The 280,827-nt window shown below is 35.1% G+C and overlaps 11 protein-coding genes across 17 annotated transcripts in view; 5 read left to right on the top strand and 6 right to left on the bottom strand.

Moving 5' to 3' along the window:
• Window positions 1-8,773: 8,773 nt before the first annotated feature.
• LOC128982927 (E3 ubiquitin-protein ligase LRSAM1-like) lies at window positions 8,774-30,944 on the bottom strand. Its single transcript, XM_054402000.1, has 14 exons — window positions 30,656-30,944; window positions 28,245-28,358; window positions 25,935-26,063; window positions 25,367-25,601; window positions 23,236-23,315; window positions 21,174-21,275; window positions 17,835-17,943; window positions 17,267-17,422; window positions 15,252-15,351; window positions 14,593-14,836; window positions 13,153-13,272; window positions 11,485-11,673; window positions 10,563-10,715; window positions 8,774-9,065 (listed from the first exon to the last, which is right to left on the bottom strand). Exons 1-14 carry the CDS (start codon window positions 30,734-30,736, stop codon window positions 8,946-8,948), a joined length of 1,932 nt encoding a protein of 643 aa, XP_054257975.1. The 5' UTR covers window positions 30,737-30,944; the 3' UTR covers window positions 8,774-8,945.
• Window positions 30,945-53,490: 22,546 nt separating this feature from the next.
• Window positions 53,491-71,698, bottom strand: LOC129001079 (keratin-associated protein 5-2-like). Its single transcript, XM_054428251.1, has 6 exons — window positions 71,627-71,698; window positions 55,719-55,783; window positions 55,505-55,607; window positions 54,682-54,771; window positions 54,213-54,291; window positions 53,491-53,951 (listed from the first exon to the last, which is right to left on the bottom strand). The coding sequence occupies exons 1-6, from the start codon at window positions 71,696-71,698 to the stop codon at window positions 53,791-53,793; spliced, it is 570 nt and encodes a 189-aa protein (XP_054284226.1). The 3' UTR covers window positions 53,491-53,790.
• Window positions 63,473-75,552, top strand: LOC128985890 (uncharacterized). Its single transcript, XM_054405865.1, has 5 exons — window positions 63,473-63,559; window positions 69,919-70,016; window positions 70,759-70,929; window positions 72,574-72,692; window positions 73,617-75,552. The coding sequence occupies exons 2-5, from the start codon at window positions 69,920-69,922 to the stop codon at window positions 74,403-74,405; spliced, it is 1,176 nt and encodes a 391-aa protein (XP_054261840.1). The 5' UTR covers window positions 63,473-63,559; window position 69,919; the 3' UTR covers window positions 74,406-75,552.
• Window positions 75,553-76,182: 630 nt separating this feature from the next.
• LOC128985899 (39S ribosomal protein L40, mitochondrial) lies at window positions 76,183-91,774 on the bottom strand. Its single transcript, XM_054405876.1, has 5 exons — window positions 91,520-91,774; window positions 89,758-89,847; window positions 79,884-80,060; window positions 77,632-77,830; window positions 76,183-76,376 (listed from the first exon to the last, which is right to left on the bottom strand). Exons 1-5 carry the CDS (start codon window positions 91,537-91,539, stop codon window positions 76,266-76,268), a joined length of 597 nt encoding a protein of 198 aa, XP_054261851.1. The 5' UTR covers window positions 91,540-91,774; the 3' UTR covers window positions 76,183-76,265.
• Window positions 91,775-103,490: 11,716 nt separating this feature from the next.
• On the top strand, window positions 103,491-110,310 carry LOC128985866 (glutamic acid-rich protein-like). Its single transcript, XM_054405821.1, has 3 exons — window positions 103,491-106,875; window positions 109,541-109,770; window positions 110,099-110,310. Exons 1-3 carry the CDS (start codon window positions 103,662-103,664, stop codon window positions 110,177-110,179), a joined length of 3,525 nt encoding a protein of 1,174 aa, XP_054261796.1. The 5' UTR covers window positions 103,491-103,661; the 3' UTR covers window positions 110,180-110,310.
• Window positions 110,311-110,367: 57 nt separating this feature from the next.
• Window positions 110,368-131,932, bottom strand: LOC128985875 (probable tubulin polyglutamylase ttll-15). 3 transcript variants are annotated; one of them, XM_054405833.1, is made up of 10 exons: window positions 131,665-131,932; window positions 127,875-128,093; window positions 125,360-125,521; window positions 124,689-124,808; window positions 120,512-120,741; window positions 119,161-119,324; window positions 118,207-118,382; window positions 116,401-116,510; window positions 113,023-113,224; window positions 110,368-110,940 (listed from the first exon to the last, which is right to left on the bottom strand). In XM_054405833.1, exons 2-10 carry the CDS (start codon window positions 128,079-128,081, stop codon window positions 110,836-110,838), a joined length of 1,476 nt encoding a protein of 491 aa, XP_054261808.1. In that variant the 5' UTR covers window positions 128,082-128,093; window positions 131,665-131,932; the 3' UTR covers window positions 110,368-110,835. The 3 variants fall into 3 exon arrangements, with proteins under 3 accessions (XP_054261808.1, XP_054261818.1, XP_054261827.1); XM_054405843.1 differs by lacking the exon at window positions 127,875-128,093; XM_054405852.1 differs by lacking the exons at window positions 110,368-110,940; window positions 113,023-113,224 and adding an exon at window positions 114,515-114,925.
• Window positions 131,933-132,247: 315 nt separating this feature from the next.
• LOC128985859 (tubulin epsilon and delta complex protein 1-like) lies at window positions 132,248-162,283 on the top strand. The gene is made up of 6 exons (XM_054405808.1): window positions 132,248-132,560; window positions 136,190-136,259; window positions 137,572-137,777; window positions 140,703-140,849; window positions 144,733-144,909; window positions 161,852-162,283. Exons 1-6 carry the CDS (start codon window positions 132,438-132,440, stop codon window positions 162,191-162,193), a joined length of 1,065 nt encoding a protein of 354 aa, XP_054261783.1. The 5' UTR covers window positions 132,248-132,437; the 3' UTR covers window positions 162,194-162,283.
• A 3,667-nt stretch (window positions 162,284-165,950) lies between these two features.
• On the top strand, window positions 165,951-167,027 carry LOC129001072 (uncharacterized protein K02A2.6-like). Its single transcript, XM_054428239.1, has one exon. The coding sequence runs from the start codon at window positions 165,951-165,953 to the stop codon at window positions 167,025-167,027; it is 1,077 nt and encodes a 358-aa protein (XP_054284214.1).
• Window positions 167,028-170,607: 3,580 nt separating this feature from the next.
• On the bottom strand, window positions 170,608-175,303 carry LOC129001066 (IQ domain-containing protein N). The gene is made up of 3 exons (XM_054428225.1): window positions 175,282-175,303; window positions 174,446-174,498; window positions 170,608-174,317 (listed from the first exon to the last, which is right to left on the bottom strand). Exons 1-3 carry the CDS (start codon window positions 175,301-175,303, stop codon window positions 173,949-173,951), a joined length of 444 nt encoding a protein of 147 aa, XP_054284200.1. The 3' UTR covers window positions 170,608-173,948.
• Window positions 174,366-219,068, bottom strand: LOC128985834 (uncharacterized). Of its 5 annotated transcripts, none has more exons than XM_054405787.1 (7): window positions 218,999-219,068; window positions 216,847-216,949; window positions 195,613-198,155; window positions 195,132-195,458; window positions 193,770-194,033; window positions 192,057-192,847; window positions 174,366-174,498 (listed from the first exon to the last, which is right to left on the bottom strand). In XM_054405787.1, exons 2-6 carry the CDS (start codon window positions 216,875-216,877, stop codon window positions 192,062-192,064), a joined length of 3,951 nt encoding a protein of 1,316 aa, XP_054261762.1. In that variant the 5' UTR covers window positions 216,878-216,949; window positions 218,999-219,068; the 3' UTR covers window positions 174,366-174,498; window positions 192,057-192,061. The 5 variants fall into 5 exon arrangements, with proteins under 5 accessions (XP_054261762.1, XP_054261771.1, XP_054261737.1 ...); XM_054405796.1 differs by having other exon boundaries at window positions 216,847-216,985; window positions 218,963-219,062; XM_054405762.1 differs by having other exon boundaries at window positions 218,963-219,062.
• A 53,472-nt stretch (window positions 219,069-272,540) lies between these two features.
• LOC128982925 (uncharacterized) overlaps window positions 272,541-280,827 on the top strand; it is a 25,930-nt gene continuing 17,643 nt past the window's right edge. Inside the window, exon 1 of the mRNA XM_054401998.1 lies at window positions 272,541-272,649. Coding sequence (XP_054257973.1) covers window positions 272,571-272,649 — 79 coding nt within the window. The 5' untranslated portion in view covers window positions 272,541-272,570. The remainder of the gene's footprint in view (window positions 272,650-280,827) is intronic.

The following is a 280,827-nucleotide window of genomic DNA, read 5'->3' as shown; positions in this document are numbered from 1 at the left end:
AAAATGTCTCCTTAACAATATCACATTTATTCCCTATTTAAAAAGAATTAGTTTAACGAGTAGGTTTGCTGAAACAAGGAAGGGTAAAAAATTGTGTTTTTTATGTAAAATGTTAAAAGGTACTGTAGTTTAGTAAGAAAGTAATGTTTTTTTTCCAAATTTGATCAAAATTAGTTCATAAACAAGTAAACTACAACAGTTGACTTATTCTCAATAAGAATAACATGTGAATTTTAAAATTACAACTTTTTTAAATTTTTCTCGTAACCATTAGGTGCATAATAACGCTTCAATATACTAAATTATTTGGTTTTTAAGCTCTACAGAATGGTTTAGAAAGAAATTGTGAAATTTTGCGTTTTTAGGGTCAAAAATGGGAAAACCCCATTTTTACCCCATAAAACAGCCCATAAACGGACAATCATCACGAATCTCGCCGCGATTAAGATATAGCCGCAATCACAAAGAGTCATGGAAACTGAGATAATCGCAGGAGATTATCGCGGATGTTGCCACGATTGTGTAAGACGCAATTAACGCGACTGCAATTAGCCTATAATGGTGTTGCCACCATCGCAAGTAACGATCACACATCTTAGTGACGGCCTTTTAGTGAATTTCCTATATAGGGTATAAGCTATCACCGTAGTACTCATGGTAATACCTCTGGACCCGGGATGGCAAGGCGTATAAAAGAAGGTGTGTGCACGCACATCCCCCACTCCTCCTATCAGCCAATCAAGTATTTACTGCTTTACTGTTTTTCGGTTAAATAGTAATGTTATATTGTATAACACTACTACAGTATATTCATTCAGTGTTGAATACAACGCTATTTTGGATATATAAAACTAAATAATAGTGTTATATATTCAATGCTGATTCCTAATGATTGTCATTCAAAAGTCTTTGGAAAATTATAAGAAAACATATGATTTGGTAAAATAAAATGTAAAATAAAATAAAGGGTGGTGGTGGGGTGGCAGTGGAGTGGGGGAAGAGCCATATTCTGTCTCACTCCCACAGCTCGGTATCTCTCTCTCGCACCAATGCTACGAGGAGGACGCTTTCTAAGCGGCTGACCTATAGCTTGATCTCTCTGCTTAAAGGAATAGTCCTTATGATTCAAGTATTTCAATTTTTAGCCAATATGTATAACATATTTATGTCAGTAATACAATTACAATACATAAATGTAGAGTAGACATGGCATTTATAAAGTGTTCAAGCCAAACCCCATCTCATTATTGGACAGGAGGTTTTCCCAAACGGATTATTGTCCCAATATTAATAAGTTCAATCAGTTTCATTCTCAGTAAATATACAAGTAGCAGTATAACATCAATAACGGAATTTTAACAAGTGTTGATGGTTTTTTGTTCATCAAAATTATAATTTAATCAAAAGTGTAATCTCTGTTTTGGGCCCCTCACTTTTTCTATGTTTCTGATTAGAAGAATTAACTTATTCCTAAGGTCACACTCACTCTGATTTTTCTATGATACCGTAAGATGATGTAAACTGTTGTCTGAGTGGGTTGACGTTTATGTCTAGTCTGAATTGCATATTACTGTTGGTAACCAAGTTAGGTAATTAATATCTTACATGGTATTAACATGCTGATTTAATTGATGTATTTTAAATAGTTGAACTGACTGTATTGTTATTTAATGGTAAATGTTACAGGTTTTATTCAGTGTTGGTTGTTAAATTTTTTTACTCAGATTATGCTGCTTTAACAGGCTTTCAATACAATTTCAGAGCTTGTATGTCAATAGGAGTTAAATTCAAGTGGAGGTTTTTATGTGTGTACACAATTTTTTATCACTTTTGAGGCATGTTTTTTTCCTAAAATAACATCAATTACTTTTGCTCTGGCTTTCAAATTTATTTGTGGTTTTTGAAACTTATATGAACTAACTCATGTCTACTTATTCAAGAGTAATTTTGTAAAGAGCAATTTGGGAAAAAAACATTAAAAATACATTGTCTTGTTGCTAACTACTGTCTAATGTCTAAATTTTGTTAGAAGGCATAAATTCTTACCAGCTAAATAAAATATGGATACAGCTGGCAATGTTTGCATTCAAAGGTAAAGTCTGCCCCATTCTAATTAAAAAGGCTGAAGCTCAATGTCTCCAAAAGATAAATGTTTTAATAAGTTCAATCCAAGGAATTTTTGGAGTGGATCTGAAACCCTAAAAATGGGGTTTTTTAACATGAAACGTTAATGAAATGGTATTTACCACTACCTACCAGTGAAATGCAAACTTTTGACTTGTAATATATTCGTTGTGTTGTATCATAGTTATGAGCGAGTTATACCCACTGTTGTTGTTGTATTTAACTAACTGTACACTCAAGGACAGGACATCTTTCATACTTGACAACTAACTTGATAACAATGAAAGTGTCCCTGGTCTGTGTCCTCAATGATATGTGAAATTAGTTTACAATAATGTTAACCCTCCGAGTGTCACGCGTCATAAAAATTACGCACAACACACTTTGTGTAGGGTCATGCGTCACTTTTATGACGCACAAACATCGTTTACGGCGAAGGCTCTATGACTGACTGAATCGGATTGAACTGGATCGAGTTAGGTATCGTTCTTTCCGTAATATTCTAAGCTTTCTCCAGAGGTCTGTCTCTAAGCGCTATTCATTTTAGTTCCGAAAATATTGTAGCAGACAGCTGACGTGCGTGTATTTGTAAACAGCTAGGTTCCCCCGGACCGATGACTGATGTGTTTTATTACGTTTATCATTGTTTTAGTGTTAAAAATCAAAAGTAGTGATATACGTGGTGCATTATAAGAAGATTTAAGTGGTTTTGAAGTGCTGGTTGATGATCCTGAAGAAGTAGGTAGTGATATTGATGTAAATTATCAGCCAGATTCCTAGCTATGGTTAGGCTATGCATTCTTAGCTAAACGCTATGTACTGAAATCCGTTTTTCGCTCATAACTTATTTATTTGATAACTTACCTCGCTATATGATTATATATTTGTAATCCTCATTAAATTTAGAACTAAGTGGCTATTTTCAAATATTTATAGGCCTATAATTTATACAATTTCATTGAGCGCGAACTTATTTTTTTTTAAAAAATTTTCGAAATTATATTTTTTTTTTACCTAAAAATTTTTTTTTTGAAAAAATGTTCCTTATGTTTTATATATAATATTGAAGCCCATGATTTTCCAAACAAAATGGTATATAGAACATTAGAATTGACATTGTTTTAAGCTTCTCAGATCCGTTTTAATAAAACCTTGCAAAGGGGCCAAAAATAGGTGGACATTAAGGCCTAAACTATGGACACTCGGAGGGATATATTTATATACTCAGTTTTCAAAATTCACTATTATAAATGGCATATAATAATAATACAATAGTATAGTTTTGCAATAAAATAGTAGTATTAACTACACTACAGAGAAAGTTATGTATGAAATCTCTAACCTATCATAATTATTTTACTTCTAAGTTGGATTTAGGTTTGATTGATTTGTATGATTGTGTACGGTTTGAAATAATTACATGTTCTCTTGATGTGGTTCTGAACATTCCTTGTTTGATCAAGTGTCAGTAAATAGTTGATTGTAATTTTAATAAATTAATTAATCAAAACATTGAGATATTTTTTTTAATAACCTGAATCAAATAAACTTTGAGAAAGTATAGTAGGCCTAAAGCCTGGTTTACACGGGACGAGTTCGGCGGGCGAGTCAGTGTGCGAGTTGTCACTCGCTCTCTAACTCGCATGGTGTAGACATGCAGGCGAGTTGATAAAAAGAGGTCAGTTGAGAGCGAGTCGAGTGATTTAGTTGAAAACCGAGTTGCTCGGCCCAGTAACTTCCCCCAGCACCACGATTTGCCCAGGAAACACCAGTTTACTGCTATCAAGTGAGTCCAGCGACCACAGAATATTTTTTTTTTTTATTTTGTGGTCGCTGAGTGAGTCGATCACACACAACGATCAGTATTGAGGTTAGCTCAGTGAGTAGTGTAGGCCTACTCACCCTCAACGGTCAATGGTTTATTTGAACAGTTGGCCCTGTGTTGCATTGTCTCGTAAATCTACTCTTATAAAATTCAGTTTTAAAATTGTTGTACAACTTAAGATCTACAGTTCTAATGGACCGATTTTATTTATCAATGGGTCGTTAGAAAGCTCACTCCCTAAAAATGTGTTCTATCAGTAATACATTGAAAACGGTGTTTTCAATTTTTTTATTTGAAGGCAACTTTTGGCTGCCTTTATATATTATTTTAAAGAAATGCAGTATAGTAATTGGTACCGTAACAAATTTTATTCTTTTTCAGAATATCACCTTTCACTTTGGCCTATTTCCTCACCGTTTAAAAGTTATTTGCAAAACAGCTTTTAAGCAACCTCTGAATTTAAGTGGTGATTCAGTTTTATATATAATAATCTAATTCAGTGCTTTAATTAAGTTACGGTATACGGAATACCCTACACCTACACCATAGAGAAATAAAAAAATTACTTCTCTGTGCCTACACTATCCCTGTTTGAAATAGGGATGCTTGTAGACAGTCTAGTCAAGTACCTGGCGAGTTGAACAAATCAAGAACTGGGCCGAATAACTCGTCTGACATACTCAACCCATGTAAACCAGGCTTAACAGATACCTTAGCAGATAGATTTTTTCTCTCTGGGCAAGTTGCATGTAAAAAGGGTTGTGGTACCATATATGTTTAAGACTTCTGATGAATTCCCAAGGGGGGTGCACTTGCACCCCCTGGCTAAAAGAAATAAGAAATAAATTTAATACCCAAAATGTTCTGTAATCTCTTTTTTTTAATCAAGTGGGTCTTAAGAAATTTATTAAAGTACATTTCATAATGGTTATTTCAAAAATGTTTTAAATAGATGTTTAAATCAAATTAGTAGTTGACTCACAGATGTACCATCCTTACTTTAACAACATTATTCAGAAAACAAAACATCAACTTTCTTGGTTGTTATCTAGGCTTTATTCAACTGTAAATTTAATTATCTTTTTAATTGTTTGGCTTGTGTATTTAGGACGCTACTAGCCGAACTAAAACATATGGGTACCGGTTATGGGCAGCGTTGGGGGTAGGGGTGAGTGAGTAGCAAGACAAAATGTTTTCACAAAAGTACCCCTGCCAACCCCCTCGCCTATACTCAATAGGTCGCTTGCACAGAAACTTTGGCCGAACTGTACCGTAAAAATACATTTTAAAACACTATATTTTCAGAAAATTTTCCCGAACCCCCCAGATGTTTCATATATATTGCACCCCTCCTGTTCCAAATCCTGTGGGCCCCCATGGATGTATTATACTGGGTGTCCCAGAAAGGAATGCACTTTTACAACAAAGAAAACATAAAAATGGCTTTATTTTAGCAAGAATACCTGTTTGTATACTTCAGGGAAATTACTTGTGAAAGATTACATCATCAAGATGTAGACCCCTCCGTCCGGCGCTGGCACTCTGCCAAACGAAACCTTACATCTGCGAAGACTCAAAGGCAGAATTCTGGTGAATGACTTTAATTTCCTCACGAATATTTTGCTTCAGATGATTGAGGGTAGCAGAAGTGTTGTTGTACACCCAACGTTATAGATACCCCCACAACAAATTTATGTCACCAAATCTGGAAATGACTTTCCCACGAAACAGCTGCCTTATCGCAGTCATGGAGTCTCCTGCTGTATGACACGTAGCTCTGTCCTAAACCACAATCTTTGCCTGTTAGCTGAAGGTATCATCTGCAAGATATTGATGGGAACAACTGATTGAAAACCCGGATATGATTGAAACTAGTCACTTCATACTCCCAGTCCCACGGCGATTGGAACCAGTCAACCAATCGTTGGAATAACTGGAAACAGTCAAACGTCGGTGATTGAAAGTAGTCGTAAGAACCACTGGGCACTGACTATTGTTGAGACTGAGTGGTGAATGAAAACGGTTGTAGATAAACTCGTACTGTACACGAGTTGTGAACAGTGTTTAGGTGTAATCATAGATAAAACATACTCCCTTAGTAGATTTCTCATCCTAATGGAACAGCTGAAGACAATTTTATTGTTAGTTCTGTACGGTTTATGTTAGAGGTCGTGTTTTGTTTACAATTTGTTTCCCGTTAATACAGTCATTTAAAACCTCGTTTAACCAAATAATACGATCTAATCATAAACAATCAATTGTCCCCTAGTTATTTAACCAAACAGTAAAGCACAAATCAAGAAATTGACCCTAAAATAATAGAAACAAAATTTCGTCGACACTAGCGCCCAGTGTGGCATACATGAACTAGACATGAAAAACGAGCTTCAAAATTTACAATGGGATGAGAAGTCTACTTGTGTTGGTTAGTCTATGGTATAATTCTGAGGTATAATTAATATAATGTAATTATGTGTATTTTTTATGTCTTTAAAAATGTTTAATTTCCAAGTCACTGACCAAGTACCAAGTACTGATTTTTAAGTACTCATGATTTAGATGTAAATGACTAATACAGTAAAATCTGCTTCAAAAGCCATAACCATTTAATAAACAAATAGGAATATTGGTTTACTGAGTTTAGTTTGAGATAGTAGGACTACTTAATAATTTATAACTTGTCCTGTATAAACTATTAATGTTATTAAGTAATAATACATATAACATTTCAACACAAAAGACAACAAACAATCAATCAACAACAAAGACTCAAACGTTTCCAGTAATAATGTGATCGATTATTTTCCTTGCAATGACTGAATCCATTGCGCTCATTGAACACCACCAGTTGTAGTGGAATTCACTTGGTTTTTCATTCAACTGAAAAAACCGACTGGTTTTAAAAACAACCGATTGACTAATCGATTGTTTTTTCCAATCGGTTGTCCCATCACTACAGCAAGAATGGCTGTAAATGATCATTAATCATTTTTATGTATTGCTGGGAATTTACTGTCACAGTGTTCCCTTGGTTATCCTTAAAGAAATACAGCCCAATGATGCCTGTTTGAGTCATCCCCACCCAGACAGTAACCTTCGGGGAATGTAAACTGCGTCTGTGTTTCTCCCTTGGATTTTCTGCTGACCAATAACGGCAGTTTTTCTTATTCACATATCCCGAAATCTGTTTTGAGCGCAGAAATGTTGTTGAATTGTCACACAAGAAAGCATTTGGTAGTAGTCGCGTACACAAAAAGCACGCTGCTCACTAGTAAAGCAATGGTAATCTCCATGGTAAATAATTTTCCACGGGCATGGCTACAAAGCCCTGATAAACTACTTATCTCATCTTTCTTGGACATTCGGATTTTCCTCAAATAAAAGTGGATTCCTTTCTGGGACACCTAGTATTTACTTACTATTCACTTATATGCTGTTGCTTAAAACTTTGTTATCAAGCAATATTTACAGGAGCTATATCTCCAGTCATAAATCAATACAAGGATAGATTTACGCTAACAAATAAAACATTTGGTACCAAATAAACGGTATCAGCACTCCAATTAGCTTGTCTACAACCTCGGAGTAACTATAATTTTTTAGGGAAAGAATCACAAAAGTTGAAATCGGGTAACCTAATTTAAACCGTGAATTTTACTGCAAAAAGGGTTTTAAAATACTGTCTAAAGTTTAAAGGGGTATAACATACTAAATTTTAATCACAACCGATCAAGCCGTACAGTATTTTTAAAATCCGATTTTCTGTTTTTTATGTATTTATATAGAAGAAAACAAATGTTGCAATAGCTTTTAAACGGTAATGTTTACAATGGGGGTTACACTATTTAATTTACAGCTAAAAGGACTACGACTTACTACATTTTTATTAAAATTGTTTGGACCGTTTTTTTAAATCTGACACATCCACACACACATGCAGAAATCACTTTGAAAATGCCTATTTGGATTCAGGGGGACCCAAAATAGATATATCCATTCAAAACTCTAAACTTGAAAATGTTTACAAAAACAGTAATTTATCCATATCCTATGTATATGAGGGGAGAAAGTAAAAACACCGCACTGCTCTAACTGCTGTTAGTAACTCAAATTTAAGAGAAAGAGAGGTGCGTCCCCAATGAGACTAAGGTGTAAGAGGTATGCAAATTTTAGGAGTTGACAAACTGTGTGGTATACTGCAGCATTCTAAAACAGTGAAAAAGTACAGTAGAGAGCTGGTACTTGAAGCCAGACACATATCTTCTGGTTCAGATTCTGAGTAAACACAGAGATGGCAAAGAGGATTGTCTCGAAGTACCTATTACGGTGTACAGTTATACCAAATTGATATTACACACAATTTCACACCCCACACACAATCATCTGCAGAGTTTCTTAACAGACCGATTGTCTTTCTAAGATAAAGCAAATTGGTACAATTACGTCACCAACACAATCACATTCATTGTTACTTGATTACAGTGTATTCTATAAGAAAACATTGATTTCTTGAGCACTAATGTATGCAGCAGAGCTTTATATCAGATGATAATACATTTATTTCTTAGGTGTTATGTTTGTATAGTTACCCTTTCAGGATATTATGCTCGGTTCGGTGAGTGTCGCATAAAGTTTACTGTAAGTAAACAAACTGCTCTCCTGAATTAAGGTTTTAACTAACTACACGATCCCCATACGTAGAACAGCTAAGCCAGTTATGCCAGTTCAAACATAATTTGCTGGTATCGATACAAATTATAATATGACAAACAAACTAGGGTTGGGGGGGGGGGGGGGGGGGTAATAAATGTTGTGTTAGGTTAACATTTTTATTTAATTAATAACATAATTTTAACTTAACTCACAATAGTGTCTTTCAATATCAATCTTATAAATGGTACGTATCAAATATTGTGCTTTATAGGCTTATGTGAATATATTTACAATCTAATTCAATAGCGAGTATACTTAAATAGTTTGGCGTGAAATAAAATAGTTAAATATAAACTTGGATTTTGCGCTGTAGACTAGATCGGCAGAGGGGACACAGCAGCAGATTGGAGGCACAAGAGGCGCAGGTGCATAGATGTCCACAAGGCACAAACACAATATTACACTGCAACAGAGAAAAAAACAAATTGCTTTTCTTCAGAATAAAATTTTATACCGCTTAGCAAATACAGTATAACCCATGCTTGAATTGTTTTTTATTTAAGACTTTTATTGGGCACTTTTAATTATTAGCATGAGCATTTAGGTGAGATGAGTATATTATACATTAGGCAATGTTGTGCGAGTAGGCACGAAGTGGAAGTGTTGTCATTTGTCAAATATGAACTTCCCTACAGAAGGCAGGGTGTTTGATCTTGCATGTGGTAGTGTAAGGAGTTTGGGAGAAAGGGTGCAGTTGGGGGAGCTATAGCCTGAGGCATTTAACCTTGAGTCCATGTATGATATACTACCTTAACTAAGTCCAGGTATGATATAGTACCTTAACTACGTGGCCACTCAAACCCCAAAAAAAGGTTTTTGGCCTCGCCAACAGCCGCTCGCCATCCATCTCGGCCATTGTATGATATATAGTAAGTACGGTAAAGTTTTATTTGGGGGGGGGGGTTTATTCAAGCAATTATATGGCACTAGCTGTACCCGCGGGCTTTGCCCCGTTTAACTTCTTAATTTTCAAGATGATCTCGTTCGCATGGCTCAATCACGTCCTGGTTGAAGTTCGTTCGCTACGCTCACTTACCTTTAGGTTGGAGCTCGTTCGCTGCGCTCACTTGCCTTCAGATTAGCTCGTTCGCTACGCTAACTTGCCTCCAGGTTGAAGTTTGTTCGCTACGCTCACTCACCTTTTAGTTGCAAATTAGCTCTTGTCATAAATAAAAAAATAATAATAGTGCCACACCCTGTTGGTAATCCTTGTAACTTTAATGCTATTGAACATCATAGAACAGAACCAACTTGTTTAATTGAAACAGCTGTTAAGATTCATTAATTGTTTTTAAATATGAAAAATCATAAGGCTAACATGGGAAACTTCAGAGCCACTGGGGCGGAGCCCGAGAGTCCGATCAGAATAAAAACAACTTAGTTTTCCTATTTAATGCCTAAAGAATCAATGTGCCAAATTTCAGCCTCCTAGGTAAATGGGAAGTGGGAGAATTAGTGATGAGTGAGTGAGTGAGTGAGTGAGTGAGTGAGTGTGTCAGTGAGGGCTTTGCCTTTTATAAGTATAGATTACCAAACTTATCCACCTTTGATTTTCATTAATCCTTACTTGAGAATGAAGTTTTGTTATACATTTAATTCCTGAGCTATGTATATTTAATGTCATTGTGGGTAATCTTCTTGGGTAGCCATTCTCATGTTACAGAGAACAATTTAATTATACCAAAAGCTTTTTCAATATGTTTAGTGAATTAACAAAATGCCTCTTATTATGGTCTTGAAAGTATAGTTTCCTTAATACATGTCTAATTTAATTTGATCAGACCATGTGATCATTCAAATTTTTTCTAGGTGTTTATCTAATTCATTACTATTATTCTGTTGAACTAATAACCACAAATCTTTAACTTGTATCTAGTCTAGATTTCTGACAGTCCCGTACCTTAGCCTCCATGCACACAACACACTCCACGGGTGGTGCGGATGGCTTGTAAGGGTCGGTCATGGCAGGAGGGGCAGAGGGAGACACCTGCTGTAGGTACGAGCTCACTGCGCTTAACACAGCTGTTTGGTCCTCCACACTCGTCACACCAACCTATCATGCGGCACAGTTAAAGTATTAATAGTGATGCACACTTAATCACTGAATTATGTAATGAGGCTGTAGTGCTTAAACAAAGCTGTCGTTGGTTTCTGCTTGGTATCCTTTCAGGAAAATATGAATAAGGATGTAACAAAAAAAAAAAAAAAAAAAAAACATGAAGATCGTAAATGAAAGTAGTTTTCTTAGAGTTATTTCAATTAAGCTTTTATAGCAAGTACCCAGTTTTACTCAATTTTAGCCTAGAGGTATATTTTTTGTACCTAATCGGACAACTAAACAGAAACAACTCTTCTAAAGAGCAAAATTCTGTTTTATTGTCAAAATAAATTTTAAGTAAGCTTGGACCCAGGATAAACATAACTATTATTAGTACTTACCACATTGCTTGGATGAATATAAAGAGAATACCAAAAATCATTCAAATGTAAAAGGTAAAATAATTTTTTATTGTTTAATTGTCAGCTCCGAATTAAAATTATTGTGCAATGACACCATCCCTTAGCTCCTCACTCTCCTAACCTGCTTCTTGATGTCAGTAGCTTAATTTTAAGCCACGTTTACACGAGGCCCGTAGAGCAGGCAGGTTACTTGCCTCTAATGTATTTCAAGTTACCTGAGGCAAGTAACCTGCCTGCCAACTGGGCTTGTGTAAATGCGGCTTTAATGTTACAATTTGTTGTCTGTATGCCTACTGTGCGAGAACTATTAGTTCTTGTAAATGACAATTACATGTTTCACATTCAACTAATATTATAAATACCTGAGAGAGCTGTGTAGCAGATAGTGTGTGAATGTTGCAACAGGCAAGGAATGGTAGACAGTGAGCAGCTCCTGCTCTCACCACCTCGTAAACAAGATTGGGGTCAAGAGAACCTCGTAACTGTGGTGGCCTAACGTCCAGCAGCCTCTGGTACTGACGCAGCCAATAGTCTGTGCTTCTACCGCTCAACTGTTAAGTAATCATGACAAGGTCAAGAGATTGTAACTGAAACACCCAACTTCCTCCTCCACCTTCTATTGCAGGCCATTGCTGTCTACAGGTAGAGTTCATGGTGGATTATATTGTAACAAAAAGGGACCATTTTTTTTAGTTCACATGTATTTTGGTATTAGTTGTAACCACGAATACTTGAACAGAACCGGTATCTATCATAAACATAAACAAATGATGTAACTGGCCCAAAAATAGTTTAACATTGCTTAAATGGAATTGTCAAAATCATTTATGATAATGCTATTAGTAAAGGATTCGGGCCAACAACTTAATTTGTTTTATGTTTATGATTCATACCGGTTTTGTAAAAGTATTCCATGTTGTATATATTTCGTGTTTAGAATGTCAGAGCATGGTACTTTGGAACAGGTGTTTGAGAACGGTTTTTGTAGCTGTATCTTAACCAATGGTTGGTTTTTATATTACATCACAATACAGACTGTAAATTGATTTTTCCTACAGTCACCAGACAAAGTGGGCTTCCTTGCACAGATTATAGTACGGAAAGCCTTACTTCACGCACAGTTTTTACTTTGGTGCACACCAGTATTCCAACAAAACGACACAAAACGGCGTGCTTTTATTATGCACGTAATCCGTGTACGCTTGAAAATAAGTTGGCAACACTTAAAGATATTACAACAACGATCAGCTAGTGCAGCGTTTCCCATTTCGTTTAAAGTTTGGATTCAACTTAACCTAAAAACGTGTTATACAGTGTCTGAAAGGATAATTATGTACATGAAAGGCTAATGGAAAGAAGTGGCTAAGACCATTTTTTTTATTTTTATTTTATTTACTTTTATGTTGGTAATCCTGTAGGAGAATGTGTAGCATGTGTTAGTTTGGGAAAGAACAAGCTCAGCTTAGACCTTAAAAACGCTCTACTGTAAAATTTTCAAAAATGGACTTAGCCACTTCTTTCCGTTAGCCCTTCATATGCTTTATAGTAACTGTAGGAAAAATATAATGTGTAACACGAGTGGAAACTGCCTTTGCTGCACTTGAGAAACTTTCCACACTCGCCTACGGCTCGTGCGTAAACATTTCTCTTGTGTGCAGCAAAGTGCCACTTCGCCCACTAGTTACACAAATAATTGTAGGTTATTGTTGGTGTGTGGCTTAATGAGAAAAAAATATTCCCATGGATATGTACTATGGAGTCCTGCCATAGATTCAGTGAGCACACCATACTAATGTAAGCTACCAGTGAAGTTTTAGGAAAGCCAGTGCATTCCTTAGCCAGTGCATCTTAGCCTATGCAATTTCATAATATATTTTTAAAGTTACAAACATAAAAGGATGTATTAACAATAATTGATATCTGGTTTGACCTACTTTTCTGGGTCTCTACTGTGACTACTTAGGTGCTATAATCTGCCATTGAAAGAACATAGTAGAATGCACGCTGTTAAAGTCAGTTGCTATACAGACCTCTCTGTCAGTTTCCAGCTCCTGAAGCTGATTGGTCAGTTGTTTGCGCCTCTCTTGCTGCTCCCTTAGAATTTCCACCAAAAGTTCGGACAGTGCCTTTCTTTTCTCAGCTAAATCATTCTAGAAAAGACAATGTTTATTGAACATAAGGAACAAATATAAAAGAAACACATTGAATATTTGATACCAAGACTCACAGCTCTATGTTACATGGTGCGGCGCCGGCAAAACCTAGTTGACAACGACATACTCAAGAAAGTATATTTTGTTTGTTTCTATAGCATCATCAAATATGGAATAGTCTTCTGGGACAACTTGTTCAACACATTATACTACTACAAAAACTCACCATTAGAATAATCTGCAATGAAAATTATTCAGCCCACTGTCAAGAACACCCATATAGGAGTTTTTTGAGTAAGGAGTTTTGTGGAATCAAAAATTTATTCCACAAATGTATTGCGTTATTTAATAGCAAGTATACGTAGTCCAGAGGCTATCAGAATAAATACTATGAATCAAAAATCCTATCTTTACCTACTTTTTTAATCCTGGAGTCAACACTGATGATCAAAAGGAATAAGAAGTATTAAATATGGAAAAGCCTTGAAAACAAAATGAAAATACTTCCTTCTCAAGAGGCTAAGGCCTTGATTTTTGATTATTTGATTACCGTATATATTTATTTCAGAGTAGTAAGCTACTCTGTGGAAGAACTTTTCAATGACTAGGCCAACAACAATTTCTGGCCACGGCACGTCGGTGCTTCCAGTGGGACACTTTCAAGTACGTTTCGAGAGCGGCTACCATTGTTCTCGTAATTTATACAAAACACACAAGATTTTTTGTACCACAATAATTACCTTATCATAAAACATAGATTAACTGTTTAGTGTTTGGTTGTATATAAAATGCAATTTAGGTTATTTTTGCTTTGTTATTTGCTGGCCGGGTACAGTAGAACCTCTTTAATCCGAACTTATTGGGACCGGGGGTGTTTCGGACTATTGAATAGTTCGGATCACAGAACATATTGTTGTTTTTACATAACAATAGCTAGGGAAAAGTGAAAAATGCTCTATAAAGTAAAATGCAGTGTTTATTTAAAACAGTATTAAACATAAGGAATAAACAGTACTGTACATTACAATAGAAAAATATACGGTGCGTATATCAATAAATACAGTATACAACAAAGAACTACTGTACTGTGTATAGAGCAATGAGGTGTTCGGATTAGTGGACATTCGGATTACGGGAGTTCGGATTAAAGAGGTTCTACTGTATTAGTGTTTTGGAAACGCCAACTGTGAAATCAGCTGATTTAGCAAGTGGGAATGATTAAAACGGAATGATTACTTTGCACACTGTTTACAGGTGATCATTTCTATACAATGGTACACCCGTGTATTTATATTTCTATAAATATATGATACTTACTACATGATGTACAGAGTCCACCTTCCTGCGCTGCAGCTCTACATCAGTCAGCACTGCTAACTGCTGCTGTATCAGTGCCACCTGCATGACCAGACTACTGGAGCGCAGATCTGAGCGCTCTAGTAGTGTTGCCACTAGTGCCTTCTGTATCTCAGTATCTGTCTCCACGGCCGCCACTACTGCACTCTGTTGAGCATCTCTCACACCCAGCATCCAACCAACCTGCTCTCTCCACTCTTCCTCTCTACAATTAAACTCTTCATCATTTGTTTTAATTAGCAATATCTCAGCAAAGTGAAATTATTGTTAAATTTGTTTTTGGATGAAATACCATAGGTATGATTAAACCTTGCATCTTGTTGGCGAGGCCAAAATAAACCTTCTTAGGTTTGAGTGGCCGAGGAGGTAAGATTACAAGTTTAACACGATTTATCCAGTAAAGGCAATAATTTTAAGGTTTGTTAAAGATGATATTTTTTTACTTTTTGAAACCGATAATCTTGAATTTGAAACTGCTAAAAATTCACTATATTTTAAAAACTTGTCTGCAAAATAATGACTAAATGAAATAGCATAAATTAAATTTTTAGGACCCTTTAGTAATAAAAACAATGATTTCTGGACCATATTGCAGTTGTAGGCCTATAAAATTCATTTACCTCAACAGTGAGTTCTGAATTATTTCCACTTTATTTTTTTCATACTCCAGCAGCTTATTCCGTTGTGCACATTCTTCAGCTAACAAAAACTCCATTGCATCTAAAATTTAAAAAAATTATTTATGTGTATATTGCAGTAATAACCAAAATCAATCATTACAAATGATATTTACAAATCATAAACGGTTAATGTTAATTTAATCATAATTAATTTAATCAATAGTTAATTTTATCATAAATGGTAGACGTTGTTTCTTACAATATAGTATGTATGTATGATCATGTTGTTCATATAGTATGTAGTTTTGGAGTTATGGGTTTTTTTAAGTGGCCTAGATAAATAATTAATAAAGAATTTACAAAAATTTCACATAGCCAATTTAAGTTTTAAACCCTCCTAACCACATTAAATAAATACCACGTTAAAGTAAATGAGGATATTACAAAAGATATAAAAATTATTCTTTCTAAAAGTGTGCCATTTTGAAATTTTCGGTCAAGCCCCAAACTCAAGGTTATATCGTGATCATCTACCACTGTCATAGATCGAATCAAATCAAAATATCCTTTGGTACTTTCCTGTTAAAGGGAACATTCATTGTTATCGATGATTTTTTCTCGATATATCGATATTTTTATTTTCCGATCCATTGCAAATTGACAACAACTAACTGATCTTGTTTAGGCTAAAATATTCTAAGCTAACCTAACATAACCAACCAAACTTGCTGGACCAATTAAAAATTCCGTTTGGGTTTGATAATAGATAAGGCAAGTTAAACACGGAATTTTTAAGTCTTATAGCAAGTTTGGTTAGTTATGTTAGGTTATTTTTTTTTAGAACAGTTTCATTTCATTATTGTTTGTTGATACTGAACAATATTTATCGCGTAGTTGTCAGCTGATATGTTTCAATTTGTTAATATCGATATATCGAGAAAAAATCATCGATAATAATGAATGTTCACTTTAACAAGAAAGTACCAATCCTTTATTCAAACAGTACATTTGTATACATAGAGACACCATCATCGTTTTCTGCGATACATGCAAAATCCAGAATATCAGTAATGGAAACATCACCACTGTCTTCCGTGGTCCTGACAAAATCCTGATATCGTTCAGCGGTAATGGAAACATTATAATTACCTCCCACGACCACAGAAAAGTTATCATCATCATCCTCGATCGTAGCTTAAGTCTAATAATTTCCTGTGGTCATCATCAATATCAAACAATAATTTTTGGACATCATCATCGTTTCCGCGGTCACTGAAACCTCATCGTCCGCACGCGCGATTCCGGCAAAATCACTAACATATCCCGTGGCCGTTTGGACATCATCATCGTCTCCCGCGGGCATGGAAACGTCATCGTCGTCTCGTGTGGTCACAGAAACATCATAGTCAGTATATTATCATATATAATCATCTCCCGTGATCACAGAAACGTCATCGTCATCTCCCACGGTCACGGAAACGTCATAGTCCTGTCCCGCGATCACAGAATCGTCATCGTAGTCTCCCGCGGTCACAAAAACGTCATCATCATCTCCCACGGTCACGGAAACGTCATCGTTGTCACCCGCGGTCACGGAAACGTCATCGTCGTCTTCCACGGCCACGGAAACATCATCGTCATCTCCCACGGTCACAGAAACGTCATCGTCCACATGCGCGATCGTGGAAAAATCACTAGCATATCCCATGGCCGTTTGGACATCATCATCGTCTCCCGCGGTCACAAACACGTCATCGTTGTCTCCCGCGGTCACAAAAACGTCATCATCATCTCCCACGGTCACGGAAACGTCATCGTCATCTCCCACGGTCACGGAAACGGCATCGTCATCTCCTATGGTCACGGAAACGTCATTGTCGTCTTCGTGCGCGATCGCGGCAAATTGAAAATTCCCGGTTCAAACAAATTAACCATAATTCCCGGTTTTCCCGGACGGTGGACAACCCGGAGCACAGTGGACGTTGGAGAAAATGTGTTGTGATATTGCTAATTACCAATGACCTCCTGATGGCGAAGCTGATGGTTACGTCTCTTGTACTCTTCTAGCAGTTCTCTCTCTCTCATGTCCTGCTCCTGCCACTGACTTGACCTCCGCAGCACTTGACTCATCGATATCAGGTCCTGAACCCTTTCATCTGTCTGTCTCTCCACTGTTGGTTAGAGAAAGTCAACTAATTTAAGTAAGATATGTTTTGTTTTAACACTTTTTTAGATTTTTTTACATGACTGCATCCATGTTTTAAAACAAACTACAGTAGGCAGAAAAATGTGCATTTAAAAAACATTTAAAAATTATTTTTAATGTTCAAGAGGGTGTTTTAATAGTCAAGTACAGTGGTGTCAGCATAGTTGCTGACAAAGATATACCAGATTAAACAAAACTTCCAACCCATAATGGTTGGGGAAGTCATACGTACATGGTTTGAACTACCGTTAAAGTAAACTGAGTTTAAGTTAAACTAGGTTTGAGTTAGCTGCACAACGACAGTTTCTCAAATAGGAAATCAGCCCCATAAATTATTATAAGTTAATTTTACTTTTCATAGGACCAAATAAACTCACCTTGAAGAAGGTAGTTCAATAGCTTTGACCTTTCTTCTTCTTTTTGAGACTGAAAACGACTGACATCTTGTCCAAGTTTCTTTTGTTGCTGTTTAAGGTCTAATATCAGCTGTAACAAACAAGTTTCTGCAAATATCGAATCTAAATAATAAATCCCATTCATCAAGTCTCAAATCTTGAGTGCAAGTTCAAATTTTAAGTGAACCATAAAATATGACATACAGTAAAAAATTGGGTTTTACTGTTTTTACTTAAAATTGACTTTCAAAACTGTTAATGCCTGTATAGCTGCATTATTGTGAGCATCCCACACGATTGCAGCAACATCCGTGATGGGTTTCTGCGATCTCAGACTCATACGAGATAATATCCCGTCATCGCAGCAATATTTGTAACTGCCTTTAGCGGTCATGTGTCATGACACATCTGTTGTTAATTTTAAGTGAATGCTGCAATATTATATTACAATTCTTGAGTATGGCTTCTGTGAGTATGGCAACACGTAATCAGCTTCAATAGTTTTTTTTTTACTTGATACGATTGTGTAAAGAAAAAATTGTGATTATTCAACATGTAACATTTTCTGGTCATCAAAATTCATGTACATTTGCCGGTTTTCCCAGTTTCTAGGTCAGCTGGATACCCTGCCTGAATAGCTAGGAGCTATAAAATTAATATCAAACTCAAAGTAATAAACGCACATATGAACTCTTGTATTATGTTTTATTTTTATGTTCATTAGATTTGTAAAAGCATTCAGTAAAATTACAATCTGCTTCTTATTGAGTGAAATGTATGTCTAAATTCAATGATAGCTCAACTACCTAACACTTTGAGTAAATAACATTTAAATATGTATGAAATTAAATTAAACTAGCTGTTGGCCCGTCCTATGTACGGGAATCAAGTAGTCTATTAAAACTTAATATAATTCAGAACAGATAGTTTATTCGCATAAAGAACAATTCTGGCAGTTTTAATTGGGAAACAATGTGATATTGTAGACAAATATCACATGACCACCTATTTCTTTCTTCCAATTATAGGACTACTAGTGTACCTGTTGCTCGAATTCGAGCAATTGCGAAGCATTACATGCGACTCAAAGATTATGGAAATACTCATGATCTACACAATAGTTAGATATAATCCAAATCTTTTGTAAATATCTTATCTTTTTTCAAAGAGCTGATCTTGTGTTTTTAGTGTAAAAAAAAAAAACATTAGCCTATTTCTATTTGTTGTGTTCTATGACTTTTTCTATGTTTCCATTGTTTGCAAATCTGTTATTTCAATGATCGCCAAAGAAATGTAGCACAGTGTTAATTCAGTTTTATTTTTAGCCTATATCAAATTGTCCAGGATTTCTCGCTCTTTTCCATTGTAATAATTACACCAACCCAAGTTTTGTCTACAGATGCAATATGCCAAAGAATATCACCTACGTACAATCTCCAAGAAGTGGTAAAAAGGCAGAAACCAACCCATACAATAGATTAGAGTTAACTCCATAAGAAATAATTTTAAAAGTTACTGTGATATTAGGATTTTCCACTGATTTGGTAATAGAACATTATATTGCAAAACATGACACGATGCAGAAGAAAATCAATTTTAAAACCAGAAAAATCCATTGCAAATACTGTACTTCATTTTGATAAATTCAATAAATCACAATTTAAATATTAACACTGTTGCATTAAAAAGTAGTGTAGAATTTTGCATATGGTCGTAATGTAAACAAATCTGAAGAGGCAACTTTAAAGGCTTCTGGGGCAGAGCCCCAAGGGAATTTACCTCTTTCCTCTTTTGATGGCTCATCTACAGACCAAGACCTTTCTTTAGAGACCCCTACCAAGTTTCTACGCCCAGCCGTTCTCTCAAATTAGCTGTGACAAAAACCCTGTTTTTCTCCATAAAATAACATGGGATGGGAATTTAAAGGCCACGGGGGCAGAGCCCCAAGGGAATTCACCATGTTTCTCTTTTGATGGCTCATCTACAGACCAAGACCTTTCTTTAGACACCTCTACCGAGTTTCTACGCCCAGCCGTTCTCTCAAAATAGCTGTGACAAAGAAAAACAGTTTCAAATTAATATATAGATACGATATATTTCAAATCCGATAATTTTACAATAAAACATCAATTGTGTTGATTTGAAAAGCCTTGAAGTGGGATTGGTGGTCCATTCACACACACCGGTTCAAAGTACAGTAGGGTGCTACATTATCAACTTCCATTGCATACTTTTACCTCAGTGGCCACTGAAACCTTAAGAGAATTTTGGCCTTCCATTCTACCTTTTATACCTTGTGTTTTCTAATGTTGATCCCAGTCTGGAGAAGTCTTTTATTGCTTGGTCCTAGTGGTCGTCTTGCTGATGGATCTTCCCTCCTCCATCTATGTTATTTGTTCCAAAAGCTTAAAACTATTGATTCAAAATATACTAGAGGACTTAAAGGTATTTTTAAAACTTATAAACATACCTATCCTATTGATCTACTGATAAAATATAAAAAGAGACGTGGTCTTCCAAAAACTTAAGAAAGAATACAATCTATTTTTTTTAGTCGAGTAGTACAGTATACAAATGAATGATGATGCTTGATGGCAAATCTGTGCGTGCGTACATTTAATTTAAGGCAAAAATTATGAGAATCGGTTGAGAAGAAAAGCCAAATGAACTCAGAAGAGAAAAAGTAAATTTAACTCCCATAAGAAATGTACAGGGAGGAAGTTGCTTTTGTGCATAGCTCAAAATGAAGAATTGAACGTATCAATGATTATAGCTTTACACATAGTATAAATAAGTCAACCCTACGTATGTCTTTTCATTTTCATCCAAATGCTGAATTTGTGTCATAAACGCTGAATGTTTACAGCTGTTATGTTAAGCAAATAATATTAATTATGTAGCAAATAATATTTTGGACACCAACTTGTGAATTGCACTTGGACAGTATTTTAACTGCAATTTTGAAAGACATAAGGTCAAGGTGTATTGTTTTAAAAAAGAATTACAACATTATAGTTGGGGAACAATTCATAGGGTACAAAATAGTGAAATATTACTGTTTTTATTTTTTGTTAATTAACAGATTTCTTAAGCATCTATAAATTTAATTGAAGAATTTAAACGTATGTGTTGCTAGCCTAGTGGTTATCATCTCAGACTTCAATGTGAGAGGGATAGGTTCTATTCCCGGCACACCGAAAAATCATCCGGTTTTGGTCTGCTTGCACAAAGAGCGTTTATGGGCCTCCTTTATACCTCCTTAAAAAATGCCACAGGCGTAGACAACAAACATATATATGCTGAAAACCTCTAACTGTTTACCTTGTCCTTGTTCTGTTTTATGCTTTCATGTCTTTTAAACTCTTCATCTTTTTGCGCCATTAAACTCCTCTCTATGTCCAAGAGATCTTTCTGTCTTTCTTCCTGTAAATATTATTTATCATTTATGTTTGTTTTGAACCGCCATTACTGGGTTGCTTACAATACAGTATAAGAGTAAGTCCATTGTCTGACAGCTTAAGCCGGGTTTTCCTAGGCGCGGAAGTGGAGAGCGGAGAGCGGTTATAAGCGGTGTCTTAGGTAATTTAATGTTACTGTTTTCCTAGAAGTGGAGCAGAACACCATGTTAATCTCTTTTTCGCTCTCCGCGTTCGCGTCTAACAAAACCCAGCTTTAGGGAAAGAAATCAGTTCAAAGGCTTGGACAAGTGGGTGAAAAGACATAAGCTGATCTTCTGGTTTAAGTAGTTTGTAAAATGAATGGTTAACAAAAAAAGTTTTCAGATCATTGTGAGGACGATTTTTCTGGGTAGTTACAATAATTTCCAAAGATATTAACTAATTTTTTAAGAATATATTTTATTTTTAAAAGAATAATTTTCTAACGAGTATTCTACAACTGTATTAGTAACCCCGATTCTACTTTCAATATTGGCTGTTATAGTGTAGTGGATCACCAATATTTGTTCACACTCTTTCTCATCAATCTTAAAATATGATTGTTACTTTCAATTTTGAGACCCGATTCACCATACAGTAAATTTTGCATAGGGTAGTAATATAATTTAAGCTTTGCCACTTAGTGTCACACAAGGTTGTTTAGGAGTAGATCAGAGCAAATATTCAGGATGTTTAAATACTCAGGGGAAATCCACAATTGAGGCGTCAAGAGGCCAAGGGAGATATGTGACTTTTTAAAAAATGTTGTCATGGTAACGGGTTTTGTTATAAAAGGGTGGAATTTCAACAAATAATTCACTTATATCCCTTGGCCTCCAAACTAAACACCTAAGAGTTGGAAGCCAAGGGGTATAAGTGAATTTATTTTTATTTTTATTTTTTTGTTATGACCACGAAAAAAATACAATGACATTTTTTAAAAAGTCACATATCTCCCTTGGTCTCTCGACGCCTCAATTAGAGCACAAAAGCTGGTCAATTGTATGAATTGTTTGAATTTGCAGTACTCTTTGATTATTAATACCTAAATGGAACTGTTGTATAGTTAACAATATGTAAAATGTTTTTATTTCATGTGACCTTAAAAAAAAAAATATTTGTGGTTGTTTGAAAAAATTGTTACTTCAAATTAATTTGAAACTAACTTAATTCTGTAATTATCAGACTAAGTTTCAGTTTAGATACAAGTAGCATGATGAACATCATTGATACTTGATACAAGGAGAATTGATACAGTAGCAAGCTTTATTTTATAATCAGCTTTAAAGCCCTGTGTAGATAGAAAAAATAAATCATAAAAATAACAAACCAAAACGTGCCTTTTTCTTTTCCAACATTGTGCAAGAATCCTAAAACAAAAGAAAAACTTAAGGTTAAAAAGGAAAATCATATTTTAATCTCGTTTAAATCTGTTGCCTTATGTGAATGGTAAATCAAAGTTGAGGAATGAATTATAACTCTTGACCTATCATAAAATAATCAAGATGCTGCCAAGCAATTAACTATTGTAAAATGTTAAAAATCCCTTAAAACAATTGTTTTGGAGTCAGAACTTGTTTCCGCCCCAGTTTTATACGAATTAGTTGTTTAGGGGTATCTTCTAACCGTCACTTTATTGTTACTTTGTCATAAGATCCTTCATATAGCTGAAATGTTCACTAAATCCTTAAAAAATAATGACTTCTTCTCAAGTAAATCATGATGCACTTTAGTGGCCAATTAAAGTTTGTAGGCAGGTACATCAGCGACTTGTGCGTATTATTGAATGTATCCTCTGTATCTTACTTCTCTGGGATTTAGTGAATTTCTACCAATAGCACAACAGTCTACACAGAGACAAAGGCTTTGCTGTTAGTGATTTTTTTTATATTCACTTTGGGAATTTTTTTTATTTAGGCTACTTATTTTTTTACAACAGAAATTACCTGAAACCGTTTTCCTTCCTCCTCAGTTTTTGATAACTCAGCGTCATACCCCTCTATATTGCTTGATCCCTCTGTGTCACCTTCAGCAAATATGATAATTAGATCAAATTATAAAATTAACAATGGTGAATAACTAATAACTATACTAGGGGCCAGGAAAGTATGCAGTTTGCGGCAGCCAATACCAAGACTGGACTGGCACGACATTGCATTATCACCGGTTCACTACTTTTCGACACTAATTAAAATATTTTCAAATCGGCTTGTATTATAAGATTTGGCAACACCGCACTGTCCTCATTGGCTCCTTCGAAGTCACGTGGTAAATAGGCTCCTCCCTCAACTGCAGACTCAACTACTGCAAGGCAGTACGTGGACCGTACTGTAAAGATGTTGATAAATATACGACTCTATAATAATACTATGGCCATGTTATATATAGATTTTTAGGTTGAATAGTTTGAGATCAGCGTAAGTAGTGAGTGAAAATTTAAAAACGTACGTTTTCAGGAAAAGCACTTTGCAAATTTTTTCCCCTTTTTTCAAAACTTTTATTATTTTTTTTATTTCATTAACATTTTAAGTTTCATAAAATGTCCATGGTAACGCAATATCTTTGGTAGTTTATTTTTTAAAAAGAGCATCTTTAGTGGAAAAACACAAAATCCTGTCACGACCATAACAGACGTTTAAATGAATATTAAAAATAGTTAATATTATTTTTATAACTATGTTTTGCTAAAAACTAATTTACTTTTATGGCCATTATACAATAAAAAGGTCACTGAGCTTTTGGTATATTTGGTCTTTCTAGAAAAAAATAAAAAACTCAAAAAATTGAAAAAAAGCCATTAAAATCTTTTTAAGTTTGTATAACTCCGAAAAAACTTACCTGAGACCCGAAATATCGTTATGTTTGTATAGAGGTGTGCTTCTTTTGTGTATAAAACATTAAAATATGAAGATATTTTAATTTTTGAAATTTTTATGATAGAAATCATAAACGTGGTGGTCAGGGACAAGCGGTACGGTCGTGAATTTTCTGAAATAATCTAATTCTTTCTAAACAATCCTTCAATTATACTGTTAGTTATAATAAAAATATGTGTTTCAATTGAAGTAAACTGTTCAATTTACAATTATATTAAAGTTATTGTCACGACCAAACACACTATAATCCATAAGGCTGGATTGGTCGTGAAAAAACCCGCGATGGTCGAGAAACTTTGGTCGTGAAATTCCATGTTATTTGGCTCTGTTCTGGCGGTAGCCCTGCACCTCATGTTCGAGGATACAAAGTGGACTTTGAAATATCTTATAAACAAAAATTAAAACCATGTCTATTTCATCGAATGACTACGTACGGTCATGGACACACCAAAATTACAAAAAACACAATCTTTCCTTTATTAATCTTGTAATTCCTCCTTTCAACTCAAAACGACCGGCACTACAATCCTGACGTACACCCCGAACTAGTCTCTAAAACCAACTGACTCCATCGACGCCAGGCTTGCCACTGTCGTGCTTCAAAGTAGAAAATTTTTCCCAAATGGTCGTGACGCCAAATCGAGGGACAGACTTATTTTGTCATGGTAGTCAGTTTGCAATGACAATAAAATTATAATGTGCTCCTTTTTTGTAAGTTTAATAACCATTGATGACATAAAAATATGGCTTTATATATTTCGGCATGAATAATTAGTCTAAAAACAGCGTGAAAGTTGGAAAATGTACCCTAGGGACACGTCATGGTCGTGAATTTCAAGACTTTAAAAATACGAAAAAAATATCTAGAACCTATTTAAAACCAAATAAATGTGTGTAACATATTGCCCCCGTCCCAAAAAATATTAAAACACATAATAATAAACTACAAATCCAGTATCTACGAAGTAAAAGGCCAGGGACATGAAAACGTACGTTTTTAAATTTTCACTCTAGTATTGTGGTGGAAACAAATAGGATTTGTTCCCAATCTTCTTTTTCCAATAAAAATCACATGACATAACATTTATTGATAGTAAAACCTTAATCAATTCAGTTTCAAATCAAGAATAATATTATATTCTGGAATTTAAATAGCTTGCTCTGTTTGAAAAGATATATATTTTTTATTGTATTAACTTACAATGTTGTGTTGAGACACTGGGGTCCACTAGCAGATGAGGTGGATGTAGGGTCGGAGGAAGGGATGTCAGATGAGGGTTGTCTCGTAAGTCTAAAGTCGTCAGGTTACGAAGCTCTACCAAGCTGGATGGCACCGACTCCAATTTATTATGTGAGCAATCCAGTAACTGCAGGTTTTGCAAGCACCCGATAGCTTTCGGTAGCTTTTTCAGATCATTGTATGACACATTCAACACCTATGGATATGTTTGAGGAAAAGTTAAAATACAAATCTTACTTTTTCAAAACTACACATTTAACAATTTATGTGCGGTGTAATTAGATATAAATTGAGGGTTTATATACCAAAGAGGGTTTATTTGTATACAAATTTGTATTTTACAATCTATGGGGAAAAGATATTTCTGCACCTACAGTTACGCTAAACCACTGTTCATTTCTATTAAACACCCACCTTATTAGTGTAATTATTCGCTTGAGTGCTAATGCATCAAATTTTCAGGAATAATTTCAAACAAGTGTAGCCTATCTAAAAAAGTTTGTTTGTAAAAGCTGAAGATTTATATTACCTGCAAATTAGTAAGGTGGATTATATCTTGAGGGAGAGATGTGAGTCGATTCTTATGCAGGTCCAGATGATTCAGCAGGTGAAGATCAGACAGAAGGCCTCCTCCAAGCAACGAAGACAGCTGATTCACCTTTAATCAAGATGAGAGGTATGGTATGAGCTATACCAAACTCTATAGGTATTAAAAAAATATGTGCGTTTTTATGGAATTTGAACTACAGTTAATGTTACATTTTCATTCCCTTTTTGGAGTAAAATACTTTTAAACTTAGTCTTAAAAAAAAAGTTTTAACCAGCCATAATCTAATATAATAAACACCCATAAAGATAATAATTTAAAAACAAATAGAGTGAGAGCACCAGTGAGTGACCGTTTAAGGTTGAGTTTCCACTTGTACATCCGACATGGGAAAATAGGCTATTCTACAGTGTAGGAAATACCCCCGCCGCAGCAAACCTGCAGTCTAATCGAATTTCCATTTGACTGATTGGATTTACACTGAAATGTCTACTTAAAAATATAACATTTATTCCCGATTTAAATAGAATTAGTTTAACAAGTACTTAGGTTTGCTGCATCAGGGAGGGTAAAACTGTTTTTTTTTGTAAAATGTTAATAGTTAGTTAGAAATAAAAACATTTTCCAAATTTGATCAAAATATGTTCATAAACAAGCAAACTACAACAGTTTACTCATTCTCCATAAGAATAACATGGGAATTTTAAATTTACAATTTTTTGGAATTTTCTCCGTAACCATTAGGCGCATAAGAACGCTTCAATATACTAAATTATTTGTTTTTTGAAGCTCTACAAAATGGTTTGGAAATAAATTGCTAAATTTTATGTTTTTTGGGTCAAAAATGGGAAAAACCTATTTTTACCCCATAAAACCCCCCGTAAACACCCGTTTCCATGGTCCGATCATGCTGGATTGCGAACTCGTTCGAATAAACGTAGGTTTACACGTTTGTACCAAATTTCAACAAAATCGGATCATTTTTGCTCGAGTTATCTTGCTGACGGACACACATATATACAGGGTGGCGCAGATGGATCGGGTGGTTTTAAAATACTTGTCAAACTGTCAATTTTAAAGGTATTGGATTGAAATAAAGTGCAAAACGTGTAGTTGCAGTGGAAGTTTATTGACAAAAAAATAGTTAAGTTAGTTTTTAAAAATTACATCCATCAAATGCCTTCCTTCTCGAGCGACGCATTCTTGGAGTCGGTCCTTGAGGTTCCGCATTGCTCGCTCAAGCACATCACCAGGAATTGATGTGATTTCGTTGTGAATTGCAGCCTTAAACTCCTGAATGGTCCGGGGTTTGTATATGTAGACCCTTGCTTCAGGAGTTGAAGGCTGCAATTCACAACGAAATCACATCAATTCCTGGTGATATGCTTGAGCGAGCAATGCGGAACCTCAAGGACCGACTCCAAGAATGCGTCGCTCGAGAAGGAAGGCATTTGATGGATGTAATTTTTAAAAACTAACTTAACTATTTTTTTGTCAATAAACTTCCATTGTAACTACACGTTTTGCACTTTATTTCAATCCAATACCTTTAAAATTGACAGTTTGACAAGTATTTTAAAACCACCCGATCCATCTGCGCCACCCTGTATATATGAATTTGAACGGATGGTGTTTTTGGCCTCTAGGGACCTCAAAACGAAAAAAAAAATCGGTCCCGCGTCCAGGTCTTACCATGAGTACTACGGTAATAGCTTATTCCCTATATGGGAAATTCGCTAAAAGTATTGACCGTACTCTCCTGTACTTCATAATAATACAACTTAATGTATTATGTTCAAACAGAATTAGAAAAATACAAGTTTTTGCACATAAATCATTGCACCAGTGAATGAACGCATATTATACCACAGTGGAGTGTGGCTAATTTAAACTTCTATAATTTGAACATTTATCCTAGACCTAAGAATTTCATAAACAATCAATGCCAAAAATTTTGGTTATTTCAAATTCTATTTTAGATAGTTTGAAGTTTCTACGCAAAAAAAAACAACAATCGAAAGTCAAACTGTGGAACAAGGAATTCCCAAAAATCTACTTTGTATCATTGTCATGCAGTCAAATTCCTCGTTACCCCTTTAGCGCTGGCTGTATATATTAGCAACCACCCCACTGGACGACCACTAGTAAATTATTACTATACAGAACCTTTTTATTCATTTGTCATAGGTATATCAGAGAATGATGTGATGCTTTAACTTAAACAAAACCATGGAGTGAAAAAACTGTTTAATTAGGCCTACTTATTTAGAAAATATGGTATCGTCTACTTACCTGTAATAAAAGAACCTCTTTCCTGAAAACCTTGCAAAGGGAATAAACTCCAGGAGGAACAGTTTTTAAATTACATTCTGACAAGTCAAATACTGGTTCTGGGTTCTCTCTTGCCTGAAACATTTTAACAGATGTAATAACGCCCAGGCAGCTGTTACTTCGTCAATATCCTTCATAGTAGCCTTGCCTCCTAGCTTACAACAAATATTGGCAAGTCTTTGATAGGCCTAGTTACCTAACTTCATTCGGGTTACAGTTACTACTGGGCTATGCTAATATCAATTGAAACTGTCGATTCGATTAGTAAACCTTCATGCAATTTTTTCATTAAGTTATCAGCAAGTTTGGTTAGTTAGGTTAGGTAATGACAGTTTAATTTTATAATAGATATATTTAAATATATATAGGCTATATTATTAAACAATATTTTCAATTTGATAGTTTCAATCAATATTAGCATAGCCCAGTTAAAAAACTGTACCCCTTATTTGACTATGTGGTAATTTTGGTTAAGTTATGTTTGAATATTGATCCAATTGATATTAATTTCATGTTGAATAATACGATGGAGTCGGAAATCACAGCTTTGCCTAAATAATAGTTTTACCTAATTTAAAGTTAAATTAAACTTTTATCCATCTTTATAGCTAAATGTAGTCTACAATGAATACTGGAGATAAGCTATTTGCAAAACATAGCAAAATATATGTGGTAGGCTTAAGGTACTACAAGAAAGGGAACCCTGCACTGATGGAAAATTTTCGCCGCATTTCTATGTCCTCCCTATCTTTTCCAAGGTGATGGAGACTGTGATGAAGAGGCAACTCCTCTCATACTTTGAAAATAATGGCCTACTGGTGGACTCACAGCATGGCTTTCGTAGTGGTCGATCTACCACCTCCGCACTCCTGAGCCTGGTCAACACCATATCCCAGACCTTTGAGGAAAATGCATCGGTCCACCTCAGCCTTTGTGACCTCAGCAAGGCTTTCGATGTTGTGTCACATGACATCCTTCTGGCCAAGCTGAGAAAATATGGTATCGGTGGCACAGTTTTCAGCTCTCTTGCGGACTACCTTGGCAACCGCAAACAAATAGTAACAGTTATGGGTGCTTCTTCTACTACAGGCTCTCATCCCCATGGAGTTCCGCAGGGATCGGTCCTGGGCCCTCTTCTTTTCACAATAATGATCAATGACCTTGCTACAACCAGCCATGCCCTCCTTTTTGCAGATGACACCACCTTGGTCACAAAGGGGAAGAACATCGACCCGCTGCTGGAGGAGGCAAAGAACACCCTGAGGCTGGCCAAGGACTGGTTTATAGCCAACAAACTTAAGATCAACGAGGAGAAGACTCAGACCCTTTTATGTTCCTTGAAGATCGGCCTTGAGGAAAACAGCTTGAAGCTGCTTGGGTTCTGGATGGATTCAAAGCTAAGTTGGCACCTCCATATTGAAAAGGTATGTGTAAAGCTGACAGGAGTTCTCTACCTTTTAAGGAAGCTTAGGACCACCATTACCAGACCGTATTTGCCAGCTGTGTATCACGCGCTGTTTCACAGTCACCTCACGTATGGCCTGGTTCTGTGGGGCCATTCTCCATTGACACAGGAATTACTTCTACTACAGAAGAAGGCGTTGAGGATATTAACATCTTCTGGCTACAAAGCACACTGTCGTCCCATCTTTCTGGAGCTGGGTGTGTTGACTGTTTATAGCCAGCATGATTACTAGAAAAATACCCGGTATGGATCATAAACATAAACAAAATGACGTTGTTGGCCCGAATCCTATACTAATAGCATTGAACATATGTTTTAGCAGTTCCATTTAACCAATGTTAAATAATGTTTATTTTCGGGCCAAAAACATCATTTGTTGAAGTTTTTGATCCATACCGGTATTTTTCTAGTAATCGTGATAGCCAGTATGTCCTAAACATCTTGATCCTGCTGAAGGTTAATATGCACCATTTTGTTGTCAGAGAAAATATACATAGTCACCATACCCGCCAAGCTTGTGACATTGATTTGCGGAGATGCCGCCTAGCCCGCTCACTGAAGAGCTATCCTCGGTCTGCGATAAGGTTTTTTAATTCCTTGCCGGTGCATGTACCCGACCTGGACCTAGATGATTTTAAGACGGCCCTACGTGACAGGCTGGTTAATAGGCCTCTTTACAGCCTTGAAGAACTAAGCAACGAGCCACTTTTTAGCCATTGCCACAGTGTAAATATTAGTGTGTAAATAGTTTTCTTAGTATTAAGTAAATATGACGCAGTCATAACGATATCATCGGTCAACGACATAGACTTCAAGTATTCAAGTAAGTAAGTACTAACTAAATTAACTTAGAAGGCTAATAAAGCTCTAGACCTACACCTTAATACAAAGATAAAACAGTTTTTACCAGATATAATTTACGTTCAAGCCTAGATTTGTAGTTTGTTTCACTTTGAGAAGATTTCTTCCCAAATAAATTCATCGTCATAAGGCGTTGTTGTGATTATGAATGTGTTTTGTAACCATTTTAGTTCATGTATCCTCCCTATATTCCACTGATCTACTTTAAATAAACATCAATGTAAACCAGATCAGATTGGACAAGGCAATAACAACGGTTTAATTAAAAGTTAAAACTAACACCTCACAACACAACACTGAACTGCATTCTGAAATTGAAACTTGAAGAAACTGAAAACTGAAATTATTTGTAGGTTATGTTGTGACTTGTGTTTGTTATTAGTCAACCAACAAGCAGAAGCAGGAGTCAAAATGTCAGATGGTCTGTTTTTTTGTGGTTTATAGTAGGCTTTATTAAATGCATGTAGCTTTCTAAACTCATATATTTACATACATATCAGTTTTCTCTAATTATAGTTGGTAAAATTAAAGGTTTGCTATTTACGCATGAAATACGTTCACCACGTTCATATTTTGGTCATCGGAACTTACACCCCCTGGAATTTTACCCCCTGTGCATAGCTGACGTCACTGTGACGTGGTAATCTGGGTGCTCTCAAGTTTGTTCGCGGGCGGAATTTTACCCGCGTTGATTTGGGAATCCAATGGAAATAGCGTGTAGATAGAGCGTGATGAATTAGATTAACAGTAAAAGCTTGAATTCTACCCCCTGTTCTCATTCTTTATTTGAATAACTAACACTTTCAAACTGATGAGCGATTTCCGTTATCGCTTGTTGACCTTGTTGTCAAGCTTTCTTGATGAAGTATTACAATTATTTTATTTAAAATGTCGATATTTCAAAAACAAAATATGAAAAAGAAAAATGGATTGCACCATTGAGTTTTGCATAAAAATTAACTCAAAATGATGGGTCACAACACCACCTTCATATTTAAAATAATTTATATATTTCAAAATGGAGGATCCAAGATGGCGGCCGAAAAAATACACCCCTCTTAACCAAGTGAAAATAGGTTGACAATGTCTGGTGGTGTATACTTATCTTTATCTAGCACTATTTTGTGATTATGGTCTTAGTTTGTAAATGCACAATGTTAAAACGAGCTAAAATTAAAGTTATAAAAAGTTCTCATAACTTTAGAATGGATCAAGATTTCTAAAAACGGATTGCAGCATCGTATTCATCGTAAACATCTATTTTGAACAAATGGCTCACAACCCTACCTTCACATTAAAAAAAAACTTTGTATCCAATATAGCGGATCCAAGATGGCGGCAAAGAAAATAAACCCATTCAAAATGAAGTACATACTACTCTACAATGATTGGGGAGCGAGCTGGCGTAGTGGCTAGAGCGCGGGACTTCGGTCCGTGAGGTCCCGGGTTCGATCCCCGCCAAGTCACCAATGGATTTTATCCAAGTGATAATGCCGCAACCCCTAGGTCTAGCCTGAAGTAATGTGAAAAACAATCCCAGGCTCGTGCCTAGCGTCCTAGGACAAAAAAAAAAAAAAAAACTCTACAATGATTTGACGGGACTCATTTAAAACTAACCCTGTATACACAATACATTGCGTATATTTATCTGTTGACGAACGATTATTTGACCTTTTCAACTAGTTTGTCGTCGTGCTTGTACTTGTTTCGAATAATACCTTTAAAATATTTGGTCACGTGTCACTGTTTTACAGAAAATAACGATACATGTTTGATTGATTTAGTTCTCATACATTTATTAAACTGATCATTATAATTTAATTATTTTAAATCCCACGGTATTACAGTGTTTTTACAAATAATATTATTTTTAAATTAGGGATCATTGTTCTAATTTAACATATATATCATATATAACATATATAACATATATATCACACGACTGATATATTCTTATGGCGCATCGCTAATTCTCAAGGGGAAAATACATTATACTAAATCGTGGCAAAATCTTTAAATACCCCGGGATAATGATGATGTCATGATCATCTTCCGCGACCACCGAAGAATTATTAAATATCCTCCGCGATCACGGAGACATCATCATCTCCCGCGATAGCGGCAGAATCCTCTCGTCAAGAGGAAAGGGATTGTAACCCCTATCCGTTTACCTTGGATAGGCTGATTGGCTATGCCACTTATGCTAACTGATTATAAAAATAGGTAACATAATACTTATTTGAATTTTCATTTATTCAAACTTAATTGGTTCCGTAAATCCGTAATGGATTTCCGTTTTCAGGAAATGTCCGGGTTTTAACTGCAGTACAATTAATTAGTTATATACCATTAATTACTAAGCGTGTATTTAAGTTTTTTCGTAACATCTACACAAAGCAGGAAAGCACACATGTAATATTTACATTGTTTTTTCTGTCTGCTTTCAGAAATAATTGAGCACATTTTAGTAATGTAAACATTAAATACAAATCTGTCAAACCATCAATGAATTGTTTACGCTAAAATGTTGTTTACATGTTAATAGATTGTATTGTAGTATTAAAGCCATGTATCGTACACTACATTAACTTGTTCTAAATTATCTTGAGGACTTCATCATTTTCATATACTACCATACATTATTTTTATCACCATTTCGAATTACCTTTATTTGTGACTGAACAATATCTATATATAAATAGGCAAGCCAGTTTCTTAAAAACCCTTTTTTCAAAATCTACGCATACTGTTGGAAAGATAATTTCCTGTAGATGTGCAGAATCCCTTCATAAATTAAAATAGACAAAAATAGGCTCAAAAATGAATTTAAAAAAATTTCCATGAACCAAAAAATAAGCACAAAAATTGATTTACAATGTTTAAAAATAACATGGGCCTTATGAGTTGCCATTCTGGTGACAAATAACAGCGAAATATAAACCGAAAATCAAAACAAACGGAAGAAATTCCAATCACATGTTTTATTTACAGTGTGGGGTGAAAATAGAACAGTATGTACATTACATAATCTTGGTCGAGTCTTCGACCACTGGACGACATCTAGTACTTGTTATTTCTAAAACAAGTACTCTTATTTCTGTCAGCGTCTCACGGGAAATAAACGAGCTCTGTAATAAAAATACAACAGCATAAAATACAACTGTCAAGCTATATCGTATGCATTAGTGGTGTGATATTTTGATACTTGGAAACTGTAGCTGCTTCCATTTTGCTCAGATTTTAATTAAGATTTCATTACCGGTACTCAAAAATAATAAACTCCAATTTTGTTACGAGTTTTACAAACTTAAGCTTAGCCTTTGCCTTTACGTTGCTTTTACGAACTCAAAAGACTCGTCCCTACAATGAATAGTGTTAGTCGATTCCGTTGCAAATTTCAAAAATATAATCACTTCTTTAGACAAACGTACGGGGGTGAAATACTGTAACTCAGCACATGTTTTACGCTGTGACGACTAATGAAGCTGGGGTACTGTATTAAGTCGTTGGTTCGTTATATTTTTTCTAATTTATAAGACAGGACAGAACACGTCTACAAGGAACTCACGGATGTTTAGTTATGGCAGCAATTTAAAACAACACACAATTTCTTAAAACTGTACTCCCTTATTTTTGGCTAACTTAATTATATTACGGCTAAGGGGGGGGCGAGCTGGTCCAGTGGTTAGAGCGCGGGACTTCGATCCCTGAGGTGGGGTTCAATCCCACCAAATCTCCAATGGATTTTATCTACTCGATAGAGCCACAACCCCTAGGTCTAGCCTTAAGTAATGTGCAAAACAATCCCGGTCTCGTGCAATCGATCGTTGGAACAATATAAATATATATTACTGTTGGGGGGAAAACAGAAATTACCGTACAAAAATCTAGATATTTAACGTACAACTTTTTTAAATATTTATTTTATTATAATATTTCATAATAATTTCAGACATATCAATGGGAAATTTTTCCCCATCTAGAAAAATGGAAGCATAAGCCTAGCTTTGAGCGGCTTTATATTAAAATATAATGGATTTCATGGACGGTGTTAAAAGTACAGTACGAGTACACTGTAGGCCTACACTTGTTTCTAAACAAACTTGTTATAACTGCTATAACAATTGTACGACTTTTCACAATGTAAAACCTGTGGAATTACTGGCGTTGAATTTGAATCAATTAATAAGTAAGGCTTATCTTGAAAGTCTCATTGGTGACGAGATCTGTATCTGGATTGAGGGCCTCCCTCCAAGAGTAGTTATAAGATTCTGTAGTTTTAATTTGAACAGTTTAGCTTGGGAAAATTATAAAGACATAGAGATTTGCAAGTTTGTGTAGTTTAATATTTTAAAATTCCAATCTTCTTACACTCGCCAATGGTTTGTTGTAGAGTATAAGCCACTTTACAGACAGAGGTTGATACTCAAAAGAGGAACAGCCACGCAGGCAAGTGAAGGACAACAGGGGGTTCCTCCACCACCCGTACCGCACTGAAACATGTTAGACATGGGTTACTCAATGAACGAACATCCACGCAAGCAAGTATAGGCCATCAGAAAGTTTCTCTGTTACCAGTGCCACAATTTTATTCTAATATAAATCAGTGTATGGTGAATATTTAAGGAAGAGCTTTCGAGCAAATTTAAAACAACGGGGGCTCCTTCTTTAGGGCTCGTCCTTATCCTTGCTGACCCGCCAAAGCCACGCTAAATTAAATACACAATAAAACATAAGTGATTGTTCAATATACAAACAGCCTCTAACCTATACAGAAAGTAAGGTCAATGGGGAGTTCCTAAATTTTTAAAGGAGTCGGTGATGTCATTCGTAAGTAGGTGCTCACTTTAGGCCTACTGTACGCAGGCGAGTGTCAAACATCAAGGTGACCTAAGTTCACCAGTTCCGCACACACATAGATATCCTACACTAGTATAAATAATAATGCAAACATGTTTGCTTTCGGGCCTGTGACGGATTTATATGTTTATGATACATAGCTGCTTATGTTATAATATCAGTGGTGTGTCAGGATCATATGTATCTAATAAGATAAATTGGAATTGTATGCGTCTAATATAATCAAAAATAATCAAAATCAAACTAATGTATACTTACAGACTTCCCTGACGCAGAGCAGTCACCCCCGCCTCCAAGTCTTGTGTCAACACCCATCAGTTCAGGTGGCTCGGAATCTACGGTACTAGTGAGCACTGTCGATATCATTGCTACTAATATCACAGCTACGGGCCACCCCATGCTAACGGTCACCAGGTGTAACGACTGGCCAAAGGGAGTGAGCGTGAGCAAAGTGTGCCTGGTCAGATATATGTTGAATGGTAACCAGCCTTATCTTCTTATCTATTGCCTTTACCTTCAGGTAAACTGAAACTAAAACTTCCGCTTTAGATCTAATTAATTCTACGAGGATTGTTTTATCTCCCCGTGATTTAGGTGGACATGAGAAGGCTAAATACACAATGAGGATAACACTGATGTCACAATGTCCCCACAAAAGTGTAGGCCCTACTGTAGTATATTTTCATTTAAGGTTATGCAGTTGTTTGCGATTATGAATTATAAATGTCGCGACAATTTTACACTATATATTCTCGGTCCTCATAAATATTTTTTGAGGATTTTGTAGTGTGTCACCGTCCCTTAATTAAGTCTAATCTTAAGTTGTTTTTGCCTTTTGAATTTTAATTATGTTCTAACAGTTGTCTTAGTTCTTTTTCAGCCTTTTAGACTTATCTAATGGTGAATCGCGTGATTTCAATGGAAGTGTTAAGAACAAAGAGACGCGTTGAAGTTACTTGATCCCGTATTGGAATAGGGAGGAGGCACGCGGACATTGTCTTCTAGCATTGACTATTTTGGATTCTAGGTATTATTCGCGCTTCGCTCATCGTACTGTCTACATCATTGCTCAAAATCATAATAGACAAACACACATTTGTATCTGATAGTCAAATAAACCCCAAACTCAAGCTTTTTAGCATCGAAATTATTATTTTATTTTAATCTTCCAATTCTCATTAGGGCATACTCTCACTTTTTAGAGTAGTGATAGCAGCGATACCTCTGTGGCCCCTTGGACTTTGCTCGCGACCGGTACATTATGTTTTTTATGATTCAGCCAGAGCCCTCATAGAATTATGTATACAACGAAGAGACACTAATAAAATGGTGTAAATTATTGTCGGCTTATAAAAGCCTCTAGAAATCAAAGAGTTGCCGGTTCGGCCCTGAGAAAAGTTACAAACATTGTAATGGTTCTAAACTGGACCCAGCTTTCCTTGATAATTAAATAGACGAGAGGTCGTCCAGTGGTCGAAACTCGACCAAAAATATGTAATGTACTCACTTATCTATTTTCACCCCACACTGTAAATAAAACATGTGATTGGAGTTTCCTCCATTTGTTTTGATTTTCTGTTTATATTTCGTTGTTATTTCGTAACCAGCATAGCAACGCATAAGATCCATGTTAATTTTTTCAAATTTTTAAACTCATTTTTTGTGCTTATCTTTGAGCCTATTTAAATTTATAAAGGGATTCTGCACACCTACAGGAAAATAGCTTTCCAACGGTATGCGTAGATTTTCCCTACGATGCACACGAGCTGAGAAAAAAGGTTTTAAAGAAACATGCTTGCCTATTAATATATAGATAGATAGATGCTGGAGCTTTTAATAAATGGTCCTGATTGACAAATAAATAGCTGTTCTAAGTCAGTGAAATATTTACACAACGCATCTTCCTTCATTCAACACTCATCCTTCACTCACTTTTTAAGTTTAAATACGCCGAGTTTTGTCCCGATTTGTAATAGGCCTACATTGCGGTGTACATTTGTAATGCATACGGTATAAGGTAACAAAAAACAGGGTTAGAAGAGAGTTAAGAACTAAATAAATATTTCATAGCTGTCATAGCTGGTTAAATAAGCTTAAATAAGCACGTAATTCATTAAAAGACCCACCCCTTTGGCAATGAAGCAATTACCCTTTTGATGAATGTTTCATTTCATATAACTTTATTCATTTAACTACAATACACAAATACACGTGTAAGAGCAATCTAATAAAACTAACTTAACTAAAATACTCATCATTCATGCATGACGTAAGTAGAGGGATTTAGCGGCTCCGGCGGCAGTGAGCGGCTTGAGCGGCAGTGAGCGGCTGACGTCACACGACGCCACCCCCGCCCCCGACGCCCCCGCCCCCGACACCCTCGCCCCCGACGCCACCCCCACCCCCAGCGCCACCCCCACCCCCGTCGCTAACCCCTACCACCATCGGGCAGGTTCAAGGTCATCCTTTGTTGTCTGGAACCACCCTACGCATTGTGGGAGGTCTCCAAGCCAACCCTCCCTACACCATCACTCACTGTCAGCCGCAGCTGCTCCCCAACACCTGCTCTCCAAGCGGCCCCCACTCATCCCTTGTATTCTTTGTTCTCCCCATAGCGCACACTTATTTACCACCAATAGGATGTTAGCTTATTTTGACCAATCAGAGAGCAGTATTTCACATATTTCAAATATTTTAACCGTTTTACCTACCAGACTGTTTGAACGACCAACCCAACTGAAAAAGTGGTAGGAATAGTGATGTAATAGACTAACTATGAAAACTATGAAACTATGAAAATAGCATACATATGACACAAAATTGTAAGAAAAGTGTATGTTTTTCAAGTCCAATAGTTTAGTTTATTTTACTTTGCGGACTATGAAGAGAGAAGATGCTACTCACATTTAGATAGTTTCGTTTTAAACTAAGAATAGAACAGACTGAAACATTATTACGTTAACATATTCTGCTAAGGTTACAACATATAATAGAGTGTTAAATGTAAACCACGAGTTATGTGGGAGGTCTCCAAGCCAACCCTTGCTCCTCCCGCTCACTCACGATCCTCCCGCTTACTCACGCTACCCCCACCCGCCCCAACACCAACCCCCCCACACTCACACCTCGACACCCCCACCGCCCAACGCCTCACCACTATGCCCCCACCCCATTCTTCCGCCTTCGCGAAGGTTCAGGGTCATCCTTTGTTGTCTGGAACCTGCCTATGCATCGAGGGAGGTCTCCAAGCCAACCCTCACTACACACCATCACTCACTGCCTTAGCTCACTGTCAGCTACAGCCGCTCCCCAACAACAGTGCTCCAAGCGAAAGTGTTTCGCTAATTAAATGCTGTTTAATATTCAAACCATGACACGTAAAATTAATTTTTAGCTTAATTTAAATAAAAAGTATTAAACAAATTATTCTATAGTTTTTTTTTTCAATCCATGCAACTAATGAGAAAGCAATAACAGGATTAATCATTACGATTTGGCAGGTCACCAAGAATCGATTTTACTGCCCAACAAATTTACTAATTCCACGATTAAATTGTAGATTCCTTGGGAGAGTAATTAAGGTGTGAAATACAAACATTATCGTTATTATATCACTTTTTCTTCAAAAAAATAATTATCATTTAATGCCTACATGACCCGTAATGAGTATAAATTTATCCATTTTCCACTAATTAAACTGTCACTCTTGTTCAAGAAATTTAAGAATTTGGATTTGTGCCTATACATAAAGTTAGTAAATAAGATAAATTACATTAAAAACTTCAAGTTTTTATGGTTTAATTTAAATTGTTGTCGTACTTAAGTTTTTTTTTTTTAAAGATAACTAGGTTTGATAATACACATCTATTTTGTATAGGTATGAGTACAAAAATATATTGATTCTAGTTTTGGCTTAGACTGTACTCAAAAATTTCACTAAAATTAAAAGTCGTATAATTTAGCTGATAACGTTACATAATACTATAAAACTAATATTTTTACAGAACTATTATCTGACATTTTCTCACTTGAGGAACATCAATTGTCTAGGCAACGCACATTCAGAATAATATACGGGCTTTGTTGGTTGATAGTTAATCAGTTAAAAAGTAGGTTACGTAACTGAATAATTTCACCACGGAGATAATATTTGATAAAACGAAACTATTGTCCCTGTTGAGTTTTGCTTGTCTTCAAAAAGGTGTTATTGAATGATTATTTTTTGTTAGATTTCTTGAAAAAATAGTTAGCTGTTTTGACAAAACATTTAATTGAATTAATTTCAGACAAAGATATCACCAATATTTTAGTTATGTTTTATTATACGTCATAACGAAAACGTTACAAAATTAAATCTCACTTATGGACAATGTAATATAAAATATAATTTTGTTTGGTTATTTTAGGTAACATTATAAAATTATCTCTAGTTATAATACATGGATTTATTAATGTCATACCTATAGTTTTATCAACGTAGAAACAATAGAAAATTCTAAAAAACAAATAATATAATTTTGTTTGGTTATTTTAGGTAACATTATAAAATTATCTCTAGTTATAATACATGGATTTATTAATGTCATACCTATAGTTTTATCAACGTAGAAACAATAGAAAATTCTAAAAAACAAATAAATACGGGTAAATTGTTTGGGAGTGCAATTTTAACGTTTGTTAATCAAACCAGTATTGCAAAGTTGGTCACACATGTGTTATTTATTTTTCTCCTAAACTTAGTTGAAAAAAAAACAATAAACAAATGTAAATGTATACCAACTCCTTTGCACTATAGTCGAAGCATTTGTATGTAATTTTGTTAACTCCTTTTTACAATTTTCGTCTTTTACAGAAAATAGTATTCATTTATATTTAATGGGTTTTACGGTTTGTCTTAGGAAAACAAAGATCAATATAACTTAAATATGAAAAGCTAGATCTCCACTCTTTTCTTCGTGTTTAATTAGCTTGTTTGGGCGTATATTGGATTATACTTTTACCAACTCATATTGCAATAGTAAAGTGATTAGGCATAGCTATCACATTAGTTTTAAATATTATGCCATGTTTATGTAAATACAACCATGATGGTAGGCTAATGTTGCTTAAAGGGTTATTACAGACACTTTTCATCACACATGTAAAACACTCTACCCAACGTTTCAGCATCTAAAAACTCATCTCGTACACAAATGAGAAAAAACTTAACACATTGTAACATTGTAACTTAACATATTGTACAACTAACAATACACAAACTCCAACCTAAGTTGGAATACACTTCAGAGAACATTCAAGTATAGGCTATCCACTGTATAGCAGTCAAGTCATGATCCTAAATGCAAAATACAACAAATCAAAACACAACAAAATCTAAAATGTAATAAAAGAAAAAAATAAGATATGTGGTTTCAGCTGTTAGCCTATGATAAATACATAATACAATAAAGTTAAAATAAAGTTATATAATAACTAAAAAGTGAGAAATAGTGACAAGTTCTCACACAATATCTTTCGTCAAAGTTTGGCAATTTTTGGTGCAGGTTTTGCCTTTTTTGAGCTGTCATTGGTTGGAGGAATAAAAATAACTTTAGATGAACGGGATTTTATTTCTTCCACGGTCAACGTTCAATTAAATATGCATTCTCATATACAGTCAATTTAAATATAATTTCAAAATATAATTGCTTTATTTTTCTTGAAAAACAATCTTTCTTTTATTTTCATTATAATTTTTCTATATTTTAAGAAATATATGGGGTTTTGTAGAACTATTTAGTTTTAATTATTGAAAAGTCAAGTAACATTACTGTGCGCAAAACCTATACAAACAATTGATTGCAAAGAAGATGCTTTGTTCTCAACCACAGTTTATTTATCTTTCATATTGTCCCACTTAGGTTCGTATTTTAACTAACTATGAATGTAGAATGAAGTATTCACCTTTCCAAGTCGATGTCAGTACTGATCACGATACCGTTACAATCGACACGTAACTAGTCTAAACCTTGTTAATAATTTTAAAATAAACTAACTACAATTCCTTCTATAAAAAAAAAATAATAATTAACAATTTATTTAAAAAAACTTGTATTCGGTTTAAAAAATATTCTTTCCAAGCTAGAGATGTCTGATATGTCTAAAATAGGTCAAATTGTTATGAAGTTTATGTGCAGTTTTATTTTATTGAATGCTACAGAGAGTAAAATGATGATTTAGTTCAGAACGCGTTTTATACTCAGATTTATAAGTTCCGCTCGAGCTTTAATAGTTTATGAAGCAATATAGCATTTAATAAGTTTATACCATAGCATACCGTGAATTTAAAGAACCAAATTCTATCAAACTGTGTCCACTCCCATTGAAAACACAAAGCTTGAGTATAACTGCAATACGCATTTTACACCTATATGCCAACCGCGTACAAAGGACGGATACTCTGCTATTAAATAAATAAATAAAGCAAATAACTCAAAACAACATTCGATAACTTCCATTCACATAATAGTGCAGCTTGATTATCAGCATACTTGTAATTCCTTAGCATCCAGAACCTAGAAATTTTCAAATATATTTCCATCCCTGTTTTATTTATCAGTTAACTAAACCTGTAAAAACATGAAGAAATAAGGGTTCACTAACTTAATCCGTTACCAAAGACACCACTGTCGAGTATAATTATTTATCTCATACGGCAACACCCAGTCGTAAATATCCATTACTTTCAAAAGATATAAGAAATCATCGCGGCCAATTGTATCATTGTTTGAAAGATTGGTATATCAACCGCATACTCCTCAGTGTTGTTTGCATACACATTCCTTTCACAGGGTAGGTAGACAATAAGAAGCGATTGTTGTATAATAAATTTATTCCTGAAAGACGAATATATACAAATAAGAATCCTTGTCCCTGGATCAAGTGTGTTAGGTAAAATATTTGATAAACTTGTGTTTCAGCAAATCTCTAGTTATATTTGTGATATTAATAAGTTGTATAAATACCGATCAGGCTATAGTTTTAACTATAGCACCCAGACTGCATTGGTGTCAATAACTGATGATGTAAGAAGAGCAATGGACAGTCGTGAAGTTACTATTATGGTTTTGTTAGATTTTTCTCGTGCTTTTGATAGTGTCCATCATAAAATGTTACTGGCATTTATGAGATCTTTTTCTTTTAGTGATAGCGTTGTTAGTTGGTTCGAATCATATTTATCAGATAGACAACAAAGAGTTAGAACTAGTAAAGGTTCATTGTCAGAATGGAAGTGCAATCCCATTGGCTCTACCTTGTCTGCAATGTTATTTTCTCTATACATCATTAAAATTTGCGATTCATTGGTTTTTACTAAATCTATTCTCTGCGCAGATGATTTTCAATTGTATTTACATGCTCCTGTTAAAAATATTAATAATGCTATTGATATGTTAAACACTGATTTGGACACTTAATTAGAGTGTTGCAATGGTCATGACCTAAAACTAAATATAAATAAATAAATATAATTTTAGGTACTAGCAGACTATTGAACACAATAGATTTGGAAGTGGTCCCTAAAGTAATGATAAATAACAATGCTTTAGAGTATCAAACTACTTTTAAAAACTTAGGTTTAAGAATGATGAACAGCTTATCATGGTCCGAACAAGCTAGTTACATACACAGAAAGGTATATCAGTGTTTATACCAGTTAAAGCGCATGTGCTTCAATCCCTCTGAAAAGTGAAGAAAAACTTTAATTTTAACATTGGTTTTTTCCCATTTTTGATTATGATAGTGTAGCTTTTTGTGATATCAGTAATGCTCTGTTAACTAAACTTTAGAGAGCACAAAACGCTTGTATTAGATTTTTTTAGATTACAATTACATGAACACGTGACAGAATATTGTAAAAGATTAAATGTCCCGAAGGTTAAAGAGCGATTAGAATATAATACTCTCGTCTTAGCTCATAAAACAATTAAAAGACACGAACCAATGTATTTATTTGAGAATTATAGATTTATGAGGAATGTTCATCTTAGACAGACACGTTTTGGTGATAATATTTTACATTTTACTAGACACAAGACAGTCATATATACTAATTCTTTCCATGTTCAATCAATACGTTTGTTAAATTCCCTCAATGACGAAGTTAAAAAGTAGTATTAGTGACAAGATTTTCGCAAAAAGACTCAAAGCTAAACTCTTAGAAAAATATAGTTTGTAAGATGTTCAATATAAACATGTTTATAATAAGAATCCTGACAATTTGTTTTCTTTTTTTTTGTATCTATATATAGTGTACTAAACATAGTTGGGTTTCTTTTTCTTTTACAGTCCAATTGTATAAAATAGTGTGTTTGTATTATAGCTACAACATTTCATTAAACAACTTGTGAATAAAAAAAATCGGCATTGTAATAAATATTTTATTGAGTGTAACCACAACAATGTATTGTAATGTGTTTTTTGTGCCTGTTGTGATGGAAGATTGGACCATCGAGGTCTAAATCAAAGCAGGTGAAATAAAGAAATGTCAATTGTCAAAATGTCTCTCTCTCTCTCTCTCTCTCCCCCTCCCATTCTCTCTCTCTAATAGTAATATATGAAGAGTGAATTTTGATATTCACTCTTTTCATTTCTTATCGTCATACTTTCATTACAACATTTTAGCCAAGAATTAAATAGTATCCTGTTTTATTATAATTAATTTTAATCACAACGTAAAAAATATTTAATATTTTGAAATTTTTTATGCGGCTGCCGGTGGTGGCATTGCGCGATAAGACAACGCGTTACGCGTAAGGGTAACGCGTTACTCTTTCGCGTTATTCTTTCGCGTTATTCTTTCGCGTTACTCTCTCGCGTAATGCGCTTCGCGGAAGTTATACATTAAAATGTGCTGGCTCGATTTTTGGAAGTATTTTCCGTAACGCGTTACTCTTACGCATTTCGCGTTCCTCTTACGCGCGGATGCGTTTCGCGGAAGTCTTGAGCGTTTCAAGATTTTGTAGTAAAATAAATGGTAAAAAAAAAAAAATTTAATCCGCAATCCACAGTGATGTGGAACTCACAGGGAGATAAGGGGTGTCTACATCGCCCCTTCCCTCGCTACCCTTGCCACCTGTGTCAAGAGATTAACGTTGTATAGACTAGGTGATTGATGCGTGGGACAGCAAAATAGAGGGCTTGTGAAATGCATTTCGCGGAAGTCTTACATACACATTTGCGTTACTCCTACGCGCGGGCGCGTTTCGCGGAAGTCTTAAGCGTTAAGCATTTCGCGTTACTCTTTCGCGTTACTTTTTCGCGTTACTCTTACGCGTTACTCTTTCGCGTAATGCATTACCCTTACGCGTAACGCGTTGTCTTATCGCGCAATGCCACCACCGGCAGCCACATAAAAAATTTCAAAAAATTAAATATTTTTTACGTTGTGATTAAAATTAATTATAATAAAACAGGATACTATTTAATTCTTGGCTAAAATGTTGTAATGAAAGTATGACGATAAGAAATGAAAAGAGTGAATATCAAAATTCACTCTTCATATATTACTATTAGAGAGAGAGAATGGGAGGGGGAGAGAGAGAGAGAGAGAGAGAGAGAGAGAGAGACATTTTGACAATTGACATTTCTTTATTTCACCTGCTTTGATTTAGACCTCGATGGTCCAATCTTCCATCACAACAGGCACAAAAAACACATTACAATACATTGTTGTGGTTACACTCAATAAAATATTTATTACAATGCCGATTTTTTTTATTCACAAGTTGTTTAATGAAATGTTGTAGCTATAATACAAACACACTATTTTATACAATTGGACTGTAAAAGAAAAAGAAACCCAACTATGTTTAGTATACTATATATAGATACAAAAAAAAAGAAAACAAATTGTCAGGATTCTTATTATAAACATGTTTATATTGAACATCTTACAAACTATATTTTTCTAAGAGTTTAGCTTTGAGTCTTTTTGCGAAAATCTTGTCACTAATACTACTTTTTAACTTCATCATTGAGGGAATTTAACAAACGTATTGATTGAACATGGAAAGAATTAGTATATATGACTGTCTTGTGTCTAGTAAAATGTAAAATATTATCACCAAAACGTGTCTGTCTAAGATGAACATTCCTCATAAATCTATAATTCTCAAATAAATACATTGGTTCGTGTCTTTTAATTGTTTTATGAGCTAAGACGAGAGTATTATATTCTAATCGCTCTTTAACCTTCGGGACATTTAATCTTTTACAATATTCTGTCACGTGTTCATGTAATTGTAATCTAAAAAAATCTAATACAAGCGTTTTGTGCTCTCTAAAGTTTAGTTAACAGAGCATTACTGATATCACAAAAAGCTACACTATCATAATCAAAAATGGGAAAAAACCAATGTTAAAATTAAAGTTTTTCTTCACTTTTCAGAGGGATTGAAGCACATGCGCTTTAACTGGTATAAACACTGATATACCTTTCTGTGTATGTAACTAGCTTGTTCGGACCATGATAAGCTGTTCATCATTCTTAAACCTAAGTTTTTAAAAGTAGTTTGATACTCTAAAGCATTGTTATTTATCATTACTTTAGGGACCACTTCCAAATCTATTGTGTTCAATAGTCTGCTAGTACCTAAAATTATATTTATTTATTTATATTTAGTTTTAGGTCATGACCATTGCAACACTCTAATTAAGTGTCCAAATCAGTGTTTAACATATCAATAGCATTATTAATATTTTTAACAGGAGCATGTAAATACAATTGAAAATCATCTGCGCAGAGAATAGATTTAGTAAAAACCAATGAATCGCAAATTTTAATGATGTATAGAGAAAATAACATTGCAGACAAGGTAGAGCCAATGGGATTGCACTTCCATTCTGACAATGAACCTTTACTAGTTCTAACTCTTTGTTGTCTATCTGATAAATATGATTCGAACCAACTAACAACGCTATCACTAAAAGAAAAAGATCTCATAAATGCCAGTAACATTTTATGATGGACACTATCAAAAGCACGAGAAAAATCTAACAAAACCATAATAGTAACTTCACGACTGTCCATTGCTCTTCTTACATCATCAGTTATTGACACCAATGCAGTCTGGGTGCTATAGTTAAAACTATAGCCTGATCGGTATTTATACAACTTATTAATATCACAAATATAACTAGAGATTTGCTGAAACACAAGTTTATCAAATATTTTACCTAACACACTTGATCCAGGGACAAGGATTCTTATTTGTATATATTCGTCTTTCAGGAATAAATTTATTATACAACAATCGCTTCTTATTGTCTACCTACCCTGTGAAAGGAATGTGTATGCAAACAACACTGAGGAGTATGCGGTTGATATACCAATCTTTCAAACAATGATACAATTGGCCGCGATGATTTCTTATATCTTTTGAAAGTAATGGATATTTACGACTGGGTGTTGCCGTATGAGATAAATAATTATACTCGACAGTGGTGTCTTTGGTAACGGATTAAGTTAGTGAACCCTTATTTCTTCATGTTTTTACAGGTTTAGTTAACTGATAAATAAAACAGGGATGGAAATATATTTGAAAATTTCTAGGTTCTGGATGCTAAGGAATTACAAGTATGCTGATAATCAAGCTGCACTATTATGTGAATGGAAGTTATCGAATGTTGTTTTGAGTTATTTGCTTTATTTATTTATTTAATAGCAGAGTATCCGTCCTTTGTACGCGGTTGGCATATAGGTGTAAAATGCGTATTGCAGTTATACTCAAGCTTTGTGTTTTCAATGGGAGTGGACACAGTTTGATAGAATTTGGTTCTTTAAATTCACGGTATGCTATGGTATAAACTTATTAAATGCTATATTGCTTCATAAACTATTAAAGCTCGAGCGGAACTTATAAATCTGAGTATAAAACGCGTTCTGAACTAAATCATCATTTTACTCTCTGTAGCATTCAATAAAATAAAACTGCACATAAACTTCATAACAATTTGACCTATTTTAGACATATCAGACATCTCTAGCTTGGAAAGAATATTTTTTAAACCGAATACAAGTTTTTTTAAATAAATTTTTAATTATTATTTTTTTTTATAGAAGGAATTGTAGTTAGTTTATTTTAAAATTATTAACAAGGTTTAGACTAGTTACGTGTCGATTGTAACGGTATCGTGATCAGTACTGACATCGACTTGGAAAGGTGAATACTTCATTCTACATTCATAGTTAGTTAAAATACGAACCTAAGTGGGACAATATGAAAGATAAATAAACTGTGGTTGAGAACAAAGCATCTTCTTTGCAATCAATTGTTTGTATAGGTTTTGCGCACAGTAATGTTACTTGACTTTTCAATAATTAAAACTAAATAGTTCTACAAAACCCCATATATTTCTTAAAATATAGAAAAATTATAATGAAAATAAAAGAAAGATTGTTTTTCAAGAAAAATAAAGCAATTATATTTTGAAATTATATTTAAATTGACTGTATATGAGAATGCATATTTAATTGAACGTTGACCGTGGAAGAAATAAAATCCCGTTCATCTAAAGTTATTTTTATTCCTCCAACCAATGACAGCTCAAAAAAGGCAAAACCTGCACCAAAAATTGCCAAACTTTGACGAAAGATATTGTGTGAGAACTTGTCACTATTTCTCACTTTTTAGTTATTATATAACTTTATTTTAACTTTATTGTATTATGTATTTATCATAGGCTAACAGCTGAAACCACATATCTTATTTTTTTCTTTTATTACATTTTAGATTTTGTTGTGTTTTGATTTGTTGTATTTTGCATTTAGGATCATGACTTGACTGCTATACAGTGGATAGCCTATACTTGAATGTTCTCTGAAGTGTATTCCAACTTAGGTTGGAGTTTGTGTATTGTTAGTTGTACAATATGTTAAGTTACAATGTTACAATGTGTTAAGTTTTTTCTCATTTGTGTACGAGATGAGTTTTTAGATGCTGAAACGTTGGGTAGAGTGTTTTACATGTGTGATGAAAAGTGTCTGTAATAACCCTTTAAGCAACATTAGCCTACCATCATGGTTGTATTTACATAAACATGGCATAATATTTAAAACTAATGTGATAGCTATGCCTAATCACTTTACTATTGCAATATGAGTTGGTAAAAGTATAATCCAATATACGCCCAAACAAGCTAATTAAACACGAAGAAAAGAGTGGAGATCTAGCTTTTCATATTTAAGTTATATTGATCTTTGTTTTCCTAAGACAAACCGTAAAACCCATTAAATATAAATGAATACTATTTTCTGTAAAAGACGAAAATTGTAAAAAGGAGTTAACAAAATTACATACAAATGCTTCGACTATAGTGCAAAGGAGTTGGTATACATTTACATTTGTTTATTGTTTTTTTTTTCAACTAAGTTTAGGAGAAAAATAAATAACACATGTGTGACCAACTTTGCAATACTGGTTTGATTAACAAACGTTAAAATTGCACTCCCAAACAATTTACCCGTATTTATTTGTTTTTTAGAATTTTCTATTGTTTCTACGTTGATAAAACTATAGGTATGACATTAATAAATCCATGTATTATAACTAGAGATAATTTTATAATGTTACCTAAAATAACCAAACAAAATTATATTATTTGTTTTTTAGAATTTTCTATTGTTTCTACGTTGATAAAACTATAGGTATGACATTAATAAATCCATGTATTATAACTAGAGATAATTTTATAATGTTACCTAAAATAACCAAACAAAATTATATTTTATATTACATTGTCCATAAGTGAGATTTAATTTTGTAACGTTTTCGTTATGACGTATAATAAAACATAACTAAAATATTGGTGATATCTTTGTCTGAAATTAATTCAATTAAATGTTTTGTCAAAACAGCTAACTATTTTTTCAAGAAATCTAACAAAAAATAATCATTCAATAACACCTTTTTGAAGACAAGCAAAACTCAACAGGGACAATAGTTTCGTTTTATCAAATATTATCTCCGTGGTGAAATTATTCAGTTACGTAACCTACTTTTTAACTGATTAACTATCAACCAACAAAGCCCGTATATTATTCTGAATGTGCGTTGCCTAGACAATTGATGTTCCTCAAGTGAGAAAATGTCAGATAATAGTTCTGTAAAAATATTAGTTTTATAGTATTATGTAACGTTATCAGCTAAATTATACGACTTTTAATTTTAGTGAAATTTTTGAGTACAGTCTAAGCCAAAACTAGAATCAATATATTTTTGTACTCATACCTATACAAAATAGATGTGTATTATCAAACCTAGTTATCTTTAAAAAAAAAAAAACTTAAGTACGACAACAATTTAAATTAAACCATAAAAACTTGAAGTTTTTAACGTAATTTATCTTATTTACTAACTTTATGTATAGGCACAAATCCAAATTCTTAAATTTCTTGAACAAGAGTGACAGTTTAATTAGTGGAAAATGGATAAATTTATACTCATTACGGGTCATGTAGGCATTAAATGATAATTATTTTTTTGAAGAAAAAGTGATATAATAACGATAATGTTTGTATTTCACACCTTAATTACTCTCCCAAGGAATCTACAATTTAATCGTGGAATTAGTAAATTTGTTGGGCAGTAAAATCGATTCTTGGTGACCTGCCAAATCGTAATGATTAATCCTGTTATTGCTTTCTCATTAGTTGCATGGATTGAAAAAAAAAACTATAGAATAATTTGTTTAATACTTTTTATTTAAATTAAGCTAAAAATTAATTTTACGTGTCATGGTTTGAATATTAAACAGCATTTAATTAGCGAAACACTTTCGCTTGGAGCACTGTTGTTGGGGAGCGGCTGTAGCTGACAGTGAGCTAAGGCAGTGAGTGATGGTGTGTAGTGAGGGTTGGCTTGGAGACCTCCCTCGATGCATAGGCAGGTTCCAGACAACAAAGGATGACCCTGAACCTTCGCGAAGGCGGAAGAATGGGGTGGGGGCATAGTGGTGAGGCGTTGGGCGGTGGGGGTGTCGAGGTGTGAGTGTGGGGGGGTTGGTGTTGGGGCGGGTGGGGGTAGCGTGAGTAAGCGGGAGGATCGTGAGTGAGCGGGAGGAGCAAGGGTTGGCTTGGAGACCTCCCACATAACTCGTGGTTTACATTTAACACTCTATTATATGTTGTAACCTTAGCAGAATATGTTAACGTAATAATGTTTCAGTCTGTTCTATTCTTAGTTTAAAACGAAACTATCTAAATGTGAGTAGCATCTTCTCTCTTCATAGTCCGCAAAGTAAAATAAACTAAACTATTGGACTTGAAAAACATACACTTTTCTTACAATTTTGTGTCATATGTATGCTATTTTCATAGTTTCATAGTTTTCATAGTTAGTCTATTACATCACTATTCCTACCACTTTTTCAGTTGGGTTGGTCGTTCAAACAGTCTGGTAGGTAAAACGGTTAAAATATTTGAAATATGTGAAATACTGCTCTCTGATTGGTCAAAATAAGCTAACATCCTATTGGTGGTAAATAAGTGTGCGCTATGGGGAGAACAAAGAATACAAGGGATGAGTGGGGGCCGCTTGGAGAGCAGGTGTTGGGGAGCAGCTGCGGCTGACAGTGAGTGATGGTGTAGGGAGGGTTGGCTTGGAGACCTCCCACAATGCGTAGGGTGGTTCCAGACAACAAAGGATGACCTTGAACCTGCCCGATGGTGGTAGGGGTTAGCGACGGGGGTGGGGGTGGCGCTGGGGGTGGGGGTGGCGTCGGGGGCGAGGGTGTCGGGGGCGGGGGCGTCGGGGGCGGGGGTGGCGTCGTGTGACGTCAGCCGCTCACTGCCGCTCAAGCCGCTCACTGCCGCCGGAGCCGCTAAATCCCTCTACTGACGTAACAGGACTTTCATGGGCAAAAGGTCAGTTTCATCAGTTCTGGAACTAAAGTATCACATATCCTCTGTCCCAAACACATTATTCGGACTTAAATGAATCAAGGTAAATTCAGTATTGAAATAAATGTCAAATGTGCTCAAAAACTGGAAACTTGTAAAATGATTTAATTTATACACACGGATAATGTCAGGGCTAGGAAAGAACCACAACCCTTGTACTACTTTATATATATATATATATATTCTTGATATATATACTTGTACTACACTACGCTGAATATGTTTGCTGACTTGTTAGTAACGAAGGAGTAGGTGTAATCATTCTTGATTAGGTACTCGCAAACTTCGTACGTAGTTTTCTTTAAGCAATAATAAGACATTTTATTTTCCATAGTGTAGTGCACCCAGCACAACACCAACCGTCTGGTTCAGGCATTATCTTGAAAAAAAATACTGCATGTGACGGGTGGCGATAACGTCCCCTTCTTAGGATAAAAAGAGGAAAGCCGTAGGGGAGCTGCCCGGGGCCCTCATTGGTTTTTTTTATGAGAACGGTCAGCAGGACACGTTTTTGTGAGTGTTGACCCTGATCTGGTAATAGAAGGCGATTGGTCAATAAAGTATGATGGTCTCAGGTTTGAGCCAAAAAGTCTTTATTGGCCATTATGAGTGTAAACCGTTAAATGTCATCTACAGTGGAGTGGAACCTCTATAAGAAGACCATCGATAACAAAGTGGCCCTTGTAATTTTCAAATAACTAAGATTTATTACCCTTAATTCCATATAAAACTCTATACACAACCTTGGATGAGTTTTATGTGATCATTCCCACAAGAGACTTGTTAACTTTCTACTATACGTATAGCAGAGTCATAACCTCTGTTCCTTATATTGCTTACTGTTTAGCCTATCTAAATCGTGCTTTGTTACAAAAAGTAGATTTAGATGAATTTGTATATTATAAATTGTAAATGTGTTAGTGCGTTTATGAAAGGAAGTCGTACAATATCCCTCCGAAGAGGTTCATGCACTTACGTATCAAACTAAAATTGTTGTGTGACATTGTTCATTTATGATCTGTCACAAGTAATAATAACACGAATCGTGTAGGCATACAGGGTGTCCCGGAACTCTCTACCAATATTTTAGAGCATTGTTAATGGGTAAGAAACATACCTAAATATCATATTTAAATTGTCCGGAAGTCCTTAGTTACTCACACAGCCGCCATTTTGTTTTTTTCAGTTATTAATTTTTTTCTAAAGAATGGTTCAACATAAGAAATGGAAACTTTGCACGAATAATTATGACAACTAGACGAAGCTACCAAAAAATTATGACGATTTTTCAAATTCATAAAACAAAATGGCGTCCATTTAAAATTTTTATAAAATCAACGGTTTTTGAGTTATTTAAGAAACGAAATTTTAAACGGTCGCCATTTTGTTTTATGGATTTGAAAAATCTTCATAATTTTTTTGTACCTTTGTCTAGTTGTTATAAATGTTTGTGCAAAGTTTCCATTTCGTATGTTTAACCATTCTTTAGAAAAAAATTAATAACTGAAAAAAACAAAATGGCGGCTGTGTGAGTAACTAAGGACTTCCGGACAATTTAAATATGATATTTAGGTATGTTTCTTACCCATTAGCAATGCTCTAAAATATTGGTAGAGAGTTCCGGGACACCCTGTATAAATGGTAAAATATGATTTTGAAATACTTTTAGATTTAACTCTTACTGCCAAATACTCTGATCAAAAAAGTGCCTTTTACAAGCCGCCTTAGAACTATAATTTATATATTTTTCCAACCACTTATTGGAAATGTTCACATTGCAACACCTGCAAACAGTGTGAAAAAAGTTTATTTATGCTCTAGAGCGGGAATGACCATTAACATTGTAAGCAAAATAATATAACATACGTGTACTTTAAATTATAATTGTACTTTAAAAAATAAATATAGAAAATACTATACAATTTTTGTGTTACTTTTGAAACAATTGGTCCTCACCGACTAGTTTTTTTTTTTTACTTGACGAGGCTAATACAATGTAACATTATGAATAAATATATTTTTAAATTTGATCAAGTACAGGTGAGCTATTCCATGGGGGTATAGAAACGACTTCGTACAATTTATTGAAACTTTTATTGAATGCAAAGTAGAGCCTCTTAAAATTCATCTTAATTGTATACAAATAAAATAAGTAAGCTATGATATAACATCGTAACATAAAAAATAGAAAATTATTTTAAATAATTTAAAAAATCACGTAAAATAATTCACATAATTGTAACGTGTCCTGTTAGACAGATACAAGAACAGTGTTTGGAAGTATTTTTTTTTTTAACGAAATGTACTAAACTTACAATTCTTTGGTTTAACGTAATACTGTTAGTTGTTCTGTGTGAATTCTCAATTTAGAGAGGTTCACCGGACTAGTCGAGACATAGAAACTCGCTGAAATCACACTTGAGCGTGTGGAGAGAACATCCTGTACATCGCTCACACTTGCACTGCATGCCTTCCCCACACTTGCCGAGGATGTCTGAGGGCCCACCACACCTCATGCCCGGACCCTGCACACAACAAGACCAATCTTAGAGAGAACATCCTGTACATCGCTCACACTTGCACTGCATGCCTTCCCCACACTTGCCGAGGATGTCTGAGGGCCCACCACACCTCATGCCCGGACCCTGCACACAACAAGACCAATCTTAGAGAGAACATCCTGTACATCGCTCACACTTGCACTGCATGCCTTCCCCACACTTGCCGAGGATGTCTGAGGGCCCACCACACCTCATGCCCGGACCCTGTACACAACAAGAGCAATCTTAGAGAGAACATCCTGTACATCGCTCACACTTGCACTGCATGCCTTCCCCACACTTGCCGAGGATGTCTGAGGGCCCACCACACCTCATGCCCGGACCCTGCACACAACAAGACCAATCTTAGAGAGAACATCCTGTACATCGCTCACACTTGCACTGCATGCCTTCCCCACACTTGCCGAGGATGTCTGAGGGCCCACCACACCTCATGCCCGGACCCTGTACACAACAAGAGCAATCTTAGAGAGAACATCCTGTACATCGCTCACACTTGCACTGCATGCCTTCCCCACACTTGCCGAGGATGTCTGAGGGCCCACCACACCTCATGCCCGAACCCTGTACACAACAAGAGCAATCTTAGAGAGAACATCCTGTACATCGCTCACACTTGCACTGCATGCCTTCCCCACACTTGCCGAGGATGTCTGAGGGCCCACCACACCTCATGCCCGGACCCTGCACACAACAAGACCAATCTTAGAGAGAACATCCTGTACATCGCTCACACTTGCACTGCATGCCTTCCCCACACTTGCCGAGGATGTCTGAGGGCCCACCACACCTCATGCCCGGACCCTGCACACAACAAGAGCAATGAGTAAATAAAAAATACATGAACCTACCTAGAGTAGAGAGTTGTAGAGTTTGAGTAAACACTATTTTCCTTACACCCTCTCGTTTTTAGAACTAAAACAGATACGTTTTTCTTCAAGCTTTCACGATTTACAAATTTAACGCGTAATATTCCAATAGCGAGGCTTGTTTCAATTCATAGAGACTTAAATGTTCAAATGTCGGACATAATCTTTGGCTTTGTGGTATTATTATGTATGTATGCCCTTTACAATGTGAAATTTACTAACTTTAACGTAGAGGAATACTGTAGATTTATCTTACTGAGTACATGTCTTCACCACATTTTCTTCTTATTCTTTACGCGCGTTTTTTTCTTCATAGTTGGCTTTTTCCTGCGCTTAATTGACTTTCTCTCAGGAAAACATATAATTTGTGTTTTCTGCTGCTATATTGAAAATTGCGACTCGTCAATTGCAAGTTAAAAATTTTCTTCAGGATTTTATCAACAAGTTCTTTGTGTCCAATCAATCAATCCAAACAATGTTGGGCACACCGGCATTGTACACTTTGTAAAAACATAACAAATTCATTTCATTAAGTTGCGTAATTTAGATATTAGTGTAATTTACAAAAAAATTGAATGAATCACGCAAAAAAAATACAACTATTTGTTACAAATATAGGGCAAAATAAATATTATATCTGAACATACACAATTTTAGTGTAGGCCTACCTTTGCACAAACTAGCTTGCCACAGAAGTCTTTATGAGTGCCGTAGACACAGTCGTCGGGGTCCACGTCTGCTATGGCGCATTTCGCTTTGGACGCATCGCACCTGTCAACACACTCTCAATAAACATTCGGTAGTAAGTTTACATTTTGATATTTTACTTTAGCAGTCACAGAATCCTTTGCTAAACTTGTTATACGAGTATGCAAAGCCTACCTGTACGTCAGGTAGACGACGATACAAGCCAGGATGGTACACAGGGTCGGCAGGTGGGCCATGGTCTGCAACAGAAATAAATTTTAGGTTCAATCGCCGTATATCGTCGCTGGAAGAAATTTATTTTCCAATAGATGGTTTAAAATTGAAATTAAACGATAAGGGACTATTTTGTACAGGTTATTTAACCTTACTCTTTCTTATCCACATCAACTCTAGGCCTACGGGTAGGAAAGTGTTACAGCGATCGCCTTCGACTTCGATAGTTACTGTTCCGATCATAAACGAGGTCAAAATTAAGCACAAAATATCATATTTTTGTCATCAGGCTGTCAATGAGTCTTCATCACCGTCACTGCTGCTGACGTGAGTTTTATCACGTCATGATGCTATCTGACGAGAGTTTGGCGTTAAATAGTAACAAGCCCAGGGTTGGACGGTATTCTTACAAGAAAACGCAAAAATGCCAATGACGCTTAAACAAGCAACATTTTATTTTACACATCATTCATTCATCAAAGGTTCTAAAACGTTGAAAGTAATGAGTAACCCTTTACTTCCCATAGTATCCTTTTGGATACATATTATTTCTCATTTTTTTACCTCTCTGTAGATAGAGATTTGAGTCTATACCTCTATGCATTTTGTTTCTAGGCTTATTAGAAAGGGTTTTTAATTTTCCTAGTGTTGGCAAGCCTGCGAAAAGAAGAAAAATATCATTTCAAAGCAATTCAAACCAGGTTTTTGACACATCATGAAATTTAAGATTTTCAATATAAGATTTTTTATGTTTACAATTAGTTACGAAACTGGGAAAAATTATATTTCACTTCATTGCACTTTTGCTTGTTTCAGTCCGATATTAGAAATCATTAAATATAATAATGATGTGTTTTACAGATGAATGACAATGAAGAAATTGACGAGTGGCTTATGATGCCATCTATTGATATTGTAATTAAGTTTTTTACATAATATGTCTATTTAAAAGTACTCATTCTAAATTAATTTGTTTTAATTGATGAACAAGTAACTTATTTTTCAATTTGATACAACTTTTAAGAAACTTGTATCCATATGGATACTATGGGAGTGTCAAAGTAAATTTAAAATTATTAACGTATGAAAATTAGCGAACAATGGTACTTTAGGTTTCCATGGTATCCATATGGATACATATTTCTAACTTTTAATTCTATGAGGGAAATTTGAAAACAAACACATTTTTAGCCTTAAAATACAAAAAATAAAAATAAAATTCACAATAAATTTTTTTGTTATTAAATTTCATAATTCTGGGAAGTAAAGGGAGACGTAGCATGAAACTAATGGCAGGAGTGACTTAAAAACGTTTGATTACCTACCATTAATATGAATCCCAATGTAACATGTTAAATGATTGTAAGACTAAAGATTGTATTTTTGTGAATAGTAAAATACTCGCAAGTATGCAGATTGCAGGGACATATGACATGGTTGGTCAGTTACATAATGGGGTTTGTTTATATTTACTCATTTACGACGCCAGAGCTCTGGTAAATATTGTTGTTAGGCGTTGAAAGTGTCTCCTCGTGCTAAATATATCGACTTGGGCTCCCATCGGCCGATATAGATCTACAGTTCATAATGATAGACTGAACAACATGTTGGAGTTGGTGCTCAACCAAACTTCCTCATAGAAATATAAATCTAAAGCAACTCATCATAATTTAGTGTCTGATGTATGACTGAGCTGATTTACGTGAAAATGGTACAGCAATATAATGGTCATATGAACATGCCAAATAAAATAAGTTATACAGTGTTGACATGCGCGTTTGCTTAGGAGTGGTGCCTACTCCTCATGGAGATGGATATAAATAATTAATTATGTACGCCATTACTATTCACCAATCGATAAGAAATTTCATTTATTGTAAACCAAACTTTACACGTAGCACTTATAAACTATATCATATTGTAAAGTATATCGACGTCAAAGGAACAATTGGCACGCTTTTGAATAAAATTAACATTCACACTCTGAATTCAAAAACAGTATCTGATTTAAAAAGTTAAAGTAATATTTTCTTTTGTAATTTTTGTCGAAAGTCATTAACATAGGCTGTACGACAAGTGCATTGGATGATCTGTGCCAAAAAGGAGATTACTGTATTTAATTTTACATTACCTATTGTATCAAACAATGTTTACCACAACAACAATAGGTCATTTAATTGCTTGCCAGATTATTTAAATTTCGTGCCATCTACAAATTGAGGATTCCTTTTAAACTATCTATCCGAATCCGAACTTAAAAATAAACGGTATCAGCAATCTGACAAAATATACTTTCTCCCATTAGCTTGTCAACAATCTTTCTTTATCATCAGTAAGTGGTGAGACTATGATATTTTATAGGGAAAATACAATAGTTTCAATGATTTTGTTAACCGTATTTGTTACAGCAAAATTGTTGGTTGCGCTATTTTTTTTAGAATTATAAGGACCATAACACATTAATTTTAATCAAAACCGGCTTTTTTCCTAAAATCCAATTTTTTTAGCGAATTTCCCATATAGGGAATAAGCTATTATCGTAGTAATCATGGTAAGACCTGGACCCGGGACCGATTTACTTTTTCGTTTTGAGGTCCCTAGAGGCCAAAAACACCACCCGTTCAAATTCATATATATATATCTTTCTAATATATAAAATTCTCGTGTCACAGTGTTTGTCTGCAAACTCCTCCGGAACGACTTCACCGATCGTTATGAAATTTGGTGTGTAAATTCTGTAGGTATGCGAATCGGACGTAAACTATTTCCCGTTTCGAAATTCTTAAAAGGGCTCCGCCCCAGTGGCTCTGGAGTTTCCCATGTTAACCTTATGAGAAATGGAATTAATGAATCTTAACAGCTGTTTCAATTAAACAAGTTGGTTCTGTTCTATGATGTTCAATAGCATTAAAGTTACAAGGATTACCAACAGGGTGCAGCACTATTATTTCTTTTACATTTATGACAACAGCTATTTTGCAACCAAAAGGTGAGTGAGCGTAGCGAACGAACTTCAACCAGGACGTGATTGAGCGATGCGAACGAGATCATCTTGAAAATTAAACGTAACGGTACTTTCTTTCCATCGGTCTGTCTTAGGGGAAACCTATAACTTAGGCGATACGAAGTTCGCCGGGTCAGCTAGTATATATATATATGTGTGTGTCCGTTAGCGCGATAACTCGAGCAAAACTCATCCGATTTTGATGAAATTTGGTACAAACATGTAAACCTACGTTTATTCGAACGAGTTCGCGAACTAGCATGATCGGACTATGGGAACAGGTGTTTATGGGGGGTTTTATGGGGTAAAAATTGGTTTTTCCCATTTTTAACCCTAAAAACTTTCTTTCTTTCTTTCTTTCCAATAAAACATTTTCTTTCCAAACCATTTTGTAGAGCTTAAAAAAAACCAATAATTTAGTATATTGAAGCCTTATTATGCACCTAATGGTTACGGAGAAAATACAAAAAAACTGTAAATTTAAAATTCCCATGTTACTCTTATGGAGAATAAGTAAACTGTTGTAGTTTGCTTGTTTATGAACACATTTTGATCAAATTTGGAAAATGCATTCATTTCATTCCAAACTATTAACATTTAAAAAAACACACATTTTTACCCTCTCTGTTGCAGCAAACCTAAGTACTCGTTAAATTAATGTCATTTAAAAAGGAAATAAATGTGATATTTTTAAAGAGACATTTTTGTGTAAATCCAATCAAGCAAATGGAAATTCGCTTAGTCTGCAGGTTTGCTGCGGCGGGGGTATTTTTTTTTTTCATTTTATGGGCATTTATGTGAGAATAACATAAGTTCCAAAAACCTTTGAACAGAAATTTTTATGGAAATGGGATGTGTACCATTTTGTTCATATATTAAAGGATCATAACAAAATAATTGTTATCAAAAGAGTGTTATTCTAAAATCAAATGTTTCGTTATTTTATAGTTTTTAATGGGAAAAATAACCTAAGTTCTTATAACTTTTGAACCGTAATTTTTACGGGAATGGGATTTTTACCATTTTATTCAGAATATAAAAACTATAACATACTACATTTTCAACCAAATCTTTCGGATTATTTTCGAGAAAATTAGATTTTTCCGTAATTTTATGGGTCTTTATAAGAAAATAAGAAATACAAATATTTTTTATGGAAAAAAACGCCTGGAGTAACCATGGATAGTACCTACATACCGGCACCAAATTTCATCAAAATCGGACTACAGAGTGGTCTGTAGTTCTGTACACATCCACACATAGGCCTACACACAGACAGACACACACGGACAGACATCACTTCGAAACTAGCTTTTTTGGGTTCGGGGGGACCCAAATGTATATATCCACTCAATACTCAAACTCGAAATTTTTGACGAAAACAATACATTCTATACATATAGGCCTACTGTATGTATAAGTTGAGAAAGTAAAAACGAGTTCAATAACTTTATCTCGTCTTTGCAAGAACGTCCCACATTTTATCTTGTCATGCGTGAACTGATGAACCCTCAGTGATGGAATCAACATTATTTTGCTACAACTTCAGGCATATAGTATAAAGAATGAGGGAGTCGCAGTCAGTCTGAGCCACACGTTACAGACTCTAAGAATTTTCAGCGATTCAGAAATAATGTAGCTACAATTCTTGTTTAAGTCTTCAAGAAACCGATGAAAAATTTTGAGATACCATTGAAAACCTACATACTATAATGGTCAGATAAGTAGTCAATAGTAGAAACTCGATCAAGTAGAGTAGGCACAGACAGCTAGTGTAGCTAGAGAGGTTCCTTGCTGTAGACACGGCGGACAGATCAGTACGAGTGTTTTCAGAAGAAGGGGTTTCTTCAAAAAGTAAAGAAAATGACAAAATATTTATGCTTTAAAATATGACATATCGATAACATATTTTTTTATTTTGCGTTTATGGAAATAAAAATTATTTTAAACAGAGGAACATGTCATATCGATTACTTTACTATCCATAAAATGGGTGAAATCGCCGGGGACAGTGGGGTGGGATAGTTGTTGTCTGCAGCGAGCAGTGAGTGTTGGCACCTAGGAGGATTAAACATTAGTTGGCACGTACACCGTCGTCACATGATGTCGTATCGCTCGCACCAGTCATCAACCGTAGGCGTATCACGGTATAAATAACACACACTTCACAGAACTAGAGTGTTTTGAGGAAAACGAAAAGATAACCTTTTCCTTGCATACGGTTACGAACAGGTGATAAATACGGGGTGGGTTTACCTTCGAAAGATTATGGGATACGAAGTTCAAATCCATTCAAAAACAAATCAGCCACGAGATATACAGGGTGATTGAAAATTCTGGGTACGGCTTAATATTTTAAAACATAATGCAGATTGAGCTACAATACTTGGTACAAAGTTACAGGGCATAAAACTCTATTTTAACACATATTCAGTGATCCAATAACTCTTCAGGGGGACGGCCCACAAGGAGTCGGAAGAAAATCTTAAATAGAAGCATAGGTCAATATGCACATCAAATTAAAGGTATTTTTTAGTAGAATACAATGCCGCAAACCGTACTTCACAAGGTTGATCCTGCGCAAAATGGCAGATGTTCAAAGATTTCTTGAATCCGCTATTTTGAATCTTTGAACGACTGTAATTTTTTACTCAGGCATTCTTTTGAGCTTGAATTTACGGCATCGTAATCTACTAGTGAAGACCTTTAATTTGATGTGCATATCGACCTATGCTAACGTTAACAATTTTCTTCCGATTCTTAGGGCTGTGCCCCCTGAGGAGTAAGCGTATAATGGCAATGTAAATTAAATGAATCTTTGAACAACTGTCATTTTGCGCAGGATCAACCTTTTGAAGTGCGGTTTGCGGCATTGTATTCTACTAAAAAAGACCTTTAATTTTATGTGCATATTGACCTATGCTTCCTTTTAAGATTTTCTTCCGACTCCTTGTGGGCCGTCCCCCTGAAGAGTTATTGGATTACTGAATATGTGTTAAAATAGAGTTTTATGCCCTGTAACTTTGTACCAAGTATTGTAGCTCAATCTGCATTATATTTTAAAATATTAAGCCGTACCCAGACTTTTCAATCACCCTGTATTTCTTATGAGTTATCTGTATTCTTATACAGTTATGATCTACGCAACAAAAAGTGATTATACTTCTCGAGTGGAGTAGCCCTACTTTAATTTGGAAGAAACTTCTTCATTCATTAATATTAAAACGTGCGTTCATGTATGATCCAGGTTGAATTCATTTTAACAAAAACAATTCCAGCACACTAATCCCGCTAATTGCAATGAGGATTTCTTCATATGCATGGACATGTTGGACAACTGATGGAGAACATCTTTACGTTAAAATATAATAAAACCATTAAAAATGTTAACGAAATTTAACACATCTAAAATTATGTATATAAATGGTACCATTGACTATATTACTCTATAGTATTAACCACTCGAATTCGTAGACGTTTCACTCGATGCTGAACTACTTGCTTAGCTCTGACACACCCAACGCACGGAATACGGATATACAAATAATATATCGAGGACTCGGTTTCAGATCCCGTTGTGGCAAACCATCTTGCACCAGAACCTTTGTGAAATCATGTATCCTTAAACTTGCCAACTAAATATCAGTTGACAATGCCACAAATTTCTGCAAATTGGGTCGGGGTCGGGCCAGCCATCGAGTACCATATTTCATGTCCAGCTTTGCAGTGGTTGATATACCGTCCACCACATCTGAGAATAGAAAACAGGTCAGTTTAGCAAACTGCACTGCTAGTCTTTGGCATATCACTCAATAAACGCGACAAATCCCTATTGTTTCACTTTTAAACTACACGCAATGGAACGATATCTCACAGAATAATCCATTTATTTCCATGCAATACTATGGAAAAAAGTTTTACCGGTATTTATTATCTTCTTAAAGTTAAGGGTGACGTAAGTGAATTAATAAACCCAGAGTGAGTCTAAGAGTACAATGAATCATTTAATTCTTAAGACCATTTCAGTATGATGAAAGGCTATTCATACTTGCACTACAATATTGTTTCTGCCAGACAAGACTAGAGCGAGGTAGCTGATGTCACTACCGAGTCATTGTCAACAGCTTGTGAATGTGAGAGTGGTAACTCAGACGTCAGAAGTAAAGACTAATGTGTTTATGTGATGGAGCTAGTTTAAACTACTCATAAATAAGACCTTGGGAAGTCTACGAAAACTCAAATAATACGTGAGATTGAGGTTTCATCGAAATGATATGAGTATCTCGTAGCAATCCTACTCGCTTTTCCACAGCCACGACGCAAGCATCCGATCATACTGCAGCTGTAGCTGTAAAGGAACCGTAACAATACTAATTTGCCGCCTCCATCCACTACTAGCTTTATAGGTATAGAACTGGCGAATCTCAATAAAATAATACACATAAGAAGGCTACAAATTATAACACCTTTTACGGCACCAAGAGAGGGACATGCTTGAAATCAAGTCTTCGCAGACCCAGATCTCTATATATTACAAGTTGTAAGGGATCTCAGATCTACGAGAGAGCTGTTAAGCGACCGCGTGTTTTGTAAACACGGAGGCGGTGTTGCGTCGCGTCGCGTTGGCAGGATGCTACGTCACGACGCCGGATGTTGACGTGGAGGTGTTATTCTGAGCGTCGCGGCGCTCCAACATCAACCTCAGTGATTGGACGGACGTTGAGAGTGTAACACAGCATTTCGTTTAGGTTTCATACCCACAGTGTTATTGCTATTATTGTTTTTGATTTGTTTGAAGGTAAGTAAAAAGTGGTGCAAGTAACATTAAACTAATAAGTTATTTATTTTTCCCATAGTCAATTCTTCATATTTTAAATCATTTAACATTTTTATTGAAATTGACATGGACATGTGTCCGAGTAATCACAATTTATTATTTCAACACATTTTGGAATTTTAGTTGTGTGGCTTTGTTTGTGGTTGGCACTAATGGCAATGTTGTATGAATGTATAGAGTACTGCTTGGAAACATACGTAACAGATACATATGAGAATATTATAGTCACATTGTGAACGTTTATACGTACAGAACGTTCGAACTCCACACGAAACGTCGCGCGAGTGCTAAACGAACGTACACGAATAACGAATTTTATCGTTAAAACGGACTATAAAGCTATAGCTGTATTTATAAAGAGTAGGGGTATATACAACGCATAAAGATGGAGTAAAAATCCAGGGGTATCTGTTTTAATTGTTTATTATTTAGTTAATGAGATTAGTGTTTAAGAGTTTTTCATGTGGTTTCCGTGGGTAGCTTGAATAGTGCATAATCTTGAAGTTTAACCATTTTGACCACGTAACCAGATCCAGAAGACACCTATATGCCTAAAATGTTGAAAAATTGTTTATGTCAAATTTATACATCCAATAAGTCCACGACCATGGATTGTAACACATTTTTATTTGAAATATACAATTATCTAAAAACCTTATAATATTAGACAAAATACCTTATGTCTTCTTCCATAATATCAAAGCACCACTGCTACATTTTTCAATCTAACAATATCGTTACAATTGCTGAAAACACATTTCGTCATCAGAACAGACAGTTAAAGTACCTAGGCTACCTAACATTCACTGTTAGCCTATACGCAGTGTAACAAAAGAATCCAGCAGTGTGAAAAATCCCGAACGGTGATATATATTTTTTACGATTCAGGATATTATATAGTTATTTGTGTAACTAGTGGGCAAAGTGGCACTTTGCTGCACACGAGAGCAATGTTTACGCACGAGCCGCAGGCGAGTGCGGAATGATCTCGAGTGCAGCAAAGGCCTTTTGCACTCGTGTTACACATTATATTTTTCCTACAGTCACTATAAAGCATATAAATAATTAATTAGTCTTTCAAACACTATACAACACGTTTTTAGGTTCAACACAAATAGGCTGGCAATACAAATAGGTGCCCTAGAGGGCCTAGAGAAAGTAGTCACCGGTCCGTATCACTCCACTATTTTTTCCTCGGCATGCAATGTGCTCCGCGACTTGAGAAATTAGTTCCGTATGTTTTTGTAATTTGAAGTGGTTTCCGTGCCTAAAAAAACGCTTTAAAGGTATTTTATTGTTTATTAAGATCGTAGGAATGTTTTAAAAACGTTTAAAAGAAAGGTCCAGAAAGTTTAGAAATAGGTACGGTATCGAAACTATAAACACGAAATGACAGGTTAAATCGTAGTTATAATAGTCAATCAGCTGCTCATAGTATTATTATCTTTAAGTGTTGCCAACCTATTTCCAAGCGTACACGGATAACGTGCATAATAAAACCACGCTGTTTTGTGTTGTTTCGTTGGAATCCTGATGTGCACCAAAGTATAACTAGTGAGCAAAATGAGCAATTGACTCACTCGAGAGAAATACTTAGGCCTACTCACGAGCTGTAGGCGAGTGAGGAATGGTTCTCGAGTGAGGCAATTGCACTTTGCACTCGAGTTGCACATTATATTTTTCCTACAGTTACCATAAAATATAAAACATATAAATCGGTAAAGAAACGTAACATATTTTTACACAGAAGTTAACTTTCAATATGACATTTAATAATACAACAGTACAACAGCTGGCCAGCTGATTTACAGCCAGTGCTGCCAACGTATTTTGCGCGCATACGACCTTGTCTGCATGTTACGCGCTCACTATTTCGTGCCTTCACGTTGCAAATCTGGAGTGAAAAACATTGTCTCACTGATGAGCGAATTGGCCACTTTGCTTTCTTAAATCAGTGAGAGAACATGTACATTGTTAGGTAACTGTAGGAAAAAATATTTTTGGTGCAATCAGACAATTTTCTACTTTTACCTAGTCGCTTAGGTTATTTTAGAGTCTGTGTGACATTGGTAAACATTGTTTGATGCCCTAATTAGGTATATAAAGCAAGCAGTATGTAAGTTACGGACTAGGGTAATGCCCAAGTGGGACACCGAGACCGACCATCAGTGACAGTTGTAGTTGAGTTTAGCGAACGATGACAGTCTCGATCTCAGCATGCATTGTTTACACAACATGCCAGCTTGATCCAGAGCCAAATATACAGGGTGTTGAAAATGTCTGGAACCAACATTATATCTCGTGAGTGGTTAAAGAAAAACAACTGATATTTTGGGTACGGATATACTATGGTTTTACCTATCTTTTGGTGCCTTATGAAAATTTTTACCACTTATAGGGAACGTCCTGTGGAGGAAGCAGTAAAAAGTTTTAATGGAAGCCTATGGTAAATGATACATCATTTTAAAGGCCATTTTTTTCTGAGTAAGGAGCCACAAGTTTCATTTCAAAAGGACCACCCTAGCAAAAATGGCGACTGTTTGTAATTTTAAAAACCACTTATAGGGAACGGAATTTTTAAATTTCAAACAGTCGCCATTTTTGCTAGGGTGGTCCTTTTGAAATGGAACTTGTGGCTCCTTACTCAGAAAAAAATGGCCTTTAAAATGATGTATCATTTACCATAGGCTTCCATTAAAACTTTTTACTGCATCCTCCACAGAACGTTCCCTATAAGTGGTTTTTAAAATTTCAAACAGTCGCCATTTTTGCTAGGGTGGTCCTTTTGAAATGAAACTTGTGGCTCCTTACTCAGAAAAAAATGGCCTTTAAAATGATGTATCATTTACCATAGGCTTCCATTAAAACTTTTTACTGCATCCTCCACAGAACGTTCCCTATAAGTGGTTTTTAAAATTTCAAACAGTCGCCATTTTTGCTAGGGTGGTCCTTTTGAAATGAAACTTGTGGCTCCTTACTCAGAAAAAAATGGCCTTTAAAATGATGTATCATTTACCATAGGCTTCCATTAAAACTTTTTACTGCATCCTCCACAGGACGTTCCCTATAAGTGGTAAAAATTTTCATAATGCACCAAAAGATAGGTAAAACCATAGTATATCCGTACCCAAAATATCAGTTGTTTTTCTTTAACCACTCACGAGATATAATGTTGGTTCCAGACATTTTCAACACCCTGTATATTTATACTCCACACAATGAACTCTGCCTTCTAGAATTCACCTCCTTTGGGTTGCAGATGTCTATACATCGTGGACTAATATATACTGTGTCAATGAGCGCGTTCTGGGAACATGTACCGGTGCACCCCATGTTTCAAGCAATTTACACACTTTGTCCAAAAAAATGCTCCACAATGTTGATTAGTTTATAAAGTGTCAAAACAAAATTAAAACACCCTCATATCAGGTTAGTAATAGCAAATAAACGGTATCAGCAATCTGACACATACTTTCTCCCATAAGCTTGTCAACAACCTTTATCATGGGTGAGCAGTGGGAGTAACTATGACAATTTTGTAGGAAAAAATCACAAAAGTTGCAATAAATTTTGAACCGTAATTGTTATAGTAATGGGGGTTGCATTATTTTGTTTAGAATTATACGGACCATAATACAAAAATTAAATCAGATTTTTTTGTAATTTTATGAGATTCTTTATGGGAACATTATATAAGTTACAATAATTTTTTAACTATAATTTTTACGGAAATGAGATTTGTAACATTTTGTTGATTTTCCATTATTTTATGTGGTTTTTATGGGAAAATCCCCATTAAAAATAATAATAAAAATAAATTAAAAAATCCCCTGGAGATACCATGGATTAGTATATACCTACATACCAAATATCATCAAAATCTTAATACAGGTGTGGTAAAATGACTTTTAAAACCCATCTTATTTATTTTAGCTGCCATTTTGTTATTAGTTGTCCGATTTCTATTTTATTCATGTTTATTGTTTAGTTTTGTAAAGACCTGTAAAATTATACCAAACTTGACCATACTCCTATTTGACAATTTTGAGCTGACCCCCAACCCCACTCTAAGGGCAAAATTTTCAAAATTAACCATCATTTTTGTAGTCCCTCATATCTAAACAGGTTGCCGCAAACCGATTTCAAATATCTCAAATTGTTGAATAGTTAAGGGGGGGGGGGGGCAAGCTACTTTTCAGCCACCCTGTGTATATAAAACAAAGTTGTTTTAATGTTTTTTGAAATGCGCATGGAGTAGTTCAACCTACAAACTACAAGACCTTCAGGCAAAATAGGTAAATAATTATTGTAAAAGTCGTTTTAGTTACACCACTTATAACTCAAGAACGGCTGGACCGAGTTCAATGATATTTGATTCATTGGATTCGTCTTTGTCTCGATTAACATATAGGCATATTCAGTTTGAATGTTAACCTTAGTGCTAAGCCCCACTGGCCTGTAAAGTTTGTATGTTAAGCCATAGACCGTCAGCAGTGCTGCGGTTAGCATATGTTTCAGTGCTCTCCTCTAGGGGTGCATTGTTTTCTTAAATCTTAAATAAAACTTCTAAATTAAAACTGTTTCTTTGAATTAATACTATCATTGAATACTACCTACTAGTTATGCAGCATTAGTGACCAAACCGCCTGATAGAAATTCATTGTTAGTTTTATCAATGTGATGTGAAAACAGAAAACAAAATCCGAAAGTAGTTAAGTGAAACATACCAAGTCAGCTCTAATGAAATTTCTTTCCTGATATCAAAGGTGGATTTGTAACTATTTTATACAACAGATTTAAACATAAATATTTTCTCTTCGGTGTCCTCTCCGTTGCAAAGCATGGGTACAGCAGCTAGTAATTTTATATTTTCGGAAAGGATTATGGCTAGTAGCATATAGACTAAGTAACACATGGGGGAGTATGTTTTATCTATGCTAGTAGTAGATAACCATCATCCAGTTCTTTGGAGAGTTAACATGCTCATAAGCTGGAACTGAACTACAATACAATCTTTACCTGGGACTGCAATAGTGATAAATAATCTATACACATTCTAAGCTACAAACTTTCTCCTTTCTCTATTCTTTTATATAGACATTGAAGAGAGTTGGTCAATGAAGGACGAACAAACTAGTTGAGATGGCATTGCCAGCTGCTGCTGCTGCCAAAGCTGGTGTAACAGTGGCTCTTACAATGTAACACTGTTTGATAAGTTCAAACAACAAACTACTCTATATTTAAACAATGTCTAGAAAGGTTATAGATTGATTAACATTTAATCCGAAGGTACTTCAGATTTCTCCATTCACTGTCAGTTAAAATTCAGAGCAAATGCAAAATTGTCTTTTTTGTTGAGTTTAAAGTTTATAATTATATTTTTCAAATAACAGTGCCTCGAAAGCTCAAAGTATTATAAGCAGGCCGAGGATAAAAAGAGCCACAGTAGGATAAAAGGTAGTTTTTTCAATCGTAAAAAAGTGTGAATTTTTGCTATAATTGTTAGTAAGTACCACAAAACAAAGCGTATGCTACTCGTCTATTCTGTATAGGTATACAGTATGTGAAGTAGTTGAACATTTGTCTTGTGACTGTTAAATAGTAAATTCTTTCTATGATCGGTACTGGTACTATTGTACATTTTATTTTAATTATTAACGTCTTCTAAGCATTGTTTTCTGAAAGCTTAAATAAAACTTCTAAATTAAAACTGTTTCTTTGAATTAATACTATCATTGAATACTACCTAGACTAACCATCTATGATACTACCTACTACTGTAGTTATGCAGCATTAGTTACCAAACTGCCTGATAGAAACGCATTGTTAATTTTATCAATGTGCTGTGAAAACAGAAAACAAATCCGAAAGTAGTTAAGTGAAACATGCCAAGTCAGCTGAGTAAACAGACCGGTGCCAGTGTTATTTAAGTCACAAATTGCCAACTTGCATGCTTCAGTGCATGTCTTACCTGTTTATGCTCGATTAAAAATAATAAAAATATATTTACAACTAATTTTCATAAAAACTTTTAACAAAATTTCTAAAGGAAATAGTATTTTTGTTGCAAGTGGAATTCAAAATAACAAAAAAATATTTGATGTTATTTTTCTGTGGTACATTTTTATTTAGCAGCAACACACAATTAATTTTATAAGAAATTGACGTAAACAATAAAGTATAAAAAACATATGGGAGGTACCTAATGAACAGAAAAACTATTACAGTTATAGAAAAAAATTAAGTAGTCTTTATTGAATCTTTTATGAATTATAAGTGTCTTTTCAATTAAATAGTAACAATAATGGCATGTGTTCCAGGATGGGGATGATAACGAGGTTTAGAGCAAGACTTCATGGTCTGCAAGCCCTCACCAAGCTAGACCCCCAAGCTCAAGCAGAGAAGACTGCTCAGACAGGTAGGCCTATGTTGTTGGTACCGAGATCTACATTATTATATGTACGTTGTCTTTACTTTCATCATCAATTCACATTTTTTTAGAACACGTTTCCCAGTAGGCCATTGTATCGGCTTTTGTGTCTTAGGTTTACTTGCTTTCTTATGGCAAGAGGTACCTTTATAACGAGGAGCTGATGATGCACTAATGTCAAAATGTGTACTAAAAAACATTTTGATTGAAGGGTAAGTAGATAAAAATACTTGACCATTGATCAATCCGTGCTAAAAATCTTGCATTATTCAAAAATTAGTACCATAAGATGTAGTGTGTGTAGGTACTTGAGTGCAAGACATCCCTCCACAGATAGAGCATATATATTATTGCCTGGGGCTGCTGGTAAAGGCTGGACCATAGTTCTAGGCGTCTGGCTGACGCATGCGCATTAATTTGCTGTGTTAATTCCCCATCTGTCAAAACTTGGGCTAACATATGATTAAATGCAAATTCGTTATTACGCATGCGTCAGCCAGACACCTAGAACTATGATCCGGCCTTTACCAAGCCAATGCCACATATCTTGTGAGTCTTGCCTTATTATGGGAGATTTTAATACGTTTTGATGACTGAGTATCAGCTGGTATTACCATTACTCAGTAACAATGCTACACAGATCATCACACTGACAAAATTACAACCCTTGCATTTTAATTACTTTTGCTGTCTTAAGAATCGTTTGATTGATTTTGTCTGATTGTTCCAGTATGTTTACTATCGGTGGTTCTGTTACTGCCATATCTGACAGGAGGACATGCCTCCATACTAGTTGGAGGTGTTGGACTTGGATACTCCTGCCTGGTACTGCCAATGGTTATCTCAGCCAACTACAGATATCCTATCAGTCTACTCAAGGCATTCGCACTTAATGTCCAAGGTAGTTTACAAATTGATTGTTTTCATGTGTTTGTGATATTTGTCTAGGTATTTGAAAAGGCTCAACTCTACATAGACAACATCAAAAATGCCTCCACCTCCTAACATGACCAAAATAAATCATGATTGAAAGTAACAATGATTATATTATGCCATTTTATTTTAAAACAGCTACATAGTCAATAAATTTCCTACAGAGCCCAGCCCCCATTCAATATTTCTAAAACCATAAGCCATAATTTTAATTTTTCTGTATTATTTCAAATCTACAATAGCATTTAAAAACACCTACATTTTTATTTATTTTTGTGGAAACCCCATAACCTCGCATACTTTTCAGTGTTAGTTTCTCTCAAATACTATCCTCCATACATCACCGATTGTAAAAAAAATGCTTCTTCATCTATGGGCCAAAAGGATAATTTAGTAGCTTTGTGAGTTAATTAGTTAATAAGTAGTTAGTGCAATAATTTATTAATAGAAACAAATTACAATACTACTAACATTTTTTCTGAATGAGAAAGTGGTTGGGAGATAAAAAGTGTTTTCACTTTTTTGCCAGAAGAATAGAAAAAAATTATGTTGATACTAATAAAATTTACCTTTTTACTAAAAAATACTAAGAGAACTTGGGGTAATTTAATGACCATAAAATAAACTTCTTAGGATAATAAATTGATAATCAACAAATTACTTACTTGTGTGATTCGGTTGAGAGGGGTTGGGAGACTGAGGAAGGGTGTTTGAGAGGTTGAAGATTTTATACCCATTTTCAAGGCCATAATTAAATGTGTTAATTGGAATATGTAAGTTTTATGTGGGCAAATGTCAACTTGTCCCTTCACATGGGAAACCAATCAGTCGGGGAAGTCTGGTGGAAGTGAGCAGCTCTAGCATTAATACTCACTGACACAACACACAGCAGTCCATCACAATTTACTTCATGTTTAACATCATTTAGTAATTTAACCAAACCCCAAATCAAGTGTGAAAATGAAAAATTAGAATGTAGTACACACCTCATTAAGTTCCCTCATAAAGACCTTAGCACAACAAAGCATAATATAGTTTCTTTTGCTAAAATAATCATCTAGAAATGATCTTAGTTTTGATGGAACAAATTCAACAGCGACATTTCTATTGACATCCACGAGACGCTGAAGAACCGCGGAGTGGCTTAAAATAGATGGCACAGTTAATGGGCTGACCTGTGTTATTTCAGGCCTGTTTACTATACTCTCAAGGTTTGTTTTCAGCAAACGTAAAAAATTAATATGTACCAAATGACCAAAACATCACGTTAGTTCGAACTGTGCATTTTTTTAAAGTGCATTGCATCAAGCTTGAAATGTTCTGCAAATAGGGTTTTCTTTGTCTTTTAATTAGATTCCAAGGATAAATTTGAAAAAAAAGTTTATTTAATGTTATGCTACAGTACAGATTAAAAAGTAAATTTCTGACAGCATAGGCTACATTAAAATTGATTACATCAAACTTCAACCATACAAGACAAAATTTACAATATTTTGTAAATAACAATACATCAAAATAGAGCTGGAAGGGTTTATGGATTAGTAGGCCTACTTGTATTGTATTTTCACCTATGCAAAAATTTAATGACTTGGACTTGACAACTCGGTTACAGACAGATGTAAGTGTCTTGCTCAACCACTGTTGAACTTCCTAAGGCGGGTCTACGGCCCAGTGGACATTGTTGAAAGGGCTTTCATGAGAATGACCAACATCTTTACATTAGTAAACCAGGTATGGTTGTAGTTTCTTTTAGTAAAAAATACCACACTGTTAAAACGGATTGTAAATATATTTTTCACAACCAAATGAAAGGATATAGAAACGTCAAAATACACAATTGAATAGAAGAAAAAAGCATTATACATATCTGTTTTTGTGCAACTTTATATGGAATATTCAATTGGCCCAAGTTATTCAATTAGCATTGAACTTTGATTTAATTATCTATTTATATTTGATCTCCTAACTGGTATATATATTTTATAATAGATTATTATATTACTACAGTTAAGGGGGAAATGGAAATCTAGAGATTTTACTATAACTATGATTGTGGAATTTCCATGATCCTCACATATTGTTATTGGTTTTAAGTAGGTAGTCAGTATTAACTAGTAGGAAATAATGTAAAAATCCATGGCTTTTTCTATTAATTAATTTCTTTCTTCGTAATTTAAATTTCCAAAATATGCAATTAAAAATAATATTGCTTTTCTCATACAGTATAAGCAAAATTTACAAAAAAGGAAACAAAGTATACACAAATGATTGATTTATGCTTTTGGGTATTTTAATTTTTACTGTTTGGTAAAATTACACAAGAGTTTGCTTGGTTGTAAAGATGTTTTTGCCATTTCAAATTATTTCATTGTAAATCAATGTAAAATAATACAAAAACATTTTTAAAAAATACTATGTACGACAAATAAGTAAGTGTAGGCCTCATCACTGTAGTTACTTACTAAACTGGAATTATTAATTCTGGTATGCGCTCCACTCTGTAGTTAATTTGGAACAAAATTTTTAAAATGCCGACACACAATTTAATAGGTGCTCCAACATTATTCAAGGATTGTTTAAGTTTAGTCAGTAAATACAAACAATTTATTAATTTCATTCTACAGTATCGCCTCAACTAACATATATCTTTTGCAGTTAATATTCTTCGTTCTGTGTGACCGAGTGCTGGTGCCCAACCAGAGGGTGACTGCCCTGTACTCTCTCATGTTCTACAACGTGATCGCGTACTGCGTGTCGTACATCAAGGAGCTGATAGAGAAAGAGGATTGGTCGCCCTGGGTGAGGATGGCCGACCACTCTAACATCAAGCACCTCGCGATGTCTGCTACCAAGATAGTGCTGGAGTGGACCAAGGCTGTCACTTTCATCATCACTGTCGTCTTCATGCTGCTTGTCTTTGGCTTGGAGCAGGGTCTCGATAACTACAAACCCACCTTCTTCTACAACATCACCACTTGGGCGTATTACGTCGTCACAGAGAAAGTTTTTGTCGATCTGTTGCTCGTGTTTGTAACTTATCTTCAACTTCCACAACTGGAGAATTTGGAGGCTCTCTGGATTCCTGTGATTTTCAGGGTATACACCGCTATAATTTCTTTATTCTTTGCCGCCCCTTTAATATTTTACGGCCAATACCGCTCAGCATTTATTGCAATTTATGTCAACGTCTACTTGAGATGTAAAGAAATGAAACTGAACAGTCTAAATGCTTTGAACCAAGAGAGAGCTGTTCTCACCCAGTTCCGCTACGCCTCTAGTCAAGAGTTGGCGGAGTTTGACGATGTGTGTGCCGTGTGTCTGAGCCCAATGAGACTGGCCAGGATCACACCTTGTCATCACATATTCCACGGTGAGTGTCTGAGACAGTGCCTCAAATCATCTGACCAATGTCCCATCTGTAAGAGAGAACTCAAGTTTGACTAATCTCGGTATCCTCTGATGACCAAAGGACACTTCTGTGATTGCTTAACATATCAACGGATAGTTATTAGTTCTAAGTAATGTGCATTCAAATTGAAAGCTACAGCAATTTATTTAAAACAAGCAATAATGTTGATTTCAAATACTCGTTAAAAGCTTTGATGGTATTTTATTCAACTGGTATTAGTAAAAGACACATAAAACACTTCTTTGGCCTTTTAAATATAGAATCAGAATGTGAGCTGATAAATTTAACTGCATTTTTAGCAGATTTAACTGCTAAATTTTTATAAAATTAAAAAGTTAGGGTATCTACCAAGACAACTAACTCTTTGGAAAACACTAAAATTACAGTGGGTTTATTCAGTGTTTCTGTTTCTTAATTTGAACATGTTATAAAATATGATAGCAAGCAAATGAGCAATTAAAGAAAAAAGAGTTGAACAGATTTTATTTAGTTAAATTGGTGAAAGGGTATGACAAAATACTTGGGTATTAAAAACAGATTATGATTGTGTAATATTGTAGCAACATTTGTATATTTCAATGATGCATCTAAATTTTATAAGAAATAAAATGTGTACTGTGATCTTGCTGAAACATATTATGGAATATTTAACTTCTATTTTTTTACAAAGTTCATATTCAGATGTAGATCGTTCAAGTTCAACAGTTACAAATGTTATATTCTAATAAATATTTCCAATAAAACATATCAGTTTTTATTAAAACTTCAAGACAACAGTAACACAAATCTGATCACTTTATTGTTAACTTATAATATTCACAAAAAAGATGTAAAAAAAAAACTACTACTACGTTAAAGAAAGTTAAAGTCAAAGTTGTAAATTATTTAAATTTATTTCCTTCATAGGCATAATGTAATAAGATCAACTCTCATAGGCAGAAGAAATTAAACATAAACTCAACTCATCAAGAAATATAAACCATATATTAAGTTTTTATTTAATTTACAAAGAATATATTTGCATCAACCAACGCCTACTTTTTATAGAGTGTGGTTAATTGTAAGTACTGTATATAGCCTTGTATACGCTAAGAACAAATAAAGATATGTATATATTGTATTTATTTGTAATGTTTAATAATAGATTTTTACTCATTTGTAGAATAGACATTTAACTAAGTACTATGTTGTTTTATTTTTAGCCTGAAAGTGTTCCAATTTTGCCTAGTAGGGGTATTCTAGAAGAAACCCTGACAGAATTTAAATTGCTGATTCTCAATGATTTTAAATGGTTGAAATAATTGTGTTATTTTATTTTATTTGTCATGTATTTATCAAAAAATACATGTTATTGTACATACAGGTATTAAATGTAAACAGGGGATAAACCTGCAAGTAAATTTACTTTTACAGTATTTACAAAAAAATTCATATGTTATCATTAGATTCTTTTTTGTGTCATCCTCAGGCCTCAGGGTCAAATGAAATGCAATGCCAGACTTTTTGCCTTCGTAAGTTCTAATCTCTAAACGAGTCAGCACTAGTCACTGGTGTCTAGGGCAAAAATCCAACACCACACCCTCGTCCTCATGTTCTACAACGCTCACATCGGAGGAAGACCCTGTGGGATAGGAATTTCCACACAGTGTTCGCCCCATGGTTTTTTCTTGTTCGTCACAAGTATATTTCCAGAACAACATATACGGGCTGAAAGTGCACGGTATTACTATGATAGCGTGTTTCCTCTGTACCTCACTTATCTGTGCTTAATTGAACATTTGACAAAATTGATATAATGGAAAAAAGCCAATATGTTTTATTGCTACTACTTTATTTACATAAAACATTGAGATGTTGTGACAAGAATGACATTTGACAAAGAATGACAGTTTAAATCACCACTTCTTGGATACATCTACGTACTCTCCATCAGGACTATCATAGTTTTCAATTGGTGGAGTAACAACAGGGCCCTTAACCTTGAATGGCAAGAAACCAGGGTCAATCTAAAAAAAAATCATGAATTTATGTTTTTTTTTACTATTAAATTAAATAAATAAGCTAAAAGAGTACTTATGTTTATATATGATTAATAACAAGAAAAAAAAGCAAAATTAACAACATAAAAACGTACATTGTAATAGTAGTTTACGCAACGATTGCGTAGAGATAGTGTTAAAGACACAAGTAGAAAATTTAAGGTACGAGCCTTGGCGAGTGCCTTAAAAACTTCTATGAGTGTTGTTAACACTATTTACGCGAGTTGCGTACACTACTTTACCTACGACGGTGTTTTTATTACCAGTGACGTAGCCAGGGGGGGGGTCCTGGGGGTCCGGACCCCCCCCTTCTGGTCTTAAATATAATATATATTTTTTTAATTAAATGTAGAATTATATAATCTTACTGTATTGACGTTGGGGTTGATTATTTTCAATGCCAAGAGAGCTAAAAAGACCGTTTTAGGGTTTATATTTTTAAAAATTTTCCCAGACCCCCCCCCCTTTACCTGGACTCCCCGGTCGGTCGACCCCCCCTATTTTGAAATCCTGGCTACGTTACTGTTATTACTAAAAATTACTACTCATAACTTCAAGAGAGGTTATGTTTTTGTTTATAACCTCTCATTGCCACTGACAGCGATGCAACGAAACATTGTATCAAACACTAATTGCACCAATCAAATATTAAATTGGCCTGAACAGCTGATTAGTTGAATTTCGAATCATTGCAATTTTGCTTCTCCTCTCTCAATCCTTGAACCTTATTGGTCCGTTACCCGTGTTGTTATGAGTAAAACTATGCTGTTATGAAAGTAAACAATGCTGTTGTGAGATACTTTTCAATTCTAATAACTGTACTGAAATAGCTACTTTAAATAACGGCCATAGTTAAAATATATTTTAAGATGAAAAAGAGTGTGTTAAAAGATTAAAGAAGTTAGATAATTTGGCTGTTATAATCAATAGAAATCTAACTAGAAATTACAGTAAGAGGCCTGTTTGAAACATTTAAAAGATTAACAGACTTTTGACAACATTTAACAGGAAACAATGAGCAAAAACTAAAAAATCCCATCTTTGTAATACACTCCAAATTAGATAAGTTTGTCTACAACCGTTTCACTACACTTGCACCTACGTCTTAGTATTACTGAGGACTGACAAAAGTAGTATTTAACTGTCATTGAATATAAATAAACAACTCATAAAACTCAGGACATTTAACTTAAATTTAACAAAAGTTAAAAATAAATTTCACCTGAATAGCTTCCTGATAGAGTTCCTCAGATTCCTGACGCAGCTTGTCGAGTGCTCGAGCCTGGGAGTACGCGAGCCGATCAATCATCTTGAGATCCTCAAGCGCCTGTCTCTGTCGATGTCTGGCCCAGTCCTTCATTAGCCTCACACGAGAGTCCACCTCCGACTCACTCATGGGTGCCACTTGACGTGTCCGTATTCTGGCAACATATTGGGTGTTCTAAAAATATTTAGTTTATCAGGTGATAAGCTTACAAAATATAATCGGAGCTGACCCCAGACAATGGGGTTGTCTTTAAGCTCGCTGGGCCAGGGTCACTGGCTGTGTTTCTGGGCAACCATCACGGAAGCATCTTCCCACCAAATTATTTTAGTTTCAAAGTTTTTCACTTGTTATCACCACAAAAGACCAACAAGACAACAAAACTAATATTTTTGTTTGAAAAAATCATTGGTTTTTTGTTAATGCTGCATTTTTTGATGCTGAGCATTACCACTGAATGACAACAGAATCTGTAGAGACCAGTGATATGAATTGTATCCAAGCTGCTGTGTGTGACTGACTAAGACATTAATTTATAATAGTCTTCTCGATCGTAAAAGGTATGCATGTATAATATACTGGTTAGGGATAATTAGTTTATTTCCATTTTGATTTTACATACCAACTGATGTGTCTATACCAAAATTTATTGTTTCTGAATTCTTGATACAGATATAATTAATTCTAGTTTTAACAAATTTTCTTAATACTTTGGTTATAATAAACCAACCACTGTCTTTATTTCATAAAGTATTTTAGGATCATATTGAGGTGTTCTTCAAGTAAGAAAAAATTAATGCACCAATAAAAAATCGGCTAGTAAGATTTTTTATTGGTGCATTTTTTTTTATGAAAAGAAAAATCTAATCAGCCTATTTGGGTTTAAACCTTCTTATCACATTAAATAACTACCATATAAAAGGTAAATGAAGATCAAACGACAAATAGTCAATTTCATTATAGCTAGAGGTGTGCCAGCCTGATATTTTCAGTCAAGCCAAACTAGAGGTAGCCTACTCTAATAGCGTGATCATCTGCGGTTGTGGAGACATCATCGTCGATTTCTGGGATCATTGCGATCTTCCTCAGTCACGGAAACATCATCACTATCTTTCGCGGTCACGGCAAAATCCTGATAATCAACAGAATCACCATCATCGTCCCCCGCAGTCACGGAAATGTTATCAACGACTTCTGCGATCATGGCAAAATCACGAATATCTCACACAGTTATGTGGACATTATCATCGTCTCCTGTGAGGAAAAATTCTGATTATCTCCTCCGGCTGTGTAGACATCATCATCAACTACCGCGGTCACTGAAACGTCATTGTCACCTTGTGCTATTGCGGCAAATTCAACAAAAATTTTCAGCCTTAAAGACATTACCATTGTCTTCCGCGATAGTGAAAAAAATGCTAATTATCTCTCACAGCCGTGTAGACATCATCCCGCGGTCTTGAAAACGTGATCGTTGCCTTTCACGATCGGGGAAAAATCTTACCATCCCTCGCCGTCATAAAGACATTATCGTTGTCTTCCGCAATCGTGTCAAAATTATGATTATCCTCCACGGCCATCGAGACATCATAATAAACTCCCATGGTCAGAAAATTGTAATCTTTGTCTTTCACGATCACGACAACATTCTGATTATTTCCCGTTGCCATGTAGACGTCATTGAATTCCACTGTCACGGGAACGCCATCGTCGACTTGCCCGATTGCGGCAAGACGATGAGTCACTAACATTTCTCGGCCATATAGACATTATCAATGTATTCTACAACTGTGGCAAAATTCTGCAAAAGTCTTGCGCAATCACGGTAAAATCATGATCTCCCGTGGTCGTGTAGACATCATCATCTTAATTTTTTTTATAACGAAAACGTGATTGCCGTCTTGCCCGATCATGGCAAAATTATGGACATTTCCCATGGTCGTCTACTCAGAATCTAAGTCTCCTGTGGTCACTGAAACATGATCGTGGTCTGGCAAGATCGCAGCAAAATTATGAATATTTGATTAGATTTTACATAGTTCATAAAATTCCCAACTTTGACAATAAAATAAAGACTCAATCCCGACTTTTCAAGACCATTTGAAATTCAATGGTCAATGGTTTACTAATTCTCAACCTTCCTGTTTTTCCCGATAACTAAACACCCTGATTACTATAATTTGCATACCAAAATTTGGAAAGCTACTCACTTCATATCTTCAGGTTTATAGAGGGTCTCAGGGACTTCACATTCATCTAAGGGTTTGAGTTGTCTTGCATTCTTCTCTAAACGGCGGATCTGTTTCTCTAGTTTCCTTTTTTTCTTTTCTTCTCTTGCTCTCAAAATTGCAGGGTCAAGCTTTTTCTTTTTCTTCAATGGCTCAGCACTAAAAACAATTGTTTATTGTAACAGTACTAACCAATAAGTTATTTTAGCGAATTTCCCATATAGGGTATAAGCTATTACCGTAGTACTCATGGTAAGACCTGGACCCGGGACCGATTTACTTTTTTGTTTTGAGGTCCCTAGAGGCCAAAAACACCATCCGTTCAAAGTCATATATAAATATATATATATATTTATAACAATACATAATTAAAAACCAAGTACCCTTTTTAAAACTCCCCTAATCACTAATATTTTCAGAACCAATATAAATTTATTTAAATATATATAGTACTAGCAGAGTACCCGTTCTTCGTATGGGGTTAGCGTATAAGTATAAAATGCTTATTGCAGTTATACTATAGCTTTGCGTATTGCAATGGGGGAGGATTTGGAGAGAATTTGAGAGAATTTGAGAATTTTTTGAGAGAATTTGGAGAGAAACTAACCCTAAAATAATATAAACTAATTGTAAACAAAACACGACATCTAAATAAAACCGGACAGAACTAACAATAAAATTGGCTTCAGCTGTTCTATAAGGATGGGAAATCTACTAAGGAACTATGTTTTATCTATGCTGTTACCCACGGGCTTCACCCCGTTTGACTTCATAAGTATCAATAAAACTATTGATTGGTTAAGTTAACTAATATGATAAGGTACATACCTTTACGTCAACAGTTCAATTTTGTAGTAAGTAAACTCACAACATGTTTCGCCTATTCAGGCATCGTCAGGTGGTATCCTAGCAAGAATGCTTTGTCTTCATCCATGATGGAGTCGTCAAGAAACATTTAAATAAATACACGTACATTACGCAAGAAAACATTTACGCATATGCGTAATGTATGTGTATTTATTTAAATGTTTCTTGACGACTCCATCATGGATGAAGACAAAGCATTCTTGCTAGGATACCACCTGACGATGCCTGAATAGGCGAAACATGTTGTGAGTTTACTTACTACAAAATTGAACTGTTGACGTAAAGGTATGTACCTGATCATATTAGTCTAATAAACAGTTCAGGGGCTAAATCATGAAGGTTATTAAGCTGTAATAAACAAAACAAAATACAGTAATACAAACAAATGATCCCACCTGATTTTAATAAGGTAATAAATTGAAAGTATAAGATACAAATAAGTACAGCTGAGGTTTTTTTTGTTCCCTTTAGAAAGCAATACGACCTTAAAGGACAATTTATGAAATAATGGATAGTTTTTGCAAGGTTTCTCGTCATGACGAACATTTTAAGTATATGGTTTATGGGGGTGTGACTTGTAGTTTTCTCAAAAGTTCATGGGTACTTTGGGCTTTATATATGGCTTGCAAAAAATATAATAGTGCTGCACCCTGCTGGTAATCCTTATAACTTTTTAATGCTATTGAATATTATAGAACCAACTTGTTTGGTCGAATCAGCTGACAAACTTATTTAATTCCTTTTAAATGTGAACTAGTGTACCTGTTGCTCGAATTCGAGCAATTGCGAAGCATTACAGGCGTTATTTTAAAACTAATAACAGTCATAATTTCTGATGACTTTATAAGAGTCGACTCAAAGATTAGGAAATACTCAAGATGTACACAGCAGTTAGATATAATCAAAACTTTTTGTAAATATCTTATCTTTTTTCAAAAGCTGACCTTGTTTTTTAGTGTTTTCTACAAATTTTCAAATCACAATTTAAATATTAACAGCTGTTTTATTCAAAAGTAGTGTAAATGTATGCATATGGTCATAATGTAAACAAATCTGAAGAGGGAACTTTAAAGGCCTCTGAGGCAGAGCCCCAAGGGAATTTACCTTGTTTCTCTTTTGATGGCTTATCTACAGACTAAGACCTTTCTTTAGAGACCCCTACCAAGTTTCTACGCCCAGCCGTTCTCTGTAATTAGCTGTGACAAAACCCCGTTTTTCCTCCATAAGAATAACATGGGATGGAAATTTAAAGGCCACTGGGGCAGAGCCCCAAAGGAATTTACCACGTTTCTCTTTTGATGGTTCATCTACAGACCAAGACCTTTCTTTAGGGACCCCTACCGAGTTTCTACATCCTTCTCTCAAATTAGCTGTCACAAAGAAAAACAGTTTCAAATTAATATATAGATACCCATGAGATTAACATGGGAAACTCCAGAGCCACTGGGGCGGAGCCTGAAAGGAGTTTTGAGATAGCAATATGCCTATATGTTAATCGAGAATGTGAGCTATCACCCAAAATTTCAGCCTAATTCGACCAGTATTTTTCGCATTTACTTGTCACAAACATCCATACATACATACATCCAAACTTTCTCATTTATAATATTAGGATATGTGTATCTGTTAGCACGATAACTCGGAGCAAAAATGATCTGATTTTGATGAAATTTGGTATAAAAAAAAGTATTCAAACGAGTTTGCGAACCAGCATGATCTGACTATGGGAACAGGGGTTTATGGGGGGTTTTATGGGGTGAAAATTGGTTTCTCCCATTTTTGACCCAAATAACATAAAATTTAGCAATATCTTTCCAAATAATTTTGTAGAGCTAAAAAACAAATAATTTACTATGTTCAAGCGTTATTATACGCCAAATGGTTACAGAGAAAATTCCAAAAAAATTTTAATTTAAAATTCCGATGTAGTTAACTGTTGTAGTTTGCTTGTTTATGAACATATTTTTATCAAATTTGGAAAATGCATATTTCTTACTAGACCATTAACATTTAACAAAAAAACACCTATTTACCCTCCCTTTTGCAGCAAACCTAGAAGTACTTGTTAAACTAATTTTATTTAAATAGGGAATAAATATAATATTTTTAAGGAGACGTTTTAGTGTAAACCCAATCAGGCAAATGGAAACTCGCTTAGTCTGCAGGTTTGCTGCGGCGAGGGTATTTTGCTCCAGTGATAAGTCTTGCAGCTTATTGTATTTTTCTTGTACATTAATGATCTCCCTATAAATATAAATACAAAATCTGTTATATTATAAGCGGATGATACAACTTTACTTAATACTTTAATACTTTTCATTGTAAAGGTGACCATACAAAGTAGGAATTTTAAGCCAAGTATGAATGGATAACTTGCTAACCATTGTAATTTAACAACCCTTAGCTTAATTTTCAAGAGGCTTAACTAGGAGATTAGTTTTCTGCAAATAGACTATCTTGTAATTCTGATAAATCACAATTTATATAACAATCAGTCTCAAAACAGAGATAAAATTTGAATCAGTTAAGCTTTTAGGCTTCAATTTGGATTAAAATTAAATTGGTCACCACACATATAAACTTAATCTGTTTGTAACATAATTTACTTAGAGAGTTACTTGCTGTGGAAACTTAAGGAGTTTGATAGCCAAGAATATTTAAGATTGGCGTATTTTGGACTCTTTCAATCACACATAGGCTACTTTATTTTATGGGGAGGAGATTCAAACCTGTGACCTTTATTTCTTGAACACCCTGTGCTTGGATCATGTTCTGAGTATTTTAAATGGATTATTCGGATGTGATTTAGGTTGGAATAATTTTATTTTGCGTTTCTAGGAGAAAGTGTACTTCCGTAAAAGTATGTAAAAGGGTGGTCTGATTCACCCTGTATAGAGTTTAAGTATTTACCAAGAACCCCATTTACCCCAGAAAATTTGAAAACTATGTCGGAAAATGTACTTTCGGTGCAGTATAACACCGCCGAGTTGAAAGCCAAGGTTAGTACATTGAAAACAAATTCATCTTCAATTATAGTTGACGTTGTCGGAGCAGATGAGGATAAGAAAATAAAAAAAACCTATAAGGAAGCAGTGGCGACTTCAAACGGTGATAAAAATAAGGGATCTTCCCAAATTAATAAAATTGTGACTGATTCAGGGAGTAGGCTAGGCTTAACGGAGTCATGTGACTTGCTAGGTCTAGATGGCCAAGGCCAACATAAGGGCGAGGCTATGAGGAAGGGAAACATCTATGGTGACGTCAGCGGCAGCGTGGCTTCTGAAGCTAGGCCTATTTCTACAAATAATGGTGTTAGTGTCGATGCTGAAGGTTTTAACTTAGTGTCATATAAGAAGTCGAGGAAATCGATAGGCCTACTGAGATCGAGTGCAAACGACAACCGAAAACAAAGAACTTCGAATCAACTGATTATGGGAAGTGCAAATAATAGCTCTAAATTAGCCGTGGTAGATAGACTGTCCTGGATTTACGTTACCAGTCTCGGCCCAAAAGTAACAGATGAGGAAGTTTCTAGTCATGTATCAAGTTTTTTTAGTGATGCTGTGAAAATTAAGTGTGAAAAACTTGAATCTAGGTACAATTCATACAGCTCCTTCAAGGTTGGTATCAACAAAAACTTAGTGACTAAGTGCATGAAACCAGCCAATTGGCCATCAGGTGTAATGATCGGGAAATACTATCCTAAGAAGAAGTACGTACAGAATCATAAAGTTTCTGGCCTAGGCCTTGGCCAGTTGAATACCGGTAATGAGTCAGTGGATTCAAAAAACGAGAAACTATAATGGTGATGAAGGCAAAACAGGTAAACAAGTCTTCATTCTTTGTTTGTTTTACCTTTTTATACCTTAACATACAGGGTTTATCAGATAAGTTGGACATTCTAGAAGAAACAGTTTTTAGTAATAGTTGTGATTTTGTATGTCTTTCAGAACACTGGATTACTGACCCTAATATTGACTTATTGAAACTAAATGGTTTTAAATTAATAACAAGTTACCAGAGACAATCTCTCAGGAGGGGTGGAACACTTATCTATGCTTCAGAAAAATATAACTGTGAACCTTTCGACCTAAGTCGCTTTGCCAAAGAGGAACACTTTGAAACTTGCGCATTAGTTGAAAATGAACTGAAGTTGGTAGTTGTAGTTATTTATCACACACCTGACGCTGATGGAAATATTTTTTTAGAGACTTTAGATAGCATACTTAATTTTTTTAACCAACCAAAATGGTTCTCGTATACTTTTGTTTTTGGGGGTGACTTTAACTCAGAATTTGATATTACGCAGATTAGCAACTCAAGTGAACGTTTTGTTAAGTTGTTAAAAGAATACAACTTTTATTGTTCCAATTACCAACCTACCCGGGAGAAATCATGTTCGGACAATGTTTTCTCTAATGCAAAGAGGGATGACTGTTATTCTGAGGTTCAACCTTGCTACTACTCCGATCATTCGATGCTGTGGTTTCGCCTGGTACTAGACTCGACGGAGCGGAGGACTCAGACGGAGGAAAACATACCCATCTACAGTAGGAATCTTTCTGAAGCAAACATGGTAACCTTCAAGCATGAACTTTCTCTAATTAACTGGGAGGAATTGTATGAATTAGTTGTAAATGCGATTTTAATCTAGTATTAAGTAAAATGGGCTGTGATAATAGAATTAGTTTTGCTGACATGTATTTTGAATATTTTTTTAACGCTTTTAACTTAGTTTATCAGAATTCTTTTCCATTGCAAATGTGTAGGCCTAAGCATAGTTCCAACAAACATAATGATTTCAAAAAGCCTTGGTATAGTGAAGATCTTGCTAAATTAAAATATGAAATTAATGTTGCTCCGGAAATATTTTTCTGACTGGCTCAGAGGCAGATAGGTTGCTTTATCGCAACTTAAGGAAAACCTACAAACAGAAAATTAAAGATGCTAAATTTAATCACAATGTTAATGTAATAGAAAGTTCCAAAAACAAGTGCAAGGGGGCCTGGTCAGTTATTAAAAGTTTCAAAGATTCTAGTCCTTATGCTGTGATATACCTATTAGTCCTGACACTTTGAATAGTTATTTTGTTGATTCTGTAAATGTAATAAGATCTGGTATAGTTAAGCCTAACACTGTTTCTGATAGCTATTTATTTAATGTGCCTCGTGCAACTCAAGCATTTTATTTCCAACCTGTGAATGAAGTAGATGTAAAAAAGGTCATATGTAACTTAAAGAATTCCAAAGCTTTAGACTTCTACGGAATGTCAAATTTCGTCATTAAAAGTGTTGGTGATATTATAGCTGCACCGCTGGTCACTGCCACTAACCTATGTTTTGAAGAAGGAACTTTTCCTGATTTATTAAAGATTTCTAAAATAACTCCAATCCATAAGAAGGGTGACAAGAAAAACCCTGCAAATTATAGGCCAGTCTCGTTGGTTCCTGCCCTGACAAAGGTGTTAGAAAACATCATTTTTCGTCAGGTAAGTGACCATTTTGAGGCTTTGGGCCTTCTTTCTGAATCACAATTCGGTTTTAGGAGGTTGTGCAGCACCACCGACGCTGTTGGGGCGTTGATTGCTAAAATACATGATGTTCTTGAGGGCGGAGGCTTTGCTTGGGTCACCTTCTGCGACCTTAGCCAGGCCTTCGATTGCGTCGACCATGGGATGCTTTTGGGCAAGATACAGCACTACGGAGTCGGTGGGGCTGCCCTTAACCTATTAAATTCTTACTTAAGCAACCGAAGACAAGTGATTTGTATCAAGGGCGAGCGGTCAGCTATGTCTAATGTAGTATGCAGAGTCCCGCAAGGGTCCATACTTGGGCCGTTTCTATTTTTAGTATCGATAAATGATTTGCCTAATAATGTTTTCTGTGATACCTATTTATATGCTGATGACTCGACCTTTCTTGTGCATGGTTCTGATATAGATTTATTAAGTTTGCATGTTAAAGATGTAGTTGGTAACATTTCAGACTGGTTTGCAGCAAACTCTTTTCTCTTGAACAATGAAAAAACAAAATCTGTCATATTTAGCTTAAGAAAAGTACCTGATGTTTTTGATTCACAAGATTATGTTAAGTTTTTGGGTGTTTGATTGATAAACAGTTAACCTGGTCACAGCAGATTGATCAACTAACAAATAGGCTTTCAAGAATTGTTTTCTTGTTCTCTAGATTAGTGCACTATGTCCCTTTTGATTATGTAAAATCTGCTTATTTTGCGTTATTTCAGTCAATTGCTTCATATGGTTTAATTTATTATGGTAGCTCTCCTAAAATCCACGAGGTACTTCTAGCTCAGAAAAAAATCATCAGAATAATGTGTAAAGAGGATAGTGAAGCACACTGTAAACCCCTTTTTATTGAATTAAAAATATTGACCACCATTAACTTATACATTTATAAATATCAATTATTATTGTTTACTTTTAAGAATAGCTTTAAATACAAAATGAGAAATGAAGTGCACAGTATTAGTACCAGAAACTGCAAAAAGATTGATCTGCCTCAGGTACGGTTGGAAAAAACAAGATCAGGACATGTTGTGATGGGTATCAGGCTATTAAATAAATTACCTCTGGCTGTGACAGATTTAGACTTTAAGAATTTTAAGAAAAGGCTGTTTTTATTTCTAGTAAACAACCCTCTCTACCGTATCGAAGATTTTTTTAGCATGTCTGATAAGTTAATAAAAAATATTTGAAATAGGATGTAACTGTGATTTAGATATAAGTTGCACGATTTTTTTTATTTATTACTGTCAAATTTTTAATCTCTTGCCATGGTCTTTAACTTTTGTATTTATTTGCTCGTCGCTCAATTTCAATTTTAACTCTTGTATTATATTGACTGTATTAACTGAATTACTTGTTATTTATATATTTATACATTTATTTACTCAAGACTGAATACGAGATGTATTTACCAACAATTTGACCTGTCTAAGCATTACATATGTAAAAATGATGAATAAATGTCTTATGTCTTATGTCTTTATTGTTTTAGTCTAAATTTTGGAGCTTGAGTTTAGGTTGGATATATCCGTTTTGGGTCCCCAAAAAAGTGGTTTGCAAAGTGATGTCTATGTATACGCATATCTGTATAGGTGGATGTGTACAGACCACACCTATAAAGCGATTTTGATGATATTTGGTATGTAGGTAATAATACATGGAGTCTCCAGGCATTTTTATTTTTTAAATTTTAGATAGGCCTATTTAATGGTCATTTTCCCATAAATAACTAAAACAGAAAAATAATCTTTTTCACAAAAACGGCCCAAACAATTTTGATTAAAATTTAGGCCTGGGTCCTTATGATTCTAAACAAAATTGTACAACCCCCAACTGCTGTAAAAACTACAGATAAAAAGTTATTGCAACTTTTATGATTTTCCTCATAAAATATCATAGTTACTCCTAAAGCTTAATCATGATAAAGGTTGTTGAGAAGCTAATGGGAGAAAGTATGTGCCTGATTGCTGATACCCTACCCTTTATTTTAAACATGACAAGGGTGGCAAGACATTTTATCATAGATAGTCACGAGGAATTAAAATTGGGCTGCTTATAATAGTCCTAAAACAAAAACAACAATCAATGCAATGGAGGCTTACTTTGTTGCCAGGAAAAGTAAAAACCAGGCAAATCTTGATTCCTCAAAAAGTCATGTGCAAAGCTTTGGGACAGATAAGGCAATTTATGGATCAATCTTTTTTCTTGCAAGGGGAAACGACCAACAAAGAAATTTTGATCATCATTCTCGATAATTCCTAGCCTCACTGCAAATTTAACTAAAAACCTCTTACAGGATTATTGTTGAAACATTTTTTGACCATCCTCTGCACCGCCCTAACCTTGCTACTAGCGGCATTCATCTGTTTCTCCTAGGCTAGACTATTTGAAGTCTTTCCTAGGCAGTCAACACTTAACAGCCATAAAGAGTTAAAAAAATTTTATACCTTTTATACCGTTATACCATGCATCCATCGATGACCAGTAGTGACTTGATAGATTTCGTCAAAGAAAAAACATTTAAGTTTTAATACTTTATATATTTATGCGGTTAACATGGCTGTAGATTTTTAGCTGTAGACTATTTTTTACCATAATATAAATATACAGGTTGTCCCGTAACTCTCTGGACACATGTATATAGCGTTATTGCTTAGGTCAAGACAAACACATTTCACTATAGAAATATGGGTCTGAGGTGTCTAGTTTACCGACTGTCGGCATTTATGTGGGTTTTACAAAAACATTAATAACTCCTAAGCGGTTTGAGATACAGCGTTGAGATTTTGCAGAAATGTTATTCTTATTAAGGTTTATCTTTGTTAAAAATTATACTAAAAAATTATTAACCACTTTAAGATGACAGCCATTTAAAATATTTGATGCCAAATTTCACGAAAACCGTTAAGTTGACAAAAAAAATTTCAAGATACGAAAAAGTTAGTAAATTTCGTCTATTTTTCAATGATACTTTTTAGTTAAAAATGGATACATAATAGGCCTAACAGAGAAATGTCTTCTTTTCCAAATGCATGACCACTTTTAACCATTTAAACAATGCTAAAAAAACCTTAATAAGAATAACATTTCTGCAAAATCTCAGTATCTCAAACCACTTAGGAGTTATAAATGTTTTTGTAAAAAACACATAAATGCCGACAGTCGGTAAACTAGACACCACAGACCCATGTCCCTATATGGTGAAATGTGTTTGTCTTGACCTAAGCAATAACGCTATATACATGTGTTCAGAGAGTTACGGGACACCCTGTATATTCTATACTAATAGTTACCAGATGGTTGACAACACATGTTAACTATTAGCAACTTAGCAACATTCTATTTGGTTTTCCATTGATACATTTTGTTGCTTAGTGTATAAGTACCTACTTTTAAAAATAGCAAAATGGAACTTAAATTCCGAAACGTATCATAATTCCTAATGTAGGCTACTAATTTTCTTACCAGAGAATTTGAGTCACCTGGAAGCTTAGCGGTGTGTTTGTGAAAATTGAACGCCTTACAGTATTCATTGTTTCCTTCTTGATGACCAACCTACAAATAGGCTATATTAGAAAAATACTTCAAAATATGTCCATTATTTGATTTGATAGGCTGTATCTCTAGCCTATTGAATAAATAATTTGCAGATGTTGGGCTAGGTGTAGACAGTTAAGTAGGCCTATTGATCTTAAAACTTCATAGACTAATTTTAACTTTTAGTGAACCTTTTGACCCCTAATAATGTATTATTAGGACTCGTCACAATCTGTCGCCTGCAGTGCTAACAAAAGAATCTTAAACAAGTCATAGTAAGTTGTGGTGACTTGTTTTTTAAATTGTTTGAGAACACGAATAACTAACTTAGGATGAATCAACATAGTGTCGGGACTTGCTGTAGCCTACAGAGTGTTCTCTAACATAAAATTCATTAACTCTAGGTATCACGACCGTGATAGTTGTCGTGGCAATAATTTAATCAGGAATGAACTAAATTAAAAAAGACTTTTTTTTAAACATACCGGTATCTTTTTGTAAGAAGTAAAAAAACAATAACAATCTTTGTTTACATTCGATAATAATATTATAAAACATTAACTTATAGGTCTAACTTACACCTTTAATTACAAAATCTTTACCCCTAAAATAAGTTAAACCTAGTTCACTATCTCTATGAAATCTAACTTAGGTTTAGCATATCCAAGTTATTGCATTCTGTATCTTGATTAAATCTAGGCCTACTGCGTAAACTGGAGATGTTACAAAATATGTATCACACCAAATTCAGTAGGCCTACTGTAATGTAACTTAGGTACAGTATAGTGATTTCATGAGATTTAGGCTAGATTATGAAGAAAGTTTATGTTGATGTTACACTTATAAATAGTCAGTAATTAGTAACTCAAAATACAATCGGAATAAAGAATTAGATAACAATAACGTGAATGAAAATCAATGACTTTTTATTGTTAGTTAAGAGCAAAATCAATGGTTTTTAAGGGTTAAATCCACTTTATACAACTATTTTACTCAAGACAGCCTAGCCTTTAGTTACTGAATGAGCCTCTCTTAGTTTACGACTGTTAAGTAAAGCTTTATTTGGCTGCACTTTACTTTACGTCCTACACTTATTTTAAAGAAAATATCGATCGATATATCGATTATTCGATAAGTTATGGTATATCGTTTGGTTAGTTAGGTAAGGTTAACCTAACCTAACTAACCAAACGATATATCGAATGAAACAATCGAATAATCGGTATTTTCATACGAATGAGTGTAGGACGTAAAGTAAAGTGCTGCCCTTTACTTTTTCTTTTAACTTTTTAAACAATGATACGCTTCCCTATCTGTTGGCACAAACAACCGAATGAAAATATCGATCGATATATAGATTATTCGATAGGTTTATATCGTTTGGTTGGTTAGGTAAGGTAAGGTAACTTAACTAACCAAACGATATATCAAATGAAACAATCCAATAATTAATATTACTCATTCGGTTGTTTGTGCCAACAGATATGGAAGTGTACCCCTTGGTTCCTTAATCATACAAAAACTGGCAACAACAACACCTTTAACTTAAGAATGGCATGTACATTTCAAGTTAGTGTAAGTGGGCTAAGTTATTTTGAAGTTATTAGGCTATCTAGTTAGGTGCCTAATTAGCATATTTGTTAGTAAAAATATGTGTGTGTACAATAAATAGTTAAAATCTAAAACAAACCTTTCAAATAAGCGAATCATTTTGGTTTTCAATCAATGGTCAAGTGGGCTTAGTATCTACACAAAAAATAATAATAATAAGAAATCACTTTGACAAAATTTTCAATATTATTTCTTGAACATGAGATAATAAGCAGTTTAACTAAGCTTATGACTTAAACTTAGTGAAATAGTGATAGTGAATAAGTTTAGTTTTTGATAGCCTATTTATTTTTGTAAATTGTTAATTGAAGTAGCCTAGCCCTAGAGCCTACTGACTTTTTTGACTGAGTGAAGTAGTGAAGAGTGAAGAAGTAGGGTTAAGTTACGGCCGTGAAGATAGCTATCACCAGCTGTCATCCCTCCAAAGTTTCCCCCTCCACCAGACATTTGAGTTTACCCCTACGAAGTAGTCAGTGCTTTGCACAAGTAGACCTCCGAATCCCGTACTTTATATTTTCTAAAACTCTAAGCTTTAAGGGTTATAACCTATTTAATTATAAGAATTACTTTGTAATTATTAAAATGCATTAATAAAATAATATAAAAACATAAATATAAGTAATCTTGACTGGTGGTAAAAACTACGCAATAATGTGATCAATAAGAAATATGTATTTACCTTGGACCTATTTAAACTGAACCAAATTTTATTATTGATTATATAAAGAAACATGATTGCTCTTAATAAGGTATGAAAATTGAAAAAAAGAGTAGGACCTTAGCGAAAAGGGCGCTGAAACCAGAAAAATGGTAAAATAATTTGACAAGATTACTATTTTTCTTATCATGACCCCGATTGATTGCACCAAATTTTATTACTGATTATACTAGTATAGATGATTACTTTTTAATAAAAAAATATGATAATTGAAATTAAAGTGCAGGATGTTGGCGAAAATGGCGTCGAAAACCACGAAAACGGTCAAATAATTTGACAAATTCACAAATTCTTCGTACCATGACCTTGATTGATTGCACCATATTTTATTACTGATTGATTGTACAAGTATATATGGTTGCTTTTAATAATAAAATATAATAATTGAAATAAAAGTGTAGGATGTTGGCGTAAAATGGCACCAAAGTAATGAAAATGGTTAAGAAATGTTATACATTTAAGATTTTTTCTTACAATGACCCCGAATGATTGCACCAAATTTTATTACTGATTGTACAAGTATATATGATTGCTTTTAATAATAAAATATTATAATTGAAATAAAAGTGTAGGATGTTGGCGTAAAATGGCACCGAAACCACGAAAATGGTCAAATAATGTGACACATTCACAAATTATTTTTACCATTACCCCGAATGATTGCACCAAATTTTATTATTGATTGTACTAGTATGGATGATTGCTTTTAATAATAAAATATAATAATTGAAATAAAAGTGTAGGATGTTGGCGTAAAATGACACCGAAACCACGAAAATGGTCAAATAATGTGACACATTCACAAATTATTTTTACCATTACCCCGAATGATTGCACCAAATTTTATTATTGATTGTACTAGTATAGATGATTGCTTTTAATAATAAAATATAATAATTGGAATAAAAGTGTAGGATGTTGGCGTAAAATGGCAACAAAGTCACGAAAATAGTTAAATTAAATGTTATACATTTAAGATTTTTTCTAACCATGACCCCGAATGATTGCACCAAATTTTATTATTGATTGTACTAGTATAGATGATTGCTTTTAATAATAAAATATAATAATTGGAATAAAAGTGTAGGATGTTGGCGTAAAATGGCAACAAAGTCACGAAAATAGTTAAATTAAATGTTATACATTTAAGATTTTTTCTAACCATGACCCCGAATGATTGCACCAAATTTTATTATTGATTGTACTAGTATGGATGATCGCTTTTAATAATAAAATATAATAATTGAAATAAAAGTGTAGGATGTTGGCGTAAAATGGCACCGAAACCACGAAAATGGTCAAATAATGTGACACATTCACAAATTATTTTTACCATTACCCCGAATGATTGCACCAAATTTTATTATTGATTGTACTAGTATGGATGATTGCTTTTAATAATAAAATATAATAATTGAAATAAAAGTGTAGGATGTTAGCGTAAAATGGCACCGAAACCACGAAAATGGTCAAATAATGTGACACATTCACAAATTATTTTTACCATTACCCCGAATGATTGCACCAAATTTTATTATTGATTGTACTAGTATAGATGATTGCTTTTAATAATAAAATATAATAATTGGAATAAAAGTGTAGGATGTTGGCGTAAAATGGCAACAAAGTCACAAAAATAGTTAAATTAAATGTTATACATTTAAGATTTTTTCTAACCATGACCCCGAATGATTGCACCAAATTTTATTACTGATTGTACAAGTATATATGGTTGATTTTAATAATAAAATATAATAATTGAAATAAAAGTGTAGGATGTTGGCGTAAAATTGCACCGAAACCACGAAAATGGTCAAATATTGTGACACATTCACAAATTATTTTTACCATGACCTTGATTGATTGCACCATATTTTATTACTGATTGTACAAGTATATATGGTTGCTTTTAATAATAAAATATAATAATTGAAATAAAAGTGTAGGATGTTGGCGTAAAATGGCACCAACACCACAAAAATGGTCAAATAATGTGACACATTCACAAATTATTTTTACCATTTCCCCGAATGATTGCACCAAATTTTATTATTGATTGTACTAGTATAGATGATTGCTTTTAATAATAAAATATAATAATTGAAATAAAAGTGTAGGATGTTGGCGTAAAATGGCAACAAAGTCACGAAAATAGTTAAATGAAATGATATACATTTAAGATTTTTTCTAACCATGACCCCGAATGATTGCACCAAATTTTATTACTGATTGTACAAGTATATATGGTTGATTTTAATAATAAAATATAATAATTGAAATAAAAGTGTAGGATGTTGGCGTAAAATTGCACCGAAACCACGAAAATGGTCAAATATTGTGACACATTCACAAATTATTTTTACCATGACCTTGATTGATTGCACCATATTTTATTACTGATTGTACAAGTATATATGGTTGCTTTTAATAATAAAATATAATAATTGAAATAAAAGTGTAGGATGTTGGCGTAAAATGGCACCAACACCACAAAAATGGTCAAATAATGTGACACATTCACAAATTATTTTTACCATTACCCCGAATGATTGCACCAAATTTTATTATTGATTGTACTAGTATAGATGATTGCTTTTAATAATAAATAATAATAATTGAAATAAAAGTGTAGGATGTTGGCGTAAAATGGCCTACACTTTTATTTCAATTATAATATTTTATTATTAAAAGCAACAATATATACTAGTATAATCAGTAATAAAATTTGGTGCAATCATTCGGGGTCATGGTAAGAAAAAATCTTAAATGTATAACATTATTTAACCATTTACGTGGTTTTGGTGCCATTTTACGCCAACATCCTACAATTTTATTTCAATTATTATATTTTATTATTAAAAGCAACCATATATTCTTGTACAATAAGTAATAAAATTTGGTGCAATCATTCGGGGTTATGGTAAATATAATTTGTGAATGTGTCACATTATTTAACCATTTTCGTGGTTTTGGTGCCATTTTACGCCAACATCCTACAGTTTTATTTCAATTATAATATTTTATTATTAAAAGCAACCATATATACTAGTATAATCAGTAATAAAATTTGGTGCAATCAATCTGGGTCATGGTAAGAAAAAATCTTAAATGTATAACATTATTTGACCATTTTCGTGACTATGGTGCCATTTTACGCCAACATCCTACACTTTTATTTCAATTATTATATTTTATTATTAAAAGCAACCATATATACTAGTATAATCAGTAATAAAATTTGGTGCAATCATTCGGGGTCATGGTAAGAAAAAATCTTAAATGTATAACATTATTTAACCATTTACGTGGTTTTGGTGCCATTTTACGCCAACATCCTACAATTTTATTTCAATTATTATATTTTATTATTAAAAGCAACCATATATACTAGTATAATCAGTAATAAAATTTGGTGCAATCAATCTGGGTCATGGTAAGAAAAAATCTTAAATGTATAACATTATTTGACCATTTTCGTGACTTTGGTGCCATTTTACGCCAACATCCTACACTTTTATTTCAATTATTATATTTTATTATTAAAAGCAACCATATATACTAGTATAATCAGTAATAAAATTTGGTGCAATCATTCGGGGTCATGGTAAGAAAAAATCTTAAATGTATAACATTATTTAACCATTTACGTGGTTTTGGTGCCATTTTACGCCAACATCCTACAGTTTTATTTCAATTATTATATTTTATTATTAAAAGCAACTATATATACTTGTACAATCAGTAATAAAATTTGGTGCAATCAATCTGGGTCATGGTAAGAAAAAATCTTAAATGTATAACATTATTTGACCATTTTCGTGACTTTGGTGCCATTTTACGCCAACATCCTACACCTTTATTTCAATTATAATATTTTATTATTAAAAGCAACCATATATACTAGTATAATCAGTAATAAAATTTGGTGCAATCATTCGGGGTCATGGTAAGAAAAAATCTTAAATGTATAACATTATTTAACCATTTACGTGGTTTTGGTGCCATTTTACGCCAACATCCTACACTTTTATTTCAATTATAATATTTTATTATTAAAAGCAACCATATATACTAGTATAATCAGTAATAAAATTTGGTGCAATCATTCGGGGTCATGGTAAGAAAAAATCTTAAATGTATAACATTATTTAACCATTTACGTGGTTTTGGTGCCATTTTACGCCAACATCCTACAATTTTATTCCAATTATTATATTTTATTATTAAAAGCAACCATATATATACTAGTATAATCAGTAATAAAATTTGGTGCAATCAATCTGGGTCATGGTAAGAAAAAATCTTAAATGTATAACATTATTTGACCATTTTCGTGACTATGGTGCCATTTTACGCCAACATCCTACACTTTTATTTCAATTATTATATTTTATTATTAAAAGCAACAATATATACTAGTATAATCAGTAATAAAATTTGGTGCAATCATTCGGGGTCATGGTAAGAAAAAATCTTAAATTTATAACATTATTTAACCATTTACGTGGTTTTGGTGCCATTTTACGCCAACATCCTACAATTTTATTTCAATTATTATATTTTATTATTAAAAGCAACCATATATACTAGTATAATCAGTAATAAAATTTGGTGCAATCAATCTGGATCTTGGTAAGAAAAAAATCTTAAATGTATAACATTATCTGACCATTTTCGTGACTTTGGTGCCATTTTACGCCAACATCCTACACTTTTATTTCAATTATAATATTTTATTATTAAAAGCAACAATATATACTAGTATAATCAGTAATAAAATTTGGTGCAATCATTCGGGGTCATGGTAAGAAAAAATCTTAAATGTATAACATTATTTAACCATTTACGTGGTTTTGGTGCCATTTTACGCCAACATCCTACACTTTTATTTCAATTATAATATTTTATTATTAAAAGCAACCATATATACTAGTATAATCAGTAATAAAATTTGGTGCAATCATTCGGGGTCATGGTAAGAAAAAATCTTAAATGTATAACATTATTTAACCATTTACGTGGTTTTGGTGCCATTTTACGCCAACATCCTACACTTTTATTTCAATTATAATATTTTATTATTAAAAGCAACCATATATACTAGTATAATCAGTAATAAAATTTGGTGCAATCATTCGGGGTCATGGTAAGAAAAAATCTTAAATGTATAACATTATTTAACCATTTACGTGGTTTTGGTGCCATTTTACGCCAACATCCTACAATTTTATTCCAATTATTATATTTTATTATTAAAAGCAACCATATATATACTAGTATAATCAGTAATAAAATTTGGTGCAATCAATCTAGGTCATGGTAAGAAAAAATCTTAAATGTATAACACTATTTGACCATTTTCGTGACTTTGGTGCCATTTTACGCCAACATCCTACACTTTTATTCCAATTATTATATTTTATTATTAAAAGCAACCATATATACTTGTACAATCAGTAATAAAATTTGGTGCAATCATTCGGGGTAATGGTAAAAATAATTTGTGAATGTGTCACATTATTTGACCATTTTCGTGGTTTTGGTGCCATTTTACTCCAACATCCTACACTTTTATTCCAATTATTATATTTTATTATTAAAAGCAACCATATATACTTGTACAATCAGTAATAAAATTTGGTGCAATCATTCGGGGTATTGGCAAAAATAATTTGTGAATGTGTCACATTATTTGACCATTTTCGTGGTTTTGGTGCCATTTTACGCCAACATCCTACACTTTTATTCCAATTATTATATTTTATTATTAAAAGCAATCATCTATACTTGTACAATCAGTAATAAAATTTGGTGCAATCAATCAAGGTCATGGTAAAAATAATTTGTAAATGTGGCACATTATTTGACCATTTTTGTGGTTTTGGTACCATTTTACGCAAATATCCTACACTTTTATTCCAATAATTATATTTTATTATTAAAAGCAATCATCTGTACAAGTACAATCAGTAATAACATTTGGTGCAATCAATCGGAGTCATGGTAAGAAAGAAATCTTGAATGTGAAATATTATTTGACCATTTGGTAGTTTTCGACACCATTTTCGCCAACATCTTATACTTTTATTCCAATTATTATGTTTTATTATTAAAAGCAGTCATTTACACTAGTACAATCAGTAATCCAATTTTGTTCAATCAAACAGGGCCAAGGTAAGAAAATTATGAATGTTGGTCATAGTGTAATCCTACTAATATTATAAATGAGAAAGTTTGGATGTATGGATGTATGGATGTATGGATGTATGTTTGTGACAAAGTGAACGCGAAAAATACTGGTCGGATTGGGCTGAAATTTGGCATGATGATAGCTCACATTCCCGATTAACATATAGGCATATTCTTATTTCAAAAATCCTTTCGGGCTCCGCCCCAGTGGCTCTGGAGTTTCCCATGTTAACCTTATGAGAAATGGAACTATTGAATCTTAACAGCTGTTTCAATTAAACAAGTTGGTTCTGTTCTATGATGTTCAATAGCATTTAAGTTACAAGGATTACCAACAGGGTGCAGCACTATTATTTCTTTTACATTTATGACAACAGCTAATTTGCAACCAAAAGGTAAGTGAGCGTAGCGAACGAACTTCAACCTGGAGGCGAGTGAGCGTAGCGAACGAGCTCCAGCCTAAAGGTGAGTGAGCGTAGCGAACAAACTTCAACCAGGACGTGATTGAGCCATGCGAACGAGATAATCTTGATAATAAGAAGTTAAACGGGGCAAAGCCCGCGGGTTACAGCTAGTGAAATAATAAACCACTGTATTTGTGTTCTTTTAACAGCATTTTTTCCTAAAGATCCTTCACTTTTTAAATTTACATATTTTTTTATAAGAACAATCCTGTATACTTGTACAATGTGTAATAACAGTAGGTGCAATCAATCAGTAGCAAGGTGAGGTTCGTGGTCTATTCTCATAAATAACAGACTATCTATCTTGGGGCCAGGGTGAAGGAGTGGGGGAGCCGCCGCAACTGCTAGGCGACAGCTGGTGACAGCTATCTTCACGGCCGTGGTTAAGTTTATTGTTTTACAATAATTACAGTTTCAGCTGGGATTGACAGCTTTTTATCGTCAAAGGCTATAATTTTTTTAACCATGAAACTATGCAAATACTCAATACTATGAACTCCTTTTAAAGGTGATACCATTGATTATAGAAACTTAAGTGTGTTAGTGTTCCAATATCAATAATCAGTATTATTGTAGGATTATATTTCTTTCCTTAATAATACGACAAATTAAAATCTCAGTTTCTTTTATATAATATAGAGGAGGCTATGGTTATAACCCTAGACTTGGCGGCGAGGTGCCACCACAACAACGTGCCAGACACCAGTTTTTATCATAGGGGGCGGGATGTCGTGAAGCTCTATATACGATGCCGCCAACCCGCCACCTCGCAACAATCAAATCAAATACTTTATAAGCCATAAATTAACAAAACAAATTGCATTAGCCAAGTCATAATCTATATATATATATATATATATATATATATATATATATATATATATATATATAATTCAATGTATGTTTGTTTGTTTTGTCCTTATGGACTCCGAAACCGCTCGACAGATTGTAATGAAACTTTCAGTCAGGCATTATTAAGCACTATTCAAGGATAGGTTAACGCTTGTCCCAGCGTGCGCTTGCTAGTGGCGAGCACTGTAACTATGATGATTAAGTCGCCACCGGTTTCCAGTAATCTACTAAAATTTTGTTTTAAAGGGCAAGCTTGGCCAAGCGTGTGCCACCATTTTACTTGCCAAGCGTGCCTCCAATGTAAACGCAGCCTAAGCAGCAAACGAACTTCAACCAGGTCGTGATTGAGCCATGCGAACGAGCTCATCTTGAAAATGAACGAGCATTGACATAAAACCACATTAGGACAGGACGATGTCTGTCGGGCCAGCTAGTATTATTATAAAACATGAATTACATGATACTTACAAATTATATACAGTCATTTACAGCTTACATAATACTTATAATATGTGCCATCCTGCAAACCCTTCACTATGTATCCATGAGGTGTTTTTTTAACAGAGGGCCAGGCTTACAAGTGACCATACCATGGGATTGCATCGCAGCTGGAACAGCTTTATGTGCACCCCCATTCGCAGGTCCTCTTTCTCCGTCAAATCCCAGGTCCTTGGTGAACCATGAGATCCTTTTGACTATGGGAACCTGTTCTTCCATTTGATCTCCAGTCGATAGGCCAAGGGATCTCATACAGACCTTTAGGGCTGGGTAGGCCTACATAAATATTACGTAGAAGGCTGTCTCCTCCTCCTCTCCACATTTCCTACATAAGTGGCTTTCAACTTGAATTCCCTTGTTGTGTATATGTCCGCGGAATACCCGATGGCCGCTGATGAAGCCAACCACCTTCAGCAGGGTCATCCTATTCAGCCCAAGGGCACCTGTCACTATCGCACCGGTATAGGTGTCTGTAGCATTCTCTTTAACTGTATATTGCAATTATCATGACCAGGAATTTTCCGTCAGGGTTTGAGTTTCCCCCGACAAATGCCCAGTGGTCCGTGTCAAGGTAATTCTGCAGCTTGAGGCCTTCTTGGTCATTGCCCCCATTGAGATGGGAATACTGATACCTTCACAGTTTTCACAAGACCTCTGGCTAGGGCCAATCTGCCGAACCAACCCCGACGTTTGGCCGGAACGGCGCGAAAGGTTCTCCCACCAGAGGTGCCCATCCCCCCTAAACCCAGAGGCGCAATCCCCCCCCCAAGCCAAAGGAGTAGTCCCCCCAATTTATGTTGTCGTCTATTTAAACCTACCCTCCCCCCACCAATTTATCTGACAATTTCCCTTTACCTCATAAAACGAGTATTTAAAGTATTTAGTAAACTTGAGGTACAAAGAACAAACTTGCTGATTGAGAATCAAAATTAAATGTTTAATAGGAAACGTCATTTAACAATACATATCTAAGTAATGGTTGAATTAGAAGTTTTTCAATTTACAAAATTCCGAATTTGTATTGTCAGCCAACATGTGCTCAGTATTGCTATAGACAACGTCTTCAACACGTTCAACAATAGGCCTATACTCAGTGAATTACTCTACTCCAACACAGTACTGTAACTGTACAATATATTAGGTGGATTTAATGTTTAGAGGGTATTAAGAATTCAAACAGCTTTAAGTGTATTAATAATACTTTGGCAATAAGTACCTATTTTAATTGTTTCAAAATTATAGGCAGAGTCACGAAATAAGTCAGACTTGTTGCTCGCCACTTCCAGGCTGCCTTCTACAAAAATCGCCGGGCAAAATACCATGTTACCAGAACAAAAGGTTTTTGTGACGAAGTAATCTTATAATTCATTTTGATAGCCCCAGGATTGCCTTTTATGACTAAAATGGTAGGAACGTATTTTGTCAGACAATCCGTTTGTACACAAAACACGAAACGATAACATCTATCAATCCACGCGTGTATATTGCCGCGGGAAGGACTGGAAGTAAACTGAATCAGGTTATGACGGAAAGACGTGGTCTCTGGATTGTCGTCTGCGTTATCAAAAACTTATATTGGACTAATTGTAGTGACGGAGTATGTTGAAAATATAACGGGATTCATAATTGAGTTTTCCATTCAAAACTATTGACAATAATAACCAATTTATATGCTGGATATAAATGATGGTCTCGAAATTCTATAGTACTGCACGAAAGGAAATTTTTAAATACTTTGAGGAGTTTGAAATATATGAATACATAAAATTGGGGACATCACAACATTTTTGAGTGAAAACACTCAATTAATTATGAAAGCCATTATATTTTCAATACTCTTCTCAGTTACTATAACAATAGTCCAATATCAGCTGTTGAAAACGCAGACGACAATTCAGAGACCACGTCAGTCCGTCATAACCTGAACCTGATTCAGTTTACTTCCAGTCTTGCCGACGGCAATGTACGCGCGTGAACTGATAAGCCTATCTGTAATCGTTTCGTGTTTTGTGTTAAATGTTTGTAACGTATACTGACGACACCTCCAGAAGGGGATCTTTTGTAAATCCTGACTATGGTGGAGTTAAAGAACCAACAAAACATATATAGCGTGTAAAATTCTACACTGGTATATTAAGGGTTGTCTGACAAGGTGCTTTACCATTCTTAGAAGCAATCTTAATTACGAACGGCAAAATGTTGGTGTTGATAGTGAGCTACTTTTAGTGAGAAACACTTTTTCGGACTGCTTGTACAAAATTATACAGCCATTATGACAGCTAGCAAAAATTAAATATCCCCCCCAAAATCCCTTAAAAATAGTCCCCACCCCAAAAATTCCTGTGGCGCAAACGCGCCACAGTACCCCCCTCTGGGCACCCCTGTCTCCCACTCCCTAAACCCCCATACCTTCCTTTTCATGAGGTGGTGGATTGACATGTACGCTTCATGTGCGATGGTGTCTACCCGCCACAAATGCATACTGGCCCGTTGGATTGATATACTGAAGAATTAAATATATTGTACTTTGTTTCAGTTATTTTAGAGAAAGTTAATTGACTCTTAATTAGCATTTTCACCTTGAAGTATTGTTTTTATAAGTAATACTTAGGTTATTGATTTCTGAAATCAATAATCAGAAATATTTATTTGTCATTGGACATTACAAAAAATGCATTGACAATTGTCATGTATATAGCATGGCTACAGTCAGGCTAGACATTACAAATAACATGTCTAATATGTTAATTTTTAGGTGTCAGCTCTGTGGATTACCAACAGTATGGAATGTGATTTAACAATAAATACATTTTATAAATAAATATGATAATTTAACAAAGAATAACAAACCAACAACAAAATACTGATAACAGATATTAAGATAAAAATTTATAAAAATTAACAATTGCAACAAATGTTGATGGACAATTAAAATATAAACAACAGTAGACTAGGCCAAGGCCCCACTAGAAAAACACTAGACCCTGCTAACAAGAGATAGAAACAGTGTAACAAACGCTGATGTTTATGAAAGTACTGATCTATATCTCCAGGCACATAAAAAAATCAATTAAGGAAAATGGAAATTTGCTTAGTCTGCAGGTTTGCTCTCAAGGGGTATTATTATGGATGTATCATTTTAGAGCTGTTCTTAACCGTTACACTGGTAAATGTACAAATTACTCACATTAGGGTTGTTAAAAGAAGTCTGTAATCTCTTTTCCACTTTTAATTTGACTTCAACACATTGATTCACTATAAGTAACTCAATCAGCTGATTTACTTATTAGATTAAAAAATAAAATGAAAACATCAATAAAAACGTTTATTGGAGGCAAATAAAATAGATTTTAAAGTTTCATATTTAGTTTCAAAATAGATTTGTAGTATTATTTCAGATACATTATCATTGCTGTTGTTTCAATTTATCTTACAGTATTGTAAATATTCTATCTTGCTGATAACCTTGACATAATAACTACTAACTAGGCTATTTTGACATGGATGGTGATTTGTCAGAAAGTGGAGGATCAATCCCTCAGTTTACAAGTGAAATGGATTTGAAGCAATCAAATTCAGGTTTGAAAAATGAAATATTACCAAGAAAGTCTTTAGGGTCTTTAGAAAAATCATTTACAGAGACGGCACATTTTCCATCCAAAAATAGTTCAAGTGTGAGAACGAAATTAGATTCAATCAATGTCACAACTAGAGATTTTGAATCGTCTTTCCATAAGGTTTTATCAAAAAATGAAGAAAATAAATCTATTGAAAGAATTACTGTGCACTCTATTTCAGAACAAAGGTCAGTCGGTTCAAAGAGAGAAACACAAGCAAGAACCTCTCTGGCAAGTGTTACTTCAGAGTTGATCTCTGTTGAGGAGCCAATTTCAACACAAAGTTCAAAAACTCATAATTTAAATTCAGGACGATCCAGAAGCCAAATCACAGCATCAGTACAAAATCCTAATATTACTGACAACGAGTTTAACAATTCTGAAATATATTGTAACAAACATGAGCAAATGAAAACATTATCTTTAAATTCAGGACGATCCAGAAGCCAAATCACAGCATCAGTACAAAATCCCAATATTACTGACAACGAGTTTAACAATTCTGAAAAATATTGTAACAAACATGAGCAAATGAAAACATTATCTTCATACAAAAGTTTAGATGAAGTAATAAATAACCAATATGGCAAACCAAATCTAGAATCAGGCGAGAATTCATCTTTTATAAAATTTGACTCTAAAGATATTGAGCACACACAAGAGCTGAGTTCAAATCTTACAACTCATCCAGCTGAGTCATTGTCGAGGTCTGAATCTTCAACAACAGTGGAAGATACCAAATGGTTTGACAATCCCCAATGCATTCCACCATGGGCCAAAACTGTTCGAAGGCTACATGGAATGACTTGTTCAGATCACGATATGTCACACACAAATTTACAGGAAAAAATAAAAAGTCTGATGAAAAAACATAGTAACTTAATGTTGCTTAAAAGAGGAGAAAGTACAAAACAGCTAATAATCAAACCGAATGAATGTGGTGGAATGGGAACTGTTAAAATTGCTTCAAAAAATACTCGGTACTATATGACCCATATACCTAAAGAATTTGGAGAACAATCTCTAGGAAGTGACTTAACTTCCTCAAGCACAGAAAAAAATATTTCAGACAAAAAGAGTGTTGATATGACAAATACAAATAAAACGTCAAGATACCAAGCAAAAGCAGAAGCATCTAAAGTATTAAAGTCGCTCTATAATTCAAATAAATACAAAGGAGAAATGGACAAAGAGGAAAGTAAACTGAAGCTTCAGCAAAATAAATGCTTTAAAATTACTCCAAGTAAAATAAGGAACTTTGTAAATTCCCAATCTTTAGATAAAGATGAAAGAAAACTTGATGAAATAATACAAATTAGAAAAGTGCATAGCCGTGATCAGATTGATGGAAAATCCAGCTCTAAATATATAATTAATGTACCAGTACCACAATGTAATCAGGTTGGTGGCACAACAGTAAATAAAATTACATTAAAAGAAAAACACAAGCTAAAGATTAATACCGTTGAAGAATTAAATGAAAACATCACTGAGATAACCTATAACAGACGTTCAGAAACAAAGGGAAGTAAAGGACGAATTGAAAATCACTACACAGCAGATGAAAATGTACTATATGATGTCATTCCACATTCCGAAAAACCTAAATCACACTCTAAATCTAAATCTTTAAAAGTTACTGCCACGTCAACACCGGTAAAACTAAAAAAAGAAAAGAGAGACAAGGACAAAATCTTGTTAATTCAGTATGAGTTAGAAGAATCAAAAAAGGGAAGCAAGAAATATGAGACAGAAAAACCTGCAATAGTTTCTCAAAAGTTATTAGGAGTAAGACAGCCACACAATGAAAATTTAAAGGATATTTATTTGTACGGAGCTGATACAGATGGCAATCTATGTAAAGAAAGAATAACTAAAGTTGATAATGCTTCTCCAACTCTAAGAGAGAGGGTAAATGCAGTATTTGAAGAATTAAAAAGTATGTCATTAAAGCCATGTGCAGAGTTTGAACCAACTAAAGATTTGCAACCATCGGTTAGTTCTAAGATGATTCAACATCCATCTACAACAGGAGATGCTGATACAGTTTCAGTACAAGCTTTTCCTGAAGTCAGGTCAATAGAAGTGCAAGTGCAAGACAGTATTTTGTTTCATCAACAGCGTTCAATGGATCACCAATCAACACTTTCACTGTCCTTGGCAGATGAAAAAGAAAGGGATTATATTGAACCATCTATAGAAATAAAACACTCAGAAAAACATCCTCCTGATTCAAGTCAACCTGATGATTCTATTACAACACCAAAAAGTAGCATTATTGAAGGAGAGCAGACGGATGTTCGTGTTGAAAGTGAAACTGAGCTTTCAAAATTAGATGAAAAAGATGCTTCAAGTGAAGAGAAAATTCACTCCATGCAAGACATTGAAATTCAAGAAACTACAAATAGGAAGGAAACCGAAGATGAAGATCAAAATGATGATCAAGAACACGTCAGTAGGCCTATGGATGCTGAACATGTTTTGGAAAGTCAGGAAGAAGAAAATACAGATGAACAAACAAGTGATCGTATATTATCTGGAGAGCGTTCAATCAATGAGGAGAAAAGTGGTTTAGAGAATGATGAAGAGACATTAAGAGAAGAAGAAAGAGGGTCTCTGTTAACTGCGGGTAGCTTGAAAGATAAAGAGCAAAATCAAATTTACAACACAAAAGTAAGTGGAAATTTTGAAGGAGATGAAGAAGATAAAGAAGATAAAAAAGAGGAAGAAGATAAAGAAGAGGAAGAAGATAAAAAAGAGGAAGAAGATAAAGAAGATAAAAAAGAGGAAGAAGATAAAGAAGATAAAAAAGAGGAAGAAGATAAAGAAGATAAAAAAGAGGAAGAAGATGACGAAGAGAAAATAAGTGGAGAAGGTCAAATCGGAAAAGAGTTTAAAGAAGATGAATATTATGGAATGTCAGATGAAGCAGAAGCTGAGGAACACGTCAGTGACAATACAGTTAAAGGACAAGAAGCATGGAATGGTAAAGAACATGCAGAAGACATACGTAGTTACGATTTTGACCCAGCTAAAGACTTTGAGCTAAGAATGATTCCATCTTCCAAGTTTTTTCATCAAAAAGATTCATTAAGAAGTAAGTTTTGCAATCGTAACTTTCACACTTTGTTATAACTTAACATGTTGCTAAATCAGCCATCAACACTCCACTGTATGAGTTGCCTTATGTTACCTGGTAGTGAATGTGTTAAGTTTTAACAATTCACTTTTCAACTATAGCTATAAGACCACAGTTGAATTAAAGATAGCCTGGACTTTGAATCTCACCGAAAAACTCAGCTACAATAGTGGGTCAAATTTAACCGACCTAAACAGTCTATTTGTGCCACAAAACTTAGTTAACTGATACGTTTAAATTTGAATTTCTTAAATCAATTATGTACCGTAGCATAAGCCCTAATCTAATTTCTCTCAAAATCTTAACATAACTTCCATGAAAGGGGAATGAACTTCCAAATGAATGGGGAAAACAGAACCTTTAGACACAATTGTTACTAGTGTAAAAGGATTTTTACATTGTAATTTTATTAAGTGTGATCTGGGATATAAAAATGTACAAATGTTATGTCCCGCAATCATCCAATTACAGAAGAATTACACAGTTTAATGAGACAACTTATAGGTAACTCTTAGAGCGTACTATTGCTGAATAAACATAGGTAGATAGCCTACATTTCCATAGCATACCCAAATCATAAATATTATAAATAGAATTTTTAGTAGGTAAAGACACATTTAAGCAACAAGTACCCCTTCCTTTGCTTAATATAGGTAACATACAATTTCAGACCCATTAAAAAATATGTTAGTATAAAAAAATACCCCCGCCACAGCAAACCTGCAGACTTAGCGAATTTCCATTTGCCTGATTGGATTTAAACTAAAATGTCTCCTAAAAAAAATCACATCTATTCCCTATTTAAATAGAATTAGTTTAACGAGTACTTAGGTTTGCTGCAACAGGGAGGTTAAAGAAGGGTTTTTTGTTGTAAAATGTTAAATACAATGAATTTATTTTCTAAATTTGATCAAAATATGTTCATAAGGCTAGGCGCACACGAGCGATTATTTTGAGGCGACTATTTCATCGGCTGATCTGTGCATCATGTATTTGAATGGAAGCGCGCACACAGGCGATCGAGAATTGCGCCGATTTTAAAATCTGGGTTTTGCCACAGATTCGTAGGCGAGGCGATTGTCGCCCGAAAATCTGTAACGTACAGATTGTTATCAGTCCGCGCACACGGTCGACTAAAAAATCGGCCAGTCGCTTGTTGTTCTCCGCAGGAGTAGTGTGAGTTGTGTTGTTTTCATTGCTAATAAGGCCACAGCAGTTATAATAAAAACTGAAACTTTCAACAGACATTCTATAGTAATTAAAGAACTTTTTACTGTCATCAATTAAAGTGTATAGTTTATAAAACTGTCGATTTTAAAGTCTCTGGCTTACTATCGGATGAACCCAATATTGAAGTTGTCTTCCTTTTTTCTTTGCTCTAATTAGAAGAGCACAAAAGTCCATTTTAAGATAGCTTAAACGCACTCAAAAAAATCAATTTCTCGTCTAAAAAATCGCCACGTGTGCGCCTATACATAAATCAAGGGCGATTTATTTTTGGCCGATTTTTTAATCGGCCGATCGAAAAATCGACCGTGTGCGCTAGGCCTAAACAAGCAAACTACGACAGTTGACTTTTTCTCCATAAGAATAACATGGGAATTTTAAATTTTTTGGAATTTTCTCCGTAACCATTAGGTGCATAATAACGCTTCAATATACTAAATTATTGGTTTTAAGCTCTACAAAATGGTCTAGAAAGAAATTGTGAAATTTTGTGTTTTTAGGGTAAAAAATGGGAAAAATCTATTTTTACCCTATAAAACCCCCGTTCCCATCGTCCGATCATGCTGGTTCGCTCGTTCAAATAAATGTAAGTTTACACGTTTGTACCAAATTTCATCAAAATCGGATAATTTTTGCTCGAGTTATCGCGCTAACGGACACACACACACATATATATATATATGAATTTGAACGGATGGTGTTTTTGGCCTCTAGGAACCTTAAAACGAAAAAGTAAATCGGTCCCGGGTCCAGGTCTATAGCCCTATTGAAATTTTAAAAATATAACTTCGTTTTCACAGGTAAAATCACTCAAGTGATTTATTTTGTTTTACCAATCCCTTATTGTGTTATTTATTTATGTGATTTAATTTAATTAGTTACGTTTATTGAGATATAATATAAACATTAGTATACCAATATTACTGTACAGAAATCATTACGATTTTAGTAAGCGTCTAACCAAGAGGTTTATATGAACCAATATTGCTCATTGAATCAATTGTAGCTATAGGCTACATTAAACTGTAACTATGCATTAAAGAAAAAAATACTATAAGTCAAAGTTCCAAAGAAAACAAGGCGTGTAGACACACAGTTTGGCACTTGCCACCCATTCATTGCACCTTAGAGCAATGGCTTCTATCGGACCTAAGTAAACATTTATAAGTTTCATCAGAGCTGTCCAATATTTTAAAAGTCTTCAGAACTATGGCGTGACATCAGTTTAGTTACAGTATCACACCTGTAGGAATTAAAATTCTTTGGAGGTATTAGAATTAGAATTAGATATTAGATATTAGAAAGCCATGGCTATCTGAGCTATGGGACCTTCCTGTAGTCTGAATGTTATTAAATATTAGGCACCTGTTTCAAACTGGATGAAATTTTCTTTTAGAAATGAACTGGACAGAAGATGTTCTATACCTAGAAAAAACTATGTGTCCACAATTAGTGAGAGGGCTAGCAGAGATAGCAGTAAAACAGCCGCCAGACCCCATATCATACTTAGCCCACTGGATATACAAAGGCTACCACAACAGCCAGCAAGATGAGCAGACCTCAGTTTTGAAAGAGCATCTCCAGGTTGCCAAGGACATGGTCTATTCCAAAAGAAACAAAAAGCTGGTAAGTTAAAAATAATAATTTCTCTGGTATCAATTTATACATAACTGAACTTTCACGATTAATGCTTATTGAATTTCCAGCAAACCATATTAAAGCCCAAAAAACTTAGTGTACATACCTGTATCTCTAGTAAACTTTTAACTGAATAAACTAAATAAATTGAACTGGTTAAGCTAAGTTTATTGTTTTTTTGTATGTTAGAAACGTCCTAAAATGAGCCAGATTGAGTGTACATTTAAAATATTGTCCTTATCTTATTTTTTTCGATGTAATTTAACAAACTTATTTTCGTGACTAAAACGTGTTTACTAACTTAAATTTCTATTAGATTTGCAAGAAATTTAATGTTCAACGCTATCCTGAGAAACTTAATGAAGACCATCTCCTGACAGAACAAGCTTATGTTTGAAGAAATTGGGTATTCACAAAGAGATCAAAATGTATCCAGGCAATAATTTTAATTTGATCATAGTAGTTTTGTTAAAAAAATATTTGTCACAATTTTAATAAAATATACAACCCTTTGGTCATGATAACATAACAAAATTGAAAATGAACTAAAACTTGTATTTAGTCCCTCACGGGATTCATAAATTTTATTTTCTTATCAAGATTGACTCCTTATTGTGGTTTCTCACCAAACAATTGTCGAAGTTTAGCAGGCAGGGGCATCTTCAGGAAAGATTATTGGTGGGGGTGGGAGCATTGCCAGGATTTCATGACTTTCTAAATCAAATACAGCTCACAGTGGTTTCTTGCTCTTAGTAAGCTTGAAACGACAACCACTGTATGAGGTTTTGAAAATATTAACAGTATTAACAGCAATATACTGTATAACAAATTTTATTTATAAATATAACTTTACTTTATAACAATATTAAAGTCTTGAAAAACAGTTATAAATAATGTAGGTACACTGTAAGTGATGTTACAAACAGCAAAAAGTAGGTGTTTGCATGTATCTGGGTCCGACCACTCTTGGTACCTTGAAACCTCAGACTAAACAATACTTTGTAAATACTTTATTTGATGAGCATAAGTACCACACAAGTATGTTTAGTTAATTCAGCACCACGAGGAATCTTGTAGGCACTTAGCATGGAACCATTGCACCATTAACTTATTTTCTGGACTCAAAGAATCCTTGATATCTGGATTTTTTGACGATTCCTGAAAATCATTAATACGGGTTAGAAATATAAATTTAGGTAGTGTTGATAATTTAATACACCATTATAGGTCGGCCGGACAAATAGCGACCTGTACGAGGATTCATCGTGCATGTAATCGGGATCGATTTCCAAGCGGCCGACCTATAGCTATTCTATTGGATAACCCAGAGAATAACAACTTGAAGTGGAGCCCTCAATCTGTCCTATCTAATTATAAATAAATAATTTATAGCTGTACATACAAACAATTTTTGCTGTCTAGAGAGCCTAAAAGAAAGAGGAATGGAATTGTTTCAGAGTTAAAATAGAAAGTCAAAAAGGCTTTTTCAAGCATAGCTACTTCCAAATAGTTTGTTTCTTATACAGTCCGGAACACTCGATAACCCGGCACCTTTATTGGGAATAATAAATTAAAAAATACTTCCATTGCTACCAAACAACACACAACATAGCTCAACACGTTCGCTGCTATGAACGTTCCGGAACTGCAGCGGGGCCATGGCGCCAGGAGCTAGGAACGTTCCGGAACATCTCCGTTCATTGTTGTTTAACGTTTCCATGGATCAGCCAGCTCGTCACGAGCGTCCTATATTTCTTTGCAGCTCGTGGGGACAAACTTTTCTGACAATAAAAAATATAGTTTCCCAAAATCACCAACAGGGTCGTATAGAACAGGGCTTTGTCCCACCTCTTTCCTGCTAGATAGCTACACTACTTTACCGACTGCAGCCTGGGTAGTGCTGCTATCTATCAAAATCACTTGGTACTATGTCCAAAGCCAGTTTTATTACAGAACATTGCTATCCAGTATAACTAGGTACTGTTGTTTTTACTGCAATTCAGTGTATCAGCGGCAATGTTACACAGCGGCGAGCGCTAGTTCAGCTCCTGGCGCCGTCCTGGCATCTAGCGCTCAGCAGCGAACGTGTTAAAGCCAATATAAATTTGGCTGAGTTTACTAATCTATATATATCTGTCTATAAAAGAGGAAGTATGTATGTGCATTATTAATCATTTTTCAAGGATGGTTTGTGTGAAGTTTGGTACAGATCCGTCAAAAGGGATATTTTAATCTTTTGTTCCATACCCACACAATCTAACATAAATTATTAAGTGAATAATAACCATGCGTGCTATCCCAGGTATTCAAATGCCTTCCAATTTGTCATTAACCTACCACATTACTGTCATTTAAAGAAGGAACTCCAATAATGCTAATGAGAAACTTAAACCACCCAAGCTTTGCAACGGAACCAGACTGACGATTTAAAAAATGACACCAAACTTGATTGAAGCAACAATCATCAGTGGTAAGTTTAAAGGAGAAATAGTCTTAATCCCAAGAATAGCGATGATTTCATCTGAATTACCCTTTGAATTCAAGCGAATACAATTTCCTTTACGTATTGCTTTCGCAATCATCATTATAAGGTACAAGGGCAATCCCTGACTATCACCGGTTAAAATTTAGAAAATGCATGCTTTTCACACGGACAGCTGTATGTTGCATGCTCACGTAGTGGTAGGTACGGCTAAAAACTGATATATTTATACACCTAATGAAAAAACAAAAAACATTGTTTATCCACTAGCAATTAGTATTAAGTAAAATAAATATTCTTTTTTGTTTTTGGTATACATTTTTATTATTTATCGTAAAGAACAAATTAAATAATAGTTTTTAGCGCAGCAACGCGTAACTGCTAGTTAATTAAAAAAGGGGATAAATTTTTGTTTGTACATAACCATTAAAAGTAAATCTTTTTTATTGTAAAAATTTACTCGAAATAAAGTGACTATTCTATTGGTTCTAAATTTGAATTGTGTAAGTTAGTTAGTTAAACTCTTATTTCTAAATCATTAATACAAATTGAACACATCATAATTAAGGCTGTTTTCACTAATATGGCACATCCTGTAACGACATTGAGAGGTACCACGGTATTGGGCACGATGCCAGTTGATACAAGGCCGGATTATTGGAAGTCTACTGAATGTAGAAAATTCACTACAACCATTATCAAATTTTTAGTTGTAGGTATTGGTTAAAACTAATGAGCAGGAATGTTGATGCAATTACCATGGTAGGTGGGAAGACCCTCTTGCACTCGTGCCTGTTGGTGTGTTCTCGGTGTGCTTGCCTCAGACTGTAGAGAGTGTCCGACGTGAGACAAGGCAGGCACAGCAGACACTGAGGTGCCATGCAGCTGATACACGCTTCACTGGAGCACACACTGGCAGACACCATCACATTCTTGGTGGCTACCTCCATGTCTGTCATACTGTCAAACACATAACACTACATTATAAATTCGTGCCACCTATGTATGCTAATGCTATTAACATTAAATACAAACTACATTATCTTAACATTTTTTATGCACTTGTTAGGTAATGCAAAAAAACCCTAACAACGTAACAACGTATGTACGTGTGGTTTGACCAGGTCACTTGACCTTTCCAACCAGTGCAGTAAGGTGAATGGGTTGGTGCTAGCTAGTGAACATTGAATTAATTCTTGGATACCGAAGTACACATCGCAGCTATATGGGAATAGCGGCATCCAATTTTCATTCCAAAAGAACAAAAATGAATGTTCTCCCTAATTTCATCATTGGTATTTAAAAAAAAATGCTTAGGCTAAAGAAACTGTTGGTCTTATGCCCAAAGGTATACAATACAAACCATCTAACTACCCATTCCACACTCATATTCAGGTACAAGAATATGCAGCTTTTAGTAGGGGTAGGTGTACAAGCTCACTCAAAGTCATTTAAATTGATTGATTAATTGCAGTAACGTCAGTTGAGGTAGGTCGGATGCGTGATGTGTTTGGGTAGGTCATATGTGACAACATGGTGATGTATGTTTGTGTAGTTCCTTGTAGGGACAAAGGTCTTTATCCGCTGCCTTTTTTTGAGTCCTACGTCTAATGTAGGACCTTTCGTCCTCGATAGTTCCATGTAGTAAGGTACTTTTAGTACAAAGTTTTCCCCTTTGTTTCGTACGATAGCTCGGTGATGTGTTAATGTAAACATACTTTTCGTTCCATTTTTTTGAAAACTTTGATTTGAGTTTTTGTTGGTGGTCTGTGGATTATTGAAGTACTATGAAGTGAAGTCGCTGAAGTGATAGACTTAGTTGACAGTTTTATTTGACATGGTAGTGATGATCGTCGCTGAGTTACTAAGTCCAGACGTAGAAGTTATTGTACTAAATAGACTCAATGACGTTGTTGGTAGTGATTCTTTTTGTTTCTTGTTTGTATACTGTCAGCGTTCATACAACACAGAGTTCTATTAATTTTAGATAGTTTTGTACTCTGTGTATTTTTTTCTGTCAATGTCTGTAAGTATACGTGCATTGTGTTCTGTCTCGGTTAAGTTTCCCTAGCTCTCACTGTGGCTTGGTATCGTCCATTAGTATGGGGCTTGACGACCTTAAGGAATTTAGTGACGACGGAGCATACAAACATTTTACAGGACTGACAGTTGGAGATTTTTGGAGAGGATCCATCACTGTAAGTAAAGTATTTAGGTATGTCATAGCAGTCGGATAAGACTTACTTTTGGGTGAAGTAGACTGGTTCTTTTCCACTCCAGTGAAAAAGATGGTCTCGAAGGTCTGTGATGGTAGAGATGGTGGAGGGACGTCACTGCGGCTACTTATCATCTCCTAACCATCTGCGCCATTGAGTGTGGGAAGGTCACAGGCGTTGGGTGTCAGTAGGCTTGTTAGATGATCTTGTGAAGCTGAGTCAGCTGTTGACGATGCACCAATGTTGATAAAGGTGTTTACTGCCTCTTCGACTTCCTCCTTGCGAGATTAAGGTTTTCTCACACCCATCTTAGACGGTTGAGACGGTTTCCTCACCCACGGCAACATTTTAGAGTAGATACAAATAAAGAGCGTAAAGAGTAAGCGTAAGTTAGGAATTGATGGGATTCTTGTGGATGGTTGAGCATGTGACGTACTTTTCCACTCTGTAACATAAAACCACAAGTTTATATGCCAGGTTCAAGTACCACGCGCTATAAAGCGCAAAGTTTCCAGGTAGGCCTCAGTACAGAGATTTGGGTTGGCCTTCAAGGGTTCGCGTATAGATTTATAGATTTTACTTTCACACTTAACCGTGCAGTGGCCTTGGCTGAGGTTTACCGCCCCGATGATCTCGAGCATCTGGTTTGTGACACAGATGTCGCCTTGGTCCGGATAAACCCTCCTGGACCTGTCACTGCCCCTTCCACCGCACACTAGTTCACTGGCCCTGGACACTAGTTGCCACCCCCGAAATCATCTGCATGACCACCAGTAGTCCCATGGGAATCTGGTTCAATACACAGATCCCAGCGTTGTTGCTGTACTCTAGGGAACTCCACCTGCCGCTGTAGTCTGGGTTAGGATCACCCACCTAACGTCGCAGCTACAGGCTGAGGCTCCGACCTCACCAGGTCTTATTCATCATGTCCATACTTGGGAATAACGAATAGAAATTCTAACGAATAGTGATATTCGTTCCTGAGACGCAAATGTTTTAACAACTATGAGCAACAATAACAATAAAATGGTTCTAGATTCTACTATTTCATCAACAACTGAACTAAACAATGTTCACCAATGCAAACTAACGGAAAGTCGTCCATCTGTTTAACAGTCAAGCATTCAGTGTTCTGAAATATCTTCAACTATTCTTTTAAACGACCGCAAGACAATAGCTATGATTGAACACATGATGAGCGAAGAGTTCTTAGGTGATTTCTCTGATACGAACGAGTAAGTATATTTCAACACAATTAATCTACATTACATTCTAAACCTTTGTTGGACATTCTAAGTCTTTGTTAACTAAATTACTCCTTAATTCCTTCCCTTTCCCATTTTCCTACTTTAAACACTTTGTCTTTGACCTACATGTAATTTTACTAACAACACATTATGTCATTCATCATACGTCACGCATTATGACGTTGTCCTGCCTACGTCACGCATCTGACCTACCTCAACTGACGTCACTGCTGATGTCACTGCAATTAATCAGTTTTGAATGACGTTGAGTGAGCTTGTACACCCACCTACACCTACTTATTTTCATACTTGTCTCAAAGCATTGTTGATAATCAAGTGTATTCAGGGAGTTTATGTACTGGCTTTGTATTGGGTAGCTTGTTCATTTGCTAAAGAAACTTTGCCACTAGTATTATGTTGTGCCTTTCCTAAGTTGGAGCACCCGCTTTTGAAAATTTTTAAAGGGTGCTAAAGGAATATCAAGCTTTGGAGTATATAATACTGTAGTATTTAAATATGAATTACATCTGACATTTTTAGTGAAAATACAATCAGACAAATGGAAATTCGCTTAGTCTATAGATTTGCTGGACAAAGCTATTTTATACTTATTTATTTCCCTAGCCTTATGGAGCTGGCACTTACCTCTAAAACTAACATGGGTCAAACTTACTTTATTTTACTGGCCAGGCCCACCAAATGGAAAAGATTGAAGATGACTTGCTCATACAAGAGTCTGTTTGGTGGGAAATGAGCAGAAGAGAGATTTGGTGACATATTTGCCTAAAACATAAATTTTCTTTATTATCAACTGTTTCTTATTTTACAAGGCCTTTAAGAATAATTCACATAAATATATATAACATTGCTCTAAAAAATTACTAATAAAAGTCACTTAAACAAAAATTTACTGGGATCTAATTTGTAACTTTCATATTACCACAGAGATCAGAGAATACTTATAATTGAGACGACACTTCACATGTTTTTAAAAAAATGTTCTCAATTGGACTGTTACAACACAGTGATGCAACGCTGAGATCATTTACTGCCTTTCTCTAAATTGTTGAGCTGAAAATTTGAAAAAGAAAATAACCCATGAATCCTCCTTACAGCGGATGTTCTGATCAGGTGGACATAGAAAAAGTATTCCAATGGATATATAAGTAAGTATCTAGTCGCCGAACTTCCTCAAAGTAATTAAGACACACTACACACTGTTAATAAAAAAATACCACCGTTAACACTAGTTCTCAGGGACGTAGCAAGGCATTGGCGGCAGAGGCTCCAGCTAAGGGCGCAGGAAGCATTGGGGCGCAAAATTGGCTTTTGAATAGTTGTGTTGTAAGAACAATTAAAAATCCATTTTTTATTGATATTTTTAATGGAATTGTGATAGGCTACTTACTAGAATTTAAATAGATAAAATATTTTATTTTCTGGCATTTTCACAAGAGCGGAACGCATTTGTATGTTGTATGACAAACTGCCGCCCTACTTCGTATGAACTGCGAAGCATGCATTTTTTTTATAGAAGGGTTGACAGTTGTCAGAGCCACAGCGCTTTTGTCTTTTGTCTGATCAAAAGTAAGTAGTAGTAGTGACAACGAGGCGCCCAACCGGCTTAACATAACCTGGTCACAGTTCTGGTCATACTTGAAGGTTGTTAATTTGTGGTTATTACAATTGCATTGATATTATTAATTTTTAAGTCAATAGTTAATATTTAATTTCTTTAAAACCTTGACATAAACTATTGGTACCGGTATACAATTTTATCTCCAGACAAATATAGGATAGAAAAAACTGCACATATCCTAACTTAAAGTTAAGTCCTTTGTAAACTAAAACTGTAAATTTTTATATGTGAAAACTAAAGTTATTAAATTGTGTATAATTCTGTATATTGAAATGAATAAATAAAAATAAAAATGTCTTTAATTTATCTAGTTTTTCAGTACATTACTGCTTTACAGAACAACTTTCGTCTTAATTAAAAAACAAGCCAATCAAATAAACTGTTAATCTGACAATAACCTATCAATAATATAACAATTTAATAATCTACCAGTTAACAATAATGACCTTAGTAGGTGAGTAATTTTTCTGACCTTTTTCCTAAACGATACACAAAAAAAAAGTGTTGAGGCCACAGTGGAGGTCATTGTAAAAGTATAACAAGTTTATCCTTCAAAACTCAAACCTCATTCTGGGAAAAAGTAGCAGTTACTTCCATAGTAAGTTCTGAGTTGAGTGACCTACTCATGTTAGGAGAGCCTTTCGATACTGTAGCTCTTATGAGACAGGAGCTTTGTGCAGAACGGAATATAATGGGTCACTGATTAGTGATTAGTCTACAATAATAGTATAGCCTTAATCTTAAAAGTTAAACATTTTGAAACATGGCTGATTTAAAAATATAACACTATCAATCTTCATGAACTATTCAAACTATAGCCTCGCAAACACTAAAATTTACCTCCATAATGTAAACGTTGAGGTCTTCATCTATAACAAAGTCAAAACGAACCATCTCAAAGAAGTTGCGTTTGGAAGGAAATGATGACAATAGTTTAATGATGAAGGGTTCTTTGGCCAAACAAACTGCTTCAATTGCTTTCTCAATTTGCTGCCAAATCTTGCTTGGATCTTTACCTTAAAAGAAAAGGAAATTATTCAAGGAAAATGGAGTAATAAAAAAAATATATATTATTCATTGTGACCCTTGGTTGGAATAATAGCTATTTACCTTACAAGTGTAGTAAGAGCGTTTTTACATCACGCAGGTGAATGTTGTGCAACGAGCGGAAGCGAGTTGCATAATTTACCGAAGTGATGTAAACACGCTCTTGCGTAACGTGTAACGTACAAGATTTTACCTGACCCGACAATATACAGGAGGTTACGAACAATATTTTTCATTATCCATTTCACTGATCTTCTAACAGTAACATTCATTTACAAACAAAAGCTAGGTTAGGAAAATTCTTCAAAACATAACAATAAAATTCAAGCGCGCAGCTGATTTCTAGCGTTGAACGTCGTTGGCTCCATAGAGGTATATTTTTTAAGTTAAGCACTCAAATGTTATTTAAATGGGTTTCATTACGTCACCTAGTGAGTTTTTTCCAACTTTACATCACTCGAGAAGTAACGAAGTTATATACACCACGCTTGGGATAGGGAAGTTTAACATGGCGGGTTAGGTAAAAATTATTAACTTATCCAACAACTGTGGTTGGATTGAAGGTAATAATTTTATTTTATGATCAATTTAAAAAAAATACTTTGTAGGCTATATGATTTTAATCAGGGTGAAGCATTAACTTACATTTAGCATTAAGAAAAATGTCTTTGTCGTTTTATTAACGAGAATACCGAAAAAAGCTTCTTTACTGCAAGGAAAGTAAAATAAATATTAAATGTTACTTACCTGCTCTAGAAACATATTCGTTAAATGAATCTCTCATAGAATAGCCATATTCGTTATACAGCTTCCTTAGAGATGGAATCTCCCATGTTGGTAAATAATCATCTCCAATCACATACTTGTTTAAATTTTTGGGATCAAAAGGATGGTATTTCTCTGGGCAGTATCTTAAAAACAAAATAAAACATGATAAACGAAATCCTCTAACTGGTCGTTTATTTGATAACTAAAAAAAAATAAAAGAGTCAATTGAATTTGTGTAAGAATAAGTAGTCACTATATTACCAGTTCTGGAACACTGCATTTCTTTGAATAAAGATGATGATACATGCAAATTAGTGTTTGAAGCAGGTATACTGGTAGGTAAAGCTACAAAGGAACCAATAAATTCCAATTAGAGTGCTAAGCATGTGTGTCCATTCAACCGTTCCATAAGGGAGGCTGGAAAATATTTAAATTTGGTTACATAATTGTTGATTTTACACATTTGACCTAAATTTGAGTTATTAGTTAAAATTTTTCCATGACTTCTAAAATTTGGGAAAAAATTATTAACATGTTGCCTTATAGGGGGGGGGGGACTTGATCCTCCCCAGTCCATATTGGAGGTCACAAATTATGGAGATTTATAGGCATGATGTGTGGATGGGATACTCCCCGGTGTGGATTAAGAGGGTTCTACCCGTCAACTACCGAAATTACCGTCAATTACCGCGTAAACATGGTACTACAAAAAAGAACCTCGTGGCATTATTAAAGTGTTTATCGAGTTGAAATAAACTGTAAAATATTCACAAAGATCCAAACAATGCACTGGAAACTTCGTAATTGTTTTTTTAGTACAAAATCATTTTGAAATCCGTAAATTAGGCTTTTTTACATGTAATTTTAACAGTTAAAAATGATTTTGATTTTCCCCATCCATTGCATGCTTTGGTATGTTAAGAGCACAAAATGCACACAATCATTGGAAACAAATTAGTTTTAGATTGTTGAGAGCTTGTACAATAGAGGCATGTCCAATCTCAAACTATATTTCAATCCATATAATCCGCCATTTTGAATTGAACTAGAGGCTGCCTGGTAGAACCCACTTAACGTAAATACTACGATTATCCGTAGTACTATCCTGGTAATTAGATCAATTTGTAAATGACAAGGTCCAGTTGCCATTGGCTGTATGGGCTATTAATTAACAGTCCTGTCTAAGGAACGTTGTCAGCAAGACTAGTCAATAACAAGACTACAAGATCACATGAAATAACATTTTTTATCAATAGTAGAACGTTTTACAAAGGCCTGCAATTCTTATAAGAGTTCAGTATAGCCACTGTTAAAATACATTAGCAACAACCTAAAGAGGATGTCTCCGTTGTACATGTAAACTCGAAGGGGATCAACAGACGTGATGATCGTATACACTCCAATGTCAAACTTGTACCCATCAACCAGGAACGGTCTGTCAATGTACTCTTGCACAAAACTTCCATTTGACTTCAGATCTAAGGTGTCCAGTGTTTCTATTTTTATTCCACGATGATCATTGCTTTTCTGTACAAACTTTTTACTGGGATATTTTTTTACCTGCAAAATTTATTATGTTTATTTCAGTAGATAATGATTACCTACTCCTGTAGATTAGTCTAATGGTACAATAATGCTACTAGTAAGGTAAGCGCTACAACAATACAGTGGAGTCCTGATAATCCGAACTTCGGTAATCTGAAAGTTGCTTAATCCAAAACAGAAAAATAATTTTTTTTTACCCACTACGTGCTGTCACTTATTGGGGAAAATTGAAACTACTAGCACCATCGCGTGACGACATTAATACATTTTATTGTAGACGCAAAAAGTGATGACTCAGTACGTGCTGTCACCCATTGGGAAAAGCCAAAACTGCTAGCACTGTCGTGTAACAACAGTTAGTTGTACCTCGTCAAAGTATTCTGTAGCAGCCAAGATAAATCAAATCAAAATAGACTTGTTGTATAGAGTATTTTAGTAAACATTTTGCAATTTTTTTAGTAAACATTTTTCATTTTCGTCCTGGGTTCCAATCCCGCCAAATCACCAATGGATTTGATCTAAGTGATAATGCCGCAACCCCTATGTCTAGCCTAAGCTAATGTGAAAAACATTTTCAAGGTCAGAAGCGTTCAGAACAAATAATAAAAAAAATAAAAATAAAAAAAAAAATAAAAAAAACTAAAAAAATACAAAAAAAGTTTGATCCGAAATATTTGGTAATCTGAAATGGGTCCGGTCCCAACCATTTCGGACTCTCGGGACTCTACTGTATTACATTTTGTAAAAGTTATATGCTATTTTGTACGTTCACTGTGGCAGGTCTATATGGGGGTCGGTGTCCATTCCACTGGAGGGCAAGAGTGTCATGTTAGATGTACTCGTACGCCCTTAGTGTGGCTCAGTCGTCCATGGATAAAATGTTCAATATCACATTGTTCTACAGGTTTGTGCATTTTAACTGATTTATATTTGGCTTACTACCCAGATACGAAGAATCAGTGATTTAGTAGCCATTGGACTAAAAGGCAGATAATTGAAAGTGCTCTACATAGAAGGTGAGGTGGATAAGGGAGTGGTAAATCGTTATTTTCCCAACTTCTCCCTGCAATTGATGGAACTGTTGGCAACTGTGCTGTTCTGCTAGCTATTGAGCTAGAAAATAAATGTGTCCGTTCTTGAGACGTAGGCACTTCAGGGTTGTACTAAATAACGCATAACCGGAAACCACAGAGAATGAGGTAAATAGCAAAAATCGACTCATCATCATATAAATATTTTGCGTATGCTGGATGCCGGTGCTTAAGCTGATTTCACTTAAGTCACGCAAGCAAGACTATAGTCCTCGCCACCCTAACTTGAGGCAGCCAGTGGCAGATTTACCTACGGCGCTGCCCCTAGGCCCGTTCGGCCGGCCGCACCTTTGTGTTCCGCGATTGAGGAAAGTTTTCAGCGCAAAAGCAATATTAAACTTCCCGTTGTTGGCATGCTTATTAATGCATTTTCCAGGAAAAACATAGTCACTATATGAGTAGGGCCTACTTTAAAGATGTATTAATAGGTTTTAAGAAAAACCTATATTTTGTTGTTGAGACAAGAATAAATATGAATATGAATAGCCTAAATTAATCGCCGAACACATTGCCGTTCTTGACTAAATTCAATTCAAATGTATTCAGCTTAAATTGGTTTTGTTTTGGTTTTTCTTATAATTTCTATGAAATTATTAATACATATATATATATGAATTTAGGTGTTCACGTAATAGGGCTGCTGATCTATATAATTAATACGCTACATAAAACTTTGTCGGTTGAACTCCTCCGCCATTTCCTTACCGATTTTATCCATTGACATCTCATTGGAAAGAGCGTGTCGCTTAGATTTGCAAACTGAGCTTACATTTTTGAAAAAGTCCCTTGGGCTCTGCCCCAGTGGCTGTTAAAGTTCCCATGTTATCCTTATGAATAACATAATTGTTTACATTTTGATCAGCTGTATAATTTAATTGCTGTTATTTATTTTTCAATTCAACGTCTTTTAAACTCATCTGAAAATTACGATGACTTTTATTTGTTTTTAAATAACTACTTTACTTCTTTGCAATTGCTCGATTTCGAGCAACGTGTTTACTAGTAATATATTAAATTACAGTAGTAAAAGTACAACAGAGAACCCTAAAAATTATATTTCTAGTAGATATATATATTCTAGTTAGTTATATATATATATACAGGGTCTTTTTAAAAGAATGCCGGGATTTTAAATGATAATTGCTTGGGTAATATTCAAGGCAACTAAACGTTTTATACGTAATTTTGAAACTAAAATAACTAAGTTTTGTTTCTCCTGTAGCAAGGGAGGAAATTTTGACCTTCTTCTCTGGCTTATGCACAAGCTGTTGATTCAAAATGATTTAAGATTAGATAATCAAAATAGATTCATGAAATCTGGAACTGCTCAAATTGTGTGGTAAATAAGTCCAAGATAAATGTTGAAATGAATTCTATGATATCTGTAGGCCAACTGGTTTACCAACCGAGAGCCAAGTTTAGTGTCACATCACCTTTTATAACATACAGATTACAGCTATCCTATATTGACCATGATGAGGTCATACCTCCTTCAGAAAATAAAGTTTTAATCTATAAATGTAATTAAATCATAGAAGATACCAATAAATTATTTTAGACTGTTAAAGAAATCAGTAAAGCGTAAAGCTGGAAGTAAGTGATGATGTCATCGTTCCCGCTAAGAGCGCTACCCACTGTGAGGGTTTGAATGAAGTAATATGACGTCATCGTTCCTCCCAGCTCCCCACCACGACTGTTGCTCCGGTGAGCCAACTCGTTGCTTTGAGTCAAGATGTATGGAGTAAAAGTATTACCCCAGTATTACTGCTACTCGCAGTCTATATTATGTCTGCATCTGCACGTCGGGACATGAACGTGAGTCATCTTCACCGATCGATAATCACCTGGCGCCCGCCGCCACGCACGCCGCCCGTCACGGATGCGGAAGCGTTCGACACCAACCTAAAACTGACTGGTCAACCGACCGTGATTAAGAGGATTACAGCCTCGGTCATGTGCCTACACCCCACGTTACCCGCGGCCAGGCGCCCTTCAACGGATGGCGCCCCTAGGCACGTGCCTTTAGTGCCTTATGGTAAATCCGCCACTGGAGGCAGCCCAAACTGACTTGCAGGGCAATTATCAGCTAGTCCCACAAGACCATTTTACAACCCTATTAGCAAAGCTTTTTTGAACGACAATGTTTATGGTTTATACTTGTGTTTGTGTTGTATGTATTTTGTTTATAGCTCAAAACAAAAACCGTAAAAATTATCCGTTTTGGATGGGACAAAAACAGAAATGTTTGTTAAATTTATGTTATTAATGTAAACGAGTAAATAATATATCAGATTATAATTTTAATGTTAATATTGTACTAGGGCGTACTCGGAAGCATCGCTAATAGGTTTGTAAAAGGGTCGTGCGGGACCAGACCAGCGGGTAATTGCCCTGCAGGTCAATTTGGGCTGACTCAAGTTGGCGAGGACTATAATTCAAGGTAGACAAGATTTTTCTATATCTTACTTTAATTGTCTCTTTACCATGAATCTCGCAGAAGGTTAAATGACTAAAGAACTGGTAGCCAGGGACGAGAAAGAGGCATTAAAATGCCATCTTCTGTTCTCATTACCTTTTTTATGATGTACATTCACTCTCCCAGTATGAGCACTGTTTGGCCAAATGGGAACACAATATTTGTCTGTTGATAAGACTCAGAGGGGCTGGAGTACACTTCATATCAGGTTAGTAAATGGCTTATCATAAGGCTGGCTGGTACAAGATTTTAGTAGAAATTCAAACATATTAGACATTGAAATACTGTTTTCATGAAGGCTAAAATATACTTTTATTGGTTTAACAACGGAAGTAATTATTAATCAGACAGTTGATTTATTTGACCATTTATCTTTAATCTTTTAAGATACTTACATAGTCTAGCAGTTGTTGCTTTTGTTGTGGAATTTTAAATGCTTTAGGTATGTATGGAATATTGGTCGTTGCCAGATCCATCTTATTTGTAATATATCCAGAACCTGGGAAATGATTGACCTAAAACATTCACATTCAATAAAAAAAAGATGACCTGTAATTCTTTGTTATCAATATGACTAGCTGTGTACCCGTTCTACGCACGGGGATCTTATAATATTCAGTTGAAACCTTCTTATATAACGAACAGCAGTTGGTTTGCATATTTTAAGATATGCTGGCCAAACTATTATACATAGCTTCATTTTATGTTGTTTTTTGTTGTTCCGGATCGGTATGACAATCAATAAAAGGTTAAATTACCTCTGTGTCTGCCGGTCGATCCTATAACGGTAGGCTTACTTTGTAGCTATGGGCCCAAGAGATAGTTGCACCCCTCCCCCTTCCTTGCATGAAAATCTTTCTCTTCCTTTTGCCCCCAACAAACCTAAGACTCTTGGGTCCCTGAGACCAGACCCACCGGACCCATTGACTAAAGCGGTCCTGATCACTCTACTTTTTCAGGAGGGTGGTCCACACCCCCCAGAGGCTTGATTGAATCATAGCAATCCATTTAATCAACATTAATATTGAAAAGGTAAGATTTAAGCAGGATTTCAGTTGCTACTCACCATCTGATGACTTTTAAGATTTTTCAGTTTAGCGTAAAGCTTTTTAAAAGGGTAATCATGAGCCCAGAGGACGTCCCAGTGATCATCAGTTGCTAGGTTACCTTGTATATACCCGAAGTGATGGAACATGTCAAAAACATGTTTTAAATGGCCAGAGCTTACCTAAAACACAAGAGAGAATCAAAATATTGTTTTTAATGAACTTGTACATTAACATAATACTGGACTAAATTTTGAAAAAAAGAAGTTGTATCGTCCGTGTACAGAATAGTTTTGGTCATTGGAAGGTAATTAATGTAAATTAAAAACAGAACTGCCTGGAACAACTTAAAAACTGGTCCCTGTGGAACACTCCAATTTACTTCCCTTTCTTGTGATTTTCTTCCACTAGATCTTAATATTTGTTTCCGGTTTTTTTGATAAGATGAAACAAATTTAGTGAAGATCCGTTGAACCCATACAGTTCTAACTTTTAGCGAACTTCCCTATATGGAAGTACTGTAGCTATTACCGTAGGTGGCACGGTAAGACCAGTAGGCCCAGGACCGATTTAACTTTTCATTTTGATGTCCACAGAGGCCAAAAACACCATTCGTTCTAATTTGTATACATATTGTTTATTTTTATATTGTTTTTACTAGAGGACCTATGCTGCTCTGCAGTGTAAAAGTAAATATGAAATCCGAGTAATAATCAAGTTTATGATTTTTGATTGAGTAATACAGTATCTTGAGCTAAACTGATTTAAACAATCAATAACTCAAATTAAAGCCTATAATTTACTGATTATTTTGAGTCTAAAACATATAAAAAACATGAACAATACTGGAGCTATTGATTTTCAATCATAGAATTGGTCGAGTAATACAATTTGAGACTTCAATCGGGCAATTCTCCAGAAAGTGAAACTGACATGATTTTTTTTTCAAAATTGTTTTGTAGTACATTTAATAAGTATATTTCACTATTAGAATACCTAAATTTAATAATTATGTAAACAATTTTTTTTCCTTCAACATTTTATAATATAAAAATAATTTTTTAACATTATTTAACATTTTAAATTTTTAACATTTTATCCTACTAATATTATAAATGAGAAAGTTTGGATGCATGTTTGTGACAAGTGAACGCGAAAAATACTGGTCGGATTGGGCTGAAATTTGGCATGATGATAGCTCACATTCCCGATTAACATATAGGCATATTCTTATTTAAAAAATCCTTTCGGGCTCCGCCCCAGTGGCTCTGGAGTTTCCCATGTTAACCTTATGAGAAATGGAATTATTGAATCTTAACAGCTGTTTCAATTAAACAAGTTGGTTCTGTTCTATGATGTTCAATAGCATTTAAGTTACAAGGATTACCAACAGGGTGCAGCACTATTATTTCTTTCACATTTATGACAACAGCTAATTTGCAACCAAAAGGTGAGTGAGCGTAGCTAACAAACTTCAACCTGGAGGCGAGTTAGCGTAGCGAACGAGCTAACCTGAAGGCAAGTGAGCGCAGCGAACGAGCTCCAACCTAAAGGTGAGTGAGCGTAGCGAACAAACTTCAACCAGGACGTGATTGAGCCATGCGAACAAGATAATCTTGAAAATTAAAAGTTAAACGGGGCAAAGCCCGCGGGTTACAGCTAGTAATATATAAAATATGGTACCTATTCAAAATAAGGTAGGAAAAGAGAAAACCCAGCCCCCTCCGTCCCCATAGCTGGCCAAGTTCTCTCTCCACTCCGTTTTATCTTTCCTATAATTTAGGTAAGTTTTAGGTAAATTTGAGTAGTAATAATAAAGTTGTAAAATTTTAATATACACTAACAATATCCTACAAATATTAAATTAAATTATAAGATAAGGAAGGAACAGATTCTATTGAACTAATACAAACTTAAAACTCATTTAAACGAATAGAACTATAATAAATTGAATTGTCGTACATTTGTGAAAAATGCTACAATAGACGGGGTTACGGCCGACTAGAGCATTGAAAAGTTCCCTCACATCCATCCACCATTGGGAATTTCCACCACTTTCAATGACCAGAATTTTATTCCATGACTTTCCATGACTATCCCTGACTTTCCAGAATGTGGACACCCTGTCAAATTATCCATCCTCAACAATTTGAGGTTCAAACTAAAGTAATTTGGGCAGAACTCAACAAAGACTGTCATGATAGGTCGCTAGCTTTATTCTTGAGAAAAATCAGTAGCTTCTTAATGGTTCGAAAATGGACCCAGCTGTCCTTGATTATTGCTGGGCTTTCAAGAAGTGGTCCTAGAACTAGCTGATCTAAAATCATTAATGTAGCAATAATTTAATTCATTCAAAACTCATCCTTCACTCATCTCCGCCTTAAAATATACATCTGGCTTCATGTAGTTCTAATCTAATCTAATTAACAGCCTAGATTATCCCTCGCTCAAAAAAAACAAAAACAAAAAAAAACACTTTTATTGATAACAGTTTTTAATAATCTCTATTACGTATGTGAATAGCCTAAAGCTTACATCTCTATTATATGACAGGAAGATTGGTTTATTATCTAATTTCTTAGTATCTTCAGTATGTCCTTGCTCATTTCCATGATGGTAACGGATATGTTCTGTTTCTATCCAACGCAGTTCATATATGTTAAGAACCAGCAATGCAAGACAACAGAATATGACAAAGCTCACAAGAACAACTGGGCTTCTAACGGACAGCACAACTCTCATAATTACATGCGTCTGAAACAAACATCAAACATCAAATTACTTAATCAAGGAAGGCATTTAATTTGTAAATGCAGTGTGTTAGAAAAGTTCTCGAACAGTTTAATATATTTTTATTAGTAGAAAATGATGCTGCAAATCCGACTTCATAAGGTTGACTATCCAAAATGGTGCAGTTTTATTAACGTTTCCCTTAAGTTACCACAGACTAAGCAACACAAGTAGACTCCTCATCCCATTGTTAATTTTGAAGCTTGTTTTTTTTTTGTCTAGTTCAAGTACATCGACACTGATTGCTGGGGTAGAAAAAATTTGGTTTCTATTATTTTAGGATTATTTTCATGATTTGTGCTTTACTATTTGGTTATTTTAACTAGGAGACCAGTTATTGTTTAAGATTATATCGTTTTATTTGGTTAAATGAGGTTTTAATTGACTGAAGTAACAAGAAACAAATTGTAAACAACTACCTCTGGATTTGGGAATGGGCATACGGGAGGGACGATGGCTAAAGGTGTGGTGACGTCATATCTATAGTGGCTAATGTCTTCTCTTGAAGCAACCCGATTACCGTAACGAAACGATGTGATTCCAGCGGCGTTCGTGGCATAGTTGGTAGCGCATCGGACTAGTGTTCAGGAGGTCTCGAGTTCAAAACCCGTCGGGGTCATTAACTTTTAGTCAAAGTTTTTGCTTTATTTGATTTTTATCTTATTTTTTTTATCATCAGCAAGTTTGGTTGGTTAGGTTAGGTTATGATAGTTTAATTTTAAAATACTGTACAAAATTTTAAAATTGATTTTATAATTCAAAATTATAACTAAACATTCATTTCATTTTTATCTTATATATTTTTTATATTATCCACAAGTTTGGTTGGTTAGGTTAGGTTATGACAGTTAGTTTAATTTTTTAATTAAAAAGTTAATTTTATAACTAAAAATTAGGCTATAAAATTAACTTAATTTAAATTTTTCAACTTAGCGGTTCTGGCGGCGAACGCTGACACTAAGTTAGCCATCGTCCCTCCCGTGTGTCCCACCGCTACATTTGGCAACAATAAAACTAAAACACTAACAATAAAATTAGCATCAGCTGTTCCATAAGGATGACAAATCTACTAAAAGGGAGTGTTTTATCTATGATTATACAATTGATTATTGGATACTGAAGTAAACATCCCATCTATATAGCCCAGCTGTCACCATTTTTTTTAAATTTAAAAAGAACCTATAGTTGTGTGAGCCAGTCACAGAATGCCCTAATGCCTAAGATTCTATTTTAAATACATTTTTTTTGTTACTAACGAAGTTGATGGGACATAACAGTTGCTAAATAGATCACAATACTAATTAAGTTTGTGTAGGCTATTTGGCAGAAATTAGTAATTTAGATCAACACAAGCTGTCGGTGGCTCCCATCAACTACGACTATTTTAATTTAAAAACTGGCAATAACTTTAACATGGGGATGGAATGTCTAGTTGTATCAATAAGACTGGGACAGTGGCGTCGTCCTGTAATCCAGCTATTAGGAGGTCACGAATTGTGGATATTTATAGGCATGCACTGTGGATGCGATACTCCCTGGTGTGGATTAATGTCCGCACTAGTGAGTGCACCAACTATCCGCAGTACTATCCTGATAATTAGACCAATTCGTTAATACCAAGGCAAAAATGTGGTTCGGATTCCACAATAAACTGTAGGTCCCTTAGTTGCCATTAGTTGTATCGGCTATTAATTAACAGCTGTGACGAAGAAATATGTCGGCCTTAGTCACTAACAAGACTACAAGATCGCGCCACTCATCCTACACTCATATTGGGACCCACATAGGGGCTTTTAAATAATTGATTGATTAATTGATGTTCAAAGGTTATACCAAGAAAAAAAACAGGCGATAATAGGATATTAATATTTCCGTACTACAATATTTGACAACAATTAATGGCATTTTCCAACTTGAAAACCCACCACCATCATTGGGAACAACCAAACAAAATTCTAAAATATCACAAAACATGTTCCGTAGTTGCCTGATACTTGAAGGACTAGTTTTATGTTGGTCTGTCATTAGTTTAGTGCAGTAAAACCCATCTAATCAATTCCTTACTAAATTATTTGTAATTGTTGCAGACAGTATTACTTACCTACTATACCAAAAAGTAAAAGATAGTTTGAGGATGACTTTTTGTCCGTAAACATACAAATTCCAGTGGTGTTAATGGGGCGGGAATGTGTGGTAACGGTGTTCCTACTCTGCTTTTTCAAACAACTTATAGGCTATACAGTATTGGTAAGCGACCCATATTTTTCCGTGACTGACAGTAATGAGAGTGTTCCCGCACTAGAAAAATACAACTACACCACTAGCTAATGTCCTAAATTTAAAATTTTTCAAATAAAACTAATCCACTATTTCACTGTGCTTGCCATGTTTAAGTAGTTATGTTGGTTAATGGAGCTCAGTGGATCATATAGCCTACTTATAAAAAGTCAAAAGTTTTATCCTGAGAAAAGTAAGTGGCTTTTTATGTTTTAAAACTGGCTACAAGATTTCTTGCATCGTTGAACTTTTAAGGTTATAGGGGGACTTCGCTTGTCTAATGACTTAGGCATAAGACTTCTGTCCTGATGTCTAGAGTACAAACAAATCCCACCAACCACTAATATGAATTAGGTACCGGTACCTAGGCTATTAGATTCTCTTCCGTTTGAATATGATTGAAACACGATGGAGTGTCTGTAGACAAACACTTTTTCTAGCATACATAAAACATTTATATAAGCTTATCACCGTATTCGTTCGGATATTATGGCTGTATTCTTGTATAGAACAGTAGATTACTGCCTATGTGTATTTTTAAAACCTAGGCCTATCCATTCATTTATCTACCAAACTCTGGATGGTTCAGATTTTTTTTTTATTTCAAAGAAGAGTTCGGTATTGAGTTATCCAAACATGAGGGAGTTTTCTGTATAGGTACTATATATGATAATGCCATAAGTTATGTAGCTGATCGGAGCCACAGAAAACATACTACTATAACCCAGAATGCCAACCGCATGGTAAAAAGCGTTAAGTACTTTGAGAGAGCTTTGCCTGTCAATTTAAGTAGGCAGCGCCACCAACGTTGCTATACACTCAGCATAGCAATGCTGGTGGCGCTGCCTACGAACTGACAGGCAAAGCTCTCTCAAAGTACTTAACGCTTTTTACCATGCGGTTGGCATTCTGGGTTATAGTAGTATGTTTTCCGTGTCGGAGCCAACCAACTACTGCCTAAGTTATCTAAAGAGCAATTTATAACTTTTTAGCTAGGGGAACTGACTCTGTAGATAATATCTTCCCCGTTGAATTCGGACCTTTATTTAGGTTCAAACCACAAGTAGCGAAGTAGCAACCTTCAGATATCAGATCTGGCTGAAGACAATTAAGCACTATGACCATTCCGCTACTCAGTCTAACAAGCCAGATCTGCGATAATTAAGAATTAAGGTAATTTCCATTTTAAAATATTGCATTAACTAGTGTAGGCCTAAACAAAGAATAATAGGCTCTAAAATATCATGGTCCTACTTACCAATAAAATTCAGTCTCCACTAACTTATGCTTCTGAGGTGGGTAAGTTACCTGAAAGTCGTTTATGACAGTAGGTAAACTTAGACTTAGACCAACAATACTATTACACACAACCGAAAGAAGCAGACTAAATTAATAGGTATTTCTTCAAATGAAAATTACTAAAATAGGAATGTAAACAAGTGGAATCAAAAACTAAACTTTCACATGACGGAGAATTCCAAGTCAAACCAGGCGCCTAACGGAACTTCGAGGTCGAGCATGCGCGTAAGCACTCAGCATTCAAGAATGACATTCCGATTCCTTTCCTTCCTACTCTACTCTACAATCACTCTATTTACAGTCAGCGAGTCAGCTGTTAATTGAAAAAAGAAACAGCTGAGTTGTGTTTAATGACTGACTGAGACCGACTTGAGACTGAGTGACTGACATGACTCGGACTCGAACTTGACGCCTTGACCATCCAACAACGTCCGTCGTCCAGTCCAGTCCACTCCGGCTCCGGCGTCCGTCGTCCACTTGACTCCACTTCTGTTTTTTTTTTTTTTTGTAGTTTGTGCATTTGTGCAATGGTTTGTACCGCCATAGTCTAAATTCAACATTAATTTTGATCTGATTCAAATTCTTTTTTATTCATTTGTATTAAACACTGGTAATTTTTCATTTTGAGGACAAGTTACAACAACTATGTAACAGGTAATGAACTGGTATATTGGTTTTAAAAGTTTTTTTTGCAGATATTTTACAAATTTTAGGTTAGGGCCTATAACCTAAATGATGAGTGAACTAGTCAGTTCAATAACAAACTTGTGCAAACTTTTAAACCGTCTTTTAGGTACATCAATTACACCTGAGTACTTCAGACTTCTAAAGTTAAACAAGTTAGCCCCTGAACAGGTAAGTCATAAGTTATTAGACATTATGCATGAAACTAAACTTTAAAATTCCTAACTAGCCTATATCTTCAATTGAATATTGGGTATTTATTCGTATAAGTTAGGTGTCTCCAAACGAATTTTAAATTTTGTTATAGGCCTTAGGCCTATTACTTTATAGTTTTTTACCTCTTGAATCCAAATACAGCCTACATTATTTTCACTACCACCGTTCCCATAGTGCGATCATGCTGCTTCATAAACACGTTTGAATTGGTAGATGTAAGTTTACATGTTTGTACCAAATTTCATCAAAATTGGATATCATTTTTGCTCAAGCTACCACGCTAATGGTCACACATAGCCTAGGGTCAACGTGGGTAATTGTGAACGCCAATGACAAATTTTTCAGAGATATGCAATTTATAAGAAAATTGTAAGCAATTTAAAAAATGTGATCAGTGTTTTAGCATTATACATGTTTTGGGCTTAATATTTCATATAAGCCGATTTCATCCCCTTTTTAGTCGAGGAGTTATTCAGCATTCACAATTGCCCGGACGGCATTCACAATCGCCTACAATTTTGGGGTAAATGTGAACTCAGTTGAGAAAACATTAACAGTAAGTTACATACTACAGCATAGGAGGGGCACAAATTCCCCCTTTCAATAGCATGTGACAAAAAATAAGCGTGCAAATGAGATTTTTCCGTGGTACTTTGAAATAGTTAGAAAATCATTTAGGTGTAAAAATAATATGAAATGGTCAGAATGATTAAAATTAATGTATTTAATGGGTAAAATAGTATTCTTATACAAGAGAAAATAAAGTACAGTAAAGTAAAAATTTAAAAGGAAATGACAAAAAAATCTCACTTTAATCAACGAAAGAGCACAAATTTGTTTCTTAAAATTATAGAAATCCTTGACTAGCTATTTTAATAAACATAACTCAAAGAAACTTATTTAATAAAGTAAGCTTCACTAAACAAATGACAAAAAAATTATAAGTATTCTCCATAAGAATAACATGGGAATTTTAAAATTACAATTTTTTTGAATTTTATCCGTAACAATTAGGCGCATAATAACGCTTCAATATACTAAATTATTTGTTTTTAAGCTCTACAAAATGGTTTGGAAAGAAATTGTGAAATTTAGTGTTTTTAGGGTCAAAAATGGGAAAAACCTATTTTTACCCCATAAAATCCCCCATAAACCCCCGTTCCCATAGTCCGATCATGCTGGTTCGCGAACTCATTCAAGTTTATCCCGCCTTACACCTTCAAACCAAATTTTATCAAAATCGGACAAAAATTACTCAAGTTATCGTGCGGATGGACACATATATATTTCTTGATGAAAATGCCTTACTTTTAGGCCTATGTTCTTAAGGAGATCTTGATAGAGTTTATGATGAATGAAACATGAAACATTGCAAATTTTTGTTTAATACAAACGTTTTCAAGCAAAGAGAATGAAAAATGTAAAGATGAACAAAACAAATAAATATGAACTGTTTACAAATAGTTGAATTTTGAGAACATATGATTGAGTACAGATCAAAGAAAATAATAAAATCAGCCTAAAAGAAAATTAAAATTCAGCTGAGTTGAATCACTTTTTTACTATCTTAAATTTAAACCAGAGGGGAACTTTGTTTTCAGTACCAACTGGTGAGCCAATTCAGAATTTCTTAAAACCAGTTGGTTGCATTTAGAGTTTTGATGTGGGTTTACTTTGTGAAGGGCTTTAAGGGTATAGCAGCCTTCAAAATTTTGGTTGTGGTGAGCGGCATGATTATAGATTGGTTTTCTTTTGTCTTCATGTACCACATCAAAACGATGGCCTGTCATTCGAACTCTTAAAGAGTTTGAAGTCTGGCCAATGTAATCTTTTGGACAATGTTTACACGATAGTTGATAAATCACATTGTGAGATTCAAGCTTACTTAAAAGTTCATTCAACAAGAGAGGATTTATTAAGTACATTTCCAAATCCAACGACTCTGCGGTAGAGGTCAGGTTTAAAAGAGTTGTTGAAAACTCAATAAGGCTGACAGCGTCATCCTCCTTGACTGGTTGAAGCATGCGCGCCTTCTTCAACATTGACTCGACTCCTAAACTCTGGACGTCCAAAACGCATTTGTAAAGTTTTCATTACTGTACTCAAATTTTTACCTGATATAAATAGAGGTTTTACCATTTTAAAGGCATCTCCCTCCAGACAATTTCTTATTCTGTCAAGGTTTTCATCGTCATTAAAAAGGTGTTTAGTCTTATTGTAACAGGAATAGAACATGGGCCATTCGTCTGGTTTCCCGCTGAAGGATGGAAGACGCTGTCGGCAAGAGACAGGTTGGTTGGGGTTAGATAAATTGATAGCTTTTGAAAAGGAGTCTGCTAGTTTATCAATAGCCGTGGACACGATGGCTGACGATGTCAAAGGAACTGACGGTTCCTCATTCAGCCACCTATTGACTTTGACATTAGAGTCCTCCTCAACAGTAGCAATATTGAAGCTTACCTTGTCGGGGTCTTCATTATCTTCCAATTCCAAATGACGACTGCCCAAAACTGAGGCGGACTGACTAGGCCTACTTCCCAAGACCGAAGCAGACTCAAGTTCGGTCCTTACTCTCAGCAGACGCTTCTGTCGTTCTAATTCTCTTGCTTCAGCTTGACGTTGTCGTTCCATTTCCCTCTCCTCTCTTTGGCTCTGTCGTTCCATTTCCCTCTCCTCTCTTTGCCTCTGTCGTTCTAGTTCTTCAGTTTGATGTTGCGATGATTATTTTGAACCGGGAATTATGTGTGAATGTTGTATTTCTACCTGGAATTGTCAATTTACCGTGATCGCGCATGAAAACAGTGACCTTTAATGACAGCGGAAGACGATGATAATTTCTAGACTACTGCAGGAAACAGTCAGAATTTTGCCACGACCGCAAAAGACGATGATGATCTTCACACGACTGTGGGATATGATCAACACTTTGCCGCAATTGCGGGAGGCAATTACGATGTCTTCACGACCGGAGGAGACGATTATGATCTCTACATTACCGAAGGAGATACAATAATGATATCGGCCGTGAGGGATTATCAGAATTTTATCGCGATCGCGCAAGAAAATGATAATGCCTACACGCCCGAGAGAAAAGATCAGAATTTTGCCTCATTCGCGGTAGACGACGATAATCTACTCACGACCGTGGGATAAGTTCATATATTGCCGCGATCATGGAAGACAATAATTATGTCAATACGACCGTGGGAAATATTAAGAATTTGCCGCAATCGCATGTAGGCCTAAATACAATAATCAAATAATTTTTTTATCTTCCAATTTTTGGCGCACCCCAAAAAATCCAATTGCCTCGCGCCCTAGGCGCGTGCCTACCGTGCCTATTCGGTAAATCGGCCCTGAAAGAATCAATAAGAAGTGTTAACTATAACTTATTTTATGTTTACTAGGTACCTAATACTCGATGCTAATAGCTTACTATTTAGAATTGAGTAATATAACAAGATTATGACACTATACTATAGACTTTAATTAGATTAATTAATTAGGTTATTGAACCTTATTGTTATTTAGTATCCACTTTGTCCCCCAATCCTTTGCCTTTGATTATCATTCATTTTTTTCAGACACATCAACTGTTGGATATTTGTCACAAGCTTAGTTGCTCCCATGAAAAAGATAACTTCTACTACAGTTGTAAGTGATCTGTAGGGATTAATATATAAGCTTAGTTGTTTCATACTATTATTTTGAAAAAAATATTAAATCAAATGCCTTAGGATAAATTGTTAATGATTTATAGTTTAGCCTAATGCAAATAAGCTTGATCCAATAGTCAATGAAATAAGTAAGGAGAAACACCTTGAATCATTTCATGTAAGTACTGCCAACACCCTAGAGCAGACAAGGATTGCATACATCCATAAATCTCCTATTTTTGTTCCTAGAAAGAGCCTTTAAACCTTGGCACTTTAGCAGCTAAGAAGGAACAGATTGCTTGTTTGGCTGTTCTCTGTGGGTTCCTCTGAAGTTGAACAAAACGAGTCGTCTTCAACTGGTTAACAAACAGTGGAATAGCCTTAACAAAGTGAACAGATGTACATAAACGCCAACCACAAAAACACAGACCATTTTGTCCGAGTTCACTTCTTTTATAATATGACTGGTCTGTGTATAAACCATTAATTATAATTATGTTCATCTTCTATTAATCTCAACAATTTTTGGCAATGTTTTACGTTAAAAAAACTGACATTTACAAAAAAATTATACCTGTATGTTTATACCGAATATATTTGATTTCTAAAATTGCAAATATTTAAATATGTCCTTGGTTTAGGGGAAAATCTAGTTTGTCATACTGCCTAGTCTTTTTCATTATTAAAGTGGTTTGTTTGCAAACAAAAATACTCTTCAGCCATGTATGCTTATTATTACAATACAAAATTCAAATTAATAATGCCGTTTCGCTCTAGTTGTTACACCTAAATGCCCAGAAAAACAATTTATTTTATACAGGACAATTAAATAGTCTCCTCTACCACCATTGTCAATACTGTAGTGTAAATTTTATATCAGTTGGAAGGGGAAGTTAAGAATACAGTATTTTGTAATTGATTATTTTTTTACAAAAAGTGCATTAAGGATACTTTATTCAACAAATCTTAAAACAATTAGTCCCGTCAAATCTCATACCCATTTACTACTATGTCAGTGGGATAGCTAATGAAGAAACATATTTACCATCTGAAAATAGTTTTACAATAAGGTATTTTTCCTCCTTTTTATAATAAAAATTTATTTGTTGGTAGTTCTTTGTTAAAAGTTCTTATTGGTAGTTTCCATTACTTAGTAAATTAATGTTTCCTTCTAAAACATGACTAGCTATTTTGATAAACATAACTCAAAGAAACTTATTTAATAAGTAAGCTTCACTAAACAAATGACAACCTTAAAAGTTCTGAACATGGAATCAGAGTGAGTCTTTATGATGAAGTTTTTGTTTTAGGTGAAGGTGATCCTCTCAAATGTATTGAAAGTTTATTGTGCAGGCAAGACAGGGGGGCTGCTTACTTCATATCTCCAGCAGCCACTCCTCGCCAATTACTGCTCTGTTTAGCATTCTTACTTTCAGAACGAACCATTGAAAGTAATATTGATAAAACAATTTTAGCAACACCTTTAGCAGATGAAATTCCATCATTTCTGTTCAAAGTAAGTTGTAACCTGTTATATGTGGTTTGAAACAGAGTTTAAGCTTTGAGGTTAGAAACAAGCAAGTGTAGGTGGGGCGAATACGCAGTGTGTTTGTCTTGGACTCGAATTATTGCCAACAAGTCACATGCCAGACGTAAAAGTAGTAATAATAGTACGAGCTGTATATTAAATGACGGTATTTAATTTATGAATGAAATGAAAGCTATAGATTGTCTTTTTTTCAATTGTCATTGTCATCGATTATATGTTTACAAGTTTCCCGTAAAATCCGGGACGTAACTAGGGGGGGGCACGCGGGGCATGAGCCCCGGGCGCCAGTTGTTGGGGGCGCCAACATGGGCACAGATTTTTTCCAACAAAAATTGTTGAAAATATTTTTAATCCGTCTTGTATTACAAAAGAAAATCATTATATTTTTTATTTATACAAGTCTAAGAAAGTACAAAGTGAAAAGATGAATGCTATCTGACTGTTATTATACTGTTTACGAATCATGTTAACGGTACGTATGAACTTGTACGGAGCGAGTATGAGGATGAGCATACTGCGTTGTCTGTCTGTCGTCGATGAGTCACTAGGACGGCACCGGCGCGGTGTCAGAACACTTCCACCCCCCCTCCCGGAATCCACCTACCCCTCAGCTCCCCATCCCTCACACCAGTCACCACACACACACACATACCACAAACACATACCACAAACACACAACACTAACACATCGACACATGAGATGTTTGTGTGTGAACAAAATGGAGGATGTATATCCAAACATAATGACTGCCTTACGAATATTCCTGACAATTCCGGTTTCAGTGGCTTCGAATGAAAGAAGTTTTAGCAAACTTAAAATAATAAAAAATTATTTACGGAATTTGACAGGGCAACAGAGAGAGGCTGACAAACCTAGCGATTATTTCCATTCAGCACCAGGTAGCCGCAAAACTATCCTTCAGCGAGATTGTCAATACATTTGCTGCAAGAAAAGCCCGAAAAGTGAAACTCTAAGAACAATTAAATGTTTAAAATAAGTATTTCAGTTACATTTTTTATAATCCTTATATATAATACAGGGTGAGGCAATGAGAACGCTACAATTTGTTTTACCTGTCACATGTTAATTGTTGCAACAATGAATGATCAGCTGTGCTTAAAACATCAATTAAACTATGCCATTTTAGTAAATATTATGCCTGAGGCTATTAACACTGAGATTTTGATGTGGAAACCTATTTATAAAATAGTGGTTCTTGTGTAAAAACCCAGAGATTGTTTGGACCGTATTCCATCCTTGGTCAACATGGCGCTGTTCCAGATTGGAAAACAATGTTGAACTGGGTAAAATTATTTAGGATAATCGCTTAAACAAAAAAAATAATCGGTGGGTGCCGCAAAACTCTTTGTACACCAGCAAATGTTAAAAGAATATGAGTCCAAGTAACTCAAATTCCGAAGAGATTTGCCAGGAAGCTTTTGTTGTTGAAAGCTTTACGTTGGCTATTTTTTTTGGGGAGGGGGGGGTTGTTCTAATAAGCTATTTGACGTTCTAGGTTTTTCAAAGTCACCCCACAGATTTGCTTGAACCGAAGCTAAGGATAGTCCAAAAACTAAAGTGATTCCTGAAGAAGTGCTGAAGGAGTATTTGATGGAGTTTCAAGCGGCTAAAAAGGAATGTCAAGTAGGACAATGAAGTCACTTGTAGGATTTTGTTCTCAAGAAATGCAAAAATGACTTTGTTAAGTTAAAATGGCAAAAGATAAGCTGTGTTTTGGTGTGCTATTTATATCTATAGGGTGAATATTATTGAGTTTGTACTGTTTATAAATTGGGGCGCTTTCATTGCCCCACCCTGTACATTAAGGCGATTTCTACGAAACACTACTCCTCCGTTAATAATAAACGGATTTTTTCAAACGATGTGTCAAAATTAAGTATTTTTCGTGTAGACGCTCCCTTTCACCAATTTCTGTAATAAAAGTTCTCGGGCTTTGCCCCACAGGCCATCAAAATCCCAATGTATTTCTTATGAAGAAAATATTTTGTCTATTTAACAGACGAATAATTTGTATTAATTAATTACAGCTGTGAATAGTAAACACATAAGATACACACAAAAGCGTCCGTTTTCAGAGTGAGTTCGTTTTCAGTTTTGATAGCTGTAGTGGAGTGATTGATTACATTATTTTTGAGTTGACTCTTTTAAGTAATTAGAAATTATGACTGTTATTCGTTTTGAAATAACGCCTGGAATACTTTGGAATTGCCCGAATTCGAGCAACAGGTGCACTAATTTTATCTAATACTTGACCCACTTGTACATAATTTACTACCTTAAGTGTTTTTGTAAACCTGAATGATTTCGTTTTCAAATAAACTATTTGTCTTTGAAAATATGTACTGTGTTCAATTATTTACCACATATATCTAGGCCTTAGTACTTTGAACTCGAGGTTATTAGATCTAAATAGTATTAATGTATTGTGCGATGGACACACCACACATTTTTTTAAGAAGATTTGTAAGGAATTAGTTTTAGTCTAATTGAGAGGGGGCGCCAAAATGGGTGTTTGCCCCGGGTGCTGAATAGCATAGTTACGTCCCTGCATAAAATATTCGTTTGCGGTTTGCCGTTGTTAAATTTTTTACCTTCCCGCCCTCGGGGCGGCCCTGAATGTAGGCCAATCTTTATGGTACGGATCAACTACAAATTTCATTTGTTGTACATTAGTAGCTTTATTCATACTAATAACTGTCATAATTAAACATTATCCTTAAAAGGTAAAAGGGTATTATTTGTTTTGCCTCAAAATAAGGTTTGGACTCTATGAAAATTCACAATTTGCACTCGGGTAAAATACCTTAACAATGTTTATAGTAATGTTAGTTGTATCTTTCTCTATAGCCTAAATCTAGTGATTGTTGCAGCCAGATGCTGATGAGACGCTTGTCAGGCCTGATACAGCTGATCCACAGGTGTTGTTGAACTACGCACAGTTTTTGTCTGGGAAGATCAACCACAATCTGAGAGCCATTTCAAACCACAGTCAAGAGAAGGCCAAGATGTTTTCCAAGGTATAAATATGAAATTGCACTAAAAATGAAATTGAATACTAAATGATTCGATGTTCTTCAATCAAAAACCATGTAAATTGTATCTCGTCATATGAAAAGTGTAACCAACTGTTCTTGACCAGTGAGTTTGCAATAATAAAATAATGGTGCTGGCCAAAGAACCCTAATCACCATAATTTTTAGTCCTACAAAAGTAGCAATATCTAGTAAGGGAAATACCCAGTAATTTGTAGCATGGTGTTTTAAGGATTGTATAGCATAAAAACAATAGTAAGTTTGAACAGTTTATGAAGTAATTAATTTAAATTTATTCTATCCGTAGCTTCAAGTTAATTTAGTTACCAATTTATTTTATGTGTCTTTCTTTACACAAGCATATGGGGAGAAATTTCCCAAACAGCAAAAGATAGTTACGGTACAGCGGAGTGGCTTGGCCAGGGGCCTATCTCACTAGTTTTCATAAGTTGAATATTGAATAAAATTATATAGATATTTATCATAGTTATCTATATACAGGGTGAATAAAAAGTCAAGACCCCCCCCTCTAATATTTTTCCAAGTAAATATACAGAGATATCCTTTTGGTGGTCGAGCAATCTTAGCAGGAAGTTTCATTTTATCATTTTGAAATTTTTGAGTGTCCCCCCAAAAGGGGGGATTTGGGGGGCAACTCAAATATTTTAAATGTAAACCCCCTTCAAGTGACACCTCATTTTGAAGTGTTTACAAAAACTTAAAGAATGGCGAAAACTAGAGGTCGATATCTTTTCTCTATCCAAAATGGTAGCCCGTCAAATGTTGTGGAAAATCAACGGTAAAATTGTTAATATTGGCTGTCATTTTGGACAGAGAAGAGATAGCGAGCTCTGGTTTTCACCATTCTTTAAGTTTTTGTAAACACTTCAAAATGAGGTGTCACTTGAAGGGGGTTTACATTTAAAATTTTTGAGTGTCCCCCAAAAGGGGGGATTTGGGGGACAACTAAAAATGTTTCAATAGAAACCCCTATCAAGTGACACCTCATTTTGAAGTGTTTAAACAAACTTAAAGAATGGTGAAAACCAGAGCTCGCTAACTCTTCTCTATCCAAAATGATAGCCAATATTAACAATTTTACCGTTGATTTTCCACAACATTTGACGGGCTACCATTTTGGATAGAGAAGAGATAGCGACCTCTAGTTTTTACCATTCTTTAAGTTTTTGTAAACACTTCAAAATGAGGTGTCACTTGAAGGGGGTTTACATTTAAAATATTTGTGTTGCCCCCCAAATCCCCCCTTTTGGGGGGACAATCAAAAATTTCAAAATGACAAAATGAAACTTCCTGCTAAGTTTGCTCGACCACCAAAAGGATATCTCTGTATATTTACTTGGAAAAATATTAGAAGGGGGGGTCTTGACTTTTTATTCACCCTGTATATATATATATATAATCCAATGTATGTTTGTTTGTTTGTTTGTCCTTTATGGACTCCGAAACCGCTCGACAGATTGTAATGAAACATTTAGGCATTATTAAGCATTATTCAAGGATGGTTTGTGTGAAGTTTGGTGCAGATCCGTCAAAAGGACCCCGCCCCAGTGGCTCTGGAGTTTCCCATGTTAACCTTATGAAAACTCATATTTAAATGGAATTATAGAATCTTAACAGCTGGTTCAACTAAACAATTTGATTCTGTGATGTTCAATAGGATTTAAAGGTTAATCGGTTTACCAACAGGGTGCAGCACTATTATTTTTTTTAAATTTATGACAACAGCTAATTTGCAACCAAAAGGTGAGTGAGCGTGAACTCCAACCTGGAGGCGAGTTAGCGTAGCGAACGAGCTAACCTGAAGGCAAGTGAGCACAGTGAACGAGCTCCAACGTAAAGGTGAGTGAGCATAGCGAACAAACTTCAACCAGGACGTGATTGTGACATGCGAACGAGCTCATCTTTAAAATGAACGAGCATTTAAAATAAAATGCTCATTCATTTTCAAGATGAGCTCGTTCGCATGGCTCAATCACGTCCTGGTTGAAGTTCGTTTGCTACGCTAACTCGCCTCCAGGTTGATGTTCATTCGCTACGCTCACTCACCTTTTGGTTTCAAATTAGCTGTTAAAAAAATAAAAAAATAATAGTGCTGCACCCTATTAACTTTTTAATGCTATTGAACATCAAAGAATCAAATTGTTTAGTTGATCCAGCTGTTGGAGTACTTATAAGGTTAACATGGGAATCTCCAGAGCCACTGGGGCAGAGCCCTTTTGACAGATCTGCACCAAACTTCACACAAACCATCCTTGAATAATGCTTAATAATGCCTGAAAGTTTCATTACAATCTGTCGAGCGGTTTCGGAGTCCATAAAGGACAAACAAACAAACATACGTACATTGGATTTTATATATATAGATAATCGTTATCACTGGACCATCATTTGAAACACCCACACCTGCTGCCACTTAATCTTTTCTAGATTTAAAATCACAAAAATATTCTGAGCTGTTATTTGACCTTGTACGGACCTAGTTATCACACTACCAGCTGGACAGCCCTTATAGCATGTGAAATAAAATTAATACTGTTAATACTGTTCTATGAAATGGCGACCATACAAAGTAGGTATTTTAAGCCAAGTATGAATGGAGATGAGTGTAGGATAAGTGGCGCGATCTTGTAGTCTTGTTAGTGACTAAGGCCGACATTCCTTAGACACAGCTGTTAATTTATAGCCCATACAGCTAATGGCAACTTAGGGACCTACAGTTTATATTGGAATCCGAACCACATTTTTGCCTTGGTAATTACGAATTGGTCTAATTATCAGGATAGTACTGCGGATAGTCGTAGTACTCACCCGTGTGGACGTTAATCCACACTGGGGTGTATCGCATCCACAGTGCATGCGATAATAGATAAAATGATAGATAAATTGATAATAGACTAGAGTTTGGCCCGCTCGCTCTTAACTCAACTTTTTTTCAAATAAATTCATCACATTCTAAATATCTAGTTGTAAAAATTGAGATAAATCATAGAACATTGGAAATAATTATTTACCAATAAATGGTTTACATTATGTGTTTTAGCACTTTGAAAGATGGTAATGAAACCATAGGCAGAGTAAAATGGTAGGAAGATGGGGAGGGCAGTGCCAAGATTTATACAATAATTTATTTGTGTACAAAATACAAATCCGTGTGGAAATATAATGGTATAATGGTCTGAAGTAAGGTCAGTGATAAGTTTTTTTATCACAGTACAAAAAACGTATGGGATTCTGACATTCATCGCCAAATGACTGAAGGTCATGTCCCGAATGCAATGAGCGATGGTGAAGTGCGGAAATGGGTTATGTAGTGTAAAAATGGCCGTGAAATGTTTTTCTCCAGTGGTCTTCTTCGAGAAGTCTATGTACTTACCAAAAACACAATTCCTTATGAAATGAGCATTTTCATGTCCATTTAAAACTCCATTTCCTAGCCTATTTCTGCATTTTTTGTGCTATTTACATCAGGGTTATAATCTCCAGTCATCTGGCGATGAATGTCGGCATCGGATATATTTGTTATTTTCAAAAACTTAACACTGATCTTACCTTGAGCGCGACGGGATGTTCAATTGTTTAAAATTATTTAAAAACACACGGCAAAATGTACATGACAGCTACAGAGTTGAAATTTATGTCATTCTGTTCACAATTGCAGCCAGGAAATGGTGATGAGCCTTGTTGCGGCTTACAAGCGAACTATGGATTTATACGCAAAACCGGCCCTTAGTTAAAAATCGCCCTCGTAGCTTATACAATATGTGCTACATGTTTAAAAAAACCTTGTCATAATAGTGTTATTTGACTTTTGCTTGCCAGAAACTTCATAAATCTGTTTATTTTTCAGATTCTTGAAGTCACAACTCATAGCCATAGCTCTTCACACTTGTCTGTTGGAGATTTGGTCATGGGAGGCAGGCCAGAATTGCAACTTGAATTAATTTCAAAGTGTCAGCATTGCATTCCACTTCTCCAGGCATATTCCAGATGGCATAAAAAGAAACATCTCTTTTGGGAGTGGATGGTAAGTTCCAGATACTGTCCGCAAGAAAAGTTCCCTGAGTTCTGGCCTATTCACAGTTTGAAGGTGTTACACTCGTGTGACAATCAGAGCTGCCGTCACTTAGCTCTCCTGGTTACAACTCCAGTTTTTAAAACGTTTTTTTTTTAGCTCGCTTTCTTGTCCGGTACAAATTTTGCAATCAATTTTATACTAACTTCCCGATGAGCTAGAGACTTGAAACTTGAAACATAGCTCACAAATGGAAGACAATGCAATATTATATTATTTAATTTTTATATTTCCCTTGGGCTACGCACCATGGGCTTGTTTTTATTAACTCACTTTCTTGCAAATTTTGATACTTCCCGATGAGCTAGAGACTTGAAACTTGAAACATAGCTCACAAATGGATGACAATGCAATATTATATAATTTAATTTTCATAATTTCCGTTGGGCTACGCCCCATGGGCTTTTTTTATTAGCTCGCTTTCCTACAAATTTTGATATCAATTTTAAACAAAGTTCCTAAAGAGCTAGAGACTTGAAATTTGAAACATAGGTCACAAATGGGTGACAATGCAATATTATATCATTTAATTTTCATATTACCCTTGGGCTACGCCCCATGGGCTTCCAAATTTTCCATGTTTACATTTTGAAAGAATGTAAATATATCAATTAATTTAAGTCAGTTGTAAATAATTAAATTTGACAGTTCGAAGAGTAGAGGTTAAGAAGTAGGGGGGCCACCAGTTGACCGACAAGATACTTGGTCGTCTTGCCACTAGACCGTCTTTTTTAATTAAATAGATAAATACTGAAAACCAGTACGTCGACAAGTTATTTCATCGTCAGTCCAGTTGACCGGCCTGTAAATCTAAATTATTATATACGAGAAACCAACTTGTCGTCAATCCTCCCGACCGACTTACCACTTGCTCGTCTTTTAGGTGGGGATGTGTTGAGCGGCAGTGCCAGCGGCGCGCGCAGCTGTGGAGGGCACTGCAGGCGTACCAACTTCTGTATCTTGTAGCGGCGGTTTTCATTCCGACGATTTTCAGCTATCACAATGCAGCGGACTAGCGAGGTTCTTATTACGTGTAATTGTTTGTTTCTCAATCGATATTTTGTTATACACAGTACAGTGAATATAAATAGGCCTATATTAGTTTACTTCAATGAAATAAATGTTTTATTTAGCTAAATAAATAAAAATACGCCGATTGAACAAATAAAATTGTTACAGACAACAGGAAGTCCTTAATATGATCAAAAAAGTGTTTATCTTTATTAAAAAATTACTGAAATTTGTAAACTTACTGCTGGCGACAAGGGTGGTGCAATACATAGGTTTATCAATAAATAAGATAAACATGGACAACCTTATGCAGCTATAAGTCAGGAAACATTTGTAGAAACATTAAAAAGCAATACCAATTTATGAAATATGATAAAATATTTACAGGAAATGTTGATTACTGTATATACATCGTGAGTATTTCCAGCAGTTACACACTGGTGATCTTTGAGTTGACTCTTTTAAACTCATTGATTATTACTTTTTTTCGTTTTGAAATAAATTCTGTATTACTTTGAAATATCTCGAATTCGAGCAACATGTACACGAGTTTGAATATTAAATTAACTAACATATTTATGTAATAGGAGGGTCAAATATTGTTAACAGTGGTGAGGTAACTACCGTTACATTTATTCAATTGAGAGATAAATACAAATTGATAATACCGGTTATTTAAAGCGTTGTTGTCTATTTTTCCCTCTCTTAAAAAAATAAAATAAAGAATGAATTTAGACTTTTGGTGACATTAGTTTGTACTATTTCTCCTTAAATGACACTGCTGTCTCGGTAAGCAATAGTTATCTCGGTAAACTATTTATTTGCTGAAGTGCACAGTGTGCTACTTAGCCTGAGAAACATCTTTTGTTTTATGATTTTGTTGTAGGCCTATTGAAAACCTTGTCTAGAAGGAATTCCCATTGCCTGTGTTACCGGGGAGAAGTTTTTCTTAGTAAAGTCTGTAGACGTCTTCGGTTTTACACAGAAACATGTAATTATAATTGAAGAAGTACATGTTTTATCCTCTCACGTTGTTGCGTGGACAATACTATGGTGATTCAATTCTGTGTACTTCAATTGTCTAACTGGCCCTAACTGACGCATCCTTGTTTTTTTTTTTACTAAATAATGTAGTCTTTACTTCCGTGGATCTTTGCGTTTTATTGTTTAACTGTCCTCAAGTAAGTCTGTGTTCTGAGTAAGTACTTCAAATGCACGGCACTACTGTATATTCAGATTTTCTAATGAACTATCATAGATAAAAGGAGTATAGACATGTATGTATGACAGAGTATGTCTACTCCTTTTATCTATGGTACTATTTCCAAGTTCATCTGGACGACCCTGCAAATCGTTTCTATTAAAAAAAAATTGTATTTGGTTTATGTTTATGAACTTGTATGAGTGTTGTTAACTAAAGCTAAATTCACATCAAATTAATTAATTTAATTTATTTTAATAGTATTTCTAATTAATTTCAGTTTTAAGAACATATAGTAAATAAATCCTTGTTGAAACGGCTGTACTATCCATGCAATTATTGTCAAACTATATGTTCAAAGATTCCTGGACGGCAATGTTATAATACTAGTTGGAGCAGAGGTACTGGATCTAGGGTTAATACAGTTTTGTGACGTGTAAGGTATATCACTGCAGAAGTAGTTAGCTCAAGAATTATGACGCGGATGACAAAGATTGGTAGCTTTTGCTATAATTATAAAAAAAACCAAGTACATAAAATCATTCACAGTTTTTTTTCACAGTCTATTGAATAGCCTGCAGTTAAGTTCACTCTAATGAAGAATATAGACGTGGCCAGAGTTCCAAACGATTTAAGCAACAACTGTTTACATGAACTATCCTATATGTAAGTTTTTTTTTATAGTGTGCAATGTACTTATTGAATTTTCATTAGTAATATATCATGGCTATATCGTTTATGTAAAAGTATCAAAAGATAGTAAAACGAAAACGAAACAATCAACCAAGACCAGTGACCGAAACAAGTGTCGAGCTGGCGGCGCCGCGCCTACCTCGGGATTCCCCGAGGGCAATAATTAATCTTTGAAGTAACACCGGTAACACTTACTCACTGGCCGACACGGATACCCGCCTACCACCCCCTTTGTGTCGTCACCCTATGACCACCGGTCGGTCAGCCACCCATCCAAGGAAACTCTAGACATCGGCGGCTCTTTGTCGTTCGTTGACCAGCGTATTTTCTAGAGTTGAATGTATACCCTCACTCACACCAGGGAATAAGTAAACTGTAGTAGTTTTCTTGTTTATGAAAATATTTGCATTAAATTAGAAAAAAATCATTTATTTATTTATAAAATGTTATTATTTTACAAAAAAAAAAAACACACTTTTACCCTCCCTGTTGCAGCAAACCTAAGTACTTGTTAAACTTATTCTATTTAAATATGGAATAACTGTGATATTTTCAAAAAGTCATTTTAGTGTAAATCCAATCAGGCAAATAGAAATTTGCTTAGTCTGCAGGTTTGTTGCGGTGGGGGTATATTTCGTCATAAACTCTTTTGCCACTTAAGAATCTTCAATAGTAAAGTGGCAACTAAAACGCGACTCCAGCGACCCAATTCTGGCGGCGCTCTAGAACTACCCGAAGGCCTTTTCCGGTATTACGCGTGCCGCATCACACAAGTAGTTTTCCCGCGCCCCTATTCAAACGCTTGTAGGCGAAGAAAAAGAAAGCGAGTTGACGACCGAGGCTAGGTCGACCCGATCGACTTCGACAGCTGTTTTACTGTCTCTCTCCCTCTCTCTCTCTGTCTTTGGATGTGTAGGGTTGGCGAGGGTTGTAAAATTGCTGAAAGTGAAAGGGACGTGGCTGGCGCTACGTTCCTAGTTTTTGGCCTCTTGATGCTAACACTGGGTCGGCTACTCGAGATCAAACAACAGCGTGTGTTTAGTACAAAATTGGATCCACAGTCACATCTATCTATATCTATACTTATTTAATACGCAAGCAGGATTTTTGTGACAATTATTCCTCCGAAACTACTGAACCGATTGACATGTTTTTGGTGTCATTGGAAAGAGCGTAACGTGAAGTTGTGCAGGAAACTTTCTTTTTAGGTAAATAATTAGAGAGTGAGGCCCTGGGACCCTTTAAAGTTTCGTATTTCTCCATAAGATTAACACGGGAAACAAACATTGTTTTGAAACTCCAGCTGTTGTCAGGAATTAAATATTAATAATTAGTTGCTCCCCATGGAAGCATGAGAGTTCTGTAGAGTTTGTAGCCTACACCTTATTGTCTACAAATTGGCTAAATAACTTAGGTACAGTACATTATAAAAGCTGACAGACTTTTTATTTTGACTTAAATTGTAAGCTTACCATTTCCCGTCCATGGGCAGTTTGATAGTTAAAAAATAACCCTTTAAACTGGAATAGGACTGTTATGTAAATTGTGAGTATTTCCATTAGTTAATAATCTTTTAGTTGACTCTTTTAAAATCATCGGAAATTATGACTGTTATTAGTTTTTTAACAAGTCATTTGTTTATATGTAACTCCTGTACTTCTTTGCAATTGCTCGATTTCGAGCAACATGTACACTAGTTAAGCTATAATTTTATACAATAGCTAAGATATTCCACATTCCAACCAAATATCTGGCCGAAAGTAGTTTTTGATTGCATTTTAATTGAATAATTTGTAACGAATCGAATTAAACCACGAATCGGACATACCATGATCCGTATGTCAAAATGTATGTTTTAATAGGTGAGGAATCCGATTATGGTATTTTTAAACTTTCAAAAATGTATGGTTTAGGCTGTAGAGATAAAATTACGGTGAAAATCAAATATATAATTTAAACGATTTTTTGTGTTGAAATTCTAAAATAAAATTCTTAACTCCTACCCCAAAATATACCGATTCATAATGTTTATTACAACTATGATCGATGATGTAGCCATAAGGTCGATACAAATTCCTATATTTCGCGCGACGAATATGAAAATATATAGATTTTTATTAAGGAACGGATTGTGCAAATATATTGATCCGTATGTCGAAATGTATGTTTTAGTAGGTGAGGAATACGATTTTGGTATTTTCAAAGTTTCGAAAATGTATGGTTTAAGCTGTAGAGAGAAAATTACGGAGAAAATCAAATATTGATTTTAAAAGATTTTTTTGTGTTGAAATTCAAATATAAAATTCTTAACTCCTACCCCAAAGTATGCCGATTCATAATGTTTATTACAACTATGATCGAAAATGTAGCCATAAGGTCGATACAAATTCTTATATTTCGCGCGACGATTATGACAATATATAGGTTTTTATTAAGGAACGGATTGTACAAATATATTGATCCGTATGTCAAAATGTATGTTTTAATAGGTGAGGAATCCGATTATGGTATTTTTAAACTTTCGAAAATGTATGGTTTAAGCTGTAGAGAGAAAATTACGGAGAAAATGAAATATTGATTTTAAAAGAATTTTTGTGTTTAAATTCAAATATAAAATTCTTAACTCCTACCCCAAAATATGCCGATTCATAATGTTTATTACAACTATGATCGATAATGTAGCCATAAGGTCAATACAAATTCTTATATTTCGCGCGACGATTATGAAAATATATAGGTTTTTATTAAGGAACGGATTGTACAAATATATTGATCCGTATGTCGAAATGTATGTTTTAGTAGGTGAGGAATACGATTTTGGTATTTTCAAAGTTTCGAAAATGTATGGTTTAAGCTGTAGAGAGAAAATTACGGAGAAAATCAAATATTGATTTTAAAAGATTTTTTGCGTTGAAATTCAAATATAAAATTCTTAACTCCTACCCCAAAATATGCCGATTCATAATGTTTATTACAACTAACTATGATCGAAATTTAAACTGTGTCTATTTAAACTGTGCGTGACACAATGATGATAATATCTTACTTTTGTCATTTTTGGCTAGATAAGCTAATACGATAAAAATCAATGGCAGCGTTATTAAGAAATGTAAGCATTTCAAGTTGATCGAATAGTGGAACTAATTATGTGGAATGTTTTCTGAATAGCATTAGACACTGTGACGTTTGACTTATTTCCAAAGTCAACGAACACTGATAACCAGTGCAAATTTTAATCCAATATACCATGTGGTCCTATTGTGGTTTAATGTCAAATGCTCTTTCATTTTCAAGATGAGCTCGCTCGCATCAATCAAACACGTCCTGGTTGATGTTCGTTTACTACGCTCAATCCGGATATTGTGGCTACACAAATACCAATAAAAATAATCAATTATAATCAGCTATTCGCTTAATTAATTTTGAAATATTTAAATTGTTCAGATCAGACAAATTGACAACAAAAATTGCGTTGTAAAAAGTCACTATGAGATATTGCTGATGAAGGTATGCGAAGGGGTGGCAAGGTCATCCAACGCGGCTTCTCTTTCATCTACGCAGTTCTAGGCTTCTCTGGACTTCCCCAATACTTTCGTTCTCACGCCGATGAAGGACAGGTCAGGTTGATTGGAAATGGAAAGAAGTTGTAAAAGGTGCTTGTCATATTTATGATAGTCTCTATTCATTTAGGGCTTATAAGGGTGTTGTTAAGTTAGGGAAAGCAGACGCGGTGGCGTTCTTTTGAAGATATTGACCGCCCTAGTGGCAAGTCCTGCACCCGTGGACTTTCCCCGAGGCTTCGGTTCTCACAGTGATGTACGTCCAGAGAATTGTAAATTAAAACTGATTTATATAAGTTCCTCGTTATTTTTACGATAGTACCTTACCTATTCGGTGAAGGTTTTTAGGGGTGTTCTTAAGTAAGAGAATAGGGATGACAGACACGGTGGCGTTCTTTAGAAGTGGTAGGTCCCGCTCCCGTCAACTTAAATATTTGAAGGGTTTGGTATTTTTTTTGTTTGGAGCAAATATAAGCATTTGTCAATTATATAAGGCAAGGACTATACAGATCTTAGCATACACAGCATATACAGCATATACAGACATTATTTTCTTCCGCGTTCTCTTTCCATTGCGATTACTTATATAGTTAAGTCTTTTAGCGAATTTCCCTATAGGGAAGTAGTTATTACCGTAGGTCTCATGGTAAGACTTAGGCCCGGGACCGATTTACTTTTTCATTTTGGTGTCCCCAGAGGCCAAAAACACCATTCGTTCAAATTTTTATATATGTATGTATATATATATATATATATATGTGTGTGTGTGTGTGTCCGTGAACACGATAACTTGAGTAATTTTTATCCGATTTTGATGAAATTTGGTTTGAAGGTATAAGGCGGGATCGCGATCCAGCATGATCGGATCATGGGAACAGGGTTTTATGGGGGGTTTTATGGGGTAAAAATTGGTTTTTCTCACTTTTGACCCTCAATACACAACATTTCCCAATTTTTCTCTAAACCTTCTTAAAGAGCTTTAAAAAACAAACAATTCAGTATATCAAAGTGTTTTTGTACAGTAATTGGTTACGGAGAAAATTTAAAAAAATGGTAAATTTAAAATTCCCATGTTATTCTTATGGAGAATATTGTAAAATGTTGTAGTTTGCTTGTTTATGGATATCTTTTGATCAAACTTGGCAAATATATTCATTTTATACGAAGCAATAATTATTTTACTTAAAACACGTACTTTATTAGTTTCCTAGTAGCAGCAAACCTAGGTACTCGTTAAACCTAATGTTATTTAAATAGATCAATTGAAAATCAATTCAGCCAAATGGAAATTCGCTTAGACGGCAGACGGCAGGTTTGCTGCGGCGGGGGTATTTTGTTTTACTTGCGATATCAGTAATGCTCCATATTTATTATGTTGCCAATTTATTGTTAATTTGTATTTTTCAAGTTTCTATGTTAGTTTTACCTGATATTCTCACAGCAATGGCCTTTTCGAACAGAAACAAGTAATATTGGCACGGGCTTGGAAATATGTTTCAAATCAGGCGAAAGTACTTGGAATCACACGATTAGCCGACATTTATTTATGTTATAGAAAGGATTTCATGTGTTCTAAATAACAATCTCTCTAGACATCGCCAGAAGTTATTTTACCATCCATGCGATTCGGGCAACTTTGTCTAGCGATCCTTTAAGCTCGTGATACCCAACATCTGTTGACCGTTATTAAGTCACTGGTATCGCGGTTGGTTAGTAAGTATTCCTTTGGTTAGTAATACATCATAAAACCCAAATACATTAAATAATCAATGCTCAATAGCATTCATAGGAATGCCCTTTTCCTTTGTATTGTATTTTGTAATTTGTTACTCTAGTATAGACTAGTTGTTTCCAGTTAATATTAACTATACAGTATCTATTTAAAAATCATTAAAAAAATTTAATTACCTTTTAACTTCTCAATACAAAAAAAGGAAGAATTTTAAGCGCTTAACTTTTAACCAACCGTAAATAAAAATCTTAAGCTCAATACTGTTTTAATAAAGGTTTTAACAGAGTAGGCTTAGAATACTGACTGACAGACCAGTTAAAATGTTTATCTTACTTTTAAAATGTTAAATAAGAAACTCTTCACATACCATGTCTTTTTGTAAACACTCTAACGTCTTCAGCCAAATGACCTTGGTTTCGTTGTTCTTTAACCATTATTTTTAGATCATCAAAAGCGCGGCATCTTGACATTGTTACGTACAATTCCCCATGCTGTAAGCAGGGGATGCAGCTCTAGCAGATAAAGACCAACTTTTCGAGGACGAATTTTAGAGGAACACTCGTTTTCCAGCTGAACTTCAAGTAATAATTTCAAGACTTCATCATTCATAACTTTCGCCATTAATCTGGTTCTATTAACCAGTCCTTTTTTTGGATTTAATTTTCTTAGTAAAATTACAATTACACCTTTTTTGACATAACTTGCGAGGAGGTAAACCCTTATCGAGGAGGAAAATATGTCATTCTGAACAGTGTACAGACAAAACTCTAATTTTATTTGCAGATATTTTATATACAGCACCATTTGATTAACTGTATTTTTTCACTTCTATAACAGATTTCGTTTCTCATGACGCTTGATGAACGACTTATACACCTAATAACAACTTACTTAAATAGGCAATCCTAACGAACTACTGTTGCAGTAAACTTAACTGTTACACATGTTTGAAATTTACAACATCTTGCATAATTACAATACTTTGTGCCTGTTGGCTACTATGAATCGTTTGGATTAATTTAAGATATTAAACTTTTTTGATATAGGCCTACACAAGGTAAATTGACCTCCATGTTACCCAAAATTATACACAGGTCCTATATATATACTAGTGTACATGTTGCTCAAATTCAAGCAATTGCAAAGTATTACAGGGGTTATTTCAAAACCAATAACAGTCATATTTAAAAAAGTTTAACTCAAAGTTTAAAAAGATATATATATTATATTGTTTAAAAAGAGTTTAAAAAGAGTCAACTCAAATATTACCATTGTGTAACTCAGACCCTGATTACCTAAATCCCTGATCTTCGTTATTGATAAACCTTAAGCATTCCGGCTGGTTTTCTCCTTCTCAAAATGCCTCGCTGTACAGGCAACACATGTCATTGATAGAGGGTCAAATTGAGAACGAAAAGTCTTTTAGGGGTAGTGTTAGCTCGCATTCGTAACCTAATAGTTGAGATTGTCCAGGGTCAGGTGCTGACGTGTACGCCTCCTTTCTATGTTTCGTTGTTGTCGCGTCGGAGGCATTTAAAAGAAAAAAACAACAAATAAACAAATTATAGCTACACAAAACAACGATAAATGCACAAATTTAAGTTACAATCATGCTAACACGATCTGTCATAGCGACACAAAGCAACGATAAATATATAAATTCAAGATACAACCATACTAACACGGTCCGTTTTCGTTTTGGGGGTTATGTTTACACAAACTCAAATAGTAAATAAATTTACTCAATGCGTTTCATTGAATCGAAAAATAAATAACAGTAATTAAATTATACAGCTGATCAAAATGTAAACAATTATGTTCTTCATAAGGATAACATGGGAACTTTCAAAGCCACTGGGGCAGAACCCAAGGGACTTTGTAAAAAATGTAAGGCCAGTTGGCAAATCTACGCGACACGCTCTTTCCAATGAGATGTCAATGGATAAAATCGGTTAAGAAATGGCGGAGGAGTTCAACCGACAAAGTTTCATGTAGCGTATTAATTATATATATATATATACACCATATTACCACACTACAAATGTAATTCTACAATATACGGTACGTAGTTTTATCCAAACAAACGATCAAAACCCCCTAATGATATTGTTATTTGATTCAATAGTCAATGCACATAAGCGAGTCTTATCTTTCAAAGCAGATTAAATAATACAAAGGCAGAGGAATGCGCGAGAACGAGGTCACTTCACGGTTGCTATAGAAACGACGAAACTATCCATTAGAATTGCGCGCCAACGTCAACTAAACTCCAGACTGTATAAACACGCCGAGTGTGTAGTGTTCGACGGAGCTAGGCTACTTTCAGTTGGCAAGACTGGCTTCTAGCCTCGAGCGACGTGGTTCAACCACGAGGAGCGCCTCAAACTCCTGGGTAATCCCCGGTTAGCTCCTCCCACTCTGCCCCCTATCCCCACCTAAAAGACGAGCAAGTGGTAAGTCGGTCGGGTCGATTGACGACAAGTAGGTTTCTCGTATATAATAATTTAGTTTTACAGGCCGGTCAACTGGAATGACGATGAAATAACTTGTCGACGTACTGGTTTTCAGTATTTATCTATTTAATTAAAAAAGACGGTCTAGTGGCCAGACGACCAAGTATCTTGTCGGTCTACTGGTAGGCTCCCTAAGAAGTACAGGTTATGCTCCCATGAGATTCTTTATACAAACAAACATTTCAAAATAAAGATAAACAATCTGATTTCAGAAGTAAAGGTGTTTGTTAATAATTTCAATTGTTATTTAATTTAGTATTCCATAAAGTAAGCAATAAATTAAATAGATTGATATATTTATAGTTAGTAGGTGGGCCATACATTCAATCTAATACATAATTATATGAAAATAAACTCAAATAAACCCTAGATTTCCCACATGCCTCTGTCTTAATCTGATATAGATGCTTGAAAAAGATTTAACAAACAAACACATTAAAAACTAAAAAGTAGAAAATAATGTATAAATAAAAATGTTTTTAAAACAAAACGTTTTTAAAAGCACTAATAAGTAGAAAATAATTTACAAATATGTGGAGAGTATAAATACTTGTAAGATTTAAAACTAAAAACGTGGGGTGCATGCAATTGATATAATAGTTCAATAGGTGAAGGTAATTGTAAATTATCTATTGTATGCACCCCACGTTTTTCGTTTTAAATCTTACAAGTATTTATACTCTCCGCATATATATAAATTATTTTCTACTTATTAGCGCTTTTAAAAACATTTTTATTTATACATTATTAATTTAATATATTATGTATGTCATAACTAACTATTTTTACTTTCACTAATGCAAAACTGCAATGGCTTAATGCAACTTTTTGCTGTCCATTTAGTTTAAATGTGATAGTAAAATTAATAAATTATATTTATAAATGTTTACAGATTTGAGGCACAGTGATATTACTTACTAACTTACTTACTGAAGTGGCCACTGGTACCTTAAGGGGCGGTTCACGAGCTCGGGACTTCATAGTTCACGACCAGACGTTGGTCCCGTAGTATATAAGGGACGACCAAAAAAATGGGTTCATGAGACAGAGCATATATGTGAAAGCCGTGCTTATTTTTGGTCGAGACCAAATCAAAGCGAGGCCTAGTGGCAGGAATTCGCAGGGAATTTTTGTTGAGATGTCGGTAACAACAGCCTGTAAACACATAAATGAAGCTACTGCTCCTGACTTACACACTTCCAAACCTTCCTTACAGTAGGGTGATCGTGAAAAAAGGATGAACCAAAACATCCAAAACGATTATTATTCACGTATTTTATTGTCTCAAAGCTTGCCTATAATAATCTATCAAAGTTTATTGATTTATAAACATAACAAACCACCTTTGTATGAAATCAGATAATTTAAGTCTTTAGCGAAATAGATTTTTCTGTGTGCATCATTGTAGTTCAATTTAGATATGCATGATATAAAATAACCGAGTATTTATAACCGGATGAATACCTATTTTCATAAATGTCCGATGATTTATGATGGTTTTTTTTTTGATAGGCTAATTTTACCTAAACCTATTTTAATGGTACAATTGGAAGATCTATAAGTATTGAAACATATTTAGAAGTACTGACTATTTAGAAATCGTGGTTGTAATCTAAGAGTATTCTTTCCAGTTATTCTTACACACTTTAATAGTCTAGCTGTAAAATGTTGAAAATAATATTCTGTAGTTCACTCGTAATATTATTTATGTAAACAGCTATGGTTTTTTACATTTTGTGTTGTTGCGATTTTTTATATCTGTTTCATTGGGATCACAGCGCGTCCAGAGTTAGGAAAAAAATGGTTTATACTTGTGAGCATAGTTTTAAGCTGGTGGTATGCGAGGTAGCGGTGGTACGTAGTAGTCAACATAGTCAAGTTATTCCATAGTCACATTCACTCCACAGACACTAGTGAGTGTGAGTACAACACACGACTGTGTTATCACCGCGAACCGTAATCAACGACTGCCGGTACGCTTGATGTTTCCCACGGTGGTAAAACTATTTCTGACAATTTTGTAGATAACGTTGGTTTAACTGTGTCTGATATTCATATTTGTATTTTACACATAATTTTATCATTAAAAGTTGTAAAAAGTTGGTTTATCAGTAAAAATATCTTTGAAATGATACTACTTTGTTACGTGCATAATTTATTGGTCGTTTCGAGTTGTTTGATGCATTTTTTTACGTTTTATGAGCCTTTTTACAATTTTTTCATTTTTGTGATATGGCTTTGTGGGTAATGAAATTGTTCGGATTTTAATGAGGAACCATATTTTAACATTAAAAAATCATGAAAATAAAGGAGGTAAAACCAGCATGATGTCAACTTAAACCTGTCTGATACTAGGTCTGAGCTGGAGACCAAACACCATTGTTCTTTTGGGCTCAGACCATCTCCTTTGAGCTCGGACTTGACTCGTGAATCCAACGGGACTAATTATCGAAAGCCAGGACTATCTGTAATTGGACTCACGAACCCAACTTTTAAAACCAGGTTTTATCCCTGCACTAATTGTGTGGAGCCTATCAGTTTGGTCTGCGACTTATAAAGTCTCGAGCTTGTGAACCCGGGTTTTTAAGCTGCAGCGCAAATACCGGTTATTTCCGGATTCTTGGCTCGGACTACGATAAACCCAAGCTCGTCAACCGCCTCTAAGAGGTACTTGGCCTCGCCCACGCACTGCCTCCAGGTGTCTCTATCTTGAGCTTCATTTTCACTTCTTCCCAATCTTCTAACATCTTTTTGAACTTGATCCCTCCATCTTAGCTTAGGCCGTCCTGGTGGTCTTCTGCCTTCGGGGTTTCTATCAAGTATGTTCCTCACTCCAGAGTTTTCCTGTCTTCTCATAGTATACCCAAACAATCTCAACCGTCTACTTTTGACTTCCGCTACAATGTCTGGGTCATTGTAGTGCTCCCTAATCTCGGTGTTATGTTTTCTCCTCCATACTACATCATTGAGCATCGGGCCAAATACCTTTCTAAGGACTTTGTTTTCATATGTTATTATTTTCTGTCTTTTTGCTCATTACCCACATTTCTGATCCATATAGTATAACCGGTCTTAGCATTGTTTTGTAAATATGTAATTTGGTGTTGTGGGATAGTAATTTTGAGCTTAACAATTTGTTACACGCATAAAAGTTTCTGTTAGCTCAATTTAACCTGCTTATTATTTTTAATTCTTCATTGTTATTGTCTGTTAATAGTACTCCTAAAATAAATGTTTGTGTCTGTTCAGAACAAAAACTGAGTTTGTAAAATTTTAATAGTGAAACTATTTAACCTTTTTAATGAAGAAAAAAATATATTTATCAATTTTCCAAAAGTATACTAAGATTTTTAGTGTAGGCCTACCGGTATATTTAAGTATAATACACATTATATTGCGACAATTAAAAGTTTTATTCTCAACTTTTTCTTTTAAAAAGTGAAATATGTCGTTTGACCATGATAGTCTCTTTTGACACTGTTTGCCTTATAAATAAACCTTGCAAAAACCCTCATTTTGACCCAATGTCCACGTCAATCACACGGTTTGATGCAATCATGTCAGTTAACATACAATCAGAAAGAAAATTAGCTTTTTCTTTTTACCTTTTCTGCTCCCTTAGCTACCGGTACCTTATTTCTTGCAAATACTTGAACCCCAGACTGACAATACCAGGTCCTTCAATTAATAATTTCCTTTTAGAACCACATTTCCTTTACTTGAATCTCATATCTTTCAGGAGAGGGCGAAGTACCCATTCGCTCCATTTGAAATTTATTCTGTCTCTCAAAACCAGTAACAGTTTTTTACACATAATTTCCTTGTTCATGTAAAAATCATGTATTATATCTTACAGTTATATCAAAACTAGCTATCTAATTTAATGTTGATCAGCCCTTGTGCGTTTTCCCAGGTGTATTCAGTTTTTCATACTGAGTTTACACCTGCTTTCCTAATTCTTTTAATAGTTTTTCCTTAAACATTGCAATAGTTTGAATTTCTGTTGCTTTTTCTATCGGCCCTAATGACTTTTTGTCTTTACACTTATTCACAGAACTGAATCACCCGTAGAATGAAATCCCTCTCTCCACTAGTTGTATGGTCGAACCACATTTTCTAACAAAAACGCAAGCTTAAGTTTTTCCATAGCGGCAAGCAACGTACAAATCAAAACAGATATCACTGCACGAAGACAGTAGACTGCTCTGAAGCAAATGATGCGTCCACCCCACCTACTCACCAAAACAAAGATATTAGTAATTATGATGAACAAATGTTTACAGATACATACAGTATATGCCGAGGGCCATCATGCTTAGGGCCAGCAAAAGGTGTGTGATAACCTCCAAAAACTGCTGCATTGGCCCTGGCTCAAGGCGTGTCCTCCTGATTGCGAACAACCCTGATTGCGAACAGCCCAGTCTGCGAACATGATTGGGTTTACGAGGGGGGGGGGGTCGTCTGTGGGGTGGGGAAAATTCCCGATTGGGAACACATTTAGAGAGGTCGGGGTTTCCAACCCATTCTATTCAGGCCATTGACAGAATGATTTGGCCAGAATCACAAATCAAGACTGGTAATATACATACTGTACCAGTCAGGACTAATTTTTCAATGTTCTTGAAGACACATAATATCTTCATGAGACATAGTACGTAAAGCCGCATTCTTCCAGACTCACAAATCCGCTCTGATTATACTTAAAGTGGCTGTTTATTAATATGTTTGGCTAACAATAATAAAATAATCTTAAAAAAAAGTTACAAAACAATGATTTCATACGAATACTGCAGTTTTACTAGCCTAAATAACATGAAAATACATTCTAAACAAAAATATCAGCCCGTGTCTCCTGTTTAGCAGCAGTGACTCGACCATTTTTACAGATTCCAAATATTTGTTTGCAGTCTGGATGAATTTACCCTGGTTCGCTGGGGCGTAAAAAGGGGTAATATATGACTCACCAAGTCACCAAAAATCCAAGGGTGATGAAACCAGTCCTGGACCAAGAAACACTAGAGAGTAGAGGCGGTACATGAACGGAAGCCATAGGTGGATGGCAGATGACGACGTCTCGGGAAGAGGGTAGCCAATTTGTAGATTGTGTAGAAATGAGGGAAGTGTGCACATTTTTTGGGGGGGAACACTTGATGTGGCTAATACACTGAAGTTGACACAGGTTCTGGGCACTCACGGCAAAGACCCGGTGGGTGGAACTGCTAGGCGGCAGCGGCGATAAAGTACGTTTTAAATAATTAATTGTAAAAACATTTTTTACTGAGTTTGACGTTGAGACAGTTTAATTGTTCGTGACAAACGATTGAAGAGCAATAGAGAGTCCGAGAAGTGGTTTTAGCGGTAAAAGTTTATAAATAGAGAAAGAGTAACTAAATACAGCGTAATGCACGTATTCAGCCGAGGAGAGGTACATTTCAACTGAACATTATTTTGGGAGGGGGAATGTTGCTTTGTCAATGTTTCTTAGAGGGGTAACGCAAATTTGTTCATGTCCATATGTTGCCAAATTTTTTACCAATAGGATTCGTCCTGTATCGGGCAACACAGCCGAGATAGTGTGTGTGTTTTGGATAGGCTTGTGTGAGTGAGACTCTAACATTTGATATATCAATTCTTAATCGGATTGAAATAAGATTTTAAAAAAGCTATCACTAATTCGATAATAATAATAAATATAGTAATAATTACTTAAATACAAAACATTTGCGATCTGAACTGTTCGCAATTAGGACTCAACCGATCAAGTGACTTCATAGCAATGAGGACAGTACATAGGGAAGTATGTGATAAGAATGTTATCTTTATAAAAATGTAGGCTAAATGATCCAAACTTCTTTTATTAAATTTAGATCCGGGACTGATTTCTTCCATATTGATGATTAAAGAATTCCAGTAAAATAAAGTTATAAAAAATAAACACTGTTTGTGTTTAGAATTTTTGAACACCCAAACCTTTAGGAATTTACTCACATCTTGGGGTGGATCCCATTTATAAATACCTGACCTTTTAGGTATTTGCCCACCACAAGTTACCACAAGCCGTTTATTTATTAAGTAATCTATAACTAATGGTATTTGAAACTAACATGTTTATAATTCAATTAACATGATACTCAACCACATGCCACAGTAAGACTAGTTTGATGAGTGCCATGTATCCATGCAGATGTCAGTGGTTGAAGAAGAGTTCAAGACTAACAGCTCACACCTGTCAGCTGCTGGTGCTGCTCATTTACACAATTTCTTGGGAAAAGTCAAACAAGATCTTCAGAAACCACAAATTGACAAACAAAGTTCATCCATCAACAACAACTTGCCATTAGGAAGGAGGCTACACATTGATCAAGATGGGGTCATTGTAGACTCTATGATTGAACAAATGGATTTGAAAATTGAAGACTTAACAAAGCGTAACCAAGACATGTTTGATCAAATAACAAATAGATTAAAAACGCGTAATAATAAGGATGCAATCACCTCTATTTTACAATCATTTTTTTTATGTTGACCACATGAAGATAAATTTGAGAAGCAAGGGATCTGCTACTGACCTACCTGCTTTAGATAATTTAAATATTTAATGAAAAAATAAAGTATATAAGCTTTGATTTTTGTAATCTTCTTGTAATTTTTGTTACACCCTACAGCTTAAATTGGAGTTTTATAATATTTTAGGCCAGCTTGAAATTATGGTTATTTCAAAATTTGTTAGTAAGTGTAGCACAATAATACATGTTTGCATGTTTGTGTAATATTGCTGACAAAAATTTTAAATGTAGCAATTGCCAACCATATTTAACACTTTAAAACCAAAGCCCGAGTATGGCTTAGGGTGTTAGTTCGTTGAATCTCACCTGCGAGCGCTAGAGTGCTTATAGCGGCACTAGTCACGTTTGGCCGATGGTGCATGGTAGCTCAGTTGGCTAAGGCGATACACTGTTAAGTCTAGTGTTGAGGTCCTTCTACATGCTCGGTTTTGAATCCTGTACGTACATGTGCAATCCATATACAGGGTGAGTTTTAATTGTCCCCCCCCCCAACTTTTTTCTACATTTTTTCAAATATCAATCCCAGACCACTTCCAAACATTGTTGGGTAGTGAGTACTTCATTTTGACTAGGTGGTCATTTCCGGCCGCCATCTTGGATCCGCCATCTTGGATGCAAAATATTTTTTTCAAATGTAAAGGTGTGGTTGTGACCCATTATTTCGAACTAGATTTTTACCCTGATTACAATGCCGCAAACAGTTTTTAAAAATCTTGATTCATACCAAAGTTATGAGGACTTTTTAAAACTTTATTTTTAGCCCATTTTAACATTGTGCATTTACAAACTATGACCATAATCTCAAAATAGTGCTAGATAAAGATAAGTATACACTACCAGTCATTGCCAACCTATTTCCACTTGGTTATGAATGATGTATTTTTTTCGGCCGCCATCTTGGATCTGCCATTTTGAAATGTGATAAATTATTTTAAATATAAAAGGGGTGTTGTGACCCATCATTTTGGATTACTTTTTTAAGCTGTCGTCAATTCCATGATCCATTTTTCATTTTCATATTTTGATTTTGAAATATTAACATTTTTAACAAAAATATTGCAATGTTTCATAAATAAAACTTGATAACAAAAAATGGATAGCGGCATTGAGTTTAGCTTAAAAAAAGTAGTTCGAAATGATGTGTCACAACACACACTTCATATTTAAAATAATTTATCCCATTTCAAAATGGCGGATCCAAGATGGCGGCCGAAAAAAATACATCAGTCATAAATAAGTGAAAATAGTTTTACAATAACTGGTAGTGTATACTTATCTTTATGTAGCACTATTTTGAGATTATGGTCTTAGTTTGTAAATGCACAATGTTAAAATGGGCTAAAAATAAAGTTTTAAAAAGGCCTCATAACTTTAAAATGAATCAAGATTTTTAAAAACGGTTTACGGCATTGTAATCAGGGTAAAAATCAAGTTCGAAATAATGGGTCGCAACCCCACCTTTACATTTGAAAAAAATATTTTGCATCCAATATGGCGGATCCAAGATGGCGGCCGGAAATGACCACCTTGTAAAAATGAAGTACTTACTACCCAGCAATGTTTGGAAGTGGTCTGGAATTGATATTTGAAAAAATGTAGAAAAAAGTTGGGGGGGGACAATTAAAACTCACCCTGTACATACATATGCTCAATAATGTATGGCTTAGCTGGTAGGAGAAGCCCACTTCAAATAAACGGTGACCGGCTTGGGTGGAAGTTGACGGCATTATTGAGTTCGATAGGGATTTCACATAACACATATTTTGCTTCGTTTTACATTAGTATAAAAGAGGAGGATACAGATTTTTCATTTGTTGCTTTTCTTTTAGTTAAATATGGTGTTAAAATAAATCTTATACTTATAAAAGGCAAATACCACTCACTCACTCAAACACTGATAACTACAGGGTGGCGCAAAAAGGATGGTCGGATTTGAACTGCGTAGTACTAGTAAGGGGGAGGGTTGTGTCCACTGCCGGCCGTCTGTAAGTCGACCATAGTATCCAATTTGCCACGATATGGTGCAATAGACGGTCGAGCACCTCGTTTTTGCTGTGGAACAGTTTTTTCAAAAACAGTGAACCTTTTATTACGGTGCAGTGGTACATGTTTCAACAACATTTTAGTGTAGCCTGTAACGGACTGGTTCCTGATCGTAGATCAATATCACGTTGGGTGACTGCATTTCGGACAACAGGGTCTGTCATTAGTGGTAAATCTACTGGACTTCCACGAACGGCAGTTACTCCAAAAAACATAGTGACTGTAAGAGCATCAGTGCTTCGAAGTCTGTTTATGGTTTGATTGACATAGCCTACTACTGTAGCGACTTTTTACAAGGTTTTTTTTTTGCAATGTGGCATTTTAAAGTATCCAGATTATTTATGTGTAAAATCATTTGCGTTATATTCATTTAAAAACCGACCATCCTTTTTGTGCCAACCTGTATATCTAAAATACTACAACCTATACTAACTCAGGAATTGAAATAGAAGTTCCAATCAATCGCTAGGTGTGCAATAGGAAGCGTTTTCAAGAAATTTCATCAGGGGCCCCAGTGGCCTTTAAAGTTCCCATTTTATCATTATGGAGGAAAGATTTATTGACATTTGAACGGACAAATACTTTTAATCTACACTATTTATTATAAAGGAAACAGCCAGTTATATGTAATTACCTAGTTAAAATGAAAATATTTGCATTATTAAAAAAAAAAAAATCGTGTTATCATCGTAATTAATAAGGATTTGTCAACAACATATGATTTCTTAACACATGGTTTATGTTATTGTTTTATAATGTTTATGTTTGTGTTTATATATTTTTCATTCAGTCAGTTGTATTTTTGTGTTGTCATGTTTAAGAAATAAATTTTGTGTGGGTTATATAATTTAAGGACTTGATAACTGGCGACGAGGAAAACCAAAATGGAGTCAACTGACATTAGATTACATTTAAACAGTTACAAAAGGATAAGAACGTCAATCAAGGCACAATTTACTAAATTAACAAACAAGCTGAACAATCATGAAATTGATCGTAGGCAAGTTGATGAACGTCTAGAACTTCTGGACTCAACATGGACTAAATTTCTTGAAGTACAAGAGAAAATATAACTAATAATAAACGACACAGAACTGGATGAAGAAGTAAATTACAAGATGGACATTGAAGAAGTATTCATTAAGTTGAAGATTATGTTGAGGCAGTTGAAACCCATTTCACTTTCGAATACAACTCAAGAAATCAATGGTAATGCAAGCAACTCTACTGACAATACAGCTTCAACATCCCATATTTCATTTGTACCTTTCAGTGAAGTTGAATCTTTTGACAATTTTACAAAAAGACTTGAAGTATTTATGCACCTGAAACACATATCAGATGAAACTACAAAGACATTCACCCTACTTATTAATGGCGATCTACTGGGGACTGAAGAAGTTCTATCAATATTGTTATGGAAGAAAGTTTATCCTTGTAACAGATCATAAGCCACTTGTTTCAATTTTTGACCCATACAGAACCTTACCTACTATGACTGCCACACGTATTTTCAATTACGCTCACTTCCTCTCTGGCTTCGATTATACTATTGAATATAGGAACACCAAATTACATGGTAATGCCGACTACATGTCTCGCTTTCCTAATGAACATCCACCGACAAATCAAATTGATCAACATGAAGCCTTTTTCATTAACCAAATTGAATCAATGCCTGTAACACATGAAAATATTGCAAATGAAACATCAAACGACAATGACCTAAAACCTCTTTTGAAAGCACTTCAAGATGGTACTGATTTAGAACATATTGGCTTGAAGAATAATGAGTATTCACTTCATGATGGCTGCATTTTTCGTGGTTCCAGAGTAGTAATTCCTGAAAAACTGCAAGGAAAAGTACTCAATGAACTTCATTTAGGACACTTAGGAGTTGTGAAAATGAAAAATCTTGCAAGAAGTTTTTGTTACTGGAAACACATTGACCGTAACATAGAAGATCTAGCAACGTCTTGTCGTCCATGCTGTTTGAAGCAGAATCTTCCTGAAAAAGTAGATGTCCATCCTTGGCTGGTTCCATCAGGACCTTGGCAACGAATACACATCGACTTTGCAGGTCCAATTTATGGGCAATACCTTTTTATTATCGTTGACGCCTATTCAAAGTGGGTTGAAGTCATACCAACCAAAACTACAACATCTAATTGGTGCATTCAACAGCTGAGGAAACTTTTCTCTACCTTTGGTTACCCGTTCACGTTAGTCTCTGACAATGGTCCTAACTTCACATCATCTATCTTCAACCAATTCCTACAAGCTTGTGGCGTCACACACAAATTCTCTGCCCCCTATCACCCTGCAACCAACGGACAAGCAGAGAGATTTGTTCAGACTGTAAAGAAACAGTTAATAGCAATGGAGAATGATGGAGGAGATTTGCACTTCAAAATAAATCACATCCTAATGTCACTAAGGAATGCCACAAATGCTACAGGGTCCTCGGCATATGAACTTATGTTTGGGAGACGAATAAGGACAAGGCTGGATCTTATGAAGAAACCCCAAGATCACACAGAAATGCCCGACGGATGTACAAAAATGAAAAGAGAGTTTCGGGTGGGGGACAGGGTTCAGGTGCGCAATTTCGGAAAAGACGGAAAGTGGAAATTTGGAAACATAAGAAGGAGAGAAGGATTGGTGCATTATCAAATCGAGATGGACGGTGGGCAGGTTTGGAGAAGGCACATTAACCACATTCGGCCGTGTAAATTTGAGGGGGAGGATTAATAAGGATTTGTCAACAACATATGATTTCTTAACACATGGTTTATGTTATTGTTTTATAATGTTTATGTTTGTGTTTATATATTTTTCATTCAGTCAAAATGGTTGAATAAAATAGGTTGTACATTCTCTTGTATCATGTTTATTATATAATTTAAGGACTTGATAGTAATTTTGGTGAGCAAAGCCACAACGGGTTGTGCTTGTATATTTTAAAAGACAGAAAACAACATAACCCAAAAGAAATGTGTCGTAACTAAACGGCACTCCTAGCGGTAGGTGCCGGAACATATGCTAACCGCAGCACTGCTGTCGGTATATATTTATTCTATTCGTCTATGGTTTTATCTATGATATTGCACATCTAGTTGGATTTTTTTGTTTTGTTACATACCCTTCCTCATACATTACTTACCAGATCTGAATGTATTATTTGTATCCTCAGTTCAATAGATTCACCACTCTCTTAGATTATTTGACCTATTTCACACTATTCTTGGTAGTTTGTTTATAGGCCAAAACTGCAAATCTGAAAATAATCCAACATTGTCCTAGCATTGTCTGCCAATTTCATTATTTCTTCTTACCACAATTCTTCATTAAAACTGTTTAAAGACATATTGTGAGATCAAAACATTTTCTGCTAGACAACAAGATTCAGTCCAGAAGATGAATTTTGTGAAATCAGTTTACAGTACTTCCACCCGAAAATGTCATCTTCATACAATTGCATAAAAAATGTATGCTGTAACATTAATCTAAACTCATTTGAAATTTTAATTTTCTGGCGCGATTGGATTTTCTACACAAGTATCCATTGAACATTGAGAAACCATTGACTAAATGACATGAATTTCTTCTGACTGTCCAGAACAATCTTATTTCATCCTGCATCATAACATTGCTCAAGTCAATGGTTCTTCACCAATGTTAAGAATGTTAAGAGAGTCCAAATAAAAAAAAATATTTAGAAGGGATACTTTTTGCATTGGTAGCCAAAAGTCTTTTAGCTACTCCCTTACAATTTTTTTTTTAAATTTCCTGGGTGGCACTAAGGATCCAAGACTTTGACCACTCGACTACCACACATATGTGATTACCCGTTTTAGTGCTACAAAAAGTGAAAACAGTTATTTTAGAACACTTTACAAATTCTGGTTTTAACTTGCACGTATAAAACACAAGGGTCTAAGTATGTTAAAGTGGTTGCCTTTATATTGAAATTTACTGATAGTCTTGGGATGAAGTTTCGTCATTCAGTTCATGCCAATAGCTAATTCTTCCCAAGGAAACTTGCTCATAACAAATAATACAATTCAAACCAAATAATGTAAATTTTAAATTTTCTCTGTTATACAAACTACCTTGAACCTTATTGTGATACCTACTTATAACATTCTTTTAAACCTGTAACTTACTGCTGTAAAGAAATCTGTTCTGAAATTGAAGAAAGTAAATGTTTGCAGAAATATGTAGTTTTTGGCAGAGGTCTGTCAAGATGTTGGTTGTCAGAGTGTTTATTCGTGGCCGCATCAACATGACTTGGCAGGAAAGGTCCAGGTCCAGGTGATATTGCTAGTTGCCAACTACCAAAATTGGACCCTCAAACTTACCAAAACATGCAACAGAGCAATAGAAACTACTCGACCGTATCATTGGATTTAGTTTAATAAAGACCACTTTTATAAACATGTTATGCTATATTTGTAGATTAGCTACTGTGATTACAAAAGTGCTCAATACACAATACCATTAGCCTTCAAAATATTATTACATTGTCAAATTTTACTAGAAATATTTCCCCAAAAATTTTTATTTTTGTAAAACGTTGTGTATTGCTAATCTACAATATACAGGATACAGGGATTCCCTATGCCCTAAGCCAAATTTGATAATTCCTAGGCGATATATTTTGTGAGACATAGTGAGCTTCCGTCAGTCAAAGGTATTTGCCTTTTATTAGTAAAGAGATTATTGAAAATAATTTTACTTCCGCATTATTTCTGGTTGCTATACACGGCAATAATATATAACCAAGTGACGAGTATTGAAAGATACTTTGTATCACGATAAAAAAACAAATTCATCAAACATAAAAAAATATCTGATATTTCGTAATCTATTCCTTTTTAACTTTTGTTGATGTCAGGCAAAGTATTGTTTGTGTAGTGAAAGTAATATTATGTCAGGAAAATTCAGCTGATCACTATTTGTTTTTGGTGTATGGAAATTGACGATTTTTGAAGATCTCAGCTGCGAGGAAATGGGCTATTTTCAAATATAGAGTGATGATAAATGTTTTTTTTTGTTTATATTATTTTAAATTTAATGGTGAACTTATTTATGTTTACAATAGATTGTATATTAAACGGGTATAATGGTAATTCTTATTTTATCAACCAATGTTAAGTGTAACTTATTAAACTAAAGAAAAAAAACCACAAAAATTCTACCCATTTATCTCTTCAATTATCTAAATGCTGTAACAATTTCAGCAAAATAACTATGAAAACTGGTTTAAGGTCAGCCTCAATATTTTTAGTACAGAGCAAACACAAAATCATTCAAAGTTTTATAGAACTACAGTATATTGAGTGAGGATGAGACTAAAAATAAGAGTTTATGTCAAAGAATGTTTCCAAACAAACACTATAGTGGAAACCCCCAGAAATAACTGGAGGCTGGCTTGTACACAACATCTTAGCCGCAATAGGATGTTGTAATTGCAATTACAACAGAATTTTATGTTAGTATCAGTAGACACAGTTTCATGACTATAATTATATCCACTCCTTTTTAGCAAATTGCCCATAATAGGGAATAAGCTGTTACCGTAGTACTCATAAAATGGTAAGACCTGGACCCGGGACCAATTAAATTTTTCGTTTTGAGGTCCCTAGAGGCCAAAAACACCATCCGTTCAAAATTCATATATATGTGTGCGTGTGTCCGTTAGCACGATAACTCGAACAAAAATGATCCGATTTTGATGAAATTTGGTATAAACGTGTAAACTACATTTATTAGAACGAGTTCACGAACCAGCCTGATCGGACTATGGGAACGGGGGTTTATGGGGTATAAATAGGGTTTTTTTCCATTTTGACCCTAAAAAAAAACACCAAATTTCACAATTTATTTTCATACCATTTTGTAGAGCTTAAAAAAAAACAAATAACTTAGTATATGGAAGCGTATTTATGCGCCTAATAGTTAAGGAGAAAATTCCAAAAAAATTAAAATTCCCATGTTATTTTTATGGAGAATAAATCAACTGTTGTAGTTTGCTTGTTTATGAACATATTTTGATCACTGACAGTTATTGGTCAGACAGTTAAGTACGTTAAACTAATGCTATTTAAATAGGGAATGAATGTTATATTTTTAAGGAGACGTTTTAGTGTAAATCCAATCAGGCAAATGGAAATTCGGCAAATCGCTAAGTCTGCAGGTTTGCTGGGGCAGGGGTATTTTAAATATAGGTAGGCCTACCTTCATGTTATTTTGTGTTGACGGTTACCATTATTGGTACCTAGTCGTAAAGCTATGATAACACTTGGGTGATAATATTCAATCAGACGTATAAAGTAGAATATTTTATTACATACAAATGGCACATATTATCTCAAACATTTCAAGTTTAGAGTAACAAATCTTGTAATTGGGTAATGGGCTTGAACTAGACTACGTAGGCCAAAGCCAAATGGCACACCAGACATTATAGAACCAGATGAATTCCTCTTAGTTTTCAGTGAATCTAACTCACATGTTGTTACCATATCTATTTTATTGAGTAAGAAGATACATTTTACCTTCTATATGAAAAAATAAGGATATTTACAACAATTTAAGTCAATATACTTAGCTACATAAGTGTTATCGAAAAAATTCAGATTTTTCTTACATATTAAGATATGTCTACCTAGATATGGTCCGCCTAAAATAATTATCTTTGGTGCGATTCTATAACAGTGTCCATGGCTGTTTACATAACGATAACTAAATTTTACAACAATTATACATTTCATTCCATTTATAACCATAACATAGATTTACATGATTGAAAAATATATACTATAGTATGATGAATTTTTGAAATTATAGTTAATAAATGATAACTGGGTACTTATGAAAGAAAGTATCTATCCTAAAATTAATAGGTAACATATAACAAGTCAAGCAGGGTCTGGGACCAGATTGTAATGTGATTATTGTAAAGCTGTAAGTTGACAACAAACTAAAACTAATCAAATCTATAATAAGACAAACATTTTCCTTTTATTACTTCCCTCAACCACACTACATAATCAAGTGTTATTTATAAGAAAATGAAGGTAGTTGGCCTACTCTGTATTTGGAACTCCCACTGTCTAGCCAGCAGAGTTGTGATGTCACTGTTCCTGTGTTTACAGTTTACATAAGTAGTGCAAAGGGCAAATAAATTATGAGAGGTTTTGCAATTTCTTTCCATTTGACACATTGGTGTCTACATTAACACCACAGTGAAATGCAGCCTGTGTTTATTTTGGAAATCAAGCACTATATGCCGTAGTGCTCTAGAAAAATGTCTCCTCATTTACCACTATGTAAATACAATAAAATTGTGCCAAAGTATCAAGCTAGCTCTTCAACCTCATCAAACAATTGCTTCCTATAAACATTTATCAACTAAATTATAACTTTTGGAAACAATACATGTAATTATGCACATATGACAACTAATGCATTATTTTGTCGGAAACTTAAACATTGTTATGTAGAATGGTACCGTATAAAAAAATAGTTTTGCAATTGGTTTTAAGAGTCAACTGCTTGGCAAAATAATTTATATTCTTGTTGTATTGTTTCATTTTTCACCATTAAACCTACTTTTGAGATAGAACATTTGAAATAAGATAGCTAGTCAAAGTATTAGTGAGTCTGTTTGTTGTATCAAACAGTTTTATTGGACCAATTAAAGTTTATTGCTGTTTTTTAAACATAGAAAAAAGTATACTCTTACAAGTTTGTAGGAAATTTTATAACTTAAGTTAATTGGACAAAAAAGTTAATTGAAAAACAATTTTAAATACAGTTCAGTAGTAAAATTAAAATGTTTTCAACAATACTAATACCAATAACCAATATCAATCAAAACCACAAAGCAATATCTCTCAATTTTAACAGTGTTATATTTGTTTAAGTGTAAATATTTATTGTTTGCAACTAACTATTCTACCTACAGACATACAAAAAAATGGGATAGATACTATGATTTATATTTGGACACATTATAATTGATTGTAATATTCTCATAATCTAGGCTTCTACTGTTTTCCCAAAACTTGGAACAACTTGGTTCATTAGGCAGGGTTAGGTTTCCCTAATTGTGCTATTCAAGTCAGTATAAAAAGATTTAGCACCAGTATAAAGTTTGTGCTAAAATTTAGTCATATTTTTCTAATTTTTAAAATGTAGTGTAATAGTAGTTTGTGTAAAGATAGTGTTAACTACACGAGTAGAAAATTTAAGGTAGGCTACAAGGCTTGGAGAGTGCCTTCAAAACCTTTACGAGTGTCGTTAAGACTATTTACTGTACGCGAGTTGCATATACTATGCATATACTTTGCCTACGACAGTTTTTCATTACTATAACAATCACTACTCGTGACTTCTAAGAGAGGTTATGTTTTCGTTTATAACCTCGCATTGCCACTGACAGTGATGCAACGAATTATTGTACCGCACCACTCAACAACAATAAAAATTGGTCTAAACAGCTGATTAGTTGACGTTCTAAGCATTACAATATTTACTTCTTCTCTCCCAATCTTTGACCCTCATTGGTCCATTATCCGTGTTGTTAAATAAAACAACAATGCTGCGAAGTAAGTAAACAATGCTGTTGTGTGAATCTTTTCAATTCTATGAACTGATCTGAAACGGCTGCTTTAAATAAAAATAAAAATAAAATTAAAACTGTCGTAGGTAAAATGCATTTCATAATTCATTAATTTATTTAACTAAATATTATTTTTCTCTTAAATATCACATTTTGGTTGTGTTTAGTGAATGTAATTTTAGAAGTGCATTTTTGTTAATTTTACATTTTATAGACAATTTAATGGAAAGAGAAAATTAAATTTGTTAAAGAATATTTATAGATTTGGAATACCTACTGATGGAACATACTCTAGAAACAGATGTTTAATGTAAATTTAATTTTCTGCCAAATATTTTTATCTAAACTTCAATCTTTTTCCTTGAGCCAAATGTTTGTTTATGCTTTCCCATAAAGATTCTTTACCTGGCATACATACGTGTATGTACACAATAAAAAAGAACCTTTTGACTTCTAGGCACCATGGGCATTGTTAGATGTCGACTAGCTACACAGATTCAGGGGTATACACTGTTAAACATATTCCATTGACTGCATGTATACATAGGTAGCCAAATGTTGATACCAAGTTTCTGTGTTGTGTTTTAGTGCAGACTTTAATTTTAACATTTTTTACCTCTCGTATAGTGTTTTACACCACCCTGTGCCTATTATTTACTAGAAATATTTCCACCCCTGCTTATTATAAATGCAGTGAACAGTAAGCAATTTTACCTTGTACAATTCTAAGTTTTCCATATGACGTGGTTTTGAAAAAACACATATTTTTTCATCAACTAAACTTTACCAAAAATGATTAACCACTTTTTTGTGCAAACCAAAATATAAACAAAACATAAAGATAACAATAATAATAACACCCATGTTGAAATAAAGATCTGAAAGGTAAATCAGCTTTCGGCTTCCAACTATTAATAAACAAACAACAGACACAGCTAACTGACAGTTCAGTCTGAAACACGGCACAACCTGCAATATTGCTATACTAACATATCTTTGGAATATTAACTAAAATATATAAAATACTGTACACAGAGAGTGTCTTACTGTTTGGCTCGCTGATGCTGGACTCTGCGACGCACCAGGAACCCCCGCACTCCCGCTTGTATCTTGGTCGCCGCTTGTTCTGTCTGAGGATCGGCGTCGTGGGACGGTGACGTCTCACCTTCACTCTCCACCTTCCTCTTCATCTCCTTGCGCACCTTGTATCCACGGAACCCCGCCTGTATCTTAGCCGCGGCTCTGTCAACGTCCTTCATCTCTTGTCGCGTCTTGAACCCCCGGAACGTTGCTTGTATCTTTGTCGCCGCCGCCGCTGCTTCGTCCGACGCACGTCTCTTGACCATGGTATCCGCCGCCGCCGGTTGGTCGGCCGCTACTGGCTCCTCCCCGCTCCCCGACCCCGACACTCCCTCCCATAGACAAGAATAACATCACACACACACACAGCTTCCCTCCACTGATCAGTCTGCCGTAGCGAGAGAAAGGTGGAAACGAATCTTCACGTCCTCAAACACTCAACTTTATTTCACACTCAAACCACTTCAGAATGTTTAGGTCCAACATCAGGTGTCATCTCCGTGTGTGCTGTACCTGAAACGGACAGAAATGTCGATTATATTAAATGCCGAAGGAAAACAGAAAATATTACCTTGAATTAATTGTAATCATTTGAGAGATAAAAACTGACTGGCTTGATATAACTTGATTAATACAGTACAATAAATTGTTATAGATTGTCTATAAAAAAAATGATTTAACTTTTGCATTAAAGACTATCTATATTCACTATTCAGTAATCTATCTTTCAATACAAAGGAACCTTGAACCTTTGAGTACTCATACACTCATATGAATAGTATACACATTCGACTTGACGAACACGTTGCATACAATTATTTACTTTTTCACAAGTTGCCCTTTAAGGTGGCAATCCTTTCCTAAAGGGAACTTCCATTTATCTAATGTTAAAAATAAATCTGCTGTTTGTTATTCTTGCAAGGCATTTGGTTTGCAACAGAACTGTTTAGACGTTTCTCGTTCACGAACATCATCTGTATAATGGCTTCATCTGAATATCTAATTTATTGAAAATTGCAATCTCAATATGGAAACAAATTGCTGTTCTGAATCAAATCGGGTTATGATTTAATAGACAGTAAATTTGGTCTATATTTTACGAATGAGATAGCATAAACATACAAAACCTTACATTAATGTAAGCAACCTTAAAATGTATAACAAAGTATAATAAGTAACCGAGAAGAGGCACTCTACTTGTATTTAAAGTTTTGGTAAGTCGTACAATCGTATACACCACAACAAAAGCAATTTTTAGTAATATATCTGCGCAGCTATGAAAATCAAAATACTAACCACGCAACTCTTTAGCGCGCATTTTAGCAGTATCCGCAGAAAATATAATACGATATGCGCTATGTCATGACCATGTCGTAACGTCTCAACTGATCCAATATACATGATCGAGAGATGAGTGGACGCGGTTAAATGTATGGGCAATAAATCAATCATCGCCGCCAGAACATTCCATAGTAAACAAACATGCATGTGTGTATTGGCGAGTGTGAAACGGAATTAACACATTTGACGCATCAATGCATACGTAGAGAAAGATCTGACCTAATGGCGTGATCACTTAACTAAATACATTAAAACTATTAGGCCCTATTCCAAACCTAATGTTTATTTACATATCCGTTCGTGAACGAAGCTTATTTTCTTACTAGATCTTTAAAAATAAAAGTCATGAACTGTGTTATCTTGAATAGGTCTTATAGACTTAGGCTGTAAGAATTTGAAGCCAATACACCAGAAGTTCAGTACGATCGCACCAGAGGGTACTAGTGTTTTTGCCCTAGAACGCTAGCTAGGCACAAGCCCGGGATTGCACATTACTTCATTTGCGACATTATCACTTAGATAAAATCCATTGATGATTTGGCGAGGTTTGAACCCGGGACCTCTTGGACCGAAGTCCCGCGCTCCAACCACTAGACCAGCTCGCTCCCCGGAGGGTACTAGTGTATTGGGTTAAATAGTTCATTCTATAATTATATTAATTGACAAGCATGTTCTTTAAAACCTTTTTTTCTCAGTTCGTGTGCATCGAAGGGAAAATCTACGTATACTGTTAGAAAGATATTTTCCTATAGATGTGCAGAACCCCTTTATAAATTAAAATAGGCCTTAGGCTCAAAATTAAACACGAAAAATGAAATTGAAATGTCAAAAAATCAGGGTCGCCTTCCTTGTGACGAAATAACAACGAAATGTGAACAGAATTTAAAACAAATGGGAGAAATTCTAATTACATGTTTTATTTTCAGCGTGGGGGGGAAATAGGCATATTACATATTTTTGGTCGAGTTTTCGACCACTGGACGAACTGTAGTATTAATTAAAAGCAATGCAGTATAATAATGGCAAACAGCTGATTGATTTATCACCTGACGCAGAATATTGTCATTAGTTGGTAGACCATCTCAACAAATTGCTCCACGTTTTTTACCCTTCAAATCAAATTTTTACATTGCATAGGAAGTCTATAAATATAGGGTCTGTTGATTGACTATATAGTGTAATGATTTCAAATTTAATAACACATGATTTGGAGCACCCGCCGTGTTCCGACCCAAACCTAATCAGTAGAAGCACCAAGCACTTCAGATGGATGTGTTTGTTAACGGATTAAGATTAAAGATAAATTTGTCGTTATTAATTAGCTAAGAGGAGTCTTAACCCTAATCGATTATTACAACATTGGTGGGCTACTATGGCCCAATTGTAGCAGTTTAGTCCACAAAGTAAGCTACAGCAGCTATCCGCCGTTTTATCGTCATGTATTATAAAATATTTACTGTACAGGTACAAACCAACGCTAAAACCATCAAATATAGCGTATAACCTATTGTAGTTATTGTAAAGAATATGAGTAACCCACGTGAGTTACTTGTGTGAAGTACTAAAAAAAATATTGATTCCTGTCGACTTCTTTGTAGACTAAAGAAAACTCATCGAGCAATAAAATCGATGCCAAAAACTTTAAAATTAATTCTAATCCTAAATGTTTTATTCAACATTACATAATGTTTTTCATTATTTTAGCCAGAAAAATAACAAGCATATAAAATACACCTTCATGGTACATTTGTACATTTAATGAAATGCATCCCCTTCATGAGTCCGCCTATCGTAATAATTATTGTTGAGAGAAGACCTAGGACTGGGCCTGACACAGCTTTCATTTAACAGCCAATTCTCTGAAAATGTCGGAAGGCAAAACCAAATTCAATCCAATTTTTCAAAACAAAATTCATTGTCTGTCAGTCCTGCAGAAAAAAAACTGCTAAGTAACATTTCAACCAGAGTGGTAGGGCCTATCTGTGTCAGATGTAGGTCATGATAGGAATTGTCTTCATCAAGCGTGGCGTGGGGTGTGGGTCTTAACTGGTGGTCAGTGGTTAGTTCTAGTTGGTCATCATTACACCATTAACAGCCTACGTGATTAGTGATGGTGGGTTTAATTTACTCTACATCAACAAATATCATTCGACTCACACACCCATCATTGTTGACAATTACTCTAAAACATCGTTGTTATATCCCATATTATATTCTGCCGATTTATGGTCGTTTAATTATGCCTTGTGAACATTTATAGTAGCAATCATTCAGATTGACGCCGTTACTGCTACAACCACATCTCGTGTTGCAGAAAATACTAAGACTAGTAGAACAAAATATTACGGTACTCTAAATGAAAATTGTCTGAACGTTACTTTGATTACATTGTCTCGTTGTGTTTATGTTTGGTCATTGCCATAGCCTCCTATGTTATTACATTTCAGAGATTTACCATTTTTCAAATCGTCCCACTTTCAGATTTAGGCCTAAAGATGTTGCTGTTCATTTGTTATCATTGCAGGTTACATTGTATGTTTCGTCCAATAAGTTCAAGATACTTTTGGTTTTTTCTGTTTAATGTCTGCTGCTGCTGGTGGAAGGGCCGAGAGCCACGGTCGAGGACACAGCTACAGTGTCATCCATCATTTTGATTCTATTTCCGCACTCTGCACTTCCTTTGTGACGATGCCGCGGTTGAAAATGGACACATTTAGAATACTCACCGTAAACTCGAGATCTACAAACTAACTTATTTTCAATAAAAGAAACATCAACATTTTGTTTACTCGTTGTTTACTATTTTAGATAAACACAATTATAATGGCAATACTAAACAATTAGGTTTATTTCATAAAATGTGTTAGATAGGCAAACGCCAAAATTAAGTGGAAAATACAGTCGAACTGTTCTAGAACTCGGGATCAATTATTAAATACTAGATGAATGGGAGCTGATCAATTGATCTCAGCCTTGATCGTTTGTTTACGAAAGCGTTGGTAGCGACCAGCGACGAAACAATAGCGCACTGTAAGTTACTGATGTATGATCACAACTACTACCTGTCCCTTGTCCACTGGCCAACTATATCACTACCTACTTCTTACAACCACCTTTCTACCACTATCGCCCATCGATAGCATCCAACTTTTACAAGATGGTTGTTATTGCCATCCTACTACCTTTTACTATTTCTATATCCAATAGTCAATTACAGTACTACCTTCTTGTCGTATAACACTGGACTACTAATACGCATTTAAGATGACCAAATTAAATTTTGATTTTTACAAATGGATCTTACATCATCAGCTTGATCTCTTGTTTTATTACACATATTCCCTGCTTACAAATGTTTACCTTTATTTAAATTTCCATCTCTGCGGCCCACTCTTCCAATTTATGTTTTAGTTTTGCCTACACGGACATGGTTGAATTATATTTGTAACTTGGAAAGCAATATTAAATATTTAGCTGCTTTGTCATATTGGAAAATTCCATTTGGCAAAAGTATATTTGAAAAATACACGTCATTAACATTTTGAAAACTTGTAACCTATTTTATTGGTGGCATGGAGAGAGAGAGTAGAGGGAGATTGGCTCGAGACGCGCTCACAGCTTATCACGATCTTCAGAAATAACGCGGCGAGTGGCTGAGGCCAGCACCTGTGTGACTGCATCACTGCACACTGAGAATAATATTGGTTTACGTTCAATATAAACACGTACGCGCGCGAAGAAAGCGCATTATTTATATTTGCCACGAGAGAGGAGGTATGTGGTGTACAAACAAACACAGACGGACGAGAGAGTGACCGCTATAGGCATCTAAACATCTAAACAATTGAGGCAAGGTCCAGCGATGAAAATGTAAAATAATAATGTTGGGGTAGTTTATCTAGCTCTCTAAATAACCTCTAACCAATATGAAACAGAATTTTTCAACAACCAGATTCTTAACTATAAAAGTCTACGTAACTGAAAGTTGACTTCTCGTTTTTGCTCTATAGGTAGCTAAAGCATGTGAGCTATTAACATGTGTCAGGCTCCGCACTACTGGAAGACTTTAATGTAATCATCGTGTGAGCACTAAACATATACATGACATAAAAATTTATATGATTACTCTTAAACTAAAACAATAATTTATAAAATATAATAATGTGGAATCTTAGTTTTTCAATAAAGGAATGATCTTGTTAGTTGTACGCTGTTTAATATCTATACCAACAGTTGTTTGAACTGTGGATTTACTAATGTTGCCCATATACTACATACATCACATAACGTTTTAAAATAAGGAATATTAAATGGAACGGTTTTTAGCGAATTCCCCATATATGGAATAAGCTATTTATTACGTTTTCCTCATATCTAGGGACCGTTATTTCGGAATTTAGAGGAAATCTTGATACTAGGACACCATGGCTGGCACTATCAACTCTTTAGATTTGTTATACTTTGTAAATACTGTAAACCTTGTACAATGTCTTGATTTTTTAAATTGTTTCATCAAAATAATGATCTTTATCGACGAAAGTTTTCTCATGGTTCGTGTCAATTTTGTATTGGTCTCAAAGCTAAATTGATTTAAAATCCGATGGATTGTATTGTACAGTTCGATTAAGTGGTTGTCTGTGAATCAGTCCAATCATAGGACGTTGACCGACATAATTCCCCAATCTCGATTATATCAACTCATTTAACTACCGCATGTTCTAATAGCGTCAACATGTGAAATCCTATACAGAGTGGCTGAAAAGTAACTTGCACCCCCCCCCCTTAACTTTTCAAACATTTGATATATATGAAATCGGTTTGCGGCAACCTTCTTAGATATGAGGGGCTACAATAATTATGGTCAATTTTGAAAATTTTGCTTTTAGGGGTAGTGGGGGTAGGGGGTAGCTCAAAATGTTCAAATGGCAAGTATAGTTGAGTTTGGTATCATTTTGTAGGTCTTGACGAAACGTAAACATTGACATAAAGAAAACCAAAATCGGCTCACTAATAACAAAATGGCGCCCTAAAACGTTTCAAATCCAAACAACCATGAGGGTGGCAACAAAATTAACTTGCACCCTCTTTAACTTTTTAACTGTTTGAGATATTTGGAATTGGTCTGCGGCAACTTGTTTGGATACGAAAGGCTACAATAATTATCGCCAGTTTTGAAAATTTTGCCCTTAGGGGTAGCGGGGGTAGGGGGTAGCTCAAAATTATCAAACAGCAAGTAGAGTCAAGTTTGGTATCATTTTGTAGGTCTTGACGAAACATAACAATTAACATAAAGAAATTAGAAATCAGACCATTAATAACAAAATGGCAGTTCAAAATTACTTTAAATAACCATTGCCTCAATCATTTTTAGCTACCATTTTGTTATTAATTATCCGATTTCGATTTTCTTTATGTTATTTGTTATGTTTCGTCAAAACCAGTAAAATGATACCAAAGTCGACTATGCTTGCTATTTAAAATTTTGAGATACCCCCTACCCCCGCTACCCCTAAGGGCAAAATTTTCAATGACTGACGATAATTATTGTAGCCCTTCAATTCCAAACAAGTCGACGCAAACCGATTTCAAATATCTCAAATAGTTAAAAACCTAAAGAGGGTGCAAGTTAGTTTTTTGCCACCCTCATGGTTATTTGGATTTGAAACGTTTTAGGGCGCCATTTTGTTATTAGTGAGCCGATTTTGGTTTTCTTTATGTCAATGTTTATGTTTCGTCAAGACCTGTAAAATGATACCAAACTCGACTATACTGTCATTTGAAAAATTTGAGCTACCGTACCAAATTCCTACCCCCACACCCCTAAGGGCAAAATTTTCAAAATTGACCATAATTATTGTAGCCCCTCATATCTAAGAAGGTTGCCGCAAACCGATTTCAAATATCTCAAATGGTTGAAAAGTTAAGGGGGGTGCAAGTTACTTTTCAGCCACCCTGTATATTATTAATAGGCAAGCATGTTTCTTGAAAAACTTTTTTTCTCAGCCCGTGTGCATCGGAGGGAAAATCAACGCTTACTGTTAGAAAGATAGTTTCCTGCAGATGTGCATAACCCCTTTATAAATTCAAATATGTAAAAAAACAAGCACAAAAAACGAATTTTAATTTTTTTATCAACATATGGGCCTCATAGGTTGCCATGCAGTGACGAAATAACAACGAAATGTGAACAGAATTTAAAACAAATGGGAGAAATTCCAATCCCATTTTTTATTTACAGCGTGGGTTGGGTGAAAATGGAAAAGTACATTACATATTTTTGGTCGAGTTTTCGACCACTGGACGACCACTAGTACTAAATTATTACAAGATTGTATTCTATAGCTATACAATTTTGCAGCTTACTTTTATCTCACAATTCTAGTTCCAGGGCCAGGGATCGTGAAGACAAATCGTAGAAACCTTTTTCGAACCATGAGTTGTTACGTATATCCAGTAGTAATTATATAAATTAGTATTGTAAACTGCCTTTGAGAAAACCTAGAGACTACTACAACATTCATGAAATGTAGATGTACTTCATTTAGTAGATACATGGAAGCGCATTGTTTAAAATTTCGATTGCGACAATATCGAATTGGCTGGACTGCATCGTCTAATCAGCGAGGGAGGTCACGTTAGTACGTCAGCTTCAGTTTCCTGGACTTGATGACGTCGACGTCATGAGGTACGTCAACATGTTGACTGGCCAGAATAACTAAGTGTCATTTAGGACGGTTGCTACGTAAGAGAGGATTATTCATCTGTACCGCCCGCCCCCTCAAGTCCTACTTGGAGACGTTCATGTATGGAGTGCCAACACTGGCGGTATTTACAGCTGTACTGTAATTTATGTTGGTTACAATAGTTGACTGTTATTTCGTACCACCGTTGCATACTACTGGATTTTAATATTAAATGTGGTTCTCTCTCCTCCCCTACCCCTCCATACAAATAGAGACCCAGAACTAGTACAATTCTGTCTTTGTAAAATATACAGCGTACCATGGTTGATTTTATTGTCAGGGATAAACGGATAACAAAAATGTCCCAAATGTTTTAGGCGATAAACCTAAGGTCTATCTCTAAAACACACTTGGGACTTTGGGGATGGTGGTGTCTGTGGTGTGCCTATGTACACACCACAGACACCACCATCCATCCAACTATCTCCCATCAAATAAGCTCACACAAAAATATAGAGGTATACACAAACCCGTGTTATATTTCATCATAAATTGTATGCTTCGTTGTTGTGGCAACTGATAAAAAATAGTTTCATCCATTTTACAAAGAACATTCCACCAATGTAGCAAGTGTTATTTTTTTTGTTGGTAAATTTGGCTCGACAAAGTAAGGTCTAATCAACATGGAGTATGATTTGCAAATCAATTTGCTATAGTATAGTGATAACCACGGATTAACACAGTGTGGTAAGTCGCATATGACGGCATTTCTGTCGAACCTACCCTCGAAAAATAATCCCACTGCAATTATAACCATCTTATGAAAGTACTTAGATCTTACATTTTATGATCGCGAACCAGCATGATCGGACCATGGGAACGGGGTTTTATGGGGTAAACATTGGTTTTTCTAATTTTTGACCCTCCAAACACAAAATTTCCCAATTTCTCTCCAGACCTTTTTAAAGAGCTTAAAAAACAAATAATTTAGTATATTATAAGTGTTTTTGTACAATTATTGGTTACGGAGAAAATTCATAAAAATGTTATTTTAAAACTCCCATGTTATTCTTATGGAGAATATTGTAAAATGTTGTAGATTGCTTGTTTATGGATATATTTTGATCAAACTTGGTAAATTTATTTTTTGTCTACTAAGTTATTAATATTTTTACCCTCCGTGTAGCAGCAAGCCTAGGTACTCATTAAACCTAATGTTAATTAAATACATTTAATTGAAAATTAATTCAGGCAATTGGAAATTCGCTTAGACGGCAGGTTTGCTGCGGCGGGGATTTTTTAAATTAGTATATTTTATTTATGTATGATTGAATCATGTGTGAGAGTATCCTAACGCCTTCATTTCGTTTCAGTCGGCAGATCGCGGGAGCGTAACGGAAATGTCGACGGTCTTTTGCAGGCGCTCTCGCTATAGAGATATCCATCAAGTATAACTACCGATCAGTAAAATTATACCGTTTATCCGGTTGTTTGTATTTTTTATAGTATTTGCACATATTTAGTATGGCTTAAACTACTGTTTAACGTTTAATAGACTTAACTGAGTTTGTGTCACACTGTCATATTTTTCAAGGATAAATGGAATATTGCTAAAAAAGTTAGTTTTTTTCCATATACCCCTCTTTTGTCCCAGCACCGTCCATAAACTAAGGTCTAGTAAAGGTTATGCGGGTTATAAAGCAGCATAAAAGGAAGGGTATAATTTGAGGACAGTCGAGAGGGGGTAGAGGTAGGCTCACTTTGTGCTACTTGACCTCAGTACTGAGGAGGTGTTACCCCCTCCCCCTCGCCAACTACTGCTACCCCTACAACTCTTACCGTTTAGTTTAGAATGTCTTGGGGTGAATAGTAATATATTGCCATTAATTTGTCAAGGGGATGAAATGCATTAGGTTCTCTAAAACGTGTAGACAACAGAAACAAAAATAATACAAGACTTATAACATGAGGTAATTCAGGACTTATTGCAGGAGGTGATTTACGTTCATTTGTGTCCTACAACATGTAAGCGATGTAATGTATCTGCATGGAAGCTCGATGTGCTCAAACTGCAAGTACGTCACCTTGGCACCGTCACAACCAAGTGTAATTTGTCTCCTGTTTTCTGTTGCCAAAGCTTGTAATTTTCAATTGTCGCCTATTTCTGACTGAGCTGAATCTGCGATTTAGGTTATCTCGTCATATTGCACATGCACATGCAAATGCACTTAGTGCCCGTATTTACATAGCATTTTTATAGAATTTCTTCATTTGGCACTTCTTTGTCGTAACTATACATACGGTTGAATTTGAAATCATCACCATTTTATGATAAGAATATTTAAGGACGTAAAGTGTTTTTGCAGGACATTTCTTGCAAATAAATAGAACAATAAAACTTGTTGAAATACTGTAATCCACCGCTGAGGAAGGCTAATGCCCAAGGGCCACTGAATAAAGAGATACTGTATCCACGTTTGTATTCTATCGCCTATAAGCCTCAGTGGACACTCGCTGGGATGTCGCAACGATAAAAAGATTATCATAACTCTTTGGTACGTATAAAAATGAAATATATAGATATTTTATATAAAATATATGTATATATATATATTACTGTTATAAAGAAGAGGTGGTGTCTGTGTGATTGTATGAGATACACTCAAAAACTACTGAACCGACTGGGTTCAAATTGCACACAAATGAAGCTACAGCTCCGAGGATACATATAGAACTATTCGTGCTTTGATATTGACCTAGGGCTCTGCTCAATGGGCTTTCAAAAATCTGACGTGAGATATTTTAAAGTAAATATTGATTGATGGTATCCATGGTAACAAGAAACAAAGTTTAAACAATAAACTAAGGAACCAACTGTAAAATGAATTTTGATTTCATAGTTCAACACATCTGGTTGAAACCGATTTTATTAATTAATGGGTCGTTGGAAAGCTTAAGTCGTGTATATTTGCAAATAATTATGAAAGTTTGTTTTTGTTATGATTTATGGTGATAAATTAAAGAAAACGTGTTTTCCATAAGAAATACATTGAAAACGGTGTTTTTCACACTTTTTATTTGGGTGCGACTTTTAGCTGCCATTTTTTTATATTTCCAAGAAGTGCATGGTATCAATTTGTAGGAAATTTTATTGTCTTTCAGAATATCACCTTCCACTTTGGTTGATTTCCTCACCATTTAAAAGTTATTTCCAAAGAAGTTAAACAACCTCCGACTTTATAGTAATGAGAAAATATTAAGTTTGGGATATTTTTGTTAAACTTTGTACAACTAAATCTAGACTTCTACTGGACAGGTTTTGTTAACTAATGCGTCATTAGAAAGCCTAACCCATGTAGATTTGCAAAAAATTATAAAATCGTTATTTTATTAAATATTTGTGGTGAAATATTAAAAATAACAAAAATACATTAAAAACTGGGTTTTTCAAGTTTCTGTTTTCAAGATTCTATTTGTAGCCAGCTTTTGGCTGCCTTTATTAAGTATTTTCAAGAATTGCATAGTAGTTATTTGTAGTAAATTTTATTTTCTTTCAGAATATTACATTCACTTTGGTCGATTTCCCCTCCATTTAAAAGATATTGGCAATAATCTAAGTGATCTCCAAATTTATAGTGGTGAGAAAATACTGAATTAGATATATTTTTGTTTAACTTTGTACAACTAAATCTAGACTTCTACCGGACCGATTTGGTTTCTTAATGGGTCGTTGGGAAGCCTAATTTGTGTGCATTTGCAAATAATTATGAAAGTTTGATTTTATTAGTTATTTAAGGTAAAAAAATAAAAAATAAAAATAATACATTTAAAACTCCTTTTATTCCAGGTTTATATTTTCAATTTTATATTTGTAGCCAACTTTAGGCTGCCTTTATTGAGTATATTCGAGAAATTCTTAATAGTAATTTGTAGGAAATTTTATTCTCTTTCAGAATATCACCTTCCACTTTGGTCGATTTTCTCGCCGTTTCAAAGTTATTTGCAAAAACGTTAAGCAGCCTCCAGGTTTATAGTAGTGAGAAAATACTAAATTAAAGATGTTGTTGTTAAACTTTGTACAATTAAATCTACAGTTCTACTGAACCGATTTTATTAATTAATAGGTCATTGGATAGCCTAATTTGTGAATATTTGCAAATAATTATGAAAGTAAGCAAGATCGTTTGGCTATAAATCGATGATAAATAACTCCATTTTTTGAACAATTTGTGTTGGTCGTGATTTAGCTGCGTGCTTTAATGAAATGGAAGCTGGTATTTCAATGAGGGTTCTTAGGTCAAAACAAATAGAATAACGTAATTAGAATTAAGTAAATGTATCTAAAACTAAATTCCAAATCCAAGATATAATCAAATTTATATTTTCTGATTGAGCGATACAGTATCTTGAACTTAACTGACTAAAACTATCAATATCTCAAGTGAAAGCCTTTGAAGTATTTTAAGACCAAGACATATAAAATAACTTAAATAAAAATAGAGTTACGTATCATTGATTGCAGATAGGTACTAAAACTATTGTATTTATTGTTGATTCGTGATTCGGCAGTGTGCTTTCGGTAGTCCGATCTTAATAATCAATAGCTCAAATGAAAGCTGGTATTTCACTTAAGGTGTTTAGACCAAAATGTATAATGTAATTAGAACTGCTGGAATACATCTTTAATTGAAGAGAAAACAAATTCTTTCGTCGATTAATACATTAGATAAATTAATGATGATGCTTGATGACAAATATGTGCTTGCATAGCTTTATTTTAAGACCAAAATAATGAAAATCGGGCAGGTAGAAGAGCCCTCCTGTAAACCATCGCCCGCTTGCGAAACATTGAACTCGGAAAAACCAAAATTTAACTCCCATAAGAAATGTACAGGGAGGCAGTTTGTGCATAACTCGAAATATACGTCAAAATGAATGCCGATGCTTGATGGTAAATCTGCGCAACGTCCATACCTTTAGTTTAAGGCCAAAATTATGAAACCAGTCGGGTAGAAGAGCTAACCTGCCTCGGAAAAGAAAAACCAATTATTTTTATAGATGGAAATAATTGGTTTCCCAGTATGCATAATCTAATCATACGAAACATGTGTTAATAATTCAACAGCTTATTGTTATATTGTTATCTAATGAATTTTTCTTTGATTAAATGTTGTTGTTAACAATTTGCATTTATGTTTAAAGTGTGTTCCTTATGTTAAATGTGTGATTCTAATGTTATGTACTTAAACTGTACCATTAATATTAGTGAGTAAAGTGGTGTATGGATTTCATAACCATTACTTTACTAGAGACCGTTGTATTTAACCACAACGGGCACTGTTGCTAGTTGTAATAGTATATTTCGTACCTAGGGCCGAAAATGAGGTTTTGCTGGCTCGAGATAGTTTTTAAGATCGAGACGAAGTCGAGAACTTAAATCGATCGAGAGCTGCAAAACCATTTCGGTCCGTGGTACGAACGCTATTTTTCACCACACTATACCCTATTACCACTATTCACCACTATAATAATGCACACTGATAGTCAACACAACTACAACTTTATAGTTATGTGAAGAAATAACTTGAGGAGTCAGCAAAAATAAAAATAAATAGTTGCTAGGCAACGGTGACAATAACACAATTATATTGCAATGCTATGGATTTTGATTGTGTATTTAAAATGCATTCATGTTTTAAGTAAGTAAGCGGACAGCTGATTTTGCGGCCCCGGCCTGTAAAAACCTGCTCGGTCCCCAAATTACGATGACAGCTGGCATGGCCAGCAAAACGTAACTTTCAGCCACCAATTAACGTATGTAATACAGCCAAAAACATCATAGTGTGGTGAAAAATAAATTACTCATGGATATCGGAAATACTGTAATCGAGATTCTATAATCATTACCTTATCAACCTAGACTCTTATTCTGAGTTTTACGAGAATTATTTTTTACATATATTTTTGTGTAAACAGTAATTTAATACCCCTGCAGCAGCAAACCTACAGGCTAAGCGAATGTCCATTTGCCTGATAAAAATTTCACTAAAACATGTTAGATTACACTATTTGGTTTAGAAGTATTATGATAGTTTTTCGCGTACAGTATAAACTTACAAACCATTAAACATGTCATTTTATTATACCTGAAAATCCATCATTGGTTTTGGGCTCCTAAATTTAAATTATTTACAGTCTGAGTTTACAAAAACGTACTATTATTTTCAAGTTAAGTAATACAGTTCAATTTTGTTTCTAAATAAAATGGTAGGAGTGAACCCATTTTTAAGGCATTTTCAACGAACCAACGTTGCCTCTTTTGCATACTGACCCCGTTGCAAGGCAAGGGCATAGCAGCTAGTATTTGATAAAATATTCCATTTTAAAGTTGCGTGATGAACATTTTAAATTACGTTTTCAAATTAACCTTATATGCAGGATTGAATTTGTAGTAATATTCCCCTCGTAAGTAATGATTCAACTTGACGAGAGTCGTTTGGAAAATGACTCTCAGTTAATGTATGGCTTAGTGTCTGGGAAACTAACAAATTAACTTAATAAAATAAAATCTAGATTCTCGTCAGACTGACGTTAAAACTCGTAATACACGGCACATAATTCACATGGAGGATGTAAATGATGACGTAAGAGGATGGTTAAAGTGCCTCTGGCAATATTACTTGCTGATAGAAAAATCCGTTTTCAAAAGGTTTCAACTACAGAACAGTAACAAAAATACATTATTGAGCGAAGCTCACTTTCCCTCACTTTGTAACTTCTTTGTAAGAGCATCAGAATGTAATGGCTTGACCAATTGATATGAAATTTGGCCAGCAGCTAAAGAATACTGAGCACAATGTTTTGGTAAAAAATATTTGCAAATTTCCTTCTGGATTTTATTTTACGGGTCACGCAATTTCGCTTCTTAATTTAATGTAAGTTGAAAGAAAAATTATATTGGGTTTATGACATATGGGTGGTTTATCTCGTTTAATTGAAATAAGATAAACATATGTTCATTGTTTGTAACTGTTTTGTTTACATTTCAATGTTTACTTTCATCCTAGGTTAAAGTTGGAATGTAACAGTTTATCAATGGAAGTAACAGTTTTGCTATATTTGTTTTGACCATGCCTCAAAGGTTGTCCTACGTAGGCCTATCAAGAGTTAAGACATTTAAAGGCCTGCTTCTGGATCCACCATTTTCACTAGACCGATTGATGTCAATTAACAGACGCGGATCTTGGGCAAAGAAGAAAGAAGCTCTTGACCGTTTAAAAGAAATGTCAAATACACATGTCTAATAACCTTTTATCAATTCTTATTCTTATTCTTAACTAAATAAATTAACTATCAGATAAATTTGTCATTCTTTAGAACTTAAATAATATCGGGCAAACAAACGTGGAATCTGTTGAAAGGGAACAGGGGTAGGTTGTTAGCTGCTATAGCCATTGACAATCTTTAAATAATGCTTCGCTCATTTATGCGTCTAAAGTGTAACGGCAGACCACCCTAGTTATTTCTGTTCAACAATAATTAATGTATAAATAAATAATAGCTTATTATATTTACATAAACAAATAGAGTTTTGTCTGTACATTGCGAAGAATAACCAAATTGTTGGTTACTTTTACCATCGTTCCATTGTTTAAGAAAGTCAAAACGGGTTATCTCAATGTCCAAGGTTTGTTCAATAACATTACATCTCCAAAAGTGTTTTCCATGCCTAGTTTCGTTATCCTACACAACCAAATCAATACAAAGTTTTTAATTATTCTTTTGCAAAATGTAGGCTACATATTTACCACTATATATTGTTGTCATTAGAGGACTTAGTGAGTTACTATGTGTTCGTAAGCTATGTGTATAGTATATACATTAAAAAATAATATTTATAATGATGCCATCTTAAACGTCCTGATGGGTGGGTTTTGCCTACATAACCAACTAATTGATGGATTTTCGTGATTCTAGCGTTGAAAGAAATATACTTTTGAGAGGAGAATAATTTCGAAGCCGCAGTTTTAGTTGTGGGCTTCAGTTATTTTATAAAATTTGTTTTAATGTTTATTATTATGAAAGCGTAGCAGCCTTCACTAACATTTTAAGTTTGTTTAAGTCCAATATAACGAGTGATTTGGTTAGTAAATTGGTGCAAAAAACACGGTCAAATTTTCATTTCCCCCGTAGTTGTTGATTCACTGATAGATCACAGATCATAGATTAAGCTAGAGAAAGATTGTTTCTTCAAACCGTCATTTATGTTTACAAAATAAGTTGCTTGCAAAGTATTGATATTGAACAAGTTGCCACACATTTAAACGTAGACATTTATATAAATATGTATATATATAAATAATACGCTAAGCCGACTTTTGTTAACAGAACTCTTCCTCAATTTTTAGACAATGAATGTTATTTGACGTATCTTTTGTGATTTTAGGTAATTTAATAACATTGGCAACAATTGTCTTCAGTTCTTCGCCTGTAAAAAACTTTGTTGCTGATATGTTCACTCGAATTGAAAGTGAACGTTTAGCTTTCAATGGAAGTAACCAGGCAAAGCTGAGAGTAAAATGTACGTGAACGTTCAAGACGCGATTAGAGATTTGTAAGTCAAGTTTTTAAAAAGTTTTTAAACAACTCTGAATCCTACTATAATTCCTACTATCCTACTATAATTATAGCACCAACTTTTGTTCAACGTTATGCTCATCGAGCCACAAGGGTTTCGTAGTATGTGTATATTCTTTAATCTGTGGTGTTACATGTTTACGTCCATAGTAAATTTAGTATTTTCCTAAGTAAAGGATTAGCGTTTTAAGTAATGGGTCATTTTGATCTAAATATCCCATCGATTGGGAGTAATCAAGTTTTGCCATAAATATAACGAGGTGTTAGCCCGTCCTACGTAAGCAGTAAAATAATTTGCATTTATCCTTTTTTATTAAGACTTGTGTACAGAGCCTCGATTTGTACTGTGGTTTAATTAATTTTGGTCTAAACTATTTTAAACTGTGGTCTAATTATCTCTACTAATCTTACTTATTTCCTATAATCAATGACAAAATAAGAGTAAATGAAATAACGTCATAGTTCCATAGTTTATATTTAACCAGCTGTTAGTTAAAACAAATATTATATTGCTCTAAAGAAAATCGAAGATTACAAAGATTGCTTAAAAAAATCATTTTAACATCCTAGTATTTTACTATGTGTATTTAATTAATCTGTCATCATCTTACAGAAGAATTGAATGGAACAATGTTTAGCATTACACATAGTATTAATAAGTCAACCCTAAGTACGGTATGTCTTTACATTTTATCCAAATGCTGAATTTGTGACACAAAAGCTGAATGTTTACAGCTGTTATGTTAAGCAAATTATTTTATGCCAAAAGCTAGTTTAGAATCCTAGCGTCGGCTGCTAGACTTTTTAAAAATTAAAACTAAATTTCTAAAAAACTGGGACCCTAAACTAAAATTATGGCTTCGACATTCCCTAGTTCTCAAAAATATCTTTCTTTCAACACAAAAATCATGAAAATCCGTCGAGTAGTTGATTCAGAATCGTGAAATAAAAAAACACTGTTTCGTTTTAATATTATAGATCTGTGTGAACAAGTTCATCATGGAAAACGAACTCAGGTTAGGGATTTTTTTGCAAACCATCGCTAAATGTCTTTTGTTATAAGGGGTGTACGTTTTGATGGTAGTTCTTTGATAGTCACTGTTAAGGCCCTCCTAAGGGCCTTTAGACTGTATACAGAACCACAGCAGTGGCGATCGTGCAACACTACACCAATCCTGACGAGAAGATTGGTAAATAGTTTAATACAGTTAATATGTTCTGGGGCTATTATAGAAATGTATTAGCTGCATCAAAAAATTAAAAGATACTGTGGAATGCTGTTGGTGACAACTGTATGTCAAAAAGTTAATCTGTCTTCATGTTTATACAGCCCCCTTCTTGTATTGATCAAAGTTATACAAGTGATCGATTACATAGATGTAAGAACTGTATGTAGAAGATTTGACTTACCTTAATTATTTACCTTCAACCGCGTCGCCAACATTGGGTGGTGTGAGAGGGATGATGTCGTGGAACTCCCCAGACGCTCGCTGTGTTGTTGTTATTGCGGTTTCCACACTGCGCGAGGCTGGCTGTGTTGTTGTTGTTGTGGCCTCCACACTGTCCGAGGCTGGCTGAGTTGTTGTGGCCTCTACACTGCCCGAGGCTGGAGGTGTTGTTGTTGTGGCCTCCACACTAGCTGAGGCTGGCGGTGTTCTTGTTGTTGCGGCCTCCACACTAGCTGAGGCTGGCTGTGTTGTTGTTGTTGTTGCTGCGGCCTCCACACTGTCCGATGCTGGCTGAGTTGTTGTGGCCTCTACACTGCCCAAGGCTGGCGGTGTTGTTGTGGCCTCCACACTAGCTGAGGCTGGCTGTGTTGTTGTTGTTGCGGCCTCCACACTAGCTGAGGCTGGCGGTGTTGTTGTTGCGGCCTCCACACTAGCTGAGGCTGGCTGTGTTGTTGTTGCTGCGGCCTCCACACTAGCTGAGGCTGGCTGAGCTGTTGTTGTTGCGGCCTCCACACTAGCTGAGGCTGGCTGTGTTGTTGTTGTTGTTGCTGCGGACTCCACACTGTCCGAGGTAGGTGTGGGCGTCGCCTGACTGCTAGAGGACGTCCCCTGGACCGCGTCCTCACGTTGCAGTTGCTTGCGAGCGCGATAACCTCGAAAGTTGCTCTGTATCTTCGTAGCCGCGTCGGACAATTCGTTCTTCAAGGTGTCCCAAACCTCTTCATCCGACACACCAGGGCCAGCACCTGCCACCTAGACACACCGATTCTTATTAGGCCTATATTTTTCGTCATACTGCAGCAAAAAACAGCCGTTTTTAATGCATTCGTTGCGGGTCTAAAGTAGCATTTTTACTCTTCAGGGAGTAAAAATAACTTTTGGTCTCTAGGGAGTGAAAATCAGCTGTTGTTAAGAGTTGTACATTTCGATTGTGGCGCTCGTACCGATCGAAATTATTTATCAAATGATTTATTAGGTGAGGTTTTAATAGACGAAATAATTGAATAACTTACTAAACAGCTGCTTATTTGCATTAGCAGAATTTCAAGGAAGTTGTTTTGAGAGGTTATCTTTACATAAACATTATTATTTAGTTTTCTAGCTTTGTTTTTGTTAATCCATGATGCAATATGACGAAAGATATAGTTCACCACACGGAAAAAAGTGACTTTTTAACCCTCGCTCATTTTCCGACATAAAACCTGACCTCGAATCAAAAAGAGTAACTTTATGCCCTAGTTATGAAATATACTATTGTACAACTGTGTGTTTTTACTGACATCAGAATAATCTTTAGCATAGAGGGATGAATTATTTTGCAAAAAATTAGTAATCTGTTGACAAGTCATACAAACTGTAGAAAGCCAAACAATCAAATAAATGTTTTACTTTTTTTGTTCTATGAGTTTAAACATTGGTCTAGCTCTAGCGAAACACACACATTTATTTGAGCTATAAGATGTCTACATCACCATTGTTTATAGTAGGCCCACTAAACTTTGTTTATGACTTATTTTATGAGTGATGATGTTACTGTAATCTTTATTTAGCCATGAGAAATGCTGCGAGGATCTTCATATTAGAAAACCCGTGGATATCGGTTTTAATTGTAATAGTTTATAGTTAAGAACATTTTGAACAGTATAACTGCATATAAATTGGCGTGGAGGCTGACCTGCATGGATAGAGCCCTAGAGCGGATAGGCGCGTGGCTGCGAGATGGAAGTTCAGCCAGAGACATCCTCTTCATGGCGGATCTGCTAGGTCGGACCTCACTGACTTCCTCACTGTCCGGGGTGGCGCGGTGACGAGTCACCTCACTCTCCTCCTCTGTGGATATCACACTCCTCATGCCGTCCACACTGAGCGAGCCGTCACTGTCGGGTGCCGTGCGGTTGGTAGACGTCGACGTGGTCCCAGTCGCAGTACCTCCAGGCGTCTACAATTCAATTGTTACATTAAACAAATATTCAATATTTTGAACAAACTCATTCTGGGTGTTTGGAAATCAACCACATATTTAAAAATTACGAATGATGAAGTAATACTACAGTCAAAAAGTTCCCGGAATGAATTTTTTTTAGACATTTAGTGGCCGCGCTAAATGTCATCACTTATAATATATATTCGCCTTGCAGTAGTTAGTACGACTCCTGGGGAGGGCATATCGGTAGTGGGTTTATAGCTGACGAGCTGTAGTGCAGCGTTGGTGAGCGCGTTTCGTGTACCTGCAAGTCTACATGTTGGTTACTGTCGGTCGTGTACCACAAACGGAGTAGCACAAACTTAGTAGAGGGTCATAGAGATAACACCATGTTTCGTCACCAGTCACAATTTATTAACAAATTTTGCAGTTTTTTTTGGAACCATTCACGAACAAATTCGATAAATTCGATGCATGACCAAATGATCATGAAGGAGGGTGTGAACACTTCCATGAGATAAATGGACCTTTATGACATTTCATAGATTGTTAATTTCCGATTATCACACAAAACTTGTCGTACTCGCTCAATGTTTACGTCATTGGCTGCTGTTGAAGGATGTCCACTGTCAATGCTTTCGAGGCCTTTACAAAACCGTTTGTGCCACTCATAAACTTGACTTTTCTTCATCGCTTCTTCTCCATAAGCTTGAATTAACAGCTCAAGAGTCTCACTGGATGTTTTTTTTTTTTAGTAAAAGCCAAAACTTAATGTTCGTCACTGTTCATGAAATGCCATTTTTCAATGCAGGTACACGACCCACAGTAACTGACAATGTAGACATTCAGGTACACGAAAAGCGCTTACCAATGCTGCACTACGGCTCGTTAGCTATACCCCCCACTAACGATATGCCCTCCCCAGTAGTCGTACCAACTACTTCAAGGCAAATTTGCCGCTGGCGATCGCGTTAAATGCCTACATAAATTTAATCCGGAAACTTTTTGACTGTCATATGTAGATCTATTTTATTTAATGAGATGTTATAGAATCACAGCCTTTGAAATCATTGAAGTACCACAACCATTAGGTCATAGGGACTAGAGGAGTACCTGCATCTGTTTCCTGGTGAGGTAGCCTCGCACGCCCGCCTGTATCTTAGTAGCGGCGCTGGACAGAGATGAGTCAGACTGCTCGGACTCCGTGTCCAAGGTAAGGCGATTCTCCGGCAACTCATCACACTCCTGCGGCCGCTGTAACGCCGCTAGCTCGTCCTCGTCCTCCTCATTGAATATCTCTGAGTCTGGAGGCGGTGGCGGCACCAGAGGCTCAGTGGGGACGTCCTCTGAGTAGGACGACTCCAGTGCCTCAAAGTCCGGGGGTGGCAGATCCTCTAGAGACTGGAGGTACTCGTCCGGGGGTGGGTAGTCTGGCATGGACTGAAAAAGGACCATTTATGTTCAACAAAATAGCACCTCGTGTCGTATCAAAACTAAGCTAATTAAGTTAATATGAAACTAGTTGATGAAACCAGTATGATTTACACTAAGAAAATACAACTAGCCAATGCCAAGTTCATAATGATGGACTTACATCGGGCTGCTCCGTGTCGTCTTGCAGAGCTTTCCTTGTCTGATAGCCGCGGAAGGTGGCTTGTATCGTCATGGCAGCGTTGATGGTCCTCTCGTCCACGTCTGTCAGAGAGTCGAACACTTCCTCCACAGCCTCACTGACTGACGGTGGCGTGGTGGAGCCTCTCACAGCCAAGATAGAGTCCGACACACTAGGCAGAGCTGACTCCTTGGTGCCTACAACGACGTGGTCCACTCCTCTCAGCATGCTGTCCACCGACTCAGACCTCTCCGCCGCAATCACCTCAGCTTCATTGCAGATTTCGTTCACCTCTTCCTTTACAGACTCTATTAGTTCCGGAGTCAATGCTGTCGGAGTTCTTCTTTCTACAGATTGATTGTTCTCCTCGGATGGCTCTAGTCCAGAATCTGCCTTACTCTTGAGCATTTGTCTGGTTTGGTATCCTCTAAAGTTCGCCTGTATCGTTGTCGCTGCGTTTATAATTTTGTCATCAGCGTTCTCTAAAATCGATTCGGAACAATCCGTTATTGATTCTCCGCCGGTTACTTTGGATGATATTTCATTTTTAACGTTCGTCTTATTAACTTCAATGTCTTTGCTTAACATTTCCAATTTATTACTTTCTTCCTCGTCCATCCCGCTTGTTTTAAGGTTCTGCCGTGTTTGGAAACCCCTGAAAGAGGCTTGAATCGTCGTCGCAGCCGCTACAACCTTTTCATCGGCTAAGTCTTTCAGCGATTCGTTTGCAACTTCTGAAGCATTCAGTCCTAATTTAGATTCAGGCAAGCCATTAACTATTTTCTCCAGACTTGCTTTTATTTCATCTTGGCTGTTATTTAACACGTCGTTTTTATTAGTTCCTGCTTTATGATCGTTTGGAGTCTCAGACCTCGAAGATAATCCGTTTGTTAATTTATTATTAGGTTTTATATCATCCTTGCTTACACTTTCCGTCTCACTGGTTTTTGATTCTTTCTTATTATTTTCTATCGGCTTTTGGATTGTACCATTAGTTTCAGTCGTTACCCTATCGTCTCTGATAACATCAGTATCTTTGTGAATGTCTAATATTAAAGAACTAGAATCAGTTATAGATTCACTTTTAGATTCCTCCATCGACTGAAGGTTCGTTATGGCGGGCGTCAGACTGACAGCAGTAACTGGACTTGGAGCGGTTTCTCCATTGTTGATCGAACTGTTATTAGAACTTAATGGACTAACAGATTCTACTATTTCACTTTGGTGATTTGGAGAGCTTTTGCCTTCCGGATTGTTATGAGATGTTTCATCGCTTTGTAATTTTTGGGGTTCGGCTTGTAAGCTATCAGTTAAATCTACAGTATTCTCCGATTTTATCGTGGCTTGGCCATTATTACTGTTAGAATTTGAAAAGTCCTCTGTTATAGTTTCTTGATTGTTCGCGTTGTCACCTATGACAGGAGTGTCCTCTTCCTCTAAAGGCGGAGGTGGAGGTGGTAGGTCTTCCTCGATCACATTTCGCTCTTGATCTTCGGGAGAAAGTACGTCAGGCGTCTTTTCTCCATCTAAAGGAAGATTAGCTTTGTTTGACAAGTCAGAACTGATTGATCTCGCAGGATTTGATTTAGTTCCCTCTTGTTTTAAGTTCTCTTTAATGGCATTGTCGACGAATTCAACTGTACTCGAACTATCAAAACTTTCTATAACTTTATCTGTAGAAGGTGAGTGTTTAACACTATTGTTATCCAGTTCGACGATTGAATCTGACGATAACGTTGTATTAGATATACTATTAGTTTTTAATCGCTCGCTAGATATCGATTTTGATACATCTTCTTCTTTGTCCTTGACAGATTCGTTTTCCAACGGTTCTAGAGAGTTATCTACGTCTTTTTTTGAGGTCGTTTCCTCATTAACAGCACCTGGTAGTTTGGCAATGGGTGAAACTCTTTCGCTATTAGTTGAGTCAGAAACAGGAGATTTATTGGTCTCTGAGGGTGGTGTGTTTGAAGGCATATGTTCTTTAGTTTCAATAGAAGCCACGGGTGGTATTCCTCTGTCTTCTTTCTCGTCTGCTTCAACTGTTTCTCTATTATCCTCCACGAGCTTACTATTCGGCCTGCTTTCAGATTTTAAACTCGAGTCTTCTTTACTTTTTTCTACGCTATTTGTCTGTGTTTCCACTACATTTTCTTCTTTCTTTGATTCCTCTATCTTCTCTTCCTCGTGAACCACGGCCTTTTCTACGTTCACCGTAACTTCCTCTTGCTCCTCCGGGATCGTCTCCACGACTGCTGGAGTCGCCGAGTTGGCGGATCTGCCGTCATCCTCCTCGTCACCCTTCTTGTCGCCCGTCTTGGCTGTGGTGCCCAGGATTGCTACTGTCCCGGTGGTCGCCGCCAGTGTTCGCACGGCTGTCGCCTCCACGCCGTACGAAGTGTCGTTACTCTCCGGCTCCTCTGTGATGCTGCGTTCCTCCTGCACCGGACGCGTCCCATCCTCGCTAACAGGCTGTTTGCTGTTCGACTCCTGAGTGGATGATGGAGATATACCCGCATTGTGAGCTGGAACACACATAAATATTGCTTTAGATTTAAATAAATTAAAAAGTTCAAAAATGTTTCAGTACAGTTGATAAACAAACATTTAACCTTGACAACATACACAATTATAGTGTAAAACAATTTGGTATAACCATGCTTATTGTGAACATATAATCTGGGCTTTATATAGGAAAATGAAAACCGATTCCTCAAAGATCTATATATTATCTTTGCTAATCAAAACACATTGAAAAGCGAGGGTAATTGAAAATATATTTTACAATCTTTTTAAAAAAAAACCTTGCATAGCCTGATTCTGCTCGGCTATTTTTGGCACCATTAAACGAATTTCGCACTTTTTGTTTTGTCAGTTTTATTGAAAGAACCACCTAGACCAAATCTGCACACCCAGATAGTTATGTTAATGTATAATGTGTGGGGTTGAGTCGTAAAACAAAAAAGGCTTTATCGGGAATAAACTTTCCACGTAGCTTATTAAATATGTATGAGATTTATTATCAAGTTGTTAAGTATTTATTCCTTAATTGTTGTTTACGTAGCATAAATCTATTCTTAAAGGGGTTTAAATGTTACGTAAACTCAGTTTACAGCAATAAAAAATGAGTCAACAAAACATCAAAGTGCAAAATAAATCTTCTTGAGACAAAACTGTTGCAAGACACATTGCGATGAATGCAACATCAGGAATACATGAATAATAGACAAAGTTCCGGAGCACTTCCACCACCAACTGTTGAACAGGACTTTTACCTCAGTGGCAATTCTCTGAGCTCATGTTTACTCTAACATGTGCATTTTAGAACTATAAAACGATATTGTTACTTTTTATATCCATTCTGTTAAAAAGAAGACCTAATATTGTGTTATTTTACAAAATATTGATGGGCCTTGTATTATCTAAACCTCTAGTCAATAATAAGACCCAATAGCCGTGTAGATTATAAAATGCAGCTATTTCTACACATAAAATTGTTTAAAACAGTTTGTTAAACTTAACATGCAATACAGATTTTTGGATTAGAGTGTTTAGGCTGTTTTAGATATGTGGGCTGAGTGAAATTATATTAGTTACCTTTTGGTGTACATGGTAAATTTGTGATATTTAGAAATCCTGTAATACTGCTAGTATTTATCGTTTCTTCACCCTTGACTAACTTACCCCGACGGTCCTCTCAAAACCAACATCTTTTGGATATTCGTAGTAAATATTCTAGTAAAATATCGTTGTTACATTTTATTAAGATGTCCTTATTCCTGATGTCCTTATTATGATCCTTATTTTTTATTTTTTTTATTTTAGTAATTGAATTAGATCTTGACTATTTTTTATTGATCTGCCATAGCCACATGGTCTAGACATAACAGAGGTGTCGTTGCAGTAGGCTAGTTTTTGGATATACACACAGCTAATGTGCTATATATACACTGTGTGTCTGTGTAGGAGTGTAGGGACACTAGGTCAGTGTACAACGATTGACACCAAGTGACAGCTATTGGCAATTACGTGTCTGGTTTCACGTTATTAATGTGCCTTTATTTCCTCAGCCACTGAACCCGCAGCTTTAAACCCATTCCACGTCTTTACCGTCGTTATTACAGCCATAATTATTAAAAAAATATATAAATACAACAATAATATAAGGACAACACACACTCCATGTACTTATTGTAAATGGCAATATTAGGTATACAAAATAGAGACCTAACTATTACTATAGAAGGACTCTCAGTAGATGGCCGTTACACCGGTTCAGAAGGTCTATAAGATATTTTGAAGATTTAGGATAAAATCAATGACGACTTGAAGATAAATACGTGTGCAAGATGGTAATATTAGTTACAATAGCACAGTAATAACCTTTGTCTATGATATTGATCAAATCCTCCAGCTTTATAAACAGATATTGGTGTACGGAACACTGAATCGATACCCTATAGAGCGGTAGTGATTGAACGTTTTGATGGATCGACATTCGCGGGCTGGAACATTCACTTTTTGACAGCGATCGTGCCTAATACGTTAGTTGCCTAGTACACTTAGTCTTTAGACTGATGGGGAATGTGTTATTGTTGTAGCAAATGTGTAAGCTACAATGATGCAAGTGCTATAAGCAGAGACTTATGTTTGGCCAGTGAGGTCCCCAGTATAAATAGAGCAGCTCTCATCAACATTGTCGAAATAGCGATCTCGTGCGTCAAACTTGCTCTACATAACATGATGAGTATAAATATACCGCATTAGGTCAACCCGTGCCCGTCTAACAATGTTACATATTGTTGTTATTATTAAAACTCAATGCCTAAAACTGAAAAGGATGTAAACTATCCATATTATTAAAATAATTCAGTCAAATTTGTGGCCATCGACAGAACTTTACTATGCCCTCAACAATCGTTTGACACTGTATTCCAAGTAGGCCTAATGACCCGTTTTTATCATAAAACGCCTTTTGCTATAGAAAAACATTTCTGGTGAACATTTAGATATAGTATTGACAGCAGAGAAGGGAAGATTCTGATTAAAATGCGGAAACAGTTTCCTCTCCTTACAATCCATCGACAAACAGTTGCGAACAAAGATTCGCGGATAGGCGGGATGGGGTAACTATTGGGGGTGGTGGTGGTTACATAAATATACTTCTCTGTCTAGACCTCCAATATAAATTCCCTTTAAGCACCCAGCAGCTTTTAAATTGTAAAAGGCGGATGGTATAAAAAACATTAAAAGTGCTCTTTTATCTAAGAAACTTAAGAACTGCACGAGTATCTCTTGTTGAGAACTTCTACAGAAACAATTAATAACAATAACAACTAACAATACTCACAAATAATAATTTACTTACAAAATGGAAAAGTTTAAAAACTAAAATGGGGTTTACAGTCATCTTGATTAACCGAGTAATCATTGTTATAGATAACTAAGGAATTACACTAAGTATCGAAACAACGAAATATTTTCGCATCGTGGAAATCTATAACTTTAAAAATTGATAAAAAAAATTAAACATTTGAAATTAGAGGAAGTAAATTGCTCTCTTAGCTAATAAATCATATAAGGGAATGACCTAATACCATTGGATTGTAACTAATAAATTTAGAATTATTATCATTGATAGTTTTTAAGGATAAAGGATTTTATATTTGCATTAATGAAAACATTCAAAACAAAGGTCTAAATATCAATTTGTTTGATTATTTGATTATTGTTTGCTCGTTTCAAAAGATAACATTGTGTAACAGGCGTGTTACAGTGACTTGCAGTTGCACAGATTTGCAGTAGGGTAGTGTGTTGTTGTAAGAGAAGTGGGAGGGCCGAGGGGGCTCACACCTTGTTGACTCTATTAATATATCCTGTTCCTTCGTGAGGGCTGAACCACTGAGGGAATGTGGACCGAGCAATACGTCACGACTTTATATTCAATCGATTATAATACACTTTTAAGACATTTAAATTTAGAAGATATACTAATGACCTATTCGTTGTACCAAGATGAAAAAATACAAAATAAAACCGTCACTATCCTGATTTGGATTCATAAAAAAAATGTATCTTCTTCGTACATTATGGCATGATGTCGTAACATTACCATCACTATGTCAAAACAATAATAAAATGTCCTTTTTAAGCACATGTATTTTGGTTTTGTTTAGTACTATTAGTGTTTCCTCCATTCTAGCATACAGTATTTTAGTCTTTTTCTAAAACATTATCAAGTAATCTGCCTGGTTATTATACTGGTATAGATAGTATTCCAGCCTACAGGGAAATGAGCACAACTGGACATTTAATGATCGAAAAAACAACAGGTGTTGGTAAACATGTTTGACCATTTGTAACAGAATGTTGGTATTTAATAATTTACTCGATAGTTGGTTTTGTACGTGTTTATCATATCAATTAACACACACAGCGATTCAAACAATTGTTCCCAATGCAGTAGAACCTACATATAATGTTACGGTAGATGACGAGACGCTCAGCAAACATGAGCCTCCCTTAGGCTGGAGAGAGATGATGAATAGGTTTATTAAAAGTCCTTAAAGCGCTTTATAAAGGACCCCACAAAGTATCCGACGTCGAAATGTTTCAAGCTGAGAGATGACGGCGTAATTCCTTCATCGCCAACACTCAACACGGTTAGTTTATGTGGCATCTTATTTTGCAATTCCATGGAATAATAATATAGGTAATGACTTTTAAAAATAATTGTTTTAATAAACGTGTGTGACTACCAGTTGTAAATTATATCGATATAGTTAGGAAATGTTCTTTGCTCTAGTCCATATCTGTTAATGGAATTTTTACCGATGCCTGTGCCATGCAACAGCTTAATATTTTAAAATAAATATTTTTTTCAGTTATAGTTTGCTAAAAATATCCAATAATTATAAAAATACAATACAGTAGTACAATGAGCATATTTATAGATTCCAAATATAATATTCTAGATATATTTGCTTTCAGGAAGAGTGCGATAGTTTATTCATTAATTATTTACATCTACCCTCAATAAATCAAATAGACACAATAAACTAAATTTAGTGTTTTCATAAAAAGGTATTAATAAGGCACCTAATGGTACTAATGTGGCACATAAATAGGTGATAATAGCCATAGATTACTCTCGACTAGAATTTTGTGTTTATCTGTTCTTTGCATTACTGAAAAACCTGTGCATTATGACTATAAATTACAATTCAATTCAATAAATATAAAAACAACATAAAGACTATTGTCTATATTGACTATATTGTAATCATAAACACTACGCACATTCAGGTTATCCCTAGGCGTAGCCACAACAAGGTCGATTCACTATGAATCAATTCCATTAGCAAATTGTTTGACAATGATTTAGGAACTCCATTAGCCAACATTTATCTCATGGTGATATTAGTATGCCAGGAAATGAGTGTTTATTCATAGCACAATCGATGACAAATGCTGAAAAAATTAAATAAAAAATAATCTTTCAATGAGGTTGTTGGATGCATGAAACTATGGTTTTTCAATGTTATTAATATTGATACTGTAAAGTATAACATACAATCGTTATTCAGGGCAGTACCACTGCAAAGCCATATAGCACGGTCCATTCGAAGTAGGGATTCGTAGGTTATATTTAGTAACAACGTATAGATAAATACGCATTTACCGTCTAGGTAGAGTTTAAAGTATCTCAGAGAGATCTTAGAGGATATATCTGGTTGTTGTACTGTTTTCCTAGTTTTCAAATTTATTGTTAATAATGAAAAAAACTGGTGTACTTTGATAGAAGTAATTTTAGTTTCAGTATTGGTGCATTCCCGACCCTGCGAATAACTTTATAACATTATCGGATCTTGAATGCAATCTTACAAAACTAGGGTACGGTAAAGAAAATGGAACATAACTACCCAAAAAAGGTGGTAGGGTACTAAAAAATAACAGCGACGAAATTATTTTACATTATACAATATTACAACATTCAAGGTCTTTCGGTATCGCTTTGGCTCCAAGGTATTATACTCGGTTGTATATTTGACTATTTCCAATAGTCAATGGTTTTATCTACGAGTGACATGTTATGTTTTCTCAACACAATGCACAGACAAATAAACCGATTAGTAATGAAATGTACCTCAACATCCAACGATTGATACTCACTCTACAATACACCAGTGACTACAACACTAACACTCGCCAATCCTCAACACAACGCATAGACAGGAACACAGACCAGTAATGAACTGTGGCTCCTCATCCATCGATTGATACTCACTCTACAATACACCGGTGACTACAACATCACTTGCAAATCCTCAACACAACGCATAGACAGGTACACAGACCAGTAATAAACTGTGGCTCCTCATCCATCGATTGATACTCACTCTACAATACACCAGTGACTACAACATCACTTGCAAATCCTCAACACAACGCATAGACAGGTACACAGACCAGTAATAAACGGTGGCTCCTCATCTATCGATTGATACTCACTCTACAATACACCGGCGACTACAACATCACTTGCAAATCCTCAACACAACGCATAGACAGGTACACAGACCAGTAATAAACTGTGGCTCCTCATCCATCGATTGATACTCACTCTACAATACACCGGTGACTACAACATCACTTGCAAATCCTCAACACAACGCATAGACAGGTACACAGACCAGTAATAAACTGTGGCTCCTCATCCATCGATTGATACTCACTCTACAATACACCAGTGACTACAACATCACTTGCAAATCCTCAACACAACGCATAGACAGGTACACAGACCAGTAATAAACTGTGGCTCCTCATCCATCGATTGATACTCACTCTACAATACACCAGTGACTACAACATCACTTGCAAATCCTCAACACAACGCATAGACAGGTACACAGACCAGTAATAAACGGTGGCTCCTCATCTATCGATTGATACTCACTCTACAATACACCGGCGACTACAACATCACTTGCAAATCCTCAACACAACGCATAGACAGGTACACAGACCAGTAATAAACTGTGGCTCCTCATCTATCGATTGATACTCACTCTACAATACACCAGTGACTACAACATTACTCGCCAATCCTCAACACAACGCATAGACAGGTACACAGACCAGTAATAAACTGTGGCTCCTCATCTATCGATTGATACTCACTCTACAATACACCGGCGACTACAACATCACTTGCAAATCCTCAACACAACGCATAGACAGGTACACAGACCAGTAATAAACTGTGGCTCCTCATCTATCGATTGATACTCACTCTACAATACACCAGTGACTACAACATCACTCGCCAATCCTCAACACAACGCATAGACAGGTACACAGACCAGTAATAAACGGTGGCTCCTCATCTATCGATTGATACTCACTCTACAATACACCGGCGACTACAACATCACTTGCAAATCCTCAACACAACGCATAGTCGGTTATCTTAATCTAACAAATAGCGAAAGACTGAGAAAATTGTTAGTTTAGTTGATAAAGGGATGTCATGTCCAATTTGTCAATTTCAGTTTTAAGTCTAATATTAATTAGTTGACTTGCAGACACACACACACGCATGTGCGTGAGGTTCCTTGATATTTAATTCCATCTTCGATCTCAAGGGGTGGATTTGGAAATCAAAAGAATATTGAGGTAAGAAAAGTCATAATATTGACACAAAATATAAGTGTTTACGTGTTATACAGAAAAGTTGACGCGTCGAGGAACAAGATTGTCTTAACTTTGTTCAGCCGCAGGGAAAATGGGAAGTTTTTACATATAAGTTAGAAGCAACTCTGCAGAATCTTCTTGCTTCAGGTAACCAAACATTATAAACTAGAGGTTCATATTTTAAGACGCAATACTGTAAAAAACAAAAACCATTTCAACCTGTTGATTATTTGTATACATGGTTTGTGTAAAATGTAACGCAATGTGTACAATTGTCTAAAAACTGTTATGTGTATTTTAGTTTTATTTTTATTTTTCCATATTAGTAATAAAGGTAGTGTCTGATATTTCTGATGACAGGGCAGGGGAGATCATTTTGCCGTTTAAGGTTAGTAAGTTAGTAATACGCGTGGAAACATCCACCTCATTATTTAAAATATCTACAATTATTTAAAACTAACAGTCGGCGTTGCATCCTGACATTCAACAGTTGAAGTCTATTTGCAGAGTGTAGGAAATGGTGCCAAAGTCTAACCGAGCCGAAAGTTCTCTCGCACACACTCAGGTATTCGATTATGCAACTAACTGCAATGTGTAGTGTTAATCTAAACTAAAAGTGGTAAGTCTTCTAAAATCAACTGATAATCATAAGTCAACCAGTCGTGATGTTAGAACCACAAACCTAACAAAATCCCATGCGTCAATTTGTAGTGCAATATTAATTTGTTCCCCTTGTGAGTCTCAACCAGAATCACAATTAATTAGGTCTTCGATTATCGCCCTCGCTTTTGAGCGTTTACGATAATGGAAATGAGATATCTTTAATATTCAATCAGCGAGTAAAGTGTTTGTTGGAGTTTTGATGGGTAAGTTTGTTTAAAGTATCGTTAGGTATCAAACAACTACATGCAAATATAATTTTAAAATATTACATACAATTTGTAGATGTATTACTAGAAAGTATAAGGTAATATGCTTGATATTGGCCAACTATGTTTCAGTTTATAATAACTTTATTAATATATGGTTATTTCACATACAGTTATATTAGTTTACGAGCAACATTCGACTATTGCATCGTTAAAATCTTAGAAAATGAGTGAAACGTCTTAAAGCGGCGGTGTTAACCATAACCGAGGGCGGTCCCTCTATAATGAGCTACTTAGTGCTTAGTGCTTTTAAGTTTGAGTTTTATGCTTCATTACTGCACGTGCAGAACTCAGTATAGTCAGTGACCTCAGTGTATCCACTGGCCAATGATATTCGATCACAACATTACCTCGAGTGCAACTGAATCCAATAATACTACGTGTATCGTATACAACATGTCTATACGAAGGCAGGGAGCTGTGAAATTGTCCAACCTGGTTATCACGCCTCATAAGCTGCATCTCATGTCCCTGAGATTTATTCCAACCAAAGAATTGTGCCGATAATGATTTCTATCGAGGTTTATGTAGGTGACGAGGCATATGTGTACAAACTATTACAGTACACATTTGTTGTATTACCTCCGAAACGAGCTCATTTTAACGTGGACATAACAACGCGGCAGGTAAAAAATTAAATTAGTTTCAAAAAAACTTAAATAAAACAACAATGTTATATAAATAGACCTTTTCCTCCAGAGACTCTGCCTTTTATTTAGCAGAATATTAGTTTTCTAGCAATTCTACCCAATCGTCTGGGCATAGCCATATTATAACACACACACTGCTGACAACACATTGTCACCGTGATAACAGCGCGGATAAGCCCAATCACTACAGCCAGGTCGCTGAATCAGCAATAACAGCATTATCAGAAAAATGTTTTCTTCTTCACATTCCATGAATCGATAAATATATCTCTTACGTTAACAAATAAAATAAAATTGTATACGTATGTAATCGTGCCATACTGCACTAAATAGTGATATAATTAAGTGTTATAATTGACATGGTAGCGAAAGAAATACGGACAGGTTCATCGAAATAACCATTTCATGATCTAGAAAACAACTATTTCAGTTACCCTATTAATTTAGAAAGTCTAGCTTGTATCCTGATAACTATTGAAATTGTGAATTTGTATCTTATAACATTCAAGTATAAAACCAATCCAGTTCTAATGAGGTTGTAGTAAACTTTGGGGGATATAATGGAGATCAATGTTTTGAAATGAGGGAGTATCGTGTGTTTCCTGTTAGGGTGAGTATTTTGCGTAAGGAAACGTCATGTTACAATTTATCTGATTTCCTTAAAATAAATATGAGGAGTTTCGACTTAAAAAATAAACACCTGAGCTGTAATAGTAGTTCGTATCGTAGTTGGCTGTAAAAATGTCTCTTGGCCAGATATACTACTTATATTAACACAAAAGATTTCTAATGCAGTTTGAACACTGTTGATACAAACTGTGGATACATTAATTACCTTCTCATATCACTTGAGATTCTGAAGTACATCTGTCATAGGCTGACAGGTAGTTTTCACAGTGTTTTTATACTGTACTTTTTTGGAGAAAATAAAATATTCTTATTCTTATTGTTATCACAGAATTTATGTAAAAGATTCAAACCGATTGTGTTAAAACCCTCAAAATCTGACTATTCGCAATACTATTCGTAGATGGCCACTAGAGCTGTATACAGTGCCAGAATTTCCGTCCGTACATATCAGACTTTCCGACTGATACTGTCGCTGAAACGTTTCCATTGTCCGTTGACCGTTTGCAGTATTAAATTCTAGGCCTAGTTTTTCGTTATGTCGAGTGTTTTGCGTTGTATTATGTTCTAAGTTTTTTAGCGTCAACGATCACATGTTAGCGTTTGACGACGTACGAGAGATGAATAAGTGTCCAATAGCTTAACAAAATCCGAAACTCGGGTCATCTACAGTACTAAGAAGGACTGTCATAGCTGTGCTGGAAATTCTGGTATGTATATCATTAATTAATTAATCCCTGCTTGCTGCCTATTTTAAGCTACTGTACAGCAAATCTATATGACACATATTCATGAATTATCAGGATGAAAAGGGATTTAAGTAAAAACTTATCGAACCATTTTACACCAAAACAAGTCCATTAGCGTGAGAACATCGACGATTTGTTTTACTCTTTCCAAAAGGGCTTTTACCCTCGATCAAATATTGTTTTTATTGTTTACTTTTCTAATTGAAAACTATGATGAATTGTGTTGTACTATGCACAATCAGTTATTACGTTAAAAACCCCAATATCTGTTTTGTAACTTTTGCTGAGAGGCTGACTTTTTTTGCTGAAAGAATTTTTGTTTTACTGAAAACAAAAAATGTTAACTAAGTAGGTACTGACTTAGTTAACTTTTATGATGCGTATCGTTTAATTGTTTTCAAATGTAATCAATCAGTTTGTTGTTTTGTTTTGTAAGAACACAAGCTTAAGTTGAAATAATCTTAAATTTTGTCATCGACTGAATTAGGACGAGTCTCTGATGAGGACAATTAATTAGTCCTTCATATCACACATAGGTCGATGCACACATATCAGTCCAAACAGTTCCGTTACAGTCCAGACACAGTTTAGTCTCAGTTTCATCCGCAATTCCTCAGTCAACTTCCCGTAAGTTGGTTTCGTTGCAGTCAGTATTCCGTCTCTAATATTTACAGTGATGTTAAAGTTAAATATGTCATCAAATTTTCATCATACATCTTGTTGGTTTTACAATCAGTACTCAAAAAAAAAAAAAAAAAAAACACAACAATTTTTATAACAAAAACACTATTTTCTAACCTCAAACACGTCCGTCAGGCGTCCGAACAATCTAAAAATATCGGTGGAAAGAAATATAAAATTGACTGACGGACGCCGACAAAGCGACTTGACGGACTTGCGCCGGATGAGTGTAGATAACGCAATAGAAAATCCATTAAATAATATTTTGGTGGACTGTAACAGTGTAACGTGACTGATATGTCTGAACTGTGACGTGCCGTAACTGAATATGTGTGAATCGATTATACTGATTACCTTATACTGAATAATGATACGTCCTATTTATGGTTGTAGAAAAACATATTTTTAAAGGATCCCCAATATGAACGAGTAACTTCTTTTCATGGATCACACAGTGTTATTGTCCGAAGCAAGCTGTGCTGTGTTGGCTGATATTGTGTGGCAACAATGTTTGCAAACGCGGTAGAGGATATTGTATTGTGTTTACACTCGCAGTGTCAGAGAGCCACTTCCATCAGTCCATCACACACGTACTCTAGCACTGCTAACGATGGACAAATGATTTTACATTACACACTTTTGAACTGTGTGTTTTTATGTTTAAAAAAGTCCGTCAGTGTTTAAATTGATTATATACTTCCACAAATACTTGAAAAGTATCTAACTTATAACTTATGAACTGGGAATTGAATTTAAACTATTATGATTTAAACATTAGGTATAAGCACAGACTTTAGACTATAACGGTATATAGTCTGTGTTATAAGTGATTGAGTTAAACATCATACGTGAAACATAATATTATTACGGACTTCTGCATTTGGTTGACTGGCTCAGGAGGTAGTCTCTGTGGCGTTAGCGACGTCAGTACAGCCTTGTCGCATCTACTGACTAGTAATTGACTTATTGACCTAGCCCAGCCCCGTCATACATATACATCGCCCCAGACTGCGAGGTGGCAATATACGATATTGTCAAGATAACAGTAAAAAGCTTTAAGTTGCATGAAACTGCAGTTTTGGAATACAAGATAACTAATAAAACTTTGGTAAACTGCCCCACTACTACGAATCACTGAACTAGTGAGGAAATTTACAACTGTTTTTTTGAGTTTTTAATTAAAAAGGGTCTACAACAAAAGATCGTTTGGATCCATTGTTGAATTGAATAATATTATTGTTCAATTAAAAAGCCAATTTTGTTTCACATTTACAAGGAACTAACAAATTATGTTTTTAGTCGTCTGGAATTAACAAAGCTGGCATATTCTATGTAAACGACTAGATAAAATAACAATTACATTATCCTCCCTAGTAATACTCTCTAATAGTTCGTCTTTTGAAGTCAAATTATACCATAAACGTGAAATCTTTATTGGCTAGTTTTTCTCTAATTATGCACACTAATTAATAGTTTGTTTTCTCAAGTTTATTTTAGATTTCGTAATTTAAGTGTCAAAATGGGAGTATTATTACGAGTCATTGGGTCTGGGGAAACCCGCTTGTATGCATTACGTATTTTTAAGTGACAAACTTTGTTTTAGCTTTCTTAAAGGCCATGAAACAAGGAAGAACTCCAAGGCTTATTTATAGATTACCCCCTTTAGTAAAACTCGCTGAATGTTAATTTGTATTATTAGCCTATATTTTTCAGACCCAATTATCATAAGAAGCTAAATATTGTTGAAAGCTATTGGGTGATTCGACATACAAACTTTTTTTAAACAGTATATATTATTTAAGTATATTGGTTCTACAAATCTATTCTTATTCTAAATACTCTTTACAAATCGTGCCATGTAATAGCTTAGTCTTAGATCAAACATTATTGTTGGGTAGTCTATGCTTAAATGATGGAGTTAATAGTCACACGTAGAACAAGGAGCGAAGTGATATAATCTCCCAACCCCAACCTAACTTCCCAACCCAACTCATCATCCCTGATACGATATTTATTGGGTCATAAACCGCCTTGGCGGATACATGCTCGAAACATTCTCAACTCCAATAAATCCATAGTTGGGATTCATCGATATTGGATACGTTGCTTCTACGTTTCGAGTGTAATATTATAGTCGTTCCAAATATGGGTGTGTTGAATACAGCTTAAAATTACTAGTAATGTCTTAATTTCGACTGAGGCAATTATCAGTGATTTGAATAATTATCATTCACTAAATCTAGTTTATTTAGTAGGAAAAAAAATACAGGTGACGAACTAGTATATTTCATCAATAGGGCCTAAAGTGACTCTTTTTGCCCGTGTGGTGAACTATATTTTTCGTCATATTGCATCATTAACTAATAAACAATGTAATATTTTTTATGTAAAGATGACCCTCAAAACTACTTCCAATTCTGCTAATGCAAATAAGTAGCTGTTTATCAAGTGATTAAATCATTTCGTTTATTACGATTGTGTTACAGACTACAGTACATTATACTATAGATATGTTGGGCAATTGACAACAACAGGCTAAAACATTACCTAATAAATCAATCGATAAATAATTTCGATCGATGGATTGCCACAATTGAAATTTACAACGGTTTACAACGGCTGATTTTTACTCTCTAGAGACTAAAAATTATTTTTACTCCCTCTAGTAAAAGTGCTATTTTAGACCCGCAACGCATGCATTAAAACTTTTTTTGCTGCAGTATAACGAAAAATACATTAGTTATTGACAGGATAAGACAGGAAGCAGTTGATAGTAAGCAAAGAAAATGCTTTAACCAGTAACGGATAATCAGAATAAGCAGTTGACAGTTAACAGTGGAGTTACCAAGGGCGTGTCGTTTGCTGGGGTGTGGTTGTTGGATGTAGTTCATCAAATTAAATCTGCAGAATGGCAGATAATAACACGCGTGAGGTGGGGATGCTAATGTAACTTGATGTATCTCAGTTATTATGCAAATTGAAAACCTTGAACCTAGATTAAAGTAGCCCTACTTTAAACACGCTGTAAGTCAATTATTGTAAAAAATGAACGTATTTGAAGAACAAAAACTATGAGAAGTATAAAGTTGTGTTTGAATTTTTAACATTGTCTAGTTTAAATGCCTATAAGCCTATCATCGTCAATGACTACTTTATTCGTGGCTCATATTGCATATTGTTCATTATACCAACTAGCGCTATACTCTGCCTACGTATAGTTAATTTATACAAAGAGCTAACTAGGATGCCAGCTTCAATTATCTGTTCATCGAACGCTACCCTCTGTATGTAGACGGCTGAATCCTTAGTTGATATGGGATTTATACTGTATTTTTCCATACAAATGTTATCTGATGATTTAAAAATGTCAATAGGGGTTTTTACATAGCGCATTAAACAAATGTATTTTTCCCGGTTTACCCTACATATTTAACAGTTTGAAAGAAATATTACAAATTATATTTTTTAGAATAGTATTATTTTATTTCAAACTGTGTCCAATTTCAAAACAAAATTATTACAAGTGGTAGTTTTATTGCAACCACACCTACTATAAGCAATCTCTAAGTAGACTCAAACGTATATTTACCACGCTCAATTTCAACCCAAATCCTGGTATACAGAATTATACTTGTTTTTAAAACATAAAAGTTTTTAGAATACATTTTCATAATTTAATGCAAGGCGCATTATTTGTTAATAACTTTCAGAACTGACTTCCTTATGATTAATGTACCTCATATGACATGGGAGAGCGATATGGTCTAGTGGTTAGAGCGAGGGACTTTGGTTCCTGAGGTCCCGTGTTCAAATCCCGCCGAATCACCAATGGACTTTATCTAAGTAATAATGCCCCAACCCCTAGGTCTAGCCTGAAGTACTGTGAAAAAACAATTCCGGGATCGTTCCTAGCGTCCACAAAAAACACAAAAAATATGTACCTCATACTTTGTTTATTTGCTGGGTTAAGTTATTAGCTTTACAAACATTAAAAACACGAACTCGAAAATAAACAGATTAAATAGGATATCCGAGGAACAAAATATTAAAGGGATTCTTTTATAAGGCACTAGTCGCGCACTTTGTGCTTGAAAGGTAATGGCATATACGAGTACCATTCAGGCAGTTGGGTACTTTGTACTTTACACTGTCGAAGACCCAAGCACCAAGGATCCAAAATATGGTTCTAAATCGTGTTCTGTAGTAAATTAGTTTAGTTTAAATATTTAAAAATGTCAGTGAATCTACTTCACTGTTCTTTTCATAATCCTGAAAACTGTACATTTTGATGGGTCAAAGTAGGAATACTTTACGCAACTAATATACAAGCTACAGCAACAATTAGACTGTGGATCTCTGTTTATGATTAGTTCGATTATAAATCGCAGCTAAGGATTCAAATTGTCAAATACGCATGATAAGGTTAAATTATATACTTGGTTTACTCTCAATGTCAACCACGTTATTAACAATGTGACAAAGCCCGTGATTACATTCCAATTACGCCAATTACATTCGGAGTCCATTACAGTGTATTCTGTGTTCCTTGCACCTGTGGTACATTTGTGGAAGGTTGGCTACCACTCCAATGCTCTGACCATCACCTTGTCTTGGATTCTAATTCTGTTTGGATGCAGATACGACTATTGTTCTATTAATTACCAGTTGGCCTGTTAATTCAATGTGAGCATAAAACCAAAGCTTCCTGTGTATTCAAGAGGATATTATATCATTAATAAAAACGCTTTTCTCATTTTTTCAGCTAATTTTGATTAATCGAATTCATCGGATTATTGATCTTTGACACAGTTAAACTATTATTACTGTTTAAAGGTCAAGGTTGTGCTGTTGAACTACCTACTAATTATATTTAATGGTATCGTTATCGTTATGCCACGTAATCTATCTTTCAATCCATTCTTTTTCTTTTTGACTACGGAAATATAGTGTCAAAGCTAGGGCATAGTTTTTGGATGTTAGATTTTTATAGTTTAAAAACTCTGTATCTGTATCTCTGTATCGGTATTGACAGTGTATATTGCTGTTATTACCACATTAGATTTGTAAACCTTTGCTATATTAGTGAAAGCTATATCCGAATAATTGTTCATCGATCACAAAATAAATAACGTCAAACGACATCTCTGGCCACACCCACGCTTCAGACCTACTCAACCCAATTGACTGACGCTGAGGTTGGATTGTTGGAGTAGTGATTGGACGATACTTTCCTGTACCGACTGCAACTAGCACTGGTACATTGTAATATCGGTTGCCAAGTAGTGATTATTTTGTATTAGTTATTATCTTTTTATTACTCGCGCATGGACCCGTTAACACAAACACACAGGGGCAGTTAGTAACTTAGGCCCAAAACACCTAATAAATACTGCAGTCCTTGTTTCTGTGTACTAATTCTTACGTTTAATTTCCAAAATTGCTTATATTTTAGGTTCAATTTAAAAAATTGAAATATTTCCAATTGAAAAATATGAAAGCTATTCGTGGCTTCAAAATGGAATGTGATTAACAGCTTAGTAATATTATGGATAGATATTTAGGTACTTATGAATTATTTTGTAAAACCTAACCAGATTTCTGGTAGGGGAATACTTAAACGATAGTTATGAACGATATTAAACTATATCGTGATGCTTAGCCAAATAAATCATGCTGCACTTTCTGCGGGGTTAAAATAGCTGTCCATCAAGTATTTTTCAAGGGTATAATTTTGACAGTGTTTATAGAATCAAATGTTTTCTAATACAATATCACATAGGCCACGCATAGTATTATCTTCGTAAGGAAGTAATCAGGCGTCTTCCAATATTGTATGGTATTAAACAATGTAGTAATGTAGTTTCCTTGTGTATAAATTATACGTTAAAAGAGTGTTGTGCAGTGTGTACATTCGTAACACTTTTACCTATGTTTGTTGTTACAATATCGGCTAAATGAGCAATAGTTCAAGTTCATAGTTTTGTTTAACTAAACTAAAACATGTGGACTAATATGAATACAGACGAAGGTTGAGTACTTCCTAACAAGGCCTATAGTTTATTTTAAAATAAATCCTAATATGTTTCAATCATCAAAATATTCGAGAAATTTAACTCTCAAACACAGGAAAAAAAGTATTGTCTCATTGACTGCTCACTTTACATTTTCCAAAATACTCTGTGGAGTAAGCGAATTCCAATGATTTTATTAACTTTTATGAAACAGGTTCATAGCAACTTCAAAATTTATACTTTTATGTGTATACATGCTCAATATGAAAACACGAGGATCAATAGGAATGTTCTTAGATTACGAAGAGCAATCAAACCAGTGTGTTGTATTGGTTCAATTTACTATCGTCAAAATCCGTTAATTAGCGAATCTTATGAAGGAACTTCATAAACGATAAATATACAGCACTAGCACTTAATCGTTTGCATAATGTAAAATATTACATGACACATAATAAAAACGTACTGTTGAAAAATACGAATAAATCAGATGCATTATGATTTAGCAATTTTTCATTAGTTACTAATTTTTTCGTGCTTCCTAACAACAAGTGGTCTTTAACTTGAACGTGATGGGGTTTGTACCGTTACCTTATGAACAAAATGTAAAATGTTAACCGGCTACAATACGCAAAGTAAAAATCAAACTAGGACTTCCCAGTCCTTTAACTTGAAAATGTATTTTTAACTTCACACTCATGCAAAATTGATATTATAAAAAATTGATATTATATACAGGGTGTCCCGGAACTCTCTACCAAAATTTTAGTGCATTGCTCCTGGGTAAGAAACATACCTAAATATCATATTTAAATTGTCCGGAAGTCCTTAGTTACTCACACAGCCGCCATTTTGTTTTTTTCGTTATTAATTTTTTTCTAAGGAATGGTTAAACATACGAAATGGAAACTTTGCACAAACATTTATAACAACTAGACAAAGCTACCAAAAAATTATCACGATTTTTCAAATTTATAAAACAAAATGGCGGCCATTTAAAATTTGTGTAAAATCAATGGTTTTTGAGTTATTTAAGAAAGAAAATTTTAAATGGCCACCATTTTGTTTTATGAATTTGAAAAAATCTTCATAATTTTTTTGCAGCTTTGTCTAGCTGTCATAAAAAGTTGTGCAAAGTTTCCATTTCGTATGTTTAACCATTCTTTAGAAAAAAATTAATAACCGTAAAAACAAAATGGTGACTGTGTGAGAAACTAAGGACTTCCGGACAATTTAAATATGATATTTAGGTACGTTTCTTACCCAGGAGCAATGCCATAAAATATTGGTAGAGAGTTCCGGGACACCCTGTATATATATTTTTTTATAAGCTAAAATCCGTCGTTAGATGTCATATATATAAGTAAAGATCGCACCTACCTGAATACGAATGCATGTAAAAAATATATTGAATATGTCAGGATCAACATTTATAAAACCATTGACCATACTTCTAGTAGTACTTAAGTCAATTCTAAGATAAATGGACATAGTACAATCATCTACTAGTAGAGTAGATAAATAGTACAATTAAAAACTTATGTAAATAGATAAAAGGATTTTATTAATAGAATAAGTCACTTGACAGTTGATGTTTTTAACTTTTTTCACGCCGGTGGATTTTTTTAAAGGAGATGAGAGAGACAGAGAGAGAGAGTGTGTGTGTGTGTGTGTGTGTGTGTGTTATTCAAACGCATTTGGGAAAGCGGTCCACATGTTATCAGCATTTATGAAGAAAAAACATTATTATTCTTATAACTTGTACGAAAACATTGAAAGTCCTAAACATGATAGTCATCACATTATACCGATTTAAGTTAAGCTTTATCTGATTGTTTACATATAATTAACTTGTTGACTATTGTATACTGACCTCTCTTGAAGTACGACTGTACACAGCCCATGTTTGCTCTGGTCACATGACAATACAACACACACAGTAACAGAAGTCACTCACACTAACAACACCGTCTACACTGCAACAAGCACTTCTTTGAAGAGTCTCCTTGTAACTGGTATCATATACTGGTATGAGTATAGCAAATATTGTACTAGCTATGTGGTCTAGATATACACAAAATTAAGTATTCATCTAGTATGCATTACGGTTATCTAAAATTATTCAGAAACGGTTATCTATAATTATTATAAATCTCAGCCATAATTTTAATGATATTCCTGCTTCTGCAGGAAAGCCTAGTTTATCCTAGTTTGTAAAGAAATTTAACAACAAGGTTTTGTACGCTACGCAAGAAAGACGAATCTTGGACTTTACTCTAAAGTAAATATGGCCTTGCTTTATTTACTTTTTACACATAATCTGACTTTATGTTCATTGATCGTCAAGTAGCTTCAATATCATTATGATGACAAGTTCTGTGGTAATGTTACGAATCTCTATCTCATGATAACGATGTCGTGTCCACACATCTGATAACAGGTAAAACACAGCCTTGACACAGCATGCTTACACAGCATATCATTCCAAAACCATTGTGGCAAGTTGAAGTTTATTATTTTGATAGCTCAATGTTTATAATGGAAAATCTTCGACTCCATTATGCCCATTACCTAACTGTTGATTTAAATCTTCTATCTTTAAGAGTAAACTATCTTATCGTGATTACTCGTTTGCTGAACAAACAATTAAAATCCAATGTCAAGTAAGTTAGAGATGTTTGTCTGACTAAGTTGTTTGATTAGTGTGATATAGTTTTGTTTTTGTACACAAATCTTTATTTATTATTTACTCCAAAATATTTTGATAAAATTTTGGCTGAATAGTTTGACTGATGATTTAAAAAAAAACCATCAAGTTACTGTTAAATTTGTTACAAACCAAAAGAGACAGCTAGCTGCACATAAGTGAGAGACCAACTTTGCTGTGCCTACTGTAACTACAATCACCTTATCATTAGAACATATTGTATTTTGTGTACTGATTCATGTTTACTAGAATAGATGTACGGACATGCAATATCAGATAAGAAAATCAAACCAGTGTGATTATTTTTAATCGAAGAAGATTTGGAAGATTGTGAGATTATATGTGTCTCAACGAATCTGGTTCACACAAGAAATGTATTTCGGTTGAAGCTATTAAAAAGTAAAATAGTTAATAGTTATGTAATCGTATCCAAAAAGCTAAATGAGCGTGGTTTTTACCAACAGATTAATTTCTTGATTAACTAGAGGTTAACTAGTTTCAGCATTGATAAGCTACTGATTTATCAGCGGAGATAAACTACAGTACCAGGTACCACTACAGTAGTATGGAATTTGGGTTTAGTCCCTAATTGGTTGAGTGTATCGGCAAATTTCTTAGGCAGCTTGATACCAACAGATTTTATATTATATTTATGTAGAATTCCCATTCCGTAATCTGAGCTAAGTAACCAATACAAGAAACCACGTACAAAGTTAATTTGTTGTTACATGTACTGTAGTATACAACTAACTACTCTGTTTAAACGTCCCCAGGGTTTGCAAACAGCTCAAAATATTATACCACTACTAATGTTGCAAATGCGTATATGGATATCAGCTTATATGTGTTACAATGAACCGGCTAAGGTTTAAAAGATACTAATTGAATTTAAAATTAATAAAACATAAATGATTATGAATTAAATGTATATCTACTTATAACTATTTTAATCTCACTCAAATCCGTTCATGAGGGGGTGTATTGATGTTTCCTAAATGATAATTTCTTAGTTTGTGTTTTAATAAGTAATAAAAACAACAGAATCCGACAAGTACCTTACACGTGCACTAAATCTAATAATAAATTTCTAGCCTATTTGGTGTTTCAAATTTTTATATAAAGTAAAAATACTAAAGCACTTACAATCACAATTAGCTTTCATTTACAAACTAAACTTATAGGCCATTTTGGAGCACTTCCAAGATTCACCTTAATTTCGCACTAAAGTTAAACAGTCACTACAACGACAATATTTTGCTATACACAAACTGCAAGTATATACCAGTTACAAGACGGGTGTTGTTGTATAGTCACTCACACTAGCACAGTAGCACACAGTACAGTATCAGTATGGGCAAGTTACAGGTGGGGTCACGCACGGATCTATACTGACGCACGACAGACGGGGGTACAGCGGCGCATGCGCACACGCACATACGCAGATCAATCCTGCACAGCCTCTCACGCACACACGCACAATACACAGTCTGTTGGACTCACACAAACCGTAAATCAGTGGTTATTTATTCATTTATTTGGCTGATTAAAACAAAAGTCATAATTTTTTTGTCATTGATGTATATTATAAAATTATAAAGTAATTAGAACTGATTTAGGTGCGGTATTTCTTATTTCAGAGTGAGTTCGTTTTCAGTTTTGATAACTGGAGTGGAGTAATTGATGACATTATCTTTGAGTCGACTCTTTTAGTCATCGGAAATGGTTTGTTCGTCTTGAAATAACGCCTGTAAAACTTTGCAATTGCTTGAATTTAGCTGTAATCGCCATGAAATTCATACTAATATTGCACTTTCAGATCTCTTCAGTGATGATCTTTCACATTTTCCTGTTATGCATATCTACTTAACTTTTCAGTAAAAGTTCTTTGCCGTAAGTAGACTGCTCAAGATCTGCAGGTCAGTTCTGATATTGACCTCACGTCTCGTGTCTCAATGCTATCTGTGGTCGGTCGACAGACGTGACATTGCCACACTCGGACGTTTGTCACTTGTCTCTGTTGATTGACTATCTACGTTACAGTTATTTATTTCCACATATTAATCAACAGTTTGTTCTCAACCTATGGACATGCCATTGTAATGAACGACTAAAAACTACAAAATCGGAAAATTGTATTTAATGTGGTTTTTGTTAGGCCAATTTAAACAAGTTAAAAATTTTTAAGACAAAACTAGCATTATTTTTGTTAAATACACGTGTTCATGTGTTATTATCCATGTAATTCTTTCTTTGTGAAGGATACAAAGTAAGTGCGATTTAGTAAAACGTCTATAACCTCCAAGGATTCACATTGAAGCCCTATTATTTAAGAAATATAAAATCACCATAAAAATAAAGGGTAAAAACTAACATTTCAAATAGCTGAATGTTTGACTGGTATAAATGGTTTTGTTAACTAGAAGTTTGCCGAGAATGTTCATATGTAAAACAGTGCGTTTTGATAAATCATTGTCCGCCACGTTTCATTTTGCCTACCATTAATAACACGTCGTATGACAATGTTCTTTCTCGTAACCAAACCAATTCCGTTGATTGATATTTTTCGGTTTCAGCGCTTTCTTGTCTGATTTAATCTAAATTAATCAAAACCAACACAAATATGTATAATAACTGCTCAAGAGAAACCGTCCGTAAACCTTATATATACAGATAAAAAAGGTGGACAGCAATATTTTTTCCGTATCAAAATTCTTACTTCCGACCTTTACTCAACATTGTTCTGTTTTCTAGGGTAATAAAAAAACAGCACAAAGTCTCTGTGCTCACTTGATTATAAGGCAAACATTGGATTTTTATTAACTTTGTTCAAAAGATTAATCAAAAGTTTGAACTGTCACCTTATAAAAAACATAAACAACAACACAAAGATGTTGAAAAAACAACAGAAAACATTAAACAAATAAGTATACTTTATTATATCCGAGAGACTCGATGTCGACTCATTTTCACAGAAGTCAGAACGGCTTGGCAGTAAGCCACTACAGTATTATAAAATAGACAAGATGTAAATGTCACCTCAACGTAAATTAAATAGTTTCAGGATGGGAAAAGATTGATGTAAACTACTGAGATGTCACTGATTCTTGGGACCGACCTACGATTCTATATCTCTCGACTGTCGTGTCAGTAATGCCATTGGGCGAGATACCAAGACGATACTGGAGCAATAACCATCGTACTGCGCCGTCGTAATCCCTCATACCGGGTCATCAAATAGACCGCGATCGGCATATTAGCGAATTTCCCATATAGGGAATAAGCTTTACCATAGTACTGATGCGGTAAGACCTGGACCCGGGACCGATTTGCTTTTTTGTTTTGAGGTCCCTAGAGGCCAGAACACCGTTCGTTCAAATTTATATATGTGTGTCCGTTAGCGCGATAACTCGAGCAAAAATGATCCGATTTTGATTAAATTTGGTACAAACGTGTAAACCTACATTAATTCGAACGAGTTCGCGAACCAGCATGATCGGACTATGGGAACGGGGGTTTATGGGGAGTTTTATGGGGTAAAAATAGGTTTTCCCATTTTTTCCAATAAAAACACAACATTTCACAATTTCTTTCCAAACCATTTTGTAAAGCTTAAGAAAACAAATAATTTAGTATATTGAACCGTTATTATGCGCCTAATGGTTACGGATAAAATTCCAAAAAATTGTAAATTTGAAATTCCCATGTTATGCTTATGGGTGAATAAGACAACTGTTGAAATTTGCTTGTTTATGAACATATTTTGATCAAATTTAGAAAATAAATTCATTTCTTACTAAACTACAGTATTACCATTTTACAACAAAACACTTTTTACCCCCCCCCCCCTGTTGCAGCAAACCTAAGTACTCGTTAAACTAATTTTATTTAAGTAGGGAATAAATGTGATATTTTTAAGGAGACATTTTAGTGTAGATCCAATCAGGCAAATGGAAATTCGCTAAGTCTGCAGGTTTGCTGCGGCGGGGGTATTTTTTTAACTATTGTAGATTGCTGAAAAAATATTTACTTCAAAAAGAACATTTTAGTTACGTTACATATGTGTTAATCTTTATTATTTTATCTGCATTAGTTAAAAACACAATATGCAGTTCCTAGACTATAAGCTTTATCCAACAAATAAAATATTTGAATGTATAAAGAAGATGTGTATAAAGGTATGGTTTGACATAAATTAAACAGGCTCATCACTAAGGCATTTAGTAATGATAAAGTATATACACACATGATGTATATTACGTTATGACGTGGGCCTATTATACGGCGGAAAAACTTTGTCCTTCCTGAGGAAATTCTCACGGGGAAAACTAAAAGCCAGTATGTTACAACCAAAGCCTGGTAACATCGTTTACGAATATTTCCTTTCTCTAAGTCTCGTACAATTAATAATATAGTAAACGAGTGTTCTTTAGCATCCTTGACAGGTTGATTAGCTCGTTCCGAAAAACCAGAACTTTATCAATGAAATATACTTTATAGTGAGCTGGATCAGGATCTTTAGCTATACGACCGACCCACCGATGGGGCTTTAGTATCATGGTATGATTATTTCTACTGCAAAGAATTGAATCGAGCTACAACTATTTTCAATGTTTTACATGGTCTGCAGCTGGGCTGGTATCATACGGCAAATATTTCTTTTGGCCAGTAGCAGTACGGTAGCATCACTGATAACTCACACAGACACGGCTACATGCTACATCATTAACAACAGTAAGCACTGATAACGTACGTGGACATATTCTGTGACATCAGCACTGATATATCATATCTGGGAATTAGCGTGTCTACGTGTAACATTGACATCACATACTTCTGTCTGTATGTGTAAAAGTATTAATATATTAAAAAGAGTTTATATATTTAAGCATGTTTATATATTATACAGTGTGTAAATTAAGTCTTGAAACAAATCTATCTTTTTAAAACCAAAATAGATAGAAATATTCTGTTAGTGGCAATAATTTTTAACGAAGGTTCCGCAATGTTTTACCTCAAAAATATTTTTAAGCCCTTCAACACGGTAGGGGGTGGGGGTGACTTTTTTTAAATAATAACCCCTATTAACCCCCATCCCCTACCGTGTTAAAGGGGTTAAAAAATATTGTTGATGTGAAAAATTGCGGAACTTATGTTAGCAATTAATTCCACAAACAGAATATTTCTATCTATTTCGGTTTTAAAAATATCGGTTTGTTTCCATATTTTTTGTGAAATTGGTGCTTTTTCACATACGGTAAATCAAATACCTGTCATTTTGCCTAGGGGTGAGATATCCACCTCGGGTTTGCGTCAATGTGTTTTTTTTTTTTTACAAATCCTTTAGAATTAGTGGTCACTAAACAGGCGTTGCTATTTAAAAAAAAAATAAGTCACCCCCTACCCCTTACCATGTTAGAGGGGTTACAAATATTATCGATGTAAAAATTACGGAACCTTTATTAACAATCAACGCCACAAACAGAATATTTCTATCTAGGTATTTCGGTTGAAGAAATGTAGATTTGTTTCACTTAATTTACTTATTTGTTTAAGACTTAATTTACACACTGTATAACTTATTTAAAGTGTTTATATATTAAAACACATTAATTATTATCTGTAGGCCTACCAGGTTCCAACATTTTTATGTCGAATGTTTTTATTCCCCTATATTAAGTCATTCATCAGATATAAATATTTACATAATTTTATTTCATAATTTGTTTTTGTTTGATTATATGATGCAATAATTATGAAATAATGAGTTTATTCCTTCAAATTATATTTCATTTATCTTAATGGTAATGATGTAAAAATTTGGGTCGATTTATAATTAGGTATTTTTGTTTGACAAAATGTGATTACACACTGTTAAAATCCGAAGGGCAAGTTAAAACCCCCTTTAACGCCTTTAAGAAACTAAAAGCTTTTTTTATTTCAAGTTTACATCTTTAAGAGCTACTCTGAAATGATTTAAACATTTAGAAACTAACCGTAACAAACTTCAGATTTCATGTGTATACTTATTGAATTTTGCATTAACTACATTATCACACCAAACTAGATCCAAAACTAAAAATAATCAAAAATCCTATAACTATTAAACTATTTATCTTTTAGGAAATAATTTTACGAACCTTTTAAAGTAGTATTAATTTGATCCTGCTCATCTTCCACTGCGTTCTCATTTTCCACCGCTTCCTCATTTTCCACCACTTCCTCATTTTCCATCGCTTGCTCCTCGTGCGACGTTTGATCTTGCCCTTCTTCCACTGCCTGTTCTTTCTGCAATGACCCTTCTTCTTGTGCCGGCTGCTGCTCTTGCGCCACTTGCTCTTTTTCTACAATTTGTTCGCCTTGCACTCCTTGCTCTTCTTCCAGTATTTGATCCCCGTTCACAGCCTTTTCTCGTTCCACTGTTTGATCTTCCGTCTGCATTCCAAGCTCTTCTTCTTCAACATGATTTTCTTTCACAACCTTTTCTTCTTCCACAGTTTGCTCTTCTTGTTCTCTTTGTTCTTCTTCCGCTGTTTGGTCTTCTTGTGCTGCTTGCTCTTCCTCCGCTGTTTGCTCTTCTTGTGTTGCTTGCTTTTCTTCCGATGTTTGTTCTTCTTGCGCTCCTTGTTCTTCTTCAGCTGTTTGCTCTTCTTGTTCTCCTTGTTCTTCTTCCGCTGTTTGGTCTTCTTGTGCTGCTTGCTCTTCTTCCGCTGTTTGCTCTTTTTGTGTTGCTTGCTTTTCTTCCGATGTTTGTTCTTCTGGCGCTCCTTGTTCTTCTTCAGCTGTTTGCTCTTCTTGCACTACTTGCTCTACTTCCGCTGTTTGCTCTTCTTGCACTACTTGCTCTTCTTCCGCTGTTTGCTCTGCTTGCATTTCTTGCTCTTCTTCCGCTGTTTGCTCTTCTTGTGCTGCTTGCTCCTTTTCTACTTGCTCTTCTATCTCAGTGTTTTCTTCTTCCACTGTTTGCTCTTCTTTCATCCCTCGCTCCGCTTGCACTCCTTGCTTATAATTTGCAGATTGCTCGTTTTCTACTATCTGCTTATTTTTCACAAGCTGCTCTTCTTTCACCGCTGGTCCGTTTTGCGCTGATTGTTCTTCTTGTACGGCTTTCTCTTCTTCCACTAATTTATCTTCTTCTACTACTGGTTCATCTTTAACCATTTGATTTTCTTGTGATGTTATTTCTCCTTCCATCGCTGGCTTTTCTTCCACCGCTCGCTCTTCTTGAATTTTTTCTGAAACAAAAACCTTTGATTACTCTAAATTATTTGATTCTATCACTCACTATCAATCTTTGGTTATTGATGACATACTTTTACATTTTACTCACATCCTTGACCTAAGTCTTAACACCTGTGTTTTGTAATTAATTATTATAAAAATGTAGCTAGATCATAATTTGTAAAACCGAACCTAATTTTAGGTTGTAGTCAAGTCAACTACCATTTTCCCGTACAGCGGAAACTATATTTATTCCATACAGCGGAACTTAAAAAAAATAAAATAAAGGTTTTTTAAATGACTTTGAATCAATTTTTGTGAGTTTCCCCGAAATGTTCTTTCGTCTTTGGCCTATTATACCTAGAAACTTTCCATTTTGGTGTTTAAAATTTCAACACACAATAACTCCGTTTGTATTGGATCTACATATAATTATGAATACATGATTGTTTTTTTACATGCTATAACTTTGCTTTTCTTACTTTTTCAATTAAATGCATATGTTTCCAGTTATTCTGTAAGAACTCTCTGAAAACTTGGATTATTTTGCCTGAAACTGACGATTTCACTCGTGAATAAGTCGAAAAGTATTGAATTTCAGTAACAGTTTCATAAAACAAAATTTGTTTATTAGTCAATTAATTAGCCAAAGTCAGCATTTCTTATTTTAATTAAAAATGTCTCGCCCCTGAGAATATATGTCATCCACCGCCAGGGGAAAAGCGATCCCCGGCTTAGATTGGATTTTGAAATATAGGAAAAAAGTAGAACCTGAATATAATTTGTCATGCAAGTTTGTGCTGTATGGTAGAAATACACAGCTTTTTCGCCGTCATTGATTGGGTGTTTTGTTAAAGAGAATTCACAACTAAATGCGTTTATAGATATAAATAGTTTTTACATTTTTGTCAGGTCGTTCAAAAGTTGAAACTTAATAATGATAATTTTGGTTGTTTAAGTGGTAAAACTCGCAAACACTATTTCCTACGAGTACCAGAACCATAGACAAGGCCTTGGTAGGCTTACATGGGGCGTGATCGTCATCAGTGAACCAGAACCATTTACATATGCTACTGACTACATCGCCGTACAACGACTAGTGCAAAACAAGGCCTCGGCTTTGTGACAATACTTGCTTTGGCTGGTAGTAGATAGCTCAACAATGAAAGCTCAATAGAATATTGAGATTTTAGTCCCACATTCTAGGATCTTGGGAGATTTAGACATGATGCAATAGACAACCACGACAAGTGTTTGAATATCAGAGAGGCTACAAATCAGTTGCAATATAAATTCAAACATTCTCAAATTCGTCGATTCATATTCCTACTAATTTCATACAGCTCAACCACACGACTACATTGTTGAAGTTTGCTATGCCTGATGGAGTATGAATCACTATTCCACCCCTAAGGGCATTTCTTATACCATCTCATCGTTGGTGGAAAATGATCAAAGGTTGTAACAGTCGCACAATAAAGGTGAAACAACGGAGTATATTGTATCCATGGTTAAACCCCCTAGGGATCTGCAATATTACAGTTTGAGATGGAAAAATTATCAAACAAACAAAAAACACAATTAAAGTTATTTGTTTATCTAAGGTTCCATTTTTAATACAATCAGACTTTGACATATCTCATTTAGTCATCATTTCTACGTACATTTACTACAGTAAAATAATCGTTTTACACGACGTTAAAAATATAGAATTTAAAATTAAGAATAGTCTACCGGTTAACTACAGGACTATGAATGACTGAAATACATTAGACATGTTAAAAAAGGGTTTCGCAAAGATATATTTTAGGTTAGTTTAGCTCAATTGGCATTTCCGTGAAATCAAATTGTTTAACTGTTATTTTGCGTCTGATAGAGTTTTGAGACCCCAATAATCAAACGTAAAGACCTTTTCCGTAAATTCATTACCACTAGTTGAATGTGGTTAGGTAAGGTTAGGTTAGGTTTTCTAACTCTATATACTAAACTCTAAACTAACCTAACCTAACCAAAGTTTAATTCACTACCATTTCTATTGCTCATAATCTATTGCTCTAATAACTAGTGGTAGTGAATTAACGGAAAAGGTCCAAAAGGGATGATAAAAGTTGCACTTATATAACTGCGTATCAACCATAAATCCGTCCCCACAAGGTTATCAAAGTAGTGTGAAACAATATCAACATCATTGTCGTGCCAACACAACGCGAGATACATCAGCTCAGCAAGTTACAATCACCTCACCCGTGTTGGTGCCAGCAAGGGGGTCGGTTACCAGCGACCATCGAAGTATATAACATAAGTTGTGTTATATACTTCGATGCCAGCGACAAGGACTTTTGGTATTTTTACCGATATTTTATATCATTATCCAATTAAGAACAACATGCACTGTCAAACCATTACGTATAAATGCAGAATTAACGTTTAACTTAACTTTTCAAACTCGGTGGGTTGACACTGGGTAGTCGACTAGGGGGATTGAAAAATGCTTGTCTTATTGCAAAGCACAAAAACATAATGCGTTATTCGGCCAACAGTTCCGTTATAATGGGTTCATTATTTATTTGTTGATTTATTAAGTTATAATTCTATCCACAGCCATTCAATTTTCCATATATTTGTCTCAGATTATTTATTTATTTTTGTAACTTAATTTCTGTCGTGTTTTTATACAGAATCGGCATACTTGGAGAGTGTAACGGATGTTAATAAAGTCCTATTTAATAATCTATACTATTATAAAAATCTAATGGTGTCTGTCTGTATGTGTGTTACTAATAGGTGCAAAAAACTACTGAACCAACTGGGCTTAAAATTTTACAAAATTATAGCTACCATACCAAGGACCATTATAGGACTATTCGCTTTTCGATACTGACCGTAGGCTTTGCCCCTTTGGCTTTAAAAGTTCTGATGTGAACATTTTAAAAGTAAATATTTATTGGTCTCCATGGCTGCAATGAGAACACTAACAATGTTTGTTTACATTTACTTTGACATTTAAATATAAACAAGAAGAACTGCTAAACTACATATTTCACAATTTCAGACAGCTGATACAAAGAAATTAAATATAATAGTTTCCATAAATATGAGGTAGGTTTATTTTAATCTAACCTTTTATCATGGATTATTTATTCTAAAACTATGTCAATGATTATAGAAAAAAAGATTCTATAACCGTTGCTGTATCAACTCCAACTCTGCTTTGGATTTTTTAAAGCGTCTAAGTTATGAAAATAATGTTATTGGTATGTTTTCATGGAAACAGTATGAAAATTACAATGTATACATATTTTGTATGAATTTGGAGGCTACTTTAAATAAATTCGAACTGCTTAACATGTGTTAGATTAACTTAACATAACTTGCACATAGCATTGTTTTTTATACGTATATTTAGGTAAATTAAGTTATTGTGTTTTGCTAAACCTATGCTTAAATTAAACTAAAGAATATCATCAATAACTAAAATGTACGTCGTTAATTTTTGTTTTTCTAAAATCTGTTGTATATGTGTAACTATATTTAATTATCAAATGGTAATACAAAATACTCTTATTTTATCTTAACATAGCTTTCAGTTCACATTTACTTTATTTGATACATTTATTATTTGTGTTTTGCCACACCACTGATAAATTAAACCAAGGAAAATATCATAAAACTAAGCAGTACACAGTGTTCTTTTGTTTCTAAAATCAATTAAATGTCTGTTACTATGTTTACTTAATGGTAAGTGTGAAAATGTAATGGCAATGGACGATGAAACTGATTAAAAGAACTGGTTTATATATTAAGTTGTTTGTTGATATTTTTGTAGAGTAGAATCAGTGATGCAATGAAACATATACTATATTTGCTATTACATTTTTTAGTCATTGATGCTTTGATAATCATATTAGTTTTGTCTGCTGTCTTTATTGCTGAATTATTTGTTTAAAAATGTTTATAGTACATATAGATATAGTTTCTTTAATATTTCAAAATACTGTATTGATAAGGCACAGCAATATTTCTAAAGTTTATAACAGCTGACTTAGTTTTGCTAATGAGTTATTGTGAGTGAAGAAACTGAAGATGGAAGGATTTGTGATTTAATAAAAAGAAGAGTGAAATTTAAAAAAAATGTTCATTTAAATTTAATAATTAGTATTTTTGCAACTTCAAAATTGAAATTTAAAATGTCGATAGTAAATTAAAAGATATGTAATCAAGGGAGATTAAGGTAAATCATGTACGTCAAAGTTTTATTCAAGATTTGGCCAGTTTTTCTCATATCAGCCTACACAAGATTTAAAATTACTCAAAACCAAAATGGTGGTATCCACCATCTGGTATACTTTACACCATCTGGTTTATCTGGTATACTTACCAGATTTAAAAAGTTATAACTTAAACGTTTCTATTAAGGCCATAAAAGTTGAATTTTGTTTCTAAAAGCGTTGGCAGATGTGTAACTATTATATGCAAAGGTTAAACTACAGATGTAAAGGTTAAAATGTTTATATTTTGTGTCCTCTTCCCGTTGCAAAGCACGGGTACAACAGCTAGTTATTTATATATTTGATGCTGAATATTTCAATATTTGTCAGACCATCGTTAAGTCTGAGAGGGAACATTTCCTGTAGTCAGTTCCTCTCGAGAGCTTAGGTTGGCCTAATACCATTTCAATAATATTTTAACATGTGGTCATCAAATTCCACAGTAGATGTTGTTAGCTCTCGAATGGAATACAATTTTCTACGGCCCTCCTCCTTAAATTTGGACTTGTACGTTGAATTTTTCGTTTTTGAGCGTTATTATTTGCCATGCACTAAGAGTGTGATTATACTCATCAACGTTCATTATGTATCTTTGCGGAATAGTATCAAAACACTTGTAAATCCTTCAGTATTCATCACGTAAACTTCCTCGAAAAATGTTAAACCACAAATTTTCATCGATGTAATTCATGTACAGGAAACAAAATAGATGGTCGCTGAGGAGCTCCATAAGTTGTAGTGCATTCTAGTGTTTTACTCACAGGTTCCGCTATGAGAGATGACTGCGAAACCACTTTAACAGAGATACAGACAGCAACGTCATGCCTCCATCTTCTGTGTAGTTGTATAATGGTAAATTTTGTAGTGCGCTCTTGAGAAGGTCAACAGGACCATAGATCTTTGATGTAACAATATCGCGCATTCTAAAAATATACGATGCCAGGATGATTTAATTTTAAACGGCTCATAACAATACACTGCGAGACTCATCAGAGCCCGACAAGAATTACGTACCGTAGAAATGATCAGTGAATTCAGTTATGTTAATGAATTCAGTTCAGATCAGATGCCTTCGCTACATTCAAAGTCACCAGTTTGAGGATCAGGTCGTGAATGAGCTAAATTAAGTTCATAAAAGCAACAGTATGTAATACCACGTAGAACCAACGATATTGGTGTTACTTCATGTCGATGTTGTTACAAGGCCTAATACAGTATAAATATGTTGAAAAATAACTGTGTTTTCAATTGCAAAGCATTAAGTAGATACAGTACTGTATAGTCTAACCACAGACAATGGAGTACCCACACATTTTATACATTTGTCCGTACACTTACGGTTTTGCAGTTTTAATGGGGAGCATTTTAACTAAGTAAATTTAAAAAATACTTGATTATATAGCAGCCACTTGGTTACTGAATACGATCAACACTCAACAGATTTCTAAGCCATAGATGATCAAGATGATGTCCTGAGCGCCTGCTGCTCAGTTTACACTGCAGACAAACGATGGTGCAGTGTTGTTGCTGCTAATCACCAAGCAGGCGCAAGACACGGAGTACATACAACCACAGAGAATAGACCCAACACAACCCATATAGTTAGAGCTATTTTTGTACTGAAACTCTGGAACGAAAATTGCTGAGTACCTCTTTTACTTACATTCAAATATTTATATTTACGAGTTACTTTAGTCTTGTTTCCAAGTTATTTCAGCAGTAGTGTATTATCATTCCTGAATATATTTTATTAAATATTCTGTGTCAATACGATACATTATACTTCATACTAATTTTATAAATGTGAAAGTTTGTTTGTTTGTTTGAAGTTCAATCACGCATTAACTACTGGTCAGATTGGGCTGAAATTTGGTATAATGATAACTAACATTCCTGATTAACATATAAGCTCAAAAATCCTTTCGGTTTCCGCCCCAGTGGTTCTAGAGTTTCCATGTTAACCTTATGAGTATTCATATTTAAAAGGAATTAAAGAATGTTGTCGGCTGTTTCAACTCACGTGTTGGTTCTAAGATATTCAATAGCGTTAAAAAGTTATAAGGTTTACCAACAGGGTGCAGCACTCTTATTTTAGCGAATTTCCTATATAGGGAATTACCGTGGTAGTACTCATGGTAAGACCTGGACGCGGGACCGATTTTTTTTCGTTTTGAGGTCCCTAGAGGCCAAAAACACCATCCGTTCAAATTCATTTATATATATATATATATGTGTGTGTGTGTGTGTCCGTTAGCACGATAACTCGATCAAAAATGATCCGATTTTGATGAAATTTGGTACAAACGTGTAAACCTACGTTTATTCGAACGAGTTCGCGATCCAGCATGATCGGACCATGGGAACGGGGGTTTACGGGGGGTTTTATGGGGTAAAAATAGGTTTTTCCCATTTTTTACCCCAAAAAAATAAAATTTAGCAATTTCTTTCCAAACCATTTTGTAGAGCTTAAAAAAACAAATAATTCAGTATTTTGAAGCGTTATTATGCGCCTAATGGTTACGGAGAAAATTCAAAAAAATTGTAAATTTAAAATTTCCATGTTATTCTTATGGAGAATAAGTAAACTGTTGTAGTTTGCTTGTTTATGAACATATTTTGATCAAATTTGGAAAATGTTTTTATTTCTTACTAACTATTAACATTTTACAAAAAGAAAAAAAACAGTTTTACCCTCCCTGATGCAGCAAACCTAAGTACTTGTTAAACTAATTCTATTTAAATAGGGAATGAATGTTATATTTTAAAGTAGACATTTCAGTGTAAATCCAATCAGTCAAATGGAAATTCGCTTAGTCTGCAGGTTTGCTGCGGCGGGGGTATTTTGGGATTTATGACAACAGCTAATTGGAACCAAGCAGCAACAAAAAGCTGTGAGAACTTTACTTTTTTCTATTGTTTAGGTGCAGTGTTAGAACTTTATGGCTATGATAGATGTGCTATACTATAGAATACCGTAAATTAAAAGAGCCAAATTTTCGTGTCCTCTCCCATTGCAAACGCAAACCACGAGTATAACTGCAATAAGCATTTTATACTCATACGTCAACCCCGTACGAAGAACAGGTACTCTTCTAGTTAACAATAAACAGTTCAAAAATCAAACGGATGATGTCGGAAAATACGAATATATTCAAATGAAATACTTGAAGTTCATTATGTTCCACCGACCATTGTCTCATAGGTTTACAATGCAGTTATACTGGCAGTTATAATGCAGTTGTACTTGTATACATTCGACGCCGACAACCGAGGCTGTGAATTTTATAAGGCAAGATTGAGCGAGGTAGCCGAAGAATGAGTAGTGGCTAGTGTGTTGCTGACTGAGACCAGCAGAGAATAAAATATTGATAAACTTTTTTGTTTTGAAAACCAAATGTATACGGACAAGTTTCTAATCATTAAAGTTCTTACTACTTTCTTTACTGACCTTTCCCATGATAGAGGCTGTGATCTTCTGTTTGTTAGATGAGCTACCACCATCAGCTACCCAGCAAACAGAGATCATCCTCTCAAACTGGTGATTTGAATGTGGCGAAGGAATCTTGTCTGTACTGTATTTAATTCTTTAAAATAACTGATCTCTTTTCCGTAGTTTAATCGAGATCTGATAAGTCTAGCAGTGCATTGTTAGATTGTCAGGAGCCTTTTGACAATCATCCTGGAATCGTATCTTCTTTAGAATGCATTGCTCTTCTCAAAAGCTCACTACAAAATTGACCATTATATACAGTACAATACAAACTGGCTTACTGGCTGGCCACACAGAAGTTGGAGTTGGAGGCCTATGACGTTGCTGTCTGTATCTCTGTTGGTATTATGAAGTACCACTCAGCTACCCAGACACAATATTACTGTACATTTTAATTCATTCCATAAAAAGCTATGTTGAACTTTTTATTTTAACTGCTGCTTCGTTTGCGAAACATTACTTTAAAGAATGTTAAATTGGAAAGTGCCTCTATTAACTGCGATTTATTGGATTAAGTAGTCCTGAAAATCTTGATGAGGTGGGAGATGTAGATAGCTTAAACGAATGTTTACTTTTTCGTCAGGTGGCTCGTTTATCAAAGAGCTACACCACCTCCCCTCTCCACCCTCCACACCGCTTGCCTTAGTGCTTTGCTTAGTGTATACTGTATCGTGATAGTCGTTTAATTAAAACCCACTTGAGTGTCGTCTCTAATAACACTGATTTCAGAAGCTAACTTTCTAAAAGAAATTTTTTAAGACGTGGCTCCATTTACACGTACATTTAGTACATTTGTTTAACACCTTTTAATCATCTCGGGAAAATAAATATAACATACTTTACTATATAAGAAAAAACACTTCGAAGTTTTTTAATTGTATCTGAAGTACCTATAATCCTAATGTTAGTTCTTCAGGGATAGTCAGAGTCGTAAAGAGATCATGTTCAGTTATCGTGGTTTATAGTTCTCCAATTTAAATGAAGATCTCCTTGTTTCAGAGACTTATTTTTCATTCTCCCAGATTCTTAGCCTGTAAGTGGTCTCCAAACCAACAGGTCACGGCATTATCATAATCTGTTGATAACCAATATCGTTAATGACGGGATACAAACCCGGGTCTTCTGGTTCTGGTGGACTATCTATCCACATACCTTGTGGGGAAGTTATCTCTTCCCTTCCTTGCGCCCCCAAGAAACCTAAACGTTTCTTACGCCTCTGGGCCCGGGCCCATTTATTTAAGTGGCCATGTCCATTAATTCAAGTTGTATGAACAACACCCATAGCTATTTACATAACTTGAAAGTGTTGCCTTTTAAGTTTGAAAATGACAGAGAATTTGGAATATCTAAAATTACTTTAGCTATCGTATTGCTTGAACATAACTTAATTACAACCATGAATACGAGAACAGAAACTGTATGGATCATAAACAATTACTCCTACTTAGTAACATAAACATGTTCCTAAGTATGTAAGTTACTGCTCACTGCTCAGTAAACCTGGTGATGTATAAATGATGCCAAAAATGGAATACATTAAAAACCATCAAACATACAAGGACAGAGCTTTTAACTAATACTTGCGTCTAGTTTAATTATTGTACAGTTCAACCTATATGCCCACATAACAGATTAATAATGTGGTACTCCCTCGCCAAAAACGTGAATTATGTTAAAAGTTTGTTAAATTAAAAAAAAAAATACCTGGCATTCCAATAAAGTCCCTTTTTTTGACGAGTCTTTCGAAGTGGTCGGCAGCGAACACGTATATGTCATCTGGCTGTTCCTTGAGGACAGCACGTGCGAGGTCCTCCAGCACTGTCTCCATACCTGGTGGAACTGTTACTCTGAGACTCTTGACAGACATCAGGGCAGACTCTTGACAGACCTGTAGACATGAGATGTAGGTATAATAGAGCGTACTAGATCCCCCACCACCGTCTCCATTCCTGGTGGAACTGTTACTCTGAGACTCTTGACAGACATCAGGGCAGACTCTTGACAGATCTGTAGACATGAGATGTAGGTATAATAGAGCGTACTAGATCCCCCACCACCGTCTCCATTCCTGGTGGAACTGTTACTCTTAGACTCTTGACAGACATCAGGGCAGACTCTTGACAGACCTGTAGACATGAGATGTAGGTATAATAGAGCGTACTAGATCCCCCACCACCGTCTCCATTCCTGGTGGAACTGTTACTCTTAGACTCTTGACAGACATCAGGGCAGACTCTTGACAGACCTGTAGACATGAGATGTAGGTATAATAGAGCGTACTAGATCCCCCACCACCGTCTCCATTCCTGGTGGAACTGTTACTCTTAGACTCTTGACAGACATCAGGGCAGACTCTTGACAGATCTGTAGACATGAGATGTAGGTATAATAGAGCGTACTAGATCCCCCACCACCGTCTCCATTCCTGGTGGAACTGTTACTCTTAGACTCTTGACAGACATCAGGGCAGACTCTTGACAGACCTGTAGACATGAGATGTAGGTATAATAGAGCGTACTAGATCCCCCACCACCGTCTCCATTCCTGGTGGAACTGTTACTCTGAGACTCTTGACAGACATCAGGGCAGACTCTTGACAGACCTATAGACATGAGATGTAGGTATAATAGAGCGTACTAGATCCCCCACCACCGTCTCCATTCCTGGTGGAACTGTTACTCTGAGACTCTTGACAGACATCAGGGCAGACTCTTGACAGACCTATAGACATGAGATGTAGGTATAATAGAGCGTACTAGATCCCCCACCACCGTCTCCATTCCTGGTGGAACTGTTACTCTTAGACTCTTGACAGACATCAGGGCAGACTCTTGACAGACCTGTAGACATGAGATGTAGGTATAATAGAGCAGAGCGTACTAGATCCCCCAGCACTGTCTCCATACCTGGTGGAACTGTTACTCTGAGACTCTTGACAGACATCAGGGCAGACTCTTGACAGACCTATAGACATGAGATGTAGGTATAATAGAGCGTACTAGATCCCCCACCACCGTCTCCATTCCTGGTGGAACTGTTACTCTGAGACTCTTGACAGACATCAGGGCAGACTCTTGACAGACCTATAGACATGAGATGTAGGTATAATAGAGCGTACTAGATCCCCCACCACCGTCTCCATTCCTGGTGGAACTGTTACTCTTAGACTCTTGACAGACATCAGGGCAGACTCTTGACAGACCTGTAGACATGAGATGTAGGTATAATAGAGCAGAGCGTACTAGATCCCCCAGCACCGTCTCCATTCCTGGTGGAACTATTACTCTGAGACTCTTGACAGACATCAGGGCAGACTCTTGACAGACCTATAGACATGAGATGTAGGTATAATAGAGCAGAGCGTACTAGATCCCCCAGCACCGTCTCCATTCCTGGTGGAACTATTACTCTGAGACTCTTGACAGACATCAGGGCAGACTCTTGACAGACCTGTAGACATGAGATGTAGGTATAATAGAGCGTACTAGATCCCCCAGCACCGTCTCCATTCCTGGTGGAACTGTTACTCTGAGACTCTTGACAGACATCAGGGCAGACTCTTAAAAGACCTGTAGACATGAGATGTAGGTACAATAGAGCTTACTAGATCCCCCAGCACCGTCTCCATTCCTGGTGGAACTATTACTCTGAGACTCTTGACAGACATCAGGGCAGACTCTTAAAAGACCTGTAGACATGAGATGTAGGTATAATAGAGCGTACTAGATCCCCCAGCACCGTCTCCATTCCTGGTGGAACTATTACTCTGAGACTCTTGACAGACATCAGGGCAGACTCTTAAAAGACCTGTAGACATGAGATGTAGGTATAATAGAGCGTACTAGATCCCCCAGCACCGTCTCCATTCCTGGTGGAACTATTACTCTGAGACTCTTGACAGACATCAGGGCAGACTCTTAAAAGACCTGTAGACATGAGATGTAGGTATAATAGAGCGTACTAGATCCCCCAGCACCGTCTCCATTCCTGGTGGAACTATTACTCTGAGACTCTTGACAGACATCAGGGCAGACTCTTAAAAGACCTGTAGACATGAGATGTAGGTATAATAGAGCGTACTAGATCCCCCAGCACCGTCTCCATTCCTGGTGGAACTGTTACTCTGAGACTCTTGACAGACATCAGGGCAGACTCTTGACAGACCTGTAGACATGAGATGTAGGTATAATAGAGCGTACTAGATCCCCCAGCACCGTCTCCATTCCTGGTGGAACTATTACTCTGAGACTCTTGACAGACATCAGGGCAGACTCTTGACAGACCTGTAGACATGAGATGTAGGTACAATAGAGCGTACTAGATCCCCCAGCACCCTCTGCATTCCTGGTGGAACTGTTACTCTAGCCCAGTCAACAAAGCTCAAAATATGTCCCTCAGCGGGAAAAAATGGTGTAGTCCCGGATTTTTGCACAGTTGTAGGGGATACCCTCCTGAACAACATACTAAAAGTCCTGACTGATGGGGTGTGAGCTATGGGGGGGAGGGGGGTGTAAATGCACAATTTCTCGGTTTTCTGTAAATATCTCGAAAACAGTGCCCTCTAGTGGTAAAATGTACCTATACAAAAATGAAGAGCATTAAATTTCCAACAATAATGTTAATTACATCGTGTTCCTAAAATCAATACTTAACGAGATACATGGGTCATAATAAAAAAAAAATATTCAGAGCAACAAGTATTATCGTGGTAAAGTGATTGTTTTATACTACATCAAGATATACAAACTGATAAAAATGTGCTAAATACTCGTCTATGCAGTACAGCTGCTGAAAAAATTGAGGGGAGAGGAAGTCGGGCCGGACTGGAAGCCGAGAGACCAAACAGCGGTAACCATTAAAACATACTGTAATATTAAAACTAAAATACACTTGCAGAAAATGTTATTACACTTGTCTTTTAATCCAGTAACCTAACACATTTGACCTTGAATGAAATGGTGTAGTAGGTTTTTTTTACGTTGTTTGTAATAGTACCGAGATGCTAAATCCAAATTTTCGACCTCGGCGACCTTACGGATCACCTCCAAAAACCTTAAAAATCGGCGGAATTCCGCACTATTTTTACGTTTGTCCGATTTTGACCCTGAAGCATCACTTTTTCATAAAAAGCTACCATAATCATTTTTAAAGTATATTAGATTACCTATCATGTAAGACCAAAATGGTTAATACAGGCCTAATAGCTTTCAAGATATGGTACAGCAAATAATAAATAAAATTACCAAATTTTGAACTTTTTAAGTTTGGCTAACGTTAACCCTTAAGCATAACTTTCTCATTATTTTTTATTAAAACCACCATAATTACTTTAAAACTACATTAAATTTCCCACAATTTAAGACCAGAATGGTGATTATAGGCCTCACACATTGAGAGTATATAGCCTCTTCAAGGTTCATAAAATCTTCTATAATTGCTTGTATTTCAAGTTTCAAGCTATTCAATTTGGTCAAATTTTATAAAAGAACCATAATAAGAATATAAACAAAATTTATTTCATTTCAACAACAGATTGTAAGTTTTATTTAAAAATATTTCTTATGGAAGAAATCTGTCGTTATTAAAATGTTCATACTATCAAGAGGAATTGATAGAAAGAATGAAGAGGCAACAATGAAAAAAAGTTTTGACTTTGCTGTCGTTCTCAGTTCTGCCATGCTACATATTACTTCTTTTATGCCAAGTGTTCGCATCTGTGCCTGCAGGATATGTTGAAATAAGGAAACAATATGGATCTCAATAAACAGACTATAGAGGACTATAGAGCAGGTGCTCATTTGGTTAATGAAAAGCTATGTAGGTTTGACTCGGGACCGTGGTATAACTGACACCGTGCTCACCCGATGGACACTAGGAATAATATAATTTATTTGTAGAATATAAGTGCTGAGGTTGAGGAGTAGGCCTACTACAATGTTAAGGCACATACAACTGAGCAGCATGTGGAAATAAGACCCTCACAAGTCACTCGAGTTGAAGCGGATACAGAGAAGCTGTGTGACTGGTCCATTCCCTAATACTGATGTTATAATGTTCTTAAGCAGTGGAATCGTTGGAGGGAAACTGTCAACTGTCATATGGCTAGAGATATTGGCAAGGAAGCGATGTTGAGAGTTTTATGAGAAAAATATGGATAAGTCAGATACAAAAGGAAGAATTAAGTAGTATCTCTTTCTTCTGAAGTTAATACTGTGACTGTTGGCAATATAAAGGTGACTATTGACCCCCTCATACTGTTTCACATGCTATGCGTTCTGAAGCAGTCGGATGAGGTACTAAAGCACTTCTTTACGCATGGATTTTCACCATTACCTCAATCTCAATCGTCACAATTGATGAATTGAATGAAAACTAAATTATAGTTCAAACATCCAAACGTCTAAAGTTAGTCAGACAAGTCAATCTTCAACTGATACCCCCCACAGGACGAGTCCATGTACAAAGGTACAAGGGTCAATCACAGACGCCGCCACTCTCGGTGTTCTCCAACCGGCTCCCGCGACAATACAATTAAATAAATACCTTTCGTAATAGGCCTGGGTTCTATCCACGAGAACCATTTATTGGAACAATGTACGTGTGTGTAGATAGATATGATAGATTGGTTTCCATTTAATTTTTTTTAATAACACTTTCAATCTGTTGTGAAATGAAATAAATTTGTTTATTTCTTTATATGGTTCTTTTATAAAATTTGACCAAATTGAATAGCTTGAAACTTGAAATACAAGCAATTATAGAAGATTTTATGAACCTTGAAGAGGCTATATACTCTCAATGTGTGAGGCCTATAATCACCATTCTGGTCTTAAATTGTGGGAAATTTAATGTAGTTTTAAAGTAATTATGGTGGTTTTAATAAAAAATAATGAGAAAGTTATGCTTAAGGGTTAACGTTAGCCAAACTTAAAAAAGTTCAAAATTTGGTAATTTTATTTATTATTTGCTATACCATATCTTGAAAGCTATTAGGCCTGTATTAACCATTTTGGTCTTACATGATAGGTAATCTAATGTACTTTAAAAATGATTATGGTAGCTTTTCATGAAAAAGTGATGCTTCATGGTCAAAATCGGACAAACGTAAAAATAGTGCGGAATTCCGCCGATTTTTAAGGTTTTTGGAGGTGATCCGTAAGGTCGCCGAGGTCGAAAATTTGGATTTAGCATCTTGGTACTATTACAAACAACGTAAAAAAAACCTACTACACCATTTCATTCAAGGTCAAATGTGTTAGGTTACTGGATTAAAAGACAAGTGTAATAACATTTTCTGCAAGTGTATTTTAGTTTTAATATTACAGTATGTTTTAATGGTTACCGCTGTTTGGTCTCTCGGCTTCCAGTCCGGCCCGACTTCCTCTCCCCTCAATTTTTTCAGCAGCTGTACTGCATAGACGAGTATTTAGCACATTTTTATCAGTTTGTATATCTTGATGTAGTATAAAACAATCACTTTACCACAATAATACTTGTTGCTCTGAATGTTTTTTTTTATTATGACCCATGTATCTCGTTAAGTATTGATTTTAGGAACACGATGTAATTAACATTATTGTTGGAAATTTAATGCTCTTCATTTTTGTATAGGTACATTTTACCACTAGAGGGCACTGTTTTCGAGATATTTACAGAAAACCGAGAAATTGTGCATTTACACCCCCCTCCCCCCCATAGCTCACACCCCATCAGTCAGGACTTTTAGTATGTTGTTCAGGAGGGTATCCCCTACAACTGTGCAAAAATCCGGGACTACACCATTTTTTCCCACTCATTCAGCTTCGTTGACTGGACTACTCTGAGACTCTTAACAGACATCAGGGCAGACTCTTGACAGACCTGTAGACATGAGATTTAGGTACAATAGAGCGTACTAGATCCCCCAGCACCGTCACCATTCCTTGTGGAACTGTTACTTTGACACTTTTGACAGACATCAGGACAGACTCATGACAGACCTGTAGACATGAGATGTAGGTATAATAGAGCAGAGCGTACTAGATCCCCCAGCACCGTCACCATTCCTTGTGGAACTGTTACTTTGACACTTTTGACAGACATCAGGACAGACTCATGACAGACCTGTAGACATGAGATGTAGGTACAATAGAGCTTACTAGATAATCTATTACCACCTTGAGGCTAAATGGTCAAAAAATTAAACATTGAATCTTCTTAGATCCTGTGGTATATGTGAAATTAAAATTATATGAATTGAGATTTGTTTGTTCGAGAAGCTTGTGCATTACAAAACAAAAACTTAAAATTAAATCCTACTTTTGAAGTAAAGCATGGCAAACGTTATGTACGTTAACTTGTTTGCTTACGTTACAACTTTTAAAACTTTAGAAATGGTGACAATTGTTGGGAAATTGCTTGTGAGTGACAATGATTGAGTAAATAAGTGAACGGGAGGCATTGGCAAACTAATCTGAGGATTACGGGGATGGCCGGACCAAGCTGTGGTTGTATCTCGGTGGTATCGGGCTCTCCCTTCAAACACAGTCGTCCTGGCTCTCGTCATGCAGTCACTACAAATATTACAATAATGCAACACACATTTAAACTACCTTTTGAAACGGTTCACACGAAATCTTTTTTTTAATGTATCTTTTATGCCAATTTACTGCAAAAGTTATTGTATATTTTCAAAATTAGCAATTAAAGGTAAAATTTGGTTTTCATACTCTTATTAACAGATACCACAAGTTGGATTCGATTAGATTTGAAGCACAGCATCCATACATATTAATACGCATCAAATGCAGTCAAAGTGCCAATGTTAACATGAACACTTTGAATACTTTTGCATTCACTGGAAATTAAATTTTTACATATTCACATTATGACAACCGATGTTCCATTTTTTACACTATTTAATATTCTCTACTGATAGAACGCTACCGTATGTGTTATGTTTAGTAATTTAAGGTAGCTACTTACAACAGGTAAATTCTACTTTGTATGGTCACCCTTTCATTGAAAAGTATTAAAGTATTATACACATTCAAAAATGTATAATATGAATTTCTAAATAAAATTTATTTTAAAGTCCTTTTTGTCCGAGCGTTTTAAGCAATGAAGATGACCTCACTACTAAAAGTTCATTTTCAGTAAAGGGGTTTTTCCAGATAACATTGTATTTTGCTCATAGTTGATACTTGTATGCCTCATGCAGTCAATCTCTTTTAGATTTATCAAAGCGTCAATTCAGAACAGCTATTAGAATTACGAACACGATACTAATCATTGGATATTTTTAGAGTTTGCAAATACGTTTATATTTTAAACCGAGGCTTAGGTAAAAGTGGTAATTTTATGGAAAAGTATTTTGTTTTACAGCAGCCAGAGTGGGTCAGTCCTTTCGTATTGCCTTTCTCTAATTTGATTTATGACATTGTTATTGTTCAAGAGAATGGATGTAATTAGATTATTGTCTCGAGTTGTTGTAAATGTGTCAAACTGACATCGAGAAGGCGACAATGTCATTAGTCGTCGGTAATGAGAGGCGTGAGTGTGTGTGTGTGTGTCAATATTGTAAGTGTGTGTGCGAAACTGTACCTTCCCACTCAGTATTGTGGTATGGAGGCTGCAATGCCATTGTACTGTGTAATTACCAGTGTGCAATGCCTCCGCACCGCAGCGACTGTGGGAGAACTGAAATAGATAATTTAAATGAAACTGAGCATTTCAGTTAATAATATGGCACACTCAATTTGCATTTCCTTGCCTTGAATCTACTCAGTAAATTAATGTAAGATTGGAGAAAAAAGTTTTATGAAAATATATAGTTTGACAGTAAGAGTCATCGTTGCCTCTCAAAACCCGCAATTGAACAAATATTGAAAGACCCGTACCTGTAGTTGCAGTAAGCTATCGAGTATTTAATTTTGATTGGGTCTTTATACAGTATTTCCAGGCCAGGGTCGTGCACTGTCCCGGTCCGTGTATCCTTAGCATAACACCTTTAATGTGAGAACTTGTTTTAACTTCAAGAGCCTTGAGTCCGGAATAGGTTTGACGAAAAATATATCTTGTCACACTATTTTGTAATTTGTATTATATTTTTTAAATATAAATATACCCCTAACCTTTCAATAACAATAAGTTATGCATAATCTATCAATAGGATATATATGAAATTACAATGTATCCAAATCCAATATCCATCGCATACTACAAATCTTAGATCTCGAGAAAAGCGTAACGTAAATATCTGGAAGTTTCATTATAGTTTAGATGTCTTGAAGGAAGATTAATTTGTTGACAAGCCATTACCTAACGTTACTTTCTAGGGTAGTAGACCAATAAGCAATAACAATTTAAGTTGGATCACTTAAGAAAAAAGCAAACACCTGAAAGATTCTGCTTTCCAAGTAGTTTGAACCCGCAGTTACATGCATAGGTTTCACCAACTCTCCATAAAGTGTATTCTGCAGTATTATGATTGTATATGAGTTATGGCGGAGTGATGGAATGTTTGTGAAAATGGCGGAAGCAGAATGACTGCGGGGGCCTCGACAATGATATTGTATGTTAAAGTGAGGGACAATCACGAATCACGAGCCCACGCAGACCATTGTAGTTATTGTGAGGCGCGTCACGTACCGAGTAGGCAAACTGACACAAGACAGAGACCTAGAACCCAGACTTGCCACTGTTAATTATGACACATTAGAAACCTAATAACTCAGTGTTGCCCAAGTTGATTTTGAAATACTGTGATCCACAATGTTAATACAACAACATAAATATAAACTGTCAGGTTCCTGGTCTAAAAGAAGTAGATGATCCTCGCTAATTGCACAGGTTATCTCATTCTACAATATCCCTGCATTCTTACTCAGCTAAAATACCCTAACAGTGTATTTTACGATTTTACTATCTAAAATGATTAGGCCTGAGTACACTGACATTTTTTCACAAGAGGGCCTTCATTTAACAGCAAAAGTATTAAAAATACCTCTGGCCTAAATGGCATAGTTAAAGCTGTACGAGACAACTTAGGTTTTATGGTACAGTACCTGGTTTTTTATGACAGCTGTGACAAGCCTGCCAACCTATACTCGTGACACTGACACAGTTGTACCGTGGTTTGTCAGCAGCAGCAATACTCAGTCGCCGCAGTGAGCTGCCTAAAAGCAAACAATATGGGTTGGGTTGGTTCTTTAACTGTTAAACTAATTAAACGTGATTTAAGAAATGTTTATCTGTTTTCCAAATTAAATTAAAGTAATTATTTTGGGTTTCCTTGGGGGGTGGGGGGCAAGCTTAATCTCAAAGCTGCGCGAAGCTTTCCGGGCAAAGACAAGGAATAGAATCCGTGACCATGGCTGGAGCTGGGGTTGGATACAGTTGCAACGTTGTAGACAAGAAAACCATTGTATTGTCCTGTATGCGAGTCAGGAAAGTCATACAGACGGAGCGAATTCCATTGACAACTGAGGTAGAACTTTTTACGACGGTTTAAATGTGACTCAGAGTAAAGCAAACTTTCACTTTTCGTAACCTTCGAAAGTATTTAACTGTTCAGATTCTGCGACATCATTCATGAGAAGACATACGAACCATGCCTTTATATCTTTACAATAGCACCAAGCCGTTTATACGAGTTTACAAAAATTGTAAGTGAACCAGTCTTATCAATATAAGCACGATGAATTATTGTGTTAACTAGTTGGATATTTCAATATCTGAATACCAAATTGGTACAACGATCTGGGGTTTGGGAGCGCAGTCCTCGCCGCGAAGGCCTGCTGCAGTTACCTTGGGTCAGAAATGAAATGGGGAAAACGCCTCACTTTGGACTCCTGGTTATGGTTTACAATGCTTTGCCAAAATGAGTGAAACAACAAGTTATAGGGCATTCAAGAAGAATGTTAAAGATATTTTTCTGTAGATGTATTTTTCTAAGGAACTTGTATTATATTTCATTTGTACCTATTCGACAAAAGTGTTAATGTAAAACAGAACTTTGTATCTGATATACGCTGAGTAAAAAGGTTATTCTTTATTTACTGAACTATGACTCAAATTTCACCACAATTTCTCCCTCAGTTATTTGACACTAGGATGTTTAAACCGATATATCACTCCAATATCATGACGATATCCCAGTAAGTCGACACTCAGAGGTTTAACCGATTTATCACGTCCATATCAGCACGATATATCATTGAAAAGACGAGTTAGATAATATTTGAACCAATATCATCAAAATGTGTCAGTGAGTTGACGAGTTGGATGTTTAATCCATACATCACGCCAATATCAGCACGAGTCGTTATTGGAGGTTGTTAAGGTCAGCCTCCTGCTGCGGGTCGAACCTTGCATACACCTCCACCCAAACATGACACCACAGTCTGGACAACTTCGATTGAATAACTTAACCTGGAGTGTTTCAGGAAGTATGACTGCCGAAACTTTTATTTTAAACCATGTATGCGTTGGTTTGCAGACAAAAAGGCGGGATTTACTATTTTCTAACAATTTTCTTGAGCCAAATATCTAACCCCTGAGTCTCTACACTCTTAGCGAAATATCGTGGATTTCATTTAACTAAATATACACTAGTTAAATATTTATTCATTTTTATTAAAAAATAAATACAATACTTATTATTTAGAACCACGCGTTCCTAATAAACAAGTGCAAAATTTATGTTTTAAAGCAGTAAAGAAGATAAAAAAAATGTCACCCAATTTCATTCTTATTCGAATATGTCGACCTTTTTTGATAAATTTTAATATTCCAAGAGGCATTAGCCACTAAGGACTATAAAAACTGACTAAGTAGGAAGTAAAGACGGGTTGGTTTCACTTCACAACAACTTGAAAGAACACTTACAAAAACTCCTTAAAGCATTTTATCATTAGGAGACAATATAAGATGAACTAACTTTTTTATTCTTCACAGGCCCATTAAGATTTTCTTTAAGTAAATACAAATTGACTATTAGGTCAGGTGTTACAAACATAGCGGTGCCTTATAGTGATACGGTAAATAATTTGTACAATAACATATCCATAGTACATACAGGGTGTATTAAAGTCCTGCACGGGCTTAATATTTTCTAAACGACAACAGATAAATCAATAAAATTTGGTACATCAACACCACACCTAAAAATCTACTTTTTCAATGAACTGTGCATTTTCTGTCATATCATGGGGACGTCCCGCAAGGAGTCAGAAGGAAATCTTAAATAGAAGCATAGGTTGACATGTACATCAAATTAAAGGTCTTTACTAGCAGAATATAATGCCGCAAATTTGAACTCAAACGTACAACCGAGCCAAGAATGACAGTTGTTCAAAGATTCATTTAATTTGCATTGCTATTATACGCTTACTCCTCAGGGGGCACAGCCCTAGGAATCGGTAGAAAATTGTTAACGTAAGCATAGGTCGATATGCACATCAAATTAAAGGTCTTCACTAGTAGATTACAATGCCGTAAATTCAAGCTCAAAAGAACGCTTGAGTAAAAAATGGCAGTAGGCAGTCATTCAAAGATTCAAAATGGCAGATTCAAGAAATCTTTGAACGGCTGGCATTTTGCGCAGGATAGACCTTTTGAAGTGCGGTTCGCGGAATTGTATTGTACTAAAAAAACCTTTCATTTGACGTGCATATTGACCGGGAGACGGTCAGAGGGTCCCAGCCTCAAAATCTACCTAAAAATTCTTTGCCTGCTTTGGTGAGCGTTGCCACAGGGTCCCAGGCCGACCCCTCATTAATCCTGGGACCCTCAGACCGCAGTTGCCTGGAAAGGATTAGGTTCGGGTTTGATAAATGTTGACAAGGGGCAGCGTATTTCTATCTTTCACGATCAACTTAGTAAATTTAGTCACTATTTAACAAAGAATTGTCACTTAAAATTTTAAAACGTTCCATATCTGTTGTTTGCACTCGTTATGTTCTCATTACTCCCTAATTCTGCCATGCCGAATTCAATACAATTATTTTCAATACAGAAAAATGCACCAAAAACCCAATTCGTAGAGGTGCTTTTTGAAAGGTTTTCAAATGCATATGGGTAGTGTGATATATTCATTTAAAGATCTAATCACCCCAATCATTTTGGTGCTAATAAAAATTAATTGTCTCTAACAGTATTTACAGGTTGGGCCAAAACGTTTATAAAAGGACTTTGAAGTCAAATACCGTATAACTACTGAACGAAACAGCGCCAAATTTATTATGGAGCATATTTTTAGCTACTCTTTAAAACAACTTGCAGTAAGGGCATTTTGTGTTAATTTTTAGTTTTGAAAAATCTCCAACTTTAAGATTTAAAAGAGGTTGAACACCCTACATTCTCAAATACCAAGGTATGACAAATTTTATAGTTAAAGGTCTTAAAAAAATATTTTTATTCAAGTAGTCTTTGTAATATTAACTTCTACCTAATTTACTTTTTAGTATAAATGCGTGTATAATATATCTAACCTATGTAAGCAAGTTAAGTTGTAGGCCTACCTATAAATTAGGCTATAGCAATTATAACTTTTAACTTTTCTTTTAAATATAATTAACTATACGAACATTGAAAAATAACTGAATTATTTCTCTTGATTGTATTCAAACAATAAATCCGGTAGACTTAATGTTTATTCAGGAAAATGCCATCAATAGCTAGTAGGCCTACTGGGAAAGGTGATGGAAATACATATTGTAGAATGTTGTTTGGTCCGTTTACAACATAGTATTCGACTTATTGTTGAATTCAAGCTAATTCTGAAACATAGGTCAGTACTTGGATAGGTAAATGAAATATGAGTGAACAATGCAAAAACAAGCTCCGTTAATCCGTTCGAATTTCTTAGATTCCAGTAATTGGGTGACAAGTCACTCGGCCTTAAAATTTTTAGGCATATGATCGTGTTTCACCTCAAAATATAGAAGTGTTCTACTCATTTGCCAGAAAAAAAAGAACGAGAAAACGATGATTTAACGATGTTTAAATAATGCAATAAATCTATCTGTCTGTCTATTCTATATGTATAATATGTGAGGCCCGATTATGATGGAATTTGGCTTGAAGGTGTAAGGTGGGATGAACTGGCATGAGTTAAAAACAATTTTCATGATAAAAAAAAACACTTTATTGCCCTCCATACTTCACATATACTTAAATTGTTTTAAAATAATTTTTGCAAGAGTCATCAAAACGGGTTGACACTGATAATTATTATTTATATCCTTATTCCGTTAAAAATAAATAGAATTTCCTTCAAATTTTCATTATTTGTTATACACAGTAGGCCTATCAGTAGTTTTTTCTCTGTTTTCATGTCAATTCCTGTAAATAGTTTATATTTTTAGTTTTACTGTTTGACTTTTTTTATGTGTAAGTGGTACTATTAATCAATCTAAACTTATGTAATCATTATATATTTTTTTATAAATTGGGCTATTATTTTTCACGACAGTGTTACCACAGTGTTATAACAGTGTTTACCCGAACATAAGTATTTTAGATAGATAGATAGAAAAAAACTAAATAAATATTTCATTAACAATCAGCAAGCAAAGCCTTCGGTCGATATCGAAGCATGAACAGTCCTAAACAGATCCGAGGTATGGTAACTTTATTTTTGTTAGTTTTTACGTACTTTATTAGCATACTCACAACAGACCCCTTTAGATCTTTGTATGATATTATTGTGTAGATATAGTACAGTGTGTCAGTTGTTACATTGGTCTTTTATTTATAGTTGATTGTTTATTTTTCTCTTTTGCATTTTTCCAGTCGTTTAATAGATTTTCATTGGAAGATAGATTTAAATCTCAATGAAGTTATTAATTCTGATATTTCAACAAGGCTGATTAAAATACATAAACTAAAGATATATTCCTTGAAACTAGTAGTACATCGAGTTTTACCTCCATAGTAAATTGTGCATATAGTAAAGGTTGTTGTAATGCAACTGAAACGCAAAATAATTTATTTCCAACAGTAACCCCACATGTGGGGTATTTCAGTGACCTGCGCGTTAATCCTCTCTTGGCTGGCGTTGCCAGAGAGTCCCATCGCTAATGAGGGGTACATGAGGGGCTAATGTAACCCTGGGACCCTCTGACCGCACTCGCTCAAATATGAATAAATGAATAAATGAATAAATGATTTTATTTCCATCAAAAATTAACAATATATGAACATTTGTAATATTGGAAATATAACTGACCACTTTAACAAGTTGTGTGGTCAGTAAAATAAATTATAATAATCTAAAAATAAACATTGAATCAGCCTAGCTCAACATAAAAAATGACACCTGCTCTCTGTGATGTTTGACAATCCTTTTCTTAATAAAGCTAAATACTTAAACTAAAAAATCAAAGAAAACAATACTTAATTTAAATTCAAATTAAAATTACATTTAGATGAGGTATTTTCATGGACAACATCAAGCATCATGCTATTTCCAAATTTTGTTTTTATCCCTACCCTCGCATTCCCAATCTAAATAATGAAATGTGCAACAAGGATGAGGCCAACCGATAACACTATTTTACGACCGACCCTTGTCTGGGTAACCCTGGGACCCTCTGACCTACAACCATATTGACCTATGCTTCCATTTAAGATTTCCTTCTGACTCCTTGCGGGGACGTCCCCATGATATGACAGAAAATTCATAGTTCCTTGAAAAAGTAGATTTTTAGGTGTGGTGTTGATGTGCCAATCGTATTGATTTATCTGTTGTCGTTTAGAAAATATTAAGCCCGTGCGGGACTTTATATACACCCTGTATATCTTAAACAAATTACAATATTTATAGTTTTTTTTCTATTATAATCACTCCTAAACACTATTATCAAACGTTTAATGGCGAATAATTTATTTATGAAGTGATTATAATCTTTGTGCCTTCAGCGCTTACTTTAAAATGTACTGTACGTATCACCACTTATACACTGTACGCTGGACTCGTATGTTTGGGAATCCTTGTAATGTGACCTTTGACTAATTGTACTCAAACCCTCTGCAGCTGTGCAACAATGCTCAACATCAAAACGAATATTCGTATATTTTATTGTACGTAACATAGGTATTTTGTGTTTCGTGTGCGCTGCAAGAGTGTGAGTCATGACCATGTCGTGTTTCTGATGAGATAGCGGTCTTGTATTGAACAAATAACTCGACCCTAACCCTCATATCCAAGGTGAGTGTTACGGGCACAAGATTAGAGAAGAGCGAGATAGTTTCTAAAAAATTCCTTACTTCAGGAATGTGTGTAAGAGTGCTTGATTGACGTTTCCCATCAGAACACTCGTAAACATAACATTATTGTGAGTTTCAAAAAGGTTATTAAAGATAATTTGTACTTGTTACATTTTTTTTTATTGAACAGGAGTTAATTGCACGTATTTCCACACTTTTGATTTCAAACTTTTTTCCCAACTTAATTAATTTTAATTGTATTAAATATCAATGTATACAGTTGTAAAATGCAAATAGGTAACTTTTAAAGTTAACTTGCCTATAGACATGAAATAACACGTTTTACTTCATTGACAGTTGTTAAATAAACCAATCTGAACATTTTTGTCAGGAGCTAAAAAATAAAACGTGCAAGTTAACAAAATACTTACAATTTTTTTAAGTGGTGTCCTTTAATAAATTTACATTATTTAAATTGAATCGAAAGTGAAATCGTTTAGTGACAATCGATGCAGTAGAGTTTGTTGTCGGCGGCGGTTACCTGGGAGACAGTGTAGGATTGAATACACTTACCACGCCAAGGTGAAACACATTACAGCACTAGCTCCTCCGTTACAACCAATCGTGGCGTTACATTGTATTGAATACACTTACCACGCCAAGGTGAAACACATTACAGCACTAGCTCCTCCGTTACAACCAATCGTGGCGTTACATTGTATTGAATACACTTACCACGCCAAGGTGAAACACATTACAGCACTCTAGCTCCTCCGTTACAACCAATCGTGGTGTTACATTGTATTAAATACACTTACCACGCCAAAGGTAAAACACATTACAGCACTCTAGCTCCTCCGTTACAACCAATCGTGGTGTTACATTGTGTTAAATACACTTACCACGCCAAGGTGAAACACATTACATCACTCTAGCTCCTCCGTTACAACCAATCTTGGTGTTACATTGTATTAAATACACTTACCACGCCAAGGTGAAACACATTACAGCATTCTAGCTCCTCCGTTACAACCAATAGTGGTGTTACATTGTTTTAAACACTTACAACGTCAAGGTGAAACACACATTACAGCACTCTAGCTCCTCCGTTACAACCAATCGTAGTGTTACATTGTTTTAAACACTTACGACGTCAAGTTGAAACACATTACAGCACTCTAGCTCCTCCGTTACAACCAATCTTGGTGTTACATTGTGTTAAATACACTTACCACGCCAAGGTGAAACACATTACAGCACTCTAGCTCCTCCGTTACAACCAATCTTGGTGTTACATTGTGTTAAATACACTTACCACGCCAAGGTGAAACACATTACAGCACTCTAGCTCCTCCGTTACAACCAATCGTAGTGTTACATTGTTTTAAACACTTACGACGTCAAGTTGAAACACATTACAGCATTCTAGCTCCTCCGTTACAACCAATCGTGGTGTTACATTGCATTAAATACACTTACCACAGCCACACCAAGGTGAAACACATTACAGCATTCTAGCTCCTCCGTTACAACCAGTCGTGGTGTTACATTGCATTAAATACACTTACCACAACCACACCAAGGTTAAACACATTACAGCATTCTAGCTCCTCCGTTACAACCAATCGTGGTGGTACATTGCATTAAATACACTTACCACAACCACACCAAGGTGAAACACATTAAAGCATTCTAGCTCCTCCGTTACAACCAATCGTGGTGTTACATTGCATTAAATACACTTACCACAACCACACCAAGGTTAAACACATTACAGCATTCTAGCTCCTCCGTTACAACCAATCGTGGTGTTACATTGCATTAAATGCACTTACCGCAACCACACCAAGGTGAAACACATTAAAGCATTCTAGCTCCTCCGTTACAACCAATCGTGGTGTTACATTGTATTGAATACACTTACCACGCCAAGGTGAAACACGTTACAGCATTTTAGCTCCTTCGTCACCACTAAACTTGGTGAGAAAATTTGTATGATGATGACTGTGCAAAAAGGGAATTGATTTACTTTATGATGTTGTTTTAACCTAAATTATTATACTCTTAGTCAATAAACAAATTCTTTGCACATTTAGGTATCATATACCTTTCTTTAGAGGCCCATATTTTTAAACCGAATCCGTTATCTATTTAGGTTGCCAAATCCAACAGAAATTATAAAATATTTATGTTACATAAACATTTACGTTGCAGTAAACTTACATTCTGCAGTTATTTTCAATTCCATTGATGCATTTTTAACCCAATAGATTCTTTACAAAGATTCTTACCGTTTTCGATATTCCAATGGTGGCCTCCTTGAGTTGATCACCCTGTATATTAAATGAGTTACATATGCTCAATGTGTACTTAGGGCTGCCTCATATGAGCAATACACAAATTTTCTATAGTTATCTTGAGAGCCCAACGTAATCTCACGAAGATATGGCATATTCATGATAAAGCAATATAAATTAATTAGTTTATTCCCCATACGTATAATAACTGTGACATCATACTACGTTTAGCACACATCACTATAACCAATAGGCGCAGACACAAAGAAGGAACTCTTTTCTGTAGCGTAGAGAGTTTTTAAATTAAGTATATGACACAACAATATTATGAATTTGAAGGATACAAATTCTCAAGCCCGACTTATAAATTATGGAGTACAAATTTCTCCTCTTCTATGGTTGGATCCGGTTAATTTACTTATATGAATCATCAATGTATATACCGGTAACCTTATACATCGGTGATATGAATATGTTGATTTATACTTATTATCGAAATTTCATATACATCGGACAATCTTTACACGGATTATTGTGCATATGGACTCATACTCACGCAAACAACGGCAAATTTTACATATCTATTATCTTTTATAGAACTGATATCTAATATCTAAAATTTATATTTGCAATGATAAAAATGTTAATATCGTTATAATAAAAACTGACTAGTAGTGGTCACCTCGTGATCGAAGACTTGACCAAAAATATATATTACAAACTTTTCTATTTTCCCTCCACGCTGTAAATAAAACATGTGATTGGAATTTCTTTAATTTGTTTTAAATTTCCGTTTATATTTTGTCGTTATTTCGTCACCAGCATGGAAACACATAAGGCCCAATTAATTTGTTTAAATTTTAAGTTCATGTTTCGTTCTTATTTTTGAGCCTATTTTAATTTATATAGGTATTCTGCACATCTACAGGCAACTTACATTTCTATCAGTATGCGTAGATTTTTCCTGCGATGCACACGAACTGAGAAAAAAGATTTTAAAGAAACATGCTTGCCTATTAATATATAGATACCGGTATAGTGTATGAAGCGAGGCGTCAAATTGGCAGTGGATGAGCAAATCCGGTTATCTGGTAATAGAATTCACGTCAGTCATATCTGTGACGTCCGGCGCGGATATTTCAGGGCTTATAAAATAAAAAAAATATCTACTACAAACTCAATCAGCCTTTTACTTTATGTTGAGGATTTTGTTATTATTGTTTTGTTATTGGCTAAACTAATGCGAACTGAACTATTATAGAGCTGAATAATGTATTAATAATTACAAGTCACGTATGAATTAGCTTGCGTTACAATATAAATACGTACAACGTTGTTATGTCAAATATATTGTAATTGACGAATCAACATATATTTACTTACGAAATGTAACTCAAAATTCACTCTACTGAGTTTGTGTTTTCAATTTTAAAACACTGAATTAATATTAAAAACTCGCAGTTAAAACAATCAAAGTATATATTATATTTTAGGGTAACAATGCCCTAGAGATCTACTGAACACAAACACCACCTTTACTATTTTTCATAAATACTTAATCAGGCGTAAAAGAAAAAATAGGTATAATCTTGAACATCTTATCATCTATTTTCAATTATAGATACTATTGCAGTGTCTACTACTGTATCTAACGTGTACAGTATCTAACGTACTGAACATTTCGTTGATCCCTAATTCACTATAATGAGTAAATAACTCAATCCTAAGATCGTAAATCTTTCTATGAAAGTGATAACAATTAACATATCTCTGCAATTATAATTTTGAAAAATATCGCATAAAATTATAGAATTCTTAATGTTTGTTATGTTTATCAAACTTTAACGCTATAACCAAAATAGGTCATTTAAGGTGTGATTATTTTCACAATAGTGCCTGACACTTGTATGACAACTACGTGTTGGATGTTTGGTGCCGGCTTACCAGAGGTGAGGTGTGAGGTGGTATCAGCTGCTGGTACTGCCAGTGTCACTGGTCTGCTGGTCTGCTACGGTAGCTAGCGTGGCAGTATGGTCTGTATCGATCTAACATGACCTACTGTGCGGGTCAACAGAGGCTAACTCCTACACTCGCCACCTCTCAGAGGAGCTCCATGAGGATGCTAATTTTTTACAAGAAACTAATTAAAAGTAACTCGCCATGCATGACAGACCAACTGAGGATACATTGGAGCCACGGTCACAACTGCGGATGATTAGTTTTCTCCAGAAAGATTTCTATTCAGTGATCTAGAAAAAGTGCTGAAATTAGTGGAAATCTACTTGTTGTATCTTATACGGTTATTAAATGTACACATGTTTTCAGAGAGTTTGTGTTCTTTTTAGCGAATTTCCCATATAGGGAATAAGCTATTACCGTAGTACTCATGGTAAGACCTGGACGCAGGACCGATTTTTTTTTCATTTTGAGGTCCCTAGAGGCCAAAAACACCATAAGTTCAAATTCATATATATATATATATATTTATATATTTATATATATATATATATATATATATATATATATATATATGTGTGTGTCCGTTAGCACGATAACTCGAGCAAAAATGATCCGATTTTGATGAAATTTGGTACAAACGTGTAAACCTACGTTTATTCAAACGAGTTCGCGATCCAGCATGATCGGACCATGGGAACGGGGGTTTACGGGGGGTTTTATGGGGTAAAAATAGGTTTTTCCCATTTTTGACCCAAAAAACATAAAATTTAGCAATTTCTTTCCAAACCATTTTGTAGAGCTTAAAAAAACAAATAATTTAGTATATTGAAGCGTTATTATGCGCCTAATGGTTACGGAGAAAATTCCAAAAAATTGAAAATTTTAAATTCCCATGTTATTCTTATGGAGAATAAGTAAATTGTTGTAGTTTGCTTGTTTATGAACATATTTTGATCAAATTTGGAAAATGTTTTTATTTCTTACTAACTATTAACGTTTTACAAAAAAAAAAAACAGTTTTATCCTTCCTGATGCAGCAAACCTAAGTACTAGTTAAACTAATTCTATTTAAATAGAGAATAAATGTTATATTTTTAAGTATACATTTCAGTGTAAATCCAATCAGTCAAATGGAAATTCGCTTAGTCTGCAGGTTTGCTGCGGCGGGGGTATTTTGTTTAAAAATTAATTCATTGGAGATGTTCTTAGTATTTATAAAATAAAGGAGTAATTATCCTATTATTCGAGATACTCAACACACATTATTGCTCCCCTAAGTATTTGTTTATAAAAGTACTAGCTGTACCCGCGGGCTTCGCCCCGTTTAACTTCATAAGTATTCGCATGGCTCATTCACGTCCTGGTTGAAGTTCGTTCGCTACGCTCACTCACTTTTCGGTTGGAGCTCGTTCGCTGCGCTCACTTGCCTTCAGGTTAGCTCGTTCGCTACGCTAACTCGCCTCCAGGTTGAAGTTCGTTCGCTACGCTCACTCACCTTTTGGTTGGAAATTATTAGCTGTTGTCATAAATAAAAAAAAAAAAATTATAGTGCTGCACCCTGTTGGTAATCCTTGTAACTTTTATGCTATTGCACATCATAGAACAGAACCAACTTGTTTAATTGAAACAGCTGTTAAGATTCATTAATTCCTTTTAAATATGAAAAATCATAAGATTAACATGGGGAACTACAGAGCCACTGGGGCGGAGCCCGAAAGGGCTTTTGAGATAAAAATATGCTTTAATGTTAATCGGGAATGTGAGCTATCATCATGCCAAATTTCAGCCCAATCCGTCCAGTAGTTTATGCGTGATTGAGCAACAAACACACACACAAACATACACACAAACATACACACAAACTCACAAACTTTCAGATTTATAATATTAGTAAGATTCGTAAATCCATTTAAAAGTCGTGTCTTTTACAAGCATTATGAACAAATATACTGAGGTTTACATACACATGAAAATGAAAATCGTTTATTTTTTTTCTTACACTTAACCTGACATTCAAAAATATAACAAAAATAATGTTACATTGGGATAACTTAATCTAATTAAACATACAAATATTTACCAATTCAAGTACCTAAATATCTCAGAAAAAAAGAAAAAACATAGAAATTTAATAAATAGAAAAACACACACTCTCGCATACACGCATCAGCAAACGCACTAAGTAACAGTAGCCCTAGGACACGCCAGCCGAGACCATCTTCTCAAAATAGAGCTTTTTCAGTGCCGCCACAAACTGGGAACGTTTTTCAAGTGTCTAATGTGCAGGGGTAGGCCGTTCCACAGACTTCAAGCGGTAACAACAAAAGCCCTGCCATAAGCTGTGGTCACATGATGATTTATACGCAATATGATCGAAGAATAACGAGACATTCGTGAACTACCCTGAGACACAAATTTAAAATCGGATTTGAAATATTTTTGGGAGCCTGTTCTCAAAATTGAAAAAAACCAATGACAAACTTTAATGAATCTTTGATCATTTAATTTAAGGATGTGTTCCTCAAGGTAATATGGCGTGATATGGTCCATATGTAGACCATAGACAAATCTCAAACAATAATTCTGTGACCGCTGGAGCATACCCGCCTGAGTCACAGTCAAGTCATTGATCAATGAGTTGCAGTAACTGAAGTGGGGTAGTACAAGTGATTTGATCAAATGTAGTTTAGTGTGTTGTGGTAAAAAATTCTGTAATCTTTTCAATGAATGGATGGAGGCAAAAACCTTTTTTCGTGTGTCCGTAACTGCTATGTCCCAAGTAAGTGAAGAGTTGAAAGATATACCAAGATTCTTGACTTTGTCGTAGTATGGAAGTGCTTTGCCATTAACTGTGATTGGGTTTATGGAGTCTAAGTCAATTGAAGGTCGAAGTCGAGAATGGCTAATGACAATTGGTTTCGTCTTTTCGTGATTTAGTCTCAGTCCAAGTAACAATTCGGTTGACATCTTCATTGATCCATCAAAGAATATGTATATGTATATACGTACGTATGTGCGAGTGTGTGTGCGTGGAACATGATAGTTTGAGTAATTGTATTCAGTGTTTTGATTAAATTGGACATGAACGTGTAGGGCGACATAAACTATAGTTCGTAAACCAGATAGATTGGGTAATTGAATGGGGTCATGGAGTTTTTTAGTTTTCCAATATTGCATTTGCCGTCCACATGTGCCTCTGCGTGAATCGCAACAATCAAAACAATTATTCAACTGGTACAGTTCTGCTAGTGGCGGCACCAAGGCACGAATGTTTAATTTTTCTATAATTCTAAATTGAAGAAATAATTCCTTAAGTAAACAATTTATTATTCCATAGGAACCAAAGATTTTCTTTCTTGAAAAGTAAAAATTATTGAAGAATGTATAAACAAAATACAGAATAAAACAAATGTGTAAATAAAAACATGATAAGAGTACTATAGTACATAATGAGAAGTGTTTTAGATGTAATCGTGAGTTTTTAAAATACAATAAACATTAAAAGGAATAACAATGCAGGCTTAGTACTTTGATATGTTACAATCAATTTGCTAATACAGTAAGTGGAGATAACGACATGTCTTGTACCAACGCAGATGTCACATTCCACGAGATGACGTCACACGCTTGTAAGGTCATGAGGTCGCCAAGTTTTGAATGATTGTTCGATGTCCGTGTGACTTAGTCTCGTGGGTAAATATGGTCCTTTGTTTTCGCTTGACACAAGGCGTTGGCCGAGTTATGTCTAAGAGGTATTTTAATTTATAAAGTTTGTATCTCTATTCACCACCTTATGTCATCATACTCGGCTATAAATCGAATAGTTTTAGTAAACTATTGACGAATTAGTTGTGCTTCATACTACGCCACAGGCCAGATCACATACTGTAGTATCATAACAGTATGGAATTAAAATAAATATACTGTACTACTGAATTTTAAAATATAGGATATATTTTTACATTCAATATTTAAGTAAAATTACGCAGATAAGATTTTTTTATAGCTTTGTCCACTAAATATAAACCCAATCATAGTCAATAATTACTACATAAATTATACTTCATCGTTATGTGAAGGGACTTTATCCTATACTAATCTGGGAACATCACTAATCACTGGGAATATAACTAAAGTGTACTTTCATTGTAACAGTTGACAACGGGACATCCTTTTGAATAAATGTATGTATGGTATTCGTTAGCAGTCTATTATAACACGTTTTACGGATGAAGACATTTTCTTTACATCATAACATTTTAAAACTTTAACCAATTATGTAACAGCAAGAATGCTGTACTCTTTTACATATGTTCATGTTTACAGTACATGAACCTGGTTGTAGAGCCAGATCGTATTCCACGTTCCACACCGATGGTCAGCCTGTACATTGAACAGGCGACGATAGTATACCAAGGTTATCTCGTTTAATTTTGTCCTGGTTTAGTTATTTTCTTGCTTTTACTATTGCGTCGGTCTATTTAATATCATCTAGTAGTAATGCGAAATAAAGTTTAACCGCTTCGGTTAAACAAGTTGGTTCTGGTGCTTGATATTTACTGAATATACAGTATTTGTTTGTTTGTTTATTTGTTATGTTAGTTATCATTGCCTTTTTTGTGGAGGAAATGGGTAAATCGCATAACCGTAATATTAGTTCAGTAAGAATGGGACTCAATTTAAGCATGGGCACTTCTCTGAATGCAATCGGCAACTTTTAGATTGAGTACTTTTAACCACAATATCTGTTACCCCGTTTAAGCAAATATTAGTCTTGACATTTTAACGACATAGATCTATAAAGGTCCATGTGGTTAAAGTTTTTCTTATGTACTGTATTGCATTTTTCCTTACGTGCAAGAAGAAAATAGATATGCCTAATTTGGGCGAAATAATGTTCTGATCAACAATTGACTACGGTTATCCAAATTCCCCACTTAAACGACAAGGACTTTTTGTCACCGATATATCTAATAAGAAAATACGTGTGCGGCACGTAAGTGGACTGGTAGCGTATCAATGACGGCGTAGCATGGACTGGCGCAACATCGTTGCAACATAACCGCAGCTAGTATGTTGTTGTGTTGTTGTGTTGCAGTGGATATCACAACAGAATGCAGTGTCAAGATATCTAGTCTCTGATATCTCCACACTTATCATCGCCATGATGTTAAATACATGTATGTTGGAGTGGAGATACACTGTCGGGTGTCCATACAGAGTAAACTACCAGACTCACTCAGTTCACGCACGCATCTGCTGGATGAAATGTCAGCACCTCTTGCAACAAGCAATTAGCGGTTAGAGATTAGCTTCACACGAGTCTCATTTATTTGTTAATACCTCATTGTGTGTCGATGTACGCAATATAAGATGAGCCGCCAAACGTCAAGTTTTAACACTCTACAGCACTGCTCCAACACCTGCGGTAGGTTGCTGATTAAACAACTAATGAATGATATATTGTGCCCTGTGATGCTAACGAAGTCGATGCATGCACCTAATTGAATTGTCAAATTAGTTTTAAAAGTAGTATAGTAGAAGTACGAATTACGTATGTGGACACACCACTGAAAGTCAACGTTATAATAAAATGATAATAGTCCGGTGTGAAATGTCTTAACTCTTTGTATCTACTCAGGCTTTAATGATTATATGCAGCGTGTTGAGCCTCTAGTTATGACACATGTAATAAACTTTAACCATTGGAGTGATTATGCTATGATATAGTGATAGAAACTTCACTGAAATGTGATATGTGGAGAACTTGATCTACTTTAGTGATGATTAATCTACAGAGATGTAACCAGTGAAGTACTCATCCTCTATTCTAGTGATTATCCTCTAATGATGATTAATCTACAGAGATGTAAACAGTAAAGTACTTATCCTCTATTCTAGTGATTATCATCTAGGGATGATTAATCTAATCTACAGATATGTAACCAGCGAAGTACTTATCCTCTATTCTAGTGATTATCCTCCAAGGATGATTAATCTACAGATATGTAACCAGTGAAGTACTTATCCTCTATTCTAGTGATTATCCTCTAAGGATGATTAATCTACAGATATGTAACCAGTGAAGTATTTATACTCTAATTAAATTATTATCCTCTAAGGATGACGAATCTACAGAGATGTAACCAGTGAAGTACTTATACTATATTCTAGCGATTATCCTCTAAGGATGATTAATCTACAGAGATGTAAACAGTAAAGTATTTTACTCTAGTTTAATAATTATCCTCTAAGGATGATTAATCTACAGAGATGTAAACAGTAAAGTATGTACACTCTATTTTAATGATTATCCTATAAGGATGATGAATCTACAGAGATGTAAATAGTAAAGTATTTATACTCTAGTTCAATGATTATCCTCTAAGGATGATTAATCTACAGATGTGTAACCAGTGAAGTGGAGTATTTATACTCTAGTTTAATGATTATCCTCTACGGATGATGAATCTACAGAGATGTAAACAGTAAAGTGTTTATACTCTAGTTTAATGATTATCCTGTACTCTAGTATCCATTCATTGTTAGTGATACGGTAGCCTTTTAGTGACGTGGTCTGCGGCTTTCTCCTCGCCCATAGTTCTCTCTGGGGTCGCCGTCTTATCACTGTAGGTAGACGGATGGTCACTGAGCGTGATGTCCAATACTAACTAGGCTTCAAAGTAAATACTTCCGTTCTGTCCACTCGTAACTGGCCTCGAAAACTCTTCCCGGTCGAACCACGTAAAGCAAAGACGGGCGGTTACTTAATATTTATGTTTTATTCATAAACAACGAAAGCGTAATGGTGCACGTGTTCAACATATTTACTGAATTCCCATGAGGCAATAGGAACAGAAATATAGACTGTACTGAAGTATCTTTTGGAACATTATTTATCACCGATTAAATAGGTACTGTTCGTTTGGTAACTCGTTTAAATTAGAATATTTATTTATCATTTCTAAAGGTTCAAAAATTTTCGAAAAAGAATTGTTATTTTGGTGAGTTTTGTGTTTTAAAAGCATTATGTAAACTGTCATAAGAGTATTTATAGAACGCTAGCAGAAGAATATTGTGCGAGTTGGTTACTGTCTGTCTTAAACCACCCCCACCACATCTTAATGTAATATAATGTACGGTTCTACAAGTCTTAGGCCCTCTATAGTAGAACCATTGATTATATATACTGAAGTGTATACAGGAATTATTGTCAATTGTAGAACTATAGTAGGTGAGGTAGTACAGTAGATGTGTGTAGGAGTTGGTACTGGCTGTGGTAAACCACCCCACCACAACTTACTGTAATGTTCCGCGTTCTTGGCTTCATTTAACTGCCACAATTAGATGCAGCTATTACTGTAACTGTAGCCTGTTGAAAACTACTAAATTAAAAGCACACGACGTGTATTATGTTAGCCAAGCGGCGCACGCTGAGAGATCTGGCCGTTGTAAATTCCATAATCCTGCAAATTATCAGTTGTAATTCCAGTTTAACTAACTATATGGTTGCAACTAAATACAATATTTATATAGTTTCTTACTTTGTTCACCAGTGTAGCCTTATGGTATGATAGGTGTTTCCTAACAATGTATTTTATTTCATGGGCCGAAATAATAGATGAGTATTTCCCTAAGAGGGCGGGATTGGAGAAAAGACTCGATTAAAAAATTAACCAAGTAAAGTAAGGCTGTTAAAAATGTAAAACTTTCAATTTTGTACGTTGTTTTAAATACTGTCGTTCAAACTCGTGCATTAGACAAATAGGTTTATTTTAAATATAATTCCACCTTTTAAAAAAGTCCAATATAGTTTTTTTGTCAAATTAATAATGAGGTAGGGCCTTTTCCCGACCCCTGGAACAAGATGTATCGGTTTGCCCACCTGGAAAATCCCAGCGGGAGCCCCCTCTAACCACTCATCCTATACTCATCTCCATTCTACTTGGCTTAAAATACCTACCTTCGTATGGTCACCATTTCCGTTAAAGTATTAAAGTATTGAGATGCTTAAGGAAACAAAACAAACACGATATTTGTTTTCTATAATTTTACCTCCCACAACATCCCTTTTATGAGTTTTCGAAAAGATAAAAAATAATAAATCTGATTCCAATAGGTTTCTCTTATAGACTATGTAATCGACTAAAATATATATTTTGAAATTTGTTAATTATTACAAGTAATATTTTTAAATTAAAATTAATATTTTTCATTGTTGTAATCCCAGAACACACGGTGCGCCCAGATTTGCTTTAGCAACATCAATTAATCCATGAACATAAAAACATTCCGCGGTGTATTACTACAGAATTAAGGGAACGCCTGAATGTGACATTTTGAAACTTAATAGGTGGCTGAAAGTACGGCATTCTCCATTTCACGGCCCATTGAATTTCTGAAAATATAGGCGTAGCCATTAGGGGGGGGGGGGGGTAAAGGCTATAATCACCAAAATTAAAAAAGTTACCATGCCGAAAACAGTAGATGTACTGGTACTAGTATTTTTAACAAAATAAATTGCAAAGGTGCAATATTAATCCATTATTATTGTGTAATCGAGCTACATGGAGGTATCGTTTGGAGGTAACGATTTTTTTATATTTATAGGCATGTGCTGTGGATGCGATACTCCCTGGTGTGGATTAACGTCCTCAGTAGTGCGTACTACGACTATCCGCAGTACTATCCTGATAATTAGACCAATTCGTTAATACCAAGGCAAGAATGTGGTTCGGATTCCACTAACAACTGTATGTCCCTTAGTTGCCATTAGCTGTTTGGGCTATTAATTAATAGCTGAGTCTTAGGAATATGTCGGCCTTAGTCACTAACAAGACTACAAGATCGTACCACACATTCTACACCCATCCTCCACTCATATTTGGGTTAAAATATGCACATAGTGGCGTCTTAATCTTAAACAATTGATAGGTAATTAAAAAATTCTACTGGAACAATTTGCTGATAGTAAAATCTATGCAATATTGTTGTTTTTTTTTCATGAAAGCTCAAAAAATAATATTGTAAATTAAAAAAAAATTATGCCTAAAACAACAACTAAAGCAATACAATAGACGTTTTTCTAGAGTGTAAAACAAATATAGCATACGTCAGCAACGTTACGTTGCTGCATACTGCTTACTATTCATTACATTTCCTTTATAACTTATTTTGATCCAGTCCTACGTTGAGTAACCAGCTCCACATAGTTGTGAATGTTCACACGAGATATTTGTCAAAGACAAGGCTGTTGATTGTTTACCGGAAATCTCGTCTTCACCGGCCTCTAGCCGAACTGAAGAGACGAAGACAATAACAAACAACTACTGTGTATTTCCAGGTCACCTGCTTCCTTCTAGCAACAAATAATACCACCTTTCTCTTTGTTTTCAGTGTATCGCACACTCCTTGACTTACTTCAATCCCTTCCCGAAAAGATCTATTTTAAACGCTGTAAATAACCAATCTTCAATCACAATCTCGTTAATCATACTGATACGATTAATTCGACCCGTTACTGACTTGGAAAACATCGTTGTTATTCGACTGTTTGGCAAGTGTGTTTTTCTAGAGTAATCTGTGTACAATTTACCTTTCCCTAGACTATGAGTAATGGAAGGGAATTTACGTATGAACGGAAATAGAGATATGAATCGCAGAAAGAAACATTGTAAAGTACATCAAGAACATAGAAACATTAGGTTTGGCATTCCATATTATGATGAGGAATGGTTGTTAAACGGAGCAAATATAAGTATTCTTAAAAGTTAAATAAGTAAACTATCATTTTCTACCGTAATAGAGGCTATTTTTCCGAAAAAAAGTTGAAAACAATCAGTGTTTAATTATTCTTTTATTTCTGTCTATAGATAGGGATGAGAACTTATTGGAAATAATGATATATAGAAAGTCAAGGCATTATAAAAACCTTAACACAACTTTAAGACTACTAAAGATGCAAGTGTAAGTGTTACAAGATCAAATTTACATTTACTGTATAAATCAAGTAAATTGATATTTTTTAAATTTTGTGCCAAGACAGACACAAGACATTTCTGAGGAACCTAATTTTAACGTCCAAAGGCAATTTTACCTTTCTTATGGTATGATTTCTTTTCTACTTAAAAGAGGCTAAATGGACTAATGGACTAAATAGACTAAATGGACTAAATACTTACAAGACAGAAATGGTTAGTACGTAAACCATTTCTCCCACACCGGAAACGACCTCCCGAAAGGTTCCCTTTAGAATTTTTTTTATGCGGAATATAATTTTTTTTATTTATTATTAAAATGTATTAATGTATTCTGGCAGAATATCGTAAAATTGGTGTTCACAAAATGTTTATGATCATGGTCAGAGTTATTGTCACCAGCCATAGTCATTACTCTCTCTAAAGTACATTTCCAAATGTCTTGGAATACATTTCCAATATACTTTCCTTGGAAGTTGTGGGGTTGTAGTTAGAGATTACAAAATTATAGAAAAGACAATTACAACAAAGTATAGGTGTACATTTGTTTGCAAAGTAAATGGTTTTGGCCATTAGCTGTAGAGGCTATTTAAATTGCTCTATAATGGAAGCGGTTGAAGCTCAAAAAGGAAATTCTATTTGGTGTTGGGCAAGAAAGGGCATTCGCAAAGGCAACCCTGGGTAAAGGTCGAGTGGCGTAACAGAAGATATTCCCTCATTCTCTGCTCGTGACCGAACGTACAAGGTCAGTGAAGTTCCCTCTCTCTGGTCACCTGGTCACTCGGTCACTGCGCTCCATCACCAGGAGACGTCCTGCAAACCGGCCAAGGACATCGAGCTATCAGCTATCAGCTGACAATCATACCCCTCTCCTCCTCCAGTCTTTGTAACTGAACTCACTTAGATTAGTATGATACTACGAGTACGACGTTGACACAACACGATACGTGCATTGGCGGGTTACTAGGGCTACCGGAGGATTTGGAGTTTCCCAAGAAAGAATGGGATTTGGGGGTCATCCCACTGGAAAATTTGGAAGCCATTTGGTTATTTTCCAAAGCAACTTCCAGTCTAGAGCTGTGTCCAAAAACCTCCGTTACTTGTTTAAGACGAGAGGCATGATTAAACTTATTTTTCCAGGTTCCACTGGAGGGGCTTTAGTCCCTGTAGCCCTTCCTCTTGGAACCATCACTGGGTACGTGGTTCAGTGCTCTTAAAGTAAGGAATTATTGTTATAGATCAAAATTAAAAGGTAACTTAGTTAGTTCAATCATCTGGGTTAGTCATTGTGATTTAGAGGACGCGATGAGACCTCTTCACTTTCACATCATCCTTGTAAAAATATCCATATTCCTATACAAGATTGCATCGTTAGGTAACACTGATTATATACCGCTCCAAACCTCTTTTAAGCGTACGTTTGTAAATTCTAATATGCGAATCTATAAGTACTTATAGAGATAAAAAAATACGTATATGAAGCAAAGCTAAGGAATTTTAAGGTTTGGGGATGAAGCATTAAACCAAACACAATTTCAGCAACAATTGAAGAAATTTAAGCACAATTGGAGCAATAAACGACAAATAAATACCGGTTATCTATTTCACATCTCGGTACATATACTATTATGGTACCAAGATTCTAACATTACTATTTTGCTTCAAATTCTTAATACTACTACTAATTGTTAATATTATGTTTGTTTACATGCTAAAATTGTCCGGCAAATATTGTGTGTGAAATATTTTTATATCTATAAAATATTTCAAATATTTTGTAAAAGTTAGATATTATACGTAACTAACTGTGCTACACGTTTTCACATTGTTATAACGATAATCTATTTTAGTATTTGACTTTTTGTCTAGGGGCAATAAGCATGAATATTATTTAATATTCGATCTCGCACCTATTAACGTGTCTTTGGTTTAAAAGTATAATTTCTTCCATAAAGAGCCATTCTAGTTGTAAAGGTTCTTCCAAACATTGTCAAGTGGAGTACTGTATTTCGGTCATTAAATCACATCGGCTCAGTGAGCGAGATCGGTTGAGAGCTTGGTGGTGATGAGGGTGGTGAGGGGGGGGAGGGGAGGAGAGGCAACAAGTCACGTGACCTAAGCAGGATGATTCAGTCAACTTGTTAACGCATATCACATCACAAGCCTATCGATTTGACATATCCACGTAAAATACGATATACGAGCTGGGGGTGAATATTATATTTTGATTATGTTAACTCTACTGCATTACTACATTTTTATTCATTTGTCCTTTCAACAGCAAATCAATTAATGCGAAACACCATAAGCTTGTTTCCATCTTCGACTGAGGCTGTTTCACTTGTTTACGAAACGCCTCTTCTTTTGCAAGCCTGATGAGCGTGTCCTGATTGCTTTCAGGGAGCGGATTGCTATTGCTACAGGTTAATATTCAATTACAGACTAGTAATCCTCGTATTGAGTCTTTAGTTGTTAAATTGGCTTAGCCATTCAAAATGCTGTTAACAAGTGACGATATGTTGTACAAAGTGTTGTTGTGACAGTTCGTTATTGGTGTTATTGCCATGGTATGCAATGCATGTTCTCGTATTGTAGATCATCTTGTCCCGTAAAATACTTTTTCCTACAGTTACCTAACAATGTACATGTTCTCTCACTGATTTGAGAAAGCAAAGTGGCCAATTCCCTCATCAGTGAGACAATGTTAACATTGTCTCACTCTAATTACTTTGTCTCACTCCAGATTTGCAACGTGAATGCACGAAATAGTGAGCGCGTAACATGCAGGCAACGTCGTATGCGCGCGAAATACGTTGGCAGCACTGGCTGTAAATCAGCTGGTCAGCTGTTGTACTGTTGTATTTGTCACTTCACATTAAATGTTATATTAAAAGTTCACTTCTGTGTAAAAATAGGTTATGTTTCTTCACCAATTTATTTGTTTTATGGTAACTGTAGGAAAAGTATAATGTGCAACTCGAGTTCAAAGTACAATTGCCTCACTCGAGAAACCATTCCTATCTCGCCTACGGCTCGTGAGTAAGGATTTCTCTCGAGTGAGTCAATTGCTCACTTTTCTCACTAGTTGCACAAATAACTATAACTATCTTGAATTGTCAGATAAATCAAGATAGTTAAAATATTCATTGTGTTGTGGAGATTAGACTTTATAAAACTTAATATTGTCATACAGTAGCCTATTTGAGATCAAGCCAGTCCCTATACTTAATTAGGAGACTGCGATGTATTGTTGGTCGCAAGGGAATGTAATGTATCTTAATCTCATATAATACTTTTGCTAAGCAATAAATAAGTGCAACTATGTTTATACTCTACCGTATGGATTTTATTTGGATGTAACGTATCTCCAAAATGTACAAAGCAGCAGCCAAGCAGACTAGTTCCCTCTTAACCTGAAGTCCTTTTCAGAATCATATTAACTATGTGGAGCGTGCTTAGCAAGTCTCAAAGGTATATTATATGAAATCAAACCCAGTATAGGGAAACTATTATTTTAATCATGATTACAAGAGCGTGGATATTTCAGTACATTACTTTAAAGGGGTTGTCGTGGTTCGTGCAGAGGTTAATTGTTTTCTTATATTGCTTAAAACGTAAAAAAATTACAAATTAAGTCCTATTCATAATACTGTAGTGAACAATATATTACCATTATGCAACTGTACAGAAACACTTATAGTTGAGTACTATCTGTGTTATTGTAATTGTTACAAAGAAGATTGCATTCAAAATTGTATTACTCATAAACCAGGTGTTGATATCTTGGAGCCCTAGGTATGTGACCTGAAGTTGCAACACTATTGGCAACAATAGTCAATGAATGTCTTAGATGTACACAGTTGTGACGTCGCGACGGTGGGACGTAGCTCGAGTGGGTAAACTAATTACGGTGACAAAACAAGGTTACTCAGCACATCGGTTATCATTGGCATCAAATCACGGTCCCAGCAGGCGTCATAATCTGCGATCAGACATCTCATTGTCTGTGGCCGATCACTGTTGCAACAAAATCATACAACAGACTGATCTCTCATAAGCTATTTACAAACGAAATAATGTTTAAATAATATACAACAGGTAAAGAAGCTATAATTATGTACTAGCTTCATATTGTATAATACACTATATATTTAATTTGTAGCCGGGTAGCAGATTGAACAGGGGCTTATCCCGGGGAACCCCGGGCTTATCCCAACTCCGCGCGGTCGTCAGAAATCTGTCAAAACCAACTGTGCAACTCCATGAGAAAGAGTGACTGTGAATTTATATGTTCCAAAGTCTACAATACACAATCAATACCTAACCTAACCTAACTCGTCATATCAATAAAGTAGTTATGAACAAATAAAAGCTAACATTACTTACTTTTGTACATACTTTTGTGTAAAATTACTTTTGGGAAACACATTATATATATATAGAATATTTTCTGTTAAATGCTTCATATCTCATTCAAGAGGAGTAACAACAAGAGGTAGCGTAGAGATTGGATGGGACTGCCGCGCTGAGTTGGACTGGACCTTTCGTGGGCCATAGAACCTTTCCTTGGCTTAAATTTTACCACTGCGAGGAGTTGGGCTATCACCGGTTGCACTGTTCTCTTTCAATCAAAAGGTTGCCGGTTTAATCATGGGGAATTCAGGAGCTCTTTGATGGTTCGAAAACCGGACCCAGTTGTACTTTATTGTTGAGATTTTAAAATATATTTTAATAATGGGCAACGCCATGTTTTAATCTTTAATAAAACTAAGCAGATCATCCCTCTTCTCCTTACATCACAGTTCATCATGGACTCATTTTCCATTAGAGGCGTCCCCATCTACAAATACCGTAGTGATAACATGAAAAGTTAACAACAAACACTTACATAGATAGTTTCTCTTACTAATACGAGTTTGAGGCAACATTTTTACTTATTCTGGTTATTGCGCTGTAAAGGTAGTGTACGATTGAGTACGGATTGACAGCTACTAAACCTAAACCGCTTAAGAGGCTGGTTTACTGATTTCATATCAGTCAAATATTTGTCAAGTATTACCTAAGTATACATCGTTATGAAACTACATTTCCAAATAAGCAAACAATTATAGAAAATCCAGTGCTATAGTTTGCACGACTAAGAGTAAACTAAATGTTACTGATAACGTTTTCTGTTAGAATGCTTGTATTTAATATTAGGTAGCCTACATTACTAAAGTTGAGTCTTATACCTCGTGTAAAAAAGGAAGATGCTATTTAGTCAGAAAACTTGCAGCTGTGTGCATTTATGAAAGCAATCGTACATTTGTATGTAATCAATTTTGAACAGTTTTATAAAATATTATCATTGACTATAGTAAAAGATATTGCTTATAACATAACCCCTCAGCTTTTCGAGTATTGAGCTGAAATTTATCTTATCTTACTAATATTATAAATGTGAAAGTTTGTGTGTTTGTTTGTTTGTTTGAAGTTCAATCACGCATTAACTACTGGACAAATTGAGCTGAAATTTGGCATGATGATAGCTCACATTCCCGATTAACGTATAGGCATATTCTTATCTCAAAAATCCTTTCGGGCTCCGCCTCAGTGGCTCTGTAATTCCCCATGTTATTCTAACGAGTATTCACATTTAAAGGGAATTGAAGAATTTAGTCAGCTGATTCAACTAAAAAAGTTGGCTCTATGGTATACAAAAGCATAGAAAAGTTATAAGATTTACCAACAGGGTGCAGCACTATATTTTTTTTGCATTTATGAAAACAGCTAATTTGAACTAAGCAGCAACAAAAAAATGTGATACACAATCTACGCAATAAGTCAAAGTAGGATTGTTTACAGTTATGTTTATATTTATAACTTCGTGAATAATTTGCGATATTTTGCGAATGTTTGATAATTTATTTTTCTCTATTGTTTAGGTGAAGTGGTAGAACATTATGGCTATGGTAGATGTGTCATACTATAGAATCCTGTAAATTTAAAGAAGCAAATTTCATTAAACTGTGTCCTCCCTCATTGCAAACGTAAAGCTTGAGTATAACTGCAATAACAATTTTATACTTATATGCCAACCCCGTACGAAGTACGGGTACTCTGCTAGTATTCTGTATACATAAAATCTAGCACATTTATATTAACATTTTTTTAGCTTACAGATTTTTCTCATTCCATCAAAGTTTTATCATTCCAAAGTTCCGTGATAGGGATAATAAACACCACAATGTGAAATTACAGTGCATCTAAAACAATGTTTTCACAACGTAAACGTCTCGGAAAATGATTACTGTAATTGAATTCTATCACACTGGCTAATCGTCATGTCATTGAATTAAACTCTTAAGAGACTCTTTTTGTTATGAAAGTCCGAGTAAAACATCTTTTTGAGACAGTGCAATGAAAATATATTTTAGAGATTTCATCATTTTTTCAACACAATTAACTTTTCTATGTCCAGTGTTAATGTCATTTGTTTCGAACGAAGAGCTCATTTTCTTCTCTCCTGCGTTCTCATTCAGTGTGTTGTTATATTACTACGTTGAAGCAATCGGACAAGCACTATTGTGCATTAGGTATACACATACAGGATATGGCAACATTTAAATAACATTTTGAATTAGATGCAACTCTAAAAAATTATTTACTCATTTATACAGTACAGTACATTTGTACTAATTTTCTTCATATTATATACACAAATCAATCTCATCATTGGGGGCTACAGAGAAAACTCTTGTTGTAGGGTAATATACATTAAGGATTTTCTCTGTACAGTATTATACAATAAGGGGTTTCTTTGTATTATAAATTAAGGGGTTTCTCTGTACTATACAATAAGGGGTTTCTCTGTATTATACAATAAGGGGTTTCTCTGTAATATACAATAAGGGGTTTCTCTGTGTTATACAATAAGGGGGTTTCTCTGTATTATACATTAAGGGGTTTCTCTGTACTATACAATAAGGGGTTTCTCTGTACTATACAATAAGGGGTTTCTCTGTATTATACAATAAGGGGTTTCTCTGTAATATACAATAAGGGGTTTCTCTGTGTTATACAATAAGGGGGTTTCTCTGTATTATACATTAAGGGGTTTCTCTGTATAAAATACAATAAGGGGTTTATCTGTATTATACATTAAGGATTTTCTCTGTCATATACAATACGGGGTTTCTCTGTGTTATACAATAAGGGGGTTTCTCTGTATTATACAATAAGGGGTTTCTCTGTACTATACAATAAGGGGTTTCTCTGTATTATACATTAAGGGGTTTCTCTGTAATATACAATGAGGGGTTTCTCTGTGTTATACAATAAGGGGGTTTCTCTGTATTATACATTAAGGGGTTTCTCTGTATTATATACAATAAGGGGTTTCTCTGTATTATACAATAAGGGGGTTTCTCTGTATTATACAATAAGGGTTTCTCTGTACTATACAATAAGGGGTTTCTCTGTATTATACATTAAGGATTTTCTCTGTATTATACAATACGGGGTTTCTCTGTGTTATACAATACGGGGTTTCTCTGTATTATACAATAAGGGGTTTCTCTGTATTATATACAATAAGGGGTTTTTCTGTATTATACATTAAGGATTTTCTCTGTATTATACAATACGGGGTTTCTCTGTGTTATACATTAAGGGGGTTCACTGTATTATACAATAAGGGGTTTCTCTGTGTTATACATTAAGGGGGTTCACTGTATTATACAATAATGGGTTTCTCTGTATTATACAATAAGGGCTTTCTCTGTAGCACCCTTTTTTCGCTCGTCCTATTTACTCTAATTTACTGATTTTTTACTCTGTTTTGTGGCGGGTGGTTAGGGTATGTTAGTTTCGTTCAGTTTGGTTTAGTTTATGAGAATAACAAACAAGGTTACATTTATAAAAATCAAAGTTAATATGATGTGTAATTTCTTTAAGAGATAACTTTACAAAGACGTCAATTTGTATTCGAGTCCTCTTTTTCACAAGTCTATAAAAGGGTAAAATATTTTAATTTTTGGTTTTACACTATCATAAACTGAATACCTATAAACTTGCCTTACCTATACACCCTAGCGCACTCTTCTTGAATATGCTCGTAACAAAGGACAGAAAATATAAATAGCCTATTTACATCGAATAAAATATTTTATATAATTTTTACATTACATCGAATGAAAACTTCATCCGATAATAGTGTAGGTTCTCTGCGGGAACTAAACAAACATAATGTTTGAAAGGTAATATTGTACATTGCATTATTCGTTATTTCTCGATAGAAGTTTTGAACTCTGTTAAAATGTCCAATTTTCTCACGGGTTCCCACGTCTGTGTTGGTAGGCTTACACAATACATTTGTTTACCTTTAGGTATTTGCTTTGAACAGCTACCCCTGTCACACAGCGGTCCCCTATCCCCGTCTAGGTCAGTCACTCACTCACTCAGTCAGTCTGTGTCTGTCAGTCAGTCAGTCAGTGAGTGGAGAGTGAGTGCCATGGACGCAGTGTGGGGAGTGTACAGTGTGGTGTTGTTACTGTGCTCCGTTAGAGCTCAGGAGCCCGCCGACAATTCTGGTAAACTTATTTATTTACAACATTTCATAGTACTAATTTTAATGTAATCAGGATGATTCGATCACCACAAATTTGCTTCTTGAGATTATAAAAAAAATAATTTGTTCATATCGTACTTAAAATTACTAATAAATATAGCACAGTTGAAAAAATGTCTGTCACCGAGCAAGGAGTTACGTGTTAAATTGAGGTAAACTTAGTAGGTAAACATACATTTCACTCCGTAGCCTATAAAAATAAGACTGGGGAGCGAGCTGGTCTAGTGGTAGAACGCGGGACTTTGGTCCCTCAGGTCCCGGGCTCAAATCCCACCAAATCACTAATGGATTTAATCACAATTATAATCCGCAACCCCTAGGTCTGGCCTAAAGTTAATATGGAAAAAGTCGGGCTCATGCCTAGCTTCCTAGGACAAATAACAAGACTACGATTAATATAATTGGCATCATGAACATATGCCAATTATCATATCTTATTGATATGATTATGTCAAAATATGGTTAGTAAATGTAGGAGTTGATATAGTTATAAGTACAGTTCAATGATGACGAGATTTAGTTCGAGAATCAAAATTCAAAGGAATACAAGGATCCAAGGAGTAGATCGTTATATAAAAGTAATTACAATAATAAAATGATGAAAAATAATATAAATAAATACACATTACATAAATCAAATTGTATTGACATTTTTATGAGTTTAAAAACAAATATTTAGTTAACATTTTAGATTATCATCTAACTGAGACCATTTATGAGAAAATAAATAACTATACCTCATCATTAGAAAACCGAGTCAATTCTGTTCTACAATTTCATTATCAGGGGATACATACTTTTTTAAGGACTAGATTGGAAAATAAACTGTATCAGCAATCTGACACATGCTTTCTCCCAACAGCTTGTCAACAACACCTAATGGCACATGGGTAAGCGGTGACGGTCACTTTGATAACTTATGGGGAAAATCACAAAATTTGCTTTTAACCCGTATTTTTTATAGCAATAGGGATTGTAATATTTTGCTTAAGAGTTAAAAGGACTATCACATACGCAATTTTGATCAAAATTCATCAAGTAGTTCAGTGGTTGTTGCAAAAAATATATTTTCCTCTATTTAATTTATGGGGAAAATCATTAATGTAGCATATCAATTAATCCGTAATGTTTACAGATATGGGGGTAATGGAGGTCATCTTCTTGTTAAGAGCCGAAAGGACTATAATATACAGCCTACTAAATTTTAATCCAAATGTCTTGGGTCGTTTTAAAATTTTTAGTTTATTTCGTCATTTTATAGGCTTTAATGGAGAAATCACGCCCGTTGAAAATGAATATATCAAAAATGAAAACGCCTGGATATGCCATGGGATTAGTACCCTCGCACAAAATTTCCTCAAAATTGGACCATAGGTGCGGTATCTTAGCCCTGTACCCATCCACATATACCATGGAATTAAAACCGCCATTACCAACAAATGAATGGTCCCATACCGCTAACTGTAACGTCTTTTTTTCTAGGTTTGCGATTTTCATGAAAATATATCTTTTAAGCTAGGTACTTGTTGGATTAATTTAAACCTTGATTTCTTTATGTCCGGCGTTGGAGGTATAAATCCCACGTAACTTAAAACTTTTCAATCCAACTCTTCTTTGAATAATTAGTATTACGTTATACCTAAACAATAGCGTATACATCCTTTCAAGTAGTTTATAGATCATATGTATACATATTATACAGGGTGTTTGTGAACTCTCTCGAAAAAATTCACAGGATTATTCCTTGGGTTAATACATGAATATTTTACATTATAAACATGGGTCGCCGGAGCCTCGTTTTCCGTCAGTCTGTCTGTATGTGTTTTTTATAAATAACCTTATAACTCGAGTATGAATCGAGGTAAAAACTTTAAATTTGACACACTTGTGTATTTTAACGTGGTACATAAACATGCAAAATTTCATTTCGTTGACTATAGTCGTTTCAAAATGGCGGCCATCTAAAATCTTTGACCTCAAATTACATGAAAACCACTAGAGTTACGAAAAAAAAACACAAGAATAACAAAATGTAGAAAATTTTATGCCAAATAAAATGACACATAGATCTTAAAGATCGGACAACAAACAGCTGAGTTATAAATTTTTTAAATAATTTATAATTTCTTTACTGTCTTTTAATTGTTATTGTTTATTCTTTAAAATCATCTGATCCTTTCTAAATTGTCACAACAATGTAAGACAGCTGGTTGGACAGATGATTTTGAGATGATGATCAGACGATTTTTTTTAGTTATTAATTTTTTAAATAATTAATAATTTCTTTACTGGCTTTTAATTGTTATTGTTTATTCTTTAAAATCATCTGATCCTTTCTAAATTGTCACAACAATGTAAGACAGCTGGTTGGACAGATGATTTTGAGATGATGATCAGACGATTTTTTTAGTTATTAATTTTTTAAATAATTAATAATTTCTTTACTGGTTTTTAATTGTTATTGTTTATTCTTTAAAATCATCTGATCCTTTATAAATTGTCACAACAATGTAAGACAGCTGGTTGGACAGATGATTTTGAGATGATGATCAGACGATTTTTTTAGTTATTAATTTTTTAAATAATTAATAATTTCTTTACTGGTTTTTAATTGTTATTGTTTATTCTTTAAAATCATCTGATCCTTTCTAAATTGTCACAACAATGTAAGACAGCTGGTTGGACAGATGATTTTGAAATGATGATCAGATGATTTTTTTTTGTTATTATTTTTTTTTAATAATTAATAATTTCTTTACTGGTTTTTAATTGTTATTGTTTATTCTTTAAAATCATCTGATCCTTTCTAAATTGTCACAACAATGTAAGACAGCTGGTTGGACAGATGATTTTGAGATGATGATCAGACGATTTTTTTAGTTATTAATTTTTTAAATAATTAATAATTTCTTTACTGGTTTTTAATTGTTATTGTTTATTCTTTAAAATCATCTGATCCTTTATAAATTGTTACAACAATGTAAGACAGCTGGTTTGCCCTAACAACAACATTTAGTTTTTTTACTAGATGGTAAATGTAATTAGTGTCCTATTTTTACCTTAACTATTGAGATCTGTTTAAGGTTACGTAATGTACTCTGTATCAGATGATTTTAAAGAATAAACAATAACAATTAAAAGCCAGTAAAGAAATTATTAATTATTTAAAAAATTAATAACTCAGCTGTTTGTTGTCTGATCTTTAAGATCTATGTGTCATTTTATTTGACATGAAATTTCCTACATTTCCTCATATTAAATATTATTCTTGTGTTTTTTTTGTAACTCTAGTGGTTTTCATGTAATTTGAGGTCAAAGATTTTAGATGGCCGCCATTTTGAAAAAGCTATAGTCATCGAAATGAAATTTTGCATGTTTATGTATCACGTTAAAATACACAAGTGTGTCAAATTTAAAGTTTTTACCTCGATTCATACTCGAGTTATAAGGTTATTTATAAAAAACACATACAGACAGACTGACGGAAAACGAGGCTCCGGCGACCCATGTTTATAATGTAAAATATTCATGTATTAACCCAAGGAATAATCCTGTGAATTTTTTCGAGAGAGTTCACAAACACCCTGTATACATAGTAGTCTTGACATTAACTTCTTCATAGATGATTGACAAACGTGAAAAATGCCCGGTTTTGTTTGGTATAAATGTCACAAAATATTAAGTGTAGCTAGCTGTGCTAACCTACTTTATACCCGTTACGTGCGGTATTCTAAGAAGGCGTGTGAAAGGTAAAGGAAACTATCAGTAACGTCTGCGTTTATTGATAGTAAGTACATGTGTATTAAAGAATTATTTATTATCTCCAGCATATATCGGTGGTGTGTTTGTAAAATTGAGATTCGAAGGCTTCGAAATATTTTTATAATAAGATATAGTGTAAAAAGAGACTGACTTCAACTGCTAAAGTTAGTCTGTAAAATAACATCCGTCAGTAGTTAGGTAGTTTAACAGGAGACTCATTTACTTCAGCGGTTAGTTAGTTCAATAGTGTAAACTAGAGACTCATTTATGGGCTTTTACATATATCGATAGTGCGTAGGCTTAAGTGTAAGGAGAGAGATTAATTTACCTACCAATATATCGATACTAGTAGTTTTGTGTAAAAAGAAACGCATGGACTTCAGTGGGTAGTAAGCCAATGCTAGTGTAAAATAAACTGAAGAAATTGGCATACATTGATAGTGCGTTAGTGTAGAAATAGACTGACTTCAACGGGTCGTTCGTAAGTTAGTGTAAAAGACAGTTCCACTTAACATTGATAGCACGTTAGTGTACTAGATTTACTAAACATTAGAATGAATGTATAGTGTTAGTACGTTAGTGTAAAAAGCAACTATTTTTTAAGCACAGAGTAAGATAGAGTACGAGTAAATGGCAGACTCAATAACTTCAGCACATATCGATACTGCGTTAGTGTAAAGAGCGAATTTAAAACATGCATCAGTGGTAAATGATGGTGTAAGACTGAGAGACAGATAGAGATGTGTGTCACAGTGTGTCCCAGTAAATGTCAGGTCAGGTGTTGGTAATCTAAGATTGCCACTTGTCGGAGGTCACCGCGGGCTGCTGGCTGATAGCAGCTATCACTGTCTGCTGGAGGTGGCTCACGCTCTACAGAACTGAATACCTCAATTTACGTAGTTTTCCTAATCTATTACCACCAAGAAGGTTTCGCCATATCAAATTACCGACAAGTAATACAGCTTCTTACGGCGAGATGAGGTCGAGGTCGATGAGCGGTCTTCGAGCTTCCATACTGTGTTTCTACTAGACTAGCTACGCAATTATAATAGTTGATTTGTAAAACTTGGCGATGTGTCGTGATTGGTTAAAACTGACCGAGTAAAGCTTGGCTGATATGAAACCGGAAGGATGAGTACTAGAGTAAATTATACTTTTAAGTAGTTTTACTTTGGAAGCCTATTGTGCTTGAGAATTTATTTGAATCTTGTTTATTTTAACGAAGTAGATATTTTGGTTATTACATAATTATAAATACAACTAGATTTTCGACCACTTTGATCCCTTAAAACTGTTTCTACCTCGGCAGATTCACAAGGTGACGAAGTACACGAAACATCTACATTGAACGGAAATGTGTAAGATTTCAGCCCTTGAGGCCTTGGTTCGGGTTCCATCACACAGGACATATTATAAGACATTTTATAAGGACATATCACATCACGACTACACTAGCATACAATACATCTGGTCAGTAGGTACCAGCACTAAAGCACTAAAGCATAGGTACGTCCCTATGTCAAGTAAACCTGCATATCACACAACAACTGATACCTACCACATTATATGTCTGGTCAGTACGTGCAGTAGCAGCGCTTTTCATTGTGTTAGTGACAACAGCTGAGGTAATAGTTGCCCTGGAGAACCGTTCACAGCTTACTACTCATCACTAGGTCAAGTACACCTGCATGTCACATCATGACTGATGCCATGGTTGCCCTGGAGAACAGCTCACGGCTTACGTCTAATCAGGAGTCATCACTAGGTCAAGTACACCTGCATATCACATCACGACTAATGCCATGGTTGCCCTGGAGAACAGCTCACGGCGTACTTCTCATCACTAGGTCAAGTACACCTGCATATCACATCACGACTGATGCCATGATTGCCCTGGAGAACAGCTCACGGCTTACTACTCATCACTAGGTCAAGTACACCTGCATATCACATCACGACTAATGCCATGGTTGCCCTGGAGAACAGCTCACGGCTTACTTCTCATCACTAGGTCAAGTACACCTGCATATCACATCACGACTAATGCCATGGTTGCCCTGGAGAACAGCTCACGGCTTACTTCTCATCACTAGGTCAAGTACACCTGCATATCACATCACGACTAATGCCATGGTTGCCCTGGAGAACAGCTCACGGCTTACTTCTCATCACTAGGTCAAGTACACCTGCATATCACATCACGACTGATGCCATGATTGCCCTGGAGAACAGCTCACGGCTTACTACTCATCACTAGGTCAAGTACACCTGCATATCACATCACGACTAATGCCATGGTTGCCCTGGAGAACAGCTCACGGCTTACTTCTCATCACTAGGTCAAGTACACCTGCATATCACATCACGACTGATGCCATGGTTGCCCTGGAGAACTCTCACGGCTTACTTCTCATCACTAGGTCAAGTACACCTGCATATCACATCACGACTGATGCCATGGTTGCCCTGGAGAACAGCTCACGGCTTACTACTCATCACTAGGTCAAGTACACCTGCATATCACATCACGACTAATGCCATGGTTGCCCTGGAGAACAGCTCACGGCTTACTTCTCATCACTAGGTCAAGTACACCTGCATATCACGTCACGACTAATGCCATGGTTGCCCTGGAGAACAGCTCACGGCTTACTTCTCATCACTAGGTCAAGTACACCTGCATATCACATCACGACTGATGCCATGGTTGCCCTGGAGAACTCTCACGGCTTACTTCTCATCACTAGGTCAAGTACACCTGCATATCACATCACGACTGATGCCATGGTTGCCCTGGAGAACAGCTCACGGCTTACTACTCATCACTAGGTCAAGTACACCTGCATATCACATCACGACTGATGCCATGGTTGCCCTGGAGAACAGCTCACGGCTTACTTCTCATCACTAGGTCAAGTACACCTGCATATCACATCACGACTAATGCCATGGTTGCCCTGGAGAACAGCTCACGGCTTACTTCTCATCACTAGGTCAAGTACACCTGCATATCACATCACAACTGATGCCATGGTTGCCCTGGAGAACTCTCACGGCTTACTTCTCATCACTAGGTCAAGTACACCTGCATATCACATCACGACTGATGCCATGGTTGCCCTGGAGAACAGCTCACGGCTTACTACTCATCACTAGGTCAAGTACACCTGCATATCACATCACGACTGATTGGTTGCCCTGGAGAACCGTTCACAGCTTACTACTCATCACTAGGTCAAGTACACCTGCATATCACATCACGACTGATGCCATGGTTGCCCTGGAGAACCGTTCACAGCTTACTACTCATCACTAGGTCAAGTACACCTGCATATCACATCACGACTGATGCCATGATTGCCCTGGAGAACAGCTCACGGCTTACTACTCATCACTAGGTCAAGTACACCTGCATATCACATCACGACTGATGCCATGGTTGCCCTGGAGAACAGCTCACAGCTTACTACTCATCACTAGGTCAAGTACACCTGCATATCACATCACGACTGATGCCATGGTTGCCCTGGAGAACCGTTCACAGCTTACTACTCATCACTAGGTCAAGTACACCTGCATATCACATCACGACTGATGCCATGGTTGCCCTGGAGAACAGCTCACGGCTTACTACTCATCACTAGGTCAAGTACACCTGCATATCACATCACGACTGATGCCATGGTTGCCCTGGAGAACCGTTCACAGCTTACTACTCATCACTAGGTCAAGTACACCTGCATATCACATCACGACTGATGCCATGATTGCCCTGGAGAACAGCTCACGGCTTACTACTCATCACTAGGTCAAGTACACCTGCACATCACATCACGACTGATGCCATGGTTGCCCTGGAGAACAGCTCACAGCTTACTACTCATCACTAGGTCAAGTACACCTGCATATCACATCACGACTGATGCCATACTTACGTTTGCCGTCTGGTCAGTATTTGCAGTTGCAGCAATTGCATTGTGTTAGTCACAAGACAACACTGAGCTAATGGTTGCCCTTGAGAACAGCTCACATGTCAAGTGACATACTGCGGCTGGGATAGGCTATACTCATTTTACTATAATAGGTCTGGTCAGTATTTGCAGTTGCAGCACTGTTAATTTTGTTAGTGACAACAGCTGAGGTAGTGGTTGCCCTGAAGAACAGCTCACAGCTCAATACGATCACTAGGTCAAGTACACCTGCATATCACATCACGACTGATGCCATACATACGTCTGGTCAGTACGTGCAGTAATAGCGCTTCTCATTGTGTTAGTGACAACAGCTGAGGGGCCCTGGAGAACAGCTCACTACTTGCACTAGCTACTAGTAACTAGGTCAAGTACACCTGCATATCACATCACGACTGACACTGATG

Source organism: Macrosteles quadrilineatus, unplaced genomic scaffold, assembly GCF_028750875.1.
Source record: "Macrosteles quadrilineatus isolate MER2022 unplaced genomic scaffold, UCM_ALF_1.0 Scaffold_1__1_contigs__length_201487025, whole genome shotgun sequence".
NCBI classification, from domain to species: Eukaryota; Metazoa; Arthropoda; class Insecta; order Hemiptera; family Cicadellidae; genus Macrosteles; species Macrosteles quadrilineatus.
The sequence above is the reverse complement of the archived record's forward strand: the minus strand, read 5'-3'. Positions and strand labels throughout refer to the sequence as shown.

Coding starts and splice junctions, on each gene's coding strand:
- LOC128982927 (XM_054402000.1), bottom strand. CDS start 30,736: ATGACGATGAATTTATTTGGGAAGAAATCTTCTCAAAGTGAAACAAAC. Junction 21,276..23,235: donor AGGAAGGAAAACGGTTTCAG/GTAATTTCTGTT, acceptor TAATATTTACAG/GAAGAAAGACAGAAAGATCT. Junction 17,944..21,173: donor TAAAACAGAACAAGGACAAG/GTAAACAGTTAG, acceptor TGTTTGTTACAG/CTGATATTAGACCTTAAACA.
- LOC128985890 (XM_054405865.1), top strand. CDS start 69,920: ATGGGGATGATAACGAGGTTTAGAGCAAGACTTCATGGTCTGCAAGCC. Junction 70,930..72,573: donor ATTCGCACTTAATGTCCAAG/GTAGTTTACAAA, acceptor ACTCGGTTACAG/ACAGATGTAAGTGTCTTGCT. Junction 72,693..73,616: donor TCTTTACATTAGTAAACCAG/GTATGGTTGTAG, acceptor TATCTTTTGCAG/TTAATATTCTTCGTTCTGTG.
- LOC129001079 (XM_054428251.1), bottom strand. CDS start 71,698: ATGGGTATAAAATCTTCAACCTCTCAAACACCCTTCCTCAGTCTCCCA. Junction 54,772..55,504: donor GCAAGCTAGTTTGTGCAAAG/GTAGGCCTACAC, acceptor TGTTGTGTGCAG/GGTCCGGGCATGAGGTGTGG. Junction 54,292..54,681: donor GTGAGCGATGTACAGGATGT/TCTCTCTAAGAT, acceptor TGTTGTGTGCAG/GGTCCGGGCATGAGGTGTGG.
- LOC128985899 (XM_054405876.1), bottom strand. CDS start 91,539: ATGATTCGCTTATTTGAAAG. Junction 89,848..91,519: donor ATGATTCGCTTATTTGAAAG/GTTTGTTTTAGA, acceptor GCCTATTTGTAG/GTTGGTCATCAAGAAGGAAA. Junction 80,061..89,757: donor CAGGTGACTCAAATTCTCTG/GTAAGAAAATTA, acceptor AATTGTTTTTAG/TGCTGAGCCATTGAAGAAAA.
- LOC128985866 (XM_054405821.1), top strand. CDS start 103,662: ATGGATGGTGATTTGTCAGAAAGTGGAGGATCAATCCCTCAGTTTACA. Junction 106,876..109,540: donor TCAAAAAGATTCATTAAGAA/GTAAGTTTTGCA, acceptor ATTTTCTTTTAG/AAATGAACTGGACAGAAGAT. Junction 109,771..110,098: donor CCAAAAGAAACAAAAAGCTG/GTAAGTTAAAAA, acceptor AATTTCTATTAG/ATTTGCAAGAAATTTAATGT.
- LOC128985875 (XM_054405833.1), bottom strand. CDS start 128,081: ATGAGAGTTGTGCTGTCCGTTAGAAGCCCAGTTGTTCTTGTGAGCTTT. Junction 125,522..127,874: donor TCCTGTCATATAATAGAGAT/GTAAGCTTTAGG, acceptor CTTGTGTTTTAG/GTAAGCTCTGGCCATTTAAA. Junction 113,225..116,400: donor GGCCTGGCCAGTAAAATAAA/GTAAGTTTGACC, acceptor TGTGTTTGACAG/TATGACAGACATGGAGGTAG.
- LOC128985859 (XM_054405808.1), top strand. CDS start 132,438: ATGATGAGTGAACTAGTCAGTTCAATAACAAACTTGTGCAAACTTTTA. Junction 137,778..140,702: donor TTCCATCATTTCTGTTCAAA/GTAAGTTGTAAC, acceptor TGATTGTTGCAG/CCAGATGCTGATGAGACGCT. Junction 140,850..144,732: donor AGGCCAAGATGTTTTCCAAG/GTATAAATATGA, acceptor TTTATTTTTCAG/ATTCTTGAAGTCACAACTCA.
- LOC129001072 (XM_054428239.1), top strand. CDS start 165,951: ATGCCTGTAACACATGAAAATATTGCAAATGAAACATCAAACGACAAT.
- LOC129001066 (XM_054428225.1), bottom strand. CDS start 175,303: ATGCGCGCTAAAGAGTTGCGTG. Junction 174,499..175,281: donor GCGCGCTAAAGAGTTGCGTG/GTTAGTATTTTG, acceptor TGTCCGTTTCAG/GTACAGCACACACGGAGATG. Junction 174,318..174,445: donor GACCTAAACATTCTGAAGTG/GTTTGAGTGTGA, acceptor TGTCTATGGGAG/GGAGTGTCGGGGTCGGGGAG.
- LOC128985834 (XM_054405787.1), bottom strand. CDS start 216,877: ATGGGCTGTGTACAGTCGTACTTCAAGAGAG. Junction 194,034..195,131: donor TCACCAGGAAACAGATGCAG/GTACTCCTCTAG, acceptor ATTGAATTGTAG/ACGCCTGGAGGTACTGCGAC. Junction 192,848..193,769: donor CTAGGGCTCTATCCATGCAG/GTCAGCCTCCAC, acceptor CGGTGTGTCTAG/GTGGCAGGTGCTGGCCCTGG.